At 40.4% G+C, this 241,479-nt stretch overlaps 8 protein-coding genes and 1 long non-coding RNA gene across 11 annotated transcripts; 5 read left to right on the top strand and 4 right to left on the bottom strand.

Moving 5' to 3' along the window:
• Positions 1–7,340: 7,340 nt before the first annotated feature.
• Positions 7,341–16,059, bottom strand: LOC136569382 (serine/threonine-protein kinase PAK 3-like). Its single transcript, XM_066569778.1, is given in 14 exon segments — positions 7,341–7,430; positions 7,812–7,949; positions 8,408–8,604; positions 9,034–9,133; positions 9,780–9,897; positions 10,423–10,535; positions 11,665–11,713; positions 12,966–13,029; positions 13,976–14,074; positions 14,077–14,156; positions 14,383–14,505; positions 15,009–15,131; positions 15,517–15,554; positions 16,051–16,059. Coding segments are annotated over 14 exon segments (1,341 nt in total).
• Positions 16,060–35,616: 19,557 nt separating this feature from the next.
• Positions 35,617–37,763, bottom strand: LOC136569323 (uncharacterized). Its single transcript, XR_010785335.1, has 2 exons — positions 37,500–37,763; positions 35,617–35,933 (listed from the first exon to the last, which is right to left on the bottom strand). It is a non-coding gene; the product is annotated as an uncharacterized lncRNA (long non-coding RNA).
• Positions 37,035–45,220, top strand: MARVELD2 (MARVEL domain containing 2). Its single transcript, XM_066569708.1, has 6 exons — positions 37,035–38,114; positions 39,674–39,706; positions 40,784–40,920; positions 41,742–41,913; positions 42,249–42,299; positions 43,216–45,220. Exons 1-6 carry the CDS (start codon positions 37,035–37,037, stop codon positions 43,330–43,332), a joined length of 1,590 nt encoding a protein of 529 aa, XP_066425805.1. The 3' UTR covers positions 43,333–45,220.
• Positions 45,221–47,982: 2,762 nt separating this feature from the next.
• GTF2H2 (general transcription factor IIH subunit 2) lies at positions 47,983–59,697 on the top strand. Its single transcript, XM_066568983.1, has 15 exons — positions 47,983–48,301; positions 48,393–48,470; positions 49,423–49,459; positions 50,070–50,156; positions 51,002–51,052; positions 51,476–51,530; positions 52,298–52,403; positions 53,355–53,445; positions 53,609–53,696; positions 54,305–54,412; positions 55,574–55,637; positions 56,493–56,596; positions 58,436–58,538; positions 58,830–58,869; positions 59,290–59,697. Exons 1-15 carry the CDS (start codon positions 48,246–48,248, stop codon positions 59,407–59,409), a joined length of 1,188 nt encoding a protein of 395 aa, XP_066425080.1. The 5' UTR covers positions 47,983–48,245; the 3' UTR covers positions 59,410–59,697.
• Positions 59,698–72,449: 12,752 nt separating this feature from the next.
• Positions 72,450–77,831, bottom strand: SMN1 (survival of motor neuron 1, telomeric). Of its 3 annotated transcripts, XM_066569644.1 has the most exons (9): positions 77,752–77,831; positions 77,600–77,671; positions 77,383–77,508; positions 76,911–77,111; positions 76,383–76,529; positions 75,262–75,333; positions 74,636–74,749; positions 73,632–73,717; positions 72,450–73,023 (listed from the first exon to the last, which is right to left on the bottom strand). In XM_066569644.1, the coding sequence occupies exons 1-8, from the start codon at positions 77,788–77,790 to the stop codon at positions 73,661–73,663; spliced, it is 828 nt and encodes a 275-aa protein (XP_066425741.1). In that variant the 5' UTR covers positions 77,791–77,831; the 3' UTR covers positions 72,450–73,023; positions 73,632–73,660. The 3 variants fall into 3 exon arrangements, with proteins under 3 accessions (XP_066425741.1, XP_066425740.1, XP_066425742.1); XM_066569643.1 differs by having other exon boundaries at positions 72,450–73,717; XM_066569645.1 differs by having other exon boundaries at positions 72,450–73,717; positions 76,938–77,111.
• Positions 77,832–79,507: 1,676 nt separating this feature from the next.
• SERF1A (small EDRK-rich factor 1A) lies at positions 79,508–83,928 on the bottom strand. Its single transcript, XM_066569087.1, has 3 exons — positions 83,811–83,928; positions 80,535–80,643; positions 79,508–80,016 (listed from the first exon to the last, which is right to left on the bottom strand). The coding sequence occupies exons 1-3, from the start codon at positions 83,815–83,817 to the stop codon at positions 79,944–79,946; spliced, it is 189 nt and encodes a 62-aa protein (XP_066425184.1). The 5' UTR covers positions 83,818–83,928; the 3' UTR covers positions 79,508–79,943.
• Positions 83,929–89,187: 5,259 nt separating this feature from the next.
• BDP1 (B double prime 1, subunit of RNA polymerase III transcription initiation factor IIIB) lies at positions 89,188–137,225 on the top strand. The gene is made up of 41 exons (XM_066569453.1): positions 89,188–89,318; positions 89,981–90,087; positions 91,035–91,094; positions 91,451–91,591; positions 92,482–92,615; positions 93,605–93,699; positions 94,280–94,334; positions 95,000–95,143; positions 96,759–97,043; positions 97,380–97,551; positions 98,564–98,723; positions 101,525–101,601; positions 103,063–103,207; positions 103,362–103,444; positions 104,019–104,178; positions 104,589–104,671; positions 105,852–106,083; positions 107,157–107,338; positions 108,011–108,224; positions 108,734–108,921; positions 109,463–109,643; positions 111,031–111,146; positions 111,843–112,062; positions 112,602–112,789; positions 115,915–116,104; positions 117,116–117,333; positions 118,269–118,662; positions 120,717–120,830; positions 121,100–121,136; positions 121,563–121,646; positions 122,283–122,514; positions 123,489–123,646; positions 124,301–124,451; positions 125,025–125,211; positions 126,488–126,548; positions 128,110–128,296; positions 129,405–129,618; positions 130,534–130,576; positions 131,445–131,739; positions 132,992–133,226; positions 133,591–137,225. Exons 1-41 carry the CDS (start codon positions 89,286–89,288, stop codon positions 133,717–133,719), a joined length of 6,384 nt encoding a protein of 2,127 aa, XP_066425550.1. The 5' UTR covers positions 89,188–89,285; the 3' UTR covers positions 133,720–137,225.
• A 567-nt stretch (positions 137,226–137,792) lies between these two features.
• Positions 137,793–175,295, top strand: MCCC2 (methylcrotonyl-CoA carboxylase subunit 2). The gene is made up of 17 exons (XM_066568937.1): positions 137,793–137,992; positions 141,258–141,324; positions 144,556–144,640; positions 144,903–145,004; positions 145,602–145,729; positions 148,009–148,121; positions 152,971–153,084; positions 159,097–159,161; positions 160,061–160,160; positions 161,072–161,167; positions 162,333–162,405; positions 162,604–162,680; positions 164,710–164,776; positions 165,047–165,203; positions 165,972–166,086; positions 167,324–167,409; positions 174,864–175,295. The coding sequence occupies exons 1-17, from the start codon at positions 137,861–137,863 to the stop codon at positions 174,979–174,981; spliced, it is 1,695 nt and encodes a 564-aa protein (XP_066425034.1). The 5' UTR covers positions 137,793–137,860; the 3' UTR covers positions 174,982–175,295.
• A 6,671-nt stretch (positions 175,296–181,966) lies between these two features.
• On the top strand, positions 181,967–183,725 carry CARTPT (CART prepropeptide). The gene is made up of 3 exons (XM_066569090.1): positions 181,967–182,110; positions 182,191–182,274; positions 182,705–183,725. Exons 1-3 carry the CDS (start codon positions 181,967–181,969, stop codon positions 182,810–182,812), a joined length of 336 nt encoding a protein of 111 aa, XP_066425187.1. The 3' UTR covers positions 182,813–183,725.
• Positions 183,726–241,479: the final 57,754 nt, after the last annotated feature.

The raw sequence follows: 241,479 nt of genomic DNA, 5'->3' as shown, positions 1-241,479 counted from the left end.
GGGCTCAGAGACTTTGGCACAGAACCCCAGACGCCTGTGCCTTTGATTTAGCCCTTGGAAAAAACAATCACCAATCTTGATATGAAGAATTACAAGTCAAAAGAGTTTAAGTAGAATAATAGGTAGTTTGTCACCAGGTGAAAAATAGATTTTTGAGGTTGTTAAAGTGACGGCTCGGGGGTCTCAAAATGGAGGAATTTGGATGTACCTTGTCCATTTTCCTCCTTCTTCCTAGCCTCCATCTTCTGGGTGATGATGGCGCTTTTAGATTGGTTTAGAGCAGAAGCTCACTGTCTCACATAGGTGATAGGTATTGGGAAGTTATTGTAAATAGTGTACACATAGTTTTTAGTATAAAAAGACAACACTGCCTCTGAGGTGGGCAGTGTGCCTCAACCCAACCTGCTAGACAGACCTTGGCGGGTCGGAGAAAGAATATTATAGATAAGAAACAATAAACAACCTTGAGACCAAGAACAGAAGAGTTCCGACTCCTTCTTCAACTGCCGGGCTGGGAAAAGAGACTTTCTAACGCATCTCAGGGTCACTCTGACCAGCAGAGATACCAAGAGCAAACAGGGAGAAGCACGACTTCAATGACATTTAGAGTTTTCTCCTAGGTACACAGACAAGGCCATGCGTCTTTCAGCATTGTTATTCAAAACATTTTACATCAAAGCCGTGGCTGGGACTTCAGCAGGGAAACGCCATGACAGGAAATGCAAGGAGGATCCTTCTCTCTGACTCACTCTAGCAGAGAGGCCTTGGCACCAAAGCACCACCACCATTTTTTTCCCCCCACTTTTGTCCTTCCACAGTAATTTTTAGGACACAGGGCTGAGATGGGTGGCACTGAAGTGACAGCTCTGACACACAGCTGAAACCATCAGGGCCAGGGGGGCATGTGGGACTGTTTTTCTTCTCCAGCAGAACAAGGCAAGCCAGAGTGCTGACACTGATACCAAGTGAGTTCAGCCAAGCCCAAAGGTGTGCAGCCAAGCCAAGTGCAGCCCAGCAGGCTGGTAGGAAGAGGCAGCGAAGCGGCAGATCCCATTCCCACGGACACGCCCGGCGTGGCGGACTGATGGCAGCGGCAGTGCCAAACAGAGCTCCGCAGGGAGAGACAGACACCCATCACCATCGCCACTGCCACCAGCACTGCCGCAGAGAGGGAGCAGCAAACTGCCACTGCAGGTCCAGAGCTGCTCCCGGCAGCACCAGCAGCCCCCATCTACCATCAGAACCATGCCGTAAGCCCTGGCCATCCTGTCTTTGCTCCAGCTGCCCCGTGTGACACTGCACCTTTCTTGCTTAAGCCATTACCTCTTTCGCACAATTTTCTTCCTATTGTCGTCATCTACTGCTTTTTTTTTTTTTCCCCCTCACTACATTATAACTCTAACATTCTCAGCTTCTCATAGATTGGTTTTTCCATTGTCCCCCTCCATTGTGGTGGAGAAGGGGAGAGAGGAGAGGCTTTCCCAGGACTATCTCAAGATGAGGACATAGAAAGGAGGGAAGGCCTTAGAAAGAAAAAACAACGCTCAGGATGCCTCTTTGGGAAGGAAGCAAATGTGCAAGTTTCTTAATATCCAGCCACAAATCTCTGGAGTCTTGACAGCCAAGAAGCACAGGAACCTGGAAACCTTGTTGTGAGACACTGGAGGACATTGCTGGCTCAAGCCCTTTCAGGCGCTTGTAGGTGGGGAAAGGGGCAGACCAAGCCTCGCTCTGCTGAGGCAATGCCCTACTCTGCACGCCCCACACCCCCAGGCCTGCATCCCAGCCCAGCTGTGGCCGCTGATCCCTGGCACACCAGAGGCAAGGCTCCACAGCTGTGTCTGGAGCCCCTAACCCAGCTCCTAAATGGCCAGGTGAGTGGCAGCCCCATGTGGGGGAAGGCCCCAGGAAAGCCAAAGGCTATTTACCTCAGGATGTGTGGCCACCACATCTCTTGACCCTACCTCCTCTTGGAATTTCTATCAGCTGAACACCACTGGAACCAGGAGTGGTAGCTATGTTGGTTCTTTTCTGTCATTCTCTCCTGCTCTTTCTTTTCCCAATTCCATCCTCTCAGATTTTTGAGAAATTTAAAATCTATCAGGCTTAGACTTTGTTAAGCTGAATGGGCTAAGTTAATGCTTCATGGAAAGTTTTATGTTGATTGAATCCTGCTCAAAGGGGTTTTTTGCCTTCAAAGTTCTCTGATTCTCAAAAATTGCCCGGGAAGGATTTTTTGTTGTTCCAGCTCCTGGAGAACGTCTCGTCAGTATTTCTCCTGCTTTTCTAACTCAGAGTACTTGAACAAGTTTAAGTCCTTTTAAAGTCTCTCATAGAGCAACGTTGTTGGGGCCTTACATCTTAATTGGCACAGCAAGCAGGGTACTCTTGAGGTGACACGGGCCTTTTATACAGCAGGAACTGCTGGTGACATAATAAAGGAGAAATCAATTTTCAAAGCTGCTATTTCCTGGCACAAAAGTAATGGAATCCCACGCAGAAACTGATCTGAACTGCTCTCCAGTGACCGACTTGCTAAAAGCTTCAATAAAAACTTGCCCAGCACGAAAGAGAGAGGGGGACTGAGGGAAACTGGCACCATCCGCAGTTACTTGTGCAGAAAAGGTGACCTTTGGCAGAAGAAAATTAAACATTCCCAGGGAAGGACCATGCCTGGTAGCCATAGGCATGGAGGTTTGACTCAGAGAGCTGAATGTTGCCCAACAGCTAGAAAAGGAGCTGAACCAATTGCAAATTGCCTCAGGGCCTGAAACAATAGGCGGCCTCAGGCCAGAGCAGGAACTGAATGCTGGGGTGAAGGCAGCCCCCAAAACATGAGAAACCACTGAAAGACGCTGCTGCAAAGCCAAAGAGCCTTAGAGCTGCAATTTAACACTGCTGGGCAAGGCCTGGAACCAGCGCTTTCCAGACTCCAGGAACAGCCGGGCCTCCCTGACTGCAAGGTCAGGCCCGCAGCCCCTGGCAGGGCTTTAATGCCTCAAAGCCCAACCTCGCCCCTCAGCCCAAACTGCGCCCGCCCCTCCCAAACACAGAGGCGGGACGGCGCCGAGGGGATGTCACCTTCCTCTGCTCCCTGCAGGACAGGTTCCGCTGTGCACAGCCCATCTTCTCCCCTCCTTCTCATCCCAAGCCCTCCCCGCGGATAAAGAAGGAATTCGCTCCTCAGGAGGCAGAGTCTGGGAGGGAGTGATACGTCAGTCTGCAACAGAAGTGGTTGAATTACACGGGAAAATTAACAATGATCCCAAAGAAATGGAGAATGTTTGGGGAATTTTTCTCTTGGGGAGGAATGAAATAAATCTTTTGGAGAAGGAAGCACATGGTGAAAAGCCCTGGTCTTCTGCCTGGGGAACAAGCTGTGGTTTGCAAAGTTTGGACCCCTTGGAGAGGGGAGAACCCCCAAGCAATGCATGAGAAACAGGGGATGTCCCGTTCACCTCCTTCAGTGTTATTGTAATTTATTTCAAAATTTATGGATGAAGGCTGAGAAAACAAAATCTCGGCACCACCTCCAAAACGTGAGTTGGGAGAAGGTGGTGAATTCAAATATCCCAAGAGGCTCTCTGGAAAGAAATTGGGCAATAAGTAGAGACTCATTTTCCCTGTATTCTCAAGGAAGCTTTGCAAACTGCTCCTCCTGTGCCTCCTTCTGGCAGCCGTGGGCATTGAGCCTTGTCTGCCACCAGAGCCTGGAGGCAGAAATGCTGCTGCTAGAGAATCTGTAACCCTTAGGAGAAAATGCTTTCATCATGGTGCAAGTTTGTTGTTTTGGTCTCACTGATGTGATAAATGGCTGTGATTCGTGCTAACAAAATTGTAAATATATCAATAGTTTTGGAAGATAGTTGGGAAAAGTATATGTGATCAGTGTTATGAAGCAGATAGGTTTTTTAGCTGATACCTGAGGGAAACAGGATACAGGGATTGGATTTCACCTTAGGGACGGACTAAGTATTGGTAAGGTACTTGATATTTGAAAGAAGATAACTCTTGCCAAATACGTTTTATTAGTGATTGTCACTTTCTTGATGTCTTCTACATTTCTTTATACAGACTTTAATTGCAGGTTTGATTAAAGCATCACCAAAACTTTCTCAGGCAGAGAACACAAAAGTGGATAGTTCCTGTGTATGAAGTAGGTCCAAGTGGGACTGACTTTTCTTCTTTGAGAGGTGTTTCATGGAAAGATGAAGTGGTACAGGACTGAAGAACTGCTGTTCTTCACTGCATCGAGTGTTCCCATGTTTTTATCTTGCTAAGTTTTAAGACATTCATGTTCATGTGTTTTATATACATTTGGTGCAAGCACTATTGAGAAATTTTTGTATTTTCTCTCTGGTTGCCACAGGGGGTGGGGAAGATTCCTCCCTAAACTTTTCTTAGGAAAACTTTGAGACATCTTCCTATCGCCTCAGAGCAAAGCAGAAAATTACTCCACCAGGGCAAGTATGTGTAGGTTTGGTGGGGGATGTGTAGAGCATGATTGTGCAGAAGAAAGGCATGTGGAACTGTTGGTGGCCCCTGGAAGCAGGGAGAAAAGGGGCTGACAGAGGAGCAGAGGTGGCAGCTGGAAAGCTCTCTCCAGCTGTGGACATAGAAGGCAGAAGTGGTTAGGCTGACTGAAGACAAGAAGAAAGATTTTGGGTTTGAGAAGCACTGAAGGGTTAGGTAAAGTCAGGAAAGGTATTTGGTCTGAAGCCAGTAGCTTGACTGCAAGGATACGCTGAGGAGGTTGGAGCCTCTTGAGTTTTGTGATGTCTTTGAGCCCCACCCCTGAGGCAATCCAGACTATTGCGACTCTGAAGTCATTTCAGATGACGTTCCTGAGAAAGGCTGCTCTGCTGTCATTTTCTGAAAGACAGTGAGAGGATCCCTCTCTGGCTGCCTCTTCCCTTCTCTGCCCCACATGACAGCCAAAGTGAGTCCATTGCCAGCAGGAGGGGTGTGCAAATGGGGAATGTCCTGGGGACGCATGGCCAGCGTGGAGCACTGCTATTGGCATGCCAAAAGTCTGGTGGGGAGAAAGCTTCTTGTGTCTCGTTTGCAAGCTGAGCTTCCTATCCCCTTTCAAAGCCTTTCACAGTCTAGTGCTCTGTCAACAGTGCCTCAGTTCTGTGATGGGAATTGTGAAGTCCTTTCAGAGAAGCCTTGCCTGAAAGAGAACAGGTCTGGCTTGCAGTGCATTGCTCTGTAGGCCTTAGGAAGTTGCTTTGCCAGCCCTTACCCACTTACTGGCCAAAAAACACATGTGAAAGACCGAAGCTTTGCCAGCTGTGACAGTGCCCCAAAGAGAAGGCAGTTAGGGGCAAAATAAGGAGAATTATTTTGGTGCTGGCACACACATCAGGTACCAGGTGGGTGAGAAAAGCCATCTGTAAATAGCTCAGCTGACAATCAGGGAGGGGAAGGTGCAAAGAAAGGCAGAGGTAGAAATCTCAAAGGAATGAGAGGACTATGTACAGAAGTTGAAACTAGCCAAAAGAAAAAACAAAGAGTAATTGGATAAAATACTGAAAAAATTAAGCAAGTCTTCTCTTGGTGCTGGATGGTGCATTGGGGGATAGTGTTGGCAGCTTTGGGTGCCCATCCCAAAGCCATCACCTGTTTTCCCTCTGCCCTGACGGGTTCAGACAGGCTGTTGATCTGCATGGCCACTCCCAGTTGGCCCCAGATTCCTCTCCACTTCATGATCAGCTCACCATAAGTTTTCTGGCTGTCATCCGTTGTGGCTTCTCTTCTCCTGAGCCTTGGTGTTGGTCATTGTTGTCTGATGTGTGGCTGTGTGGTCATTTTTGGCCCGTGCCCTCCAGGACAAACCCCCACACTCCCCCTTTTTTGTTTTATTTAAAATGAAAGGTATAACAATCATAGTAAAAATAATATCTTCTTATAGCTAAAACCAACACAATACTTAGTAGATTTTAACTAAACTTGGGAATTACAATAAACAGGTGGGTTGATATTGCAGACATAAGCAAACAAGAAGTAAATACAATTTTCATTTCCCCTCACTTCTCAGGCCCTGAGTCCCAGACGGCTCCCCGCCACTTCATTCCCCCTCACTTACCCACAAAACAAAAGAGAACAGAAAATCAAAGCCAAAAGACTTATGGTGGAACCTTTCCCAAGTGGCCTTCAGCAAACACACAAGTCAAAAGAAAAGGTTTCATGGGGGACTAGAATGGGGGAACCTTCCGGTGGTGCAGGGCACAGAACTCCTGTGGGGGCAACAGAGTCGGTCCTCCAGCTGTTTTTTTCTCAACTTTTATTGTAGCTCTGATCTCTGAAATACGTATTGCAGCAAAAATGGGGGACTGCTAATACAAGAAGAAAGCAGGGGCAGGGTTGAGGGCAGTCAGAAAGTGGGTTAGGGTAGAATCCAGGATGCCTGCCAGGGCCATCCTGGCAAGGGGTCAGAAGAGGAGGGGAGATGGCAGATGGCTGGTGGCTCGCCTGTGCTTGCTCTTGAGCAGGTTCCATCTCCCGGCCTGTCCTTCCCAGGGACAATGGGTTCAAGGAAGCAGGGGTGGAACAGGAAAACTGGGAAAGGAAGTCTATCAAATATTGTGCAACTAAAATTTAAATTTAAATGGTAGTCAAATATACCGTCAGTTACCAGCAAACAAAGCAAAGTAAATGATTTTCAATAATCACGGTATCAAATGTATATTGAAACAATAAACAGGAGACCAGGGGAGAGGTTAAAGTCTAGGGGACATTCTTCCAGGCCACAGCCCCAGGAAGTGCCCTAGCAGGCCCACAGGCCTCCACAGTGGCTCAGGCAGGTCCCAACTGCACAAGTTTTCACTCCCTCATGTTGGCCTTGGTTCCCGTGGCAGAACTTGCCTTCCCGCTGGACACTCACCTGCGCCTGAGCCCCTGGAGAAGCCCGGCTCCCTCCGCCTCTGCCCACAGCCACAGCAGCATCCCCAGCAGTGACACCACTGCTCTGCTCCATTCTGCCCTACTCTGCTCCTCTAGTCACAGCTGCAATGCCTGTATCTCCACAAGAGCTTGTGGCCTGGAGGCACTGAAGGAAGAAGACCTTTGCACGCTTCCAAACCGTGCCACAAATCCCATCCATGTGTCTTCCCACATCGAAGAAACACCTGACCATTCAGAAGCAAATTTAGAGCTTATTCACAGGGTGAGAACAAAGGGACCCTTCCAGCACAGTGAAGGTTTCATTTCTTAGAGTATTTATTTTGACTACCAGTCTCAACAAACTACAAACTATGAGCTATAATCTAGAAACTACAAACTACGAGCTATAATCTACAAACTACAAACTCCTAAAACAACAATGGCCTCTTCCAGGGCTAGTATCTCCTGTTGGCCATAAACTGCTGTGTGGCCATGATCAGAGGCGTCAGGTCGGAGGTCGGCTTGGCTGATGTTACAAACGGATGCTGCCCAAAGAGAAAAAGAAAACATGAACTCACAGGCTGAAACAGGCTTTCTCTGGCTTCCAGAAAGACACGGAAAGAAGAAAAGGAGGGCATTCTGGGCACCACGGTCTCCACATCCAGGAGGAGGCTACATGAGGCAAAATGCTCCCAATCCCACAAATCCGTGAATCCAGATGTCTTCAGCTTAAGGAGATTTGGTCTAGGTGACCTTGAAAGCTCCTTCCAAGGCATCCTAGGCCAGGATTCTCCTTTGTTTTCCTTTGCAAGCCCCCAGACTGGAGATTCTTAGGAGCGGGCCCCATCAGACGCCTTGGACTTGAGCAGATGAGGAGCCCCTGGCAGCGGGCAGCTGGCGCAGCCTGCAGCCGCTTTGCCTTTTACCTGCAGCAGTTCCTGGGCAGACCAGCGCCTGTCCTCGTCCCTCTCCAGGCAGCAGTGCAGAAAGTCTCGCAACCACGCTGACTGTTGCCTGGGCTTCTGCAGCTTCGGCCTGCCCCCGCTGCTGATCAGCTCTTGAACCTAGAGAAGAAGGAAATGCCACACTCTGCCTGTCTCTTTCGCACCCCAAACTGCTCACACACACCCCACGGGACAGGCTCCACTCTCCTGTGGCACTTTACTCCCTGCCAGAGCCTGGCAGATACCTTTCCTACCCCTACTGAAAGAACACAAAGCCACAGGCAGCCATAGCCAGTCCAATAGGCAAAGGCTCTTGCCTTCACCCCTGATTTCACTGGCTGATGGGGACTAAAAGCCCAGCTTTGCCCTTTTGTCAAAGCTTCCGTCAAGCAAAAGGCATCACCATTTTTTGTGCGGTTCGTGCACTGAAATGGCAAGGGGACGATCTGGACAAGGAGCACGAGAGACTATGCAGCCTGGAACCTCTCATTTCCAGGTGTTAGCAAGCTTGCCAGGCAGAAGAATGGGAGCAGATTGTGTTTGGGTGACAGCAGTATCTGAGAGCAGTTGCAGCGCACCGTGTGGGAGGTTTTCATCCGGTAAGGAGGCGCCCCTTCCACCATCTCGATCCCCACAATGCCGAAGGACCAGATGTCCACTTTGGGGCCATAGAGCTTCCTGGTGAAGATTTCTGGCGCCATCCAGTAAGTGGTCCCAACAGCTGATCTCCGTTTGCTCTGCTCAGCGGTCAGCTGAGCAGCAAGGCCAAAATCAGCTGAGGAGAAAAAACAGGCCAGCGTGAATGAGGAAAGCAAACCAAAGAAATCCCCACTGTACCAATGTCCAAGAGGGCAGCGTGGAACCCGGCTGCCATCAAGGGGCCATGCTGCCATTCCTCTGGCCTGCAGCCCAGGAAATACCGAATTGGCCACTTAGCAAAAGCCCCAGCTTTCAGGCAGTGGCTTTTAGTGCCCTGAAGCTATTAGACTGTAAGTGCCTTGCTTGGGAAGGGACACACGCACAAGCCAAAGGCACTCCTGAGCCCTTCTTCCCAGCAACACCTCCCTGCACCTTGGGGCTGTGCTCTGTGCTTGCAGCAGGGCAGCCTGGACTGCCACAGGCACCACTGCAGGGAACCGGCAGTCACCCAAAGGCAGCCCCACACCGCAGCCTGCCACGGCTGAGCCTGGCACACAACACCCACCCAACTTGACGGATCCGTCCAGACCCAGGAGAATGTTGTGGCTTTTGACGTCTCGGTGGATCACTTGCTTGGAGTGAAGGAAATCCAGGCCTTGCAGGCACTGAGAGAGGAAAAAGAAACACCAGCCTAAGTGGATTTCATCCCACAAGCGGGGAAGTGGCACATCTGCAACACTGCAACATTCCTGGGCCATGCTGAGCCATGGCACGACAGGCTGCTGGCAAGGGCAAGAGCTTGCTGCTCCAACACGAGGACAGCAGTGCCTTTCTAAGTGAGGGTGTGTTTGCTTCTGAAAGAGAAAAGACAATTGTTCCTCCGGCCACTGCCCTGCAACCACAGACTGCAGCAGCACTGCTGCAGTGGCTGTGCTCTCTCCAGCCAGACAAGAGTGGATGCTTTTGCAAACACCCCTTTGGTGCAAGGCTCTCTTCGAGGCTGAGCTCCATGACAGCCCAGTGTGTATCTTTGTCTGTGCCACTTATTTTACATTGTGCCACCAGCAACTTTGCCCGTCCGGGGAAGGAATGCAGCACACACAGGCTCCAGGCAAGAGTTTAGAGAGGCAAACACAAACACACGAGAAGAAGGGCAGGAACACTGGAAGGCACTTCAGATGCTCTTGCTACTGCCAGTCATAAGAGAAAGGCAGCAAGGAGGCTCAGAAGATGAAATCTCTCCTCTCCTTATCACCCATTTGGAAGGACCATCCCGACCAAGGCGTGGGAAGCACAGGCACCATCCCTTACCTCCCGAGAGACAGCTGCTATCTCTCCTTCTGCCAGGCGAGTCTCCCTGATAACATCGTGTGAGGAACCTCCATCCATGTATTCCATCACGAGCCAGAGTTCCTCGTCCAGCAGGTAGCTGAAAGGAGGAAACAACAGCCTGGAGATGAAGGCGTGCACTCACACCACCGGATGGATTCTTGTTTTTCTGTGTCTCTCTCAGAGGAAGACAGGAGGAATTGAGCAGTCATTCACTACGCTCTACAGGCCTTGAACTCTGGGCAGTCTAAAACACTGCTTGGTATATCCACACCAACGAACAGGCCAAGGGAAATACAATCTGCAGCGCTTTGGCAGCACTTCAGACCCATGGGGAAAAAATCCAACCCCAAACCCAACAAAACCATGGGGTGAGAGCACAGGAACTTTGAGGCTGTTGGTTCAGTAAGATAGGGCCAAGTCCGGCCTTTGAAAGCGCCCTTCAAACTCGGGATGCCAGGAAAGAGTAATGCAGCCCCAATGCAATCTCCTCCCAAGACACTGTAGATCAGCCCAGAAACAGGAATGAACAGCTCCATCCTCTGCCATCCACCAAAGGAGTGGTTGAACCTCTGGCTTGCAGGATGTGAATGACCTTTCACAGCAGAACAGCAGAACCACTCACCTGTCTACATAGTTGACAAGGTTGGCGTGCTTATTGCCACGCATGACCTGGATTTCATTCAGGCACAGTTCGCTGCCGCTCTCTTGCAGGAGACTAATTTTCTTTATGGCCACCTAAAACGACATGGAAAACCATGAACCAAAGAAGTCTGTGGCACAGGACCACAAGGGCAACATGGAGACAGTGATTATGGGATGATAGTGCTGGGCTGGGCCAAGCTGCCTTGTGACAGGACATCAGACCGCCTGCTCGGGCACCTCCCAGGACACAGAGCCACATACCCTTTGCCCTGGAAACCTGGCAGACACACGCTCTAAGCTCTCCACCTCAGACGTCTAACAACACTCACTGTGCCCAGGGCCAGTCTTCTCCCATGGCCTTACTTTATCATCCCCATGCTCATTCACACACCTCTTGCAAGCAGGAAGCCATTTTGTGCCAGTAAAAATGGAGCAAAACTGCTGGGAAACCATTGGCACTTCTAGGGGATTTGATCATTACTCCAGCAGTCACTCGCATTCTCCATTGCACAACAACAAAGCAAACAGTTAGAGATGTGGCAGATAAAATGCTGTCCTAACAACATCCTGAGGGCTATTCCTCCTAAGAAATAAAACCCTACATACTTCACGATGAAAAAAGTCCACGATGATGAAAACATCATTAAGGACACCTCCAAAAACCACAATCCAAGCACTTCCTCACTCCAGGAATTTTCATTTTGCTCCACTCAAATACTTTTCTTCACACCACTGACGTTTGCAATTACTGCCTAACTGTAAAAAGAAATAACCCATGCCATGATCATCTAGGGATATACACCGGGCTATGAGCAGGGCTTAGGCCCTTGAGAGTCTCCTTGCAGACCACTCTGTCTAAGCACAGTTCCAAGGGCAGCACTGCAGGTGCCTACAGAACTACCAGCACGATTCCCATGTATTTGCTAACAGCCAGAAAAGAGAACTCAGGAACCCTGCAGCCCCAAAGGGCAGTGCCATGCTCTGAGACACCACCTGGGCACTAAGACGCAGCCAGCGTGTCCTCCTCTGGCCTCCTTGCATTCCCAGGGGCAGCTGAGAAGGACAAAATCTGTCCCCACTGTATTTGGCAGGCGGACACTGCTCTGCACTTCATCTGCCTTTGCAGCAAAGCTCTCCTGGCCACCCAAAGCTCAGCCACAGCTCACAGCAGAGGGGAGGGCACTCGAGAGCTGCAGAAGCTGCGGCGCTGCTTGGCGCTTACCTCTTCTCCTGTGGCAGTCTCCACTGCCATGCACACCGTGCCGAAACCCCTAGAAACAAAACAGCAGCGGAGAAAGAAGAAGTCCTTTAGTCCCTGCCAGTGCAAGACACTGCAGTCCAATGGCAAATAAGTCCTGGGGCAAACAGTAAATGGAATAGGACAGATTCTTGTCTGGGTCTTTTCCCCCTTTTCTCTTTCTCTATCTGTATACATGTGTGGGATTTTTCCAGGAACTTGCCAGTTGGGCCTTCTCCCACCTCTCCTTGGAGCCTGTCTGCCAAACTCAAGCACCACTACTGAGGCCTTCTGAGAAGCCTGAGGCCACGGAACAGCCATTGGAAGAAAGCCTCCAGACACAGATCCCTTCTCCAGCTTGCAAGGAAGTTAGTGCCCGGCCACAGCTGCAGCCACAGCCAGAGCAGGGAAAGGCTTCCATTGCTGCACACACAAATGGAGAAGTCCTCAAAACACAGGATCCTTGGACAGCGGCGTTCTGAGTCCAGAGCTGTTGTCAGCTGCTTCTCTTCGGTGCACCAGACACCTGGAGGACTCTGCTTTTCTGGAGACTTCTTGTACATTTGGCTTCTCACAGGGAAAATGTTGCAAATCAGTCCCATTTCCAGTCAGCAGAGCCGGCTTTCAAAGGGAACAGCTTGGTGGATTCTTTGCAGGAAAGGCCTAAACCCCACAGGATCCACCAGGGTTCTGCCATCAGCCAGATGATGCCTTTTCCTCTGGAGTGCATTGGCACTGGCCATTGCCCTGACAAAGCTTTGTCTTTTGCCACCTCAGCTACAAAAGAGAGCTGCTTCTTTCCTTTCTGCTTTTGCCTGCTAGACTAGGTGGTGGCCATCCAGACCACTGAATCTTGGTTTCAGCAAAATACTGGAAAGAAATGTTACCCAGAGCTGTTCCCTGACAGCTGTCAGCTGCTGACTTGACCTCTGAGGCAACAAAGTTTCTCCTCCTTTCATTCCCACGCATTCTGTATTCTTTTGAGACATGCAAAAATGCTTTCTCCTAGGAAGAGCGGCAATCAGGTGCAACAGACTTGAGGGACAGGAGATCTGCCAGGTGCTGCTCTTTGCCGCAGAAAAGACATTGCCAGCATCCAGGTGTCTTTGCCGCCATGCCTTCGGACCACAGCTGTAAATGCTGGCCAGTACTGAGAGATCATCAGGCATCATCCTAACGCAGTGTCTGAACAGCTTTGGAGCTTGCCTGACGTCGCTCTGGGGAGATGTGACACCAGCAAAATGCACAGGCCCTGCCTTTGAAGAAGGAACTGTGGCTGCGCTCACCCTTTGCCAATGGTTTCCAGCTCTGTGTACTCAGCCTCAGGATCTCCCTCGCTCACCAGCATCTCTGTAAAAATCCCAAGGAAAGATGCTCACTTCAAAAGAGATCCCACCGTGCAGCAGATCAGAAAGGCAGCCCCACTCTCTGCGACTCTGGGCCCTTTCAACTCAGGCAGTCGGCAAACAACAACACCACCGCACCACCACCGCCACCACCTCAGAAACAACAGCAGCAAGACGAGCAGCCCTGCAGCACAGATGGCCCGCACCAAACTAGAAGTCTAAACTAAAATCTAAGCACGTGCAGAAACAGTCAGAGGATACAGGGATCAGAAACCTGTAACCAAGAGAACTGGTTGTTGTCTAGAAATGTTAAGGGCAGCAGGAATAACAAAACCTTGCTGTTCTTGGCAATCAACACTCTGTGACCTTCAACCAAAGCTTTAATCCTTGCAAACATCAAAGGCATCTTGGCTCCTGGAATCAATTGTTCCCAACTGCTGCCCTTTGCAGAACAGCAAGAATATTGCAAAGTGCTTCCAGCAGAAGCACAATCTGCAGCTTTAAGCAGGACAATTCTGCCTAAACAATGGCCTTCTGCCTTTCAGGAGCAGCAGCTCATGTTCCAAACTACTGTGCTGGGCCTTAGGAATGAGGTGCCTCAGCCTTTAGGACAGGCCGAGTTCTGAAGATGACCTTGGCCGTGCCCCACAGGAGCTCCTTGAGGCCTACTCATTGGCTGGGTCACGGCCTCCTGCTCAGCCAGAAACAACCTCTGGTTTGCCTTTTGCCTCCAGGGAAGCTCAGGCAAAGCCAAGCCAGGCTGAGCTGCTCTCAGAGGCAGGAGCAACACCCCAGTGACCCCTCACCACCTCAAAGCACAACAACAGGTCCTGTGTGGAGGCCTCAGGAGCTGGCACTCAGCTGAGGAGGAACAGGAGCTGGGACAGCTCATGCCGACACACGCACACACAGGGCACTGCTCCAGCAGACAAGGATCACAAAGGACGTACTCAGCATGGCCAGGCACTTGTCCTCTGTCCTCTCTCCCAGCTGCTCTCTGCTGCCAGAGGAGCCACTCGTGCTCCAGATGCACGAGCTGCTCACGCTGCACTTGCCAGCCTGGGGACTGGAGGCTCCTTCAGAGCCTTCTGCTGCAGCTCCTGCAGGTGCCAGGACAGAGGAGGTGGAGCTCTGGGAAAAGAAAGGAGTGAGGTCACAAATGTGCCTGGCAGAGGTGCCCCTGCCATCCCATTTCAAATGCAAGCCCCTGGGAAGATGCTGCTGGCCACAGCCAGGGCTCTTCACCTCTCAGCTTTTGCAGCCCGCTTCTCCAGCTCAAGGCCCAAAATCCAAAGGCTGCTTTTACACCACGGACAAAATGGCACCACACACGCTGCTAACCAAAGCAGGCACTTACTGATGATGTTTGCTCTGGGCCTGGGATGACAGCAGGGGCAGGTTCATGAGCACCTTCCTCCTCTTCAGCCTCTTCCTCGGGTGCAGAGGCAGCCAGAGCAGGTGCTGACGCTGCCCTTCTGCTCTGGGGACACACAGCAGCATGAGGGACAGGAAAGAACCTGGCATTCACCACCTCACCTATATTCAGCTACAGGCCCCGCTGCATCTCAGCTGTTCCTTTAGCTACTGACAGCTGCTCTCTGCGCAGGGCCAGGTCCCTCCTGGGGACAGTGTCTCCTCATATCCTGCAAGCTTCTGAACTGCACCTTTGCACTGCTCTCTTCACTGGGGACACGGAGCCTGCACAGCCACTGGCCACCAAGGGCCTCACTTGTACCCCAGCAGCATGCCAAGACATCCTAATGCTACCTCCCATCTCTTGCTAAGACAGATTCACAGCCCCTTTCAGAACAGTAGGAAGGTGATCCCTGAACTTCCAAGTTCCAGGCCTCACTGCCTGCGGGAAGGGCAGGAAAGATTCCAGCCCTCAGCATGGTCCATGCCAGGCACGGGAGGTGCTGTCTGATCAGAAACTTGCAGCTATGCTTTGCTCCAGCCACAGGACTGCCCAGAGCTGCCACTTACTGATGCTGCATGCTCAGGCCCTGCAGTGGCAGCAGGTACACTTTGCTGGGCATCTTCCTCCCCTTGGGCCTCTTCTTCAGGAAGACACACAGCCACTGGAGGCTCCGAGGTTCCCTTAGGGCTCTGCAGACAGACAGCAGTGTCAGGGACACGTAACCTCCTTTATATTCAGCTCTAGACCCAGATGCACTCAGGAGAAAGCATCTGCAGAGAAATGGGATTCTAAGGTGCTCAGACTCCAGTAAAATGGGCCAGCTAGATGGCACTGCGCTCTCTTGTGCAGGAGAAATTCCATCAGGGCAGCCACCACTTTCAGCTGCTTAAAAGTTCTGGAAAGGAACTGGAGAAAACAGCCCTGGGTCCTCCTGCTGCTGCTGTTGCTGCAAAGGGCCTGGGCTGTACTTTCATTCATCCAGCCAGGCTGGCACCAGACCGCAACAGGCCCAGCTCACACCTTGCTCCACAATTGACAAATGCTACCAAGGCCAGAGGCTCCTTTGCCACTCACCCAAAGACCGGATTCTCTCCAGGCACGGCTGATGTGACCTGCAACACACAAGGGAAAAAGAACCAGATGCTCTAAGAAAACTGCCTGTGCTGGCCATGCCCACCCAAAAGTCAACCCAAAGACAGAGCATTCTGCTTTCACTACACCACTCCAGCAGCATCCCTTGTGGCACACAGCAAGCAAGACAACAGCAGCACAAAATACTGCCTGGTGTCTACCTTTTCTCCTCTTTGGCCACTCAACCCATAGAAACTTGAGACTGAGAAAGTCTACAAGTGGTTCTCTAACAGTCATTGCTTCTGCCCCACCTCACCCAGCAGCGGCTACAGCTCCTCTCTTTCCTCTATTTCAGTCTTCTCAAGACATTGCATGCAGCAATTGCCGTGAGCTTACTGAAAACCTTTCCCCAGGGAGGCTTCACCCAAGTCCCTCTGAGCCATGGTGGCAGTTCTATCATGACACAGCACAGGAACAGCTCCTGTGTGTGGGAGCATACAAGAACTCCTCAGAAATGTCTATCTCAGAGGCCTTTACCAAGCTCATTCTGCGATTTCATCACAGAACAAATGGCTCTTTTAGCGCGCAGGAAGTGTCAAGTTCCACAGGCACATGCTGGGATGAGGGAATGCAGACAAGAAGCCTTGAACTGAGGGACTTTGCCTCAGTCCTGGAGAGCAGTGCACAGCTTTTACAAGGACGCCTGCCAAGCTCTCCCAGTCTTCCCATCCTGGAAGTTGTCTTGCTTGAGCCAGCAAAGTGAGGAGACTCCAGACTCCATTGCCACAGGCTGTGGCACGGCAGGAGCGGAATCCCCACAGGCTACATCACAAATGCTGCCCATGCCCCACTGGCTAGAGACACGCCCTTCTTAGCTGGAGCTGTGAGCAGGGGCATTACCCAACTGAAGGCCTCTGTGTGGCATTTGGGTTTCCATATGCTGCACTGAACAAAAACATCTACTTACATGCCAGGTGGGTGAAAAAGTACCCGGAATAAGCCACGGTAAAAGCCGTGAAAGCTGCAGCACACACTCCCTCCATGGCTGGAGCAGTGCTGCTCAATCTGCAAGGGACAAAGCCTGTAGGGAGAAAACCAAAAAACTCAGAGTCCTGCTGGCAGAGACCTCGTCGATCAGCAGGTTCCCCTGCAGTGAGCGTGCCGCAGAGCTGCTCTGCACACTGAGCCCTTCCGGGCCTCGGCACAGCAACTCTGCCTGACAACGCTGCCATGCGGCCGCTGACATCACAATAGCAGTGCCCTGGGCTGCTTTGTGAGTTCATGCACAGAACCACACCTTCTCTACAGATAATGCCAAAAAAAGCCTGCAGAGTTCTCCTCTGCTACAAAGCCACACAAAAAGCCCTCCTAGTCCATCACCTGTTGCTCAAGGCATCTAAGAGTAAAAACACACTAAGCCCCTCTAGCCCACACTGAGAAGCTGAGCACTGAGAAGGGAGCAGGATGTGAGGAACCACATTAGTGCTCTTTGGCCACTATTGCTTCCGCGCAAAAACCAGAAGGCTTCTTCCAGCGGGACCTCCCTTAGTTCTAGAAAGCAGCAAACTATCAGAACCCAGGAAATTCCTCTGCCTGCCCTGGAGGGCTCAAGCCGCTGCCCGGGGGCTCAGAGACTTTGGCACAGAACCCCAGACGCCTGTGCCTTTGATTTAGCCCTTGGAAAAAACAATCACCAATCTTGATATGAAGAATTACAAGTCAAAAGAGTTTAAGTAGAATAATAGGTAGTTTGTCACCAGGTGAAAAATAGATTTTTGAGGTTGTTAAAGTGACGGCTCGGGGGTCTCAAAATGGAGGAATTTGGATGTGCCTTGTCCATTTTCCTCCTTCTTCCTAGCCTCCATCTTCTGGGTGATGATGGCGCTTTTAGATTGGTTTAGAGCAGAAGCTCACTGTCTCACATAGGTGATAGGTATTGGGAAGTTATTGTAAATAGTGTACACATAGTTTTTAGTATAAAAAGACAACACTGCCTCTGAGGTGGGCAGTGTGCCTCAACCCAACCTGCTAGACAGACCTTGGCGGGTCGGAGAAAGAATATTATAGATAAGAAACAATAAACAACCTTGAGACCAAGAACAGAAGAGTTCCGACTCCTTCTTCAACTGCCGGGCTGGGAAAAGAGACTTTCTAACGCATCTCAGGGTCGCTCTGACCAGCAGAGATACCAAGAGCAAACAGGGAGAAGCACGACTTCAATGACATTTAGAGTTTTCTCCTAGGTACACAGACAAGGCCATGCGTCTTTCAGCATTGTTATTCAAAACATTTTACATCAAAGCCGTGGCTGGGATTTCAGCAGGGAAACGCCATGACAGGAAATGCAAGGAGGATCCTTCTCTCTGACTCACTCTAGCAGAGAGGCCTTGGCACCAAAGCACCACCACCATTTTTTTCCCCCCACTTTTGTCCTTCCACAGTAATTTTTAGGACACAGGGCTGAGATGGGTGGCACTGAAGTGACAGCTCTGACACACAGCTGAAACCATCAGGGCCAGGGGGGCATGTGGGACTGTTTTTCTTCTCCAGCAGAACAAGGCAAGCCAGAGTGCTGACACTGATACCAAGTGAGTTCAGCCAAGCCCAAAGGTGTGCAGCCAAGCCAAGTGCAGCCCAGCAGGCTGGTAGGAAGAGGCAGCGAAGCGGCAGATCCCATTCCCACGGACACGCCCGGCGTGGCGGACTGATGGCAGCGGCAGTGCCAAACAGAGCTCCGCAGGGAGAGACAGACACCCATCACCATCGCCACTGCCACCAGCACTGCCGCAGAGAGGGAGCAGCAAACTGCCACTGCAGGTCCAGAGCTGCTCCCGGCAGCACCAGCAGCCCCCATCTACCATCAGAACCATGCTGTAAGCCCTGGCCATCCTGTCTTTGCTCCAGCGGCCCCGTGTGACACTGCACCTTTCTTGCTTAAGCCATTACCTGTTTCGCACAATTTTCTTCCTATTGTCGTCATCTACTGCTTTTTTTTTTTTTCCCCCTCACTACATTATAACTCTAACATTCTCAGCTTCTCATAGATTGGTTTTTCCATTGTCCCCCTCCATTGTGGTGGAGAAGGGGAGAGAGGAGAGGCTTTCCCAGGACTATCTCAAGATGAGGACATAGAAAGGAGGGAAGGCCTTAGAAAGAAAAAACAACGCTCAGGATGCCTCTTTGGGAAGGAAGCAAATGTGCAAGTTTCTTAATATCCAGCCACAAATCTCTGGAGTCTTGACAGCCAAGAAGCACAGGAACCTGGAAACCTTGTTGTGAGACACTGGAGGACATTGCTGGCTCAAGCCCTTTCAGGCGCTTGTAGGTGGGGAAAGGGGCAGACCAAGCCTCGCTCTGCTGAGGCGATGCCCTACTCTGCACGCCCCACACCCCCAGGCCTGCATCCCAGCCCAGCTGTGGCCGCTGATCCCTGGCACACCAGAGGCAAGGCTCCACAGCTGTGTCTGGAGCCCCTAACCCAGCTCCTAAATGGCCAGGTGAGTGGCAGCCCCATGTGGGGGAAGGCCCCAGGAAAGCCAAAGGCTATTTACCTCAGGATGTGTGGCCACCACATCTCTTGACCCTACCTCCTCTTGGAATTTCTATCAGCTGAACACCACTGGAACCAGGAGTGGTAGCTATGTTGGTTCTTTTCTGTCATTCTCTCCTGCTCTTTCTTTTCCCAATTCCATCCTCTCAGATTTTTGAGAAATTTAAAATCTATCAGGCTTAGACTTTGTTAAGCTGAATGGGCTAAGTTAATGCTTCATGGAAAGTTTTATGTTGATTGAATCCTGCTCAAAGGGGTTTTTTGCCTTCAAAGTTCTCTGATTCTCAAAAATTGCCCGGGAAGGATTTTTTGTTGTTCCAGCTCCTGGAGAACGTCTCGTCAGTATTTCTCCTGCTTTTCTAACTCAGAGTACTTGAACAAGTTTAAGTCCTTTTAAAGTCTCTCATAGAGCAACGTTGTTGGGGCCTTACATCTTAATTGGCACAGCAAGCAGGGTACTCTTGAGGTGACACGGGCCTTTTATACAGCAGGAACTGCTGGTGACATAATAAAGGAGAAATCAATTTTCAAAGCTGCTATTTCCTGGCACAAAAGTAATGGAATCCCACGCAGAAACTGATCTGAACTGCTCTCCAGTGACCGACTTGCTAAAAGCTTCAATAAAAACTTGCCCAGCACGAAAGAGAGAGGGGGACTGAGGGAAACTGGCACCATCCGCAGTTACTTGTGCAGAAAAGGTGACCTTTGGCAGAAGAAAATTAAACATTCCCAGGGAAGGACCATGCCTGGTAGCCATAGGCATGGAGGTTTGACTCAGAGAGCTGAATGTTGCCCAACAGCTAGAAAAGGAGCTGAACCAATTGCAAATTGCCTCAGGGCCTGAAACAATAGGCGGCCTCAGGCCAGAGCAGGAACTGAATGCTGGGGTGAAGGCAGCCCCCAAAACATGAGAAACCACTGAAAGACGCTGCTGCAAAGCCAAAGAGCCTTAGAGCTGCAATTTAACACTGCTGGGCAAGGCCTGGAACCAGCGCTTTCCAGACTCCAGGAACAGCCGGGCCTCCCTGACTGCAAGGTCAGGCCCGCAGCCCCTGGCAGGGCTTTAATGCCTCAAAGCCCAACCTCGCCCCTCAGCCCAAACTGCGCCCGCCCCTCCCAAACACAGAGGCGGGACGGCGCCGAGGGGATGTCACCTTCCTCTGCTCCCTGCAGGACAGGTTCCGCTGTGCACAGCCCATCTTCTCCCCTCCTTCTCATCCCAAGCCCTCCCCGCGGATAAAGAAGGAATTCGCTCCTCAGGAGGCAGAGTCTGGGAGGGAGTGATACGTCAGTCTGCAACAGAAGTGGTTGAATTACACGGGAAAATTAACAATGATCCCAAAGAAATGGAGAATGTTTGGGGAATTTTTCTCTTGGGGAGGAATGAAATAAATCTTTTGGAGAAGGAAGCACATGGTGAAAAGCCCTGGTCTTCTGCCTGGGGAACAAGCTGTGGTTTGCAAAGTTTGGACCCCTTGGAGAGGGGAGAACCCCCAAGCAATGCATGAGAAACAGGGGATGTCCCGTTCACCTCCTTCAGTGTTATTGTAATTTATTTCAAAATTTATGGATGAAGGCTGAGAAAACAAAATCTCGGCACCACCTCCAAAACGTGAGTTGGGAGAAGGTGGTGAATTCAAATATCCCAAGAGGCTCTCTGGAAAGAAATTGGGCAATAAGTAGAGACTCATTTTCCCTGTATTCTCAAGGAAGCTTTGCAAACTGCTCCTCCTGTGCCTCCTTCTGGCAGCCGTGGGCATTGAGCCTTGTCTGCCACCAGAGCCTGGAGGCAGAAATGCTGCTGCTAGAGAATCTGTAACCCTTAGGAGAAAATGCTTTCATCATGGTGCAAGTTTGTTGTTTTGGTCTCACTGATGTGATAAATGGCTGTGATTCGTGCTAACAAAATTGTAAATATATCAATAGTTCTGGAAGATAGTTGGGAAAAGTATATGTGATCAGTGTTATGAAGCAGATAGGTTTTTTAGCTGATACCTGAGGGAAACAGGATACAGGGATTGGATTTCACCTTGGGAAGTATTGGTAAGGTACTTGATATTTGAAAGAAGATAACTCTTGCCAAATACGTTTTATTAGTGATTGTCACTTTCTTGATGTCTTCTACATTTCTTTATACAGACTTTAATTGCAGGTTTGATTAAAGCATCACCAAAACTTTCTCAGGCAGAGAACACAAAAGTGGATAGTTCCTGTGTATGAAGTAGGTCCAAGTGGGACTGACTTTTCTTCTTTGAGAGGTGTTTCATGGAAAGATGAAGTGGTACAGGACTGAAGAACTGCTGTTCTTCACTGCATCGAGTGTTCCCATGTTTTTATCTTGCTAAGTTTTAAGACATTCATGTTCATGTGTTTTATATACATTTGGTGCAAGCACTATTGAGAAATTTTTGTATTTTCTCTCTGGTTGCCACAGGGGGTGGGGAAGATTCTTCCCTAAACTTTTCTTAGGAAAACTTTGAGACCTCTTCCTATCGCCTCAGATCAAACCAGAAAATTACTCCACCAGGGCAAGTATGTGTAGGTTTGGTGGGGGATGTGTAGAGCATGATTGTGCAGAAGAAAGGCATGTGGAACTGTTGGTGGCCCCTGGAAGCAGGGAGAAAAGGGGCTGACAGAGGAGCAGAGGTGGCAGCTGGAAAGCTCTCTCCAGCTGTGGACATAGAAGGCAGAAGTGGTTAGGCTGACTGAAGACAAGAAGAAAGATTTTGGGTTTGAGAAGCACTGAAGGGTTAGGTGAAGTCAGGAAAGGTATTTGGTCTGAAGCCAGTAGCTTGACTGCAAGGATACGCTGAGGAGGTTGGAGCCTCTTGAGTTTTGTGATGTCTTTGAGCCCCACCCCTGAGGCAACCCAGACTATTGCGACTCTGAAGTCATTTCAGATGACGTTCCTGAGAAAGGCTGCTCTGCTGTCATTTTCTGAAACACAGTGAGAGGATCCCTCTCTGGCTGCCTCTTCCCTTCTCTGCCCCACATGACAGCCAAAGTGAGTCCATTGCCAGCAGGAGGGGTGTGCAAATGGGGAATGTCCTGGGGACGCATGGCCAGCGTGGAGCACTGCTATTGGCATGCCAAAAGTCTGGTGGGGAGAAAGCTTCTTGTGTCTCGTTTGCAAGCTGAGCTTCCTATCCCCTTTCAAAGCCTTTCACAGTCTGGTGCTCTGTCAACAGTGCCTCAGTTCTGTGATGGGAATTGTGAAGTCCTTTCAGAGAAGCCTTGCCTGAAAGAGAACAGGTCTGGCTTGCAGTGCATTGCTCTGTAGGCCTTAGGAAGTTGCTTTGCCAGCCCTTACCCACTTACTGGCCAAAAAACACATGTGAAAGACTGAAGCTTTGCCAGCTGTGACAGTGCCCCAATGAGAAGGCAGTTAGGGGCAAAATAAGGAGAATTATTTTGGTGCTGGCACACACATCAGGTACCAGGTGGGTGAGAAAAGCCATCTGTAAATAGCTCAGCTGACAATCAGGGAGGGGAAGGTGCAAAGAAAGGCAGAGGTAGAAATCTCAAAGGAATGAGAGGACTATGTACAGAAGTTGAAACTAGCCAAAAGAAAAAACAAAGAGTAATTGGATAAAATACTGAAAAAATTAAGCAAGTCTTCTCTTGGTGCTGGATGGTGCATTGGGGGATAGTGTTGGCAGCTTTGGGTGCCCATCCCAAAGCCATCACCTGTTTTCCCTCTGCCCTGATGGGTGTTGTCCCACAGGGCTCACAATAAATTATAAGCCTTTGATTATCTTGTTTTCACAATTAAGAGAGTGATATCAAGTTGTAGAAGTTTCCTCTAGGGAACACAAAATGCATTTTGAATCCAGTTTGAAAACATAATTGGTCATTGCTTGAAAAACTCCCCAAAGATATTTGTGGTACTTCACTGAATTCTCCTACCACTCTGCAAAGATTTAATTTAAAAAGTTTAAAGCATCTTTTTATTTTAAATGGATTAATTACTTGTCTAATTACCTGGAGCATACACTCTACTGCTATCAGGATCACCTGTCAGCTGGAAAATAGATCCAAAAAATCACTTTCTGAAGGGAATGCCATACATTTTAAAGCTGGTTTGTTTTTTTCTCACACGGAACCAATAGAAATATGCAACCTTAGATGTTTTAGAAGACAAATTAGACTTCATTTAATCAGGGTGGGGATAAAAGACCTATCTGTTAATGTAAAAATGAGTGTAACAAAGATTGGTATCACTGGGTTTTGGGGCATCCTCAGGTAGCAGTCAGGACACACACAGAAGCTGACCTTCAATGTGCTGTGTTGGTTCAAGTGTCCAATCCCAATGAGCTGGACATCGCATTGTGATGTCATATATACAGTCACCTGGCAGTGAACTGTGATGTCTCTAGGGTTAGACTGCAACCTCACATCCCTTGGGACTTTCATTCAGGCACAGAGAAAACCTGACTCAGGCTGACTCAGGTCTGATTTCCTGCCATGTGTGTCCACAAGATCTGGAGAACTGAGCACAGGGACAGCAAGGAACCAAGGTTTCTCGTTTGTTGCAGTTTGTGAGATTCTTTGGTAGTTCCAGTGATGGGGAGCAGCTTCTCAGGACTCCCTGAATTGCCATGGAGAACAGACAAAGCCATGGGGACAGAGTGGAGCTGCCCCATTTGCCATGATGAGCAAGAGGGTGTTGCTTATGTGATACCCTGTGGCCATGAGTTCTGCATGGGCTGCATCCTGCGTTGGGCAGAGAAGAAACCGGAGTGCCCACTCTGCAGAAGGTTGATAGAGTCTGTCAGATTTTCTCTGCAGGAGCAAAAATACCTAGAGTGTGTCATCACACCCCAGGGAGAATCACCAGACACCAGCAGCCAGGCAGGAAGATCTCTTGGCCTCCTGGATAGAAACAGCTTCCAGCGCCCTGGAGCAGTTCCTGTGCAAGGAACACCCTCCCCAGCTGAGCAGGGGTCTGAAGGGAGAGAGGCTGTGGGTAGCCTGCTGCCCAAGGTCTGGGCAGAACTTTTCCAAAAAGAAGAACATGTTCTTGACCCTATGCTGCCCTGGCTGCGCCAGAGGCTGGAGGCAGTATATGGGTCCCAGTGGTGGCTGGCAGTGAGAGCAGAGAACAGCATCTTGTACACCCTGTGCCTCTGCGGTCCAGATGAGGAGGTCATGGTCCAGATGCTGCAGCCTCTTCTGGAGGAATACACCAAACAGCTGGTTGATGCCACTGTCAATTTCATTGTGGGCCAATGCAGTGAGGAGGCCCAGAGGCTGCTGCACTCCCATGCTGCTGGGAAGGATGGCAACAGCCCTGAGGTCAGTTCCTGCCCCACCAGCTCCCAGGGAGAGACTCACACCTGGCATCCAAGCCCTGCCAGCAGCCCTGCAAGCTCTGACATGGAGGATCAACCCAGCACATCAGAAGCTGCCCTCTGTGCCCTCCGCATGCTGCAGCCATCTGTGCAGATTGGTAGAGAGCAGGTGCAGCCCCAGAAAGAGCAGAGGGAGGTGGTGCTGCCAAGTTCCTCTGCCCAGGGCAGCAGCCACAGTCCCATTGCACCTTGTCAGGACTGGGAACACTCACACAGGGGGCCCCAGCACCCCACAGAAAGGAGGGCCCCCAGCGCCCAGGACTCTCCATGGTGTACAGATAGGCCCACAGAGAGAGAGTGGAGCTGCCCCATCTGCCATGATGCTCATGAGGATGCTGCTTATGCAATGCCCTGTGGCCACCAGTTCTGCCTGGGATGCATCATGCATTGGACAGACAGGAAACCAGTGTGCCCAGTCTGCAGCAGAACGATTTTGATTGTCAAGTTTTCTGTGCGTGAAGAAGACGACTATCTACAGTGTCTTGTCACACCCTCTGGAGAGTTGCCAGAGACCTGTAGCCAGGCAGGAAGAGCTCCCAGCCACTTGGCTGAAAACAGCCCCCACTTCCCTGTGCCATCCCTGCCATCTTCTGTGCACGGAATACTGTCCCCAGCTGAGCAGGGGCCTATGAGGCCAGAGACTGTGGGGGGCCTCCTGCCTGAGGTGTGGGCAGAACTTTTCCAAGGTCAGAAGCATCTCCTAGACCCCATGCTGCCCTGGCTTTGTCAAAGACTGGAAGCAATATATGGGTCCCAGTGGTGGCTGGCAAAGAATGCAGAGGGACATATCCTACAGGCCCTATGCCTCTGTGGTCTGAATGGGAAGTTATTGTTCCAGATGCTGCAGCCTGACCTTGAGGGATATACAGCACCACTGGTCTATGGCCTTATTAATGTCATTGTGCATGGATGCAGCATGGAGGCCCAGAGGCTACTGCAATCCCACACTGCTGGGGAGAAGGACCACAACCCTGCAGCCAGTTCCACCAGCTCCTGGGAGCAAAATCCTGCCTACCCTACAAGCAGCCCTGAAGGCTCTGATATGGAGGACCAAGCCAGCACCTCACAAACTGCCTTCTGCAGGGATACTGACTGTCACTCATCTGTGTCCTTGTCTGCAGAGCAGGTGCAGGCCCAGGAGGAGCCAAGGGAGGTGGAAGAGGCAGGTTCTGCCCAGGGCAGCAAATGCAGACCCTCTTCTTCTGTCCAAGGCAGGAACTTCTCACACAGGGGGTCCCGGTACCCCCGGAAGAGGAGGGCCCCTGGCCCCCAGAACTCTCCCAGCCCTGCAAGAGGCCACTCCAGGGGTGGCACAGCCAAGGCTCCAGCAAATCTTTATTCAAAAGATAGGAAATAAATTGTTATTTCCCTGACAGAGTCACTGGGTGCTGCTTTGTCTCTCTTCACCTGGGGTCTGTCCCTCATCCATGATCCAAAGATCCATGGAGCCCCAGGGCCCTGCTGGTCATACCTCCTCCTGCAGGAAATCCTGCTGCAGCCATGACAGTGGAAGAGGTTCTGAATGAAAAGGGAGTAGTGCATGTAGGAGAATGAGCTGAATAAAGGCCAATGGTGCCTATGCACAGATGGAATCAACATGCTGCTCTGTGCACTGCCTTGCTCTGTGGCCAAGGGGACAGGAAGGACCCTGTGGTCCCTTGGTCAGAGGGGTTTCTGGGCAAACAGGCTGGCAGGATGGTTCATGCCTGCCAGTCATGACAAGCTATGTGACTGAAAGGATGGTGTTCCTCCCAGGGTATACAGGGCACTGGGACTTCAGAGCAGTTTCTCTGAATCCAAACACCACTTTGTAGGAATAACCAGAGTTCTGTGACTGATCACAGCACTCAGAACAGATTGGCTCTGGCAAAAGAAAAAGTGGCCTTGATGCTGCTTGTAAAGCTACATTTGCATGAAGAAATGGGCTTCAAGGAAGACACTCTTTAGCTGGCCCCTTGGCTGATCCTCAAAGTCAGGAAGTGTCTAGCTGATGGAGTGATTCTCCCTCCCTCCCTCCCTCCCTCCCTCCCTCCCTCCCTCCCTCCCTCCCTCCCTCCCTCCCTCCCTCCCTCCCTCCCTCCCTCCCTCCCTCCCTCCCTCCTTCCCTTTTCCACCTTATTTTCCCTGTCTCTCTTCTGCACCTCTGTCTCACTGAAGAGAACATTTGATGGGACAGTACATCCCATCAAGACCAGGATCTTCGTCTTCCTGGAGTAGAAAGAAGGTTGTGCCTATTACCTTATTCTGGAGAGACAACTACAGCTCCTTCCTGTGTCTATGGCAGCAGGTTCCATTGCCTGTGTTTTTGAGGAGCACCAATACAATAGCTGGCCAGAAGCACCAGCTTCCAGAAGCACCAGCTTCCAGAAGCATGGCAGGTATGGTAAGCGGAGAGGGACCCGGCATTGTGGCCATGTGCCAGTGGCAGTGGATAGGAAGGTGTTGTAATTTAACCCAAGTCATCAACCAAGCATCATGCAACCACTCTCTCACTCCACTACCAAGGGAAAAACAGCTGGAAGAGAAAAAGGTACAAAACTCCTGGGTTGATATAAAGACAGTAATAGGTAAAGCAAAAGCTGGACCCAGAAGGAAAACAAAGCAAGGAATTCACTCACTGCTTTCTATGGGCAGGTAACGCTGGCAAGGGGCTATTTACAGACCACGAATGAGACGGGGCAGCACTCTGGAAAGTGTCTCGAGCTGTTTATTTTTCAGCATCAGTCTCATTACATGATTCTGATAAGGGGAAGATGCTAGCAGCTCACAATACAGGCAGCAGGCCAAAAAACTTAATGTTACAACATACTTTATAAGCTTCTTGACCAATCACACAAAGCAAAAGCATATTGACAGTAGTTCTATCCAATCACCATAAACACACGTACCTTTGGTTAAAACAATGCTTGCTTATTTCGAATACAATACCTACTTGTAAGCCTTAAAACACAACGCACAGAGTTCCATCTTAAGCTTTAACCTTCCTAATAGCTTGCTAGACAAGTTTTCTGCAACTTAGAGAGCTATTCAGACAAGCATTAATACGCAGGCTATTGTTCAATTTGCCCTTGCTTTTTCTACAGTTTAAATAATTTTTCTGCTGACCTAACTCATGACTGCTGCTTTAGCTCTTCTCACAGTTCTTGCTGTATCTGAGGCCTGCCTTTTGCAGCTTTCCCAAAACCCTCTAGTTTTATGGATTCCCACAGGCAGGCAGATGTCCAGCCATTCCCAGGAAAGTAGGACTCCATCATGTGTAATATTTACTTGGGAAGACAAACATGACAACTCTGCATGTCCTCCCAGTCCTCCTTCCTTACTCTACTTTGCATGCTGAGCATGATGCTATTTTGCAGTTACTGCATCAGAAGTCATCCATCCCATCTTTGCTTCCTCTGTGTAGCCAAGTGTTCCTGATCACCCAGAGTTCTTCTTTCTGTGTACTGCCATGCAATAATGAAATATTTTCCAGCAGAGACTCCAAACCTGCCTGCCAGCTACTGAGAGCATTGTGCAACCACTCCTTGAACTCAGACAGGCTTGGTGCCTTAACCACTTCCCTGGGAACCTGTTCCAGTCCCCAGCCACCCTCTGGGTGTAGAAACTTCTCCTGAAATCTAACATAAACCTCCCCTGATACAACTTCATACCATTTCCTTGGTTCTATCACTGATCACCAGAAGAAGAGATCAGTGCCTGCCCCTCTACTTCCCCTAATGAGGAAGCTGTAGCCAAGGTTTCCAGAGTTTCTTCTTTTGCTTTTTTTATTAGGAGGCCTCATTGTGTCCATCACTTTTCCTTCACAGAATGTGTCCACACTTGGACTTCTCATCCTTTTTTTCTTTTTGTTACACTTTGTCTCACTGCATGCTAGATACCCTGAAAGGCTATATTCATCTGTGTAGGAGTCACTAATTTATGATAGTTTTGTCAAGGTCATTTTCTCTCCCTAGACTTGCAAGCTCCTAAACTGTACTCTCCATACCAATTTTTGTATTTCCTTTATCCAGCAGATTTTTCACTTTTTATTCTGCTGTTTTCTCCAGAAGTTGCCGGTTACTTTATCAGTTTCTTGATCTGCTGCTTTTTTCAGAGCAGTAGCATCTGCTGTGGTGTCCCCTCTGGCTCTACAGACCTCTCCATTCAGTAAAGGATTTTATTCTGTTCAATAGATTGCCACAAACTCTGACCACTAGCCTGAACCCTCCTTTGCAGAAGGACTAACAATTATTTTCAACAATCTTACAAAAAGCAGAACCTTCCAATATTTACTATGCTTACTGTCCCTTCTATAATATTGATTGCTATCTCTGCTTCTTTATCTCCTTTTGTCTTTTTCTTTATTACACAATCCTGATCTGAATGTAGTGCTCTTATGACTCAAAGAACCAGAGGCTGTCTGTAGAGAATGCAGAGAACACAGATGCACAGCATGGTTGAAGTTAGAAGGGATTTGGCATTGGTGCAAGAGGATTAGGTCAGGGACTACTTCAGCAAACTAGAAATAATTAAGTCCATGGGCCCTGATGGGATGCACCCATGAAATACTGGGTGTTGAGAAACTTGGCAGATGTAACTGTAAGGCCCCTCTCAGCATCCTTTGACCAATTGCAGCAACTGTGGGTACTGCCCAAAAACTGGAGAAAGAAAATGTCACTCCTGTCTTCAAGAAGGGTAAGAGCCTTCTCCTACCTTTTCTTATTATTTTGAATGTTGTATATTCCTTGCAGAATAAAGAACAGAATTATGTTCATGCAAGAAACTCTATGGATGTGATTTGCAAGGTTTTTCAGGTGATGCAATAAACAATTTCCCATTTTTTTCTATGACAGATAAAGGCATATGATTTTTGTGAAAGTTAAATGACCAGTTCTGCTATTAAGGTTCTCTGTTGAAACTCAGTAAAGACAGCAGTGCAAAATATTTTTGATGTATTCATCTAGAGCACAAATAATATTTTTTTGATAATGAGTATGTAGAAGGGTTATGTCTGTCATGTAAAACCTCAAAATTAGTTAGCCCAAATCCAACATTAGATATCTGTTATGTAAACATTGATGTAATTTAATGCAACACCCTGTATTCTCAGTAGTTTTTTTTACCACTATGACTTTACAGACCAAAGCTATTATGACATAACCTTTATTTAGGGGAGATATTTTCATTGTTATGTTCCATATACTTATCTCAATTGTTACCTCCACACTTGCAGCATTTATGAAATAGCACATTGACTTTCTGTATGGCACTTCTGAAAGTATTTGTTTTGCTTTGAAGTGGCCTGCTGGTAAATTGAAGAGCTGGAATTACATTTGGGATATATTAGCTGTATGTCAGAGGGGAGAGAGTTGTGTTTCTAGGTTTAAATTGTAAACATGAAAAAAAAAATTATTCTGGTGGTAACTTTCTATGTTTGTATTGTCTTGTGTGCCTTAGTAAAAGAAGACAAATACCTCTCATTAAAAACATTTTGGCATTTTTCAGTTCATGCCATTACATGGGTAAATGGATGGGCATATCCAAGAGAAGTTCACTGTGACTTACTTAAAGAGCTCATGTATAGTGTAGAAAAACTAAATAGTCCTAAGGTAACATTAAATTTTAAATAAACTATCTTGTACTATATAAACACCAGAGTTACAAAGAAAACTTCAGAAAAACAAAGGTAACAGTTTTACAACTTCTACACCTGATATGTCAGAATTAGATACTCAAATCATATTGCACCGAACAGTGTTGTCTTGCATTTTATTTAATGGAGATTAATGAGAAGGGATGATTGTGTCAAATGAAAACTGCTCAGTTGTTCAGGTGTATCGCTTAGATAACAGATTTGTACTCGGTGATACTTTGTAGATTTTGGGGAGACCTCACCTTGATGCTGATCTCTTGAGCACTATCAGAATATAATATTGCTTTTTACACTGGTAATTTTTTTTCTGCATTTCTGTATGTGTAACACAAACAATACATTCCCTTTGGCAGTATTAATGGATAAAATGGATGCATGGTAATCACGGGGAAAGAGGCAGATAAATATATAACTGTTAAGTTCTCTTAGTTCAATAAAGAGCTTTCACCTGCCACTAAATCCAAGTGAGGGTTTAAAATCTGAGTATCAAGTTAAAGGAGGGTTTTTTCCTTGTAGTTCATATAATTGTAAAAAGAGTTCTTAGGAAAATAACCTAAATGAAAGATTTTCTTTGCCTTCTTATATTTCAGTGAGAACATTATAGAGGTCATGCAAATAGATGATAAATTAATAATTGAAGAGAATGCAACTGAAAGATGATTTACATATATTTGTATTTCTGCTTTATTTATAAAGAAGAAATTTAAAAGAAAGGCAAGCTGTACACTCATCAGAGCTAGAATACATAACCAAGAATGCCAGGTTCTCTTTCAGATCAGTTATTCATTATTCAAAAAATACTCCACACCCTGTATTTGGCTTAAGGCACAAAAGTCGAATCCCAATTTAAAAAAATTTCTTTTAGTGCTTCTATTTATAAAACCTTCTCTGTTCTTTTTTTTTTTTTTTTTTTTTGCAATTTAGAACATTATCAGTAGCGGGCTTAAAAAAATGGATCATGCTCTTTTTCAAATATCAAATCAAAGCAATATCAATGCAAATTATTGGTTTGCTTTCTCATTGGAAAATCAGTTTTGGTCAAAGAAGAAAGGGACCTCACCTCTCAAACATAAAGTGACAGCAGTATCTGGAACAAGGAAAGCATAGTTGATATTTCAGAAAAGTAGGAGATGCAAGGGGCAAAGGTACTTTGATCTGTGTTTTCCATGTTCAAGGGGAAATAATTTACTGCAAAAGTTAGAAGGCTTTGATTCATTTTTCATTCTCAATGAGAAAAAAAATATCAGCTTCTAGTAGCTAGGTTTGCTGAGTGAGGCTTAGGTTCACCTCTAATTAATGCTTGGACATAATAACAGTATAAAAACAGTATTAAAAGTTTGTGGTAACTTGGATTGCAGCTGTCTACATCTATTAGCTAAATAGCACACGCTTCAATAAAGATCTACTACATGTATGTAATAAAACTGGATAACTACTTGCAGTAGGTTCATGTGCCATCAACACAGCAAGCCAGGTAAAAAAGTCACCACATTTGTTGCCTTCCGTGAAAGCAAAATTTCCTTTTTGTACAGAATTTACACAGTGGCATGGTTATGTTTTGTATTTCTCAAAGATTCCGAAACAGTCATGCAGCCCCTCAGCTACTGCTTCACTTATTTGTGTACATGAGTGTGATTCCTTCTGCTGTTTTTTCCTCTCTCCTTTTATCTCACCTTCTTTATGTCTGTTGTCAGAGAGAAATATGTGTGAACTCCTTCCTGACCTGGAAGGTTCTTCCACCTCTCTTTGTGGCCCTGTCTCACTTTCTACTTCTCTATAATGCTTTCCATTTTCCTATTATTGAAAATATGACATTTTATACACTCAGATTATGTAAATTTACTTCCTGCCTGCTCCCTGTATGGGGCCACAGTGTGAATTTTTTAACATTTAAAAACTGTGGTTCATAACAATTTTAAACTTATTATACTGCAATACTATCTGCACTCCACTAAATCAGGATCCATTATGCCATTGGCTGTCCATGTTTAGGCAACAATTTATAGTTCCAAAGTCATTTGAGGAGAAGGAGATGAGGGGATATGAAAAAAATTTAATAAAGTGTAATGTAACTAATTAGATGTCAACTTTGTAACACAGACTGTGCAATTACGTACTTATGCCTGCATCAAGAATATCCTGGGAACTGAAAACAATGTAACATAATGGTCAATGGAGTCAGAAGTTGCTATAAATCTTGTTCCAGATACTTGTTAAGTTGCTATTCATGCAGCTACACATCTCTGTTTTTGCTCCTTCTCATCTGTATTCTAATTTTTATAGACATCACCTCTCTTTCTCTCTGACCGGCTGACTATAGGGGGTGGAACTTTCTTTGCTGCAACCTTTTTCACAGCTGCCTTTGATCCTTCTGCTCCACAATGTCAGAAGGAATCTGAGCTCACCTTTCTCTAATCACCAGACCTAAGGCAGCAAAACCTTCTGTCCCTGCACCTCACCATTCGCTTTGGCTGTGAAGAAAACAACCTTCCTCCTGCATGACTTCTCAGGTCATGAATGCCAGCTCCCTAACCATCTATCTTAGATTTTATAGGATATTTTTCCTTTTACAATGCATAAACCTTGGACTAATCTTTTTTCTAATTTGTTTATTTCTGTTTTGTTTGTTTGTATTTTTTTTAATAAGGTGCTGTAAAAAAAAATCACATATGTCTGCAAAAATGTTCAACCTATATCTTCACCACAGCTGTGCAAACTTTTTTTTTACACAGATATGTCATAGATACAATGAATACTTAAGTACTGCTGTTGTCCTTTCTAGAAATAACACCTAGAAATGTGAATGTAATTTCTTATTTACATAGGCATTTTTTAATACCCTGGAACTGAACTTCTAGATTCTTCTCTAACTCTTCATGAAGGCTACAAGAAAGTTACTTTCTTACAAGCTAGATTTCTTCTTATGTCTAGTTTAGTGTAGGTGACAGTGACCTTAATGACTGATAAACTACATCCAAAGTATGAGGTTTTGGACTATATCTGAGCCCCAGAGGTTCCTTATCAGTAAAAACATAAGTGCTTGGTGCTTTGAGGGAGATACTACACATAAATCTGTTAGATAAGTAAGTAGTGCTGATAAAATTTCCATTCAATGTCAAACTGGTCATATATTTTACTAAAAACTACTTTTATGGAAATAGCTGCTTGAAGAGGTACATTTGTATTTTTCCTTGAATGGAAGAATAAATTCATGGCCTCTTACAAATTTTGTTCTCTGTGTCCAAGTAAGTATCTCTCTGTATTTCTGAGAGAATCGTAATTCCTTGTTCATGGAAACAAAAGTAATGTAGAAATGCCACAAAATATTCCCAACATTACCTTTAAGCTTGTGCACTTTCAACCACATTAACTGTCATGTAAATGTGACAGTTTTTAAGTGCTTATCAAAAGTAGCTTGCTTATGAGATACCAAAGCACTTGTCAATTTTTTACATTTGAACCAATACTTTCATAGAGTGTAGCAAAAAAAAAAAAAGTATGTTGGTCTGCACTGATGGCAGAATTTATGATTGAATGATAAAAATTGTAATTATAATATCCGGTAAAGGCAGAAATTGCAGAACTCACCATATTTGTGATCTGTATTAAATGCTTATATATTTTCTAGATTCAGTCTTCAGCAGCTTATGTGTAGTTATCATTAAAGCCTTGCTGTTTTTCCTTGCACAGAGTATATAGATTAATTGTGGCATAGCAGGTTTTTCACTCCTTTTTGGTGTTATGTCCCTCTCTTACAGTATCAAGAGAACAGTCTTGCTCCAAAATCTCTTTTCAAGATGCTCTTTACAACCAAAGCATAGTTAGATGGAGCTACTCCCTTAAAATGCTATGTCAGAAACTCACTGAGTGTAACTTTTGCACTTAATTGTGAGATAGTTGTTCATTCGTTCATTTTTGGTTTTGGTTTTTTTTATCAGTAGGCATACTGATACATTTTTTGCAACTGAAAATACCAATACTACCTCTCCTTTTGCCTAACTAAAACCCCACATATCGTGTATAGATATGGTGGGTAAATAAATATGCTTCTAGTCACACAGACATATAGCCAAGATTGAAGCTCTCCTGTTAGGTTTGTGTTGGGAGGAATGGGTTAAAGCTTGGGAAACTGTTGAAAAGGATTGTAAATCACTCAAGTGACCTTGCAGTTGGAAATAACTCTTGATAAGCCTCTGAGAACCACAGTCCAGTGATCCTCTAGCATGAACCATCTCTGCTTGTGTGCATCTGCCTGGCTGCTGCTCTGGGGATCCCCTTATTAGCAAGGTAAATGGAAATAAATTTATTTGTTTTGTTCTAACTGCAAGTTTGTAACTGTTCTGGCTGCCTGCCTGTGTCAACTCACAATTTGAGACACCACCAATAACATCTTTAAAACTTAAGTAACTTTATAGAATTAAATAAGTATCTGTCCTGTCACAATTGAGGCATATGTCATGCTTTATAAATACATGAGTCAGGGTTCTCATGTTGCAGTATTTTAAATCCTTTTTTTACTGCATGGATTTCAGGTGTTTGTGTATGTTGAATTTGTGATGTTATTTGCCATCCAGTCTCATAAAGTCCTGGCACAATTCTTCTGGCAGAGCACATCCTTACTGGCCTAACTTAGCATCAGCAGCAAAGTTGCTCATCTCAGTCTTCATAGGGTTCCCTTTTTTTCACAAGGTTACATTTAGGAACGTACTGGATAGCCCAGGACCCCGCACTGATCTCTGCAGAATTGTAGTGGCAAGTTTCCTCCATTCCAGGAGTTAACCATTAACTCATACTCCCTTCTCCAATTTCCTTCCCATCTGTTAATTATTTATCAAACGTAAGAGTGAAGTTCTTATTTTAGGCTTAAGTCTTCTTTTATGGCTTAAGGTTCTTTCAAAATAAGTCTGCTTCAGGAGATGTGGTGAGAAGCCTTTTGGAAATCCCATAGACTCTATTAACTAGATCCTTCTTGCTTACTGATCATTTTAAAGGCTTTAAAACAAAGGCAAAGTTTGCAGCACATTTTTAAAATGTGTATGATGAGGCAAGTACCAGGTGATTACTGTGTATGGTATGTAATCCAAAAAACAGTATTTAGACACCTGGGTCACTAAGCTATGTTAATTACTCCTAATAAAAGGCTTTATGTCTTAACCAAGGCTTTACCATCTGGATTCATTCATTTTTCAAGGTATCAAGGTATGTAATGATAACTGTGTGATAAATACATAGCTTAGGGACTGTAGGGGCTTTTATTATTTGGAGGCAATCTGTAAATATGTTATGAAAATGTGAGAAACGCTTCAAATATATATCAACTTTGGTATCCAAACTAATGCAAACATAAACAGGACCACTTAACTAAGCATATGAAATAATTATTTTCCAGTGCCTATCATTCTAAATGCATTTTGATCTACCCAATATGGTACTGGTGAATATTTTTCTTAGGTCAGATTTCTTTTATGCAAGATATTAGGAAGACAGTACTGTAAAGGTATTTTGGGAGGTAAGCTTAGAACTTATTTTTTTAAGAACACCTTTTATTTTATTAAATTAAGGAATAACTCTTCATTTTTAACACATTTTATTTACTTTGCATTTGTACAGTTTGTTCCCAGAGTCCACGATTGGTAAGTTGTGAGCATTTGAAGGTTTAATTAAAATTTACACCTTAAAAATGATCGCTGTTTGGAATTTTAAACCTTGTAAAAGAAGAGACTGAAGCATACTATAGACAATTTGGTAGGCCATACTGACAATGTAAATAAAACTCCTACTGCATTAATGCTCTTTGGACTCAGCTGCAGATTTTGTGGTGAATGTAGAAAGCCATTTGCAGAAGACAACGGTGCAGCACACCAGATTTCTTCTTCAGCTCCTGAACCTGAAAAACAATGGCAGAAATGTTGATTTTCCAAACAGACTGCTCGGTGGCTTGGCTTTCCCTGTCACTGGGCCAGCTCTTTGCCAGGTGTTGCCCAAGCACCAGCCCAGGCTGGGACTAAAGCACAGCTCTGTTGGAGAAGGACCTGGGGGTGCTGCAGGACAAACAGCTGTCCATGAGCCAGCAGTGCCCCGTGGCCAAGAGGGTCAACAGAATTCTGCAGGGCATTAGGAACAGCCTTACCAGCAGGTCGAGGCAGAAGATCCTGACCCTCTACTCAGCCCTGGCAGGGTCGCACATGGAGTGCTGTGTCCAGTTCTGGGGTGCCCAGTACAGGAGAGACATGAAGCTCCTTAAGGGGAGGGCAACAAGGATGATGAGGGGACTGAAGCATCTCTCTTACCAGGAAAGGCTGAGGAAGTTGCACCTGTTCAGCCTCGAGAAGAGATGACTGAGAGGGGACTTTATCAATGTTTGTAACTACCTAATGGAAAGTATCAAGAGGATGGAGCCAGGCTCTCCTCAGTGGTGCCAAGCAACAGGACAAGAGGCAATGGGCAGAAACTGATGCAAAGTAAGTTCCACCTGAATATGAAGAATACCTTTCTTTCTGTGCGAGTGACAGCGCGCTGAACAGATAGTGGAATCTCCTTCACCAGAGATATTCAGAAGTGTATGGACGCAATCCTGCGCGACGTGCTCTAGCACGACCCTCCCTGAGCAACTGAGCAGACAGGTTGGAATACCTGTCCCTCTGCGGTCCCTTCTAACCTGGCCTATTCTGTCATGCTGTGAGTCACGGCTCCCAGCCCTCCTGCCAAACCCGGCCGCGCCCCGCCGGCACCGCACCGCGATCTCGGGAAAGCTCCCGCCACTCCCGGCCGGAAGCTCCCGCCTCCCCGGGCGAAGGCCGTGGGGCCGCCGCAGGTGAGGCCGCCGGGGCGCCGCAGGTGTTGGGCGACTGCTGCCGGGCCAGTGGGCGCTCTCCGCCCGGCTCGTCCTTCTCTGGCGCCGGCTGCCCTTAGGATCCCGCGGCAGTTCCCTCCCGTTGGTGAGCCGAGCGGGGCCGGGGAGCGCCCGCGGCCGGGCTGAGCGCCGGCCATGTCGCGGAGCTCGCAGGGCGGGCGACCCGGCAGGTCCCCGCTGCCCCGCGGGGCCAGCCCCGGGCCCGCCGCCGCCCCGCTGCCGCCGCCCCCGCTGCCCCTGCAGCCCCCCTTCGGCCCCGGCGGGGCCAGCCCGGGCCCCAGCGGGCCGGCAGAGCTCAAGCCGGTTCGGCGGTTCATTCCGGACTCGTGGAAGAACTTCTTCAAAGGGAGACGCCATCCCGGCTCCAGCTGGGATAGCACGGCCTCCGACATCAGGTACATCTCGGACGGGGTCGAGTGCTCCCCGCCTGCCTCTCCCGCCCCGCTGCAACCGGGGACCAGGACGGTGCCCGGCTCCTACACCGACCCATTCGGAGGGTCGGGCGGGAGCTACAACTCTCGGAAGGAGGCCGAGGCCATGCTGCCCTCCGGAGAGCCCTCGGGCTCGCTAGATCGCCGCGGCGGCACTGGGCAGACTTACAGCGAGCGAGTGGAGGAGTACCACCTGCGGTACGCCTACATGAAGTCCTGGGCAGGGCTGCTCAGGATCCTCGGCGTGGCCGAGCTGCTGCTTGGCGCCGCCGTGTTCGCCTGTGTCACCGCCTACGTACACAAGGACAACGAGTGGTACAACATGTTCGGGTACTCGCAGCCCTACGGATACGGGGCGGGCAGCGCCTACGGAGGATACTCCTACAGCGGGCCCAAAACGCCTTTCATCCTGGTGGTGGCGGGAATGGCGTGGATCGTCACCATAGTGCTGCTCGTGCTGGGCATGTCCATGTACTACCGAACTATCCTCCTCGATTCCAACTGGTGGCCTCTGACCGAGTTTGGGATCAATGTGGCCTTGTTCATCCTGTACATGTCGGCTGCCATAGTATATGTAAACGATACCAACCGAGGTGGGCTCTGCTATTACCAGTTGTTTAAGACACCGATAAATGCGGCTTTTTGCCGTGTGGAGGGCGGTCAGACTGCGGCGATCATCTTCTTGTTTGTCACGGTGATCCTCTATCTAATTAGTGCGGTGGTTTGCCTAAAGTTGTGGAGGCACGAAGGGGCCAGGAGGCACAGGGAATTAATGGAACAGGAGGTAAGTCATTAGTTTTCATTTTCTATCTACCGGTTACCACATGATGGTGAGCAGCTGTAAGATCTTACCGTGGCATACACGATGTAAAATCAACTGTCTTCTCTACAGCAGATCTATAGTCCTAAGGTTGAAAGGGCGTTTTTAAGGTGTCAGAAACAAAGTCTTGGACATGTTTATTTGGGGGTTTTTTTTGGTTCTTTTTAATGTTTATAGATACCTTGAGTAAGGACCTGGCTCTGTTCTCCTCATAATACTGGGCTCTCTTTTTGAGTCAGCTGATGGACTACTTCCTAGTGTGTATTTTCCAAACAAAGGAAGAAACTAACAATGTTCATCTGTTCAGCAGGGTTAGGTGGCTTAAAGCCACCTAGCATTTATTCAAAATCTGTGCGTTCAGCACATCAAGTGCTAGTGTGAATAAACCTAAGAATGTGAAATACTTATTTTTACTTTGCAAGCAAATCTCCAAGCAACTTCTTAATGCCTTTTCAGCTTTCTTCACTATAGTTATCAGCAAATATTTGTAGTAACAGCCTTGACTTGATTTTGATGTCTCAAATTTTAGTCAGCCACATCTTTTTCACGTCAAGTATTTTGCCTGACTACTGGCCTTGCCCATACTAGAAGCATTCAGTGTTTGCCTGGTTAATGATAAACTATAACAGTAGAGATTTAACACTCTTACCTAGAGAGTTCAAAGTAATTTGTGTAAAACTTCCTTCATTTGAAAACATCGCCAAAAGACCCTTTAAAAATTAGTAAGACTTAATATAGCATGAAAATTAATGCATGTGAAACATACATAAGCCTAAATTAAGGAGGGGTCTCCCTTTAAGGGATTTTAGAAGAAGAGAATTTAAAGCTGCATATCCTCTGCTCTCTGACTGCAGTCTGATTTACAGCATTTTTATTTAACGCTGGTTTCCAGTTTAACATCTTGCAGAAAAATTTAGACTTTTCTTTTGAAAACTAGTTATAATTCTTCAATAAAAGCTTTTAAACCAACTGATAGTATGCCCCGCAAGAGTGAGGGGATTGCCAGAGTTGTACATAAGGTGTTCATTCTTCCTTGTTGCTATCCAAGTTCTTTTAGACCACTCACTAAACATTTCTAAAGGGAGTACTTTAATAATAGAGGTTAGAGACTGGACAATGCTGTGCAAAACAGCTGCAGGTTGAGCTACTGATTAGTTCACTGTTGTGTGTGTTCTACGCAATGAATTAGGCTCAGCCTGTTAGTGAGTTAACGGTGGGCTGGAATGTGAAACAATAATAAAGGAGCTTGAGAAGGGGATGGAGTAGTTCCTGCAAGCTGTTCCTTACAGCTGTGCTCTGGGAAATCCTGTTGTTCTGGGGTTTGGGTGGTTGTTTTCCTTAAACAAGTCTTTAAATAGTGGATCTGAAAATACTCCTTATGCTACATTTCATTATACTTAAGTATAAATGTAATCTTCTGTATAGTATGTTTTTGAAAGTGTTTAAATTTTAGGAGTCCGTGCTTTTCCATACTATTTTTGCTGAAAATAAAACTTTGTTCTTTCCTTTTTTTTTTTTGATAGATGAAAACACAATCCTCTTTTCCAGAAAAGAAGGTAGGAAATAGGAATTTATTTTTCTCTTTCCTGGTTATTCTAAATTATTATTATTTTCCTTGTGACTATTTTAATTAATTAATTAATTTGTTTATTTGACCTCAAAGAGATTATGTTTAGTTTTTTAAGCTAGTTTGGACAGCAGTCTCCTGCCTGGAAGATTCAAAAGGAGCTTGTAACAAACTTACTCCTAGTTAGGCTAGGTTATAAAATCTACAAAACTGTAAAATAGCAATGTGATGGCTGCCTCTCCGTGTGCTCTTACCCTTTTCTATGAGGTGACAAGTTCTGTAGCATTTATCACAGAGTTTGTAGACATGACTACAACAGCAGGTCGTCTGATGCATGATAGGTTTGAGTCTCTTTATTCCTGGCTGTGCATTTAATTTGCAGGAGAGCCAGTGGAAGCACAGTGTAGGTGCCCTGTGAGTCGAGCTTCTTCCTTGGTCTCTGAGACTGCTCCAAAGACCCCCTTGCCAGTTAATGCCTCAGCAGTGTTAGTGTTTCAGCCACACAAGGTGTCATTGCATACACTGCAAAGATTGTATGGGCTTTCCAGAAAAATTACGAGATAAATTTCACCCTTAAATGTCTCCTGATAGACACTGTGAATTTCCTTACCACCGTTTTCTCTGTTGATTCAGTAGTGGATCAGGATCCTTTTGTTTATGTTCTAAGATTTCACATTTTTTTATTTCTGGATCAAGGGATGAATTGTATAATAGGAAACAAGGAGAAAAGGGAACTCCAAAGAACTGAATTATTCCAGTTCATTCACAAATTAAATGAATACTGAAGAAAACTTTCTTGCAATATTTTTTTAAACATGCAAACAATTCTTTCCAAAGCTGCAGAAGTACTTATCTGTACTGCTGTTAGGACAAACTTAAGAAAAATACTGTGTGAGAAACATTATTGTAAGTCAATAAACTGATTTTTTAATTACAATAAGTGTTGTAGGAAATATCTGTGATTTGCTTCTACTGCTGCTCAATACATGCATCCCTGTCTTAGGGTGTATTTTGTGATTTATGTAAAACTGATTTCATTAAGAACAAATTTTCTCTTTTAAAACAGTATGAAGGTGATGACAGACCAAGGGAAGAAGTCAGTTACAGGCAGCTAAAATCACTGGAAAGAAAACCAGAGCTACTTAATGGTCATATACCTGCAGGCCACATTCCTAAACCTATAGTGATGCCAGACTACTTAGCGTAAGTGACTTGATTTTGATGGGCCAACTTACTGGAGGATACTTGAATTATGTTTTTCACTCTGCATTTCTCCAATGGGTTCTCTCCCATGCACATGCTATGCGAACTCGTAATTGTGTGTTAAGTTAACATTAAAAAGCAGAGAGGATGGGGCTGGTATCAGTGGCCTAAGTCCAGTAACTATAAATAAGGAGTCTTAATTTAAAAAAATAAACCCCCACAAACCTCAAATGTTGAAAAAGAATATCATAATCTAGCAAGTATGTTAACTGCCAAAGGAAGAGAAGACCATTATATAGATATTAGAGGAAAAAACTAAAATACATGGGAAATTGCCTTTTTAGGGCCAGAAATTTGACTACTCTTATACTTTCTAATGCTGCATCTGTAACCTGCTCCCTTAATTGGAAAGGGTAGGCCTTTCCAATTAATAAATTAATTTTTATACTATTTGCTATGGGCACAAGTAGAAACAAGGGAGGTTGTACCTGAATATTAGGAAAATATTTTTCTCTTTGAGGGTTGGCACAGGTTTCCCAGAGAGACTAAGTCTCTATGCTTGGAGATATCAAAGCTGTATGGACATAGTCCTGGTCTAAGTGTTCCTATTTGTGCAGGAGGTCAGATCAGATAACCTCCAGACATCTCCTATAACCTCAATTTTACTGTGATTCTCTGATTTTGGTGCTTTACAGACATGCAAATTTCAGCAGGTTATGAGATTAGGAAAAAATACAGAAATACTCTGTCAAGGTGAAGAGTCTAAGTGTTGTTAGTAAACTGTATCTCTAAAACTAATTCTTAATTATTTTTCTTTTAAGGAAATACCCTGTAATTCAAACAAATGAAATGAGAGACCGGTACAAAGCAGTATTCAATGATCAGTTTGCTGAGTATAAAGAACTGTCTATGGAAGTTAATGCTGTATTAAGAAAGTTTGATGAGCTGGACGCATTGCTGAAACAGCTTCCACACCATCCTGAAAGCATATATGTAAGTACCTGTGAAATGGGCTCATGGAAAATACCTGTATTAGGTGGTATTAGACAGTTTTTGACTGTCTTTAGCTAGACCACAATGTCTTCTAATAGTTAAGAACTATACATGGTTTTCTGGGGGTTTTAGTTTCTTTGTTTCATACTAGTAGCTTTTAAGTTCTAATGAGTCACAGTTGATGTATTTTCATTATTTCTCAAATACAAGATTTACGTCTAAAATGTTATAACCTCAAGGTATTGATCAAATGAGAATTCTGATGAGTATTTCGTAGTATTTACATCCATATATGGAGCACACTCAAAGTTTAAAAATCTGTCATTTCTCATTAGGAACAGGAAAGGATATTAAAAGTTCTGCAGGAATACAAGAAGAAGAAAAACGTAAGTGTTTTAAATTTACATTGCTATTGAATATAATGACTAGCAAAGAGAGTGTAAACAGATAATACTTCTGATGCTGAGCAGATTTCAGTATCTCAGGGTACCTGTAGTGTTTTGCATATTTTGTCTTCTAAAACTTCAGAAAAGCTATGGCACAACCCCTACACTCATGGCAAAAGCATTTTTGAGAGTAATGATTCCAGTAGCCACATGTGGGGAAAAACCCAACCCAACAGTTTAGCACTTTCATCTTCTGAGAGTATGTTTAATCACTGAGCATTCTGCATTCAGAAGATTAGTTCAGTTATATTCACTGGCTGACACAGCCAATGGATAAAAACAGAAAACATAGTCCTATATTTAAAAAGACATTTTTGGGTTTTTTGAGGCATGGAATTTAGACACTCTAAAAAAGTAATTACACCTCTTGGTGTAATCCAAGAGGTTTCTCTTTGTAATTTTTAAATGCAGACAGCAAATATGTATCTGTGTTCCATTAAAAACATTATGCATTACAAATACAATTTTTTTCCCATGGGATTCAGAGTTTATGTCCATGTTAGTTAAGCTTCATTGCTTTTTGAGGGGGAAGGATGTATTGTATGTACAACAAATACATGTGTAAAATCTAAATTACGTAGTATGATGTCATTTATATTTGCAAATTTCTGCTTTAAAACAGCTCTATTTACTAAGAGAGCTGCCACAGCATATAAAGGCAGAACATTTTCTTCTGGCCTTTCATGAAGGAAGGGGAATTGGGAAACAAGAAAGGGCTAGGGAAAAAGATTGTGATTTTTTTGAGAATTTTTACATACTGTCCTTTTAGTTAAGAAGATAATTGGTAATAGACTATTCTTGGAAGAGTCTGAAAGCCTAATATATACTAACATATAGGTTTTTGTATTTTTGGCAGGATCCTGCATTTCTGGAGAAAAAGGAGCGTTGTGAATATCTGAAGAATAAGCTTTCTCACATAAAACAACGAATTCAGGACTATGATAAAGTTATGAATTGGAATGTAGAAACCTAGTAATGACTTCACTTCATGGATACTATTTTCTGGTTTTAAAATCAATATGTGTATTTTAACCTATTTATTTACTCTTTGAACAGTACACTTATGGGGATTACTTAATCACTGTCATATGTTTGGATGTTGTACATTACTGATAGTTTTGTATGCAGATCCAATTGTAATTGAAGTTATGACATAAGTTAGGAAACTGCTGCTAACATTATGCTTTCATTAGTGCAAATCCTGGCCTCTTAAATATGAATATTTTATTTGAAAATACTTCATTTGCAAACTTGCAAAGCCTTCCAGAGAAAGCAGTTTCCATATACCTTGTGGAAATATTGCACAGAAACGCTGTTAACAATTTTGGATTTTATTTATATGTGACATCTTAATGATATCAGAAAGAGCTGAGCTGATTTTTCTGTGTGGGGTTTGATGAATTGCCCGATTGTGTTCAATATTTTGGGCAATTCAGAAGCTAGTTTAATAAGAATTTTTGTATTGTATTTCCAAATGCTGTCAATTATACCAGAAATCATCTTGAATTTTGCCTAACAAGTGAGGAAAAATAGCTTCTTATTTAACCAGCTGGGGGAGGGGAACTTGGGTTTGGTTTTTGTATTGCCCTCTTCAGAGATGATGCAACAAATCTATACTTGGCCTTAAAGGAAAAGAGGTACAGGATGAGGCATATTAATGTCCCCTTAGTGTTGCTATAGGTCAGTGTGCTCTGCCTGCCTTGTGGATCATGCTGTTAGGGGTACATGTGTTTAAGGGCTTCACTCCTCATCAGCAAGTAACAGGACTTCTTGTCTATACAGCAGCAGCTAATGAACTTGGCATTCAGAGAGCGAGTATAGCAGAATGAATTCTCATTCAAAGTATAAATTGTTAGTATCCTCTTTAAGGCCAGATAAAATGTATTAAAAGACATACTTTCCAGAGCATATTTGCATAAATTCTATATATATTTTTATATTTTCTTGGGGATATTATGCTGGCGATAGGTTTGTATGTGTAAGTATTTTCATAAGCCAGTAAATTTTCTCTTTGCATCCTTTTTCATATCTTTATTTACTTTAACTTTTTTACTTACTATAATTGTTAGAAGCATTGATAGTTTTTGTACCGTTTTCTACAACTGCAATTTGTCTGTTCTGAAATATGTTTTTTAATATTAAAAAAAACCCCACCAGTGTAGCCATATTACTCTATTGCTTATAAAGACATTTTGTTTGAAAAAGGTGCTCTGATTACAGTTACTGCAAATTTTTGTTAGTGATTTGGTTTTTTCTTTGAAAGTTTTAACTTCTGCCTTAATTTTAAGGAACAACATTAGGAAAGCCATTTCCAGTTTAGTGTGATCATGGTAGTACTACCTCTGCTCTTCACTGCTGGAAATGTATTAACATACCTCACTCTGACCATTGTAACCCTGCTGGTTTTTCAACCCTTATCATTGATGCTGCAATCCTGATGGCCATGCACCCACCTTCATACTTGTAAAATTGACATTCCAATTTTTTCAGCCATTTCATTCCAAGAGTTTTAGTGGCTGAAGTAAATAGCACAAGATGCCATGGGAACACTGAGAGAATTTGAAAATTTGGCACGTCGTAATTTCACAGCTTTTCAGTCTCATCTACTGGAAGGTGCCTCAGTATTTTCTTCATTCTGAGAACAGGTGACAGCCAGTGCAATACTATGTTCTCTCTCTCTTTTCAGTGCCTTTCTCTCTGGTTCTGGTTTGTATTCATTTCAAAGGAAAAACCTCTCTTCCTTATAAAGGAGATGGGCCAATTTTTTATACTTGTTGTGCTGAATACCTGTTAAATTGTTCTTTGTAAGAGAAGTACTTGTCCAAATCTCCACAATCTAAATAAATTACCTGTCACACCCAGGTTTCTTGTTTTTTCTCAGTGAGAGTTCTGGGCATTGCATCAATAACAGGAGAAGATTAGCACAAGTTTGAGGATGAACTGGTGTTCCTAAAGTTCTAACAATAACATGACTGATTTTGGAGATTCACAGTCTGCACACTTAATAGGTCTTCATTCTGTAGGACAGACCCAGCTCCAGGCTCCTTTTGACAGTGGTCTGAGTTTTAGTCTGAGAAACTGGCTCCTGGTCTCTCAGACAGTGTCTGCATAGCCTGTGGAGAACCATCGTTCTGCTTCTTTCCTACAAAGTTTCCAACAAATGGATTGGGAAAAGGTAACAGCATACCTGTGCCTGGAATAAGGAGATTAAGCAGTAACATCTGTATGTGGATTCTCATGTTTCCCAGCAAGATGCCATAGGTGTGGCTAAGTAGATTTTCCAGATGTTGGGAAGAGAAGCTGGGAGAGGTATACTCCCTTGGCCTGCCTTTTGGATTTCAAACAGAATTGATGCAGGGCACGACAGAAGCAAGCTACCATCCTAAGGTACACAGGCCATCCTAAGGCTGCAGCAACGTGTTGCAACCATTACAGTAAATTACTTGCTCAGTCCTGTGTCTGTTACAGGCCTCAGGGCTGCTGAGGTACCTCTGGTGTGTATAATCTGTGCACTTGTTTTGCTCTAACCTACCAATGGACAGCTGAAAAGGGTCTTGTCTACAATGCTACAGACATGCTGGAGAAAAACTGTTACTCTAAGATTAGTCTAACATGTTCATCTCTCAGAGAAATTGAGATGAATTAAATAAGAATTAATGCTGGAAGCTGAAGGAACTTGGAGCAAGGCAGAAAGTAGGAGGAAAGTGATGGGAGAGTCCCTCAATCTGAGTTACCATAAGAACTATCAAGGAAAGCGGCTTCTTGATGTTAAAGAATAGAAGGCATACTGCAGACAAAACTGGAGTTTTAGATTATTATCACCTCAATCTCTCTGTGCAGTCCCTCTAGGCTCAGCTCTGAACCTACATTTTTGCATGTAAACGATGTGCTGTGTGGTCTTACGCGTGTGTCTGGGTTTTTGCAGAAGGTAGTTAACAAATTAATCACCAAGGAATTCTGACTTACATCAGTGGGCTTGCTTTTAATTACAGCCTGTACTCAAACCCTGAGTGTATACAACCAGTCTTCCTCTTAAAAAACACTTACCTGGCTTCACAGATCTACAAATTGAGATGCTCAAGATTCTTAGTGTTTCTACAAATACCATAGTTTCTAAACTGTATTTGTGTTTCTTCTTGTCTTTGTAAGCAGTTGATCAAGACAAATGTGGCAAGATTGGCATTCTTTTTACTAAACTGTACATTTTTTCAGGCCCCGTAAAGTAAGGACTAACAAACATACCCAAAATTTTGTCTTGCATAACAGCCTGACCAGTTTCATGCCAGCACAATAACTAGAAATGCTCATGGCAATGAAAAACCTAACTGCTTTGAAATTGTAAATGAAGGTGTCCAGTATGTTATTTATGAATTTCAAAATCGTGGTGGGATTTCAAGCACTTGTACAATAAAGTTTTACAAAATTACTGTATATCTTGTGTTCCAGTCCAGAACTGAGATTCTTGGTCTTGAGAATAAAAAATATTCCTGTTCTGAAAGAAGTCTCATTTCTCACTTATTTTATTCAAAGTGCTAGCTTAGAAGACACTTTATTTCATTGTTTTAGAGATTGGACTTTTTCCTTCTAAAGAAAAAAATGGTGTATGTTCTAATTGGAGTTGTTCAAACAACAACAATTTCAGTTCCAAGAAGAAAATGCTGACTTTTCAAAGAATTCTTCTTTTCCTGCCTTCAGATTGCTTTCCTTCAAAAAATAATTGCTTTTTCCCTGGTATGGTTTAACTGAGAGCTAATTCATTTTTCCTCTCTTTCTGTTCTAATTATACACTTCTCCTAATAAATGCAATAAGCTGAAGGGTACAGGAGTGGTTAGTTTTGCCACAGTCTTGCTTCAAAGATTGTTACTACTGTTTACATGTTTCTTCCTCATGTATTGTCTTACTTGGATGCAGGGTGAGACTTCTTAGAAACGGATGTTCAGTAACTTTCCTGCAATTCAAGAGCTGAAGCCCGGTCTTGGCATACTTCCACGTATCCAGTAAAGTTTTAATTGCTCTGCAGAGCGATCAGCAATTAGCTCAGCTAGCTCTGAGCTAATCCTAACTGTGGTGCTTATGAAATGGAACTCTTAGTGACGTGACATGAATACTCAGAAATATTTTAGGTAGATGATTACTTAACATCTACTTAACATCAAAATACCTGAAACTTCTTGCTCTTGCTGGTGGCGTGATAGATGGCTGCCTTCATTAACCGGCGTATAAGCACAATCATGTGTTAAAATCCAGCGCTTTTTCCAGGCTCCTGCGTTCTTCCATTAATTACTGAAATGTCTTCGGTTAATTGCAGAAGCGCCACCGACACCCAGGCAGTACCGTCAGCCTGGCGGCTGTGCCCGGACACACGAACGAGGGGCTCCTCACGGGGCTCCGCGCCATGTCTCCGTCAGGCGTCTTCCCTAGGCGCTCGTCCTCTCCATCGATGTCTCCGTCAGGCGTCTTCCCTAGGCGCTTGTCCTCTCCATGACCGCACTCGGAGGATTTTGATGATGCTGTGGAAAACACAACGGAACGGAACGGAACGGTCGCTCCGCGGCCCGGGCGGCAGCCGGGACGGTTTGGCGGCGCACCGAGGCGGAAGAGGGCGGGCGCCAACGTGTCGGGGAAGGCCGGGCCTGGCTGCGAGCGCGGGCCGGGCTCCTCTCCGTGTCCTGCGGCTCTACTCAGCCTTCCTCGGCTGCCCTTGGGCTCCTTCGGCCATTCTAACCTCCCTCAGTGTCCCTCGGCTCCTCTCAGACCTCCTCTCACCCTCCTCTTCTTCCCGCAGTCCCCCTCGTCATCCCTGAACTCTCTCATCTCCCCGGAGCTCCCCTGATATTCCCTCAGCGCCGCGCATCTCCCCTGGTCTCCCCTCAGCCGCCGCGGAGATGGATGACGAACCCGAGCGGACCAAGCGCTGGGAAGGAGGCTACGAAAGAACATGGTGTGTTTTCCCCCATCACCTTTCTCTCCTTTCTGGCGAAAGAGGAGGAAAAGCCTCCCCTCTGCCCACTGTAACAGTCTGTTCTGCCTAGGGAAATTCTTAAGGAAGACGAATCCGGGTCGTTGAAGGCAACCATCGAGGACATTCTCTTCAAGGCAAAGAGGAAAAGGTACGTGGTGTGGCCACGAGCCTGCTAATAGCACTGATTTGGTCAGTTACAAGGGCTTGATCATCCCGAAACTGGTTCGTGTGGGATAAATTAACCATAAGGCATGCCTGCAGGATGTCTTTATGGCCCTTTTCCTTCAGAGGGGCAGGTGCATGCCAGGAAAAATTATGAACAATTAATTTTTATCTTTTAACACTGAATGTATACAGGCTGTGTATCCCATGTGTATGCAAGCTACAGGTCTTGATCTGATGAAATGCTGCAGAGCGCTGCAGCTGCAATCTGCACAGCTTAGAGGAATCTTACATCAGTGTTTTTTTTTTTAGTATACAAATCAGAGAATCGCAGGATAGTTTAGGTTGAAAGGGACCTTAAAGATCATCTCCCTCCAACCTGCAATGGGCTGGGACTCCTTTCATTGGACAGATTGGTCAGAGCCCCATCCAAACTGTCTTGAGCTCTCCCAGGGATGGGGCATCCACAGCTTCTCAAGGCAACCTGCTCCAGTGCCTCACTACCCTCGTGGTAGAAACATGTTTGTCTCCAATCTAAATCAACCCTCTTTTAGTTAAAAACATTGCCCCTTGTCCTGTCACAACAGAATCTACCTTCTGGTATCATGACTACAGATTTCTGTTTCAAATTTCAGAAAAATGGCTAGAAGAAAATCCTAAGTTTTATGTTATTTCAAGTTATGTTAGAACTTGATTTGTCAAGTTTGGATAAAATTTTAAAGCTTCATTAAACCTGGTAGTAAGAAATAGTTCTTATTTATTTTCTGAGAGTTGTGAAATCTGTGATTGAGCAATGGGGTTTTTCAGCATGAATAACTGTCTGCAGTTTGTTGCTTCTACATTTTAGCCAGAAGTCTAGTACTGGATTTGTTTGGACTTTTGTTTTAGGAGCCATTCACTTATTTGAATTTGACTTAAAACCTTCTGTGTTTTGTTAGACTCTATGAGCACCATGGACAAGTTCGGCTTGGAATGGTATGTTAATACCTTAACCCTCTTCTGTCCTTAGTCCAAAACTATTTGGCTGAAGGTGTTATGCCAGATCTGAAATACACTTCTGCTGGCCTGGCATACTTCATACCAAACCCTGTGGTTTCTGCTGTTACTTACTGTTTTTTTAAAGCATTCTTTGTTTGTTGGCAGTGTGTATGTGAAGCATGGCTATTCAGGGTTGGAGGGTTGACACACAGGGTGTGTTTGGCAGCAGAAGTCAGATCACCATTTGCTCGCACTGACCATTTCTCTTCATGTGAAAAGTGGACATGATGGAAATGGGTTGTAAATAATCACATTGCTTTGTACAACTGAGCTCTTCAGGTGAAGACATGAATGTTCAAACTATTCATGTTTTGTAGCTTGTCATGAGAGGAGAACAGTCTGCATTTTTCAAGAGAAGGGTTTTTTTTTCATTTTAAGAAAAAAATGGAAGAATGCATTACTTTTCAGTTGCTTTTAATTGCATCTCTTTATCTACTGAATCTTCCCTGTCAGAGGGAGGAAGTAGTGGCTTTTTAAAGTAAATGGAATAATTAATTCATTGCAATACATATTCTGTGAGTGATTTTCACATATGGTGGAAATGCAGATGCGTCACCTTTACGTGGTTGTTGATGGATCAAGAACGATGGAGGACCAAGACTTAAAGCCAAACAGACTTACTTGCACTCTGAAGGTATTCCTGCACTCAAGTTTTTTCTTATTGAGCCACCGTTTCTCTATAAACCAGTTATATTTTCCATTTCAAAGAATTGCAGTCTCCTGTGTCTGCATAGCCTCATCTCTCATCCCTACATTTGTCTCCTTATTTCTGCCTGTCACTTTCCTATTTTTTCAATAGTAAAATCTGTGTGGCATTATTTTGCCTTGCACATGTACTTCTGTACAGCAAAAACACTTTGCACGGGCATATTATGGGAAGACACATTTGGAAACTATGTGGAAATTAAGTGTTGCCCAAATTAAGGGGATGGCACGTTCTCATTACACATCTAGAATTGGTTTGTATTTTTTTCTTACACTTGGGTTTTTTTATGAATTCTTACTTGAAAGAATGCTAGATGAGTGTTGAACTGGATTGCTGTTTCAGATTGTGGGCATATTTCCACTGTATCCAGTATTGATATTGAATATATATGAATATATAATATTGAACTGTATACATTGTGTTCTGTGTGGTCTTCTCCAACAATACTTGACCCTGAAATCCTGCATTTTGATGGTTTTGTACAGAGTAGTGCTTTTTGGTGTATTGAAAACCTCCATTTGAAACAGCAGGATTCTAGAACTTTAACATAGGACATGAATAAAATAAGGGGGGGTGTAGTTTCTGAAATCTCATTTAATTGATTGCTTGGGATGAAGGGGGAAGGATAGTGTGAAAGAGGAATGGAAAGAAAAGGCTCATTCCCCCTTTTTGTGTTACTCAACTACTTTGTTTTGCTTTTTTAGTTTAGTAGATGTTTTGCATGTATAATGAAAGTATCATTAGTTTTTAACTGCCTTAACTTTTCTTTATAGTTACTGGAATATTTTGTTGAAGAGTACTTTGACCAGAATCCTATTAGTCAGGTATGTACAACCGTGCAAGAAACAAATAGCAGAAAACTATTTTAAAAGGTAGTTTTACAGGTTAAGCAGGTTAAACAGTTTTAAAAGGTTATAACACTACCAAGTAAACTTTTCAATTTATGTGTACCTTCCCACCTTTTATTCATCAGTCTAGTGAAATTCTTGTTTCTGCCTATTTCTGCAATTTAAAGTTTTAGAAGATTTCTTTTTGTACTTTTTGCAGAAGTAATGAAAGTATGGGGGTGTTTATAAATTAATGCATCATGTTGTGCTGCTGTTGTTACACTTGAAGTAAAACTTTTATAGCCTTGTATGATTAAACAATTCTGGTCCATAAAGACATAAAAAAATACAGTAAAATTCTAAATAAACTCATTGTAAAACTTTCTAAGAAAAGTTTGGTCTTTTTTTTCCCTTTTTCAGATTGGCTTAATTGTAACCAAGAGTAAAAGAGCTGAAAAAATGACAGAACTCTCAGGTAGGGAAGTAGTATTCTTTTCTTAAATTGAAGATGTTTTTGTCCTTTTCATTGGTGTTCTAAGTTCTGCCTGATACACTGCTGAAAATGAAGTTATGTTGTCATAATTAGTTTTAATTTAAAAGATAAATTACTGCAAGTTGTTTGAAACCATAATCTACGTTTTGATCTGCTTTGATCCAGAATTGTCATTATGTGCTTGTTTGTGATCAAGTCTCGACCAGAATGCAAGTCAGATATGTTCTGGTTTCTCTATAGTTAATTTTCTACCCTGTTTGTTAATTTTGTATGTTACAACATCTGTGTTTTTTGTGAGATCTGATCAGATGTTAAGAAGTCAAGGTTTGTTTGGTTCCTGCCTGCCTGCTGTTAGGCCAGTCTCTATGGCTTCAGCAGGTTTCATGGAGGAAATTGTGGATCAATCAATCATTGAACCATGTTTTGAGGATAACAGAGGAAACAAAACTCTCTTTCTGTTTGTGGGACATGTCGCACTGATGTGGAGTGCTTAATGATACCCAACAGTGATTTTATTCTTTTTGGCTTCTAAACTTTCTAGCATCTGAATGCCTATGGAGTAAAAGTCTTTTTTACTCTTTTTTGCGTTCTGATCAAAATACCAATTTCTAAGGAAAAATACAGACCTGTTCCACTCTGAAACCAGTTCCTATTGTTGTACAAGTACACTTCTTTACATATGCACTTTAAATATTTCTGTCCTTTAACTTGTTGTATCAGTTAAATTGATTTCATTTTTTCACTTACAGGAAACTCAAAAAAGCATGTAACTGCTCTGAAGAAAGCAGTGGATATGAACTGCAGTGGAGAGCCTTCTCTATATAATTCCCTAAATTTGGCCATGCAGACTTTAAAGTTAGTATATACAAGGAGGTTTTTTGTTTTCTTTGTGATTGTGGCTTTTGAGAGGCAGAGACAGAATTTTTTCTAAGTAGCATCTTGCATCATGCTGACTTGAGTCTTTAAAAGGCAACTCTCCTCTTACAATACAATTCATTAAGTTAAATACTCTAGTAGTGTAGAAGTTTATTTTCTACCGCTAGATGCTTTTATTTAGGGTTGTGTTTCTTACAGAAATGAAATTTGAAAACCAAGTTGATGATGGTATGTAGATATTGTGATGAAAGACACTCCAATTCTTTATTACTGAAGGGCTCTGGTATGAGAGAGGACATAGGGGTTAATAATGTAAGAGAACAGGAAAAGAAACAGTATGGTGTCACAATAAACTTGTGAGAGTTTTGGCATACTTTAGAAAGATCAAATTTCAGGTAGGATAGATTCAGAGCACTTTTTTGCAATGTGAGGTATTGAGATGTATCCCAGTTTTGTGGAAAACTGAAAAAGAATTACAGCTAAAGATACTGACTGAACAAAGCGGATAATCAGTGTAATGAAAAGCCATTTAAATACTAGCAGGAAGAGAGTTTTCAACTAAGAACTAGAAGTAATTAAAAGTAATGGATTTACACTTAAAAACTGATTAGAGCTTTTTAAGAAGTCAGGAAGACTTACTACAGTGTGCTATTTTGGAGATAATTTTACATGTGAGTATGGCTAAGGTACAAAGGATTCATTACAGGAAATAATCAGGTAACAACTACCCAATTAAATACTGTATTTTAGATATTGGAAAGTTTGGCTTTCAGAAGGTGAAAATCTGGTGCTCAGACAAGGATCTTACCACAGTTTGTAGAGGACTTCATATCATGTCATCTTCTGACTTCAGCACACTAAGGTCCTTGGAGATGTTATCGTACAAATAGTTTAGTGTGCATAAGTAAATTAACTGTGTGCTTTCCTTAGGCACATGCCAGGACATACGAGCAGAGAGGTTTTGGTAGTCCTCAGCAGTCTTACGACATGTGATCCAGCCAACATCTATGATCTAATTAAGGTACAGAACTGAAGTTTCACAACTGCATTGAACATCCAGGCTGCTGGACAAAACACAGGCAGTTGCAGTGTTACCACCAATTAATTTTCATTTAAGACTTAAACCTTTTTACTGTTTCTTGTTCTCTACATGAATTGAGTATGCTTTTTTTCTCCATTTTAAGTGTTTAAAAGCAGTAAAGATCAGAGTATCTGTCATCGGCCTAAGTGCTGAAGTTCGAGTTTGTACAATACTTGCCCGAGAAACTGGTGGTATGTATCTGAAGTTCAGTAATTATATTACTAACACAGTTTTAAAATCAAAATTTAAAACATGTATTACTAACACAGTTTTAAAATCAAAATTAAGTAAGTAATTTGTTATATATTTATTGCTGCATTTTGTAATTTTTAAGGATAAATATTTCCCGTTGTGCTGGCAGAAAATTAAAGAGTTGCCCAAATATACAAAATACACAGTAGTAAGTGAAATTACTATCAGCTGGTAGCTGCAGCTCTAGAGAGCAAAAATACATATATTTGCAAACCTTTTGTCCCATATATAAAGCTATGTGGTGTGAAACATATATTAACATGTATAACATGTTAATATCCATTGCTACAGTGGTAACTCTTGCAGTATCATTACTACAGTTTAATGTTGGAGAAAAAGCTCTGTGTCTTCATATCTAATTTAACATTCTGTTATTACTAGTTTTAAAACTTGTCACTTAGTGTAGCATGAACAGGGCTGCTTTTTAGGAACAGGTTTGGATAAATTGTGTTTTCTACCTAAGTTGTTTTCTGTCATTTGGAGTATATGTTTGTTTGGTTTTTTTTGCTCGTAACCTGATAGTAAGGCATCTCTTTGTCTGTGACAGGAACATACCACGTTATTTTGGATGAAAGTCATTATAAGGAACTGCTGATGCACCATGTCAGTCCTCCACCTGCCAGTTCAACTTCTGAGTGCTCCCTTATTCGAATGGGTAAGATATGGATTTGTCAAACTCCTAGCATGAGATTTTGTCTTTTTCTTTATTTGCCTCTTCTGTGTTAAGGCAATATAAATAGTAAGACGTGTAGTAAAGACATTGTGTAATTTTTTTTTGTTTTAACTTTTATTTTGCTAGAAAAGTGTCACTTTTATTGGTGTTATTCCTGCATCGTAGTCAGCTTTTAAACAGAGCTTATTAAGTAAGACAAATTACTGAACAGAATTTAGAAACAATGAAGTGGAATGATATTGATGGCACAGTAATTGTTATAAATTTAATACTTAGAAATGAAGGGTGAAAAGCTATTATTTCTCCCTCTGCTTTTTTCCCTGCAGAAGGCAACTATTACAACTATTAATTGATTTAACAACCATGGGTAGTACACATTTATTAGCAACTTCTTGAGTGTTCTTTCAAGAAGTAGATTACCTTTTCTTTTCTTGATCTGTTTCTCAATAAATTTAAGCTTGGAGTTAAACCAGCATAGGAACTGTAATGCTAAAGTAGAGCATTGAGTTCTCACTTTCATCCATCCTTTTCATAGGTAAGAATGCATGTATTTTTATGTCTAGGTATAGATAATGAAAAGGTTTACTTCTCTTAGGTAAAGCCTGAGCAGCAGTTGGAAAAACCAACTTCTCACCTCTCTTGATCTGTAAAAAATAAATGATACAAGGAAAGAAAGAAAGAAAGATATCAGTCTCCAAAAAGTCCTGTAGTCTCATCTGTCATATACTGCACTTGGAAGGTGAATATAGGCTGGATGGATGCTTATAAAAATATTTCTTCCTTAATCAGAAACTATTGTTTAAGTGAACATTTGTATGTTGCTCATTCTGCTTTCCTACCATTTCACATATTTTACTTTTTAACTGTTCTTCTAAAATGGGGTTCCAGTGCACTTCAGTTAACACAAAGTCTATGGCAAAGACATTTTTTCAGCTGAGGGGAAGTTAAGTCAGAGAGGTGTGGGTGTAGGTAGAGACCTTTGGGAAGAATTTGATATAGCAAGAGTGTATCAGTTCTCCTGTAATAACAAATGGGAGAGTCCTCAATGTCTAGAATATAATCTTTGAACTTCTTCATTGAAGTAAGAAATGGACACATTATTGTATGTTTAAAATTTTTACTATGGGATGTTTTTCTCTTCAGGTTTTCCTCAGCATACTATTGCTTCTCTATCCGATCAAGATGCAAAGCCTTCCTTTAGCATGGCGTAAGTAGCATTGATTAGAATTCAACGAGCTGATATGACTTCAATATTAATTAGTCATATTTAGAAAATCTGCTCAACAGTGAAAGTATTGCAAAATAATCTGAAAAAAGACTAAGCCGTGTCTTGTGACTTCTCAGTAGACATTTTATTTCCATTAGTAGCTCCAGTATTAACAGGATCCTCTGTTAAATATGTTTTAAAATTCTCATTTAAGTTTTTTCAAGGTAGTAAATGGTACTTAGTTCTATTACACACTGATTGGGGCACACAGAGCTAAAAGGTGTTAAGTAATTACTTGCGGCTCATGATTTAATTACTCCTGTCATTATAAAAGATAATTATGAGGATGGAAGGGTATTATCTGAATAAAGTATTTTTTATGTATTTCTTAACATGACTTTAAAGGGAAGTTTAAAATAGAGACCTCATTTGATGACTGTACCAGTGCACTTCTCAATGAAAAGAATCATTGTTTTCCAGGGTGATAGGGGGGGTCTGAATTTCAGAATGAAACAACGTCTAACAGCGTGTACTATTTGAAAGAATAGTTACTATGTGCATCTTAGAGGCAATAGAGTGTTTTTGTCTCTAAAAAGAAACAAGCATGCAGTTATTGTTCATATCTTTATTTTTAAAGATTGGCTCCTTTATATGGAAATATTTGGTCTTTGGTTCCTGTGAGAAAATGTGGTCACTGATATCTGTCCATATCAATTGTTTTCTGACACTTACACATTAAACTGTTACATGCAATCTAGTGAAACTTTTTAAATTATTTGATGGAAAACCTTATTTGTACTTATGTAGTAGCATGGTATTATTTCTTAAGTACTGAATTGTTTCTTTCTGCTATAGGCAATTGGAAAATAACAGTGACCCAGGTCTTACACTGGGTGGATATTTTTGTCCTCAGTGCAGAGCCAAATACTGTGAGCTTCCTGTGGAATGCAAAATCTGTGGTAAGTAGTAAGAAGAGGTGAGCAGATGAATCAAGAGTTCATGGTAAGAGAGTTAAGGGGTAGAAAAATTCAGCTATACTTACTAATTAAAAGCCATCACTGCTTAAAGAGTCCTGCATTTCTGTGACCTGGGATGTCAGCTTCATACAAATGTCTCTCAGGCCTATACCTGTAACAGTAAAGCTTTATCATATCCCTTGGTATAAGGAATATACCTAAGGCAAAGTAGGGAAGAGAGGCGATGCACATGGGAATGATAACTTCTCAAGAATCCTCATGTAACTTAACACACTCATGTTTCAGAGTCCTCAGTGCAAGGCCATGAAAATAGAGAGCTTTGGAGCAGGAGGACAGAAGTACTCTCCCCTCCATGTGTATGTGGGTGGAAGATTTCCAAATTGAACCCAAGGGCAGTCTGCACAGTGACGCAAGACAGCTCTAGAGTTGTAAATGGGAGCCCTTTGGTCTTGCAAATGTTAATGGACTGTGCAACCAATGATGCCTCTCTCCATTGCTCCTAGTGAGGGTGGGAGGGACGATTAGTATGGTTTATAATATTAATATTGTGAGGGGGTGCTGTTCTCCTAGCTTCCAGAGGCATATGACTGAAACACAATAGGTATTACCAGGATACCTGTATTTGGCAACAGGATGAAATAATTATGGGCTTGGGTCACTTTATCCTAGTTTAATTTCAAGTTTTTCCCACCGGCATGAGTTTCATTCCAGCAAGGGGATGGTGTAACTGGAGAAATCCTGTGTATCTGCAGTGGATTCTCCACAGCTGCAGTGATCAGGAGAACAGCAGTTTGGACATTTACAGTATGAGTGAGTGAGTGAGACATTTGTGCCAGCCCATGCCCCACCTGTTCTCATGGTCTAACCCCAGCTGTCAACTCAGCCCCACACTCTCCCACACACTGGTGAGATGGGGAGAGAATCAGAAGAGTAAAAGTGAGATAACTCACAGGTGGCATTAAAGGCAATTGAAAAGTTACAGCAATAGCTGTGCACACGAGACAAGCGAAGTAAGTAATTCATTCACCACTTCCCATCAGTAGAATCTCCAGGAAAGCAGGACTCTGTCATGGGTAACAGTTACTTGAGAAAGTAAGTGCCATCATCCTGAACATTCTCCCCTTTCCACCTTCTCCACCCAGCTTTATAGGCTGAACATGATGCCACATGATATGGCATATCCCTTTGTTCGCTTGGTGGGCTGTTGACTGCAATCCTGACTGTATCCCTTCCCAATGCCTTGTGTACCCCCGAGCCTACTCACTGGTGGAGTGAGAAACAGAAAGGGCCTTGATTGTGTGTAAACACTGCTCAGCAGTAATGGAAACATTCCTGCCTAATCAGCCTTATTTCCAGCATAGATCCAAAACACAGCCACATGATAGTTAGTGTGACAAAAACTAACTGTTTTAACACCAGCAGACCAGTGTTAGCTGAAATGGGGCTGTGGCGTGGTTTTGGCAGTAGTATAGCAAGCTGTAGTAGAGCTTTGTAACGGCATCATTTTAGCTGGTAGTGTGATACAGTGGAGCCATCATTGCCAAAAGGAGCTTCCTAACTTCACCACTGTGTGTTGTAAATGTATTTCTGAAGGCTGAGTTAAACCTTTTCAGTAGAAATTTTATCAATTTGCTTGTTCTTTGTGTTTGGATTTAAAACTGGATTACAGGTTTAGGTAATGGAACAAGTAATTTTACTTTTTAAAGTTCTTAAAAGCTCTCAACCTCTGAGTAATTAAAAATATTATTTTTCCTTTTTACGTTATTTTATACAGAAAAGCTTTTCAGTACATCTTGTAACAATTTTGGTGTCTGTTTGCAGGTCTTACGTTAGTGTCTGCACCTCACCTGGCTCGGTCTTACCATCACTTGTTTCCTTTAGATGCCTTTCAGGAAGTTCCACTGGAAGAATACAAAGGGGAACGGTATGCAAATCTTACTTGTGATAATGAGTGTGCTTGTGGATTCCATAACTTTTTTGTCGCAAAAGAATAGCTGGCAACAGCTGCTTTGCTGCTGAAGATCCTGGGTGTTTGGGTGGTGTGGGGCATCTCTGGCATTAAGAAGTACTTGTAGTTTCCATGATCTGTGAGTTCAGTTGAATAGGTGAAGTAATTGCCAGAAATTGTTACAATGTATGAGATATTTTTTAAAACGTTGATTTACACAGTCTTGACTCTTTTTTTTTCAGTTAAAATACAAAATTTTTCTTTTAGGTATTGTCAAGGCTGCCAGGGAGAAATGAAAGATCAAAATGTAAGTATGTTGAATGGCATTGTAACTTGCATTGAGGGGTGTGAGAAATAGAGGTGATCCTTTAGAATTATATTCTGAACACCAGAAGAATATTTATGAAAGTTAATGTCATGGTTAATTAGACTTAGGTGTTAAGCAGTCACAATTTATAGACTGCAAAGTCTGTAGAAGTGTGGGAAGTAATTTCCTAGGGAGCTGCATAAAAAAAAGCTTCCCATTTGGAAGTGAGCTCAGTGAGCATTTACCTGAGCTCAAGCCTGCGAATACATTTGCTGCCAGAAGATTTAATTCAGTTGAGTTTCTGTGATGCTAGCAGTGCAGTCTGTTTACATTATCATGATGATGTAACTGTTGCCCTACTGTAGTGTGATGATGATAAGTTTTGCTAATTTGACTTGTGTTTCTATCCTTCCCACACAGGTGTACATATGCAAAGTGTGTCAGAATGCATTTTGTGTGGAATGCGATCTGTTTGTTCATGATTCGCTGCACTGCTGTCCTGGCTGTATTCACGAGCACCCTGCTCCTGTATCTGTATGATCTCATATCTTTTTAAAAATTGCTGTATCTTTGTCATTCTTGCATGAATCTAATTAGTTTATTCAGCCATTGCTCTAACTGATGCACCTCTGAACAAGATGATTACAGAGGGATGAACAGTGGAGTAGGAGCAAATGATATTTTTAAAATTTTTTTATTACTTTTAATATATACTTGAATTATCTGTATCTATTTTTTGTTCTAAAGAACTATGGCTTTTTCTAGCGGTTATTATAACAACATGTATATTTGTAAATGTGAAAGTGATAAAACTGCTTTTTATGATAATGTGATGATTCATCTTCATTTCATTACTTCTTCAAAAAGAATCCCTGAAAATACATTTTACACATCTGTTGTTACGAACTTTTGGTTTTGGCAGATGGTGGATTTCTGTAGATCTGTCTTGGTTTGAAAAGACAGATGTCTACTAAGGAAGGCAGGAGCCTCTCTTGAAATGGAAAATGTAAACCCCCTTCCTCTGTATTATTATAATTTTGAAATTAATGGCCTCTCAGGCAAAGATATGAGAGTAGGAATAACAGTTCTTTATTAGGAAAAATAGAAATTAAAAAAGGAGTCATACAAAAACCACTGACAGAGTCAGAATATGACCTGACACCTGGTAGGTCAGCGTGTTGGTAGCAGTCTGATTAAATGGTGGCTGCAGTCCTCCTGCAGAGACAGGTGTGATTCTGTTGGAGCAGGATCCTGTAGAAGGGGACAGTTTTCCTCTGACGGTCCAGTGGTGGTGTAGGGCTTGGTATACCTCTGGGAATCCAGTGGGAAAAGGCTGCCTGTTGTGTTCTCAGATTGTATATTGGAAGGAATGCTTGGCTCCTCCCCCTGGGCAAAGCAATGGGATGATGTGATTTTTTCAGTCATGCAGTGAGACTCAGTGGCCCATTAACAGAGGATATTTCCTGGAGAGAGGATTGCTTGTGGAAGAGATAAAGAAAACTGCCCAATTAACAGACGATAACTGCCCCACTTCTAACAGATGGCAATGGAATACACACCCCCAGCCACATCTTGCATTTGCAACCTAAGACAAGATCAAAATACTCTTTTCAAGAATTTGACAAAGATGGTTTTCAGCAATTAATTGGTGGACATTTCATGTATTAATTTCAAGTATTATGAGTATTTACCTTGGCATTCAGTAAGGCAGCTCAAATATAGCTGTTATAAATGTGCTGAAAACATATTTTAGGTTTTAATGGTGCAACTCAAAGCTAACTGAATTCTGTTACTCCTGTGTCTAGGTTGAGTTTCAATTTTTTTGTAGGAGGGTAAGGTTGCTGAAAGGCAGGAACTTGCAAAAAGGCAATACCTGAGTTAATACAAACTATTGTTTGGTGGACTCAGTTTAAAGACAAAAAGCCACGCTGTTTGGTTCTGAAGCTACACTGAATTGACAGACGTGCGCGTCATCTTCTCTCCTTGGCTAAACCCTAGAGCAACAGACAGTAAAGTAGGTGCAAGAGGGGAAGTGTCCATCCTTACCTGAACTTTGAAGAGTAGAAATTGAGACAAATGCAAGACTGCCACTTTGCAGTGTCTGTTCAAAGTGTGTTTGCAGCTTGAACCTGTGAGAATTGTAATGTGCTACACCTCAGTAAAAGAAAGTTACAGGTGCGGTGTCTGAAGCAATACAACAAAATGGGTTTTCTTGAGTTACCTTGTGATGATTGTAAATGTATCAGTGACTGAGTTGCTCTGGGTGTATATGACTTAATTTGTTTTTTGTCAGATTAGAAATGGCAATATAACAGCTGAAACTTAACACAGAAACAAGCAACAAACCTAAACCTCTCATCTTATGTTAGTTCAATTTTTCATGCTCACCTCATATAAGTTATACATGCTACTTTTCACTTATTTCAGGCAGTTTTCATTCAATTGTTAGTAAGCTGTTTCTATGCTTTTTCTACTGATAGTGCCTGCTTGCTGGATAGAGTGCAGTCATTCTCTTGTGTTGTCAGAAAAATTACTGTTGAGCATCTGCATCTCATTTTGTGCTGAGTCAGACAATCCCTATAAACCCTTTGTGCTGTCAGGTGGTTGCAGTCCTATTACTAAAAACTAGCAGAAAAAGGACATCGAGTGTTCTGGTCTAACAGGCCACTCCAACCTCTGAGCATCTGGCTCTTATATATTCTGATGCTGGTGACAGCCTCTTGAGACAGTGTTTTCTAGTAATATTTTCATTTTTGCAGTCAGTATTTTCTAATGGAAATAAAAGGGGTTTGTCAGAACACTTGTAATCCTCCTTCTTCTCTTGTTAGATACCAAAACAACATACTCCTACCCAGCTTCTATTTATGAAAGTAAAAACTGTGTTGGAGTTGCAGTTGTATACTCCATTATCAGCTTGTGGTCACAGCGATAATTTGGTTTGTTCTTTCCTACCCTTCTCATTGGTAGAACAGTTCAAACCAGAAAAATCGGCTCCCGAAAAATCTCTACTAAGGCAGTATTTCTCTGGTGTATAAAGACTTTAATCTGTGTCCTGTGTATTTAAAGCAGTGTGGACGAAATCTTCCCTCCACCTGTTCTCTTTGGCTGGGATTCACTGGCTCTCAAGATTGTTTCTCACAAATCATTAAGAATATCTCTTCTTTCCTTTTCCCTTTTTCCTCCTTGATCTGCCCAGACTTAATCTCTTTAGGTCTCTTAAACAATCGTCCCATGCTTGGTTGGGATCTTGATCTCCTGAAATTGGACCTATTATACTTGACTGTGACAGGGGAATACCCCAACTACACTTAGACTGTAAAATACATGACTGAGATTGCCCTAAAGCGTGTTTGGCTAAGTGCTGGGTTTCCCACCTAAACCATGCAAGAATTTTCTGTTCTGGGGATTCATACAATTGTAACCCTTGGCAGCCAGGTAACCCTGTAAATGCCTTAAGTTCTCTTTGCCAGGAGTTCAACTGCCAATAGAAATCACAGCTCTTGCACCACAAATTGGGTAACTGGGACTGATGCACCCACTTAGTTTCCTGACAACCCCTGCAAGCAAAAAAGCAATACCCATGCAGCACACTGTCTATTTTGACACTTAATACAAGCTAAATTCCTAGGCCCACACCTCCCCCATTTTTCTGTCTTGCTGAGTAAGTGCACCCAGTAAAAATTTAGTTCCACACCAAACTGTCAGCTGTATGGGGAGGTTAAGATTGCATCTCTGAACACTGCCTTGTGTCACACAGTCCAGTATCTGTTGAAGTGTCTTAACCTGCTCAGAGGTTATATGGACAGGCTGTGCCGGATCAGTTCCTTTCAGCAAAGGTCGAAGTTCATCTAATAGCTCATTTGGGATGCCTACAATAGGGCACAGCCATTGCAGATCGCCAAGTAACCTTTGAGCATCATGCAATGTTTGTATTTTAACATTTAATTGCAGTTTCTGGGGGGTAACAATTTGATTGGTAAGTGTCCATCCTAGATATTTCCAGGGTGCAGATAATTGAATTTTTTCAGGAGCTACAACCAGTCCATGTAGTTTCAGAGCATCATGTATTTTTTGAATTTGTTGACCTGTAAAAGGTTGCAGTTGCGCAAATAAAATATTGTCCATGTAATGATAAATGATTGTTTCAGGCCAGGCTTGTCGTAAAGGTTGTAAAGCATTGTCAACATACAGTTGACACAAGGTAGCGCTGTTGCGCATTCCCTGTGGAAGAGAAATCCATTCAAATCTCTTGTCTGGCTCTTCTCTATTTAAAGCCGGTAAGGTAAAGGCAAACCTCTGAGTGTCTCGAGGGTGAAGAGCAATAGTAAAAAAGCAGTCCTTAAGATCAACAATCAAAAGTGGCCAGTCCTTTGGCAACATAGCTGGGTTAGGCAAACTTGGTTGTAAGGCTCCCATAGGCTCCATTTGTTCATTTACAGCCTGCAAATCATGTAGTAAGTGATGCTTCCCTGACTTCTTTTTAATAACAAAGATAGGGGTATTCTATGGACTTGTTGACAACTGTAAATGACCTTGCTTATATTGGTTGTGTACTAGTATATGAACTTGTTCCAGACTTTCCCTTTTTAACGGCCATTGCTTAACCCACACTGGAACATCCGTGGTGCAAGTTAGGAGGATTGGGAAAGTCCACGCAATGGCCATTAGCCCAAAGGGTCCTCATTTGTCAGCACTACTCCCATTGGAGCCAAAATGTCCCGATCAATAAGGCACTGTGTAGTAGGGGGCAAAGGTACAATTGAGAAAACACTCCGCAAAGTTTTTCCATCAATAGTTATGGATAACATCGGCGATTTTCTTGCAAGCGTTAGGCCTCCAATCCCGGTAACTGTCACTGTGGTTGGCTGTAATGGCCAGTTGTGGGGCCAGAAATCTGGACTAACAATGCTGGAGTCCGCGCCAGTATCCAATAAACCTTCCAAGGTTTGCCTCCCACCCTGATACTCTATTATTACAGTGCGCTTTGGTCGATCATTCAGGTTCATTGTTAATAGAGTGAGTCCTCCAGTGGAACCAAATCCTCGTTCCCCTCTTGACTGTGATTGACAAGGGGGTAAAGTTTTAGTCATTTGTTCCAATGGAACCAATTGAGCTATCCTCTGCCCTTTCTTGATTCGTATTGGTGGAAAAGGAGTATGTACCATGACACAAATCTCCCCCATATAATCAGCGTCTATTACCCCAGGTAAAACAAACAATCCCATTGTTGTGGCTGATGATCGTCCCAGAAGCAAAGCTCCCATAGGTTGTCCATCAATGATGATTGGTCCCTTTATTCCAGTTGGAACCTTTTCTGGTTGGGTGGTCATCAATGTTACTGCTACTGAGGCTGCCACGTCCAACCCGAGGCTCCCGGCGGTGGCTGATTGAAGGGAAGCTGGGCTGAAGTGTTGACAGCAGCTACTTGTGTCTGGGCGCGGTGGCTGGTGGACGCGCTGGCCTTCCCGTTTCCCGAGCGGCGTCGGCAGGCTCCGGTGTTGTGGGTATCCAAGAGACAATTTTGGCACCAGACGCTGGCTGCTTGACAAGCCCGTCGTGTATGTCCCATGCCTCCACACCGGTAACATTTGAATCAGCCAGTAGATGAAGCCCAAGGAGTATTTGTTGCCACTGCTTGTAGGGGTGCAAGAGCAGCTAACACCTGACTCTGTGAGGCTGCTGCTTTTTTTGTAATCCTACTCCTAACTCCTTAATAGCTTCTACTAACATTGCTTGATTTCCTACGGGCATATTTGCCAATCGTTCTAAAGCTTCTTCTATAGACCAATTAGCTCCTAGGGTATTTAATACATTCCTTGTAGCCTGATTACAGTTCTGGAGTGCACATTCTTTTAACAAAGTACCTTTCATGAAATCAGGGACTCCTGCCGGCTCGATTGCATTGGCTGCCTTATCTATAAAAGATCCAAATGACTCATCTCTTCCTTGCTTTATTCCCATATAAGAGGGAATCCCCCCTGCCTCTTTTATCCTATCTATAGCCAATCGCACCAGGCACATAGCCTCTCGACATTTATCAGGACCGATTAACGCTTGTGCTTCTGTCTGAAGAAAAGGCCCTAGACCCATTAGCTCCTCTAGGGTTATTCCGTGTAACGGGTCGCCTGGCTGCCGTGCTACTGCTACACATTCCTGACAGAGTGACTGCCAGTGTGCATTAAACAAGAGCTGCTGATGCTGAGTGAAGATAAGCTTCGCTATTCCTCTGCAATCAGCTGGCAGTAACACCTGAGTCCCCCAGATATAATCAAGCATTTGTTTTGTGGGCTCACTGGTTACCCCAAATTGACTAACTGTGGACCATAATTGTGACAACAGATTCCAGTCTAGTGCAGTAATTGTTGCTTGATACCCGCCCCCTGCCACAGGAGAATATATCACCGGACAAGCAACATCCATAGCTGCTGCTATAGCCTCTCTAGCCCCTGTATCCATGATATCTTTTGCTACTGCTGTCCATGCCTCCCTTCGCCCCTGTGCAATGGCCCCCGCTAGGTCATTCTCTGACCCAGGGATTGGCTCATTACTAGGAGGAGGAGATGGAGGGTCTGGCACAGGCAGTGCGGACGGTGCTGTTGTAGCACACGCTACAGGGGTGAGTTGCTGCTTGAAGAAGGAGCTGATGTTGGTGGCAAAATGACTGTGGATGTGGCAGGGGGTAATGGACAATTGAACCAGTCCCCATAACCCTTATTCTTATCATGCGCTACACTAGCTTGCTGAGCAGCCTTATTTTCTGCCTGATATTGTAATAACTCATCGTGCACGACTCGCCATAGCTTACCCAACTTTTTTTACAGTTTTATCTTCATCTATAGCTGCCTCCCACAGCTTGTCCCAAATTTACGCCGCTCCGTTAACTCATGTACTGTATTGAGGATTTTGAAAAACTCCCTGTGCATACCCATAAGCTAACAACCCAGGAAGCTTTTTCTGCAAATCTATGCCCTTAACCTGACGCTTTTGTAAAAAGCAAGTAAATAAATCATATGCTGCTTGCCTTTCTCTTTCCATTTTAAGAACATCAGTGCTGTTGCAGCCCTACAAGGTCTCAGCAGCACGTATCGGCCGGGCTCTCCGTTCAGGTCACCCAGGGCGCGGCACCTTCCCTTTTTCAGCGGTGCTTGTTCGCCGTCCTTGCTGCGACAGGACCCAAACTCCTTCACCGATCCACCGTGGTCGCTGTTACAGGAATCACATCGCAGGGTCACCATTTTGTAGGATCGGCGGGAGAAATGCAGCACTCAATATGAGTGATCAGCAAGTCTCAAACTTTATTGATAGTCACACATATTTATATCGGTGTTAATGAAGCTCGTACATATTGCAAAGAAGAGCTCATTATTGGTTAGTTACTTATCGGCCAACTATGCCTACTTCTATATTCTTATGGTTATTCTGTTGCTACTTCTACATTCTTGTGGTTTTTCTGCTGAAACTATCCTCATATTTTTGGCAAAAGATCCTCTCCTTTATCCTGTTGTTGCACCAAGGGCACAATGTCCTTGCCCATTATTGGACACTGACTGCTGACTCCTAGACTTGTCTCCTTCTTGTTTAACCAGCGGTATCATGTCTATGTGACCTTTCTCAGCTATCCAACTGAACACAAACCTCTCCACACAGTAGGACTAGAAGTCTTTTATTACGATCTTAGCATGTTTTGGTTTGGGATTTGAATGAGAGAGGAATGTGACTTTTATAGCCAGTAAAGAACAATAAAAAGAGATTTGAGATCCTGGATTTAGAATCACTTTCTTAAGGATGAATTTGTTTGGCAAATGTCATAAATCTTTATGATCCCTCAATAACTTGAGAAAAATAGCTCTTTAGACTTATAAGGAGCAGAATTTGAATATATATAGCTGAAATGCAGATGTCTGCTACATTCTAGACCATCACAGAGCAAAGTATTTTCTATCATTGTCTTACCACAATACTAATAATAACCTGACAGAATTGTATGTTTTGCCACCTGTTTTTTCCTTAATCTAAGCAGAAATTCAAAATGTGCTATCAACAGTCAGTAATGGCTTTGAGATGGAAGAATTAAGATTGAGAGGTGTATTGGTTCACTGAGGCCACTCTAGGTTTTTAAGCTACAGGCTGAAGTTCTTTGGATCTGCTAATTGCCTGTGTCAGCTTGCTCAAATCTCATGTCTCTTCTTTCCCTCCATTTTGGCTGTAATACCTTCTTAATAGTTGCTATTGTCATTGTAAAGACACCAGTCGATTTGAGTTCACAGCAATTTCAATTTGGCTAATCAGATTTAATAATGCACCTGTTGATACCATCTCTGCAGTTACCTTATCTCTTCTTAGTAAGCTAAAATCAACTTTTTATAACCTGTAGAAATCATGTTATCAAGGAAAGAGAGGTGATGATGAATGTTTTCTAAAACATATACATAATATAATTTTGTACTCTTGCTTTTACAAAAAATGTCAAAAAAGGTCCTGTAGCAGAGACAAATAACAATTAAACACATGAGCTGAATCTTTCTGCTTCACACTGATTCCCCCATGTAGTCTTTGGTTTTTTCAAGTTAGGCAAATACATGGAGATAGATTTCCAGGAAGTCCTTGAACAACTGCAGAAGAGTTAAAACCCTACCATAAGAAATGAGTATGATAAAGTCCTTTCTGTCCTATACATCTCATTCATCATGGTCTTTGACAGAAATGGCAACTGTAGCTTTTTTGATTAGACTGAACCCCTGTTCAGTCTAATGTGCAGTGTTTTTGCTGTGGGTTAGTTTTATTTACCATGATGGTTAGATATACCCCATGTGAACAGCACAAGAAATTGTGTCCCCCTTGTGAATTTGTCCTGGGCAAAAGTTTGAGTAATACTTCAAAGTATGATGTCCATGTTCAGAAGTTGAAGAACCCAGCAGAGACAATTACAGGTACAGTGTGCAGGATGCAGTCCTTTGAGAGATGGCTGTTGTATGCCAGAGGAACAAACCCTGATTTACTTGCCAGAGCTGAGCCTTTCTTTACTGGTAATTAAAAGCAAAGCTGGGAGGGATTATTGATTTATAGAATAGCACAAGTCTACTTACAGCATTTTAATGAGTACACATTTTATTTTCATGCATCATTTGTCAATGTACTGTATCCTCCATAAATGCTCTCATCCTCATGAAGAAGAATACAGGCAACTCACTTGATCCTCAGGCAAAAACTGTTCTACTTTATCATTCTCGCTGTGTTCCCTGTACCTTTTCTTATTCTAATGCAGTATTTTTTTGAGTTGAGGGGACTTCTTTCAAATGCACTGTTTAAGATATAGATCAATTGTGGGTTTTTACAGTGACATAATTATATTTTTTCTGCTTATTAGTCTGTAACAGATGCCAGCCTTACAGATACAATGTCTCTTCCTCTACCCCAGAGGTGCAGACTGCTCTTGAAAAATTGGCAATATATTTACCCCAGTGAACGATAATTGCTTTGATTTTGGATCTACCTTCTGCTATATGCTCTCCCCTTTTCTGATTTAGACCATGGGAATCTCCCTGAATTTGTCTGCAGTAGACATTAATAAAATTATTCCAGAGAGTGTCACTTCAAATCCTCTGCAATTGTGTTGTCCCTTTGGAAAGGTTCTTTTACAGCCTGGTTAGCAGATGGCTCTGTAAGCTCTCTTCACGGACTTTTTGTTCCTGCTGTCTGGAAGAAGGTTTAAATTAGTTTAGCTATTCTCATTTTATTTTTTTACCCAGCCTGTCTGACTTTATTTTACCCACTTCAATTGCCAGAGATTTTGAGCCTTTTGTTTTCTTGGTCAAAAAAGATTCAGTTTGTTGAATTATGCTTTCTGTCATGGTAAGAATGTGAGCTTCAGAATAAGTTTATCAGGGAGACCCTCCCATTGAGATATGAAGTATAGAAAGGACCTGGTTATCTTCTAAGCTCCTTCTGAGAAAGAAGTTCAGATGTGGCTGGATCCACCCTCAGCCCCAGATTTTGTTGTTTTCCAGTAAGCCCAAGATGCTGGCAATCCAGTTCCGCTTTTGAGAATGCGATAGCAGGCCAATACTTTCCTAACTAATCAAGTATCTTTGATTGCAAAGGCAATCTCACCTTGACCATCTTTGAGGATGGAGGAGTCTGACCAGCCTTTTTTAAAACACTTGGCTTGCAGAAGCCTATGTGGAAGCCACTGCTCTTACTAATGCCAGGTGTTTTACATGAGCTTGAACTGAGCTGGTTAGCTACAAAAACATAGGACAAGTAAAAGACCCACTTTCCAGTGCAGGTGGGACAGAGATTCAATATAGTCCTGGCACCTAGCTAAAATCTTGTCTTGGCTTTCCATTAGAAGAGTAATGCAGCTGAAAAATGAGAATGGTTTTTGCAAAAGCTGTGACAAGGAGTTTGAAATGAAATTGCCCTAGCCCTGTCTGAAGTGAAAGCCAGAGCAAAGAGTGGCAAGGAGGGTATGTTTTTAGAAAGGAGAAAACATTTATCTGGACACTTACTTATTTGTCTGGTGTTACTAGGAGAGTAACATCGACTCAGGTCTCACAAAGCAGATGTGAGAAAGGGCCTGTGTTCAGGTCCTTCTGAGAGGGATGAGCTGATTGAGATGAATGCCTGTCCTCATCTAGAATCAGGTGTTCAGCACCTCAAAAAGCCAAGCACAGTCCAAAAAACAGGTTTATAGGGAACAAGGGAAGGATGAAATGGATTGCATTTTGAGAAGGGAGGATTACCCTTAGTTTCTGTCCTGTCCCCCCTCCCCTTCTCTTCCTGTATCTGTAAAATACTCATGAGACCTCTTACATCCTCTCTGGAGATGTAGTTTGCCTTTTGTGTTGATGACATTTATAAGCTGTTGAGCTACAGAATGAACAACAACAGCAGGAGCAGACCTGAGAAAGGAAAGCAGATAGTAACCTATTGCCCAAAATCTAAATTTTAATGGATTTTTTTACTTGCATCTGCTGCTGTTACTCCTTGGTGCAATATTCAGGAAATAGATAGTTGTTTAATCTTTAACTGGAAAGGTCATCTTCTCTCTGCAGCATAAAATTTTGTTGTTTTTCTTAATCTGAAGGAGCTCATCCTTCCTGCAGGGTAAAAGAATAAAGTCTGCAGCCAAACTGATGGTTTAGCAGTGTCTACATCTGCTGCACCTCAGATGCTTCTCATTTATTCTGTGACTGCAGGATGACAGCCTGTTAAAAGTAGGTGAGTTTAAAGGAGAGAATTTCAAATGAAAAAATGTGTCCGAGTAGAGAGGACACTGCTTCAGGATAAATTAATCTTCAGTTTGTACACTTTACAGCAATTGCAAATCATCATTTTTAATAGGTATTCTTCCTCCTGTTTGTTCTATACACAGCCCAAAATATGTCTTGCATCTCAAAGTGTATTCAGCCTGCTTACATACTAGACTTTGTTGAGACCTCTACTGAAATGTCTTCCTAGTTGCCCTTCTGCAAAGCAATGGAAATTAGAAGAAAAATAAGCAGTGGAAAAATAGACTGACTGAAGCTCTTAAAATAGAGCTTCATAACTTTGTTACTAGTTATATTAGCTTATATGCCCTAGCTATTTTCAAAATGTTTTTCAAATGTAATTCTTTTCTAGTATGGTCTTAAAACTACCAGGTTATGCATAGACCAGTGAAAATGTTTGAGGTTTTTTTCTGTAAACAAATGCCAAGTCTGTCATATTATCTTCCTTTATTTTTGACATATATTTCAGTATATATAGTGACTTAATTACAGGAGTCACATCTTGTAAGTAGAGTGACCATAAGGGAAGGCTGGAAAGCTCATGTGATGGTACTCAGGCCTGAGAGAGAATCTTATGCTTGGTATCTTGATCTCTGCAGAGTTGATCTGATGTCTCACCTCCAGTGGCTGCAGAAAGGGGTGTTTTATTTGCTTTGTTCTGTAAGAGTGGTATTTGAACACTTGTAAACACACTGGTATCTCATTCTACTAGGCACTGATAGGCCTGCTAGAGTATCCTTGATCAGATAGTCTCCTCAGTCTAAGTATCACAATGCTCAGTATCACAATGCAGAGTTCAAAGCTGTACTATTTTTTTCAATCTAGCAGCAAGGAATTTATTTTTAATGCATCATATCTCAGCTTCACTGTTTATTTGTTCATGTTTCATATAGCTTTAGAACATCTTTAAATCCTTATTAATGCTTGTTTGATTTTGCAATGAAAGTAGCAAACTATGGAGGTTTCCAGAATCTTGGAAAGCTGTTAGCAAATCACTATGTTACAGAAATTTCTTTAGAATACTTTGTAATGCATCTGCTTTAAAAGTAGTGGCCATTACCCACATGATCACACATCGGAGCACAGACAGAGCAGCAGTATTGGTGGCTTTTCATCGCTGTTCCTTGATTGTCTGGTCCTGTGACAATAGCAATGGTGGGTTGGCTCCTTGATATATAGGCCCTTAAAATGTCTAGCATCGTGATGAAGGATCCATAGTGTAGGAGTTTAAAATTACCTTGGCAATGGATTTTGCCCCTTTAACCAATTTTTAACCAATTCTTAACCAAGCCTAGAAAAGTTTCAAGAGTTTTAGGGTTTGGGTTTTTTTTTCCGTGTCTTCTTGTGTAAACTATACATCTTCATTGCAAATAAGCATTGTCCTGGTTCCAGCCAGGATAGGGTTAATTTTTCCATCAGCCAGGAGAGGACATGACTAGGAGTCCCAGATTATTCTATACCACCTCACATCTTCGATGGGGATGGGAGAAGGAGCCTTTGCAGGTTATCTCCACATATTGTGGGAGTGGCCAGCTGTTGTTGGGAGTTCTCATTGTGGTGAGCTCTCATGTGTGAACCATTTGCCTCTTTCTTGTACACACTTTTGTTAATATTCTATCCATTGTTTTGCTTGCAGTTAAATCAGTTACATGAATAATTTGTTTAAAACATAAGCCCCTTTACTGAAGTCAGAACTGCAGTAAAATTGATGTATGCTAGATTTTAAAAACTGATTAAGGCCACGTTTTCTAACAATGCCAGACACCAAGACAACTGATTGAAGCAGAGGGCAGTTCTGCCTCTTCAGCAATCTGAAAAGATTATTTAGAACCTTTGCCTCACTGCAATCAGTCTTAATTTACATCACCTAGACAATTAAAAAAAAAAAAAGCTTTCAAAGTAGCTTAGGTAAAATATGAGTAAGTCTCTTTTTGCTCAATTACTTGTGGGAAAACTGTATTTTTGACACATTATGGAAAGACCACAGTAGGAAAATGAAGTGAATGCAGTAAAGTTCACAGCTGTATTTCACTGAAAAGCAAACCACTGGCATGAACTAAATTACTGCCTGATTTTGTTGCTATAGCCTCTACTAGGAGTAGAGGAGAGTAAAATTCAGCCCCACCTTGTAAGGGCTGAAACCTATGTCCATACTTACCTCTCCACAGGCTTTCCCTATTTTGCTTTCAGTAATGGTACTCAGAAAAAGGCAACACATCAAGGCTTTCAGCCATTCATCCCACCAAGAAATGCCTATGGAAGCTCAAAACAAAAAACACCCCAAAACAAAATATATCCCTAAACTCAAAGTTTAAGAAGTAGAACTTTATTCACACATTTGAAACAAGACAATAGCCTTCCTGAAAAAAGCTGTCATATTTCATGATTCTAATCAGACCTGTAAGATGTCCCTCCTACTATGACAGTACATTGTTTTCCATGCCAGTGCCACCAGTGGCCATTCTAACACACATTGCTGCCATAGTTCTCTCCTAAGAGGATTCCATAATGAATTGTTCTGGTGCTGCCATTCTGACAGAAAGTCTGAGGAATGCAAAACATGTTGAGAGATATATGAAATCTATCACATGGGCTGAAAAGAGTTAAATCTATCATATAGTAAGAAGACTTGAAATTGCCTCAGGAAAGTAAAAAGTATTTTGCTGCTACAGTACTGTGAAATACATTTGACTAGAGGTCTTTAAGAAAGAGCTCATTTCAATGCACATTCAATTACTAGTCTGAAGTTATTTATTTGTTAACAGGGACAGCTCAGTGTTATGAAAATGTTATGACTAATTGTCTTGATAAAATTCAGTTCTTCACCATCAACCACCAATGCATAAGTGATACACACCTCTCAGTGGAAAAGATTTGTACCTGGCTTTAAAAAAGAAGCAAAAATTAGTATAAAAGAGCTTTGTTGTTTTAAACACACATAAGAACTACTAAATTACACAGGAATTACATGTTGTCAGAGAAAATCAGAAAGCAATTCCCCAGGAGAATATACTTTTTTTTTATAAGGAAGTGAACAATACACTGGAGAATTCTGGACAAAGCATTTAAAATAAAAGCATAGGTTCTGAAGTACTGAGAACAGAACTGCTCAACATTACCAAACTGAATTTGTCCTGAAAACAAAGTTTAGCTACAACCTTCCCATCTGTGTAAAGAAACACAGATGAAAAACTGCATTTCACTTACAACCTTTTGTTCCAAGAACAGCCCACTATGAACCATTAATAATTCAAATAAGCTGCACTGTTAATCGTGATGCTGTAGTTAAAACTCTTATCAGAGCAATGAATACTTTCCTTCATTCTAGCTACAAAAATACAATTCCACAGCTGCAAAGAAGGGATTACTACTGGCAGAAGTAGTCTTTTCAGAGAGCCGTAAGAATGGATGGAAGTCTCAAAGCCAAGAGGTTTCTGAAGGGAGTTCAAAACTTGACTGTATCTTCATTTACCACAAAGCTGCAATACTTACAATCCTTCAGAACAACGGTGGGTATGTGGTTACTTTGTATGTGTTTGTCTCTCCAGTGCTGCTTCCATTCGGCTTTGTTTTAAACCCTATAGGATACAATTTAGTAAAATCTTGGTTTGGCCAACATGCAAATAAAAGTTTTAGTTGCAGAACAAAAACATTTCTGGACAATCTTTTTCAGTCCTCAACAAATCACAAACAGTTTTAAACTTTCTTTGGAAATCAAAATGGGCAGTTTAGAAACAGTTTTGAAAGCCCAACTACATGTTCTCTTTACAATCAGAGGCTATACAAAATAATTTCAAACATATACTTGTTCATCTGAAAGTAAATTAAAGCAATCCACGGTTATATGTAATCTGAAGCACAAAATCTTCCTTTTTCAACTTCCTCAGTACAAATAGTAGTTAATCACATAGTTTTCTTTCTTCATAAATGCACAGATGAAAATATGAATCAAAAATACAAGTCACAGATTTTCACAACTATGTTGACAGTTTCTGCTGGACCTTCACAATGGCATGAAACAATTACTGATGAACAATCTCTGCAAAAGTGACAAATCTGAGAGTAAGTGTGATACTACCACTCATACTGAAAGAAAATACATAGAAGACTACTGAAAAATAATCGTATTTACTCCATCTGTCTACAAAGACAGAATTGTTTTTTTTAGAATGGCTGTAAAACAGTGGCTATAAAAGTACCTGACAGGACTCCCCCAGTCAAACAAAGCACTAAAATATCAACAAATGTATATATATAAATATATAGATACATACATATATATATAAATATATAGATACATACATACATATATATATATATATGCTGGCTCACATGAATTCTACTCAACTCGGTACAAAACACCCTTAAATGTAGCAACTGCAAATCAGAATAAGAGACCTAAAAAGCAGCCCTCCCTGTATGGCTTCTTGCTGCAAACAGAAGCACCAATAGCAGTGCAAAATTACCAAGACACTTCAAACCACAGCAGCACATACCAGGTAATATCCAGTGTGGTAACCACTCATGTACCAGGCTATCAACATGCTCCCCAATGCTTCGTCGTCCTCAGCAGAGTCTGGCCTCATGGGTGGTGGAGGAGGAGGAATCAACTAAGGAATCACAAAGGAAATGTCTGTGTTTCAATATGGTGTTTCCCAGATTAGAGAGCACCTAATTCTGTAAGATTAAAACATAAAGCTGAAAAATAGGAACATATCCTCAATATGAATAAGAGTCAGAGATTATGTTTCCTGAACACATGTAATTTCCAAAGCCCAGGAAAAACAAGGCTCCTTTAGCTCCACAGGAGTACTGTAAACAAAAAGTGTTACTAGGGGAAAATACTATCTTCTTCAGTGAAATGCTGTTAACTTAAAGTGTAGTTTCTTCAAATAATTTACCCCTTGGTATTCTGACCAACAGCTTCACTGTCACAGAAATGAGTGCAAATCACACCTCCTATGTTAGATTATCATAATATTTGGAACAAAATGTATTAACAGATATATGAAAAATACAAGCAAACAGAACAAATATGTTCTAAAACCAAAGGCAGTGAGCACATTCAGTAAGAAAACCTGAGATCACCAATGCTCATCTTCCCCATCCTTCTGTCACTTACTGGTGGTCCTGGTGGGAAGGGTGGGGGCCAGCAAGATAAAAATGATGGCGGTGCCTTGAATTTTGATCCAGACTACACGGTAAAAAAAAAAAAAAAGTGAAAAAGTATAAATTAAAAGGGAATTTGGGGTATTAGCATTTTACTTAAGAGAATTATGTGAAACAATTCACGTACCTTGAACAGATAATACGTCGCAGCAATTTAATGAAAATAAAGACATGTATATAATAGTGAAAGTAGCTATTTCTGAGGCACATTCCATAACTTGAGAAGTGCAACTTAAGATTACTCATGTCACTGAGGTAAACACGGCTGAAGCAGGGCTCTGTTTAGAAGCGTTTTTAAAAGTATTTTCAAAGGGCTTTCCTAAGTGGAGGTCAATGGTCACACTCTCAACAGGAAGAAACAGATCAAATATTCACACAGGAAAACAGATAATTTCTCTGCTCCTGTGCAGAGGGGGCAAAAATTGACTAAATTCCATTGTGCTAGTGAATGTCCTTAAATAAAGATCTAGATACAAATCTACTGACACAGCATAAAAAAGATAAAATAGAACCTTATAAAAAATCTTGCACAAACAGTAACATGTAGAAAACATAATGCTGTGTTTCAGAAAACAACTGCACTATTATTTAGACTCATACACAATAGGAAAACTGAGGGGTATATCAATATCCCATCACTCCTAATTCAAGACAGCAGCTACAGCTGAAAGGCTCTGTGACATTTGGGCATCACCTTTAATGCCTTAAATGTCCTGTGAAGTGAAGCATACCAATTGGCTAGAAAATGCAAAATCTTAAAACATCTGTCATGAATCACACCACCAGAATCCAGGGAACAATATCCCTCTTTTATGTTAAAAGGCAATTAGAAAGCAAATGTTAGCTAAGGACCAGAAGGTTCTTGTCACAGCAGCACTGCAGAAGGACTATATTGTGACCAGATAGTTACAAAATGGCAGACCAAGAGATACTGACATGCATATCTGTACATCCATTCTCAAAACGCTGCTAGTTGAATTCTAGACAATGATAAATATCATATTGTCTCAGGATTCACAGTAATACCACACTAAGCAATGGTACATAAATTATTTCAATTAAGGTTGAGCTTACCCTTCCTAGGCCTGGGGCTGGTGGTGGTGGTGTGGGAAATCTCAAGTTCTGAGGGGACAATCTTGCTTTTCTGCAGTTGCTTTTGTTTCGAGGTGACTGGGAAGATTTTTCACTTTCATCTGTTGAATATGGAGTCTCATTTTCATTCTAGAAGACAAAGACATTCTTATGACATGCACTAAACAGGAGTTTACAAAAGCAATTTTAGTGCAAAAAAGCTTGGAAAGTCTCATTCACATCCCTCCCTCTCTCCAGCCCTCCCAGTCCTACACAGGAATAACTTTATCTGCTCATCATTTTAGCTATGTTGTCTTTAACTGGTGAATTTCTTGTTGTCCACTCCCTTTCTTCCATGAGGAGTTTAAGAAGTAAAGGGATGCTTTCATTCCCTCCATCACCTTGTGTCTGTTTACAACAGAACTGTGCATCACTTCTCACTCTGAACACCAGCAGCACCACCAGATATATTAAAAGAAGTTGATTCTCCCCCTTCCCAACTCCTTATAGAAGAATTAAAAAGTCCCTCACCTCCCCAGAATGCCCCATCCCATTTACTGTTTCATCGCTGGTTGGAGGAAGCAAATCAGACAAGTTCTGCTCCTCCTGATTTCCATATCCTGTGTAAGTGACAACACATGTGCCTCTCTTCTGGTTGATGGAGGCAATAGTTGCTAGATACAAATTGCCATCCTCGGACCAAACAGCACTGCAGCTGTCACCAACTTTCCACTGCAAAAGAAGCAAGAGAAGCATGTAAATACCTACATGGCTGGGCAGAACGTAACTTTTCCTATGCTACTTTCTGTCCAGAGGGATGGATCCCACCTACAGTGTCTCCTTTGCATTTACTGAAATTCCTCTATGTAACCTAAAGTTTATAACGTCATCACCCCACACCACTATCCCAAAATGTTACTCTCAAGGTGATGAAGCAGCCACTTCTGCGTACGGAAGTACAACATACAGCACAAGCACCACTGGCATTTACAAATGAGACAACCTGTTTCAAAGGCGCTGTATTGCTCTTGTTCCTATTTCTGTTCTTTTTATGGTTTTTTCTCTTTATCACCATGCGCTGCTCCTGCTTGTCTGAAGGCTCCGAGCACTCCCCATTTTTTAAGGCATTCTTAAGGAAGAGAAAAGAGAAAACCAATAAATGCCAATCAATCCAGCGGCCTCAGCCCCAGCATCCAGACCCGGCCACGCCGATCCCTTACCTTGAAGGAGGCCACCGCCTTGTCGTACGCCTTGATGAGGGCCGTGTCGTCCCAGATGTCCGAGTCGTCGCTCTGGGGAGGCCACACACGGTTTAGCGCCAGGGCAAGGCCCCACTCCCGGCCCCGCTCCCGGCCCGCCCCGCCGCTCCCACCTGCCCGGTGCCGCGCCGGAACAGCACCGCGTCCGCCATGGCCGCGCGCCCGCCGCTGCGCACGCGCCGAGCGCCGTGCCCGCCCCGCCGCCGGAAGGGGCGCGGCCGAGCCCGGGGCCCGCCGGGATCCGGCGGGATCCCCCGCCCTCCGCGGGCTTCCCTCAGCCTGCTCTGCCGGGAAACCCGTCCCGGCGAGCTGCACAGCGGGAGCCGGGAGCGAGCCAACGACTTGGTGCAGCGCTCAGTGCTGGGCTCTTCAGTACAGGAAAGACAAGGAGCTACGGAAAAGGGTCCAGCAAGGGGTCACAAAGATGATTTGGGGTCTGGAGCATCTCTCTTATGGTCAGAGACTGCAAGAGTCGAGCCCGTTCAGTCCAGAGAAGACAGAGAGGATCTCATCAAGACACACAAATATCTCGAAGGCAGGTGCCCAGAGGATGGTGCCAGATTCTTTCCGGTGGTGCTCAGCGACAGGACAAGCAGTTAAGGCCATAAACTGAAATACAACAAGTTCCACCTCAATAGACAGAATTTCTTTACATTGAGGGTGGCGGAGCACGGGAACAGGCTGCCCAGAAAGTCATGGAGTCTCCCTCTCTGGAGAAATTCAAACCTCACCCGGGCACATTCCTGTGGCATGTGCTCCAGCTGACCCTGCCTTGGGAGGGGGCTTGGACTGGATGATCTCCACACGTTGCTTCCACCCCTAACAATTCTGTGAATTTGCTTAATTTCTCAACTACTGCAGGTGTTACATTGCCAGCACCAGCTACATCTTCCTTCCAGCTCTCCTCAAGCTGTGCCAGGGGCCTGTTACCAATGAATAAATGCACTTAGATGGAATACAGTTTAAAAAGCAGAGGCTTCAAAATCTTTCTCTGGAGACTGGATCAGTTGCTGAAGAACATTTAGTGCAGGCAGGTGGTGAGAGCAAGGCTAGAGCCCAGCCCACTGCACGACAAAAGGCACGGGGACTTGTGGCACCAGCCGGGGAACTGAGACACAGCAGGAGCCACACCCAGACCTAGACTGGGACGGTATAAAAGCCCAGAGGTTCCTTTGTTTAGGGCCTCTCCCAGAGGCACCAGGTGGAGCTGTGACTTTGTTAGTTATTGAATCAATATTAAATTATATTGAACATCAGGATGTCTGAGACTGCTACAGGAAACATGGGGTTGTGCTGATAAGGAATCCTGGGCTTAATGTGAGTGAGGGGTGTAGCTGGGAAGGGGCTTTATTCCCCCAGCTCAGGTGGTGTGAATGTGACTGACTGCCAGAGTGGCTCCAGAGTTGCCAGGGAATTTTCCCCAACAGTTTTCCCCTGGTCAGTAAACAATATACTCAAGCATCCCTTTGAAGCAAGGGCTGAATTTTTCCACACTAACTTACAGAACTGACGCAGGTTGAAGCAGTAATTTCAAATCATTTTAGTGGTGTGACAATTTCAAGATCTGCTTCTATTGGAACTCATTAACATCAAGCCTGTAGCTTATTTAAGTTAGTATCAGGACTCGATTGAGTCACTTTAGTACACCAACAAAGTCTGCGAGTCAAGAGGCATTTTTCCTATAGGGCAGATTTAAACTACATGTAACGGTGCTTATAGTATGCATTTCTTATAAACTTTACTTATACTTTATATTACACTTACGTTCTTATACTGCATTTCTCTACGAGATTATCCATTCCATATGTTCTTGGTAACTTCTTGGAAATCAACTGATTATGAAGCATAACCATTTCAGATTAGACAGTATTTCATGCAACATTTTATTGTAAAAATATTTTGAGATTTACAGTTCAGACCTCTGCAAGGTTAAGCACATTTTACAAGTATGTTCCCTTCTGAACGTAGCTGTACTTTCAAGAATTCAGGCAACCAAATCTGGTCTAACTGTAGATTCAGAAATTCTGTTACTGGAACCATTAAGTAAAACTAACAAATGCAGCAAAAGCTAGAATAAAGCCATTGCTTAGTACTTTTATTCATAGACATGCAGAAGAGTGTAGTAAGTTTTGAAAGAGCACTGTAGACAACTAGGCCTATAGTAACCAGAAAATACTCTAACTAATGATAGTTTAACAACTCTGCACAATAAATGTTTAATCATTTAATGGCTGGACACTTTTATGAATGATCTTCTAGGTCCTTCTGCTTCATCGGTGCACTCTATATTCTCCATAGCAGCAGCTCATTTTGCTCCTGCCTGCAGAGACTTCCTTTCATTAGCTGCTTTTTGCTTTTGCTGCATAATTTCAGAGTCCCTGTGAAGAAAAAATAGCTGGATATCAGATACTGGCTCACAATTTTTCTAAGTAGAGTTCTCTCGCTTTAGTAACTCCCACCTGAAAAAGGAAAAAATAATTTCTCAGTAAGCCACAAGCAGAGTGTTTTATTACCCCGTTTTTTTCAGTGCATGCGTTACTCCATGAGGCAGACAGTTCACTTGATTAGTAGACCTCATATAATTCTTTTGGTTTTAGAAGTAAAAGACAAAATGGATCAAACATCTTAAAGAAAGCATTACACAATCTTTTCCTGTTTGCAGTAGGCAAAAATCTGGTCAAAAAAATTAAAAAGCATTACAGGACATAATAAAAATACATCTTTTTAACAGCAGAGACAGCAAAATTTAATCATCAAATTATGCTCTGGCAAGTGATTAGCCAATGAATAAAACACAGTATTTAAATGCTATGTTAGCTAAGACACTGGATTCTTTCTGACCCATCTCCCTCTCCTTTTTCAGCCTAAACATTTACTCAACTTTACTAGATCTTACCTCTGTTTCCTCTGAGAAGCAGACAAGCTATCTTCTTTCCTTTTGCCTTTGTGGATCTCCTGAGTTTTCTTCAGGTTCTTTTGGCGAGCAAGTTCACGCTGGTTCCCGCCTGCAAGATAATAAGCAGTTAAACAAGTACTACCACTTGTTTTTTTCCCACACAGTGTACCTGTGTAAAAGTCTGTTATAAAGGCAGTACAGTTTGGCACAATGCATAGAGCTGGTATGGTCATACCTGCTATCTCAGCATCCTCTCTCAATGTACAACAGGAGAAATTAAAGGCTCATAGTTGTTACTTTTTCAATTCTATATGTCATGTTCAAGAGATTACCCAAATTCTAATATTCCTTACAGAAACAAAATGTAGTTTGCCACAAAAGGCTGAAGGAAAACCATCACACCAATAGGCTGGGCAAAATCATGTCAGTAACTCATCCAAAGACAAGTCATCCACTCTCTAACACATTCCAGCATTCAATATAGCTTACAAATGAATTTTAGACTGAAATAACAGCACTGAAATTGACTGCACTCAAATACTATTCAAGAGATGACCTCAAGAGGTTTTTTAAATTTGAAATAAAGTGCAGAATGTAAGCCTGGGCCTTAGCAACTGGGTGGCATTACTTCCAACATAAGTGAGAAGAGTAACATTACTTCTATATGTATAAAAAGACACAAACCCACATCACTATCAGTAGAGAGGACACTTCAGGGAAAAGACAGCTTTCCCCACGACTACCAACAAGATAGGAATGCAATCTCTTTGATCACACAAAGTTCCTGAGGGCACAACATCAAAAGTATCTATCTAAATACTCAGGGTCTTCCAGGCAATGGCCAAAGACTGAAAGATCTTCTGCATTAGCTGGCAATCTCTCCTCAGTATTCTCTTCCTTAGTTCTATTTTGCTCCAACCTGCCAGACCTAGTTCACACTGGCTTGGTACTTCTTGCTCTACTTCTTTTGGACTGACAGATATGCTATGCATAATCATTTGTTCTGTTGAACTAATACGATCTTTTATACTCAAAAACAACAATTCCATCTCTCCCTTATTTCTGTTGTCTCTCTTTTCAGTCTCTCTACATTATTAAGACTGTCTATGCCATCTTTCAGTCTTAAAGCCAGATATCTCAATCTTGAGGTGCCTGTAATTTCTGGTCTACAAAAGCATCTTAGGACTAGGTCACTTTTAAACAACAACCTGCTGGTATGATCCACCACTTTGTGCCCACACCATTTCTGAGCAGACAAAGGTACCTGCCATGTCAACAAGTAGACAAGATCAACCCTGCAGAAGCAGGGGTTTGTGCATTCTTCACAACAGCCAATGGACTGCCTGGTAAGAGATGCCAGAAACTCAAGTGAAAAGAGCCCTGTATGACTGCTGCTTCCCAAGAACCACTCTTGTCTTGGAACATAACTTTTGTCTGTGATGGGACATAGGTGCTACCTTTTGGAAACGCTAAGAGAACTCTACTCATCATCCTCACTAGCATCCTATCCCCAAAGTCCATCTAGAAGAAGGGCAGCTGTTTGTTCAGCGACTGAAGCAAACCAGCTGTCTCTGGCAGTACTAGTGTTGATTAGAACTTGATGACTCATGAGCAGATGACACATTCCAGGCCATAAATGGTTCCTGGGTTTTCTGGTGCTCAGGAGGCCAGAACGTTATATGAAGGACCGGGCAGCAATGAAAGAGCTCTTCTACTGTGCTTAAAAAAAAAAAACGAAACAAAACAAAAAAACCCACCAAAAACCAGAAGTCTCTTCTTTTATCATGAAGAAAACAGAGAGGAAGTAAAAACGATCTGCTAAAGCCAGAATTACCCTCCACCCCAAACCTCATGTACTTCCTTATGATCAGTTACTCTCCGCCCTTGAATTCCGGTTCTTCCTTGTTTTCCAAGCAGACACTAAGAACAGGCTTTGCAGTTTTTCCAGAGACACAGTAAGGTTTTAAATTTAGGAACAGAACTCAATTGTATCACTGAAAAGCAGCTGGCACAGCAAAGCAGAGAAGATAGAAAAGCTGAGCAATACAGAATGCACACAAAGCATAGAATACCAAACAACTCTCTGAAGAAAAACTTACTTCTACCATCTGTGCTTCCAAATAAACATTGCCAAGGACTATTTGGTCCCATTACTTCATCTGGGATGCTGAATAAGTGTCCCTACCATCAAGGGAATCACTGGTGTTTTCTACATTCTATAACATCAACCTAAATCTTCCATGAAATTGTTCCAACAGAAGACAATTCACCTTCCTGAAATTCAAGCATGAACTACCACAAAAAGAGCAGTACACTCCTTCTGCTTATACACCTTTATACATTCCTCCTCAAGCATCCCCATCCTGGCCTGCTTGTGCAGGACATACACCTCATTTCAACCTGCCCTTGCTCTTTCAACTCCAGGAGAAGAAAAATGCCAACAAAAATCCTAAATGCGCTTCTTTATTATGTCCTGTGCACAAACTTTATGTTCCAGGTCTATAGCTGCACTTCAGCAGCAGTGTGCTCTCATAACTGTGTATTTTCCAGATGAATGTGAAAGCACAGCCTCAAAATTGGGTTTTTACGAGTGAATGCGAAAGCACGAGCTCAATGAAACACAAGGAGTTTCTGTACTGCCAGACATAGCAGGCGGAAGGCACAGGAGCACTCCCAGCAGTCGGGAGCCGGAGCATCCTGGGTCCGGTTCACAGTTCTCCGCCATTTTACAGCGGGTGTACGAACACTGCTGTTCGCCAGCACTGAACACGGTGACGATTTACAGAGCGCTCCTGCCTTTTCAACAACAGCCTCAACAACCTCAGCTTAAACAGTACAAAATTCAATGTTCAGCCCTGATATAAAAGTCCTTTACTTTCAGTCTTGGCGGCAACCGGGACTGAAATGAAGTGCGGCTGTTGTTTCAGCCCATCATCACTTTAATTCCTCCCCCCGGTCCCGGCACTACTGATACGCCAGAAGGCGGAGGAGGATGTTTTCGCCTCCAGCTTCGGACGGCGGCAGAACGTGGGAAAAAGCCTCCTCCCCACGCACTCACTACAGGCGAGATTTCGCTGGTGGGACACCAAGTCTGCAAAGAGTCCGACGCGGCAGCGGCCTCACACAGCGGCCGACTGCCAGACCCCGGCCCAAGCATCACTCCCAGCCGGACTGCCCTCGGCGTCGCGCCCATGCCTGGAACCGACCAGGAGAGCGGCCCAAGTTCCACCGCCCACTTCACTACCCCACAGGCCCCAAGCAGCCCCCGATACTCACGGGTCATGGCGAGACGATGAGGCCGCGCAGCACCGCTACGGCTCACACTGCTACCGCTAACCACGTACCCAGAGCCACCAACCACGCTCTCAGAACCACCCCAGCACCGCCGAAACCGTCTGAGGCGCCGCCTTCCGTCGTTGCCCCTTATGACACTTCGCTGGTCGCTGGCGTCACGGCGCCGCGCGGATTTGGCCCAATCAGCGGGACGCGTGCCGCTGCCTCCCGCCCCGTGGGCGGGAGCCCTGCGAGGTTGGTGCCGTGCGTCCGTCTGGGCTCGGGCGTGAGGGTTTGGTGTAGCAGCCTAGGCTCGGGGACAAAGCGAGCGCATGGAGAGTTGCTGAGAGCTGGCTGAACCGGCTGAGGAGCTGCCGGAGCCTTACAGGCGGCCACGGCGCCGTTATTGGTTGCTCCGTAGAGGCTCCGCCTCCTGCCGCTCCTCTCCTGGTCGGCGCATGCTGATGACGTCGCGGGGCGCGCCGCCGGGGCGGCACGCCGTGAGCCGGCCGGGCTCGCGGCATCCGCGGGCGCACGCCGCCGCGCGCTGCTGACGCCGCCGAGCTCGCGCCTGTCCCGGGAGCGCCCGGCGCGCGCCTCTCCCGGCGCCGCCGCCATGTTCCGGCGGGCCCGTCTCACCGTGCGACCCAATGTGCGGCCCCCGGGCAGGGCTGCCGCCACCGGCACTGGCGGGGTGGACCCGGAGCCACCGGAACCCCCAGGTTCGGACACCCCGGCGACGGATGGAGCAGGGACCGCGGTGGAATCGGCAGACGCGCGGCGGGCAGAGAGGTAAGTCCTGCTAAGCTTCCCCTGGCACTGTGTCGGGCCGCCGGCGGCACTGGGCCGCAGATCCCCGGGAGCGGGATGGGGGTGTGCGGGGCAGATCCCGGGAGGTTGCGGTGGCTCTGTGTAGCGCTGGATGCCGTGACCCGTCACCGTCTGGTTGTCAGTGCTGTGAAAGGGCGCTGGCTCGTCCTGCAGACCTCGTGGAAGACGCATGCGGTCAGTACCCTGTGACTGAGTGTCCAGGGTTGTCAGACAAGGACTTGGGGGTGTTCGCAGCCTAAGATGAACCCGCGTTTCTTTACTGCCGTTGTGCAGCAGGTCCTGGAATAACATTGCAATTGGCTGCCCAGGGAGGTGGTGGAGTGGTGACTTCCTTGGAGGTGGTTAAGGAATGATTGGACATGGCATTTAGTGCTGTGGTCTGGCTGACAAGGTGGTGTTGGGTCATAGGTTGGAATCAACGATCTCGAGGTGTTTTCCAGCCCAGTTGCTCCTGTGATTCTGTAAGTGAAGACTGCAAAGGAGGGGCCCAGTGTGGTCTGACACTCATTATTTCTGACTCCACAGCAGCCAGAAGCTCTGGTTTGCTGTGTGCAGCAAAAATGCTTTGTGCTCTGTAACCAGATGAGTTTCATTTTGTATTCATTCCTACAGCATTTGCTGTTTTGTGTTCATTTCTTTATGCATTGGCAAGGGAGGACTTTCTCCCTTTTTGCAGGCTTTATTGCCTATTTTTTAAGGTCTTAAAGGGCTTTTTATTGTGATGGAAGCACATGGTAAAGTTGGCCTTAGGACTGGCCCTCCCTGAGGACCTCCCTGTTGTAGGTTAAGCCTGGCTGGTTGCTAAACCCCACCCAGTTTATTGCTTGCTTCCCCACACCCCTGCCCCTCCCAGCCTTGTGGGGTGGGCAGAAAATCAAAACGGCAGAAGTGTGAGAAAAGGTGTGTCAAGATAAAGACAGTTCAATAGATCCTGTGCACATAAGCAAAGCAGAATTGGGGATTCATTCAGCACTACCTGCAGGTGCTTTATTGTCTCCAGGAAGGAAGGGATCAATCACTCATAACATGTACTTGGGAAGACAAACTCCATAACTCCAAATGTTCTTTCTTTCTTCTTCCCCTGGCTTTTATTGAGGAGCACAATGCCACATATTGTGGGATAGCCCTTCCATCTTCTGAGATCAGCTGTCCTGGCTGCGTCCCCTCCCAGCTTCTTGCTGTTCCCCAGTGGTCAGCCACGGTGCACTGTGAGAAATGATCCTGGTGCTGCACAATCATTGCTCAGCATTAGCTGAAAACAGGGGTGTGCTGTCAGCGCTCTTGTGTCACAAATCTGAAACAGCACCTTGTGAGCTACTTTGAAGGAAGTTGACTCTGTCCTCACCAAAGGTAGTACAGATCACTGTTTCAGGATGTCCTCAGTCTGATAATTGTTCTTCAGAACAACATTCACACTTCTTTTGTACAGTTGGGTTTGAATCTTTCATAAATACCTTTATTCTTTTAGTTGAAGCTTGCCCCTTATTACAGCATGATGAAACAATGTTAGTGTCTTCTGTTTCAGTGGCTGGAAATTCAGGTATCAGACTAGTTGGCGTGGCATGTCTTTAGGAAACCCATACTGCCTTTTATTCAACTTGTGTCTTACATCTTTACTTGTTTTTCATTGTGCTTCAGGATGTAATTTTTATGTTACAGCAATCACCTTACTGTATCCTTTGCTATCTGATTTTTTTTTTAATGAAGACATTTTTACCATTTTTCACTTAGAGGCTACTGATGCTGTTCCAGCAGATTTGTAAAATACTTTTGTGTTTGTAATTTAACAGGTGCATCAGTGTAATATAATTCTAAGTTTCAAAACTAGATATTGGCGTGACTCGAAAAGCTCTCTGATCTGGTCTCATGGCGTAAAAACAGGCCTTTGCCATATAGCCTTCTGACAGGGTAGCCCACCTAGCTGACTAGGGGAAGCCAGTTCATGAAAACTTTTTGGACTTCAGTAGAACTTTCCATACTGGCTCTCACACTATCCTTCCTTCTGGACAAAACATCCAGCACACACCTGGAGGAACACATCATGTGATGTGTGAGCAACTGGCTCATGGGTTGGGTTACAGTGAATGGGGTGACATCAGACTGGTGACCTGTCACTGGTGGGGTTCCACAGGGCTCCGTCTCAGCCCTGTGCTCTTCAACAGCTTCATAAATGACCTGGACACAGATTTCAAAGGTATATTAAGTAAGTTTGCACATGATACAAAATGCACATGATACCTGTTGACTCTCTTGAGTACAGGGAGGCCTTGCAGAGAGACCTCAGCAAATTGGAGGGCTGGGCAAACGCCAGGCATATGAAGTTCAGAAAGGGAAAGTGCCAGATTCTGCGCCTGGGGTGGGGCAGCTCTGAGTGTATGGACAGTCTGGGGAACAAGGGACTGGAGGAAAATGACCTGAGGGTCCTGGTCAGTGGCAACTTGAACATAAGTCAGCAATGCCCTGGCAGCCAGAAGGGCCACCCGTGTCCTGGGGTGCATCAGGCACAGCATCACAGCCAGGCAAGGGAGGAGATTGTCCTGCTCTGCTGTGCACTGGGTGGCCTCACCTCGAGTGCTGGGGGCTGTTCAGGTGCCACAGTATAAGAAAGACATTGAGCTGTTAGAGGGCATCCAAGGGGGGGGCAACAAAGATGGTGAGGCCTTGAGGTGAAGCTGGATGAGGAGTGGTGAGGTCACTTGCTCTGTTCAGCCTGGAGGAAACTGAGGGGAGACCTCATTGCAATCTACAGCTTCTTCATGAGGGGAAGTGGAGGGGCAGACACTTATCTCTTCACTCACAGCTGCTCAAGTCTGTGTCTGTAGCTTCAGTCACTTTACATAGTTTTATTTTCTATATACTGAATAAGTTTTGTTAAATATCAGGGAAATTCTGTAAGAGAATTCTAATTTTTTAATATACTTTCTGTTAGATTTTATTTAACTGTTCAGAAATCCAGTGCTGCACTCCGATTAAAAACTCCACATAACATAGGTGGTGTGGAGAAGGTGAATGAAGAATTACTTTCCATTGTCTTTGCTGTACAAAGAACAGTGGGTGTTGAGTGGAACTTGCAAGATCTCATTCAAAACACCTAAATAGGCACCATGTAAGAAGCCCTCTAAACTCTTTGCCCAAGGATTTTCTGTACTAAAAATGTGTATGAACTCACAGTGTGGGACAAATTGATTCAGCCATTTAACAGAGGCTGCTAAATGCAAACACATGATCTGTAGCATTTACCTGAATCATAGAAAGTAGCTGGAGAGAATTTTGAAAAGTTTGACTGTGTCTTTATACTTTTTTATATTTCTTGGAAAATATTTACTTCTGACCACCATTTTTAAAATGTGTAAGTGAACCATGGTTGTCCTTACTTACAGAACCAAGGCATAGTTCCAATATAAAATTAAAAAAACTCTCTTTATGACTCAGTTATAATTATACTGCAGTCTTACTATGAGCAACAGCCATGAAGCTGAACACTGGTGGAGTCAGCAGATTTGGGATGATCATAATGGTTGGCAGTTTTACTTGTACTTTGAAAATTACTTCTGCATAAGTGATAGAAAAAGTACTTACATACCAAGTTTTCCAGGGAAGCTAACAGCTATTAATGTGTTAAGTGTGAGCAGCAGTTTGACTGCTGAAGTTTTTCTGGAAGTCACAGTTTACATATCATCTACTTGCAAATGTGTAAGAGGAATGTCCACTTTTGTTGTAATAAGTCATCAAACCACTGTTACATACAGCTTTGTTTTTAATATATCACCTATGTTATGTAAATTTTTTTTTTAAAGTTAACGTAATTTTTTAGAAAGCTGTATGGTACTGGTATTTTCAGCTGAAAGGAGAGAGCCTTCCAGAAAAAGAGGTGGGGTGTGAGAATGTGTTACTATTGCAAGCTTGTAGATCAGTGATTAGTATTAGAAAATAATATGTCAGCTCCTAGAGCTGATTTTTTGATGAGGAAGTACCAGCTACATGTTGGTCCTAGCACAGCTTCTTGTGTATAGCTGCTTTCCTGTAGCCTAATGTTTATACTGGTTGGCCCATAAACACATCTTGAAAGTAATAGCAACAAATCTATCACTGTAAAGAACTTCAGAATACTTTCTTAAATTTTCCAGTGATGACAAGGTGGATAATACAAGTGGTACTGGGGAAGCTAGTAAACCTGCAGAGATGCTTACACAGAGAAGAAAACGTATCTCCACCATGCCAAATCTTGTCAAACCCAGAGCTGGACCATCATCTACTCAGCGTTCTGCACCAAAACCTCAGAGGCGAACATCACAAGCTTCTGATGGCAGTTCTTTACTTCAGAAGGATCCCTCCCCATCAGAAAAGAGTAATGTTGAAAGCTCTGTAAAGTCTCCTATGCTTCCTGAGAAGAAAACACCTGTGCCACAAGTGCCACAGTTTTCACCGCTAAAAAAGTCTGTGAACAAAGAGCAAACTGTTGGTGTAGCTGCTCAGAAAAATGATGATAGCTTGCAGAAGAATGTACCCTCTCCTCTCAAGGAGAGACCAACGCAGGAAAGATCACGAGCACAGGAGGAAAAGCTACCTGTGAAACCTTCTCCTGAGAAAGTCAGACGAACATGTTCTGACCGCGAAAGGATCCTCAAAGCTCGGAAATTAAGGGAAATGCTTAAAGAAGAGCTGAAGAAAGAGCGGATGGTAAGGCCTGTGTTGAGCAGTGCTTATCTGTGAGGGGCAAGGCATTCGATTCACCTTGCATACATTATCTCTTTGCAGTAGTGTTTTCTGATGATTGTCAGCTGCTCACTGCTAGTTGTCTGTCACACCTCATAACTTTCTCTGTATTTATTCTGTTTATAAGCAGCAGCAGCGTTTTTTCCCTAATAATGCAGAGTTTACAAATAATTGGCTAAGTTTTTCTTTGATTAGACCACAAGTCTTTTTTTTGGCATGACACCTGGTTTTATTTTGTAGTCAACATTCCAATTTTGAGAGTTTCACAATACAGCAGTGAAGTGTGCTGCAAGGAGCATGGATTTGGGATATTTTTTCAAACTGATCATTGTCAGAGTTCTGTAATGTTGAATAACTTTTAACTTATTTGTGTCAGGTATTGAATGCTTCTGAAAGGGTAAGTGGCTTAAGGGTCTGTAATGCCCTCGCTGAGAAAGGGACACTTTTAAGATAATCTTGTTTTGGTTCTTGGGAGTGGTATGTGTTTGTCTGTGAACAACAAAATTCCATGAATGGGGTACTTCAAAAATAAACAAAGTAATAATAATTTGTGATCTATAAAATATTTTCAGAGTGAATCTAAGTGCTTATTGTTTTCTTTTGTTTCATTTTGTTTTGTATGGAAGAAGTTGAAACACAGGCCTCCAGTAATTGAAGGACGTTCTCCACCAGATCGTTCTAAAATGACCATGAGAGACTTAATATACTATCTGCCAGAAAACAATCCTATGAAGTAAGTATGACTTTTTGTCTCTCTCCTTAGGTTAAATTACTTTTCGACTTCTATACTACTTAAATATGGAGTACTGGCACAAATACAGAGTTGTTGCAGTGGTAACAAAAGCTTCTAGACTAGCTTCTAGTTTTCATATCTGCTATCTGCTTAATTCTAGTGCAGAAGTGAGAATGGAGTTTAGTGTACTTTTGAAACACACAAACATGAATTTGTCCCTAGTGTTGATTTATCTCTGCAGAAATACAGACTAGTAGAATTTTTTTTTTCCAACTCCCTGTTGTGAAATTTTTAGTTGTGGCTGTTAGGGATAATTGCCCACCAGACCCAGTGGACTTAGGAAGCTAAGTATTTCTCCTTCTAGGTGCTGAAGTGCAGAATGCACTGCAAGACCCTAGTGGTGTTTACCGTGGATGAATGTAGTTGCTGCTGCTTCACTGACATGTTTCACTAATGCAGCTGGCTGTACAGACTGCCGCAAACAGAGCAGAGCAGGACCTTTTTCCTGCAACTACCAAAAGCAATCACATGAATAGAAGTTCAGTTATCCAAGTCCTGTTCTTTCACTAGTAGATGAATTTTCTGGTATCATCTGTTATCACTTGCTTCTTAATATTTGTGTGCTTGTGTGTTTTATTTATCACTTCCCTTATTTTTTCTTTTACACTGAATAGTCCCCAAGGGGTAAAAAGCAAGATGCTCTCATGTTACCTGTATCCATACAATGGATTTCTGCTTGAAGAATCTTTTTTTGTCCTTGCTTGTACAAAACAGGGCAAAATTTACTAAGCAGTGGTGGTTTGTAGTTCAATGTAGATGTGATACAAAGAGCTGAAAAAAAAAGCTTTGTGTTTCTTTGTCCATTGTGCACTAAAAGCCAGTTTCCTGGAAGAAAGCAGAAATATATCTGTACAAACAATCATCTCTAGCTTTTTATGACATTCTAGGTCTTCATTGGTAGAAGAAAAGAGAACAGAAAGAAGTTCTACACTGAGTCAAATGAAAGAGTAAGTCTTGATGGTGAAGTATAGCTGGAAAGTTTTCTGATGTAAAAAACGCTGCATTTCTGTGATAATACTAAAAGTGGAGGTATATTTTTTTACTGTTCAAATATCACAGTCTAATTTATAAAAATTGCAGTTTTGGTTGGTATTGTGGTTAAAGAACATTTTGCTTTCAACTTTAAGTTTTACATATTTCAATTTTATAGTAGAATAAAAAGCAGGTTTCAAAGTTCACATATTGACTGATTTCTTGATGTGTTGCATTGCTGGGTGGTTCATCAAATTGTTGAATATCTGTTGAATGAGCAGCAGTTCAAAACACTGAACAGTATTTTTGTGTGCTGTCTTAAAAATTGTAGACAGGAAGAAAAAAGTACTCCTGATCATGAAGAAGAGGAGGAGGAGGAAGAAGAGAATGGGGAAGAGAGTCAGGATGGCCCACTTCTCGTTCCTCGTGTGAAAGTAGCAGAAGATGGTTCCATCATTCTGGATGAAGAAAGGTGACAAATTCTGTGCCTGACTCATGGACAGTATTGCATTGCAGCTCAGTTTGCAAATAGAGGACTACTTTGGATGGGGATGAGTATGAGTGTCTTTATGTTTGAGAGTTGAGCTACACGGACCTAGGAAACAGTGCAAAGACGTGGCAAAATACGAACAGCAGTAGTCTGCATCTTTGTAGTGGCATACTTTTATGAGAAATATTTTTTGGGACAGAGGTAGAGAGGAAGATGACATATTTTATTACTGTGAATGAACACTGAAGATTTGTCTAACTTCCAGATGTCATCTTCCGTTTTGCTAACTTTTTTGCTTCTCATAGTTAACACATATCTGCTTACTGTTATTTGGTTATCAGTATGATTTGCTCCAGCTTTGCATCTTGCCTGTTGCGGCTTTATTGTCCTGTCAGTTTTCAGTAACTTTGCTTATAATATGATGTTTAAAAAGTAGATTATAAAATTTCTGAGTTCCCCAAAGGTATTAGCATGAAATTTATGCCAAGGTTTAAGGATAAAGGTGGCCTGGTAAAAGAATTTGAAAGCATTGAAGAAGGATATTGAGAGGTTGTCATGGTTTTACAAAATAGATTTTTCGATTTCTCAAATGTTAAAAAGTCCTTTTTTTTTTTTGAAGCTACTTAATTATTTCTGTCTGTATTATATCTTATAAAACAGAAAAAGCAAATTTACTTACAGAGGGTGAGTAGGGTAGTGTTTTCTTACTGCATTCTCCCATTAAAGTACGTGTTAGTGTAATAATTAAAATTATTACACAATAGACATGCTCACTCGTGGAAAAAAATTTGAATAGCTGTCTTATAAACATTGACTATATTTTTTCTTAGCAATATTTTGAGGTGAGTCTTCTTGTGTTTTTTCTTTCCCAGCTTAACTGTAGAAGTTCTAAGAACAAAAGGTCCATGTGTTGTTGAAGAAAATGATCCCATCTTTGAGCGTGGCTCTACAACTACATATTCTAGCTTCAGGAAAAGTTTTTACACAAAGCCATGGTCAAATAAAGGTGAATGTATTTTTGGTTTCAAGCTTTGAGTCCGCAGAAAAGTTATAGTTTTCACCTATGCTTTATACTTTACTTTATACTTTTCATTCCCAGTGGAGTAAATGGATCTACTTGCGTGTCATCTCATGTAATCTCAACCCTCCACACTCTTACAACAGGCAGAGCTGTGGTATTTACTGTGAAAACTGGCATTTTTAAAAAATCTAGTGCCTTTTAATGTGCAGGCTGCCTGTACTTTTTTTCTGCTATGGATGTTTAGATGATGAGAAAATGCTAGTCTGCTTTACCAAGAGCATAATTTTGGATTCTGGTTTACAGATATTTGGGTTCTGTATGGTACTTAAGTAGGTTCTTCCCTCCTGGGCAGGAATAGATTGTATAAGGTATTTCTATGTGGACTGATTTCAGTGCAAGTGGACAGCTGTGTTCTTATGAGTGGGTAGGTTGGGTTCTTCATTACTCCTGCTGTGAATTGACTCTTATCTCTAGGTTTACAACACTGTGCAAGACTTTTTACGATTGGAAATTACTTTTTACCGCTATAGATGGAAAAACTGGCTTCAGAATTCACTGTGGTCTCTTTAGAATGCACTCTTTTCATTTTCATAATGGAGAGGGTAAATTGACATTATGTTTTTATGATTTCTCTTTGTGCTTATGTTCATAATAAAAATGGATATGGACAATTTGGGGTTGGTTAGCTTTGATTTACTAGCTTTAGAAAGCACATGTCACATTCTGCAGTTTTCTAATAGTTTAGACAATTCTTTCGGTTGATAGTTCATTCAGCAAATGTTATTAGAGGGACCTAGGTAAAATTACAAACATGTTCCATACATACTCACCTGGACTTGCAGCTACAGGAGACAGCCTCAAAGTTACTGATCTTATGAAATTAAGTTTACAAGTTGTTTTTATTTCTGATAGCAAGAAGGATGGTTTAGTAAATATTTAAGTGTGTGTAATTTTGTCTTTCTTTTCCCTTATAGAAACAGACATGTTCTTTTTAGCTATCAGTATGGTAGGAACAGACTTCTCCTTGATTGGGCGGCTGTTTCCTCACAGAGCCAGAGCAGAAATTAAGGTAAAAATTAAAGCATTCAATAAAGAAATTAAACATCTAATTTTAATTTTCTTTTTCTTATTTGCATTCCCATGCTTCCTCTATTAGTGTTGATAATTTTGGTGCAAATTTTCTTCACAGTAGTGCTTGTTTTCTGAGACCTGTTTCAAGAGGTTGTATCTGAAACCTTAGAATGCTGGTTGAATTTCAATGACTGTATGTGGTAAATGTAGCATCCTTAAACACACTTTGTTTTAGTTAAAGAATGCTGATAGGCCATTTAGACTGTTTGGTGAGGGCCTTCTCTGTTATCTTTTTTGTTGTACACAGCTGGGAAAGTCTTTGATATTTCAAACCTTGCTCAGATTAAATGGCAGGAAAAGGTGTAGAAAATAATAAAAAAACATATTGCTGGTGATAAGCTGTGGTAACAGATTTTATTTAAAAATTAGTTACAAACTTGTGTTCTGTGGATAGGCATGTGAATTTCAACAACTGTAGTTGGTATGTTGCACTGAAGGCTTAGCTTGAGCTGCCATTTTGTGCAACATATTTTTGTATTTCTTGCTTAAGATAAACACAGCTGTGCATTTGCTTTTAGAACAAGTTCAAACGTGAGGAAAAAGCTAATGGATGGAGAATAGACAAAGCTTTCAGTAAGTAAATATTCCCTACCCTACAATGAATCATTAAATGGTAGCCCATTTATTTTGATGGTGTTTTCTGTGCTTTGCCTTGTTTGAATTACTTAGAAGAAAGTTTTTGCTCATAGATGAATCCAGAAGCTGTGGAATTTTAGGTTTTCATTATAAGTATAGTTCACAACAACAATCTTTACGTTTGTTTTCTATTTTTTCTGGATGTTTGCTAAATGAGATTAATATAAACTTTCTCTATATTCAGTTGAAGATAATTCCTTTTATTCCTGGAAATTTCTAGCAAATTTATTTATTGTAAACTGCTTTGAGACTCCTTAAAGACTTTGTTAGTTGAATGAGGTACATATGTTCTACAGCAGTATGTTCATACATTATTTGGTACTATGGTGTAGTTAATGTATTTGTCAGTCCTTACATTTTTGAACTACTTAGTTTATAACTTGTTTTTTAAAGCCAAGCTACCATATTCCAGTCACCTTTATGTCACCTTCAGCCCCTGCTCAAGTGATATAGAAAATACTTTCAAGAACTCTCTGTTTAGATGTATCTGACCTTTGCTTTTTAATATTATGTCATGTATCTTGATTATTTTACAAAGATGAAACTTGAAAAACTAATCAACTTTGAAATCTGTTCTTTTTCTTTGCTTTAATCTGATGAAGAAGAAAAACGACCCTTTGATTTTGAATTCTTTGCCCAGCTTCTTGAGAAGGTCTTAGCAGATGAGGGAAAGAGGAAGCAAAAGACTGTTAAAAGCCAGAAGCCAAAAGAAAAAAAGTCTCCAAGGCCACAAAAGAAGTCAAAAGGTATTTTAAAAGAGTGCTTGAGATGACATTACAGAGCAGTGATCAGTAATGTGTTGCTAGCAGAGGAGAAGTCATGTCGGGCATCACATATTCCTTCCCTGTTGTAGACAGGACAAGAAGATCTTAGCTTCATAGTGGAACTTTTTCAGATGTAGTTTACAGATGTACAGGATGGTAATAATTAGTAACAGAGCAGAAACATGATACCATGGTGAAAATGGTGCTGTTCCACCATCCGAAGTGCTGGTATTCTAATCTACTGAGTGGTACATATCTCCATGAGTTGCTAATGAATTCACTTCTAGAATTTTTTGGGCCAAAATCATATTTTTGGCAAACTCTTTTGTGTTGAAACTTTTCTTGCATTTAAAAGCTTCTTCTTTTAAGGGTTCTGTTTCTCCTTTGATAGTAGTTGAACTTCCTGAGTCTGAGCAGTATGATTATTTTCAGAGAATGATGTAAAAGTTGTTTTATCTTTCTGGTTTGTTCAAACTAAAGATTACATTTAATTACTGTTGATTACCACTGTGTTTTACTACCTCAGTACCTGGGAAAGGACATTTGACAGATGTGCTTTAATTAAAAGCAGTTATACTGATACAGTTTCATACAGTTTTTGCTAATTTTGTGGCATTGTTCACTTGTTTCTTCCACAAGGACCTATCATTTTGTAAGTGGTATGGTGAAACAAACAAGTGAACATCTTTTTAAAGAGGATGCTAGCTGGAAATAAAGATCTCTTAAAATTGAAGAAGTTGCTGCTTTTCTGTACCCTTGGTTTTGGATGTGATTAAGTAAAATATTTCATGTATTAGGACTTAAAACCATGTAGAGAAATCTTGTTTCTACACTTTATTGGTAGATTAAAGGTGTGTCATGCATAAAACAATGCGAGTATGCTTTTCTTCTTCTCATGCATTTTGGAGTTCTTAATTACAGAGAAATTAGTTCATTTAAGATGAATAACAAGGAGAGGAAAGTTCTTGGTGGTTAGAGGATCAACTCAAAATGTCCTTAAAATAGGGGTTTAACTCATTAAACCCAGAAAATAACTTGTTAATTATTAGCTAGATAAAATTTCAGCTTCCTTATGTAAGCTAGAATGATCAACTGTTACACATTTTGTGATGAAAAATTGCTTTTTTGTATGTGTGGCATATATTGCTATATGGCATATATATATATATATATGGCTTTTGGTATATATGGCATATAAAGTATGGCATATATTCTGTAACCATCATCACCTATTTCTGCAGACATACAAAAACTCTTTGTAGGAGTAGCAATGTCTTTTTTTCACTGAACCCAAATGTGACTGTATAAACTGCAAAAAAGCACAGGCGCAATAACATTTACTAAGTTAGCTTTGCATCCCATATTGACTTTCCCCTGGAGAAGTGTTGTCCCATGTACAGAATATGTTTTGTATTAAATGCTGATGCTTTTCTGGCAAGTCAGAGACTGATGTTCCCCAGTCCTGCTCATACACCTGGCATTGTATTGGCAGTGATGCATGAGTACACAAATGTTTTCAGTAGAAATGCCTTTGCTCTTTGTGGCTCCTAGTACTCCACCAGTCTGTTGACCAAGAGCCATATTGTTGTCTCAATAGCAAAAGCTGCCAGCACAGAAGCTGCTAATGATCAAGATGAACCTCAGGAAGCTGGAATTTCTGATGCAGAAATAGAAGCAGATGGTGTGACAGCTGAGAAAGAAAATGAGGAATCTTTGAGCATTTCTGAACGAGCAGAAGAAGAGGTTGCATTAGAGCCAGCATTAGCAAAAAAGAAGAGAAAGAGGAAGAGAAAAGATGATCTTGAACAAGAAGTGGAGAATATTCCAGAAGAAGTGCCTGTTCCTTCAAAAACTGCTGAAGAAGGGAAGTCCTCTAATAAAAGTAAGAGGCAAAAATGCTCACTTTCATAAGTTCAAATAGAAATTTTATAGAAAGTCATTTTAAACTTTAAAGTCAGAATTTGCTCTTTGATTTATGTTGCTGATCTGCCTTGTAGGAGGTTGTGGAACAATGTGTTTTCAGATCAGCATTCGTTCTAAATCTAAACATACTTTGTTTTAGATGAGAATAGTTCTCTTAAATCTTAATAGTTACATCTTTTCTAGTGGGATTTTAGTCTTATATTAACTCTTCTTCACTGTAGCTAGGATTTGATTACGGAAATTCCAAGATGTTTCCCAGAATGTCCAAACTGATTTAATTCTTATTAATTGTCAGGGAAAAAAGTGATACATGATGCAAGCAGTGATGGTGATACTACCTGTGGAGAAGTGGATTGTGCTATTGAAGGAAAGGAAAATGAGACTGCTGTTATAGAGGAAGAGACAACAGAGTCCTGTTCACCAGTGAATAAGCAAATGGAGAGAGAAGGTGGAGTCAATTTATGCAGGTAATGTTTATAATGGAAAGCTTAGGCAAAACAAAAAAAAAAGCTCAAAGTTTATTATTTGTTTTATTTATTCATGATTACCACCATTTAACTGCCACAGAATGTGCAGGTTTCTGAGAACTGTCCTGGGGTCTAGTAAGCTGTTTATGATTTATATACTCAAAATATTCTCTGCCCTAATGGGCTGCCCTTGCAAAATTAATGTACATAACTTTTGGGAATTACTTTAGTAATTATTTCATTTTTTAAGAGTGTTTAGGAAGACCATTGTTTATCCTAACTTCTAATATTTCTCTTGAAGCAGGGGTTGATAATGTTGCTAAGTTGAGTTACTATATGCTTAGAATTTTTATCTGTAATAAAATTATTCTTGTGGAAAAGGAATGATGCTTAGATTTTATTTAAGCAGAATTTGGTTGAGATCCAAGCTTTTGAGTTCAGTTTTGGGCATACTTTTACTAAAAAGAAAGTGAATGCTTGATTATTAAACTTGTTATATGTCTAAGTGGTAAATTGAAAAATTCATTATGATACTGTGAGGACTGCTTCAGAATTTTGTGTGTTAATTTGTTGTATTTAGCTGCGTTGTAATTGTTTGTTATTTTATATGTATTCCCAGAAACTTCCATTTTCATTAGTAGTTCATTAGAAGTGTATGAAGGACAGTTATTTGCCTTTGGACTCAACCTAGATTGTTATGAAAGATCAGAGGAAAAAACCATTGGCATGCAGTTGTTTGTTTTAAAGTTTATTTTCTTAAAAGCAATCAGTCTAGAATAATCAGATGAGATTTTTACATAATCTTATAATTGCAGTGCGAAAGTACAAAAGATGTTTTAAAGCTCATAGTCTGCAAATATTATTAAAATTTCATGAGATTCTCTGAAATATGGATAGTTAGTTAGTGTCAAAACTGCATTGTTTTTCTGTGCAACTTCCTCTTTCTGTAAGCAGAAACAACTTTTTTTTCTATGAGTACACTAATGTTCCTGTATGCTTTTATTTATTTCAGCCTTGAAGATAGCAATGATGTTATACTAGAAGCAGAACCTGCTAAATTGAGAAATAGAGATATTGGAGATGGTGCATCAGAGGAAAGCCAGATTCCAGAGTTACCAATTTCAAATATTAGAAGCAAGGAAACAGAATGTGTAGAAATTACAGAATCAAAGGTATTACTATTTTTTTATCTAGTTCATCTCAAGATCTTGCCCTTGATCATTAAAAGTGGTTTGTAAATCAAAGCCATTTTTGGATTGTTTTTGTGATGTTTTCACCATCAAGTGAAAAACAATCAACAGACCTAAAAAAACATAAAAATTGAAATACTGTCATATCTTGTGGGCTTAATGGGCTGTCCATTAACCTAAATGTATTCAGAGAGTATACTGTGCATGCCTGACTTACCTCATAGACAATTTAACAGCTGAACAGTTTAGTTGTTCAAAAGTGAATGACTGCAATATGAATAGCTAGGCCTTGGAGCAGGATTTTGCTGGCATACGCTTACTGGCACAGTGTTGGAAACTGATTTGAGTGGAATGCACATTGGGTTGTTTGTGCTGCTCCCTGAATGATCTAGATAATGGAGCAGAGTTTAACCTCAGCAAGTTTACAGATTAGGCAAATCTAGAAGGAATTGCTTCCCAAGGACAGACATGCCCAAAGGTTATATTGGCCTCCAGAGGGACCTGGAGAGGCTGGAGAAGTGGGCTACGGGAACCTCAGGAAGTTCAGCACGGGGAGATGCAAAGTCCTGCACCAGGGAAAGAGCAACCCAAGGCACCACTGCATGCTGCAAGCCACCCTGGTGGAAAGCAGCTTTGCAGAAAAGAGCCCGGCTGTCCTGGTGTCTCTGAGTTAAACATGAAGCAGGAAAGTGCTGTGGCTGTACAAACAGGTAATGGTGACCTGGGCTGCAGCAGGAGAAGTGTTGCCAGCAGGCCAAGGAGGTGATCCTTGCCCCTTGTTCAGCACTGATGAAGCCACACCTGGAGGACTGACCAGTTCTGGGCTCCCTGGTGGGAGAGACCTGGATGCACTGGAGACAGCCCCTCAAAGGGCCACACTGATGGTAAGGGCTGGAAGCATCTCTCCTATGACAAAAAGCTGAAGGAGCAGGAACTGTTCAACCTGGAGAGAAGGCTCATGGGGAGCCTTCTCTGAAGGATCTGAAGAGATCCCTCTTCAACAGTTCCACAAAAACTCAAAGGGAGGCCGCAAAAAGGACAGAGCCAGGCTCTTCCCAGGGGTGCCCAGTGATGGGACACGAGACAATGGGCAAACACTGCAAGACAGGAGGTTCCTTCTGAGCACCAGGAAATCCTGTTTCATTGTGAGAGTTACCAAGCACTGGCACAGGCTGCCCAGAGAGACTGTGGAGTCTCTATCCTTGGCAAGATTGAGAAGCTTTCCAGACAGTATTCGGCAACCAGCTCTAGGTGCCTTCATGTATTGGTTTTATGTGGCCTGGTTTTGGTAGCAAGGGGCTAGAGCGGTGGCTTCTGTGAGAAGCTGCTGGAAGCTTCTTCCATGCCTGTAGAGCCAATCCCTGGTGGTTCCGAAGGTGGACATGCCACTGGCCAAGGCTGGGCCAATTAGAAATGATGGTAAGACCTCTGTGACCACGTACTTAAGAAAAATTGAAAACAAAAAGTGGTTGCAGAGCTGTAATTGCAAGCAGAGAAGAGCAGAGAGAGAACATGTGAGAAGAACAACTCTGCAGACACCAAGGTCAGTGGAGAAGGAGGGACAGGAGCTGCTCCAGGCACTGGAGCTGAGATTCCCCTGCAGGCCGTGGTGAAGCAGCTGTGCCCCTGCAGCCCATGGGGATTCACAGGGGTGCAGAGATCCACCTGCACCCCATGGAGGTGCCCATGCAGGAGCAGGTGGATGCCTGGAGAAGGCTGTGATCCTTTGGGAGACCCATGGAGAGAGGGGCCCTTGGAGGAGTACACCCCACAGAAGAGTGACCCACACTGCAGCAGTTTGAGAGGGGTTGGTGCCCATGGGATGGAGCCACGTCAGAGAAGCTCATGGAGAGCTGTCTCCCATGGGAGGGATCCTGGGTGCAGCAGGAGATGACTCCTGAGCAGTGGGAGCAGCCTCAGGAGATGAACTGACCATAACTCCCATTCCTTGTTTTCTTGCACTGCTGGAGTGGGAGGTAGAGCTGGAAGGAGGGAGAGGTGAAGGGAAGATATTCTTAAGGATTTCTTTTACTTCTCATTATCCTGCTCTGATTTTGTTAGTAATAAATTGATTTCTATTTCTAAGTTGAGCCTGTTTTGCCTGTGATGGCATTTAGTGAGTGATCTCTCTCCTGGTCCTTATCTCCAGCTGTGAACCCTGCCTTAAATTTTCTCTTGTCTGTCCAGCTGCAGAGAGGAGTGAGTGAACAGCTTTGGTGGGTGCCTGGCATCTTGCCCAGGTTAACCCATTACACTTGATCAGGGAGGTTGGACCAGAGGATCTCTAGCAGACCCTTCCATTCTCAACTGTCACAGACATCTTTTATGAAAAATCCTTTCCTTAGGATTTTTTCTCCTGAGAAGCTGAGAGGCCTCAGGAACAAAATGTAAACAATGATTATCTCCTGCTGTGGAATGCAACAGGTGGATCTGTGATTGGTCTCATGCAGTTGTTTCTAATTAATGGCCAATCACAGTCAGCTGGCTCAGACAGACAGCCCGAGCCACAAGCCTTCTTCATTCTTTCTTTTTCTATTCTTAGCCAGCCTTCTGATGAAATCCTTTCTTCTATTCTTTTAGTATAGTTTTAATATAATATATATCATAAAATAATAAATCAAGCCTCCTGAAACATGGAGTCAGATCCTTGTCTCTTCCCTCATCCTAAGACCCCTGTGAACACAGTCACACTCAACCACTGTGGAAATCTTGTTTCTGATTTTTGTTACATCACAGTAGAAGATCATCTAAGTTTATCCTTTTCTACAACATTTCTCCCTCAGAGTGAAGATACACATCACTCACAAAAACCAGGTGGAAAGCAGAGTGCATCAGAATGTGGTTCACAATCTGAAATCATGTAAGTAACAGAATTCTTTTACTTTGTGGTGACACTTGAGCTAAACCTGTATCTGCTCAATTTGAATATAATTCCAATTGACCATAGCAGGTTGAACCAGTCAGGAGATGGTGATGACTTGTTTTCCATATTCAGTGAAGCTTTTTGGTAGAAATTTTGATTACTCAGTAGTAGTGCATTAGCTAAGATCTAAATGGTAGGTAGGAATAGGGAGAAAGACTTAGCTAAACTTTGAGAAAAAAGCCCTAGCCTTTCTATAGCCAGCAGGAGCAAGAGAATGACAAAATTCTGCCACATTGTGGGTAAAGGTTGGCTGTGAAATTTAATTTTGGTTTTTTAATAGAAGGGCCTCACTGAATTCTTTGACATTCATAGTTGTCCATCAGAGCTTATTAGCTGTACATGTCATGTATATGGTGTATTTCTTCTTTCCTATTTGGAAACTGTTCCTCTTTGGAACTTGGTGCAAGCTTCTAAGATAGAAGATACTCCAAAATGTCTCTGTCTTATCTATACTCCTTTATGAAGTTAATTTTGGTGACTGTTTCTTATACTGAGAAATCGTATATGAAGTAGTCTGCGCCTAAGGTTTCCATTTTTACATGATCATCAACTTCTTATTTCATGATACAGTTTTTAAAGGTAATTTAGAGATAAGGTACTCGTTAATGCTAAGTTGTTTTTCATACTTCTTTCCCTTTTTGAAGGGCAGCTCACTCCTATGATAAAGACTGTCAAAGCTTTATTTGTCCTGTTCTAGGGAGAATATAAGAAAAGGTAGTAATTCCCAATCTGAAGATTATTAAGATGTAGGGCTATGTCAGTGTGTGAATCGCAGGACATGCCATTGCAGTGGTTAAGGACAAAGAGAGTGATGTATGTACCCCATTCTTCAGTAAGATGTGGATGCTGGCAGTAGGACAAGTTTGGTTTTCCATGACTGAGATAGCTTTGAAAGGGGATGGGGGGACAGAAGAGGCAGATGGAAAACATTGTATATAGGGCAGATTTATATTGTTTCTATATAAAATTAATCACATGAATTAATATAAAATTATAGCATTTAAAATTAATTATAAAATTAATATTTTAATTTAAAATTAAAATTATAAAATTATTATTGTCATTATAAAATTAATGACATGAATTGTGAATCCCAAGGAGAAAACAAAATTCCTATTTATTTAACAGCAGGAAATGATTCCTTAAAGTATTTTGAAGTAGATTCCACTGAAAGCCAGCAAAGTTAAGGTTTATTTGATGCTCTTTTCCTAACTTTGTAGCATATCTTTTAATATCAGAAAGATGCAATGGGTTTTTTTTTTCTTCTTTATTGTCTTGCTGCATGCAAAGTGTCTTGACCCATGCAGTCTGTGATGGTCTTGAGGTACATCTTGAACCATATAAGACTTTAAGTTTCTCTTTGGTAATAATGTATATCACCTTTCTTTATATCTTAAGGAAAAGTGAAAAGTCAGCAGATAGAAGGCGCTTGCAAAGACCTAAACCAAATTTAATGAGATCATCTGGAAGGAGGGAGACAGCAACACAAGACAAAATGGAAGCCAAAACTTCTTCTCCAACCCTTGCAAATGCAGGTGAAAAGGTGAGAAAGAGGAATGTTATCTTAGTATGTTGTTCTTGATGCTGCATCTGTTTTGCTCAATGGGGATACTGTGGGCCAGCCACAGAAATAACATTTTGAGAACTGCTACTATGATACTTGCACACTTCTCAAAGAGTAATATTCCTTGCCTCAGTTCCAGTGCTCTGAAGAGGAGAGTAGAAGAAAACATAATGAAGCCACAGAAGTAGAAAACAGGGATTTGGATACTGCATCTCAGTAAGTATTGAGATCACTTTTCCAGTCTCCTGGTATGAACTGACTGTAACTGTTAGTTTATTCCATATAGTTCTCCTGGAAAAAGATAGCAATAACTGTGAAGCTTTAATGTAAATTTCAGAATTGACTTTAGCATTTTTTTGGATGATATCAGGTGGTACTAAAGTAGAAGGTATATACTTCTTTTCTGGAAAGTTGATGAAAGCATTGAAGTACCAACAATGCCTGTAATTTGAGAGGGGGAGCGTGATAACTATGGTTTTGGTTTCCTGTCAGCCTCAGTTATCAGGTAATGGCTCTGCTTCTGGTGCTTGCAGAAGCAGCTGTGATATGCAGTCTAGTAAAATTCCTCACCTGTGTGACAAATTAATCTCTTTTTAATACGTAGATAAATGGAGTTTTCGTGCATTGTAAGACTAAACAAAGCTTGTTTCTTATGTGAAGCAACTTGCATAAGTTTGGGCAAATCTTTCTGAAGACAACAAAATTCAAGTAAAGAAATATATGCAAGGCTGCATGGTATTTATAGACTTGAATATTATGGAGTAAATGTTATTATGGATCCTTTGTGCAGAGAACCTGAAAAAACCGCAGTTGCAAAGACAATAGTTAGAGGATATCGACAGAGATTTAAACCTAATGTTACAAGAGCATCTGGAAGGAAAGAGGAGCCTGAAAAAGATGCAGGAAATGATAAAATATCCCGTCTACAGCCTAGGGGAGAAACGGAGAAGGTATTTAATATAAAGTAACATAACTGAAGATAATAACCTACTGAGTACAACAGTAATGTTATCTTTTTTTCTTTACTTTTTTGCTCCTGAGTATGAACAGGAATTAGCCACTTACTTAAACCTGCTGTCAGTGGTAGTGTGGTATTGCTTAGTAACCTCAGCTGTGGTGAGAGGTTGTTACACAAACAGTAGATACCAATAGTCTTTCATGTCCTGCAGCACATACAACTTTAGGTGTTTGCTGTAGTTTTTACTGCACCTGTCTGACTGAGAAATTTATCCTGTAATTGTTTCTGTGTCATAAGCAATCTATTTTGTCTCCTCTTACAAGCAGTTACTTGGTCAGTTAGGTGATGCTGTACTTTATGAATGTAAGACAGTTCATGTCATAATACTCTGTTTTTGTTCAGAATAATGACCAAGGTAATAGATCTGATGATACTAGTGAAGATACTGCAGAAAAAGATGGCAAAGTCCTGGAGACAGTGTCTCAGTAAGTATGAAAAAAATAAGAAGATAATCACTGCTGTCCTGCAATTTACCATTCTTGTCGCTTATGGTAGTATTTTGTAGTGTGGTAATTACAGAAGTTTTTGAAGAAACTTCTGCATTACAGAAATTGAGGGCAAAATAGGAATCTTCATTAATTTTGAAACATTTATTAAGCATTTTCATTTTTAAAGTTGTACTTTTAAATTGTAAGTCAGTCATGTGCATGTAAAAAAGCTGAAAATTTAGTCCATCAAAAACTAAAACAAGCCTTAGCTACTCACTTTTAATACTAAAATGCATCCATTTCAGTGGTTAAGTATTTAAACAATAGGAGTAAATGTTCTTAAAGTGTAGTTAAGTGTTAGATGTCAAATAAGAGGAAGAAAAAATTTCAATATGTGCAATGTAATGCACATAGTTATTAAGTGTTGCATTTTTCTTCAGTGAAGTGGCAGCTGTAGTGTAAAAGGAATACTGTGTTTTATAGAAGAGATTGTAAAAAATAAAAACTGGAAAAAGCCAACTTTCCCCCAAATACTGCCCCACAAAAAAATTCCCAAAACAACCTAAACCAAGAACAGAAATAAAAATCCAAAACCTCAAGCTTGTCTTTTAAAGGGAGATACTTGAGGAGGATCAGTGGAGATCAAGTGGGTGTGATAATCTGCCAGAAGAAAATTTTCAGTTACTTCTTTCATTAACCTGCTCGGTGACTTGATGCTCAGTGTACAAAGTTGTAGAAGAATCTGACCATTCTAGTAATGCACTACTGATACTTTTACATTAGTAAGATAAAAACGTTATTTATGTGTTTTCTGAATTCACTGAAGAAAAACTCTGAATATTTACGTATTTTTAAACTCTTTATTAAATTAGGCCCATCTGCCTCTAGACTAGATAGGAATATAAAGAGGTCCATTATGGATCAGAAGAAGGTCTCTCTAGCGTCATATCCTGTCACCAATGGGAAGAGGAAAATAGCAGGGCAAGCATAAGTTTAAACTCTCAGTCCCTAGTAGATACACTTCCAATTTTATTCTTTCAGGAAGCTAGTAATACATTTTAGTAAGTGTATGTTAATAATTATTTAAAAGAAAGGGGGAAAAAAAGCATCTGTTCTCCAAGTCTTCTCCCACTTTCAGATGTGGTATGTACTTCAGGGATCATATATGTTTTTCCAGGTCTAATGAAACAGCTGGTTTAAAAGAAGATAGCAAATGGAATGTGTTGAATCAAACACCTCTAAAAAGAGGTAGAATACAGAGACCAAAACCAAATCTAGGAAGAACTATTGCAAGGCAAAAAGAACTGATAGTTGAAAAAGATCCTGAAGAGGAGACAACAGAAGGTGGAGAAGCAGAAAAAGGTGTCACACACCATCGAGATGAAAACAATGATCTCTGCCTCAAAAGTGTAAGTTTCTTGAGCAATTGCTTATGCACGCTGTTTTGTTGGGTCCTTAATAGAAGCCTTGGTAACAAAGACCTAGGTACATGCTCCATAATTTGTAGGGATAGGCTTTCCATCTTTATTTATTATTTCAGAATAAACTATATTGGTAGTCATAAAATCTCCTCTTTTTTGCACTTGGTTTCTGTTTTCCATGGTGTTAAGTTTAAGTGCAGTCAGCAGCCAAGTACCAGCTCACTTGCTCACTGCCCCACCAGCAGTACTGGAGACAGATTTGGAAGGGTAAAAGCTGGAAAACAGAGGCTGAGATAAACTCCTGAGTGCTGGATAACCCTGAGTAAGGTTTAGTAGGGAAAGCAGAAGCTACACTCATGTGCAGAGCATAACCAGAAACTCTTCTACTTCCCATGAACAGGGAGGTGTTCAGTCACCTCCAGGAGAGCTGGGCTTCATCACACATAATAGTTACTTGGGAAGACAAAAGCCACTTTCCCCACTTTGTATGCTGAACTTTCTGTCCATGACTCAGAAGGATGTGGAATATCCCTTTGGTCAGTTGGGTTACCTGTCCTGACTGTGTCCCCTCCCATCCTTCCATGCCCCCTCACCTTCCTCTCCAGCTTGGCAATATGAAAAGCAGGAAAGGCCTTGGCTCTGTGTAAGCCCTGCTCAGCAATAATTAAAACATCTCTGTGTTATCAACCCTGTGTGTAGCATAAACCCAAACCACAGCATGACACTTAACACTGTGAAGAAATCTAACTCTGCCCTAGTCAAAACCAGCATACATGGAAATGGAATGTATCTGACTTGGTTGTACTGTGATACCACATCTGAAAAGAGAAATGCAAAGAAAAAATGCCTCAGAAGATGAACCACTTAAAAGAGAAAATATAAAGAAAAATAACTTTTTTCTTTTATAGTAGACACTGATATTAGTTGGATGACAAGAAGTAAGAAAAATCTTAGTATTTCTGTAGAAAATATTTAAACTTTATCATTTTCTTCCTGCTCTCCTAGAGGAGAAATTGAGTAAATATTTCATCTTAGCAGAGTGGGACTTTTATTCGTTTTAGGATTTAACAGTTCATGAAGGCACTCAGCTATCCAGTGTGACGTTAGAAGATGTTTCTGCAGATTCTGAGATGAACTCAAATGCAAGACAGTGTTTCCAAGGAAAGTCCTCAGAAGCAGAAAGCAATGAAAATGAAAAGGGATTGTCAGATGTCTCCAAACCGGTTTCAGATTCTAGTACAGGGTAAGGTTACTTCACTTCATTTGAGAGAAGAAATGGTTGGAAGCTATCAGTATCTCTAGGTATTATACCATATTACATTCAACTTTGGCATTACAAACAAGTTTTATATATATATAAAGCATACTTATTAAGACAATCAAGACAATACTAGACTTTAACTAACAAAACCCCAAGAGCTTGAAAACATTAAGTTGATATGCTCTTGGATGTTAATTTGATCTTTGGACTATTGTCCTAATTTTCAAAAAAATGCACTTTTCTAATGTTCAGTCCCTGTGTTTGTCTTCTCCATGTTGGTCTCCACAGTGCATCCTACTGTGCTTTTACAGATCCTTGAGTACAGGGTCTGGTTTCCTATTAAAGTGCCTCCTAAAAAAATAGTCAACCACAGGTATATTGTAAGTCTTCTGGTAGTTTTAAACATGATCAGAGGAAGGTATTTTTAAAATGTATGTATCACAGTAAAATGTCTCAGCTTGTCTTCCAGGTCTCAAGTGGAAGGGGCAGTTAACTTCTTTGCTTAATCTATTTATAAGATACAGAGGCATTTAGTGATGATCACTATGTTTTTATTGGCTCTTTTTCATGTCACTAATGTTGTTATTGCTCTGAGAGCTTTATACAAGGATGCCACATTGTCCCATGTCTTTGTTCTTTTGCTTGTTTTTGCAGGGAATCTCATCCTCAGAAGGAAGAGGAGAAAACTGTTGTATCATCTGCTAGGCTACTGAGGATGCGATTCCAGAGACCAAAGCCAAATTTAAGAGCAGCTAATAGAAAGGAAGTTCTGGATGTAAATAGTAAAAGTGCATCGCAGAAAGATACCAACAAGGAAGAAAGTTTGACGCAGTGTGATAGTGAATGTAGCGTCCCTCCTGACACAGATGTAAGGCTTCTGTTTTTTTCGTTTAGTTATATGTGAGCTGTTGGTTTTGTGAAATGAAGTACTGATGATTTAAAAAAATACAAAGTTAACTTTTTGAAACAATTTTTTCAAAAGCTTGAATTTTCTACCTTAAAACTTGTGTACTTTTCACTTGGTCATATGTGAGAAGAAGATGACTCACATATGATGATATGATGAATCTCTTGTTACATGTCCAGATGTCTTTCTGACCCAAAGTGGCATTATAGAGATGACAGGGAAGAAAAAAAAAAGTATTAATAGAAGGTGGCACAGATTTCACGCTTTGTTGTCTTAAATAAAAAAGTGTGTATTTGTCCTGGAAAGACTGGGAAATCATTACTGAGCAGTTACAGAGGAGTTTGTAGGAGAGTGCAAAAAAACTCTGAGTTTTTCAGAGTGTGGTGTATACCAAACTTCATAGACATCATAAACTCTCCTTTTGGTTTATTATTACAGCTTTTTCTGGTTCTTGTGTTTACATTTTTCAGAAAGCAGGAAAATGTGAAGCATTAAATGCACTAGAATCCTTGGGAAAGCAGAAGTCAGTTTGCTTTCGGGAGGTTTCTGAGAGGCCAAGTTGTAAGTCCCCAAAAACATTTTCAAGATCAGAAGATAGTGGACTGGAGATCTGCCTATCTGAAATTAGCCAAGATGACATTTCTACTACTATTGCAGGGTAAGGGTTTACCTACTTTTGATGCTTGACTGTAAAAATGAAAGAATTTTACAAGGAAATTATTGTGCCAGTGGCTTGCCATCTGGCAAACATAGTCTAATGAAAATACTGCATAAAATTTCCATTCTCATAGTTTAGCACCAGTGATACTGCAATTTCAGTAGCTTCTATGCTAAGCAAGACATTAATGAGCATTCACTTTATAACTGTTTCATCATCTGAAAGACTGGATTAATTTCATGTAAGCAGGGAAATACTAGTTTGCTTATCAAAGAAACCATGTGAAAACTGCTTTGGTTTTATAGCAACAGGTAGTCAGTAAGTTGGTTAATTCTGTTTTTGGAAATATTTAGAAGACCGGTGCTTCAAAATTTTTACTGGAACAAATTGTTGTTTGTAATTTAAACTCAGCTGAGCTTTTAGTTCACAAGATTTCTTCTCAAAACTCAGTGGTTTTTTTGTGTAATACTAATGGACCTGTGTTTGTGTTTGTACTAAGTTTTGTATTATTTTTTCTGTCTTAACTTTGCGTTGATGACAGAAACAGCACTCAAGAAGAACATCAATGTGCACCTCTCCCACCTATTCAGCTGGCACAGAACAAGACGTACCAGCCAAACTTGTTAAGAACTATTGGAAAGAAGGAGTTACAAATATCAGAAAAGGAGAGCAAGAAAAAGCCTGACGCAGAGCAAAATGATGAGTTTGACAATACTGTCATGGTAAGCCTTAATAAGAGTAAGGCTTTGCCTTCAAAGTTGGCTTGAAGTGCGTGTTCACTTTTATAAAGTGAAATGAAAACATTGAAGTTGCGTTGCCTGAAGCTGAGACAATATATTCAATAAAAAAATTCCCAAACCCTGGTAAGCTGAGGTATTGTAGGTATGAAATCAGTGAGGTCTACAACTTGAAGTATTAATTATTTTTTTACAAATGATCTGCTTTTGATTGAATTGCAGGATGGGGAAAACAAATGCACATATATACAAACTCTAGAATAAAAATGCATAAGAATTAGCTTTCTTTTCTCATTTCATCTTTCCTGTTTAGATGAATCGAGTCTGTGTTGAGCAATCTATTGTAATGTCTCAAGTGAAGGCAGAGGACAGCTATTTTTATGAAAAAGGAGTTTTATTAATTTGATAATCTTTAACTGGCTTAATCACTACAATACCTGATACTCTATTTCATACAAGTAAATGACACTGTATCCCCACAAGTACTTTACTAGGGACTTGTAAAAGATGTGGAAATCCTCGAAAGCCATTTACATTGTGATGTGTTCTGTGTAACTGTTCGTTGGGTTGCACATGAATCATGTCACAGATGTAGGAATATCTGTGTAGACTTGCCTTAGATTTTGGAATGCAGCTAAATTTTGCAAGAGTGACTGATGTTTTGGAGTGATTATAGCTGGTTTTGTTATTGAGCCTATGAGAAGTACTTGTGTCCTGCATTCATCTCTCATCTTCTATTAGTGCCACAGTCAGCTCACCCCTAGCTGGGATAGTTCCTTGTGGTTCAGCTTTGCCTGCTTTAGACCTGAGGCCTGTGAACCATGCACATGCATCTGCTCTGTACTGGGCAAATCTGTAGAACCAGAGCAGGTCTGATGCTCCTCTTTACTAGTCAAGCTGTCAGGCCTGAAGTGTTGAAGGATGTGTTTGCGGGGCTTCTTCGTGGAACCAGTGTGGCAAATAGAGATGTGAAGCTTATTAGGCCTTCTGGATCTTGAGGCTATGTAATTGTGGTTTTGGTGTGTCTGTGCTGCCCTCTGCCGTGTCCAGTTTTCAGAGGTTTTCCATTTGCTGAAGTATTTTGCTTCCACAGTGCTTCATGTATTAGGGAATTGATTGAATACTAAATAGATGAGTGTTTCCCATAATGCTTGGGTGCACATAGTGTTTAAGAACTTAACTCTAGGTATCCCAGGAGTATGAAGACTTCTGTTCCTTTTTGCATATAACTTGAATTATGATAACATGATTTTTACCTTTATTTCAATTGGGAAAATAGCTTAGTTTCTATTTTTGTATATTCAGTATATGTCTGTTTTAGAAGCTTGTGTACTTCTATTTTTCTTCATGCTTCTTTTACTGTAAATTAAAGGGTGAAAATGAAGCTGTATTGTGTCAAGCAGATGTATTGAGCAAAGAGGAACAGGAACAGCAAGAGGTGCCTCAGGTGCTCTCTATTACTGAAACCTTATTGTCTGAACAAAGCAGGTGAGGTTTGAGTTTAGCAAAATAGCATTTGAAAAGCTTTTGTCTGTGCATAATGAGATACCTTTGCAAGTGTCAATTCTTCTGTTCCTTATCTTTTGTCTTTCTACAGTAGTTCATTTTCAGTGCCTACAAACAGTTTTTTCCAGTGTTTTCAGAGCACATTTTTTTTGCCTGCACTCTTGTTATTATTTATCTGGTACATACTTGATCTGTATGATCTTATAGGTCTTCCTGACCAAGATTTTTATTACTTGGTCTGTATTTGTTTAAGTAGCAATCACATGTGTAAGATTTGTAGTAAGATATGTAACATTCAAATTTTGCAAAATATGAGAGACTTGACTCTCATTTGTCCATCCATATGTTCTTCTATTTTACTGCCACTGTTGTTGAAATAAGATCTTAAATGTGTGTTAGACTGCTGATACTTTCATGTTGGTATGGTTAGCAACACGACTTGTTTTTTATGTTAAAAATGCCTTGACAAAGACATTTTGTTATTTTTGCTCCAAAGTTAACCATAAATGAGAAATGTATTTGAAAATATGATTTTATTAATCTTAAACAAAGCAGTCTGGTAGTCTCTTGTATAAGTGTTAATTCAAAACATAAGCGCAGAAGTGCTTTTTTTCTCTCCCAGCCAAAGTAAAATGTGTATTTTCTTTAAATTTATTTGTTTTGCTTTAAATTCATCAGTACTGAAAAACTTACCTCCCAAGAAGGCAGGCTAAGTGCTCTGAAACCAGGACAACTCATAAGGATTGAGTCTCCAAAAGCTAGACCAAACCTAGAAAGAACATACAGCAAAAAAGGATCTCCAGTAGTACAAAAACTTACTGCCCCAGATGAAGAAGAAAGGAATCATGGAGAGAATCTGCCTGTGACAGAAGAATCTGAAAACCTTCTCTCCTCAAAAGTGAGATTCTATTTCTGACTACACTTACTGATTCTCGGTTCCACACTAGGTTTTTTTTAGGCATCTAAATAAGCTGTTGTAAATACATTAATTAATTTCAGCCTAGTAAGAATTCCTGTTCAGTATTTGCATGCTATTACAGGGTTTTCCAAAATCCTGTTAGCGACACATTGATAAGACATGCGAAGACTTCACTTGGATTTTGACATTTCAGTCATATTCATAATACACGAGTAGTTACCTGCATGCTGTATTCTGTTGCTGGGTTTCTCCTGAGCTCCTTGGTTGCTTTTCATGAAAGCATATATTGGTTTTAGTCTCTGTCTTTTATTAGCTAAATGCCTTCCTAGAGGAACAAGGAGCAGTGATGGTACCATAAACTACTTGGCAGTTTTTAAATGAAGTTTCTTCTCAGGTTAGCAACTTGATCATAATTTGCAATACTTTATTTTACAGGTGATATATTTTGTTGTAATAATAAATAAAATATTTTTATATCCTTTGCTAATATTGTTGGGCTTTTTTTTCTCAAATCAAAGGATGACATGGACATATTGTTGCTTGTGGGAAATTTGGCTGAGAATGACAATCTAGACATAAATTCAAGAAGCATGACATCAGAAACGCTTTATTCTTCTAAAAAATCACCAAATTATAACAGCAAAAGAGTGAAAGAAGAGTGTCTATCTACAGATGCTATAGGAGGCATTCAGGATACCACAGAAAGGTAAAGTTACCTCTTTTCTAAGTAAAAAATCTTTCATTTTCAGCTGGGGTAGAGTTTATTTTCTTCTTATTAGCTGGTACAGTGCTGCATTTTGGATTCAATATGAGAATAACAGTGATAACATACTGACATTTTAGTTGTTGTTGAGCAGTGCTTACCCTGAATTGAGGACTTTTCAGTGTCTCATGGTCTGCCAGTGATCAGGTGCATAAGCAGCTGAGAGGGAGCACAGCCAGAACAGCTGGTATGAACTGGCCAAAAGGATGTTCCATACCATGGAACATCATGCTCACTCCATAAACTGGAGGGACCTGGCCAGGAGATGCTGAACACTTCTTGGAGACAGGCTGGGTGTCAGTCAGCAAGCAGTGAGCAGTTGTGCCTCACTTGTTTCCTTGTGTTTTATTCCCCTCTGTCTGTGTGTCTGCCTCTCCTTTTCATTATTTTATATTTTACTTTGTTATGATTATTAAACTGTTCATATCTAAACCCACAAGGTTAACCTTTTCATTCCAATTCTCCTCCTCCCTGGGGTTTGGGGACTGACTGACTGCATGGCACTTGTCAGCTGTGGTTAAGATGCAACAGTACTTTAAAAATTTTGTGCATTTGTCCAGTTGTTTTTATACAGCGCTTGCTTCTGGAGCTGTACTAGTTCTTATCTCCTATGTGCTGTGCAAGTCAATAGGTGGCGTTCTTAAGTAATAGAACAGTTTTTAAAAGGATTAGGGTTTTTTTTCCAAGGCTATTTTTCTTTTTAGAAGGTACTTCATGGGTGAGAGTAGAAGCAAGTAATTAGGGTTTAGTTGTCCGAATTTCTCACTAATAAATTCTTGGGGTACAGTGCACCATGAATGTGGACCAAAGACTGAGCAATGCCATTTGCACTCCCTTATAATTGAGAACTGACAAGAAGACAGCAAGCTCACCTTGTTTCTGTAAGATATAGTCTAAGTCTCTTCAATTTTTCTTTCCAGTAGTAGAACTTCCTGTGATGAAGCTTATAATCTATGTGCAGGATGAGGCAGATTGTGCCACTTACATGCGACAGCTCTGTGTTATGTTATAAGCTACCTTTTGCTCAGTCTTAACTTACACAGAGCAGTCCCAAATCTATTTTAAAATTTTGCTGTTTTCTGGAATTAACTTCTGGTTTGCATCTGTACCTAAAACTCTCTAAAATCTCTTCCATAAATTATATTGAAATCATGTCCCAGAGGCTTTGTGCCAGCAAGACAAGGGCCTTACTTGACAATCTTACCATCTTCTGTGATGGTGGACTTTCACAGATTCACAGAATGGTTGAGGGTGGAAGGGTCTGCTAGAAGTCTTCTGGTCAAGGCACCTAGAGCTGATTGCCGAATACTGTCTGGACAGCTTCTCAAATGTCTCAAAAATCTTGCCAAGGATAGAGACTCCACAGTCTCTCTGGGCAGCCTGTGCCAGTGCTTGGTAACTCTCACAATGAAACAGGATTTCCTGGTGCTCAGAAGGAACCTCCTGTCTTGCAGTGTTTGCCCATTGTCTCGTGTCCCATCACTGGGCACCCCTGGGAAGAGCCTGGCTCTGTCCTTTTTGCGGCCTCCCTTTGAGTTTTTGTGGAACTGTTGAAGAGGGATCTCTTCAGATCCTTCAGAGAAGGCTCCCCATGAGCCTTCTCTCCAGGTTGAACAGTTCCTGCTCCTTCAGCTTTTTGTCATAGGAGAGATGCTTCCAGCCCTTACCATCAGTGTGGCCCTTTGAGGGGCTGTCTCCAGTGCATCCAGGTCTCTCCCACCAGGGAGCCCAGAACTGGTCAGTCCTCCAGGTGTGGCTTCATCAGTGCTGAACAAGGGGCAAGGATCACCTCCTTGGCCTGCTGGCAACACTTCTCCTGCTGCAGCCCAGGTCACCATTACCTGTTTGTACAGCCACAGCACTTTCCTGCTTCATGTTTAACTCAGAGACACCAGGACAGCCGGGCTCTTTTCTGCAAAGCTGCTTTCCACCAGGGTGGCTTGCAGCATGCAGTGGTGCCTTGGGTTGCTCTTTCCCTGGTGCAGGACTTTGCATCTCCCCGTGCTGAACTTCCTGAGGTTCCCGTAGCCCACTTCTCCAGCCTCTCCAGGTCCCTCTGGAGGCCAATATAACCTTTGGGCATGTCTGTCCTTGGGAAGCAATTCCTTCTAGATTTGCCTAATCTGTAAACTTGCTGAGGTTACACTCTGCTCCATCATCCCGATTATTTTGTGGAGATGCTGGACAAGAGTTGATACAGTATTAACCTATGGGGCACAGTTGGTTGTTGGTCTCCAACTGGACTTTGTGTCACTGATCATAAACCTCAGAACCTGACAACTCAATCAGTTTTTAGTGTACTTTCAGTCCATACTTCATGAGTTCAGTTATCAGCATGTTACAAGAGACAGTGTTCAACAGTGTGAACAAGCTTTGCTGGAGTCCAGGCAGACACTATTTACTTCCCTCCCTTTATTTATTGAGCCAGTCATTTCATTGAAACATGTTATCAAGTTGATTAAGCATAACTTCCCCATTACTAATCCATGCTAACTACTCCAAGTTAGGTTTTTTTTCATGTGTCTGGAAGTAGTTTCCAGATTCAGTTGTTCCATTGCTTTCCCAGGGACTCAGATGAGGCTGACTAAATTGTATTCTTCTGGATTACTCTAAGTCCCTTTTACTCAAGCCATGAGTTTAGAAGGCCAAGATTTCTCTCTTACCAATCTGAACTTGTTTGAACAGATGTAAGAATTGTATCCTTTTTGAAAGCAGTAGAACCTTGAGCACTGGAATTAGTAAATATAGTGTTCCTATGGCTGCTTAATTTTGGAGACCTGTGTTGGTCTGACACTTTCCAGTCTATCTGACCTTATGTTCTTTTCTTTCCTAAAATCTTTCCCAAAACTAATCAGGAAGGTCCTCTACTGCAGACAAATTATCTCCCTTATGCAGTGGGTTTTTTTTCTTCTTTTATGTTTTTTTTTACATGTAGCCAACTAAGCAAATAAAAATTCAGAACACAAGTTTATTTCTAGCTAGAAGTACTAAATATCTGATAGTAAGCCAAACTTATAGAGTGTACTTTGTAGTTCTTCAGAAGTAAAAGTTAAAACATATTTTTGTAGGTCCAGTGATAAATTAAGTTCTGGAGAAGAACGTGAACAGAGAGGAAGGGAACCCCACTGGAACCCGATGCCAGACCTAATGAGACTTACTAAGAAAAGAGATTATCCTGAAGAGTATGAAAACAGAGAAGAGCACAGTACTGAGAGAAATGAAGAGTTTTTGGCGTTATTAAAAACAGGTGTATCGGGGGTAAGTGCTTATCATGTATTTTGAGCCAGTTACACCTCAATCCTTTTGCCCAAATTCTTAGAAAGATAGGTGGCACAGAAATCCAGTATGTGGCTGGAAAATGTTAATGTGATTATTTGATTTTTTAAAAATTCACCATTGGAAACTATACTGAATAAATGGAATTAGAATTTAAAACCTATGGAAATACCTAATATACACTGTTGTCTTAAGTTTGATGGTTTATATGATCAGCAATTTGCATTGTAGTAAATATGTGCTAACACTGTTGAAAAATAATGTACTGTTTGTTATTCATTGAACAATGGAAATTAAGGCAGTTACCTAACTTCAGATACTGCCTAAAATCAGTGTTAGTATACTTAGAAATTAAAATGAGTGTGAACAAAGTTCAGACCTTCTTTAATTTGCTCAGCAGGCCTAACTTAGCCCAGACTAGTTCCATTCTCTGTTCTTATCTAATGCTGGATAACTGGGTCAAGTTTATCTAGTGTTCCTTATTTTTTATATGTATGACTAAAACTTCTAGTTAGCATATTCTTTTAGCCAAGTATCCATAGTGGATAGAACTGTGTTTGCTGATGTTTATCTGTGTATATGTTGAATAATATTCAAATGCTTTTTTATAGAGTATGATAGTTTTTTCTTCCTACCTTGTTCCCAAGGCAAAAAAAAAATAGTTCCTGCAAATTGTTCTTTAAATTAATAGGTAATTTTAGAAAGTTATTTATCTTTCCAGCTTCTAAAGGGTTGTTGCTCTTGATAAATTGAGCATGGTGTTGGTCTGTTAACTACCAGCTGCACTGCGAATTCAAGTATCATAGATAATACCAGTTAATGACACCTCTGCTATAGAACCCAAAATTAAAGACATCAAGGAAAAATATCCTAAGTTATCAGAGATGACAGCTGGGCACATTCTCAAGCTCCTCAAACTAAGTTGTTTAAGTCACTAAAACCAGTTACAAATGGTTGGCACTTAATATGGTAATAATAATCTCCTCTGTTCAGGAAAACTCCAGTAGTACAGTGGAAGCTGGATCCTTCTCAGAAACTACAAGGAAACACAGTTTTGCAGAAGATGTTGAAGAAACATCTCATAAGAGAATCAGGCTGGACATCACACTCCATTCTCCAGGGATATCATCAGAAAGTGAGAGACATGTAGAGCAAGATAATGACTCGCAGCTTTCTACCTCACAAGAAAAGTGTCCAGGCAGTCTCACAAGGTAAAACAGCTGTTTTGCTTTACAAACCAAACTCAGTTAATTGATAATTATTGGCCATAGTTCTGCCATGTGTAATGTGAGTGCATGCAGCATGTCAGTTTTTGTCTTCCATCTGTACTTAGCAGATGTGTGCAGATGCTCCTTTGTCTCTTACTCTGCCTGTATTCTCATAAAATGAACACAGCCAGTACTTTCACCAATCTATCCCATGGTTTCAACAGAAATTCCTGATTTTATAGGGGAGGACATGACAGTATCCGTTTTTGGGGGCACAGGATTGTGGGATTAACCTAAAGAGAAACTTAGTGCCAGTAGTGTCCTCTGCTACCATTTGCTTCCACTCTTCACCAGTTTACCAAGGAGAATGTTTTGGGGGCAAAGTTTGTCATTGCTTTTGGTACTCAGAGTGATTGTGCTCATGATTTTAAAGGAGGAAACTGTAGGTAACTGATTATTGAAGAGAATGCTGTCTGAGAAACCAAAGCAGATAAGTAGTTATCACCTAACAGTTTCAGTTTGTAAACAATAGTCTGATCAATTAAAGTATCATAGTTGGGGGCTTCTGGTCTAGCTTTAGCAAAAGACAACTGGAACTGTTCCTATGACTTAAAAAGTATGTGACTTCCACATCCCTCAAAATTAAAATTATTTCATACTTTTTCTAATCAAAGAATTGTGTTTCTTGCAAGTTTAATTGTGAACATTTCTAGCATTTTGAAACTGCTTAATACATATTTGCAGTAAGTACCTTATGTACACAGGAAGAAGTTAAATTTCTGATCAAATGCTTATTTGTCACTAATAAGTTAAGAAGTAAATAGTTTGCATTGTTGGTCACAATGATAACTTATTTTTTTTAATTGAGTTTATTTTGATTTGTAGTATCCCTCTCTTTGAAAATTCTTGGATTTCATTGTTTTTGTTCTATACTTTAGAAGGCAGTTCAGGCGATCATCAAAACAGATGGCACTGCCAGAGCATGTGTTGGAGGCAAAAACGGCTACTTCTTCTGCCTCTGAATGTGAGGCGGATTGCAGTGAGAAGGGGAATCAAAGGCAAGAAGCTAAACTGAGTGTTACCAGAGACAAAGGTTTGAAAACTACACAGAGAAGAAAATCTGGGAAGGAACCCAGAAGTTCAAAGATAACCTTTGTCACCCTCCGGGCTTCTCAAGAGGAGGAGGAGGATGAGGAGGCAGATGAATTTGAACTTGATAATGAAGATGAATGCTTTGCATCAGAGGAAGTAAACAAGGCTCCAGTGTTTGTTCCTATAGGTCTTCGATCTCCAAAACCAATTCCTATGCAGATACAGGAAACTGTGGAGGAGGTATTGTGTAGCTGGATTCTATATATGTAATTTTGTTCTGATTGTTTCAGGATTTTATTCTAATTGTATCTCTGGGTATTTGGCTTTTATCTGAGTTCAAGTTAAGAATGGTGTTGAGAGTAGCAGGGATGTTACTTGGCACATACGCTTGGTTTTGAACTTAATACAGCCTCAGCCTAAAATCCAGTTATGTAATTATGTTTACAAACTGTATATAGGTCTGCAGGGAAGTCACCAGTTTGTTTATTGAGATTGAATATAGGCCCAGACTCGATCCTTGTCCATGTGTTTTGAGGCCCAAGATGGATCAAATGGAGCACTTCAATTTCATATTTGAATGTTAGGAAATGAGGGTATGAGGAAAATGTTTCTGTATGTCATGTCCCCCTTGCCAAGAAACTTTTACCTGTCAGGTAGGCTGACCTGACCAGCAACCAGGCACACTCATCTGCTTGCTTACTCCCTTTTCCTGTGCGACAAGGAGAAATTAGGAGGGCGAGAAGATTTCTCTGTTGATATAAAGACAGTTACGTACATGAAGGAAAAGCTGCATGTAAATGAAAAGCAAAATAAGGAATTTGTTTGCTGCTTTCCGTTGTCAGATTACTTCCTGGGAATCAGGGCCTCAGTCTATGTAAGAGTAACTTTGGAAGACAAATGCCCTAACCACAAATGGCTTCATCTTATCCCTCCTTTCCCTGGGCTTTTATTGTTCAGCATGTCATGATATGATACAGAATTTCCTTTTGATCAGCTTTGGTCAGCTGTACTAGCTGTGTGCTCTCCTGACCCCTTGCCTACCCCTGGCCTCCTTGCTGGATAAAATAGAAAAAAAGCATTGACATTGTGCAGGAATAGCAGAAACACTGGTGTGTTACCAACCATGTTGTAGTTAAAAATCCAGAAGACAACATTATGTGGGCTGGTATGAAAAAAATTAACTTCATCCCAGTCATGGCCAGTGCAATCAATCTTCATCCTTTATTTCATACCATTTGTATCATGCTTAGGTCTTACACCATCCAGTAGAAGACATTTTTCTGTTATTTTCCCTGTCATTGCTACTTTCCATTCACTTCAGTGCTTTTTGCTTTCTAGTGCTTTTTTTCATACCACTACTGCTAGTCCTCTTCTTCTCTTTGCCCATTGAAATCCTGCATTTTATTGTCTCCTGAATGAATCACACTGTTTCTTTCTCCAGATGAAACAGCAGAATAATTTAAAGCTCAGTCAAAACATGAAGGGATTTCTAGAATGATAATTGGTGGCAAAGCTGCTGTATGGAAACTTTTGCTGAATCCTTGATTTCAGAGATGTAGAGTATATATAATGCTTGGGGATTACAATCAAGTTGCCTAGTTTAATGCTTAGGAGACATGAGTACTAGTGAGGAGTGTGGTTACATACCCAAGGACCTAGTTGTTGCAAAATTTAAATAGGTCAGTTGAAAGTCTGTAATGTGCAAGCCTTTGAGAGCAACCAGATTGAGCAGTGTTTTCTGTAAGAACTTCCCTGGAAATATCATAAACTTTCTGTCAAATTTCAAGTCCTCATTTCTGAAAATGTCAAATGTCTGAAATTCTCAGTGAAAATACCTTGCTGAGGAAGAAAAAAAAAATAGGTGAAATAGTGAGTGGGTCTGTTTCTATGTGTCTGCATATTGATTCCCTATCTTGCTTTGGAAATAAGTCTGTACTGTTTTTCCATCTTGAAGACTTAAAAAGCAGAAAAAGACTAAAAAATAAGAAAACCCATTTGAGGTAAACAGTCACTATAAAAGATCTCAGCTGCATAGCTTAGTTCAGTGGAGAAGTGAGTGACTAGAAATGAGGCCTTAGGTTGTCTGATGCTTCCACTTAGCTACAGGTAGCAGTGCCTGTTCTGCCTTCTGTTCATACCACTGCTTCCTTCTTAAATCAGAAGGTATGATTTTTGCAAAGGATTTCTCTAGATGTTGAACATCGGTTAAATATGTGAGGTTTATAAAAATTTGCATTTGACAGATTTTCTTTTGCATCTGATGAACTCAAATACTTGTAAAATTACTTTTACAGCTGGAAATATCTGTGAATATCCCAGATGTGCAGGTGGCTACTGATGCTGAAAGTCTTTCTTGTGCTTCTATCCAACCAGTAGTACAGAGGGAAGAGGAAAGCACCTCAACAACTGTAAGAATGTCTTTTGTTTGTTTCATTGGTCATACAAAGCTATTTCAGCAGTTTCTTGTTGCCCTGTCTGAATGTAACTGCGTAGCTTTTTAGACTGGTACCTGTAACACACAGATGTGAGGCACACCTGTGGGAAAACTGTGTTAGTAAATATTGTTAGCCTTAAAACCAGGGTAACTTGTGGGCACAGAATTTACATGTAAGCATTAAAGAAAAATTATAAGGTAATTTTATATAGATCTTTGATATTGTTTTTCTTTGTATTTAAGGAAACAATCATGCATGAAAACCCAGATGTGGACAAAGGTAGATATGAAATAATCTTGCTTATGTATTTCCTGTTAACTTGCTACTGATATACACATTTCCCCCTTTCTTAAAATATGTTTCCAAAGGTGCCACCATCTTGACTGAGAGGCTCAGCTGTGTCCTGCAGTGGGTCAGCTGGAGCTGGCTGTGTCCAGGGCAGGCCCCTGCTGGCAACACCTTGCCACCTGTATCCAGTACACCCTTAAAGGCAGTCGTGTTGCTGCTCAGTGTTTTAATACTAGTTTGAATTTGCTGGATGAGAATGGCTGCTTGCCTAGAAGCATTTTGATTCCTAAATAAGGTCAATTTAAAAAATACGTACTTCACTGTATTGGTGGTAGTGTCAAATACTTTTTGAATATGGGTAAGTCGGTTTCTAGTTAATGTGGTTGTGACTTTTAATATGTGTGAACAACTTCACAGGAATTAACGATGGAAGCACTGAAGCTGCTATGACTTTACTTGCCATGGGTGATCCAAATTTCCAGTTAAAAACAAGCACTGAAGGTATGGTCTGATTTATGGGACAAAGCCTTGCTCTCGTGCTTTCTGGGTCCACCTAAGGAGGGATGGAGCAGTGACTGCAAAGCTCTTCCACATGCTGCTGCATAGCAGGAAGTCAAGAGTCTTTCATGCTTTTAATCCTGTTGCATTGTAACAGGTAGTGAGTCCAGCCAATGCAGGTTGGCTGGAAACAGGCAGGCATCCTACTGAATACTGCCAACAGTATCACTGCTAGAGAGTTGTTTCTGTAATCTTTAGGATGCACATGTTTAAATTGATCTGGGCACATAAACTGGACAAAAGAAAGGGATCAAGCTTAAATGACTCTAACTTTCAGTGATCTTTTCAGACCTTTAATAGCATAGCTATTTCATCCTAACTAGCAACAACCTGAAATTACCTGGGTTTGTTATAGATTTTGTGTACCATTTATTATCTGCTTTCATTTGCTGAATGTTACTTTTTGTGATCTTACTACAAAAAGTGTTCTCTTAGGATTGTGTTTATCTGGGATTTCAATCTGTGTCTTTGGAGAATAGAAACTTTGTTAAATGAGGCTTGAAGTTATATAGCTTTATATACATGCCAAACCTGAGTGTTTTAAATGAAATTTTCCATTCTGTTTATTGTTATAACCAGAACAGACACCTATGTTACCTGCTCAAGATGACTTGGACACAGCTCATAGCCTTGTAAGTCAGGTGTACTCCAAAGAAAATAAAACTTCTAGTCAGTATTCACTTGCTTCAGACACTTCTGTCAAGGAATTGCTGCCTTCTGAGGATGGAAACAACATCAATGTAGAGCATCATATCACTGGCACAAGAAAAGGGATAGAAGAATATTCAGAGATGGATGCTACTGATACCAGGTTAAATTACTATTTCATTTTCTTTAGTGAGAGAGATCCTCTGGCACTGCTTGCTTTTGCTAGGTTCTTTCTGGCATTTTTATCAATTTGCAAGCAGTCTTGCTTAAGTAAAAGTCTCTCAGTTAATGTAATGTAGTATGTAATCTGCAGAAACTCCTCTCATCTCTTTCTTACTACTTTCATGAAGTGTTTTTATTTAATTTTGGGTATTTACAACTGTTTTTTCTCTCATGAAATTAGGTTTACTGGGGGAGGAAGGGGAGAAAAAAATATGCAAACTAATTATGCACTGGATCACTCTTAATTACCAAGCTCTTTCTTGCAAAGTTCTCTACAGCTAATCAGACCAAGGCAAATTGCTTAATTGTCACTGCTGCTACGGGGGTGTAGATCAAAGATTTAGAGCAAAGGGATGGCAAGAAACCATAATGATCTTCCATCATTATGGTTTTAATGAATGATCATTAATAATTTTTGCTTTTGTGAATTACTAGACAGCTTAGTGGGACACTTTCCCAGAGAAACATCTGCTGATTATCATGATTTATTTGGAAAACTATTTAAGCTGTTGACTGCTTGAACAAAGTATGAGATTATGCTCTTTGAAAAATGTTAATCCAAGATAGTTTATTTTGCATCCAGTTTAATTATATTATCAAACCAGAACTTTCTACTATTTCATATGTATTAGATTTCTGATCTTCTCCTGTTATTTAAACATAAAAATTTTTCTTTTTTTTTTTTTAATTCCTTTACATTAGAAACATACTAGTTTGCAGCATACCTGTCTGTTTCAATTCACAGATGATTTTCATTTTTTTTATCTTGACGGGTAGTTTTCTGTCTTCTCTGCCAGTTGCAGCCTACATTTCAGGTCTTCATTGTCTGATCTACCCCATATCTCTTATATCTTCTCTTCACTAACTCTCAAAAATCAGAAACTCTGTTGATGACATCTTTCCTTTTACTTGTAGTGGTAGCTCTTTGCCTGTGGTGAATAGTATGCGACTGACAGGAGGTGGACACCTGGAGCCTGAGCCAGCCTCTGCAATATTGAGGTCCAGTGAAAACATAATGCAGGAGATACTTAATGCAAATATACTTGTGGAACAACTAGAGCAAATTCAATCTGGTAAGCCTGTTTCTTATCCTAAGGCTCTGAAAATGGTTATTCAATAGATTGACAACTGTTCATGAAATGAAACAAAGCTGAATGTTTTCACTTTCCATTCACATTTACAGGTAAAATATCGCCATTGTAAGATAGGGTACCAATTTGTGATATCGTTTTATACATGAGAATACCTTTCAGTATGAAATTAAATGAAATTTGAATAGCAGTTTTTTTCTGCAGGTATTAAAATACCTGTAAGGCACTTAAATTACTTGAATGCCAATTACAGATTGGCAGAATCTGTAATTATACAAATAAAAAAATACAGTCAAATCCACTGTACTTTTTTCTATTATTACTGTCTTTTCCTTCCATTAAAAGTGGAAGAGGAGATAGAAGGAACTGGCTTTCTATTCTTAAAGCAGTTGCAAAAAAGGTAATCTTCAAACTCTTAATTGTCTTCATGTCACTGGCAAAATAGGAAAGGCAAGATGAGATATGTGTATATGCCTTATTTATGTAAGACACAATTATTCATGTGCACATTCGTGTATATGTGTCTGTATAAACATACTACAAAACTTTAATTCATACAAGATTATATATAAAAAATAATACAAATATATGTATACCCGCAGACTGAAAAGACAATATTTTAATTTTTGTTCTTAGAAAACTTAGATCCTATAACCCTGAGGGGTAATGCAGAAATGCAGAAGATGGAACCAGAGCCAATCAGACAAGCTGCAGGTGATTCTTCAGTTCTTCATGACTTTGCATCTGGAAGTATGGAACTTAACAAGCAAGTAGACAAAACTGAGAGGTAAGAAGACTCATCATTTAATACTGACTTTATTCCTACTGTGTCTTAAAATATGCAGCTGAAGTTCAGGTGTAGTATGTGACTGTAATGGAAAAAGTGTGCTCACAGACTCTGTGTATGTGTTTATACAGATAGTGTACAGTTTAGACTTCAGGTTTTTCTCCCTTACATGTTCTGCTACAGCTTTTGGAGATAGAGCATTAACTTTTGTTTGCTATTTTAGAACTTAGTAATTACCTTGCTGCTTAACTGTCTTTCATGGAACTGAAAGGAAATGTTAATGAGTTGATTAATTTAGAAATGTTAATGAGCTTATAATGCTTCCTGCTTGGTTGTGCTTTCAGTAGGAGTGTCTCCATTAGTGAAGTTACAGAGGCCTTTCTGTGAAATTCTTTATGTAGATTTGTTCAAAGATTATGCATTCTGTTTAGTACAATGATGTCGTCTTTAAACAGGTGCTTTGTTTCCCTCTAATTACATATTATTCATATTAAATACATTGTAACACAAAATTTAGCATTTGCACAGGGTATCTTTATCTGTTTTCAAATTAACTAGATAAATACCTTGCAGAACAGAAAAGCAGATGAAAGATGCATGTGGAAATTCAGGAGATTTAAGACATCGAACTGCATTGCCAAAACCTGAAAAATCACACCTTGGACTAGAAGATTGTCCAAATCCAAGTTCTGTGGATGAACTGTCTGAGCAGAGTCCTTGTCCTCTTGAGCACCAAATATGTACAGTCAGCTTTACTCAGGTAAAGAACAAGAACTTAATTACAGTCAAGAAGTGCCCAGATTTTGAAATTCTGTAAGAAAGAGGTTTTCAGTGCAAATATACTCACCAGTTTTAAACACTTGATACTGCAGTGGTAAACGAAACTTGCTTTTTTGCAGGGGCATATCCAAACCATATGTCAGACAAACTTAATCTTTGCAAACTCTCTTTAGAACGTTTCAGTAATAAGTAATACACATTAGCAAAACTGGGAGGAATTTTTAAGAAGTCTTGATGGAAGAAGTTACCTAAGATTCTTGTATCCATTCACTGTGACCGACCTCTTACTGTTATATTTGTGCTACATTAAAATGAAGTTAAAATGTTACTGCTTGGATGGAGCAAAGCAAACTGCGTTCTTCGTTATGTTCTTTCTCATTTATTAAAAAAAAACAATGAAGAGTTTTACATGCATATTATTATATGACATACACAAATTTTGCAAATTTTTACATATATCTATATCATTTATATTATCATCATGTACGTTGTCACAGGTAAACAATATGTCTTGCACATCCATTTCTTCGCAGTTGCTTGTGGGTCTGTGTTCTAGTATAAATGAGAGTTACCTTATTTTTGTCAGGAGAGACAGGTTCATTCACAGTTCCCCAGGGTTTCTAGTGTGTGAGATCAGTGAGCATGTAGTTACATTGGAACAGCTAATGCATAGTAGCTTGTTTCCCGAGTGCAGCAGGTTGCTGTGTCAAGGCTGATTTCATATAAGGACAATGTGCAAAAATGATGTTGCTCTTACAGGCCTGGCAGAGAGAGTATAAGAAAAGACAGCTTGTAGTAGAGGTGGTTCAATTAATTCCTGGTTTTAGTAAAGGGACAAGCTGTAGAAGGGAAGGGATAGATGAGCTGTAGAGATTCATGTTTTTATTTGGCACTCAGTGGTTTGTTAAGGGTTGTAGGAATCTGCTTTCTTAGTGCCGCTGAACAATTTATTGTGTGAGTCATCTCGACAGAATTGTGCTGTAGGAAGTATAAATTTATTTTGACAAATTATTAATATAGACAAGAAGCTGCATATAAATTTTATATTTCCCCAGTGTTTCTTGTCCTTGTTAGGCTAGTACTCTTCAGCCTAGAACAGCTAGAAGTGAAAACTGACAAATGAAATAATGATGATGTGATTGGAGTTTTTGGATCTTCAGCATTTGACAAGCTTTGTTTCTTCCTGTTTCCTAGAGTAATTTTCAAGATTTATTAATTTCAGCTGTGTTGTTTTATTTCAACTGTGTTGTTTCTAGAATGAAGCTTGTACTCAGGATGCTCAACAACGTTGCATAAGCAGCAGAGAAGAAACTTCAGGTACAATATTCAAAGTGCTAATATTCAAAGTTAACAAAAGCCCACATTTGTTTATCTTGCGCTTACTAAAAGATGAATTATACAACCCTGAAATTTTCATTTTAAAAAAATTAAATTTTTCATTGACATATTAATCACTCTATTCCATTAACACAAATAATGATCCACAGCATCCACATAATGACATTCCCCTCCCTAGCCTCTTGTCTTTACATTTCATTAATAGAAACTAGACTTAAGAACTATTTGAATAGCCGTTCATTAAGTTTAAGTATCAGTGGAAGGGAAACTTGCTCTCTTTGCCCTGTTGAGAGCTCCTGCTGCTTACCCTGTGGTAGGTATAGTATATAGTTTTTAGAGTCGTTTTTGCACCTCTGACTCACCCAACAAAAACTGAACATGACAGAGGGTGAGAAACTGTAGTTTTCCACAGGCTTAGTGAGCTGTAGTTGCTCATGAAGTTACCAAGTGAATGCTGTTGTCAGAGTTCAGTGAGTAGGAGGGCTGTACTGTGCAAGTGTGGAGCAGAGGGAAAGAAGAAGAGGGGACGTGTAAAACAATCAAACTTCCTTCTTTAGCTGTGCTGAGTCAACAGATTAATGCTTAACTGATGAAGTATGATGAAAGTTACGAAGGTGATGTCTGCTGTTCCATAGAACAAATTGAAATGCTTGGTTTGGAACCACTACTTGTCTAACATAGGGGATAGTCACAGTGACAGAGGCCCAGAATACTTACTTTACGTGGAAACTACAGTCCAAAGCTGTAACTCATGAGCTTCTGCAAAAGATCAGACTAATACTTCTTCGACATTTGTTGCTGTGCTCTATTATTGCCAGAATCTTGGGTGAGGCATCTTAAACTGTGTTTAATTAGATGAAGAATCCAAGCAAGCTGAGGTTGGAATAACAGCTTTACCTCATTGAGAGCTGTCTTAAATAATGGACTACCATTATTGTTTTCCCCTTTTGAAAACTTTACAAATGTTTGTTCCTTAAATTCTAATGGATGGCAACCGGCAACTATCTGTTCATATCTGTTTGTTGATTAAATTATCTCTGGTTTTCCTCTTAAATTCAAGACTATGCTTTCAGATCCTGTTCTGCCAATCTGCAGTGAAGGGAAAAATCCTGTGCTTATCTTCAAAATAGTAGACATCTGCCATTTAAAGAAGTAACTCTTAATACCTGAGAGTTGCAATTAAAGACAGAGGGGCACTTGACCACCATGACATATGCTTAATTAAACTGCAAATTGCTCTTTAATGCTAGAACACCCTTTAAAAATCTTCCTCATTACCAGGCATTTTTAATATTCCTCATTCTAAATGGTAATCAGGATTCCTCTGCAGTGCATAAGCACCAGGAGATGATGATGTGTATCTCATCTGGGAAGTCAGGAAGCTTATTGTCTCAAGAATATGTCCAGTGTCTTTTTCCATGGAGGAATGAATGCCTAAAATTTCAGTACTCTGTATAGGGAGGACATGAAGGGAACAGCATAATTTCATATTTGATTAATAGTTTTTTTGTTACTTCTTTCCTTGAAAAAAATATAATAGTGAATGATGATCATAGATGTCCAGAGGAAGAACAGACATTCATTTTAACATTGGTGGAAATCCCAGCTGGCTCAAAAGAGTTTGATGCATCTGCTATGGTGGAACAAACTTCAGAACCAGTACTACCAGCCCCAATACTTATCAGCCCTATAAATGCAAGTGAAACAACTGTGACTGAAGTGGAGAGGTAAATGCTTTGTTTTTAATCAAAGTGAAACAGTTTTTGTGTACCTTGATTGTTCTCTGACTGTCTAGTACAGATTAGAACTTCTCCAAAGAAGAAATGCAAGAGGAAGTAATTTTGACAGATGGCTAGAGAATGAAGAAAGTAAAAAGGGCTCTAATTCGATTTGAGGAAGATTCTATAGATGTTTGAAATTTAGTGTTTTAGTTAGCTGAGATTTTGGTGTCATCTTAATTCTGATTTACCCTTTGGAGTAATTCTTCCTTTTTAGTAGAAGTCATTTGCCCATCTTGAGCTTTACTTGGCCTTATGGATACTTACAATGTGAAGCAATTGAAATGAAAAAATCTAAGCATGTTTGCATTTTACATTACTTCAACAGTTTCGTAGAGTATCTGTTTATTAATTGCTTGTCCAGATTATTCATGTAGATGGTTTTCTGAAAAACACGATAAACAATAATTAAAAAATAAATTCTTATTGTCTTGAATTTGCTATTTAAAAGGCAGACAAGGTGAAAACACAAACTAATTAATTACTCCAAAGAATAATAGCTGGTTTGTCTACTGCAATCCAAAAGGGTTTGAATTTCTTTTACAAAGAGTACCTCTGAATGCAGTGTAACAAAATTTTTAGTTCAACATTACTATACTAAGGAAAGTCCTCAGATCATAACTAGAATGTGATGCAATTACAGCTTTATTATATTTTCCTAGTCTCTGCTGCTTCTCTGTATGTCTTATATATGTCTGTATGTTTTTGAGACCATACAGCATGTGGGTGTTCAGCTGTGCAGATAAATAATACTGTATTTTAGCATTTTTCTAGGGCAGTTAATAAGTTGCCATATTTTTGCATCATATGAAAAGACCAAGTGGAGTTCAAATAGAGCAGCTAAACTAAATTCAATATGACTAGAAAAACTAACTCCAAACAGCACAACTCCAAATTGTTTCTTGGTAGTAAATGGTACATTTGAAGTTAATATTGACATTAAGCAAGAGAGAGTATCACCAAAGATTTGTGTGTAATTTCCATACAGAAACTTCATACAAAGTAAGTTTTGGCTTCTTGTACTGTCAAAATAATGATTTTATATATCTATAAACAGTATTGAATCCTTGACAACTGCAGCTGGTAAGGTTGCTGGACCTTTGAACAGCAGTACGGAAACCAAACAACTAGAGAGTGCAGTAGACCCTGTTTCAAAGTTGCAGACAACTGAAAAACAGTTGGCTGCTGAGCTTGAAGAGAATGATTTTCCTCCTTCCAAGAAAACTCCATCTACTGTTACAGTGGAAAATAGCCTGGAAACCACTTACAAGGTGAGATCATAATTTGGTGAGTTTTCATCCATGGGGTAGATACATAACACATAATAGAGCATTTCAATTATGTTTATTTTTTAATGGTGTTACTTGCTTAAATATGTACTATATATGCCTATACAATTTAAAAGGAAAATCAACACCTATAGATTGCTTTTAGTTTTTAAATCTACAACAGGTTTTGGGTATTTGTTTATTTATTATTAGGGTTTTTTGAGAATCTGTAGGCTCTCAGGTGTTTTTGAATTAGACTTCCTAGTAGACAGACTGGTAATATGTCTTACTTGGTTCATTCTGCATCAACCTTATGACAATGGCATTGCAGGAGAGGAAACTCTGGAGGTATATTGGGTGACTGGCAGGATGTCTAGGTGCACTGAATGATGTTTTGAATCTGCATTGTGTCTGTTACATGAAGAAGCTGTTAGATAGATATGTTTCTATTGATTCTTAACATAGCAGGTACTAGTTTAAAAAGCAAGTTGCCAGTGAAAACAAGCCACCATCTTTCCAGCATCCTTCTGTGCTCTTTTACAATATGACCAAGCTTATGGCAGCAACTACCACTGATCTTTGTAAGCGGGCTAAGATTGTATAGTGTACCTTGGTGTAGGAATGAGTGGTAATTCCCCAGATGATTCAGAGAGCTTTTCTAAGAAGGGATGGATAACAATCTTCTTCCTTCTTTTATGTCTTATCTCAATATCTTTGTCTTGAGTAATTTGTCATAAGAACATCTTGAAAAACCTGTTTAGGAAATGAGTTAAGTGATGAAGGATGCTGCACTGTCCTACTGTATCAGTCCTGTGCTTAGAACTGTGCATGTGTGATATGAGTTTATCAACTTCATTGTCTCTTCTGTATTAAGAGCAATTAAAAAAACTTTTTTTTTTTTTTCTTTTTTAAATACAGGGTTATTCAATTAAATCCACAGATGTGCCAATGGTAACTTCTGGTATGTACGTGTAAACTTGCAAACCAAAGTATAATGAATGTAAACACATCACAACTTAGTACTGGTTGTCATGCTAAATAATTCTTTCTGAGGCCATCTAACACAATAGTAGAAGCAAGTTTTCCTGGTACTACACTAATACCACCATTCCATGCTTTCTGTTATAAACTAGGTGTGCTGAATTACATAAATGTTGGTTATTTAATAATGGTTTTAAAAGCATTGCTGTAGCTAGTTTATTGGTGAAATTTGGGAGGTTTTTTTGACTAAACGTGTTATTGTCTCTTAAGCAAATATTTCCACCTGTTAAAGAGCACAAATAATCAAAAGTATTAACTGGCATTTTAACCACACAGTGCCAAAATAGTTTATTTTTATTTTGTTTTGCATTTTTACTGAAAAAGTATGGAATTGTTTAGGAGATCAATCAGCCTCTGAAGAAACAGAAAAAGCAAAACTGCTGACAATGCAATCTTCATTGATCTGAGCCAGGGAAAGGCTTGGTGAACTATAATTTTGGCTCTGAAAAAGACCTCTAAGGGAAGTTGTAGAAGGTTAAATGGCTAGGTGACTAGACTGAGTTCTGTGGAGTGTTAATAAAGGATGGGGGAAGTGGGGAGAGTGTACTGTAAAATTTAAAACCACACTTCTACCAGCTTTTTCCTATAACATTCATATGGTCTTACAGGCTTTAAAAGTAGACCACGAACTTTTAATTTGTAGTGGTGACTCATAAAAATAAATGGAAAAATAAAACTAAACAAAAATTCAGCCCTTCTGCTGTAATGGTTCAAACCATTTTAATATCATGCGTTTTTTGGGCTCTTGTGTTATCACGGAAGTCTTTGACCCTCAACTTCTTTTACAGGGAATCCTGTTCAAAAAACAGAGTCTTCAGCAAAGGAAAAAGTACTTACTTCTGTATTGGTGTCTGAGTCTATCTCACAACCGGCTGAGAAAAGCCAGCTTGAGACTTTGGAGAGCTTAGGGAAAGCACCACTTGAGAATGCAGTATCTGAAATGGAAGAGGAGGTTATGTCTAGATTAACCTCTAACAGAAGAGCAGAAATAAGTGGACAAGGAAAGCAAGAGAATGTGCTTGAATCTGCACAGTTGGAACAAACTAGAAGCCCAGCATCTTCTTCAAAAACTCCATTACTCAGGTATGGAGTAATTGCAATAGTGTTTTGTCAGCTTGTTCCATAAAAAAAGATCATGTTTCTATGTTGACATCTTTTTAGTACCATTGTTTGTGACCTGCATGGCTAAGAGTTACAGTATCTATAATCTCCTGCAAATCAGAAAGCATCAAACTGTCTGCTTTGAAATTTGCATTATTTTACTCATTAAATTAGTAGATCCACTGACGGGCACTACTGACATATTGTGTGTCTATTTAGACATGATAGAAGCCTTTTGTCAGGTAGGCATCCATTTGCTGTGATAGAAACTTAGGATAATTTGTTCTTTTCCATAGCTAAGTCTCATGTTGTGATATATATTCCCATCCATTTGTTTGGGTGTTCATCCTGCCAGTAAGATTTGTTACTGAATTTTTAGCAGTGACATAAGTAATTTCCCTGAAGGAGTTTCAATCTTGGCAGCTTAGAGGATATTCCTCTTCCCTGTATGTTGACTTGATTTTTAAAATATACTTTTCTGTACAGTTTGTTTAAATGTTTTGAGTTCATGTTCTCTGTTGCTCCTGTACTTAATTATTTTGATTGTAATGCTCCACTGGCTTCTTCTAATCTGACATTTACTTTTTCATTATGCTTGTGTGAGTACCAATATTGTCTATATTTGGGACATCCACAGAATTGGATAGTGATGCATTAACATCAGAATCCTTGCCTTAAAGTTTACTTTCTAATTTGTAAACTCTTAACAACATGAAAAGTTAATGCTTTGTATGTGACTCACATAAGCTCAGTGCTGTGACTTCCATAAGCTCACTGGTCTGGGTTTGCTGCTGTAATTAGGCTAAAACCCTGCAGCAGGTAGTCTGCTGTAGCTCCATCCTTGGGGATCAGGTTTTCCATTGATTACATGAAGGATGCTCAGAATTTTCCGTTTGTTCTTCAGAAGTGTGCCTCCATCCTTCTTGGAGCCACTTTCCGAAAGTCTGGTAGCTTGTTACGAGCTGTGAATTAGCAGCAAATAATAGGTTCCTGTTCCCGGGCTTAAAAATTGTCAAGAATCTCTGTGACTGTTCAAAAAAACTCTTGTACCAGAATATTCAGTAATACCAAAGCCTTTCTCAGAATGACTTTTTGGTTTTTTCCTTAGAATTTTCATATGTCCTGTAGGTGTGTGTTTATTTCCTGTGTATAGAATTGGACTCCTGCAATGCTATTTACATCTTCCTTTTATCGAGCAATCCTATGACATCCTGACCATACTTGTTTTGAACAGGGGTGGACGAAAACCATTGGGATTTTTATCTTTAATTTGCAAAAAAAGTAATTCTGAATCTGCAGAAGACACCAAAGGGAATAGAGGGAAGGTCCAAAAGCCACGAATTGTGACACCAAAACGAAGTCTAAAGAAACCCACTCCGTCCACTAAGGATGAGAGGGACTCTTGTTCCTTTCCCTCTACTTCATCATCTGTGGAAGATGAACATGTAGCTGCTGATGCTACAGTTATGGTATGAGTTTACTTTTGAACAACCATGCATTTCTGAGGTGTGAAGAACAGAGAATTAGTTGTTTCAGGAGTGAGTAGATGGGTGTGTAGCATTCATGTTTTGAGTCCAGTATCTGTTCCAGTTGACAGATTCTGACTTGTGCATGTTTAGGAAACTTGCAAGGGAACTAAGTTGATTTTTGTCTGCATGGATATCTATTTATTTCTCATTTTCAGTAAACCCTGATTTTTTTTCCCCCTGAAGTCAAAACTTCCTACATAAATAAATAACCCTTACAAATAGCTCATGTGCATATATATGTAAATATATTTACACATACACACTGATGAAGACTGTTAAGAGCAACCTTTTCTTGTTTTATCAGGTTCCAAGTAACAACTCACCTGAGAAGCCACCTCTCTGTGCTAAAGATCAAGAGAAGGAAGGAGAGCCAACCAAAATCTCTGAGTACTTTTTCAGTGACATCTTCATGGAAGTGGATGATTCAGAATAGCAAAGGGTTTCATAAAAACCTAGGATCACAGAATATACTGCAACAAGAAAGGAGTATTTATTTTAAAAGTTACAATTTGTTCTGATATTCATTGTGCCACACTTAATGTCAGCCAGTAATAACAGTAGCAGATAAAATACCAGGAAAGTGATCTCTTTAATATTCAGGGAAAACTGAACATTCTCCAAAAGTGATGTAACAGATTCAGAGGAGAAGATGGAAAGCTAAGGCTGAAAAGCCTCATCTCCTGCTCCTCCTTTAACAAACTGGGTGTGATTACTAAAAAATGCCAAAACATGCTACTGGAACTGGGATGCAGGGTTGGACAAAGAAACCATAAACCAAACGTCTTGAACAAGCTCCTGTACCTATGTAAACTCCCTATAAACCATTATCACTGAGCCCAGCACAATAGCAACTCAAATCTCTGCCCCTCTGCTGTAAAAGCTACACGTTAGGCACAATGGATCTATCTCCAGATAAGAAAGTAAGCCCAGGGACCAGAAAGGTATTAAACCCTCAAAACAGCCTAGGGACCAGAGACAGGTGAAGGCCTCCATCCAGAGAGACATTATGAATTCAATCAACATGGCTACTGACTGCTTTATCTCAATGCAGAGTAAGTAGAACCAAAATGCAATCAGTACAGGTTTTTTTCACTTTCTCGAGCCACATGTTGGGCACTAAAAAAAATGTATTTGTCCTGGTTTAGGGCAAATTTGAGAGGAAATTTTCAAAGGGGTCCCTCTAGAAAGCAGATTCAAGCAGTCCCTCCCCCAATTGGTTTGGAAAGATTTTCTTGGAGAAAAGTGGAAAAAAACCTATTAATTTAACAAGCAGAGTATTCACAAGCATAAAAAATGAACAATACTAAACAATAAAACCTGTTGCTGTTCTGAAGAGATGGCAAATTCAGAAAGTCCTGTCCTTGGAGTGGAACTCAGCTCACTCAGTCTGTTACCAGTTCCTCCTGTGCTGGAAAATGCTGCATCCTGGGCTTCAGTGGGCCACAGGTGTGAGGTGCCCATGTTTTTCTGGGTTGTCAGTCCAGAACAGGGATGATCAGTTCCCAAAAAAAAGAAAAGCCACAGTCCAGTGAACTTCTCTGCCTCAGCTAGCTAAAACCTAACTAAAAACAAAGGAAAGCTCTCACCTGCCGTCTGTCTGTTCTGCAGACAACACAGTCTGTGAGAGAGAATGCAGAGGAGCATGTGCAGCTTCTGATAACAAACTCTGCACTTCTCTTCCCCTTCACTCTCAGAACCAGTCTTAAAGGTGCAAAACCTAATATCCAGCATAAACAGAACAGATGACTGGGGATACAAGCATCATGAAGTCACCCTAGGACATGTTAATTAGTGCTGTGAAGATGAAGTAGATTCTTTCTGAAGCAACCCAGGAACTTTGAAAATGCTGGCATAGTCTAAACCACTACAATGATGTCATAGCACCAGACTACTTACTGACTGCTGGCTTATGGTTTCACTTGTTTAGACACTGATAGTGAGTGCATAACTATCCTACAGAAAAATGCAATGAAATAATGTTTAATCTTGCAACAAGTATCCTTTTCCATTTTAATGCTAAAGCTTCTTAGTACTGACTATTCAAGTTCTTTACTTCTTTTTGTGAAGTATGTTACGTTAGAAGGAGGAATTAATCTTTTGGGTATAATGTAATATCTGAAGATCAGAATGCAAATACTGGAAGTGATGTAGTAAATACATACATATGTCAAGAACTTCAGGTGTTTTTATTTGAATCTCCAAATTATATATTTTTGTAAGAGTTTTTTAACTACATAATTTAAAAGACTGTAATGTGAAAAGCCCAGTAGGATTGGTTCCTTAAAAATTTGTTGAAAACTTAAGAACACAAAGATAACACAAGGTTAATGTTTGCAACCTTTTTTATCACTTGGAGGAGGAGATTGATGTTTCCGAGTATAAATGCTAATTTTCTTCTAAAGTGGAAAACAAAGCTATAGATACAATTTCTTCTCCTTATTTTTACGTGTAGTTGTTTGTATATTTACTGACTTCCTCAGTTTCCATTGTGCAAAGTAGCACAAAGACATTGGATTTAAACCATGATTATATAATGTCACTTTTGAGGATTTGCTGCTTTGAAGCACTTGAATTAAAAGGGTTTTCTTATGTGCATGTCTGCTTGTACTGTAACTTGCCATAAAATTCTGATTTAGCTTTAGATTTTAGTTTACGTTTTTATTTACCTCATCAAGAAATTTGTCTGGGTGAGGTAATTAGGTTTATGCACTCTGAAAGTCAGGTGGTTGCTGAAAGAGTCAATATTTAGTCTGAAACTCCTGCTTGCACAAGCTTGAGTAGTCTTAAAATTTTTCCCATTACTTAATACTTGCAGGTACTTTTGCAAAGCAATTTATTATGAAGGTTAAACTGATGTTTAAATGGTATTGTTAATGCTCTCGAGAAACCTATAATCAGGTTTGGACTGGGTAATCTTTTACTGGCAGGTAAATAATACAAATATGTAGTTAATTTTGAAATAGTCTATGAAGTTTGAGAATGTTTTTCTTTTCAGAAGTTGTTGGCAAAGCTTCTGAAGGAACCTTTAAACTATTGTCAGAGAGGAGAAATACAGAAGAAAGCTACTGTTACTGCAAATTGGTATATTAGCTCTGCCAGTGAAATGTCACTAGCAGCAGTATTCCTTGAGGTGATGGAAAAGGGACTAGTGGTCCCAGTGTAGAGTAACTTACTTGAAAGCATCTGATCAACCCACTTCACCCCCCAAAAAACCTTCAAAAATACAACCACAGTTTCTATTCGGATGGTATCTTTTGCTTTGTCTAATCCATTTAACTTGAAATGTTTATTTAAATTTTGTTCTACTGTAAACATTATGAAAGAGATTCATGTATACATGTAACTCTATGTATTCTATATCTTGTAGATATTAAGTATGCAAGTGTTTACTTCCTGATATGTCTGGCATGTTTATATCAATTGCACTCATAGAGCCTAAAAATAGATTCTTGAGGAGTGGCTATGAAATAATTTCTGTGAGGACCTTTTGAGTGAGTTCTGAGGGGATAATAATTTATATTCAGTTCCATATGTTTTAGCTTGCATTCATGTTATAAGGGGGAAAAAATCAACTACTTCATTACTAAGATTTATGGTGCCTTATCTGCATTGTTAATTGGGGCTATGCTTTCTTTTTCCTTGCAGCAAATAACATGCACTTTGATAGAGGAATTTTTTTTTAAGAACAAATTTAATTTGAATAGAAATAAAGAGAATTTTGTGTTTTGTTTTGTGTATGGAAGTTTTATAATGATGAAGGATGTAAGAAGATATCATTGAAATCTCAATACATATGTGTAGCATTTTTACAAAGATGTGGCATAAAACTGTTTTGCTTAGAGTTGTCTGACGCCTTGTATCATCACATACAAGCTTTCTGTGTCAAAGGAAGTAGTCCTATTCTGTATGTAAATTATGTGAATAAATTATTTTCTTTTACCTGTGTTGCTGTTTATTTAAGTTTCAGATGCAGTTTTCAAATACTTAGAAGTCCACGAAGCTAATAAGTGTGAACTAAAGGAAAAGCTGAAGTTTGGGCTGCACCACTGGGGTGCACACAGACCTGCTGGTAACAGGCTGAGCATGGTTTAGTAGGGGCATTGTCGTTGTTCCCTAGTTTTGTTTTAGAATAGAGCTTGATTTACTTGGTATCAGACACCTTGCTGTTACCTTTCTCTAAAGATAAGGTAACCAAGATAAGGGCCTTGACTTAAAGTAAAACTGGAATACTGAAGAATAGCAAAGTTTTCACAGAAGGAAGAAACTCGGCCAAAGATGGTTTGGATTTTAAAGATTGTCCCTATTACTATACGACAAGTTTCTAAGAAGGGCAAGGGCTTTCCTAGGCTGTGCGTGAAAACACAGTTTTCACGTGTGCGCGTCCCAACACAATTCTTCCAAAGGGCGTTCTACAGCACTAGCTTGTCCAGGGGCCCGGGCTGGGACTCCGCGGCCGGGCCGGCCCCGCTGTGCCCATTGGCTGCGCCGGGGGGAGTGGCGGCGGCGGCGGCCTGGGACGTCTGCCTCGGCTCGGCTTGCTCGGCTCGGCTTGCTCGGCTCGGCCCAGCCCGGCCATGCTGCTGGGTGCCCCGCGGCTCCCGGGCCGCTGCCTGCGGCTGCTGCGCCCGTTGCTTGCCCGCGGGTACCGCGGCGAGGCGGTGGCGGCCGTGGGGTCGCGCCCTGACGCAAGCTCCGCGCTTTACCAGGTAGGGCGGCGGGGGTCGCAGGCCCGGGCGGGCCGCAGCAATGCCGGGGAGGAGTCGGTGCGGCCGGGGCGTGAGGGACGTGGCGAGCACGTGTCCGCGCACGGTCCTGGTCCCGGCCCCGGTCCCGCCCTGCGGAGCGGCGGGGGCAGCGCCGCGCCCCGAGCGCCCAGGCCTGTCCGTTTCTGCGGGCCGAGCTTACAGATATTATGTGAAAAAGACGTGGGTTAGTGCAGTCGTCTGGCTCATGAATATTTTTGCCCTTTTAAATCAGGGTGCCAGCTCTTGCTGCGTTTCAGGCTGATCGATACCGTGCTAGTGAGGTGGAGGCAGGGTTTGTAGACAGTGGAAAATGGAGCCTGATGATTTCAAAGTTGCATGTTTTTGTGTTTACAAATTGATTCCCGAGTTGAAAACAGCTGGAATAGCTGTACAGAGCCATGGACTTGCATCCAAAAACATCTTTTGAGGAGGAGAGTTAGGTGTAATTCCAGTTGTCTTTACGAAGAGAGCAGTATTTCCATCTGATGTAAATACATTTATTTTTGATGGGGCATTATTAAGGCCATCATATTCAAAAATTGTGTTTACAGTTAGTATGAGAAAAACATGGCTCTAGGTATGAATCGAGGCTGATAGGAGGGCATGTGTTTGTTTTCGTATTTGTTCATGTAATATACAAAACTGGTGTGAAGCAACAGCATGTATTCGTAATGAGATAGGTCCATTGGTTCTGTGTTTGGTTCTGTGCTTTGTTTTGCAGAAACTAAATTTGGGACAGAAATTAGGTGGCTGAAGCTTCTCTGTAATCTCAGAATTTGTCCATATGCATATATATACACATACACAGCTTGTGTATGTGAAATGTGTCTATATATGTGCACACATTCATATTTTGTGTACCAAAAAATTATAGTATTTTAATAAAGGTGTTCACTAATCTGAGCTGCCCCCAGATTTGCCCTTATGTCTGGGTTCCTTTCAACCTCAAAAGAAAAGCAAGGCTTGATAAAATAGCTAATAGTGTTAGTATTTGGTAGAAATAATTTATGGAACACTCTTAAGTGCAAGCACTGCTTTACAAACACAAAGAGGCACTTCACCACCTGAAAAAAAAGTAATACAAGGAATAACAGCGCAAACACAAGAAGACATTATGATAGGTGATGAGGGTCTTGCCTTCCTTGGCCGCTGTTTACCTTTCTGGCTGTGAATTCAACTAGACAGGTTCGCCTTGATGATGCAAACTGTCTCTTGAACCAGATAGGCAGAAATGTCATTTAAAGGTGAGTGAGTCTAAATTCTGGAAAATGAAAGTCTCTTTGAAGATTCCAGGCACTAGCTCTTACATACACTGTGGTAATGTAGCAATAATTCATGTAGCTTGTGCAGTAACTGTTGGATTCGTGTTTAGAGTTTGCCTCTTAATTTTGCATTGAAATTTGTAGAAATCCTCATATTAACAGCAGAATTTCACCCAATGTGCTGGTGCAAGGACCACTTTCCAGAAAGAACTTGATGCCAGTTCACTGACCTTTTTTTCATTATTTAATGACAATAATGAAGAGACCACAAATACATGGTAAAACTAGCATGTTTATTTCTGAGAGTAGTCTTTTCTGTGTGTATTCAGAATTCTTTTAAAACATCCTTATTTCTCTTTGGTAAAGTATAACAGTGTTCTATTCTGGTTTAAGGCAGGAAAGATCGTGATAGAAGTTGAATGAGTTTAAGCAACCCAGATGGTTTTGTGCAGTATTTTTTACAGTTTATCTAAAAAGTTCTTTCACAGTTTTCATGTAGAGTAGCTAAACTAGCTACAGTGAGTCAAAATCTAATGAAAAAGTCTATGACTGTGATTACTGTTACTCTGTTAACATCCTCTGCCATTTTACCTGCTTTTTTGTTTTTTTCCTATGTTAAAGGTGAGTTTCTAAGCACAGTATTGTGTGCAAAAGGTGAATGTGTTTAGAGGAAAAAGACTGACTGAACTAGGAGAAACAGGAAAAATTTTTGGTGTGTAAAAGTGCAAAATGACCCAGGTGGACAAGCTGAACACTGATGTAAAGTAATACTGGGTATTGTGACAACTCCAGACTTTAAAAGTGTGGAATTACAAGATACATTTTTACCTTTCAAGAGAGTCTATTTAATTTATTTGTGGCAATTACAAAGGCAGAAAAATAATGTTATTTTGAAAGTCACTCTACAGCCAAAGCACTTCAAATGTGAGCTGAATCTGTTCATGTTTTTATTTTATTTCTGCTTTGTTTCTTTACCTTTCAGTGCCTAAGTGAACAAACTCAACTGCAACATTTGCAGCATCTTCCTAAGGGAAACCTTAAGTCTGTGTGTTTAAGTATATATGAGAGTTATAGAGAGTTAACATGGAGTTACCAGCTGGTTTTTTTTTCTGTCAAAGTAGGCTCAAACATCATATAAATGAGAATTAGACAAGGCAATCAGATCTTTTTGTGCAGCATGTTCTTTTATTGCAGTTGCACTTTTCAAAAAGGTAGTAAAGTTCTTAATGTGTTGGCAAAAAAACCCCAACAAATTAAGCTTGTCTAATACCTTTAAATTCCTAAGAAACTGTAAAAAAATCCCAACTTGCTGTAATGTGCTCATGGAGTTTTGGATAATTTGAATGAAAATTCAAATTAATCAAAGTGAGCTCAGTACTGATTCACTCATATTCAGATTATGAATCTTTATTTTTCTAGAAGTATAATAGCAAGAACACCAGCTTAAAAAAAAAACAAAAAACAAACACAACCAAACAAAACCAAAACAAAACCAACTTTTTTTTTAATCTTCTTTTTCAACCAAGACAAAAAGAATCTAAAAAGTCATTCATCCTTTGGTACAAGTAATAAGGACACTTAATTCAAATCTGTGGTTTTTACAAAATTAGATTCAAAATGCAAACAAACCTATGCCAAAGATAAACAAAATCTAAGAAACAGCACTTCAATTCCATAGTAAGTAGTTTATTTTAGTTTATTAATTTCAGAACTAGTCTTTTCCTATCCTAACACAATAAGATTTTTTTGTAAAGCATTTTGATTAAATGCTTTGGGATGCTTGAGAGAGGCCAGTACTAGGGTAGAAATGTTACTACTTTAAAGACAATACAGAGACAGTATTTAGTAAGGTAAAATTAGATTTGGAAGAAAAATTACTCTTGTACTTCTTATGTTTGTTTATTAAAAATTTAAATATAGTCACCCTTGGTTGAATTTAAAATTCTGTTTTGCTCCCCACTTAGGAGAACTATGAACGAATGAAGGCCCTGGTAACTGAGCTACAAGAACAAGCAGAAAAAATCAGGTTAGGTAAGTATGAAAGTCTAGATTTTAGAATAATAACCTGGCGCTTGGGCTTGTTGAACCTCAAAGAGTTGGCCTTGCCTATTGATCCAGCCTTCCCAGATCCCTCTGCAGAGCCTTCCTGCCCTGCAGCAGGTCAACACTCCCATCCAACCTGGTGTCATCTGGGAAATTACTGAGGATTCACTCAATCCTCTGTCCACATTGTTGTTAAACTTATTAAAAGAGGACTGGACCCCAAACCAAGCCCTGGGGAACCCCACTGGTTACATGATCTGGATGTAATTCCAGCCAGAGACAGGGCCCAGCTGTCCAGACAGGGCCTTTTACCAGCCAAGAGTGCACCAATCCAAGCCATGAACAGCCAGTTTCTGCAGGAAAAAGCTGTGGGAAATGGTGTCAAAGGCTTTGCCAAAGTTCACAGAGACAACATCCACCGCCTTTCCCTCATCCACTAAGTGGGTCATCCTGTTACAGAAGGAGATCAGGTTGGTCAACCAGGGCCTGCCTTCCCTAAACCTTTGCTGGCTGGGCCTGATCCCCCGGTTGTCCTGTATGTGCTGCATAATGGCCCTCAACATGATCTGCTCCATGTCCTCCCCTGGCACCACTGCCAGACTGACAGGCCTGCAGTTCCCTGGATTGTCTCTCCAGCCCTTCCTGGCAGTGGGTGTCTAGACTAACTTCTGGTCACCTGGGACCTCCCTTTTCAGTCATGCCTGCTGCTAAATATTGGAAAGTACCTCTGTGAGCTCTTCCACCAGCTCCCTCAGTACCCTTGGGTGGATCACATTTGCCCCCATAAACTTGTGTGTGTTTAAGTAGTGTCGCAGGTCACTAGCCAGTTCCCCTTGGATTAAGGGAGCTTCAGTTTGCTCCCTGTCCCTGTCTTCCAACTCAGTGGGCTGATATCCTGTTAAAGACTGAATCAAAGCAGGTATTAAGTACCTCTGCCTTTTCCTCATCCTCTGTCACTATAATTCCCCATGCATCCAATAAAGGATGGGGATTCTCCAATGTCCTCCTTTTATTGGTTGATCTTTTCCAAGTTTCTAGCTGTAGTTGAGCTGGCAAGGAGAAAGCAGGTCGGTAGTAGTTTAAAAGATCGAAATCTGTGTTTCTTCTTTTTGACTTGTAAGGCTGCCTGAATGAATTGCAGTTGACTGTAATTATTGGAAACAATAAAATGAAAACATTTAATAAATGCCTAATTATGCTGCTAGAGGCTGAGCATGTAGCTTTAATTGTGCCCTATCATTATACTGGTTTTGTCATTTTATACACTGTTTCTTATATAACGCAATTTCTTTTACAACTTTGGAATGGAGCACAGTTAAGATTTTGTGCTCAATGCTTTTTCTTTCTTGCTGTGAAACAGGGATCCAGAGTTTCCTGAGGAGATATTAAAACCCATCAGCTGCCTCTGTCTTTTATGGGTGTAGAGACTGTTCAGCAATTAATGAACTAATGATGTATGCCTCATAAATTAATGGTTATGACCTTCTTCCTTGCTGCTTGTTTGCCTGTTACACAGTGACAGGACAAGACCATACTGTTCATCTTTCCTTCATCTGAGCAACCTCTACCAGAATGTTAATACACAGTTTTGAGTGACATTGATTGAAATTGCTTTACATATCATTTAAGTATATAAGAAAAATTAGGTACCTATGTTGAATGCTTCTGAAGGATATGTGCAGCATCTTTAGATTTCACTGTAAAAGCTGTCAGAGGATGAATTCTTGTTTGAGGTCTTTGCAATGAATGCTTCATTTGTTAGCTGTTATTCAGTGTATAGGGTTTTTCTGAACCCATATCCCACTCTACTGAGTAATCCCCAGCTGTGCAACAGGAAGTGGTCCCTGCCCCTTTACCACAGGTGGTTTTCTGACAGGAAGCACAAGAAGCAGGTGAGATACCTTTAATCTCCATGACTGATCATAGGACATCAGCAGTTACAGTGGTGTAGGCATTGTTGTAAAGAAGAAATTAAGAAGAGGTTTCAACTTAAATGCTTCCAAGTGTGTTTCATTGTTAAGTACACTACTTCTCAGAATGGAAGTTAGTGCAGGGTAGAGTGTCTTGGTGTTGGAAGAGGAATGTTCAATAGAATGGCTACTGGGCCTGGGAAGCAAGCCTGTGTGATGCGCAGAGATGACAAAAGTCTCAGGATGAAAATTATTTTTGCAGCGTCACACAGTATAAATGAAAGACTTCAGAGGTCAGAGATAGTGTAGTTATGATGTAGTGAGATGTTGAGAACGTGGATGAGAGTAGTATCTCTGTGGGTGGATATGAGAGGTTGTTTTTTAACAAACTTGTACAGAAAGAATTTACAAGATTTAGGCTTAGGCTGGATATATAGATCTTATGAACTGTCTGAACTGAAAATAAATTGTGGGCTTTCTGGCATGCCTGACAGGTAGGAAATTATGTGTGTAGTGATCAAGGAAGGAGGTGGGGAAAAGGACTTCAAGGGAGGCTTAGAATCTCTGTTTCAGTTATGTCTAGCTGACAGAGAAATCCTGGAGTCTCAGGAGAATGTTAGCAAAACATAACGTCTTTATTTTGGACAGGGAGACAATTTTAGAGTGATGAGGCAGATCAGTGATCTGTCTACACTGAGAGACAATGTTTATAAGTTGTTCTTACAAAGAGGCTGAGGTGTGTCAACAAATCTTGAAGTATTGAATGACACAAAGCTCTAGAGAGCAAAAGATTTAGGATGACCTCTAGTGAAGAGCTGAAATGAAACAAATATAAACTTGATATTAAATGCTGTATGTCTGAATTCTGCCTACAGTTTTGGCATGGTCTAAGGAAATTAATCTAGATGGTGCTGGGTCATTCAAGATTGCATTCAGTGTAGCTATTATGAATGAGTTCTAGGGATTAGTATTTCCTGTAGTTCTGCTGATGTGCTTTCTACATATTTTTGTTTTCTGCCCTTGTGTTTATTGCCAAGCAGTGGGGGAAAGTTTCAGACAACTATGTTTATTAAAATCTTTGCCTCAAGACTAACTGTAAAAAATGAGGTGGAAATAAAATAGGTTCTAAAAAAACAAGCCTTTTTATCAATACCTTAAATCTGTTTGAAGTAGAAACTATTATTTATTATTAAGGTTCATACTTCAAAAACTGGAACTCATCAGCATTTCCATTCAAAGTTTTAATATAACTGACAATTTATCTTATCTGCGTCCATAGAAAATGTGACAGTTTACTGTTGTATCATAGGAGGTGGAGAAAAAGCTCGTAAGCTTCATACATCAAGAGGAAAGCTGTTACCCAGAGAAAGAATTGACAAGCTTATTGATCCTGGGTAGGTACTTCCCTTTTCTTTTCTTAAACATTTCAGGTTGTCTCTTGCAGGTAAATATTGCAACAGGCTTCTTTCCTCTTTAGCTTCCATAAACACTAACATGATGAACACTAAATAACATTATTGAAATTTTACAGAAATGTTCTTTGAAATACTGATCTCCTTTAAAAAAAATCTTTTAAAATTTAACCTTTTAAGTAAGATTCAATGGTAGGTTGAACTAGTAATATTTTACCATTTTACTTCATTTGTTATTATTCAGGTCTCCATTTTTGGAGTTCTCCCAGTTTGCTGGTTTCCAGTTGTATGATAATGAAGAGGTACCTGCAGGAGGCATTATCACAGGCATTGGACGAGTATCTGGGTGAGAGATTCCAGTCATCTACATTACTTATGATATGAAAAGGAAGAAGGTATCATTTTATTCAATTTCCAGTATTAAGCTGTTAGTGTTTTTAATGTTTTGTTTCAGACACTCAAAAAATCAACAAAATCAGTATCTCAATTTGTTTGGCCATAGCTAAAAGGAAGTGAGGTATTTTATTTTGTTTTTTGTTTGTTGGGGATTTTTAGTTAGTGTATCCCACTAACTAAACAAAACATACATGGAGTTTCAGATGTCCAGTGAAGGAAAGAGATTAGTGCATTTGGAAAGCTACTTTAAAAAAATAGCATGGTATTTTAGCCTAAAAATTAGTTTTGTTTACTCAAAGTACCTCCAAGACTGTTCTTGAAGTTAATTATGGTGCTATGCAGGATTATTTTACTCCCTAAAATAATGGAACAGGATATTATAGTGCTGAGGCTGCTGTTACAATGTGCCCTTGAGTGAAGGCGGGTGAGAAGAGCTCTCTTAGAGCATCAAAGCTTCAAGAGTCCTTGACATGTTGCATTTCTTAACTGCATACATATTTACTCATTAGAAATACTATTCTCTCTCATAAACTTTTTTTATTTTTAGGACGGAATGCTTGATTGTTGCTAATGATGCAACTGTCAAAGGTGGTACCTATTATCCCATCACTGTTAAAAAACATCTACGTGCTCAAGAAATTGCAATGCAAAATCATCTCCCTTGCCTTTATTTGGGTAAGTCCCATTGCAGAAATAGCCAAGGTCCAGTGTTAAGGGCAGATGTGGCTGCTGATGTGTCTGCAGATGTGTCTGCAGATCTGACTAACCAGCAGTGTGTTTAAAGCACACCTATTCAAATGTATTTTCATCCATACTGTATTATCTTTACAGAGGGTTGGAACATCTTAACAGGAGGATGTGTACACTCCTGCTGTAGGGCTGGGCTCATAAAATACGGATGCAGCTGTTAACACTGTATCACTTCTTTCTGTCATGGATAAGCAACATTTCCTGTAGACTCATCCAGTCAATTCAAATTACATCCTCCACCAGAACGTACTTTTTCTTAAACTGTATCTATATGAGAAAACATCCCAAGGAAATAAAAATAATAAGAGTGACAAAATTGTCAAAAATATTTTGGATTAATAAATTTTTAGGATTTGGGATTAATTTTTTGAAGCAGATATTTAATTGTATTTTATTTTACATTTTGAGTTTAGCCTATTAGATCAGTATTTAGCCAGATTTCCATGTAAGTTTTACTTACATAAGCTTTTATTATAAAAGATGAACAAAGTGACAAGTATCTGTAATGTATTACTGGTAGTGTTTTCTTATATGGTTTTATACAAATACAAGAGGTTTCTGTCTTCCCTTCAGCCTGAATTCCCAGTCTAATGACTTCTGAAGCTATTAGCCAGTTTCAGTCAGCTTAAACAGAGAGTTATAAGAAAGTGTGTATTCCTGTGGGTTTATGTCAGCATCAGAGGAGAAAGACCTTCTACTCCATTTTAAAAAATAGGGCAGGTTATTCCTTGTCTTTTCAGCTTAGTTTAGTGACTTAAATACCAGCTGTTTGCCAGTCTGGATGCTTGCACTAGTTAAATAGTCAACATAAATACAAGTTCTGGCCAGCCCAAATGTTTGAAGTTTCTTGCCCTGCTGATAAGTCAAACATGTGAAAAAGACCAATAGAAGGATTAGGAGAAGTGTGAACTTGAAACTGTTGGTTTCAGGGACTATGTGGGTGTAGATTTTGTGGGATTGCTATAGAAATGAGTCCTGAAGGGAAGAGGAGGACTAAATTTGATTTTAGTTTTTAAAAAGACAGAAGAAACTTAGCTTTGCTGTTTGCAAAACAGCTCTTACCATTTTTTTCATCTGAGTTACCAGCAAATTCTGTCTGTTCAGAGAAGTCTTTTTAGTATCAGTGAGCAACTGTGGGTGATTCTACTCTTTTAAGATCTTATGGAATGAGGAACTGTGGGACACAGCTATGCCTTTGAAAGAAAAGTTTAGGGGTTTTAGTCCATCTTGAGAGGTATAGTCCTTGAATGAACAATGTCATTCATATCTGGTGAGTTACTTTAGCCTTGCAGTTTCTGTACCTGGACTTATTCCAGTTGATTTGAGCAATGTGATAAGAGGGAGTGCTTTGTAGTCAGTCAGCACTGTGCTGCCTGTGTAATTTTCATGTTGTTTGAACTGCCTTTTCCACCAGTGGTAACAGCTGCCTCGGTGGTAATTCTCATGTGGACACCTGGTGCCATTTGTCACTGAGTCAGTCACTGGTGTGGACATTTTGTTCTGGCTGCAGTCATGTAGGATGGGAGTATGCATACAGACTGGTGGTTGTACATAAAAATTAATTACCAGGATCCAGAGTTCTCAGAGATGCTTTATCTCCCTGTGCATTTCTTCATAGTCTTCTGTCCTTCTTTGGATACCTCTCATGACAGGTTGTAATTTCATTATTGGGAGCAGAGAGGTAGCTGCTATTGGTGAGCAGGAGGGTGTATCCTGAGGTAAGAGCACATAATAAATGAATCATCCTAAAGATAGTTTAATGTCTTTGTTGTAAAGTTTAATCAAGCTATGAAAGAACAGAGGCAGCACCTTTTGAGCTCAGTGGTGATTAGCTCTGCCCTTTTCTGGAGCTTGTGACAGAATTGCAATAGAATAGTTGAGTTAAAATTATACATTAATAGTGTTACTAGTTTGCAGCAAGATGAGTTTAAAAGTTTGTTTAAGGAGGTATGGTTGCATCTGTAAGCGTGCCTGAGTTTATTTTCCATGAAAATTATCAGGATGGATGTTATTTTTTGAGAGGGGTGTTTACTGTTTTTCTTCTTTATTTTTCCAAAAAGAATGTGCTATTATACCTACATTCATGGAAATATATACAGTATTAGTGATAGTAACTGCTGTATAGTTTAGGTAACATGCAGATACTTTACCAACAAGTATGTAAAGCTGTTCAAAACATGCTAATATAATTTGATTCATTCTAGTTGATTCAGGAGGAGCAAATTTACCACGGCAAGCAGAAGTATTTCCAGATCGAGATCATTTTGGCCGTATTTTCTATAATCAAGCAGTCATGTCCTCACAAGGGATTCCACAGGTAATTTGCTTTTATCTAAGCATTAATGTACTAAATAGTTTTTATGCCTGCTGCCATTACCTCTTTCCAAGGCTTGTGCCCATGTTTTGTTTCTGATTGCATTGTGTTGTGCTAACCTGATGGCCCAGTCTGGGGCTTGGAAGCACTGTAAATACAGTAACTGTCCACAATAATTCATTATAGTTTTGAAGAAACTGTCTACTTTCTTAGTCATAGTGTTAATGATTTGACCTACCTGCTCCTGTCTGGGAATAGGAGAGAAATGGACTTGAGAATGGTATGTGGGGCCATTTGAGAAAGCCCTAGAAAATCTCTTGGAACAGTTCTGCATCAGCACTGCAAAGGTGAGGACCCCTTTGGGGATGGCTAATAAATGAGACATATTTTCCACTAACAGGGTGTGTGTATATATATAAATACATTTTATACCGTCATGTGATTTATGCTGAAGCAGCCCTAATAATAAGGTTATTTTCTAATGCGTTAATGATGCACAGAATTACTGTTAGTCACAGTTCCTGGATTTAGAAGTGCTTTTGTGTCATAGTTCGCTCAGTAATACATAGGGATCAGTTTTTTGATGGAGGTGGTGTGCTAGGGAAGGAAAACTACATTTTCCTTCCAAAGTATTTTGCAGAATCTATTATTCACAAAGAATGTAAAATACTTGAGGATTGCTGATGGGCAGCTATGGCTGCAGTGACAGTGAAGGGCAGGATGTATGCAAATAAAGGAGCACTACAGAAGAGCAAACAACTGGGTAAATTCACAGCCTACAGAATTGCTATCTACTTAAGTCACTCCCTATCTCTTTGTATGGTTTTGTAGCCCTCTCTTATACTGGCCTTATACTCCCTTTTGCAGACCAAAAAATTCAAGCTTTCTTAGCTGCTCTTCCTGCAGTGTTCCACACCTTTAAAGGTCCTAGTTCATCTTCTTTTCCTGATCTTACTGTATCTTTTTAAGCATGAAGGAGACAGACTGCACCAAAAGTCCTTAGAAAAAGTCAAAAAAGCAAATTGTATGGAACTTCTTAGAACTATCAGTTCTGAACACCAGTTCTCAGAACTAGTCTTTTTTTAATTTGACCGGAAGGGAGAGCAGACAGCTTCCTCATTTAGCACTGCGGCACAGCAAAATTCATTTGAACTGAAGAACTCTCACTTTACCAAGGGAAAGTATATACAACCTTCTAACAAAACAATATATCAATAGAAGAAATAAAGACATTGTTTGGAACCGGAATTCTTTATGGGCATCTGCAAGTGGTCAGAGCAAAAAGAAGTTATGGTCATAAATCCAGGTTCTCTTTTAGACCTGTGATCTATACAATCCTGATGGATTAATCTATAGCTAATTACAGTAAGAGCTGAGGAATGCAGAACATTAAAAATTATTGAACCTCTGTTTTCTATACAGTGAGAACAGCAAAATCTGTTCTGAGTGAGAAACAGGTCACGCATACTGTGGAACTTGTGATGACAATATTTATTTTCAAGAAAAAGCTCTACCACACTTTGAAACCCTGAAAAAGATGGTCATTATCCTGGCAAAGGGCTGGGATACAGTTTAATTTGTGGGTGCCTGCAGTGGGACCTGAGGTTCTCGCAAGTTAAGAATAACAGCAGTTATTTCACTCCGTGTTGTCTGAGACTGGGCTGTCACACAACCAGAGCCCATGGCAGTGCTATGACACAAATCCCACCATAATACCATTATCCAGTGTTCTTTTTCAGAAGGAATAAAACCCTTGAGAGACAATTGTTACTGGATTCTGCTGCCCTAAGGCTCAGGGGGACACTATTCCAGCCACTCACAAACGAGACTTGGGCAACCCAAGACTCAACCTTGGGCAGTGTTGTTTTTTTTTGTTTTTCTGGGGGAAGGAATTAGTAGAAGCCAGTACTTCAGAGGTGAAGCAGATGCACCAGTCAAGGATACTGTATTCAGTCTGACTCCTTACATGACAGATACTGGCTCCACAGGATTTCTGAGGAAACTGCCTTGTTACCTTGATACCTTTTTGGCACATTTTGGAAGCAAGTAAGAGTTCAAATCTTCAACCATATTTTACTCTTCCAAAGAATCCTGCAGTCCATCGCCTCTATAAAAATCCAAGGCTGAAGATTCCAACATTGCACTAAATCTCTTTAGGAAATATGACATAATTTACCTTCTGCAGTTCTTTCCTACAGTAGGAGTAGACCAATTGTAGTGATTAGGTAGGTCTCTAGAGAAAAGCAGTGTTTAGCTAGAACAAAAATACTTAAGAGAAAAATACAGTTTGTAATCATATAAGACTCCCTGGTAGACCTAGATTGGTCCTAGTGTTTTTGTGGAACAGCAAATGCCAAAGGAGTGATGTTTTGCTGGATTATCTTTTTTGGAGAAATTTCGGAAAACCTTATTTTTCCTAGAGACTTCAGTCATGATCTGCTTTGGGAGTAATAATTTTCAGATGTTATGTCAAAGATAGATGTGTATACCCAGCTTGCAAGGCTGAAATTACTGAAGTTGGACAGGACCTTTCTAGAAATGCTTGACCCTACAGTCATACTCTTGTTTCCAGCATATCTTGAAATTTTATGTGCTTGTAAAGCTGCATTAAAAGCTTGAATTTGTTTTTCTTTCAATTACCATATGGTGTCGTATTAGGAGTAATTGTATTCATATATAATAAGAACTAAATATAAGAAAGATTTGTCTTTTATTAAAACACATTTCTGTTTGTTATGACACTGATGAAAGTTAAATTTTCCACGTATAACACTGATGAATGTTTATATGTCTTTAAATATTTATGGAAGACTGAGAAAAATGTTTTACTGAAGAACTTCCTTTATTTAAAAGGATGTGATAAGGGTGCACTTTGTTTGGGAGATGTATCTGCTTTGTTTTATTTCAAAGAGGCACTGTTAACGTTTGTAAATCTATTATTAGTCCTGTGCTAACAGATTGTGGTAGCTAGAACCATCTTCCCTGTCTGAGAACATGATTCTTCAGAAAATGGGATTAGGAAATTATGCTCTCTCTGATGCCCACTCTGGTCAATTCTTCTGAGATGGGAGTCCGGATATTATTAGTTTGCTACCTGATAATCTGTGCTGTGGCTTGCTGGAAGTTCTGTTCATCACTTCATTAGTTCTTCTCAGTTTGGCTCTCAAAGTGCTTGCTTTTTCCCCCCTCTTTTGTTTTCTAGTTGCTGATATGCTTTTAATTTCCCCCTCCAATTTTACCTGTGACTAATTTATTATTCACCCACCACATCTTAAATTACGTTGTTGTCTATATGGGTGTGAATCAGAAAGCTGTGATTAGCTCCTCATTAGCTGTTTCCTGAGCTCTCTCACACTGATATGCTGCATGCATGCAATGGGGGATGGATCACCGGATATGAAATAATAGAGTGTATGTGCACTCAGGACTGTTGACTTTTATTGAACACATCAAGAATTTCTTTGCAGCAATTTAGAAAATTAAGTCAGGAGGTAGGACATTATTTGGAAATTTGACAGGTTTTCATAAGTAGGTTTTATTTTTTCCAGTAGATACATATTCCAGTTTTTGTGTTGGAAAAAATTAACAACTGAGTTAAAGTTTAAATGCAGGCATGTTTTCTCAGTGTGAGCATGGTAAAATTAAGAATTGGAAAAAACCACAAATCCTAGAGGGAAAAATGAAATAAACTTATTTACACCAAGTTTCTCCCATTTCTAGAGACTTAGGTTATTTTTGAATTTGCCAGGAGTTTTTTATTAAATGCACAAGAGAAGTACTGCAGATTAATCATGTGACTCTGAATATATATAGTTTTACGGTCCTGAAAACTGTTTGCTGAAAAGGCTGTTTGATTTGATGACAGCAGGTTGACATAGTTCATGTAGTCTTTCTTTAGATATGCATAATGTGATTTAGAAGTTTTATTTTTCTATGTAGTGTTTTCTTCTTCTAAATTATCATGTAACACTAATTGATGTCACCTTGGAAATATCTTGAAGCAAACTTAAAATAAAATAATGTTGTTTTCCAAGTTTTTTTTTAGTGGTGATGTGTGTGTATATGTGTGGTTGTGAAAGAAAGTGTTTGCCTTTTTCATATGAGTATTCCTTTTCTTCTGCTCTGCAAGTGTCTTGAAAGGGTCTTTGAAGATGCTCCTATGAAGGAGAAATTGAGAAACTTCCCTTCCATGATTGTCTACAGTTACAGTATTCATCATATCTGGGGTCAAGTTAGTTTTGTAAATGTATCATCAAGGTATTACTGGTAGAAAATGTTCACTGGCTAGGTGTTCATCTCAAAATTAGGCAAAAGGATGAAGCAGAAATTATTCATGTTGAAGCCTATAATGAGATGCTCAACACATCTCTAAAGGGCAAAATTAATTAGTTGATCCATTGAAGACCTGGAGTAGCATAATAGGAGATGGGAGAAATTTCCTTCAAAGGATGTTAACATTGGTGCAATTATGCCAATAAGCAGTAACGGAAGCCCTGACTTAAGTCTAAATACCAGGAGAAACCTATAGGTTTTAACCTTTAGTGTTCATGAGTAAAACCAACTTCCATGGTAGAATGTGTGTCTCTTGAAATATATCACGTACGTAGATCATGGTACACTTCATATTTGAGTTTTCCAGCAGGGTAGTCTGAAGATCATAGTTCAACAGACTTGAAAATGGAAGATTTCTTATTTTTAAAAGAAATGCTAAAACATAAAAAAGTTTGCTCTATTAGACAGAAATAATCTTGCAGTGCTGTCCAATGACCTGTATTAAAATACATAATATCTGACTTTGCTATTTTTAAGGGTTGGACAGTTCATTAACTTGTGCTTTTTGTTTTTCTGATAGATAGCAGTAGTCATGGGATCCTGTACAGCAGGAGGAGCATACGTACCTGCAATGGCTGATGAAAGTATTATTGTTGGCAAACAGGGAACAATATTCCTGGGAGGGCCACCACTGGTAAGGATACAGAAGTTTCTAGTGACTGGTCTCTCTCCTCCCCTCCCCCCCAAATCATGCTGCGATAATTGTACACCTTAAACAATTGAGTCATTTCTTGGTGAGATATTTCTAGATACTCTGTAGATTAGTTTGTAATTTTAAGTATGTCTGAATGTTTATATCCTAAATCAAATCTCTTCTGTTCATTAGAGATATATAGATATAAATCAGACTGAGCCCAGGTGTTTTTATAGTACTGTTTTTAGATTGCTGTGCACATTTTAAATAATCAAAATTGTTTCTATATTCAATTATGTACTCTCTAGGTTTGACACAAAATTTGAAAAATCCACAACCATGTGTATTGTATCTCAAAGTCAAAATCAAAGATAAAACAACTTCTGAAGCAGGACTGGTCTGCTGTATTTTTGTGTCAGTTTACTGCCAAAGGAGGCATGCTTACAGTGGAGTTTGTCCTAGTTCTCTCTCTCTCCTTCCATTCCTTCCATTCCTTCCTTCCTTTCCTTCCTTCCTTCCTTCCTTCCTTCCTTCCTTCCTTCCTTCCTTCCTTCCTTCCTTCCTTCCTTCCTTCCTTCCTTCCTTCCTTCCTTCCTTCCTTCCTTCCTTCCTTCCTTCCTTCCTTCCTTCCTTCCTTCCTTCCTTCCTTCCTTCCTTCCTTCCTTCCTTCCTTCCTTCCTTCCTTCCTTCCTTCCTGCCTTCCTGCCTTCCTGCCTTCCTGCCTTCCTGCCTTCCTGCCTTCCTGCCTTCCTGCCTTCCTGCCTGCCTTCCTGCCTGCCTTCCTGCCTGCCTTCCTGCCTTCCCTGCCTTCCCTGCCTTCCTTCCCTGCCTTCCCTTCCTGCCTGCCTGCCTTCCTGCCATCCTTTGTAAGGAAATTGTTTCTAGGGAAACTGACCTGACAATTTCCTGTGAATTAAACGTTGCATTATTGTGAAACTCATAGTGGAATTTGTGACTGTGAAGTACTACAGTATAGGAGAGCTTTAAAATTACAGTAGCTTGGCAGAACAAAAGGAATGCTTGAATGTGACTTGTTATTTTAGACATAACTGTATGTCCTAGTCTAGGCTCAGTTCTATACCAATATAAATAATAATACTATGATGTCAGTCTTTCGCTGACAAAGATTATTCTACTTAACACAAGCTTTATGAGAAAAAAATGAATTTTTAGTATTAAATGTTAGTGCTAGAACTAATGGAGCATCATTCATCACAACTATTCAAGTCTTGATAAAACGTGGCTGGATAAACTTGCTTTTTTGAAATAGTCAAATATGTGTCAAATTTACTGTACAAACTGGTCTGAGGCAGCATGATGGCTCTGTTTTGGTTACAATCTTTTGGGGATTTTAAGGTGTGCTTCCTGTGACAAAGCCAAATGTAAATCTAATGTCTTTCAAGGGTCCTTCCATCTAGAGCACGCCAAAGTGGAGAAATTGCTTTGTAACAGCATTGTTAATGAAGATACTGCTTCATTGATTTCTCTAGTAACAGAGGAGGCAAAGTCTCTTGGAAGTCACTTCCTTCAACACTTAAAATACTAGGAAAATGTGGTGTGTCCCATTAAACTGTGGGAAAACAGCTGCTGACAGATTTATTTGTTGACTGGTTCCTAAGGCAGGATTGTGTTACTCTCATTAAAAGTATGAAGGACTCATCCTTTAATGTGATTTAGTGTTTACCTGTATAGCTTTTCTCTTATTTCCACAGCATATTTTTGTATTGCTTTCTTTTCCTTTAGAGTGAATTTTTCCCCATTGCGTCATCTTGTTTATAAAAGTAGATTTGGCATTTTATGCTTCTTTCAAAGTTCAGTGTATAGATGGGTTTTAAATTCTTGTGCATTTAAAAAAAAATAAAAAAAGGAAGAAAAAAGGTCTTACATTTGTCCATCTTAAATACTTTCAGAATTTAACTGGCATATGGAAAGCAGGGGCATGGAACACGCATCTGAAAGAAGAAGGATACTTTGTTCCCCACCCTAGTAAAAAAGGCACTTAGTTTGAAGTAATTTATTATTTTAGTGGAGGCTTTCCAAGTTGATAAGAAGAACAAAGTAATCAGGAAAAGCAGATGAAGTAATGAATAGCAACTGTGCAATGTAATGGTAATTTATTTACTGCTCATTAGGATTTTGTTGTTAGACATTTGACAGTTATTGTTTCAAATGTCCTACCTAGGTTTCTTTTCTTTTTTATCTTGTTTGTACTAGTGTTTTTCCACTTGTTTATAGGTAAACATGGACAAATCATCCTCAAAATTAAGTAATTCTCTATAAATATATCACTGTAATTCAGATATTTGGAGTTTCTTGCTGAAAAGTGGCATATGCATGAAAGAATATACTTTTTGAGAATTTTAGTTGAGTGAGTAACATGTGATATGTACATCTTTCCTTTGAGATAAGAAAACTAGTGGGATGAAAGACATGAACTTTGTACATCAGAGTGTTAGTAGGTTCGTTACTGTAACTAGGAGTAACTTCCCTGGTTGCAGGAACACCTGAGCTGTTCAAGTACAAACATTTTCAAAGGGTTTTCAGTAAGACATCTAATACCCTGTATGACCCAGAAAAATGGATTGGAAGATTAAAAAAAGAGAACTAGATGCTTGTTCTCTGGGAATGGTAGTCATTTAACATCACAAGGCAATTTAGATCATATGTGTATGCCACTGAGATGTAGCTCATGAGACTTTTGCCAGGATAGACATCTGGAAAAGGATGACCCGAGTCAGGCCTCAAGGGGAGGACTTGACTAGGGAAGTCAATGACTGCAAGAGTGTTGTGAAGTTAAAAAGTTTTAAAATCTTTCCCCGTTTCCAGAGGAAGATTTCACAACTATCCTCCAATTTAATTTGTTTCTTAGCAACCTGCAGATGTAATGATCCTTATCTTTGTGCGTATATGTCAAACTTTATTATCTCCACCTGTCAGCCTTTCTGTTCTGTAGAGCTTCTCATATTCTCACTGAAAATATTCTGCTTGCCTACTTCTAAGCATCAAAACTACTTCAGACTCCCACAGAAGCACCCATTCCATGCTGCAGCAGATATTGTGGCAGTTATTGAGTAAGCTCTGTTCCCTAAAACGTCTTTCCTATATGAAGGAAATTGGATTGGATTTTATTGCTTACCTGCCTAAAACAAAACATCCTGAGGAAGTGAAAAAAGGAATATCCCTGATGTAACTTATAAAAAAGAAAAAATCTGAATTGTAGGTACAGTCCACCATCTAAAATGGAAGTTTTCTTGGCCTCCTTTTTTGGAAAGGTGAGGAGTAATGACTTCATAAACAGACAGATCTCAATAGAAGAGGACAAGTGTCACTGTGTTAGCAGTAATATTCAGGGCCATTCTTCTGCATTTTCTCAAGTGGAATATCTATCCTCATCTTTGGCAGTACTGCTTGGTAGTTCAGGCTGTCATGTAGATCTATAGGGTCTTTTTCCAGAAATTTCTGATTCTTCCTTCCTGAGGTAAAAATTTGCTACTTTCTGTGCTCAGAGGTGAAAAAAGTCTGGTAAAAATAGGGAATAAGTTTTTCAAATTCGTGTGCATTTATGTGCTGGGGAGTTTACTGCATGTTGGCCTCATCTGTTGTGGAAAATACATATTATAGCTAAAGTTTATGTTTATATCTTTCAGTAATTTCTAGCTGAAGTAGCTTGAACAGGTGTTTCTTAGGAAATGCCCAGATATATTTTTAAGACTCTTACTTGCAGTCTGTTAGAATTTAAAGACCTTTAAGGTAACTTCAACCACTAACTCTAAGTAATTTTAACTGTTACTTAAACTCTACAGTTTGTAGAATGCTCTGCTCCACTGCTGTATCTGGAAAGATGATGGAGCATATATACTAGTTTTCACCTACTATGACAGAATAAGACACATTTGGGCTGCAGGGTTCAGCTCTGAGCACTCCAGAATGAGCCTGAGTGAGCCAGTGAAAATCCATGAAGATGATGGAGTGGAGCATCTGTAAAATTAAGAGGGTGTGAGAGAGATGAGACTCTTCAATCTGGTGAGTTATAGGGCAAATGTATCCATACCTTGCAAGGGGGAGTAAAGATAGCAGAGCCAAGCTTTTTGTCAGTACCCTGTGATAGGTCAAGACGCTGCCAGGCACAAACTGAAATACAGGAAGTTTTGTTTAGTTGTAAGAAAACATTTGCTGCAAGGCTGGTCATGCCAAACCAAGTTGTCCAGAGAGTTTGTGGAATCCATTCTTTAGCTATTCAAAAGTCATGGTCATTACATGGTCATTAGCAACCTTCTCTGGTTGACCCTGCTTTGCAATCTCACATGGTGGCAGAGTCCTCAGCTCCAATATTGTGATTTGGAGAAGGAAAACTTCACCTCTCTGGAAAAATAAAATAGCTGTTTTTGTAAAATATCTTAAAATTAATATCTGGATTTCTGGAATGGAAATGATTGCACTATTCAGCTTTGTGCAAAGTTCTGCAGTAGTTAATAGTTTGTTATAACTGGTTGCATAGTGACATGTATGTAATTATTTCATAGAATCATAGAAAGAAATCATATATCAAATGATGGAATCACTTATCTTATAGTGCATCCTAAAGGTCATTTAGTCTGGCCATTAACCTCACACTGCCAGATGTACCACTAAACTGCATTAAACCCTTAAATGCCACATCTATAGGCATTTAAATACTTCCAGGGATGGTGACTCAGCCACTACTCTGGACAACCTGTTCCAATGCTGCATAACCTTTCCAGTGAAGAAATCTTTCTCACTTCTCTTAAAAGTATCTTATGTTCACTGTTTAATGAAGACTCGCATTAATTGTCTCTGACAGAAAATTTCCATTAATTAGTATGCCACACCTTCATATTCCATGGGTAATTCAAATTTCAAAGCAAGAATCCACTGTTGAAGAACTATCTATACTTAAATTTGGAAATTTGACAGTTTGGAAGAGTGTGTGAAAATATATATATGTATTTATATAATTGGTGTGCTTCATTGTTAGATATGAAACTTGGAAACTGAAATCTGTTTTGGAAATGATGATAGTTTTCCCTTCCCTTGCTTGTACTCTACTTCTGTAATCTCTGTGGGTGATGAATGGTTTCTCCAGCTTTCAAGGAATCCTTTTCAAAGCACTTACTGTAGCGTAGAAATGCCTCAAGAAGTCTTCTAAGTTGTTTTGTTTTTTTTTTTTAACCCCAGTAGTAAATGATACTGTTTTGTTCTAAGAAACATTTAAATTACCCTTTCAGGTCTAAGATTACACAGATCTAGGCTTTGGATTGTGCAGTCCAGGTACTTTTATGGAGATGTTGTACTTCTCCAAGCAGTTACATGCCACTGATAGGCTATTTTAAGCACTAAATTACTGTGTATTTACTGGAAGGTTTAGAAAATAAAAACTTCTAATGGTTGTTTAAACTACTAATGTTAGTATTTAATAATAATAATAGTACTATAGTATTTAAATTTATAGTAATAATAGTACTAATAGTACTAATTAATAATTAATAGTAATAATAGTACTAAAAGTATTTAAATTACTATTTAAACTAGTAGGTTAAAATTCACAGAAGTGTTTACGTAGAGAGAGCAAAATTGAAAAATCGTAGGTTTCCAGTGTATTGTTTGCTTGAAACAATGCTTGGAAATATTCCATTTGAAATTTCATAGTAAGTGCTCAGAAAATTTTAGTGAAAAAGCATATTTATGAATCTGAAGGATGTGTAAGGGTATGCACGCAAATTATGAACACAGCAGTAAGTATAACAGTGGAGAGTACCTTTGTAAATAAAAACTACATAGTAACACTAGAATAAGCATGCAAAGTCAAAGAAAAAAAAATTACAAGATTCAGTGTTGTCATATTTTGATGCTCTGAGGGAGAGTAAACAGGGAAATATGATTAATGAAGAAGAATTTTGCAAAGATCTCTATTATTACTGTACCTAAGATGGTATAAATATTAATGCAGGACAAGTGTCAACTGTGGAGCTCATTTTCCTTTCCTTGTGTTAGGTTAAAGCAGCAACAGGTGAACAGGTATCTGCAGAGGATCTTGGAGGGGCAGATCTTCACTGCAGGTTTAAAGAAATATTTTCCTAGAGTTAATTTCTTCCATATGGTAGACTTCCCTTTCCCCTTCCCCTTCCCCTGCCCTTCCCTTCTTTTATTTTATTTTGATTTTAGATCTTTCTTAAGCTGTGTTTACCTTTTGAAAATTATTTCTGTATTATCTGATGCTGAGTGATTGTTTTATAGTTAGAATATCACAGTTACATTGTGTTACTCTGGTTAGCATTGTTTTCTTCATTTACTTTAAAATACATGTCTAGTGTACTTCAGCATAATGCATAATACGGAGGACTTTAATACTGAGTGTTAACAGAATAATATGTATTGAGAAAGATAATGCATTTTACATATTATATCTTTCTTACTGTCATGTAGAATTCACTACAAGCAAGATCAAAATAGTTGGGCTTTTTGTAAAAAATACTTCTTATCAAACCCAAAACATATGTGCACATTCAAGTTCTGCAATTAATAATAAACAAAATTAGATATTATTGCACAGTAAGTTATGCATTGCTGTATAATAAAAACTTATTTTTTCTTCAATTTGAAGTGAATAAAGAATTATTTTGAAGGGCAGTTCATGCCCTTTTTGTAAACATGTTTTTCTTTATAATTGAAATTCATTTTTGCGGCACATGAACAATGCTTGTTATATTTTATATTGCCATTTAGATTTTTTTGTTTCCTGCATTTTATTTCATGTCTGATAACTTGAATGTACTATTTTGAAGATAAGGTCAGGCATGGGTTTTATTTTTAAAGTAATTTCATAATAAAACAGAGCTGAATTGTTTCATCTATATTTTCAAGATCTAAGAAGCTTTAAAATGTCAGGATTTTATTGTCTGATTTACGTCGTTTTTTTCCCTGAACTATTCATCTTTCTATTGTTGTTTATGTACAGAAAATCTGGTGTAACAGATCATTATGCTTTGGATGACAATCATGCACTTCATCTGGCAAGGAAAGTTGTAAGAAGTTTGAATCTCCAGAAGAAAGTAGATGTAAGTGTATAGAGTCTGAAAACACTGCATTGTTGAACTTTTGAATGCTTTTCTCTGCCTGATCGATATAACACTTGTTTTATAGAGCACATGTTTGTCTATGACTTTACACATCTAAAAATGAAAGTTACGGTTCTTGTCCTTAAATATTTCTCCGATGCTTCAGTTCTGCAATTACATTTCTGCTGTATTATTCCCAGTAAAACTACTGGGATTAAACGCAGGAATTAAGCAACTAGAAGAGTGCTTCAGAGTTATAGAATTGAACTTTTAGATTAATCCAGTCTTGCAAGATACTTAATTTTAAACCCACATGATTGTTTTCCATGGACTTAAAATTAGATACCTGCTAAAGCATCTTTTTGAGTAGACATTTTCTGAGATTATTAGGATGTTGAAAACCAAGAGGATAGACCTAAATCTTGACAATGAATTGTATTAATGTAAGAATTCCTTGTAGTAAACAGGATGGATAGCATATGGGGGTGGAATTGCTGTATTTATTTTAGTAGGAGATATGAGAGGGTGAATGGAAGTTCAAGGAAGGCAAGGTACTGCATTCATTGTGTGACAAAATCTTCAGCTGTTTCTCAGAATGCTGCCTGCCTTAGAGGGCACAGGGGGAAAGTAAGCAAACAGGAGGACATGCCTAATTTTTTATAACATGGAAGAAGGGGAGCACATATGGACATATATGCAGGAGTAGGAAAAAGGTAACAGTAAGTGAGAAACTGTTATCAACCTTCAGTTTAGGAAACTTGGTCTGTATGCAAAATGACAAGCCAGTACAGGCATTTTAATTTTGTTGGCAAAGAGAAGTCTCTGCTCAAGGAAATTGACAAATTAATTGTTTGAATTTTTAAGTCGTAATCTGAACTTTGTTGTGTAAATTGTTTGTTAAATTGCTATAGGTGACTATAGAACCATCAGAAGAGCCTTTATTTCCAGCTGATGAAATATATGGAATAGTTGGTGATCAGCTAAAAAGAAATTTTGATGTCAAAGAGGTATGAGTATTAATACAAGATCCATATGCCCATATATACATGCATCTATTTTCTTGCAGGAAATCACTCTTTGTATTGTCATAATTGATAATACCCGATTTGGGTACTTCTTTATATTTTTGTCCAGCAGATGCATTGTAATAGCAGTGACTTGTTGAAAATATAATCGGTTTTGGTTATACTTTAGAAAAGGATGAACAAGGATGAGAGATTGATAACATTCTGAAAAATGTTTGGCAAAGTATTCTATGGACTTGCCCATGGATATGAAGGCTTGCTTTTTCTGTCAGTCCTGTGAAAGATTGTTTAAGTAATTATGGCGTATAAGCACACCAAACAACCGAGCCTTGTCCCAACTGCATACAAAGACTACTGCACCCTACTGCAGGTTTAATGTAATTATCTGCCTTGGAAACTTCATATGAGCCAACAGGCCTTCTCATATTTTCCACAAATCTCACATTCAGAGCCTTTTTCACTACTAGCCAAGTATGTATTTTAGGAAGAGTCTTATTATGTACCCGTCTTAAAATATTTGGCAGAAATTACTAGGGATTTGCTTTGCATTCAGGGGAAAAAGAGATGAAGAGTTTCATTGAGTTTCTTCATTCTCAAAAGTTTGAAGAGTTTGGATTTATGTTCTTTTAAAGTAGAAATAAGTATCATCTGGCAAATCTTGCTAGCAGTGGATGTGTATTTATAAAAATGGCTCCTTTCCATCACAGAGAAACCTCAAATCAGATCTTCATTATTTTTGTATGTCGCAAACTCAAGCAAGCCTAAAAATAATCCTATCTCTAAGAAAGTGACTCATGATTGTACATGTGTTTTCTTTACAAATGAGAGGCTATTGATTAATGTTTAATATAAGCAGAGGTTTTTCTTTGAAATTCAACTAGTGAGGAAAACATTGTTCCTGTGTAATTTAGCTATTTGGTTAGAACATTCTTATCTTGAAAATCCATTTTTTACAAACATGTGAGTGAATCACACTTAAAAAACTACATGGGCTTTGCCTGCCATCCAGACTGTTTATATGGTGGACTGCTTGCTGTTCTATAAATGGAAAGGTTTTAAGTTATATGTTGTCAGGGCCGTCCTTTCTAAACAATTAAAAACCTTGAAGGATTAAGAGTTTAATGTTATTTTTCCATTTTTTCTTAAGGTCATCGCTAGAATTGTAGATGGAAGTAGATTTGATGAATTCAAAGCCTTGTATGGGGATACTTTAGTTACAGGTAAGTAGAAATATAGTTATTCTGTATATGTTCCCACTGATTTTATAGTTGGATTTATTCTGGCTCACCACTGATATTTTTAATATGTTTATTTTCAGAAGAATAGCATTTTTTGCTGCCAGGAGAAAGTCTTACCTTTATATGCTATGGAAAAATAAAAACATGTGGAAATTTATGAATTAATCTCTTGTCCTTTAGGATTTGCAAGAATTTTTGGTTACCCAGTAGGAATTATTGGAAACAATGGAGTTCTTTTCTCGGAGTCAGCAAAAAAGGTAAATAGATTATTAGCTTTTTTGCCATTGAGAAACAAAACTTCTGGTGGACAACCTGCTCTTGAGAGGAGGAACTTTTTTAAATAATGAAAGAGAACTGGCTCCGTGTTTTTCATATAAATGCGGAACAGGTATAAGCTGTTAATAAGCTGAAAAAAAAACTGACCATAATTACGAAAAGGTGTCTGGTAGATTTTTCTGATGTGAAGAAGTTTGCCAACGTCAGAACAGCATTTGGATTCATGTGAATACAGCATAGTTGAAATAGTATATCCTGAAACTTGCATCTGTTTCAAGACAAGTCCATCCTGTACATACATACATCAAATACTCTATTGGGTATTTCTAAACTCTAAACCATGAAGTATATGGAAAATCACATCTTTGTTTTTGTAATAACTGGAAAATCTTAAACCTGAATTCCAGTACTCAGTTCATTGGTTTACCAGTTTTAATTTTCATATTTTGCTCTGGCATCTCCTGGCTTAGAATAATGAGTTAATATCTGTGCAGTCTTTCAAAATCTGTGAGCTAAAACACCTGTTTTGTGAATGAAAGGCTGTGAGTGAAGGAATATTATGATTTTATCACAATTAACAGTGCTTTACAGTTTGAACTTCAGGGAATGATGGTGATAAAGAGTATCTAGGTATTGCAAAGTGTTTTACCTTGGTCTGTGTTGCTTGCTTTAGTTCTTTATTTTTTTCAAGAAACAACTGTCAGTAGAATTTTTTGTAATAGCAATTATATATGCTAGTTTTATTCTCACAGGCTTCTTGAGCTAACAGTGAGGAAATTGGTATTGAGAATATACAGAAAAAGGAAGCATTGATGAAAGGTGGAGAAAGGAAGTAATTTTACTGGATTTATTGCTGTTATAAAATAATGTGCAAAATTGAGTTTCATGTGCTGAAAGAATACTTCCAACTTGAAGCACTGTAGTACATGACATTTTTTTCATCTGAAATTTGTTTTAACAGTTACAGTTAGAAAATAACTCTTGCAGTATTTCTAATAGTTTCATTATTTTTCTAACATTTTAGTGCTACAACTTTTTTTCCTAACAATGAAAAAAAATGTAAGAAATCTTCATTTTCTGACTTTTACTGGCAGATCAGTACTGTAAAAGGAAATTCACCTCTACAGAAACATTTGTCCATGATGTTGGTTCTATAAGCAACATGCCTTAGCAGTACTCCTTTCTTTTCTTGCATTTTTGTAATGAATTGTTGCACATTTTCCCTGTGATCATCACTGTGCTATTCACATGTTTCTCTGAAGATTATACTTAATTATTTTTCTCACTTTTTTCTTTTTATAACCTTTGCAGGTTTTATATAGTGAAGAGGTTAGATATTTTTTCAGTTGTTGTGCTACATAGCCTTGTTTTGTTTTGTTTACCAACAAGTGTATAAATAAGCTGAGGAACTTTATTGATTTAGATTGGTTGAAACAGAGGCTTGGAATCTACTATTTGTAACTTTGCTAGGAAATTGGTCTTTTGCTAGTAAATAGGGAGAGGGCATCTGCCTTCAGGAAAGGGAGAAAATGTTACAGCAATTGACAGGGCCATGGGTAAATAATGTATATGCACCTTTCTCAGTTTTAGAGAATACTTTTATTTTGTACAGAAAATGGAGAGATATGTTTTTCTGACTGACTGACTTGATTCCTCTGACACAGTCCTACCAAGTCAATATCAGAAGCCACACTGGCGCTGTCCATGGTTTAACTGCATATTGGCTGAGTTGCAGCAGTTGAGCTTTTCAGTATTAGTAGTAATGATTTTAAGGATATTATTTGTTTTACCCGTGGTCCCACACAGTTTTGGAGACCTCTTACTTCTACAGTGAATGCATGTTTTGCAGTTAACATTGGGTGAAGGAGAAGTAGTATAGCACTTCCTGATGGAAATACTGTAATAGACTTCTGTGGAAGGATTTAGCACAGGCTTCAGGATGCTGGTAGTGATAGATTCATTTTTCCAACTTTTAATGGCTTACTCTTTTCTTTTTTTTCCTCTCCACAGGGTACACATTTTATCCAGTTGTGTTGCCAGAGAAATATTCCAATTGTATTTTTGCAGAATATTACAGGTGAGTAAGATCAAGTTTTTGAGGTTTCACTTCATTGTAGACTTTGCTGATAATTGTTGAGGCTGTGTTCTAGACAGCCTCTTGTGTGCTATGTAGTACCTACATCTCCAGCCTGTTTGGAAATCAGCCTGTCAGCAGCTGGTGAAAGCCTTGCCTTATGATTTGCTCCTCAGTTCTTTCTGCAATGTGCTGTGAAGCACACAGTATGACATAGGGCGCAGTATTATAATATAAACTGGTGAACCTTCTGTTCTTGTTGTATTTCTTCAGGTTTCATGGTTGGCAGAGAATATGAGGCTGGAGGGATAGCAAAAGATGGTGCCAAGATGGTAACTGCTGTAGCTTGTGCTAATGTACCTAAAATAACCGTCATTATCGGTGGCTCTTATGGAGCTGGAAACTATGGGATGTGTGGAAGAGCATATAGGTAAGTGTTGCTTCAAATCGTTACAGCAGACAGAAATAATTTAAGAAAACATAACCTTAAAGTACCATTCCAAAAAACCATCTGAACTCTTGAAGAAGTTGTGCTATTTGGAAAAGAAAAGAGTTCTTAATGAATACGTTCATAAGTAAATAACAGCCTGAAATTTGTAGAGACTGATAAGGCTCATGATTCACCTAGAATTAGGTGACAGAGGAGACCTTCTAAAAGTAAACCTGTTCACATCTTTTTCTCCCATGTCAGTTCTTGGTGGAAAAATTGTAGTCTTAAACAATCATTGGGCAGTATAGGCTGGTCCTTTATTCTGCATTCATAGGAAAAGTATATCAGCTTGTGTAAAAAACCCTTATTCACTTCAATCAGCCTGTTTTTATGAATAAGGTTTGTATAACACCTAAAGATTTTTTTATTGCCCTTTGGACATGGCTTATTTGATTTTCTAAATTTAGTTTTTCAAGGCTTCCCATACTATGGTTGGGAGTTTAGGAGAAAATTTCCTGTGGGTTGGGAATGTGAGCTGAAGAGATCCAAGAAAGAGAAATTTTAAAAAAAAGGTGAATAATAGAAATGAACAGAATTTTTACATTTTCAAATGTAATGCTGCAAGCATTGAAGTACGTTAATGTACCTTTTAAAAAATGTTATTTTGTAAAATTGTCATACATAAAAATGTATTCTTAGTTGAGTGAAAATTCTTCACCAGGAAATGTGACAATGTCTTACTTTAATGTTTAATATGTATTTTTTCAGTCCAAGATTTTTATATATGTGGCCAAATGCTCGCATATCGGTGATGGGAGGGGAACAAGCTGCAACTGTTCTAGCTACAATAGCTAAGGACCAAAAAGCAAGAGAGGGAAAACAGGTATATGTTTTCTTCATTCATTTCTGGTAAAGTCATCATCACTTAGTCTTTTACTGGAGTTAGTCACTTTGTGAGCTAGGAAGGGATGGAAGAGAGTGAGACACCAGTGAATTATCCGAGTGCCAACTAGCGCACTGACAAACATGAAGAATTTGTGAAAGGTTATTGCTTACTTCTTTGAAATGTGAAGATCATTCATATACCATTGTACTTTTGTACTTTGTGCAACAAGTTATTAGTTCTACCTGAGATAAACAACCAGGAATCCTCCTTGGTTTGGGAGTATGAAGGGAAATGTTGGGAAAAAAGTGTCTTTCAATTAGGAAGGTGGCAGTTTTAGAGAAAGTTGATCTTTAAATGATTCGCTGATTGAGAATCATGAAACTACTAACAACCAAAGTCTGGAGAGGTTTGGAAAAGTTTTTGCTCATTTCAACATTTTAATTGAAAATTAGAGGTATATTGTTTATGTAATAAACATATCTTACTAAATCTTATAGTAATATTTTATAGTTTCACTGCACATTCTTTTCTGCTGAGTTGGGTTTTTTTTAATTGCAAGGTTTATGGTTATACTACTGCTTTGATCCTGTAAGAAGTGGTTTTATTGGTGTCTAAAATTGTTCATATTTATCATGAATAGTTAATCTGAATAGTGAAGCAGTATGAACATATTATGTCAATGTTACTACTTTTCAACACTTGACTTGTTCTTTCTGTGGGTAGAATAAACTCACCCTTATCTCTCTCTGTCTTAATTTCCCAAATCCATGATACCCAGAAAGAAGGTCAAGAAAAATAATTAGTAGTAGTTAAATGCCAGTCAAATGTGTTAGAAACTTGAAAGCTTTCTGAATTACTATGACCAGTCTGGATCACACTGGATCTAGCCCAGTGTTAGAATAGCGCAGACTTACTTTATTAAAAAATCTTGCCAAAGGCAGCCCAAAATTTTTTTCCAATACAGACTAGCTTCAGAAATTTTTTAAATTCTAGTCACCAATTACTCTTGCATTCAATTAAGTATATGTTTATTCTCTTTTTTGCACCCACTTGACTTGGAAAGTGCTATTTGAATTTTGCTATCAAACATGCAAAATTGACAATTGTGTGCTAAAAGAGTAAAAAAAACTTCGGGCAGATAATTTAGGCATTTTCTTCAGGTTGATGCTGCATATAAAGCTTTGCTATCATTGGAGAAGAAAATATTAAAGAATATTTTATGTGGTTTTTTTAGTTGTCTGAGGCAGATGAAGCAGCTTTGAAGGAGCCAATCATTAGGAGGTTCGAGGAGGAAGGAAACCCTTATTATTCGAGTGCAAGGTAATATACAAATAACTATTCTAACACTTAATTGCAATCATGGGACCTGACTTCTAATTCTTGGTGCTAAAAAATAGCAGAATAGAGCAATTGGAAGCAAAGGTTGTGTTTGATGTGCATTCAAACCAATGCCTTGTCTTAGCTCTGGGACCTGGTACCATGAACTGTTTCAGAAGACAGCATGTGCTTGCAGGAAGTACTTCACTGGTTCTGTAAGAAATGATATGGTACAATGGAATTATATTGTTACATGTTTTATTCTGAATGAGTTTTATATCATGCTTCCCACTGTAGTATCTGGTCACCTTTCTAAAGCTTATTGAACAATATAATGAGCGGCTGCATGTGTATTAGGAGGAATTCATTTCAGTGGGGTCCTGCAAGTAGAAGAGGCCAGTGGAAAAGGAGGTGGTAGTTTCAAGATGACCTGAAGCCACTGGCAAATTTCAGGTCATGATCATAGTAGGTAATTGTATTGGATGATAGCAGTGATGGTGTAGGGCTTTAGCTGATGGGTGCTGCATACTCATGTTTGCTGAGAAGTCCTTTCCAGCATTTCATGCTCAGGCTGATGCAATATTAGTAAATGACTAGGAACTTGTTAGGCTAATGAAACAAGGTGGCATCCTGAAGTGATCCAGATATATGTGGAAAGTAGCCTGGGGGGCTTTTTCGGCCTTTGATGGTTATTCTCCATTAGTTTCATCCTGTCAGTACTAATCTTCCTGCATATATTTCTGCTTGTGGTATCCAAAGGTAATTTTCTACAGGCTCTCAGCTGCTAATGATGGTAGAGGGTAGAAAATTTCAGTGACCCATATGTCAGCTGTGAAAGCAGCAGAGCTGGCAGTGAACAACCCAGGAGACTTGTGGAGTATGTAGAGAACAACTTCTGGTGCAGGTATCAGGCAAGGTGATACCAAGGTGCGACATTCCTGGGCCGGGCACTCACCAGTGCAGAGGGGCTCGAGGGGCTCACTGAAGAGGTTATAGCTGGAAGCAGCAGGCACAGCCTGGTTGAGTTTAGGATCTCAAGGAATATGAGGCAGCAAAGAGAAACTCCAGACCCTAAAATCTGGAAGAGTGAATTTCCAGATGTTTAAAGGGTTAGTGGATGAGATTGCCTCGGAAACTCCTTAAAGACAGAGGGGCTGATTAGAGCTGGCAATTCTTTAAAGACACTTTTCTTAGAGCACAACAGCTCTTTATTGCTGTGTGTAGGAAATTGAGTATGGAGGAGTGGAAACTGGCAAAGCTGAGCAAGGATTTTCTCCTCAAACTGAGGTGTAAGAAGGAAATATACACACTGTGGAAGCAGGGGCAGGTAACCTGGGGAGAGCTTCTTCATGATCAGAAGTAAGATACGAAATGACTGTTAACTTTTACTCTTTTGTGTAGGGATAGTGGAATATACTTAACTGAGATATTTATACCTGGCAAATCAACATTAATTTTAATGTTTCATCAAATGAATACCTTCATCAAGCTTGATCTTCTATGGGTAATAAGAGAAATAGCACAAAAGTTTTTAACAGCTGACCTTTAACAGCTGACTTTATGCTCTAAGGCAAGAAGGAAAAATGAAAAAATATGTATCATTTTTTATAACCAGATTTTAAGGAGAAGAATATTCCACTTATATAATAACATTTAAAAATGAGTCAAACTGTCCATATTTAAAATTAATCCCTACCCCAGAGAAGATTAATAATAGGATTTTTTTTACATTTGTTTTTTTAATATATTCACTGGAAACATATTCTTTTACTCATGATTTATTTAACATTCAATATATTAGATATATTAGCAATATAAAAACTTATCCACTCCCAAAAACCCAGAGATGATTGACAGTATTTACAACAGTAAGTTACTAATCTGTAAGAAAGCAGTTTTGCATGTAAAGTTAAGACTAACATTAAAAAAATCACATTTTGGATTTTTAATAATGTCTGATTTTTAGACATGAAACTTGAGTGTTTCATGTCAACTTTGTGCTCTCTGATGAACAACGTTTACCAGTTTATGTTTTCAGAATATCTGGCCATTTTGTGAATTTAAGTTGTTAATCTAGTAGTCACCCCAGCAAATAGCTTAAATTTGCCCAGCCCAGGTGTTAGAAAGTGCTTTTAGTGCTAAGTGACATGTCATTTTTTTGAAAAAGCAGTTATGTGCTTCTTACTGTTTCCTTTTGGAAAGAAAATGTGACGTACACAGATGTAAGTTGGCTGAGAGAAGCGTGGGTCTGGATTGCATGTGGTTGGGTTTGTGTGACGCTGCATTCAAGATAATAAGCCCAGCTGAGACATGAAGTCAAATGTCAGATCTGAAATCCTGCGGAGGCTTACCTGTCTATAAGCAATGAAGGTAAAATGCCTCTTTTCACAAAGGAGTGCTTTTGACAACAGTGTGTGAGTGGCTCAGGTCAAGGCAGTTCTGGCTGGTTTCTCTCGCTTTTCAGTTTAAGTAGGTGCACTCTGCATTGTCTAGGAGCTTTTAATTGCTCTCTTGTAGAGTTAATTGGGTATTTCAGTGGATGTACTCATGTTTCCTGCCCTTTCATGCTTTGTATTAACTAATTCCTAAGCAAGATCTCAGATCAATAGTTCAGAAGTTTTCATTACTGTGGAGTAGGCTGTCCAAGCAGAAACAATGAGATGAAGTGGATTACAGTCTTTGCAGCAAGTGTGCTCAGGGGGAAGGATGTACCACTCACCTTGCACCTTGGAGACAACCCTTTCCAATCAGCCAACTTATCAGCAGCTGCTTATTAGCAAGCATTTGCTGTAATTCAGGGAGGAGTAACCCTGTCCCGTTTGCAGCCCATTCCTGTTGGGCTCCAAGCATGGTAAAAACCCAGATGATTGTCTACCAAATGTCAGGGTACTGTAATTGAAACAAAATCCAGACAGCCTTTGTTTTGTAAGAGCCTTCCACCAAAGAGGTCAACAAGGAAACTGTAACAAACAGCTTTGCATTTCTGAGAGAACAAAAAATGATAGATGGGCCCAAAGATTGTTGTCTGTATTGCTGCTTGTGTGCAGCTGGTTTGGAGGCTTCCTCATGCTGTCCTCCTGCCTAATGTCTGCCTCACCCTTAATAGCCATTGAGATTGGTGTGACCCTTCCACTTGACTTCATTAATGAATCAAGCTTTTAGCAGTAATAAGGAGAGAAAAGGAAAATGCCCTGACGATCTTAAAAGACAAGAAAATATCTCTGTTTATTCTGTTTATATTGTTTTTCTTATAAGTGATAACTTGCTGTATGTACAGGATGTCAATACTGTTCCCTGCAGTTGTATTTTCTAATCAGACTTTAACCAATTTTTTGATTAGAACCTTTGACAATGAGCAGTCTTAATTAATGGCAGTCATTAGGCAGCACTGTTTTTAATGAGTTATATTAATCTGCTCTCAGGTTTCCTAAGGATTTCACTGGTTTGCATCTTAACAAATTGTGCAAGCACTTTACTTTAGGCAACTTCATTTCTTTTACTCACACTATCTCAGTTACAGATATTTTATGAGCATAGTGTGACTCATGTTCCTGCAATGGGGATTTAATAGATAGTTTAATTATTAATGTTACATCTCCAGTAGAGAATACAGTTTTCTTTAAACAAAGAGAAACAGAAGCCAGGGGTGACCATATGAAAGCAGCCTGACTTCCATGCAACATAAAATTTCTGCAGTTGTCAATATAAGTCAATTGTGTTGTTACAAAAAAGGAAAAATAAAAAACAACCCAAATCTGCCAATGAAATGTGCTTCATGTTTGGATATTTATTACAGCAGTAATCACTGTGAAGTTGTGTCTTGCAAGGTACTGCACTAAATTGGTGATTCTTTTGGAGTCAGTTCATCCCTGCCCTTTCCAGGCCCTGAGCAGATGTGTTGAACATTTTAAGTATTATGAATTCCCTCATTCTGTTTCAATGTGTTTCCCAAATAAGAAAGTTAATTGCAGGTATTTATTGGAGGAAAAATTATATAGAGAGCAAACAAATCTGTAGCAGTCAAAAAACCAAAATTTGCTTAAAAATATAAATTAATGTATTTGAGATTGTTCATAAATTTGGGGTTTTTTTCATAGTCTTAAGAAAACAGAAGGTTGGGATTGATTTGACCTCACAGAACTGCTTTATTTTCACTATTAAGGAGGATCTTCTCCATTCCTTTGTCAGATTAATCTGACTATATTCATCATAACTAAATCAAAATATAAATACAAGGTGAAGGAAAAAAAAAAAACACATGCATTAAACTTTGGTAAGGCACACTCTATGGAGTTGAAAGTATAGAAAATACTGTCTTGTCCATTCTGTCATGCTAGATTGTATCAAGAGCTACAGCCATTGTCTTGAGAAAAATCAAGAAAATTCAAAGATCTCTAAAGTAATTTCTGTACAGCCATGTTACACTTTTCCTCGGGCATTTTAAAGAAAAAAAATAGCTTCCAATTGCTTTTACTTTTGTATGGTAAGAAGCACTTCCTCTTGAGTTTTTTCAATTGAGTATTGCCCAAATAAGTCAAGTAAGCTCAAATAAGCCCAAATACTTTAACAAAATGAGTTACTAATTAAAATTTAGTTACTACTTAAAATTTAAAAATACAGTTAGGAAAGAAGTTACTCACAAGAGTCATACAGCAGGAGCTTAGAGCATTTATCTGAGTTATGATACAGACAGCTCTTGTGTCATCTGAAACATAATTTGCTGTTAGTGCCACTTCCATGCAGGTACAAGTATGGCTATTAGAATGTTCCAGTGCTTGGGTTACTAGCCCAAGGGAGGTACTTACCTGAAATGAGAAGAAGTTAGATAGAGATACAATTTTCTTATATTTGTATTTTGGGTTTATAGCAGGGTTTGGGGTTTTTTTGCTGTGCCATAAGTTTTTCTCCTTTTTACATTTGAGGAAATTCTTTACTGTGGTGGTGAGGCACTGAACAGACTGCCCAAAGGAGCAATCCTCTGCCCCTCTGCCTGGAAGTGTTCAGTGCCAGGTTGGATGGAGCTCTGAACAACCTGGTCTAGTGGAAGGTATCCTTGCCCATGGTGGGGGGATTAGAACTAGATGATCTTTAAGGTCCCTTCCAACCCAAACCATTCTATGATTCTATCATTTTTCCAGAATTCGTTCTCTTATTATTGGGACCTGGCAGCCAGGTCAGTGAGTGCCACAACTACTGTAGTACTAGACTTCTTAAACCAAATTTGGTTTTCTCCCCCAAAAAAGAAAGAGCCTGATTTTGCCCAATTAGCAGCAAAGCCTTCCCTTCTCCAAAACCTTTCTTCTTCTATACTTCAGTTTTACTCTTGTGCCCCATTTAGTTTAAAAGTCTGCTGCCTGGGAAGCTGCACTGTGATAAGATCTATAGTAGAGTAATCTTTCTGAGCTGGGCATCCTTTTTCTTGTCTAACTTTGAAAACATGCTCCTGGAGCTGAGCCTGAACCCTTGTCCCTGGTCTTGTTAAAGGTATCTTCTACTGCAATTCCATTTTATGCATCCTAGGATCGATACAATTTGTAAAATGAAAAGCATATATTGTCAGTCTCTTAGTATATTTATCTGATTTGATCAATACTACTTTCACAGCAAATGACAAAATAAAACAAATATGGAAAACACTCAAGTGTCTGCTGCTGCCTTGAGTTTATGAGCATGTACTTATGTACAGTTTGCAGTCCTCCTGGGAGTGAGGTTGGCACATTTAGGATTGAAAGAAGAGTGCAAAATATCCTGTTTCCTGTCTAATAGGTTTTGCCAAAATTATCCTCAAACAAAATAAAATTTGCAGATGAAACTTCAGTTAGAAGGGAAAGGCTGTGTGTCTTCTCTTGGTAGAGTCACTCTTGAACAGTCACCCTGTTCATGGCTGCTTTTTGTATTTTTAAATTTTCCACAAAGAATTAAGCATTAGCCAACACTGAAGTAAGTTCACAAAGAATGCAAAATAAGTCTCTCTAGGGAAAGATGGGATGGAGGAGGAGCATCTTTCTCTTAACCAAAGATGCATGTGTTCTGCAGATGCTGATTAAAGTATGTGTTTGTTTAAGTGAGACTGTGTTTCAATGAGCAGTGTGGTATCTTGTTTAAATATCTTGCTGAGGAAATAACAATATTTACAGTTTCATTTCAACATGGATTTTAATTTAGGTAGGATGGAGCTGTCACTGAGAATTGATACCACTAATACCTTAATTTTTGGATAATATCAAAGAGACTCTTTACAAGTGTTGGCGATTTTGGGCACCTGGGAATTTGACAACTGCTCATTTATAATTTAATTGCCTTCAGGCTTTGGTTAAGGAAAGTAGTATCTTCCAGTTGTTTAGAAATTAACTTAATGGTAAAATAAATGAAAGAAATTGTGTTGGGTCTTGCTGAGGTGGAGTTCATTTTGCCACAGCAGCCCTCATAGTGCTATGCTTTGCATTAGTAGCTGGAAGGGTATTGGCAGCACAGCAGTGCCTTGGCTGAGCAGTGCTGGCACAGCACTGCTCCCCCCAACAGTGTGCTGGGGTGGGCAAGATCCTGGGAGGGGACACAACTAGGCCTGCTGACACAAATAAACCAAAGGGATATTCCATAGCATATGACTTCAGCTCAGTTCCAAAAGCTAAGGAAAGGAAGAGGAAGATGGAACTTTGGTTATTTACAGTGTTTGCTTTCCCAGGCAAATGCCCTACTGAAGCCCTACTTCCTGGGAAGTGACTGGACATCACTTGCTGATGGGAAGTAGAGAATAAAGTTGTTAACATTTTTTTTTCACATGGTGCACATGCAAGCTTTCACTTATGCTTTAGTAAACTGTCTTATCTCAACTTATTGTTTTTCATCTTATTTTCTCTCCTCTGTCCAGCTGGGAAGGGGGAGAGATAGAGCCGGCCCCATGGGCACCTGGAATCCAACAAAAGTCAACCCACCACAGAAATTCTGAAAATACTTGAAATTTTTTCTGGCTTTTTAATGATGAAAGCATAATGATTTGTATCATCCTCATCTGGCAGTTGAATTAACCTGAATAGTGTAAATAACGATGTGACATAATCCTTGAAGTGCAAGCATTCTTAATAGAATTAGATAGGTCATTGACAGATGGTCATTCTCCACATGAACATTAACAAGCACAGAGGGCTTTTTTTCCTGAAGGAGATGATTAAGTATGAAGAATCTATTTAAAATATGTAGGTCTGACATTCTTCACTTACCTAAAATGGAAACATTGTTCTAGAAGACAAATTCCATGGAGTAATACACACCAGTCTATTGCATTGATGAACAGTGAGAATTGACTCCATTGTTTTTAGTATAATTTAGCTCTTTACTCCTCTTTCTTTTTCTGAAGCATTTCAAATTTCATGGGTTTGAAAGAATACCAGTTGTATATGTTGATTTCCTTTAATTATTAAAAGTTTTTGTTTGTTATATTTTTGGCTTTTCCCTAGACTGTGGGATGATGGAATTATTGATCCTGCTGACACAAGACTGGTTTTGGGCCTCAGTCTCAGCGCAGCACTAAATGCACCCACAAAGAAGACAGAATTTGGAGTTTTCAGAATGTAAACTTAAACATGTGATCATCAGAATTACCTCTGTGTATTTTATTTAGGGCTGGACAGAATACTAGCTACAATATGATGGTGATTAAAAATAAAGATTTGTAAGATGCTATTTTTAATGGAACTTTCATCATTATTTTCACTGACTGTAATTGTCACACAGTGCTTCAGTTTTTTGATAGTGATTTGAGATGAATCATTTAAGTACTTATATAACTGCATTGCATTAATAATTTGCAAGTTCTTGCATTGTACTTCATGTTACAAGAAACTATTGATACTATCTCTTATATAAATAAATGTACAAAATAAGCTACATATTTGGTGCTTATCAGCTCTTGTGTTTCTTTTAATTCTCCTTTGTATGTCTCCTAAAAATGCAAAGTACTTTTGCAGTCCAACAAAGAAAAACCCACATTTGCTAATAAATAATTTTTGTGAAACGGAAGTGCTGTAAGGGTCGCCAGGGATTTCAACACAGCATGAAATTTTAGATTCATGCATTTGTTGTCATCTTGTTCTGTCTCTGGCTTTCATCCAAAAAGCATTGCTTTTCTGTGTGGTTCCCTGAAGTCAAAACAACTGTTGAACCTGATGGATGCATAATGTTTTCTGGAAGAGATGGGAGGTGTGTGCTGGTATCTATGAAATCAGCAGGTTGCTGAGAGCATGTGTGAGGACGGAGACTGGCTGCAAAAGTGTTTAAACATCTTGGCGTGTGGTCCTTCTGGTAATTTTGGTTTCACAAAGACAGAGTGTTCTCTCCACAAGGATCAATGCTTTGCTCAGAGAAGAAGCCTGAAATCCAATGACTTAAGGATTCTGTGATGCTGGAGTGCTTTCTGATTATTCTGATTTATTAAGGGTAGCTTGTTGGAGTGTAAAGTTTTCAAGAACTCACTGTCTGTCATTTAATTTGTTCTCTTCAGAAACATTGTGTGCCTTGGAGAAACTACATACTGTTCTAGCTGGGAGGTGATTTCAGTTTATCTAGCTTTGCTCTACAGGTGCCCAGATAGCCATTGCAAGAAATATCCTTAACTGAGAGTCAAGTGCAAGAAGAGCCAGTGTACACGAATAGAGGTCCTCTCCTTGCTGGCCTGTGGGGAGAGGAAAGACTGCTAAGAGGAGTGATCACCCGGGGTAAGGTACTAGCTGTAATCTTCCTAGGCTTTTGTGGGAAGGAGTTCTCCTTGGATCCAGGAGGAGGATGGAAGGTCTGCTGTCTACCAGCCTTTCAAGTTGGGTCTCAGACAGATGCAAAAAAGAAAATGAAATAATTCCTTGTAATCAGGATCTTCAATGTAGGATACAGATAATGTAGACAGCCTAACGTATGTTTAGCTGTGTGGTCTCTGGCACACTTGCCAAAAATTGCACTAAAAGAGCAATTTTCCCTCTCTTTTTACCAAGATGAAATGTATCCAAAACCTGGTGTGTTCTGCACCACTAGAAGGATTACTTCTCTGGGTCTGCATTCTCATGCTTACTCTTAGTATATTAAACAAATATTTAACAGAGAATAATAGTTTAAAGTACTGCCAACTAGGCACAGAGCTGGGCTTTTTTGCCACTTTTCTCACTACACACATTTGTGAACATATCTGGCATAGATCCAAGATTTCTTGATCCTGAAAGCAAAGTGTAATTATTTATGGTTAGTAGGCTTCTGAAATGCATTTAAAAATACCCTACTTTTAAATACTGATTTATAAAATATATAAATATGAATATATTAAATATAAGCAAGGAGAAAAATAGTTCCATACCCTGAAATGCTGTTAGTGGTTTTCAATAAGAAGAAATGCACTGTATTTTCTCCTACTCCAGTTGAGTAATCAGTTCCGGCACTTGACTTTGTATTCTTAATTATAGGGGTCACTTTTGCCTGTCACTTCCAAAGCCATGAGGACTACTGCCTGTTTCTGCTAATAAATCTGATCTCTTCTGAATAATATTTTTATTTTGAATGCAGTCTTTCAATTACACTGGTCATATAATCATGCCAAGTTGGAGACAGTAACAGATAATCCTGGAATACAGGAGACAGATATGTTTGGAAAGATGCTTCTGAGAATGGTAATTCCCTGTTGCTTGTTACATCTGAAAAGACACTTGTGAAAATTTCTTCCTCTGAATATGTATGCAAGTAAAGTCAAAACACATCTCTGATTAAATAGGAGTGTTCTGACTTAATAATACTTAGCTTTGGAAACATGTTAAGTAAATGAAATTAATCATCACAGGCTTAGCATCCTATCAGCATGATATGGTTAGCAATCACTACCAAGCAGGATCTTCAGTGCAGAACAGCAGTTCAGAGAGCCACTAGTGGTTATCACTCCTCCACTACACAGCTATTTTGGAAAAGCTTTTGCATGTTACCATGCTGCATTCTGTATGGGGCACTGCATGCAGTGCCCATCATGTGTGATGGTGTTCTGATTGCTGAGATGGTCTCTTGCTGCCCAGAGAATTGCTGAAAAACATTGTTTTTTGTGGAGTCAGCAGGAGCGAGGAGTTGGACCCCATGCTTGTTCTACATTTGAAGATGTTGGTAGATCTATTCATGCTGTCTCAAAATAATCACTCAGAGCTCTCACATTTTGTCTGCCACCAGGACTCCCATGCTTTTGCAGTAGCAGCTCCTTTTTAGGTTTAACATGGATGCCATTACAACAGTAATTTTCAGTTTTCATTAGCACTGTGCTACCAGCAGGATCTCTTTTTTAGTGAAAGGAAATTTTAAAACTTAAAGGTAGCTGCCACTGTAAGGGCATAATATTTGTGATGACAGAGGCAATGTAAAAGCTGTGGGTGACTATTTCAAGACTTCTTGTCTCTGGTACATGTAACCTCTTCACTGTGGTATTGAAGCAGCTCACAACCACTAATCTGTTTCCTTACTGGAAAGGGTGGTACTTGGGATGACACTGATTTTTCAAATGGGATGACATTTGGGATGACACTGATTTTTCAAATGGAGGTTGAGGAACAAGGGAAATAGCTGTGCTATATCAAGCACACAAACTGTGGTGGACCAGAACATCACACCAGGTGCTCAAGACTTCTGGGGACCTTTGCTTCTATCTAGTCTTGCCTTGGGCATAGCTGTTCTGATCTATGTGCCTCCCTCCAGCCCTTGAGAAGAGGGGAGGCCAAGAGGTTTCCATTTCTCCATGATAGTTAGGCATGGTCTCTTTAAGAGGTTAACACTTAACTGCAAGGAGTTTAAAAGAGTCGATGCTGTGACTTTGAGGGTGTTTTCAAACACCTCTAGAGAAAGAAATGGGAAACCATGAAGGAAGTGGGCTAAGCTTCTTTTCATGTCCCTAGAGACTGTTGCAGTAAACAAGGGTTTCCTTTTCAAATTACCTTGGCTGAGGTGGTGAATTCAGGATGGTTATAAAAATGTACCCATTGCCATTTTCCTTTTTATTTTCATGGCAGCTAGGAAGGTGCTGGGAACCTGGGAACTACAATTTGGTCTTCAATCAAAATTGGTGGCAGTTTGTTCAACAAACATCAAGGCAGAGCCTCTGGAACACAATCATTACAAGCCTGCTTCCAGGGCTGAAATGAGATGTGGATAGTGCACAGCCTCTGTGATAGCTCTGCCTGCAGAAATGGAGAAGACACTGGGGACCTGTTCCCCCTACTCTTCCACCCATGTGGGGTTTGTTTATTGGGGAACTTGTAGCTTCACTGTTTGTGTGGGCATTGGTATATGTACTGTTGTTCTGAGAACCCATCTTTTATTTAAGTGGCTTTTTTCCAATCTATTACTCATCAAGATGAATTGCTATCTCCTGCTGAAATAGATGTCTTTCAAGTATGCCTCTGGACTCTTATTACTTCATCAGTAACTCTGATTTATCTTAGATTTTCCTCACTTTTCAAGGGTTCAGTAAAAAAAAGTCTTGATTCAGAAAACCAATGATGGTATATTATTTTTTAACTGTGGTTTATAAATTAAGGCAATTTAACAAGGCAGTTATAAAAGCCTGCTGCTTTCCTGCAAAGCCTTAAAGCATCCACTTTAAGCCAGATGTCCATTTTCGTGTCTCTGATTCAGTAGAGCACTTGTTCAAATGCTTGACACTAATCTCTATGGTCTGATAGTCCTAAAATCCGTCCAACTCTATGTCTGTGCCAAGCCAAAACTAGAACACACATAAATGCCTTAGAACTGCTCCCCAGCATCAAGATAAACCTCCATTATTTTCCCACTTTTAGAAGTACACTTAATTAATTGATCATGATGGATGAGTGTGATTATGAAAAGCATGTGTGACTTTCAAAATTATCCATTTGATGTACAGATGCATTAGCATCTGCACATTGGTAGTGTTCTGTTTGTACCTTGTGTGCAATAACATTTGCATGGAGAAAGTAAGCTTTGAGAAACTTGGATTAGTACTTTGATACAACAGATCTGTCTATCCCCAAGGTCTGATTGCATTTCATGTGGATTACCCAGAGCTAAGCGCTTAGGTGCCACAGGCTCCCCTCCTTCCATAGCCAGCTGTCTTATGACTGGTTACTGATGCTGTTGGAAAGTACCTGCCTTTTTGTGATTGTAAACAGTGATTTTCTGGTTTTGTATCTTGACCCCTTCCTCTGACACTCTGGTAGCCTCTGATGCTCTTCTTTAATATTCAGCTATCCTGCTGATGTTAATCCTGCTGATTTTTTGTCCCCTAGTGCTGGAGACAAAGTGTACAAAAATGGCTGAATGGGGAACAAGGGACAGTGATGTCTGCAGAGACAGTGTGATACAGACAGTAACAGGCATAGAAACTTGTGTAGTTCTGTGGGTGTCTGTAGCCAGACAGACAAAATGACTTTTGGAAACAGAAATTTGTAATTGCCTCCACATTCAACAATAATTTCACTAGAGTAGCTAACATTAAATTCAGCTTTTTACTGGAAGTGTAAGTTGGAAAGAAAACAGTGATGTTTTCTGAGCATCTCTGGTGTGTTCAACACTGCATGAGTAATCCTCATACTATAAAATATGGTTTGAAATGTTGGTCAGGCTTCACAGATGCTGCCTTTAAAGTTGAATAGGCCATATATCTGCCTCTCTGTATGAAGTTTTGCATTTTTCATAGCCTGTGTTATTTCTCTGTTCTAAGAAACTTTGTTTTGGCATACCCATCATTTTCAGTATTGCATGTGGTTGTGGTTTTGCTCCAGCCTGGGAACAAAGCCTGGACTTTGCTATGAGTGGTTTACCACCAGCCTGACATCAGAAATCTTAACCTTCCCTGTGGCTAAATGAAGCTGGAGGATCCACGCAAACAGACGAGGATCTCTAATCTGACCAGCAATTACAAATGAGACCTTTGCTGGATGTGATGATCAATAGGAGTGTGTGGGAGGAGGTAACAGCAAGAGGTGAACACACAGTACTGGAGGCAAGCAACGTGATAGAGAGATCAGAACCTCAAACAAAATGCTGCTGTTGAAAATTACTTTTTGAACCACATTCCTTTTTTTCCCTTGAAAAAATTCTCATCTGCCCGGAAAAATACATGCCTGGACCCGTTTAACTTTTCTTTAAACAAACTTGTGTGGGTGCTCACATTACATTGCCTTTTCAAGCAGTTCCTAACTCCACTTCCTAGCTTCCCTACAAATTACCACCTGTTAAGAGTTTGTTAACAAGCTAGGAGAGTTTTGTTAACAAGGTTTTCCAGTTTCCTTCTTCTCCAAACGATCCTCCCTTCACCTAAGGAGACACAGCCCATTTCCTGCTGCTGTTGACTTGCAGGCAGGAACATCCCGGTAGCCCCTTCAGAACTATGACCTTGAAGTGAAACCTCTGCACAGGCAGACCCAGCTTGTTGCCTCCTTGTCCCAGCAACCAGATGGCCAAATGTCTCATGCCAGCAAACTGCTGCTTAGCAACCCTGTTTTACCACAGCCTTGGCCCAGAGGAGGCTGGAGAAAGGCTGAGCACTGACTGTCCTTCATCTTGCATGCTCTTCCTGGCATACCACTGCTTTTCTTAATGGGAAGAGCTACCCCTGCCACTGCCATGGCCGTGAGACCTGGGCAGGCATGACTTGCCAAGGATCTTTTTAGTGACAATATTCATGGACACGAGGCCACTAGGCTGGTAGAACCAAACGTCAGTGGGAAGGTCTGAATGATATGTCTGATACTATGTCTCCTTTTGGCAACAGCACTTTTTCTTTCCCAAAACGGAGGTGGCTCCATTCCACACACAGGGTGTATAATGCTCCCCAAGAACCTGCTGAGTGGTATGATATTTTACATCAAGCACCATTCACAGTTCTGCTTGATATATTAGCAGTTACTTTTATCCTAGGCCTTTTGATGCTGCTTCTTACCTTGCTCTCGGTGGCCCTGAGCCTCCCCACACTCTTGGTTCCCACCTGTCCTTATTCAAGTACTCACATCCTCATCAGCTTATTGCTCATCACCACTACCTACCACACATCACCCCCCCCCCCCCTTCTTTAGGCTAATTCTCCCACATGGCTCTTCCTTCCTTCTAGCACATCGTGTTTTTCCTTAGCCCATGGGTACTTACCCTCCCTACTGTCAGATCCCTGTGTTGACTTCCAAGTCTAGTCTCCCTAGTCTGCAAGCCCAACTTCCACTTTCATCTCTGTGTCCAACGTCCACCCTCTCCCTCAACCGTCCCAGCCCCCAGGGGGGAGGCAATAGTTTCCCACTCTGCCCACAGCTCTCGACTGTGGACGAGCACAGGGAGCGCGGACAGGGTGCGGCTGCGCCTTCCCCTCGGCCGCCCTCAGAGACGGATCCGCTGTTTGGCCCGAAGGCCGGGGACGGCCGGCGCTTTGGAGCGCCGACAGGGGCGCTCGGGCGGTGGGGGCGCGGAGCCGTGCCGTGCCGTGCCGGCACTCGGGGCGCGGCGGCGGTGGGCGCTGACGCACGGCGGGGCGGGCGCGGCGCTATAAAGGCGGCGGCGGCGGCGGCGGCGGGGCGGCAGCACCATGGAGAGCTGCCGGGCGCTGGCGCTGTGCGCCGTGGCGGCCGCGCTGCTGCTGAGCGCCCGCGGGAACGGATCGACCCCGCCGCGCCGCGCCCGCGACCTGGGACCGCCCGGCGGCGGCGGCGCCTCCCGGGAGAAGGAGCTGGTGCGGCGGGGGCCGGGAACGGGCGGGGGGCGGCGGCGGGGCGGGCGCGGTCTGACGGCGGCTCTGTGGTCTCTCGGCAGATCGAGGCGCTGCAGGAGGTGCTGGAGAAGCTCAAGAGCAAGAGGGGACCGCACTACGAGAAGAAGTTCGGGCAGGTGCCCATGGTGGGTGTCCCGGCGGGACGGGTCGGGACGGGACCGGGAAGGGAATAAAAAGGAAGGGGAAGGGAGTAGAACAGAACGAGGCGGGACGGGACGGAATGGTAGAGGAACGGGAAGGGAGTAGAACAGAACGAGGCGGGACGGGACGGAATGGTAGAGGAACGGGAAGGGAAGGGAAGGGAAGGGAAGGGAAGGGAAGGGAAGGGAAGGGAAGGGAAGGGAAGGGAAGGGAAGGGAAGGGAAGGGAAGGGAAGGGAAGGGAAGGGAAGGGAAGGGAAGGGAAGGGAAGGGATAGAATAGGACTTGGTCTAGACGGGACGGGACGACACGGGAGAGAATGGGACTAGGCTGGACGGCACGGGACGTGACAGGACGGGACAGAACTGGGCGGCCGCTGGTGGCGGTCCCACTCACCGCCGGCCGCTGCCCGCAGTGTGACGCTGGGGAGCAGTGCGCCGTGAGGAAGGGGGCTCGCATCGGGAAGCTCTGCGACTGCCCCCGGGGGACGTCGTGTAATTCCTTCCTCCTCAAGTGCCTGTAAGCAGAGGCGTCCCGGGACAAGCCGCCGGGAGCGCAGGCACTGACGTCTGGCCGCCCCGACCTGCCGGCGACTTCCCGCAGCTCCTCCGCCCGAGAAACGCGGCGAGAAGTCCCCGCGTCGCCCGTGTAACGCTGTCCGTGACATCCGACATCCGTGGAGCTGTTTTCTTTCTCTCCCCCGCCCCACCCCGTCCTCTCCCTCCCCTCCTCCCCCGCTTGTTTTTGTCCGTCCAGGAAAATCCCGGGCCGTGCCTTGGGAGTAGAGGTGCCGGTCCCGGGAGCTGCAGTGCCGTCCCAGTGCAGACCCGAGTAGTGCCAAGCCGTGCCGGGAAGCCGTACTGGCCCCGTGCCGTGCCCCGGGCTGTTCGGCTCCTTCCTCGGGCGGAAAACTTCCACCCGCTGCCGGCTGGAGGAGCCGGGGCCAGAGGACTCCCCTGAGGTGGCTGGGGGCAGCGGGGGCAGGCGGGATGCGGGTGTGTCCAAAGCACCCTGGCCCCTCTCTCTTGCCGCCCGGCGCAGAGGACCCAGTTCGGCACACGCCAGAGCCAGCAGCCTGCAGCCGTCGGTGGGGCTCACCCGCACCGCTGGCACCAGGCCAAATCCAGCTGTGCTCACCCTGTGCTGTACAAAGTCCGGCATGAGAGAGACACTGATGGTGTGCGGGGGGTCTGGCACTAGCATGGCTGGGGTGGGGCTGGGGGGATATTGGCTGCTTTAGCAGGGCCACCACGGAGAGAAAGCTGTCTGGATTCGTTGCAAACTACCTGGGGATATCCTACTCATGTTTCTACAATGAACTGATGTATATAAATATGTCTGTCCTCCACAGGTACACTGTGTATTTCAGCAAACTCATAACGTGTTTTAATCCTTTGTTTGTCTCTAATAATAAAGTCAGTGTTCTGATGACAGTATTTTGGGTGTTTTAATTCACACATAGAAAATAAATCACATCCCTAGCACTCAGAGGAAGAGGCTGAGGGTGTCTCCAAAACTACTGCAAGCGTTACTGCGTGCTTTAGCCCGACTATCAGCCAGGTCAGGACAGGACTAGAAACCAAGGTTCATGTGTTCTGGCACTGCTCAGCTGATGTCTGCTCCCTTGCCACAGGCACCCAGGGGGACTGTGACAAATACAGAGGCCTCAGGTTTTTCTTTGGGAGAGGACAGGATGTATCCCGGCTGCAGGGACTTGTATGGGAGGCGACTACCATGAGCTGGATCGTCTGTGTTACTTTGTGTTAGATTCCAATAAATGATGGATGCCTGAAGGAAATTCTTGGCTCTCCTTTGTCACAATTCATCTGTGGGTGAATTTGTGAGAAATAGCTCTTAATTATATCAGCATGGAGATGAGGGGCTGCATGGGCCAAGGCAGACACCGGGGAAAGACATCACAAGGGAATCTTGTATTTCATGCTGGAGAGCACAAATATAGGTGAGAAACCCAGAGTTTTGTGAGAAAAAGGCTTCTGTAAGGCATTTGCTTTACTTCTAAACAGTAAGAGCACATAAGGAATTCTGACTGAAACAGTTACACAGAAGCTGACTTCAAAAAGAGACTCACCACTGCTCATTTTGCTACAGGTATTGCTACATTATTATTGCAGGTATTGTAGTTGCTGGGGTTTATTGTTGTTATTAGTTATTATTTTTCAGGACTGGAATGAGCTCTTCTTAGCCTGGAGAAGTACAAAATAAAGAGTAGCTGAAAACACCCAGAGAGTGAAGGCTGTTTTAACAGCTGGGGCCACAAGACTGAGGTGTGCCATTCATGGCCTGTGGGAATGTGTCTGTGGGGGCATCAGGAGGGGACAGTGAAATTAAAGCAGGAGCCATGGTGCACTTGGTGGGAACACTGTGAGGGAGGACTTGGCAAAGACAAATGGATATATTGTGACCAGGGCAAGAACAGTCAGGAGCGGCAGCCAGCTCTGCCTGCAACTTCTGTGACCGTGGGTGAGTAAGGCCTCTGGGGGAGGGGTGTGATAGTGCATTTGCAGGGCTGGAGCCAAGGGCCAGGTTTTATAAACTTGTAACTGCTTGCGGATGTTTTTTATGGTATTTCCCAGATATATTGTAGAAATCCTTAATTTCTCAATGAAGAATGAAACAATTTTTGTAGCATCTCTGTTTGGTTCCATACAAACAAAAAGAAGGACTTATATTTCAGTGGTTTTTATACTCTGGCTGTTTGACGGTCCTGTCAGTATTTGTTGTGCTATAGAGCACTGCTAGTGTGTCCATACAACTCTATCCTTTAAATACAGGTTTTTACTTATAGTAGCTAACAGACAGAGTGGTTTTTTGTGTGTATACAGGTATTTATAACTTATATTTAAAATCCAGGATGTAAGCTAAGCCACCCAGCTTCACTCCATGGCACCAATTTCTGGATGCATTTATTTTTCCCATACAGGATAATTTTCCATGCTTCCTTCATCTGAAACATCCCCTTTTGCTACCTTATATGGTACAATGTTATTACTTCAGGATCATTCAGAAGTGAAACTAGATTATTAAGGGGGTTTAATAACCAATGGCTGTGTCCAAGGATCTCAATGAACTGCTTGTGTAGACTGACTCTACATGTAGCATTTATTGAAGGTGTATTTACATAGAACTGGACTGAAACATGAAATATTGGACTAAATACATCAAGAAATATTCAGCTTATGTGCTGATTTTGTAGTTATTGTTTTGCCAGATTATACTGCTCAAAATTATAAATGTGGCTTACATAAAGATCAAAATCATAAATCTAAAACCTTACTTAAGGAATCAGGATTTTGGGATTGCTTTCATGATACTGACATTATGACAATACTCCCTGCAATATTGTGTGCACTAACCTGAGGGCTTTTATCTTGTTGATTATATATGACCACTTACATGACATGACAGATATTTCTACTGTAGAGATTAAAAAAAATAGGTCAGGAGAGAAACTTATGCTGTAGGAGTCAGGACAGACTTGGCATTTGAGTATTTTTCACTTGAAATAAATTGCATGAAATGACACAATATTTTAATTTAAAATATCTCCTGATTTCACCTTACTAACACTTCCAAGGTGGGCCCTGCAAACAATGTGTCCAAAACAAGAAGCACAGATTTTGAGGGTTCATCTTGGATTTAGACACCAGAGAGGATTGCAAGAAAGTTTGGATTCAATAAATGTTGTTCAGAATTAATGTGTTTACTGAGTATGAAGTATAAAAACCCAACTGCTTCAAGTCCTATTGTATTAGGAGTCAACCACAGTAAATCTGCTTGTCTCCGGCAAACTCCATCTGAAAAACAAATTTTTCTTTTTGACTGGATCTTCCAGCTAGAAAGAGCTGTGAAAACTGCCCCTGCTGGGCTGGTTGTCAGGTTATTTCTGAGTGGTGGGTTGACCAGCAGCTTCAGCTGGCCCCACAGCCCAGGGGATTCGTGCTGTGTGCCTGGGTGACTCACCCGTTTCAGAGGCTTCTGGCAGCTCCCAGGTACTTGGGTTGGGCTAAAACATTACCCCTTTTTTCAGCTACTCTGCACATGAAGACTAAAACATAGAGAGACATCATGAAAAAGTCTAGCAAAAAGGTGTTAATTCAAGAGAGTGTTTTATATAACTGATATCTGAAATAATTAAATACAGTGCTAGAAATCAAGGAATCCATCCAGAAGCCCCATCTCTGTCAGGAGTCAAACCCCAGTGAAGAACTAGTTGAACATCAAGCAGCTTGACAAAGAGGCCCAGCCAGTCTGTCTCTTTTCCTTGCCATCTGTGGGCTTTCCCCATGTCATACCTGCTAGCACAGTGCGATCCTCCTCGTTCTAGAGCAAACTTCTTCCCAGAGACCACCTAGTCAAAACTCAAAAACAATCAACTTACATTATTTATCTGCAGCCAAGTCTTCTCCATGAGACTCTACATAATTCTTGGTGTTCCTGGTGGAGGCAGGCACTGCTCCTCTTTAACCAGCATTTGGAAAATGTATGCCTGTGGGTGGCAGCCCCTGTGTAACAGATTGCACAAGTACTGAGAGGAAAAGTGAGGTTCACATTGGAAGTCACAGAGTCTGAAGGTAACATTGCATGGATAAAATGTATTTCACATATACCGAACAAACCGCATGACATCTTTTCCTGAGGTGGATTTTGCTGCTTCTCAGATTCTAGGGTGTTTTTTGTTGTTGTGGTAGGTTTGCTTTGTTCCCCCTCTTTCCCCACCCCATTTCTTTCAGTCTCTCCTTCTCTGAGTTAGCAGAGAAAATAGTTACACACTAATCAACACTTATTGATAAAATATGTGGCTCTTTTCAAGCGCTCTACTTTTTTGCAACTTGTATAGAAGTACATGACATTGCATCCAGCTAGTTGCTCTTCCTTGTAAGGTTTCAGTTTAACAAAAATAGTGGAGAGTTTATGCCTTTCTGTTGGTGGTGGATCCACCACAGATTGGAGCTGGGCAAAAATGAAACCAGCAGAAGAACAAGAGGTGGCAGTGTTGGAATGGAATGACATTCTCAGCATGCAGGTGTCTCTTGTCTAAATGAGTGTGTTAGCTTAACAGTGATGAATGGAATTTTGGGGAATGGATTTTTTTTTCCTTACAGTAGAGCAATCTGGAACACACAGCCATACCTTGCCTGTGAATCTGTGACCTCTTACAACTCCCAGCAAGTCACCCTTCAGATCCAGGTCCCTAGGAGATGTGGTAACACCCCTTGCTGGGAAGGAAGGCTGCACAAAAAGAGACTCAGGAACCTGAGCAGCCTTCCTTCACCCCCCAGTCCCTCATCCATCTGTATGAGCCTTTTTTCAGCTCAGGTCTGGGCCTTCAGACTTTGGCAAGATTGTGCAGAAGGGACCTGTGGGACCTGCCTGGAGCCCTTCCACAGTCTGTCTGCAATAGCAGCCATAATGAGATTAGAAATGAAAACATAAATACTGATTAAGCATTCAAGGGTGGCTCTTTTAATTCCTCACAAGTAAATGGCAAATACTCTTTTGTATGTGGTAATTGACTTGATTGCAATTTGGAGATCCTGCCTGTTTTGCCTGGGAGGCAGAATGTATTCTCACTTGTAGGCACTGCTGCAACAGAACGACCACAACCACACAGGAGCTAGACTTTGTCCCAGAAGTAATTCCCATCTTCCAATCCTCTGTTATTGTCTTGTAGGATCCTACAGGATTCACAGAAATGATCACACCAAGGCAAATAACAAGCTGCTGGGTTCTAGCTGTGAACCACAAATTACATTTCAGGGTCTGGCACAGAGAGAGTGGATGGTGGTGAGGGCTCACTTCTATGCCTGGAAGACAGATCCTCCTGTAAGCTGTGCTAAGGCACACAGAGAACAGGGGGATTATCTGAAACAGCCAGCACAGCTTCACCAAGGGCAAGTCCTCCCTGGCCAACCCAGTGGCCTTCTGTGGTGGAGTGACAAGAGAAGAGCTACAGATATCTATCTGGACTTCTGTAATGCCTTTGACACATTTCCCACCCTCCTCCCCCCCGCCCCCGTCCTCCTGTCTAAACTGGAGAGAGATGGATTGGATGGGTGGATTGCTTGGTGGATGAGGAATTGACCAGATGGTCACATCCAGAGGGTAGTGGTCAACTGCCCAATGTCCAGAGGGACATCAGTGAAAAGCAGTGTCCCTCAGTAGTCTGTATTGGGATCAGTACTGTTAAATGTCTTCAACAAAGACACATACAGTGTTTGCAGGTTTGCAGATGACACCAAGCTGTGTGATGCAGCTGACATTCCTAAAGGACAGGATGCTGTCCAGAGGGATCTGCACAAGCTCAAGAAGGGGCCCACAGGAATCCCATGAGGATCAACAAGGCCAAGTTCACGGTGCTGCACCTGGGTCAGGACAACCCCCAGTATCAGGGGACAGGCTGGGGATGAGCAGATGGAGAGCAGCCCTGTGAGCAGGACTGGGGGGTGCTGGCGGGTGAGAGGCCGGACATGACCCAGCCATGGGCACTCCCAGCCCAGAGAGCCAAACGTGTCCTGGGCTGCATCCAGAGCAGCGTGGGCAGCAGGGGAGGGAGGGGATTCTGCCCCTCTGCTCTGCTCTGGTGAGAGCCCACCTGGAACCCTGCATCCAGCTCTGGGGCCCCAGCACAGGGAGGACATGGAACTGCTGGAGTGAGTCCAGAGGATGGCTATGGAAATGATCAGAGGGATGGAAAACCTCACCTGGGAGGAAAGACTGAAATAGTTGAGGTTGTTCAGGGAACAGAAGGCTACAGGAAGATCTTACTGCAGTCTTTCAATACTCACAGAGGGCTTATAATAAAGATGGGCACTGCTCTTGGCAGGGCAGTGACAATATGACAGAGGGCAGTGGTTTTAAATTGAAAAAGGGTAAATTTAAGTTGGAAGTAATTTTATGATGAGGGTGGCAAAAAGTAATTTTATGATGAGGGTGGCAAAAAAAGGCACAAGTGTCCCAGAGATGTAGTATGTGCCCCAACTTGGAAATACTCAAGGTTAGGTTGGACAGGATGCTGAGCAACCTGATCTAGTGGAAGATGTCCCTGCTCATTGCAGGGAAGTATTGGACCAGATGGACACTAAAGGTCCCTTCCACCCCGAAGGATTATATGGCTCTATAGAAAAGACATCATACCCTGCCATTCTTCACAATAGACTTAGTAACTCTTGTTAGTGTTAATACTAATGTTACTAGATGTGCTGATTTTCTCCCTTATGGAGCTGGAGCTCCAGTATGTCTGTTTGCACTGATCTGGTTAAAGTGCATTTCCCCTGACTAACCTTCCAGACTATTTAGAACCTGCCCAGCTGCCCTTCTTGTCCTTTAGCCCAACCCTTTACACCCCTCACGTTCATGCCCTGCACCTGTGTGCCCTTTGCTCCCTTTGGTGCACCTGGGCACTCCATGGCTCACTGCTGTCAATGCTGCTCATCTGCTTCTCACAGCTGTACCCACTGGGGATGAGGCTGGGCCCAGAGCTACCACAAACTGTGTACCTACATTCAGGTACACTCTTCTCGGTTGTATCAGCTAGAAATTCATCTGCTTTTCCCAAAAAGCTCTGTAGAGCAAGCATGCATTCATTCACCTCTTTTTTTTAATAGCCTGTCAGGGCTTGGGTTTTTTCTTTCCTTTTCCTTCCTGTTTCCTTGTGGAATTTTTTCCCACTGAGTTGCTAGGAAGCACCAGCAACTAGCAGGCTGGGTGTTCAAGATGGTACTCCTCTGGTTTTTGGGAGTTTACCTCCGGGAAAAAGAGGTACAGCAAGAACAGAGGCAGGAAAAAGATGGGGCTGGGGATTTGGGGGCTCTCTCTCTCTCTCACTGAGTTTTGGAGGAGCATAGTCGGACTTGCAGCTTGGGGAAGGGAATTTGCTGCCACCTCCATAACCCAGCTGGGAGCTGCTTTACTTCTGCTGCTGGGTCCCGCACCCTGCCCTGCCCTGCCCAGACACCCAGCAGGTTCCACCTATGGCAGCGGAATTTCTGATACATCTCGTCCACCACCCCTGGGTTTCTGCTCAGCCCTGCCATACCAGCCTGCCGCTCCCGAGAGTCCCGCTGGGCCCCGGGATCGGCGCCATGGGGTTTGTGGAGCAACGCCTCTCCCCCGTCCCTGCCCGTCCGGGCCGAGCCGCCATCGCCACAGCGCCCCCTGCAGGCACGGGGGAGGCACCGCCCCCGCCCCGCCCCCGGGAGCAGCAGCGCCTCTGCCGGCCGAGCCCGGAACTGCAGCAGAGGGAAAGCGCCGCGGCCGAGCAGGCCGGGACCAGGGGTTGTTGTTGGTTTGTTCTCCTCGTTACACATACTACTAAAGAACTGTTAGTCCTAGTCCAATATCTTTGCCTGAGAGCCCCTCAATTTCAAACATACAGCAATTTGGAGGGAAAGGGTTTACATTCTCCATTCCAAGGGAGGCTCCTGCGTTCCCTAGCAGACACCTGTCTTTCAAACTGAGACAGATTTTGGTGCCCAAGCGCGGGGCCCAAGGGCACTGACAGAAAAAGGGTAAAAAATTGGAATAACGGTTCTTGAGTAACCTATTAATTTTTTCTTTTTTGTGTGCAGGATATAGAAACCTTATTACATGTCACTCTGTGGTCTTGTTTACCCTGGTTTGGGTGGTGTATGGTCGTGGCTATATTTCTCCCATTTGCAGGCCCTTATCTAAACATGGGTCCTAAAATTAGGGTTACTGTGGCTGTTATCCAGTTTGCTTTATAGGTTAATAAGGTGAGGAATTAATGGATTTTTAACTTCCTCTGGAAGATGGGCACACGGATTCAGAGCTATCACGCACTACCTTTATGTATGAAACTGCAGCTATTAAGTAGTTTCTACAGAGAACTGTAAGGAAACTCGATGCAATTCTGAATTTCTGTACAAAGAAATCCAAACAGGAAAACAACATAAACAAGAAAACACTTCAGGGACAGTTTAGTGGCTGGAGAACTGATCCACTGGTGGTTGCATCACTTTTATTTAGATACCAGTACTGTACCCTAGCCAAACTGCATATTTGTTCTGATTTGGATTTACTTATGCCATTTCATTGCTATTACTTTATTTATACGGCTATTTCTATCTCATACATCATTAACTGAGTAAGGCATGGGAGATCAGAAGAGCCATAGAAAACTTCCTGGCTTCTGTTGAACACATTGTGTAAATTCTATTTTGAGAAACACCCAAGCTTCTTGGAAAGCTTCTTTGAGCTTTGTGGTAGCTCAAAAGAAAGACTTGGGGCAGAAGTTGTTCAGATAATTTGTTATCAGAATATTTCTGATGGTGTTTGAGAAAATTAAGGTACATAAAGCCGTGCTAATTACTGCTTCCCTGTCTGGGCAATAGGCAGCAGCTATTGGAGAAACATGTAAAAGACCCCAGGCTCCTGCTGTTATGGTCAGGTTTGGGGCTGTGGAAGGTGCTGCAGGATGAAGCTCTGGAGTGATCCGGAGTTACTTGGCACAGGGTTTGGCCTCTGCTCGCCGTGAACACAAGAGGGTGCTGGTTACTGTGCAGAGACTTTCCCTTAGGAAGTAACTTTTTTTTCCTGGTTCTAGAATGGAAAAGAGAGAGGGAAGTCTGCTGCCCTGAAGACCCATATGTCGTGTACGGAAGAGACATGATGTCACCAGTATGCATGAAATTACAATTATTCAAGTAAACTTCCTTAACAGTATTGACATTACAGGTATTTATTGTTTGCATCCTTCTTCATCCATCCTTTACTCTTCCTGAAGTAAAAAAAAGTAGTACTAAGAAAGAATGCAACCTCATGCCATCATTTCAGCAGGTCAGGGCACTTGGATAAAGCAACTGTGTAGCTCTCCCACATGAGAGCTTAGCAAGGTTACCCCTGGGCTCAGAAGGCATGCTGCACTGGAAACTTTTCATGCCATCCAAATTCTCAAAAGGCTTTTTTAGTCAATTTTGACTTGTTTATGGCTCCATGACGAGAATATGCTCATCCAAACACTGTTAAATATGTACATAGATTGGTTCTTAGACCATGTTCTACAAATTCAGCAGAAGATGGAGGCAGAGGAGTATGCACAGTGTTCCTTGGGATATTGCTGGAAAACAGTTTAGCAGTTCGTAGAGGTATTATCACATCAGTTTGCTGGATTATGTATATTGTGTCTGGAACTGGGATATCTGCATAAATGAGTAGCCAGGAGCCCAGTTTGACCATCCAGCTAATGGTCACCTGAGTAAATCTGGTACATTGCCTGAGGAGGTACCACTTGAATTAAAATTAGTTCAGATACACACCCGGAGAAGAACAAGAGACATTTGAAGATAGACATGAGAAATTTCCTATGCTTTGATTTACAGTATCTTATGAATGTTGGGAATTTATTAACCAGCTTCTTGACTGTAAGGCAGGGGTTTAAGAAACATGGAATTTCTTCAGAGAAACTGTAGTTTTGGTTAGGGGTGGTGGGGTTTATGCTGTGTAAGTAAGACATTTATTCACATCTGTGTGCCTTATTTGGTGTTTATTGTGGTTCAGGAGAGACTGATGTTGAGGTGGGAAAGATAATCCAAAAATGACATGATACTGAGTTAATTTTAAAATACCTTAAGTAGATTCTTAACAATGTATTTCAGAATTGCTGTTGTGGGCACACACACTTACCTATCTATGAATCAACCAATAAATCTCCCTGTATGCACACAGGTCAGCAGAAGATGTAAGCAAGTTTCATCATGCGATGGAAAAGGAGGAAAGAGCTTTGCAATAGTTTTCCTTTTGTATATGCCAACTTTTATGTCTCTTCTTGTCCTTGAGCAAGCAGAATTACTTTTTTAGTACCATTATTAACTTTGTATCATCTTTCTTAAGTAAGCCTAACTTTTTCTCCTTGAAATGGCAGTAAGTAAACAGTTTCATCCCATTTCCTATTCAATTTTGTCCCTTTTCCTTTTTCCTACTGTGCAGTCAGGCATGTACTTCAGCACTGGTAAACCTTTTAGCTCTGAAAGAATGCAAATGCAGCAGTGAACACAAAAAGTGAGCTCCCACAACTTAAATAGGTACCTCATCTTAATAATGATTTAATAGGGTAGAAACCAACGAACAAAAATAATGCAATTTACCCTTGAATTACTGAATAAATGCTCTACAGAGATGGCAGACACCATGAATGAAACTACTTCTAAGTATATCCAAAATATTTAATGCCAGGGACATTTATCAATGGAACTATCAAAAATTGAGTATTCATCAAGTAGTTGCTTGAGCATACTCTTGGAAAATAATCTAAGAAATTACTTATGAAAGAGATTATGAAAGAGAATATTTTAAGGGACTTTTATCAGCAGTCAACCTACATTCAAATTAATTTTTTTAATTGAGATGTAGCTTCACCTTTTTATGTTCTATCCTTCCAATCTCATTCTTTATGGCAGATCAGCAAAGTCTTCATTATTTACTGAAAAAAATTCCAAAGTGAGAAGCAAACAATGCTGTTGACAAACAGCTTCCAATACTGTGCATCATCTGAGGATTACTTCTTTGACTTATGCACTGTGAGTGAACAGTTATAATCTCCCTCTGGAAAAGACGTTTTGCAGTTGGTCTGGATGAGGATAGGCCTTTGTCTTCCAGAAGAGTCCTGACTACTACTCTCCAGACAAGTCAACACACTGAAACAAGCAGTTTGTTTTTACTTGTGCTACAATCACAAAAACATGAAACAAGAGAAACCTTTGTTCTCTGTTTATTCTTGTCTCACTGCATGTCTCAATTGTGTTAGCAATTATCAGGTAGCAGGGCAGAGTAAAGTCAGTGCTATACAGAACATGTCGTCACATGAAATCAGGTAGAGATTCTAAGTACCGGATCCAGAGTAGAGAATAATGAAATCACTGGAAAAATCGAGTCTGTTTGCTTCCTCTTTTACAGAAGATACTTTGTGTTACTAGTTTTCAATTACCTTTGCCTCTCCTGCCTTCCCCCTTTCCAGTTCATGGTATTTTCTTTTTTTGAACATGTGTTATACTCACAGTATATTTCCATAGTCACAGGAGCCAAGTTGGCCAACTGCTGTTGAATGTTGATGACTAATGAAGAACATCCACTGGGCTGGCTGGCGGAGTAATTCTGTATTCCATTGCCCAGCTCCCTCCTGGACTAATTCTCTTCTTTTTTTATCAGCACAAAGAGGCCTCCAAGTTCCCTCTACTCCTGTGTCATAAAGCAGGAGCAGAGTATGGAAGTGCTAGTGTTAGGATGGTAAATGAAGCACAACAACTGAGCATTGTTAAGAACTGAGGTTCATAGAAGATGTTCTAAACCAGACCTTGCTAACAATGAACTCAATTCCACGTCTGTATCCTCATCCTAAACAAAGATGGAACAATAGTCGTGCTGACACCAGCAAGGTCAGAATCTCACCCCAGCCCTTGCCTTCCCCTTCCTTGTAATTCTGCCCAGTCTTGTATTTGGCAAGAAAGATATGGAAAATTTTCCTTGTTCTTGTTCAGCTCTTTCCTGCACCATTTATCATTCTTCTCAACAGGTCACCTTCAACAAAAATTTTTAGTTTATATGCACAAAACAAGTAAATCAGTTACACTTTACTTGAGGTACACCTGTTGAGTGTGCGTCCTATGATGTAGTAGACAGTTTACAATCTAGAGTATCTAGAGTATCATAGATACATTGTTCCTAAAGCACAGTTGTTTCCTACAGAAATAGTAAGATTTTGCCATAACTTCTGTCTCATCATAGAATATGCTTATGCTATGTAGTTTGTTGAGCATAAGGCCAGTACTGTTTAGGGTCTACATGCGTACTACTAAAACATTGCCCTATGTAATGAATATGTTAAAAAAGAAATTTCTTCACTCTAGGTTCCTCACAGGAGAGTTTCTGTCATCCAGCTGCAGGAAAAAATAACCAAATAACTGAATGGTACATCAATAGGGCGGCTAGAGCCCAGTTAATCTATTGAGGAACCCTGTACCAAGACCCATGGGCCCTAATTGCCTCAGAATTTATACATTTATTCCTCATGCCCTGCACATGCCTCTTGGTGCAATGGCAGCTTTTGGTCTGGGGCCTCCTAATTTTTAGGATTCTTTTCCCATGACCCCACAGACAGGCCAATAACTGTTCTTATCTTGTTGAGACTCAGCTTCTGCTGAGGACTGCAGCCTCCTCTGGTTTGTGCTTCTGATGAACTAGTTTAGTTGGTAGAGATTGGGAAATTCAGAAACCCTCGGTTTAAAGTAAGGACTGCTAGGCAAAAACTAAAACACTGGATTGTAATCAACATTATTCTTACTGTATATGCTAGTAGGAAAATTACTAGGAAAATTATTCCAGCCAGAAACATCTCTAGGTGAAAGTTTGCAACTACTGGCATACAACTCCAGAAAATGCAGCTACTCATGCTAAAGTAAGTAAATTCAAGGCAAACTTCAGACTATATCACACTGTTGTAACTCTAAGTGCCTTATTCTTACTTAAAACTTTCTTATTATGCCGAATATTAATATCTCTCCACAAGGACCAGACCATAATCATTGTTTTCCGATATCAAATCTCTGTCTCCATTTTTCATTAATTCATTTTAACAGGTTAAGTATCTTCTCACCATTATTTTCCTTTCAGAAAACCATGTAATATTTATTTTGCTTATTAGAACAGTAGCACAAGGCTCAGTATCACAGGAAAGGTGCTCAAATAAGGGGACACTACTTGTTTGAGAGCAAGAATTCACCTTGCCACAAGAAAGATGATAGCTACTCTCTGGATCTGTGGCAGGTTTGACACAATAGGGGAGCTGAATTTTCAGTTCTGTCTCTATCCTGCTTTTAAAACAAAGGTGATGTGTTTTAGCCTTCAGACATTGTTATCTAAATATCAAATTAATTTCGACATCAATCAGGAGAGGAGCGTTCTCTATGTTTGCTAGAATGATGGAATTTTTTACAACTATATTTGCTGTGCTACTCCATGTTTGTCATCATGAGTGCATTAAAATACTAAAATGTGTTATACAATATACAATAAACACATATATATATAAAAAAGTTTAGGCATCACTTGAAAGATTTCCCACTACAGATACATACCTGGCTTAAGTGTAGAGGCTATAAAAAACTGAGTATTACATAGCTGAAAGTAGTAAGAACATTCCATTAGAGTATTTTTGTTATGGTGGGTGCAGATAGTAACCCAAAGTTAGGTATGGCAATTACATAGCCTAATCATAATAAACTTCTTTTTTTTTTTTTCATATACAAATCAAATGCAGTGCTTCAGTGACAAGAATGAGTTAGAAGTGTAAAAGGACTACTTTTATGTGTACTCTCATAGAATTTTGTGTATGCAATGTGAAATCAAGTTCTGCTTCATTATGTTTGTTTTAAGTAGCACTACTACTTATGATCCAGCCTCTAATTTTAGATTCTGAAAGCAAAATTCTAGTTGTGTGAACGAACACCTTATATAGAATAAGTACACAAATGACAGAATTGCTACATAGAATTTATATTTTTCATGGGGTTCCCCATTTAGTAATCACAAGACCTTATAGATCAAGTTCAACTGTTTTATTTTTTTGTAATTACATATTGAAAACAGATCAATGAAATGCAGCTCCAACACTTCATTAGCGGATGCTTGTTCATTTTATGACTAGTACTGTATTCTCATTGCCCAATACCCTACTAGATGGCTCTTACAGAAAGTACAAACATGAAAAGTACACAAGGATGGAGAATACAATCAGAAAAGTAAAAAAATATGTAAACAGAAATACTCATATGCAAACAACTCATAACCTCTCTGCAAATATGTAGAGGTCAGACAGAAAAAACAATCAATTCTTGTCCTGTGCCCCAATGGCCCACTCAAGCCCCTTTGTTTCTGCATCTCCACACTAACTTTTTCAGAGCACATTAAGCTGTTTGTTGTTTAAGTAATTAAAAAACCCAAGTCCAGTTCTGTCCCTCCTTTTTGCTTGTTAGGTAACTAACAAACACTTGCCTCATTGACTCAAAAGCAGGGCCAGAAAAATGACAGTTCAAGTTATCTATAAAGACTAAAGCTGTTCCAAATGCCCATTACAATGTATAACTTCCCTCTGCCGCAAACAGACAGGAAAGATGACAATATGTTGGCATAGCAGGTTTTTAGGTCAACAGCTATGCCAACATCTTGCCTCCTCTCCAGCTCTGCATAAAGGAACTGCTTGGAAAGGTGTCTGTGGAAATTGTACAGTCTTTAAGTGTGATTTGTTTGGTCTAAAATAGAAAACTGAAATTTATGTAAAAGCTTCACACTGTTATGTAAAACATTTGAATATCAGTCTCACTATACAGTAATGCCAATGTGAGTGGATTTTTACCCCTTAGGCTATGAGAGCTAAAAAAAAATCTCTGACAAAAGCCAAGTTTGTAGTTCTGTGTCTATAATAGCTGCAGAGCAGAGACAGTGTTTCTTAACTATTTTTCACAAAGCAATAATGTATTCAGGACATTTCTCACCAAAGCATCAATAAAATCCAAGAGAGAGGGTGGATGATCTAGAGCTGTATCTTATAGACCACAGTGAAATCATATTCTCAAGTGACTTCATTTTAAACTCATTTTGTTTGGTTTCTTTTTTTTTTCCCTCATTCACCTAAACAAAGAAGTGATTACAAAGGAAGAGATTTAAACACACAAATTTGCAGTTATAAAAATATATCAGCAGCTTCATTCATACTTAGAAATCACACTGCCACCTTCTTGTAATCTATTTCCATTCACACAAACATTTGCAGACAGTATTTTTGGGGACAGTGGATTTGCCAAGGAGACAGATTTTCAGGAGGAAAGTGGTAGTCATTACAAAACCGGAGACAGACTCCTCCAATTTACCTTGCCCACAGTGCACACTCCCACTGTTTGCTGGTTATTTGGTGTTTGCACTTATTTTAAACAAACAAGGAGAGATATTTTAATTTATTTTTCTAATCATGTACCTGGTTCTATAAAGTAGTCAGAATGGCAAGAGTGAAATCTAAGAGTCTAATGAGTGTAAAGAGTGTTGATAACTATCTGGAGCACATTGACTAGGTCAGTCATTAACAACACCAAACGTGCTTTACTGAACAGACGACATTGTCAGCTGTAGTTGCCAAATGTATCTTTAATTTTCATTTCCAAACTCTGTATTCAAACCTGACACCTTGACTTCACATTAACATTGTGGAGTTTTGGTAGTTTTGGGGTTTTTTCCTCTAGATTTTTAGGAATGAGGAGAAAAGCAAAGGAAAAGTTGTTTGCATTTGTTACAAAATCTTTAACATAAGTGCATTCATTGTCACCAGACACCCTGGTATTTTAAAATTTTGTAGGTAATCTTCAAAGAAGCTGGGGTTCAGTAAAATCTTTCAAAGCTGAGGTTGCACAATGAAGACTCCTTCAGGTATTACCTTGCTATCAATGATCAAGCTGCTTCAAAATATACAACCTAGAACCCTCCAAAAAAGGGAGTGAACATAGAAAAGCACATTTTTCCACATTACATAAATAGATTAGAAAACATTCTGGAGCCAAGCACTCAATCACATTTCAAAATACCACAAGAGAGCATCTTTGGTTGTCCTTGTAAACACTTGTGTCTTTAATGAACATTACAACTAGCATGTGAGCTGTCTCACACAAAACCTGTTTTCCACCAATTACTCTCACCTAAGAAAACGGCCAAGTTGAAGACTTGTGAATGACACTACATTTCAAAGACTCCCTTCGGAATTATATTTAAGGAAAAGTACTTAAATCTACCATTTGGGAATATTATCAGTGAATTCTATTAGAATTTTCCATTTATGTATCTCAGGATGGGAGAAAGTTTAAATTCTTCAAAATGGAAAGCAAATTATAAGTTTCAAATGCTTATTTCATAAAAATTCATGGATGTACAGAAAAAAACCATATTTACTTGCCTGTTTTGTATTGGCTAAACCTTTCTTTCTGCCTTTAGAATTTAGTTTATAAATCTGTATGCTTGTATGTTCATATATAACTTTACCATTATCTGACAGATCTCTTATAAATCAGCGTGGTTATTTTAAAACTTTTGCTATAATCTTTGAATTTCCTTAAGATAACAACTTTTACAATACTTTTTTTCCTGAACTGAAAACTGCTTATATTTGGGATCATATTCTACAGAATGTTTGCATGTATGTGTACTCACATCAGTAGAGGGTTTTTATACTCTGACATGATAAACAAGATTTAAATTAAACGGCTGTGTCAGCAGACAAGATCAGGGTGTGTTAACATCAATGCCCTCTCACCTGCCAATCTGATGTCTCACACAATCACTTCTATCCTAACAAAGCCTGGTTTTTTGGAGGGCAGTGTATGAAATGCAGCGTAGTCTGGGCTTAGGCCAAGGGAGGCATTATTTCAAAGCTTCATATCCTGGTTATGCCACTAACCCAAAAAGCCTGGACTTGGCATGCTGTGATGACCCAAAATCTAATCAGTTCAAACACAGGCAAGACTATGCTTTGCAGCAGTAACAGGCTGCTGCTGGAAGTTAACATCCCATTGGACAAATCCACCACTGAAACTGAAAGCAGAGATGTGTACAGCTTGCAGAACTAACATGAGGAACTTGCAGCACAAGATCCTGAAAATCTGGTGATCAAGTACCTTTGATGTCACAGCTTATTTTAGACTAAGTTTACTTTGAAAGAAAAAAGTAAGCTGACAGTAAGAAAAATTAATATAATTAATGTTTTTTGAATATTTTATAGATTTTTCCACAGACCCTATGAGCTAAAAAACCAACAGGTTAAGTATCTGGCAGTACATCAAATGCTACCAAACATATAAAGCTGTTGAAAGAACCATTTTCTGACTAAGGAAAAGCATGTAATTATAACTGCTAAAACCAGAGGTAGAATAAAGTATTTTTCTAAATAACTTGCCAACTTCATCTGTTCTCCCTGTTAAAAAGTTCAGTAGCAGAACACAATCTTATCTTCAGTACAGCCAAGTCAGAATATGAAAGAGGAGAAAGCAAGCAGACTACAGGGTTATTCATTTGATGCATTAAAGCATCTCCCACTCTAAGACTGCTCTTCATAATTTTCAAACATGCTGCAACAAGGGAGCAGGGAAGAGAGAGAGTAAAATGTAACACACACAGAAGGAAGGGGGGTGATCACACAGGAGAATGGAAGCTTGCAACAGCAAGTACCCACAGAAAGAAGAGAATTCCCCAAAGCCTGAGATGCCCTTGCAGAATCACTTCAACACCCTGCAGAATAAGAAAGACTGCCAGATCAGGAGAAGCACCAGGGCTGAGTAAGGCAGCCCCATCTGCTCCCTGTATAACAACCAGGCAGCCCCATCTGGTCCCACTTCACAGCCAGCACAACTAAGAAAAGGCAAGGGGTGGTAGCAGTAGGTGACTTCTGAGAGGCTCAGAGGTACCGAGAGACCTGACACAGTCTCTGGAGAGGTGCTGCTTTCTGGAGAGTCGTAGCAGGGATGTCACTGATAGGCTGCTGAGCCTTGTACAGTCCACTGATTATTACACACTGCTGTTGTTTCACATGATAGAGCAGCAGTGACACAGCCAGAAGACCGAGGACTTGGTGAAAGGCAATGTTTTGTCCTCCGTTGAGGAAGTTAGTTATGCTTAGACAGTGGATTAAAGGGTTAAAGTATCCTAGGGATGTGGAGAAGTTTGAGAGAGGGGTTTGTTTTGTGAGGATGAGTGTTTTGTGAGGATTACAGAGGCTTGGCTACAGAATAACCAGCAGGGAAAGATGCTATCCTGGAGCTTGTTCTCACCAGCAAGGAATGACTGGTGTGGAATGGGAAGCTCCAGGACAGCCTTGGCTGCAGTGATCATGAAGTAGTGAACTTCAAGATCCTTAGGCGACAAGGAAGGGGCAGAAGAAGCTCAATACCCTCAACTTCAGGAGAGCAGGTTTTGCCCTCTTGAAGGATCTGTTTGGTAGAGTGCCATGGCATAAAATCCTAGAGGGGAGAGAGAGAGAGAGAGAGAGAGAGAGAGAGAGAGAGAAAATTGAAAATTCACCTCCTCCAGAGTCAGGAGTGATCCCAGCAAAGATCATGTCAGACAAAATTGCCAGGAGACCTATATGGATGAAGAGCACCTAGACAAACTCAAACACAAAAAGAAAGCCTAAAGAGCATTGAAAGAAGGAGAGACAGACTCTGAGGAATACAGAGAGATTGTCCAAGCAGACAGATTGTATGATTCTATGAAAACGAAATCCCTGATAGAATTAAATCTGGCCTGTTTTTAAAGGGATGTCAAGAGCAACAAGAAAATCTTCTATAGGTACATCAGTTATAAAAGGAAGACTAAGGCAAATACGGATCCTCTTCAGACAGAAACAGAAGACCTGACTACCCAGAACACAGAGAAAGCTGAGGTACTCAATTACTCTTTTGCCTCAGTCTTTACCAGCAAGTGCTCCAGCCAAGATGCAGAAGGTAAAGGCAGGGAATGGGGAGAATGAAGAGAAGAGCCAATCCCTGTGGAGAGGATCTGGTTTGAGACTGTCTAAGGAGACTGAAGGTGCACAGGTCCATGGGACATGATGAGATGCACCTGAGGGAACTGGCAGATGAAAGGCAAACTATCCATCCAATTAGAGAAGTTGTGACAATCTAAAGAAATTCCCACTAAACCAAAAAACATGATCCCCATTTTTAAAAGGGGGGAAAAAAGGAAGGCCTGGTGAACTGCAGGGAAGTTTGTCTCACCTCTGTGTCTGGTGAGATCATGGAATAGATTCTCCTGGAAATTCTGCAAAGGCAGTGGTAAATAAAGAGGGGATTAATGACAAACAACATGGCTTCACTAAAGACAAACTGTGACTCACAAATCTGGTGGCCTTCTATAGTGGGGTTACAGCAGTGGTGGACAAGGGAAGGGCAACCAACATTACCTGCCTGAACTTATTCAAAGCATTTGACACTGTCACACATAGCATTTTAGTCCCTAAATTGGAGAGACACAGATTAATTAGATAGATGGACCACTCAGTCTATAAAGAATTGGATGGTTGCACTTAAAAGAGTTGTGTTCAATGTCCAAATGGAGACCAGTGACAAGTGCTGTCCCTCAGGGGTCAGTACTGGCAGTGGTGCTGTTCAAGATTTGTCAGTGACACAGACTGTGGGATCGAGGGCACCCTCAGCAGGTTTGCCACAGACACCATGCTGTGTGGGGCAGCCACATGCTGCAGAGAAGGGATGCATCCAGAAGTGCCTGGACAGGCTGGAGAGGGGGGGCTGTGCAAACCCCATGAAGGTCAGAAAAGCCAAGTGCAAGGTCCTGTATCTGAGGCAGAACAATCCCAAGCACAGATACAGACTGGGGAGAGAACAGAATGAGAGCAGCCCTGTAAGGGAGCACTTGGGGGTGTTGGTGTACAACACGCGAGGTGTGATCTGTCAATGTGTGCTCACAGCTCAGAAGTCCAAGCATGTCTTAGGCTGCATCAAAAGCAGCGTGGCCAGCAGGGGAGGGAAGGGATTCTATCCCTCTCCTTTGCTCTGGTGAGAGCCCACCAAGATAACTGTGTCCAGTTCTGGGGCCCCCAGCATAAAAATGATGTGGACCTGCTGGAGAGAGTACAGTGGGGTGACAGAAACATTAAAGGGCTGGAGCATCTCTCCTACAAAACAGGGTGAGAGAGATGGGATTGTTCAGCTTGGAGAGAATGCTGCTCTGAGGAGACCTTATAGCAGCCTTCCAGCACCCGAAAGGTGCTGGAGAGGGACTTTTGACAAGGATATGTAGTGATAGGGCAAGGGGTAATGCCTTTAAGTTGAAAGGGGGAAGGTTCAGATTAGCTATCATGTAGAAATTCTTCACTGTGAGAGTGGTGAGGCCCTGGCACAGGTTGTCCAGAGAAGCTGTGACTGCTCCATCCCTGGAAGTGTTCAGTGCCAGGTTGGATGGAGCTCTGAGCAATCTGGTCTAGTGGAAGATGTCCCTGTCTATGACAGAGGGGTTGGAACGAGATGATCTCTAAGATCCCTTCCAACCCAATCCATTCTATGATTCTGTGACTCTATGAAAAGTGCTTGAATCAGACACAGAATCAGCACTTCACTGAAGCAAAGCTGTAGCTTTAAAAGAATCTTAAAACAAAGGGAAAACTACACATGGACAAGGGAGGTTAAGCTTTTGGGAGGGAAGAAATGAAGGGAGAAATAATGATTGTTGATACTGATTCACTGGGATAAACCTTGCAGTAGAGAACACAAAGTTATCTTCCAAACCCCAGCATTACATGGTTATTGTGTATAGACCTGCTCAGAGCAGGTTTAGACAGCCAGCATTCAAAGCACTGGCAGCTGCCTGGAGCTTCTTGCATTATAGGACTCCCACTATCAGAACCAGGAGCTGCATTGGCATTAGCTGTAGCACAGTATGTTTGAGGGAAAGCACCAGGAGAAAACAGGCAGCCTTACGGGCATAGTTTAATCCCTGTAATTATGCCGACCTGGTAAGGTAAAGATCTACAAACAAATTCTGAAGCTTTATAAAACTGGGAGTTTGGGACATTCCATCAAGGATCTTTGTTTTTAAACCAAGTATTTTGGCAGCCTCTGACATGCATGATCCATTTCAATATATTTTTTTCACTAATTATAGAGAGACTATGCCTAATTTCCTCAGAATAATAGCATGAATTTTTTAAAGATAAGAGTCTGTCATAAATTGACTTAATTGCATTTTAATTAATTTTCATTTATTGCACTGGCTAAAGTATTTTCTCCCATTAAATGCAGAATAAGCACATTTTTGAAGGAAAGAAATACTTCAAGGAGACCAACCCAAAATATGCACGCACAATTCTGCTGAGGATTAACACTCTTAATCCTACAAGAATGGGGAACAACCAGGAGGAGCTCCAAGTTGTAGGGAGACTAAGGCCAAAGACATGTCAAGTCTCCTACGGACTGGGTTCCCAAAGAACATTTGGTAGATTTCTGAAAATCTGAGAGCATTCTGCACCAGGAAGAAGATGGAAGGAATGAGCAGGCAAACAGTTTCTAGAAGATTCTGCAAAGCCAGTTCCCATGCAAATTTTCAGCTGGGAATGTATCAACAACAGAGAAGTAGCAGCTGGAAATAGAAAAATATACAGCTGTTTGAAACATTCAATGAGGAAAACCTTGTCATATTTCTTTTATAAAGGCTCACATACATTCCTCCCTCACACTAAATTAGTTGACCATGGGGAATTTGACAAATTTTTAATCCAGAAATATTTATTCATTTGTTACGGTATAAACTGTTATTCATTCTAATTGCATTTGACTGAATAGGACTGCCCTCTTCCTTCAACTGAAGGATTCCTCCATGCTACATTTTCCATGGGTTTTCTTCTAGTTAAATTAGAAAAAAAAAATTTCCCTCTTTTGTTTCTAAAACCTATGAGCCTAATGCACATAAATTTTCCTGCATGGCCTCAAAAGACACACCCTTGTCAAAGAGATTCCCATTAATTTCTGTGGGTTTGTAATTGAGCCTATTTGGTATATATATGCTGCTTTTTTTTTTTTCTTTCCATTTTCTTTTTGGACATGTCTTGTGTTGGCATTTAAAACATTTTTTAAAAAAATGGTTGTGCAAATTTTGTGAATCTTTGTATCTCCATGTTGAAGTTAGGTACAGTATGACTGATTCTCATCTACCTTCACAAATGGCAATGTTTAGGTTCAAGTGGAAAAACAATTTTAAATTACTTTGAATAAAATTAGCCTGTGAGCTCCTTTGATCTTCTCATTGGATATTACTTCAATCACTGAAGTAATCACTTCTTTAAACTGGGATTTTTCTCCTTTAAAAGAATCTAATTTTGCAGAAGGCTGTGGGAATAACAGACATATAGGACAGACTATGTCTTTTGAGGACTGATGCATTATCTGTCTTTCTCTGGATGCTGAAAGAAAGCGGGGTTTCAAAATGAAATATTATCGGGAAGATCCCAGAATTAATCCTATGGGGGCCTAGTTTCTCAGATTTAGCTGAATTCCAAGTCTCTGGAATGCTCAGCAATATTTAAGGTGGCCCCAGTGCAAAGGAACTGAGGTGTGTGATTGAACGAGTTTGTCTCAGTATTTAATGATGCATCACTCAACCCTGACCCACTAATACTCCTGACTTCACCTGATGATGGAAAGCTGTCACCCTTAGGCAGGTGTTTGATTCTAACAACTCACTTTCAAAAAATTACGGCCTGTGAGTTTGTTTAAAGACAACGTAGCTTCAGTTTAATTTCATTCACTTACATTCATGTTTATGCAGATATAAATAAAATAGACATTTTATCAATATTTGAATTAACCAATACACTTTGCATGTTCCAATGGTGAAGTCTGCAACATGAATAACAACTTCAAACCCTGTTGCTTATGAGTTAGATGGAAACAAAACCAATTAAAGTGGAATCAGATAAAAGTAGATTGCAACACATAAAATTTGCTAAGATATCTCATGCTACAGATCCACCAATATTCCTGTTGTTCTTATATATGAAAGAAATTCCTGTGATTTTAATGTCAGCCCCTGTACCAAAAAATTACCCGGACAAAAGCCCCAGGTTTTAAACTTCATTGCAAGTGATAGATGCATTTCCTCAGCTAACTCTTCAACTTATCTAAATGGTCTGTCATTATGCCAATTTGTAAAAGTTAAAAGTGATACTACACTTTTAGATATTTAATTTTGATTAGATAGAAGGTCATCATATCTGTTACCAAAACTGAATCTAAACTTGCATGAGATATCAGTAAAGTAAGTCACTAAGTAAAGTAAGTGACTAAGCAGGAAAGTAAGCATATTTTTCAAAAAATCAAACCAGTAACTTTTTAAGATCAAGCACAACAATGACTGACATCAGTACATCTGATAAAGGTGCTGGTCACAATTACATTAGACTTCTTGCCTATCTTTAAGATTAAAATATTTAGGAAGAAGTTCGGAATATGAGATCCTGAGACTTATCAACCTTGAATTTGTATTCAAATAGGTGTAACATGAACACCTCTCATCCTTACTGGAAGTAAAAACTCCAAAAATCAAAATTAATTAACAGCAGACAATTTCGTCTCCTGGGTAAATGGGATTTTCCCACTGACTTCGTGAAAACATGGACAGACTAATGCTTGCGTTTGGAAGTGAGAATATGAATGAAAACAGAATGAGGTTAATAACATTTCCAGTCTCCTGTGTGAATTCTGTCCTTTTAACACACTCTGTGAGGCATTACTATGCCATGAGAAATAATAGGTTGCCATAAAAAGAAAAAAGAAAAAAAAAAAGAAAGAGAGAGAGAGAGAAAGAGAGAGAGAAGAATCATGAACTAATTCAGGTCTTCTGAATAGTTCTCTTTCTCCAATGACAACTGATGAGATCAGTTAGCTAATATGTAGCCAAATGCAAAAAATAAATATTGATAGAATAGACATCAGTGATGATAGGAAGTTCTGCAATCTTTAAATAGGAACAGGGTACCCTATAAGCTTACAGGAAATATAGCTTTGTCTCTGGAAGACTAATTTTACCAGCATTTTTATAATGAAAATAATGTGTGTGATTTTTTTCAGGAGTATCTTGTATACTGCTAGTACATACATCCACAGTAAAGGGGACGTAATGGATAGCACCTGAACTCATTGTTCAACAAGATTATCATCCTTCAACTGGAACAAAGTTTGATTTAAATGACAGATAACACTCTTAAAAGGAACAACTAAGGTAAATGCTGTTTTGTGAAAATGTAAGCCAACTAATATTTGTATGTTCTCTGTTGGCAAAGAAACAGCCTAGCTTTACTTCCTTTATTTGTCCAAACAGATTAAGAGAAACAGATCTCAAGGCACAATTGAAAAATTCAAATGTGCTGTAGCAACATGGAAGTGTTGCCTACACTGTCCTGTTCATACAAATAACTTTTTTACTATAGCTATCCTTTAAGGAGACCCTCACTTTGTATGTGATGGTGTAGGATACACATGCTGAAAGGTCGTGGGACACAGTAACAACAACGGCTTTGATGCGTAAAATTGCATTTTAGTGCACTGTGATATATTGACCTAAGGGTGCAGCTGGGTCTAAGCAAATATGTAACAAACCCTCTCTCTCTTCAATAGGTCATGGTAAATAGCAAAAGATGTATGGAGCCAAAAGCAAAACAGTAGTTTGTTAAGAGTCTTTAAGCCTTTTGTTATTTCTAACCTGTGTATTTCACTTGGACTGCAGGGTAAGGCAGATGTAACGGACTTGCAGGCATATAGTGGCATTAGTTACTGACCTGCTCTTCCTCCCCAGTCTACCAAATGAACCACTAAGTCTAGAAAAATAAATCACAACAACATGAGGTATAAAGTGCCCTGCAGCCCACAGGCTGTCAGTTGTCCAAATTATTCAGCCCATTTTTTCCACTCAGTGTAGAAATAAGACACTGATTTCTCAACAGGAAAGCTCAGAAGTTATAAGGCAAGTACTGCACTATAGTCCTCAGAGAGGCATACAATATCCATCTTTACCTTTACACTACAGTTACTTCATATTAGCCATAACATTAGGGAAATATGTTTGTGTTACCCACAAACTGTTGTCTGTTACTGTTGACACAATTACAATTTATTAATTTATAGGTTAGGACTTCTACAACTACACCTGGTTACAAATTAATAAAACATTGGTACAGACATTTGCCATAAAAGTAAGAGTTGGAGAGTTGAAAACACATCATTATTCCTTCAAGATTTTGAAAAAAAAAATCTACTTATGAAATCAACTATTCTGTGCTATTTTCTGTTTCATTTTACTGTTTCTGACCCTATCTATATTAAATTCTCTGTTGCACTAAAAAGCAAGGTGTTAATTACTATTCCTGGGTAACTTCTTACAGGGGCAGGTGTCTTGCAAATGTATTCGTGCAATTTAAAATGTTCTTAAAATAGCTTGCTGTGAGCAGCATGTTCCTAAGTAGGTCTAAGAAACACTGATTAAGTAAATCTCCCTACTGTGTCAAGAACATCTTTATTGGAAAGAAATTTGCAAATTAACCACGGTTGATCTGGATTTCTGTCTTTTAAGTATGGGTTAATCCTGCTTCAGGCCAAACCAAGAAAGTTTTGGTTTTCAGTTTTGGACTCAGACATTTTCAGTTCACTGCATAGAAAGCTGTCTAAGGTCTACTAGAGTGCTGCTTTTCTTCCCCTTCATGTAATGACCTACATTGCAGACGCTGCCAATAAAGATACAACTTCTTATTGGAAGTTAAGGTGCATCAGTGATGAAATGCTGGAGATACAGAAATTGTTGATGGAATTTTGCACTTTCTTGTATTTTCTGTTTTTTAATGTAGAGTTTTAAAATATAGTAGATTCGCAATTCTAAAGAAGAATCATAGGAAAAAGGAAAGGTTCACCATGATTAGCCAATAAAAGTTATGTGGACAGCACACAGTAATTACTCTTCCTCATGCAGAACAGGTTAAAGGACACATCCCTCTGTACAATTGGTTAAACCCAACAGCCTATAGAGAATTAGGTTTCCGGGGTCTACAAGTAGTGTGGCTGGTAGATACATATTGAATCCCATCTAGGGACACAAAAGGCATCACTAAAGAAGACTCAGAGTGGCTGGTCACTTCTGATGGAGGATTCCTTGGGCAGTCATGGAGAAGACCTGCTGAACTGGTCTCTGAGGGATGGCACACCGAGACCAACAGGGTAACAGAGAAAAAGTAAATTTTTTTCTCCTGTCCTGTTTATAAACACTCAAAGACTTTTATGTTCAGTAAGTGTCTGCCAATACCTGAGCATGACTTAATTTAGCCAGAAAAATGAATTACATTATTTGTTGCACACAGTAAAAGAAAGATCTCCCTAAAACAGCATCGGATTGGAGAACATCTACACAGCTACTGCCAGGCAAGCTAACCTCTAAGTGGATTTTGAAAATAATCCCATTATGTTATATTGCTTATATGAAGCTACCCTCTCTTTTAGGATCTACTTGAGAAAATCTACAGAAAACATATTGACTTAGTCTTTGTTCAGTTTTGGTTTGTTTGTTTGGGGTTTTTTTAATAATTAAATGATTTTGCATTATTTTAATTCTTAAACTCTAAGGTAAAAGGATATAAGGGTTATTTTAGGCATAGATTTTGCATCAAAAAAGTGCAATTGACTGAAGATTTCTCATTAATTTTATAATATATTGAAGTGGGTTATGCACATGTACATGGTAAAAGGAAGAAATATCTTTTTTGTACCCCATAAACCGTTAACAGTTAATTAAAACAAGATTTTGTGACTATAAGGTCTCCATCCACAGATTTCCAAACGCACCTTTTGTGTTGAAGTCAAGAAAAAAAAGGCATCCTATTAGCGGCAAATAATGTTGTATCTATTTAAAACAGTACAAATACTGAAATCGGACTCCAGTTGTATGAGTTTAATTTTTTTAATACTAATTTTAAAGTAGCTTTAAAATGCACTCAGAGCATAACAGCTCACTGCTCATTTGCTCTGTTTTTACAATCTTAAATATTTTAGCCTCTGATTTTCATCATCTGTTTATCTTGAAAATTTGTGAATACTATTTATAAGGACAACTGCTTCCTGTATTTTTCTGCGGGAAGTACCTGCACAATTTCTCTGGATGTAAGGGCTAATTCTGCTAAGCAAGTCTGTGGAAATGACTGGTGCATTGCACCCTACCAGATCAAATCTCAACAGATAACTATTTACTGCCAAACACAAATGTAGTTTTTTATTTCACTGACTTTCTTAAAGAAATTTGATTTTGTATTAACAACATTTACTAGCTATATGCTCAAAAGGTTTTCTTCTCACAAGTTTTTAAAATGTTCCACCTCGTGCTATCAGTTCAAAAGACTATGATCTGGGAAATCAGTAATTGTAGTACATGAAAGGACAGACTTTGTAGTGCATGACAGGAGATATGTGAATTAATAATAGGTGTGGGAGAGATGAAAAGAGTTATTTTGCTGAAAGACCTCCTAGAAAACTGACTTCCTTCTCAAGCCTATTTCCTAAGGAAAGCAGGTACCAGACGTCTTTCCAAGTTTTCACCAATGCCCACTAGTTGCTAGCACCTTGTTTTCTGAATAGCCAGGATGAAATACACAAAGACAGAACAACAGGTGTGATGAGAAGCTCCCTGCTATGATGCAGAAATAGTCACTGAAAGGATATCAAACTGAGCCGGGATATCCAGAACATACATCTGACTGTATTAACCCTACTACTTACCCAAGTTTTGCTGGTTTTGTGAAATTTAATTAGGTTGTTATGAGACACAGAAATCATACACAAGACTTGAACTAAAGGCATATTTAGAAAAAAATTTAAGAAATAATCTTTAGTCCGCAATAGATAAAATTAAATAAAATCAAAGCCTGATTAAATAAATGAGGTGAAAGGTGTTAATTTTTTTTTTTTTTAAAAAGAGAGACAATAATTATTTCACAAAATGAAGATGGGACTCTACTAGGTGAAAAATAGTCAGTAAATCTTCCTTCTCTGAATTTTGTCTTTTGCTGCCTGCTTTCAAGTTTAGTAGATGTGTTGATACTGATTTTACAATAAAGTTAGCAATTGTCTTTTAAAAGAAATTACATCTCTCTGTTGTGGCCAAAAAAAAAGGGAAGAAACCAAGAAGTGTACAACTTGTGAAGGCCAGAAGCCTTTGCTAAGAAACACTAATGCTGGTGCCATAGGCAGACTCATTTCACTGCTGCCCTAGATCCATGGACATGCATTCTAAGCCTGTATATGAGTAGGCAAAATGGACGTTGCTATAAACTGACTTTTTTTTTGGTCAAAACAGAAAGATGTAACTTCTTTTAAAAGATAACAGACAACATAACTGTAAAATTTGTTATCAACACATCCACTAATATTGAAAACAGACAGCAAAAGATGAAATCCAAAGAAGGAAGATCTATTTACAGATTGTACAGTAGGATGGTACTATCCTATCATTTAGCATCAGGTCTCTCTTTAAAACCAAATGTCAAATTTAAGAACTAATTCATCTGCCCTATTCTCAAACTTGTCATAGCTCATTCCCATAAAGACATTCCTTCTACCACTAACCTTCCCTCTGATGGAAAGTTCTCACAGGATCTGTTCATCTGACAACTGGACAGCATCATCAACAAGCTAGGGAAGACCAAGGCACAGAAGACACAGCCAGAGCTATTCTGAGCTGAGCCCAACATTAAATTCACCTATACTATAGAGGCAAATTCCTTTACCTTCTGCTCTCAACCTCCTCAAAGAACACCCAAATCCCCAGTATTATTCTTCATTGAACTTTACTTTTATTGTGGGTTTTGAACTACCAAGAATAAAACCATGCTTCAATTCCTTAATTTTGCCCATCCTGTAATTCCTCCCACCCTCTAGATATTTTACTGCTCATACCATGTGAGGGAATGCTATGCCTTCTTTTCCTGGACAGAACCTGACTGTACTCCCTATTGATTTTCACGGAGAAATAGTATTGCTTAACTACTGGTTTCCTGAGGAGACACAACAGCCACATGGGTTGCTGAAATAAATGGAAATAACATGAAAAATCACTAGCTAAGACCACAATTAGATTTAGACAAGGATTTATTTCTTACTCATAATTTCTTTACTTTCTTCCAGCCCTGTGCTTTCTCCTTCTGTTCACAGCTCTTTCATGCAATACTCTTGCACTAAGAAATAAAAAACAACCCAAACAAGTGCACATAGTAGAAAAAATGTCATTCCCATATCTGAGATTTTAGAGTTCTAGGAAGTCAAGATGACAGTTGGTTTCATTTCTTAAAACAACTTGGTCAAACAAAAACTGCAAGATATGGGACCACTTAAAACTAGCCAGGGAATGGGCTTCCTCCTGTAGCTAAGGACAATACTGGCTCATTCTTTTGCCAAGCATCCCAATACAATGACACACATCACCTCAAAGCAAAAATCCCGATCCTATTCCCAGGACAGAAACTCTCCCGTAACTGCAGAGTGTTCTGCAAATATTTAAAGCAGCCTGCTTGCTTTACAAAATCCAAAAAAAGGCACCAACCTGCTGCCACCACTACTTGCACAAAGTCCAAAATCTGAGGTCAATCGTAGTGCTAATGCATTAGTAATCAGCCTTTACAGCTACAAAGATACTTAAGAGATTTCTTTCCCTACATACTGTTATACTATTGCCTACAAGGAGTAGTCTGCTACCTTGAAAACAACACTTATCTTGTGTCACGCAATAGGAAAAATCTTGTCTTGATTTTAAAGGTTTAAAACTCATTCCGTATGAAGAAAAGTTTTATTTACATTGAGAATTCAATAATATACTGGCTTAATTATACCAGGCTAACTGCGTATCTAATTTTTCTTTACTCCTCCCCAAACCAGATGCAGGAAACATTAAAAAAATAATGGCTACACACAACTGTGACATTTATAGAGTCCAGATGTAAAATACCTAAGAATAAAATAAAGGTTATAACTGTTCAGCATAGACTTGGGCTACTCAGGTGGTATAGAAAGATGATTTTTTTTCTCCTGTTTTTAACCAACCCTACTGCACATGGATTCAGACTAGCTGAGAGGGTATTTTACTTCTCATAGTATAAGTTTTGTCTTGAAATAATCTAGAAAAAAAAATCCCCTCTTCAAACTATGTGTCTCTGAATACATGTGCAGGGTAAATACTTTTGTCTTAGTTCTACTATATAAAGAAGTTTCCTGGAAAAAACTAAGTTAAGTGGATTTAAACTGATGCAGTGTCAAAGGGAAATGTGATTTGCAGCATAGCCCCACTGCCCTCATGGATTCCTTCTAAATACAGAAAATTAAAATCAAGAGATTCCAGCAAGACATGGGCTGCAAGTCCATACTGTCTGGCACCTTTTTGCTGAATTAAAGACCAAGGTGTGAATAGTGGTCTATATCATAAAGGTCTAAAACTCACTAGCACAGAATAATTACCAGCTTGCAAAACAAACAAACAAAACACAAAAAAACCCCCAAAGAACAACAATAACAAAATTACTAAAGTAGCTCAGAGACTAAAAAAAGTAAAAAATGTAAAATGTTGTATTGTTTATAAGTTCTTGCTCAGTGAGAGCACAAACTTCAGAAATTTTTTTTGTACTATGGCTCAACTCCTGTCATAGGAATGAAAGGATCCAGTTAAATACTGTGAAGGAGCCACTAGTGCGAGTAAAAAGCGGCATGTTAGACAGTATCTGCAGGAAGAGATATTTCAGAGATCTGCACAGGGCTAAACATAACTAAGTATGTAATCAAACAGTACGTCTTACCAATGGCCAGCTGTAAAACGCGGTAGTTGCGCTATGAAAGCATTTACCTTACACCACATCTCAGCACCACGGCAGGGTCTGCCTGTGGCTTTGTCCCCTTCCCCATTATTTGTGTGAGAGAAATTTGTTCTGGGATCCTTACCGTTCACTCACTCCTCAAACACATTCTACCTAACACGATACCTGTTTCCCCTTAGCGCAACTACTGTTTTAACGACAAAATGATTTTCAGTACTTCGACTCTCCGGCCGGCGAGCAGAACCATCCTCTCGTCCGGGGACGCCGGCGGGAGGGAGCCGGGCGCCGCCGAGCGCCGCCGGCGGGCCCGGGAGATCCGCGTCCCTCTCTCCACGTACCTGCGCCCCGCCGGAGACGCCGGCTCCGAGCACGGCCTGCTGCCGTCCCGCGCCGCTCCGGGGGCTGCGGGACACCCACACCTCCATGCGCGCCGCCTGCGGCCACAGCTCTGGCGAGGGGTGCCCAGGTCCTTTCAGCCCGAGCTCGGCCGGGGCGGCCGCTCCTCCGGAGACACCGCGCTCCCCTTCCTCCAAACCAAGCCCGTCCCGACGGGAGGGCTCACTGCCGCGGCTCCCCTCCGGCCGCGAGAAGCGAGGGCGGTCTCGCCCGCGAAGGCTTCGAGCTCCGCGCAGCCCCCGGCCCCCACAGGGGACCACCAGGGTCGTCCTGCGCCAGCGCATCCGCCAGCCACGGCTCCGCAGGACAGCTCCGTCCGTACCTGCAGCGGCGGATGGGAGAGCCGGGAGAGCGGCGGCTCGGCTGTCTCCGCTCCGTGCCCGTCCCCAGCGCCGCACACCTGCCGGTGCCGCGCAGGAGCGGCCGCCGCCGGCCCTGAGCGCGGCTCTCGCCCGCGGGGGACACGCCTCGCCTGCTGGGGCGGGGGCAGCACGCTGGGCTGGGGCCAGCCCCGACGGCCGCCGCCTACGGCCTCCGCCGCTCCCCTCCCTCCGTCCCCCCGGGCCCTGCTCCCGGCGCGGCCGGGCCGGCGGGGGCGGTGTTTTCCCTGCGCTCCTGCGCCGCGCCCCAGGTGCTGGCCCCCTGCGCGCTCGGCCGAGACCCGCGGGCTACCCCGGACTCCGCTGGGCAGCCGCGCCCGAAACACCTTCACCGAGAGCCAGCCGCCGAGCGCAGCCGGCTCCTGGCCCGGAGCGTGTCCGCCCGCAGGTCCCGGCCCCAGACCCGCCCCTCGGCTCCGGAGCTGCCGGCAGGCCCCGGCGGGGCCCGCGCAGTGCTCTCCTGCCCGCCGATCGCCCGGGACCGCCAGCCGGGCAAAAACCCCGCAGCGAGCGCTGGGGCCTGCGGGCTGCAGCCTGTCGCGACAGCAGCCGGCGACAGGGGAGAGCTAATCTCCTGGTGTGGGCTTACAGACTGTTCACATAGGCGGTATACGCATCTGGATGCAGAGAAATCTGTGCAACGTCTACCATTTCAAAACCATACATCTCAAACACCAGCCTTCCAGTGTTGAGTGTTTAGTAGCTTTTGCCACTTTCTGTTCATTTTAGAGCAACCATCAAGATATCGTACCATACCCAAAGTGTCAACACCACCTGATATTTCCTGCAGTTCTTGTGGTAGTAAGGCAACTGCATCTTAATTTATTTTTTTTTTTTTTAAATCAAATGTCTTTTTTTTTTGTAGGTATAGAGAAAATTATGATTATCCAACCTGACAGGTTGGATAAACACAGTTGGGAAACACAGTCAAACTTTTGGACCGAATTCCTTGTGTCTGAAGAGAAACAGCAAAATGCAAGATTAAAAGTGAAGTGAAGTTTAGATACAATTTTTAAAGTAATCCGTTGGGTTGGTTTGGAATAGAGGTAGAGAACATTGTTGTAGCAGAGCAGGACGATGGGTTTGTTTTGTATCCTGTTTCTCATGGAAGGTGAACCCTCACGATTTCCCTCCGGTGGTATTTTACTCACAATCTGAGTTTATGCTAGAAGCTGCAATACAGAAAAGTTTAAAGCACATTTAAAATGTGACCGTTAAAATAACATTTCCATATGAGATAGTCAACTCTGAACATTTGTTCCAAAAAGTGCATAGGTATGCACCATAGAGAAGCATCCTGCTAATTAAAAATTGTGTTAATTTCTAAACTTAGCTACATTTACTTCCAATACATTTTTTATAAAGCAGTGATTAGGCAAATATATTTTTCTTTATTCCTGTTCTGGTTTGTTCTCTTATCAAAAATCTTTGTATAGAGTAATTTTCAGTATTTCCTTCTGTGCTCTGTTAATTGCATAGTGCCATGTTCTTTTATTCAGTGTTCTCACAGCAATTTGAAACATTCTTTTGAAATTAAAAGAAGGCAATTGTAAAAGAAGGGAATTGTAAAGCAGCTAGAGAGATAAAATCTTCAGGTGCCTAGCTAAGAGGATTTTTAGTTTTGCACATGTGGACTGTTTTTCCTTAATGCCTTCTGTAAGAGATGGCTCAACTGTTTTCCAGGAGAAAATTTGCTGACTTGAGATAGCCATTCGTTCTCTGCTTTTTGCATTGGAAAACTGGCTGCAGATTTTTTACTAGCTGCAGAACTCATGACAGTTTTAATCACCTTTCTCTTGATGTGAGAGGAAAGCAATATCTGCTACAAAAGCAGTCCCTCACCAATTTGCTGCACATCCAAGCAGAGCTTGAATAAACCCCCAGCACATGTGAAATCCCTTTCTGCCTGTGCCGTGCATTACAACTCAGTTCATTTTTGGTGGTGGGAGCTGTTACTCAGGTGTTTTTCATGGCATGGACAATATTCACATGTGTTGAACAGGCTTCCTCTGCTTCCAGTGATGATTAATATAGGCTAACTTTGTGAAAAACACAGAAATTTCTTACTTTAAAAGTAACATTAGGGGAGCAGTCTAGAAATATCTTAGTCACAAGGCTGCTACTGTAGTGATTTTGCTACTACTACTGTAGTTAGCAAAATCTTTTGAAATGGAGGAAAGAACCACTGAACCAGACTGGATTATTAGAAGAGAAAAGCAACAACAGCCACACAAGGCTGAAAGATGTGTGTTATCAAGCTGGTCATATAATTTCCCAGAGATTTGTGTATGCTTAGTGAATGGCTATATATCAGGAAATGCAGGTTCCCTGGATTTGTAAAGTATCATGTGTGTTACTTTTACACTTTTTATTGTCCGTGTGTGCTGTGATTCTAATGTCTTGTCCAGTCAAACCTAATCCTTACCCTGTAGTAAAATTGGATATACCAATACCTGCTTGTTGATCCACATGGTAGTTGATGTGTTAGGTGTTATAAAGCACTTAGAATCACAGATTTCATGGAACCACTAGGTTGGAAGAGACCTTCAAGATCATCGAGTCCAACCCATGCCCTAACATCTCAATTAAACCATGGCACCGAGTGCCACATGCAGTCTTCTTTTAAACACATCCAGGGATGGTAACTCCACCACCTCCCTGGACAGACAATTCCAGTACTTTATCACTCTTTCTGTAAAAATTTTTTCCTAATGTCTAGCCTATATTTCCCTTGGAGCAGCTTAAGACTGAAGATCATCAGCTAATTTCTTTATAGTTTTTCTGATACTTCTGTTGACCAAGAGCGCTCTGTTTTTTCCCCCCTTCTGGATTTGACCAGAAGTGCTTTTTTTTTCCCCCCAATTTTTTTCTCAGAAGCTCATGACAGCACAGCTTTCTCACTTTTCAAATAATTTTGAGATATATCCTAAATGAAGTCCCAAATTAAAACTATGCTTTGTTCTGTTGACTCTTTTTCCCCATCTGGTCAAAACCTGAAAGCTTTCAGACTACTTAAAACTGCAGATGAAATGGGAAAGAAAAAAAAGAAATTGAGAGAAGGGAAAAAATTAGGAAGACATTCTTTACTGTGAGGTGGTAAGACACCTGAATGGGTTGCCCAGGGGGGTCCTGGATGCCCTGGAAGTGTTCAAGGCCAAGTTGGATAAGGCCTTGAGCAGCTTGGTCTAGTGGGAGGTGTGACTGCCCAGGGCAGAGGAGGTTGGGACTAGAGGATCTTAAAGCTCCATTCCAACCTCTTTACATCCTATGATTCTGTGAATATACTAAAAAGATAACTGAATTCTTATGCTGAAAACCCTAATATGGCTTCAAGAAACGTCAATAAACTGAAGGGGATGTATGTCCACCTGATGTTTAAAGATTGTCCATACCACATTATTTTTAGAAGCACCTACAAATCCACTGACAGAAGTTTTTATTTTGATATACATTGTGGGGCTTGAAATACTCTACATAGTTCCTGCTGCCTTTTTCTCTTGAAAGTTAAAGCTCTAAAACCTAAACTTGAGTCTCTGGGTTTGCTGAGCATATAGTAGTGCCACTTTTTCACACCCATGTAGCAGTTTTTACTCAAGATACAACCACTGAAGCAAACAGTTCTTTGAAAAGTCACCCACTGTGTGTCTTGTGCAGGCAAGAAACAGGGCTCAGTGAGCTGGCTGAAGCACTGTAATGAATCAGGGGTGTGATTGGTCAGGCAACTACAGAAAGACCGAACAGTCCTTACTAGCCGGAAACAAAGAGCAGCCCTTGAGAAGGGGACTGCTCAGCTCCAATAGCTGCATTCCCTGTATACTGACCTCCTTTAAAGACTGAAAACTTCCCTGGTCAAGTTTGGGAGCTTCTGCCTGGTGAAGACGGTGGAGGGGATGGCATTGTAAATTACAGTTCTTCCCCTGGGTTCCTGTGTGTGCATGAAGATCTGAGATGGTGAAGGGGAAGCCACAGCTTCTTGGGCAAAACTGGGAGTTTTACACAGTTCTGGCTCTTCCCATTAACTTTGCAATGTGAGAGGAGAGGTAAGGACCTCACTCAGAATTTATATATTCTAGTTATTGATCCATGAGGAAGGTAAACATAGACGAGGTAGAAAAATTTCTTCAGTTGCTTTTCTGGCAATGTGTAACTAGTTCTTTTACCAACATATTATACAAAATGAACTTTTACTCTGACTTTTTAATGTCTTCTTTGAAAGAGAGAAGACAGCCCAGAATGGTATAGAAAGATTTTATGTAGTTAAGCAGTGCCATGGCACTGACATTTCTCCCACTTTTATCCTTTAAGGTCAGGACTGATTTCCCTTCAAATTTGATAGAAAATACAGCATTAAATTATATATTACATTAAAATATATAATTATTAAATTATATTTTCCTTAAAATTATGTCTTTGTATGGAACAATTGCTTAGTTCTATCAGAGAATCAAAAATTCTTATTGGTTTGGAGTTCTGTTTTTCAAGAGCATCCATCTTCTTTTGATCTGAAAATTCTACACTTTTCTCACCAACTGTGCTACTATATTAAAGATTTTAATAGCACTAATAGCTGGAAACTAAAAAATATTAAGAACTTTTTTTCATAATGAAAACATTGTTTCTTTAATCTTGTGTGAGTTTTTTTTAAGCTAACCCCTAGATCTGGAGAGGGAAAAGAAAACAGGCTTAAGATTTTTAAAAGCCTTAGTTTAGCAAAATGATGCAGGAGTCTATAGTTTTAGAATTCCTGTTTCATAGGAATAAATTTTTTCTTGTATCTCCCTTTTTTCTGTTTATTGGGAAGAGTCATAAGTGATAAAAGATTCAGTGTATAAGAACACTAATAAAATGCAGGATCTCAAATCTATATAAGAAACCCTCAGTTGTCTGGCAGTGCTAGTCCAATTTGAGGCAGTAGTAGGTGTTTTTGAGTGATATGAGCAAAACAGCACAAGCTATCCTGTCTGCCGGCTTACCTGCCCTATTCCTTTGCTTCCACACACCTCACTTCTCCACTACCTTCACACAGACCACAGAGGCTGCAAACATGCCAAAAAGAAGTGAGTTCAAGAGAGAGTGTGTGCTTGCACACTCACAGCTTTCATCAGGAAGAATCGAAGATGCATGCAGAGACCGTGAAAGTGCTGCTTACCCTGTACAAGCTGTTTTGGTAGAGCATTTGTTTAGCTGTGGCTTTTTGATACTCTTTTGCCTTTCATTTCAAGGTAAAAGAGACATTGTGAAATCAATTAATTGGGCTGTAAGACAAAGGTGTGGATAGCAGATCTCAGCTACCTCTCCATGACCAGTTGATTAACTCTATCAGTGACAACATTAAAACAAAGAGAATGTGAACTAGACCTCCTGCCAGCCTGCAGAGTGGCAGGTGGTCTCCTGCAGGCTGCTTTTCAATAATACCAAAGGGCCTCTGTCTTGGCAACAGCTTCACATAGAACTAATACAAAGTATTCATTGCTAGTCTTCTCCCTCTCTTTAAATGTGTGTAAGGCAGTTCTTTTGTCAGTAGCTAAGCTAAATTGATCTGACCACCAAATTTTGCATGGCAGAAGAAGTGTAGTTAAGCTTTTCCTTTTTTACTGTATACCTGAAATAGAGAAAATTTCTAATGCTTTAAAGTATAACAAGACCTAGAAAGCCACATGGATGAAAGAACAGAAGTTGCTCAAAATGAAAGCATTTCCTTCGTGTAGAAAACAAAAGCCTCAAAGAAAACTTTCCAAACTTAATTAGCAACCTGGTGACTGTAGAATTCTGCCTCTCCCAGGGGTCACAGTATTGGGCATTCATTTGGTTTACTTGGCTTTACATTAAAAGCTGAATTACTTCAGTGAAAAGCTAGAGTCTTGACTTCACAACTACTAGCTAATTCTTCATTAAGAGTTTAAACCCCTCATAAATATGTACTTTACTGTACTCCTACGGAAGCATTATGAGATACTGCAGACATGTCAAATATAGTAACAGTATGTTTGAGGTTGACCACTACACAGGAAATTCACCCAGAAGCAAGACTACACCATGTATTAGCTTCCTTACACAAGTCAGTGAGGAACTTGTGGGTTACCCTTTCCACAAGCTTAGCTAATTTGAAGAGCTCCCTCTCTGTCCTTTCTCCTTTTTTTTTTCAGACCATAGTTTGACAAGTTTTTGGTGATTTGCTTGTAGAATAGATTTATATATTAGAGCACATTTTATCATGAAAGAAAGATACATGGAAGATAGCTTGAAAGAAAGATGTGTACATATACATGTTTGTAAATATCTGTTCATATGGGCTTGACATAAATAGTTATCAAAGTGAAGTATTGGGCTGATAATCAAATAGATCCATCCACATAAGTTTTCATTATTCATGTCACTGTAAAATTCTGGTATTCATTTTCTGCTGTTTTGAAAAATTAAGTTGCTGTAAGCTCCAGTGCCAAGAATATGAAGGTAGAAATCAGAAGGAACAAGATTTCTCCTCCAGCTGTATTAGCCTTAGTACTTTTCACCTACGAAGTGCTAGATAAAGGACATTAAGTAGGTAGGTATTATGGGCTCATTTTACTGGTGAGGAAGCTTGGGATCAGACAACACAGGTAATTTGTGTGAGTACATGCAGTGTCATAAAAAGGCCTCGTTTGTTTTCTACATTAAAACATAGATCCCGAGAGAGTTGCTTCTGTCTTAAGGGACAGAAGTTTTGTGGCGGGGTGTGCCAGAGTATGCCTTTCACAACTACTCTGAGCTCCTATCTGCACTTGTTGACCACTGAAGATGAGCAAGAGGATAGAGAGTAACACCTGAGTGACACTGATAGGCCAATGATTTTTGGTATTGTATGGCACTGAAATTGAAGGTAAGAAACCATGTCCCTTACTTAGAGCAGCATAGTTGTGTGGGTTACAGACATGCAGTTTTAGAAGAACCCTATTAGTGCTAGGAAAACCATAATACAGGAATCCTCTGATTTGAGAAAAAAAGAATGCTAGACTTTCAGCGAAGTCACTTGGTTTAACTGCTTGGATTTTGTCAGCCTGTCAGTACCACTGATTTGGAAATTTCTGTTCACTTTTAATCAGGAAAATGCTTCGTAGGAGGATATAATGCAAGATTCACCTGTTTCTTGAACCAAGTCAGTTACAGAGCAAATTTATCATCTTCGCTTATGTTGGGCTTTGTCTGCTAGTAAAAGTCTAAGCACAGTATCCATGTTTTATTGGTCTCCTTTTCCCTCCAAACCTGCACAGCAAGTGTCTGACAGGCTAAAAACTGTTCATCTTTCTTTGGATGTCATGGCTGTTTCTCCTTGGGGGCTTTATACAGATGGTGTTGCAGGAAGCAGTGAAGTCAAAAGCAAATGAAAAGATCCAGGCTTTACAGCACAGCTGCTACTGATCTGCTGGAATGATGGATCTTGCCATCTATGGGATCCACATGTTGTGATCCCATAGAGAAAGGAGCAGAAAGGTAGCACAGCAGTTGGAACTGGGGAATGGTTGCCCATGGGTGCTCCCTTCTGGGGATCCCCACAGTTTGTACAGCTGTCAGTGTTGGTGACTTATGTCAGCTCTGCCCTCAAAGCAGCAATGAGAGGGGATACCCATGAAAAGTAATATGCAGGATTGCATTAGTCTCTGTGCTTTGTGGGTTGTATGGAAGCAGGTGAAATACTGGAAAAAAAACCTTTGTTGTGTTGTGACAGTGTGGGCGCTTGAGGGATGGCCTTTTCAGCTCTTCTCTTGTTGTCTCTGGTAGATTCAGAGTAGTAACTTTTTCATCCCTAAACTTTCCATGGAGTGCTTGTATAGTTCTGCCCTAATTGTTTTTAAGCTTACATTTGTTTCCTTGAACTCTTGCTTTAAGACATCAATTTAATTCTTATATTATGATAAGTATTTTCTTTGTCTAATCAGGTAATAGTAATTCATAGTGAAGCTTAGGTGCTTTACTGTTGCATGGGAAGGTTGTGCAAACTGAAAACATCCAATGAGAATGTATTCAGAAATTGTATTTACTCTCCATGACTGAAATAAATTCACACAGAGATGGACATTTGAAGACCAGTTGCTACAATAACAAAAATCCTCACTTTGTATGCATAAATGTACTAAATTTATCTGTCTTATTTATTTATTATACATGTGCACACTCAATTGAGTGTATAAGTGTATAAGTGTATAAGTGTATAAGGCTGCTTTTGAAAGTCTAGTCTAAATTATGTAAGTCTAATACAGGCAGTGCATCTGATAAAACATGTTGAGATACATGAAGTTTCTAGTTAGAAACTCTCCTCAGAGCCTCTGGGGAGTAGTTAAAACACACTTTTTTGAGAACAACACTCTGTAAGAGGCAAATAATCCAACAGCAGTCAGAAAGTGGTTTTGATACACAATACCTCTAGGTGTTGGGGAGAGGGATTTTACTGTATTGTCATGATGTGAAACCAATACACCAGTTGAATTTAACTGAATGTGGATTAGGCTTTCTGGAAGTAATTCATGACTATTTATAAGTCATCATTTCAGTAAATGTTAAGCTGTCCCTTTTTGCCTCAAGAATTTTTTTATTGCTGTTGATAAATGATTAAGGAACAATAAATTCCAAATGACTGAGGCATCTTTTCTTGGTCCTAAATGAGGAAAACACAGAAGCTCTGGAATACTCCAGGTCTGTACGTCAATAATGAACTGTTCAGCATCTAGACATCTATTCTTAGGCAAACTCTGTCAGGCAGAAATGAAAGGAAGAAAACTTTGTATGTGTTTGGAGATTTTCCTGGATAGTTTGTTTTGGTTAGTTTTTTTAAATAGAAGTAAAATTTTTATATTTTGAGATAACTTATTATCTTTTGTATTTTGAACATTGCGTATAGAAACAAGAAAAGGATAAAGAATTTGTTCGTTTGAGAAAATTATATTCACTTCTAACTGATGACAGGCTGGTCTATAAGAATGAAAAAAAAGAAAAATAGAGTGAGTGCTTTGCACTGTGACATCTGAGCAGTTCCTTTTTTGTCAGTGGAAAAATGTGATGTGCATGAATGAACAGGATTAATCTCAAGAGCATCTCCATATGTCTGTAAATTATATAATATATATGAGTACATATTACATAATATGTATGAAATATATATATATATATATATATATACACATAAATTTTGTTGATGATTTAGGAGGTCTGCAAAGAATCCCAGAGGCAAAGCTCTCAAAACTCCATGGAATAAAATTCTGACACTTAAAATATGATAGAACCCTTTTCTTCAGGCATGAAGTGTTGTGTCAGATCACTTTACCTCATTTGCACTGCTTTAGGATTCTTCCTTTACTTTTTCTACAGGGTGTTGGTTTTGCTTGAGAGCTCAGACTGTCACATCTCATTCAGAATATTTTTGACCTGATGTATTATTTTTGTAGCCAACACGTATTAAAAGAAAAAGAAAAAAAGGAAAGCAAAACAAAATCCTAACAACAACAAGAAAACTAGGACAGTTAGGATTGCGTTTTTGAGGTAGAATTTCCCTGTCTTTTCTATGTTATCTCGTGTATTTTTTATGAAAATTCATGTATCTTTAATGGAAACTTATAGAGTGCTACTGCCTGAAATGAGGTTGCAGATCTCATAAACTGAGTTTTAATTTGGATATTAGTAATTGGGGGTTTAAAAATTTTATTATTGTTTCTAAGGAGTTCGTCATATTTGTTCATGATTCCTGGTCATAACTGACCTGATCTCAGGTGTCCCTGCTTTGAGGAGGGTGCCATAACAGATATCTCCAGCTGTTAGAATTTTCTGTTTGTGCAGAAACAGGAAAAAACACATCTGGAACAGCTTAAAGGGCTGTGCAGCCAAATCTGAGATTTCTTGCAAAGGCTGAGGAAGCTCACTTAGCAGTTTGTCGTGCAGATGTGGCAGTCTGAGGTGGTAGAATCATCCCCATGTCCATATTTACTCCTGAAGTAACCTCAAGGACTTCAACCATGCTGATGCTCGATCAGCTTTGCTAGTTGCTTGTGTGTACTCATAGACTTCCTGATAACCTGTTTATTAAAATTGGGTGTGAACAACAGAACAGGCATTGGATGACACCCTTTGCTGCTTGGAGAGTCAGAGAATTCTGTTTTCCTATTGTTTTTGCTTTCTAATCTTTCAATAGGGGCACAATATTAAAAGTATGATTCTTAAGAAAGCAAGAAATTAAAAAAAAAGTTCGTACTTTTCTGTTTATTTTCACAGAACAGAAGCCAGATTAATTCCCTCTTCTTCCTTTCACTTTTGGTTCTTGTCCTAAAGTCTTTGTTTGGCATCTGGAGCAGTAGACCTTTACTAGTTCTGATACATTTTCTGTGCATTTACTCTGGTTTTTTGGAGAGTTAGGATTTTGCCAAATACTGTGGAGTTTCTTACTCTACAGCAGTTCAGTCATACATTTAAATTCTAAAATGAGACTTGAAATGAGAGCTGTGAATGCAGAAAGGTGTAGAGTAACAGCGCAGAGGCTCTTCATCACTTTGCACTGTACAGTATGGAGCTATCTAGCACAGAAAGGCTTTTGAAATACAGAGTGGCATGAGATCCTATAGTATGGCTGTAATAAATCACTAATGAGAGAAATAGACATAAAAAGAATTCTTTCATATTAAATGCATTTTTTAAAAAAATGTCTGTATTATTTAATATTCTGTATCTGGATGCTCAAGAACAGAAGTAGCACTGCTGTGTATATTCATGCTATTCAAAGGTTCCTTTTATGGATAATATATCTCAAAATTGTATTGTCTTAAGAGACATTTAATTTAGTTGAACTACACACATACATGTAGCTGGTCACACGTACACAGACTTTAAGAGAACGTAAAGATAAGGTAATATAAATGACCAGAATAAGTGGTGGGTTTTTTCTTCATTGTGGAGGGTAGGCTTTCACCATTGTATATGAAGGAAGTTTTTTTATTTCAATTATATAACTTTTTGAGGAAAGGAGGACTGCATTTATGGGACAATACAACTGTTGAATCTGTTTAGATTATTCTGTAAAGTCTTAAAAGAAGCAGATGTTTGAAAAACTGTCAGTAGCAGTTTCAATAATATTGCCTTAAAGAGCTAGGTCTCTGTTTTTAGAGCTCTAGATTAGAGAGGCAGGGCCTGAACTGTAAGTGCATATGTGTGCAGCTGGAACATGCATCCTTAAGAGAGCTGCCTAGCTTAAAATAAGCACAGTTGTCTTATGCATCAGTATGCAACTTGGTTTGAGCTTGATTGAGCTTGTCACTTAGTTCAGTGGAAGTGGACTTTTGTGAAGGGCTGATGGGCGTGTTTACACTGTGGTCACTCCTACAGACACACCTGAGTTAAGCTATTGAAATGAATAGTGCTGGCAGAGTTGCAGCACTGAGTGCAGGGCAGGCCACTGCGTGAATGTTTACTCAGCTGGTGGAGTGGAGAGTTTGCAGTCTGCTGAGTTTCATGCTACCACTGCCACTGGTAGGCAAATATTTTAAGGGATGTGGATGCACAAACACTGTCCAAAACTGTTTTTGGTCTCCTTTGGAGGATGTGGAGATGCTGCAACTGCATTAAAATGAGTTGCAAAGTGTGGGAACTCAGGACATCCCTCTGGCTGTCCAGAACAGCCAAGACCCCTGCCAGAAGGCTCAGAAGCCCTGGCATGGAGCCCAAAACACCTGTGGTTTTGATTATGACCCGTGGAGCAAATTACCAACCTTATATGAAGATCAGCAAGCTGCAACAGTTTAAATAGAATAATAGTGAAGTTATCACAGGGTGGAAAAGTAGATTTTGGGGTTTCTGGAATGGGGGTTCAGGAGGCAAGATGGAGGGATCTGGGTGTGTCCAGATCTCCTTCTCAGCCTCCATCTTCTGCTATGATGTTGGCACTTTTAGATTGGTTTAGAGTAGAAGCTCACTGTCTAACATAGGTGATAGGTATTGGAAAGTAATTGTAAACATTGTGTATGTAGTTTTTAGTATAAAGACATAACACCGCCCTGGGGGCAGGCAGTGTGCCTGGAACTTTCCTGCTGGACGGACTTCAGCAGGGCAGGAGAAAATTTTTTATAGATAAGATGCAATAAACAACCTTGAGACCGAGAAACGAAGAGCTCTGATTCATTCTTCAAATGCTTGGGCTGGGAAAAGAGACTTTTAACATCTCCCAGGGTCACAGTGACCAGCAAAAGATCCCGAGGGCAAAGATTCTCCATGCAGCACTGAATGAGCAAGTTTCAGAACTGGTCATACATAGAGCTATCGCTGTGGGACCTTTAGACCATCACTCTGAGAGATGGAACCAGCTAGCTGGAGCTAACAGCAGCAAACAGAGTAATGTGGCTTCTGAGATCTGAGCTAGAGCCTAATCTCAAGAAGTTGTTATACTATTGACCTGAGTGGTTATCTTGTTTCCTCTGACAGATTGAAATGTAATCTCATACATAGCCTCAAACTAGCTGAGTGCTCCTGAAAATGCTGCCTTTATAACTTTTTGAAGGCAGCAACTCCTTCCATAATGTTAACACGTGTCAGGCAGAATTTAAATCCTAATGCAACCTACCAGATTTAAATTTTACAGTGAAACTTACTGAAAATTCTACCACTTTCTCATGATCTTCAATGTGACTCTAAAAGACAGAAAATAGTATTTTGCAATCCCTTTTGACAGGATCTGCTGGTCTCATGATGCCCACACCATCATGGGAGCAAGTAATTCAGTTTTTCATTATCAATGTGGCTTCCACAATTGAATGCCAAAACAAACATTTATGGAGTGGTATCACTAAATGGAGAGATTACATCTGTAAGATCGTAACCACTCCCAAGTTTGGTGGTAGAAATCATTACTAGTGTCTCACATATGCATATCCTATTCTTTGAGGGGTTTTGGGGGTGGGTTTTAAAGCATTGTAGGGGCCTCAGGAGAGCAGAAATACTCACCGTAGGAGACTTGTCCTGGCATCGCTGACATTTAGGTAAAGTGTATCCTCTTTCTTAACCTGTAGTCTTAACAAAATCTGAGATCTCCATTCACTGATTGAGGTGTTGCTTTATTCTGAAAAGTTCTTTTGGGACAACATGTTGTTATACAATGTTATATTGGATTCTCCACTGCAGTATGGAAGAAATGCAAGAATACATTCACTGTGGAGTCCAGTCCAACAGTACATGTTTGATGAAGGTCTGGCGCATAAAGATCAGCCAGCTTGCTTTTGGGACCTGTTTCAAACAGTGGCCCAGGACTGACACAAAAGCATGTGTCATTTTAAGACTATAATAAATAAATTGTTTCAATAGCAGTCAACATCAATCTCAAATATTAGTATGTTGGACATAATTAGGTAAGCATTTTATAAGCCAGAAAATATTTTTTTTTACTCTTGTTTTATAGTACCTATGAGAATTTATTAGCTAGACTTCACAGATCATTGGAATATTATAGATATAAATGCAGGATGATTGTGGGGAACATAGCTTTTCCTTTTGGAATCATTTTTATTTGTAAATATTGGAAAAATGGGGGTATCTGGTGGCTAGTTCCTTACACAATGTGTCACACCTTTAGAAGCCAAAGTATCTTTGATTAAGATGCTCATGATTTGTCCTGGTTGCAGTAAATCTGTGAGACCCTTTAGAAAACACTGCAGTCTGACTGCATTCAATGTATTTGTCACCACTGGCCACCAATAATTTAAATATAGATTAAAGGAACCCTTGTCAAGTCTCATATTTCTCCTGAATAAGCAGAATTAAAGTATTGAGAATTTTCTTTGGAGAAGAACTTTATTTTCCATTCTTGCTGTAGTAAGTGTTCAGTAACAATTAGAGAAACAAATTCATCATGAGCATTGTTTAACATGTGTAAACTACTTCTGCACATATATGCATGCACATGTGTGTAACAAAGAAACCCCTGGGTTTCTTTCAAATAAATTGTAGAGAAAAGTAGTTTCTTTCATCAATTTGTTTCATAAGAAAACTGATACAGTATATATCAAATTATCTCAAAAAAGAGAGCCAGAAGTATTACATGAAAGCACAAAGACAGCATTAATAGATATTACATGTGCACTTCACATTATCTCAGTAATTACTCATGGTTCCTGGGACAGGTTCACTGTTGGCAATAACCTGATTTTTCTGTCTTACCTAATTTTCTTGTATTTTCAACCAACCACTAACTCTGATACTAATCATATATAATGGTTCCTTCATTCATGATAGAGATCCTCTTTTAGTTGAAATGAGATTAAATATTCAGGAATGCCTCCTTCTCAGTGTCTTGTCCTTATCTTAAAATCCCACTGTAAACTTTCAATCACTTAAATATTTGCTCCATTTTATCTTGAAAATGTGTCATGGTCTCCTTTAATTTGAGATTCAAATGAAAAGTAAACAAAATTTTCTACTATCAGTAGCACTTAAGGAGTGATGAGTTACCAATTAGAGAAAATAAACTAAAACAATTAATTCACAATTTATTGTAATGTATTAACAGCATGCTGTGATAAGCAGATGCTGGGTGTGAGCAAGATCGGGAGCTGAAATAAATAGCTGATGCCTGATACTGAATTTTGAATATTTATTTCTTCATGTATTTCAGGACTTGCAATTTTCTGTATAAAGCAGAAGGTAAGAAAAAGTTAATTTTGTAGTTTTGGAGACCTAGGGACTTGAGTAATGCTACTTTGGTTACTCTTAGTGTGTTTTCTAGGCATTCCTGCAATTTGGAGAGTCAATGATGCAAGTGGAGATAAAGCCGTGAAAGGCATTTATTGACTGCAATTAATCTCATTAAGAGTGATTCTAAAAGACGTAATGGGGATCCCTCTGGTTCTTCTCACTCTGGCTTTTTTCTACTTTTTCTAAGCAGATGGACAAAGGTCAGACACTATTTCTTTCGAAACCAGGGGTAAAAATCTCTTAACGCTTTTCTCCTTATGCAATCGTAAAGATCCATAAAGAGGTTTGAATAAGCTTTGGGGTGCAGAGTCAAGAAGCAAGGGAAAGGAGTAAAGCAGAGCAGCCTGGAGTTGAAGAGGAGTTTTTCATTCAGCAGCAGATAGAGTGTGTGTCATAAAGGCAGCTGGCTTCTTCAGTCCTTTCCTTGGAGACCACAAATTAGACTAAACCAGGCCAGGAGTCTAGTTGTGACCTTCTGTGGAATACTTTTTTCTCACTAGCTGCTCATGGGGGCACCAATCAGTTTCCTGCTGTAAGCCCACTGTAATGGTGGGTTGAACTAAACTTCACTGGGACCTAGTATGGAATAAATTGGTAGGAGAAGGATTTAACACATGTAGAGTGCAGACTACTTCATTTTGTAATAGGTTCCCACATAGACAAGCTATTACTTGCAGCTCAAAACAGCACATGCAACCAAGTCCTCTAGGTGACTTGAGCTGGTGACAGCCTCCATGGTTTATGCTCTCAACAGTGTGGTTCTGCTCTTGCCATCCTCTGCGTGGAAGAATGGAGTTGCCTCATTTTACTATTTTTTCTGCTCTTTGTAGTCAGACCTTTCTGACAGTTAGCTAATAAAAAAGTTCACTGTCTTTCTTCTGGTAATGCTGGACTATTGGACACAATTGGAGGTAATAAGCCAAGTGTTCTATGCTTCTGGGGAATAGGTTTTCCCTTGAATACTTTAAATACATACTCAGTGGTTATTCAAGTATCAGTTGTCTCCACTCTCATTTAGACTCTTCTACAAAATGTGATAATTAGTAGGAAGACCAGATTCTCTATTGCACCTTATTTAAGTCTTCACTTTTGCATTCTGTAGACTGAATGATACAAAGACCTATCAGGTTTGTGCTATATATAGGGCACAGACATGCTTTCTTATTACTGAAAGCATGGCATAGTTCTTGCCGTTCCCTGTGTTGCTGCTATTTTTCTTTTATGATGCAGATTTTATTTCTCTTATGGATAACAAATATGATTCAAAGTCTTTTAAATTCTGTTGAAGAACATAATCATTCTTTCATTTATGGGACTGATGAGAAAAGTCTTGTTTAGCCATGATTATTTTAATTAATTAAATTTATGCTTAGAATCTTCTGGAAAAATATTTATTTGCCCATCTGTTTATGTGTTTGCCTTATATAATAATTAACATTTTGTACTTGATAACTAGCTATCAGATTGGGCATTTCCTGCTCTCTAGAGGCAAGCTTATCTGAGATTTAAGGTTACCATTAGTATCATATTCCATGGGAAGTGTTCTTAAGGATATTATCAAGAATGTCTTAAAGATTTCGTCATCAGAAAAGCAGAACAAGTCTTGCATTTTTACCCTGTAATTACTTATTCATAGAGTCTTTTGAGCTGGCAATGCATGATAAGAAATATTCTCATTAAAATTATAAATTATTGTCTGTATATTTTAAGTGTTGTAGCTACCCTTTTAAAGTTATTTTAAACTATTTGAAGGAAGTGGATGATTTTTTACAACCCATGCAACAGTAATGCACTTTCTTACGAATACAAATGATGCAAAAAATGAGCTACTATTGATGCTAGCTCAATCCTTCCTTATCTTTTTTTCCCTGAAAGACCTGTTTCAGTTTGGGTGGCTTGTTATGTCATTCGACTCATCTGTGTGAACGCTTCCAGCTGAAGGCTTCATCTTGAGGAACTTCAATACAGCAGCTTTTATTTGCAGCTCATTTGCTGCCATGTTCAATGAAATTCAACAGATTTCTAAATTAGGATCAGGCCCACAGTTTACTCCAAATATTTTTCTTATAATATGGCATTTGTGGGTCTTGGTGGAAATGCATACATTTTAACCACTAGCTGAAAAGAAAAATATACTCCACAGAGCTGCAGTCTTGGTTGTTAACAGCTTATTATGTATACCTGCAGAAAGCTTTCATTGCACAGTCCATGAAATAGTTTCCAGAGCTGAAAGATAGTAACTGCTTTTTGGATGGATATTGAACACCTTCAATCCTTAGCAATTTTCACAGGACAAAAGAAGGCATAGGACATACAGGATATGCTTAATGTTTTACAAGGCCAAACTGAAAGAAATTAAAATAAAAAAGTAATCTTACATAAATCCATCTTGACATGCGGTAGCTCTTAGACACATTTTTGTCTATTTAATGATTTCCAAGGATGTCAAACAAGTCGTTATCCCAGTCGGAATTGAGATCATTGATTCCTCTGTTACACGTTTCTTTTACTTGTGGCTAGAATTTACCCTCCATGTCAATGATTATTTTGAGTTTTGCAGCGTCAATGCCATATCATATGTGTGTCCTGTAGAAATGGCACAAGCCCTACACTGTGAGCAGACATTAATGAATCAATAGTAAGGCTGTCTTTGCTGTTCACTGTAGCTTTTAGTCTCAATAATAATTCTCAGCAGTAAATTCCTTTATGCAGCATCTAACAAAAGGGTAGTGATTTTCTGAATCACTGTAGACAGACATTTTCAAAGCTAGCAAGATACACTTGGGCTGAAAGAAAAAGAGACCATCCAGTGTGGTCTTTTTCATTAAGGGTAGTTTGTCTAAAGCATCGAGATTGCCCTGAAAATCATACTAAGCTTGATTCATTTTTGGCTTTTCATAAGTTTAGTCCTTATTTTAGTTGGATGTAGGTTGCTTCTATCTACAACAAAATTCTTTAGCACCTCTCTGAACACAGAAAAGGACCTTATGGTAACTGCAAATTAATATTGTGAAAACTCCCTTTAACTGCGAACTGTGCTTTAACTCCCCTTAATGTGAAAAGCAGAAATGGATTTATAGAGGTCTTGGTGATTACATCTGACAGGTCTTTTATAACAAGTGCCTTTACCAAGTCTTTTAGGCCCTTAAGCTTCAGAGGAAACACAATAGGGAGCAACAGGTTGTCAGTGCTTTTACATTTCTTCTAAAAACAATACTTACTACCAGATATCACCTAATAATTAATCTGTACTTCAGGAGATTTTTTACCACTAGTATGGAGTTGCAACACGTTTTTTCCTCAGAAAGCCTAGACCAGATTAGAGGCTGTCTAATCTTCTGAAGAAAGGGCTTCATCTGAGAAATGCTTTTTAAGGAAAAATCCAGTGGTTTTTTTTTTTTCCGAAACAGTCTACTACACCAGTGCTGTCCACTTGGGGAAAAAAAACAATGGAAAGACACTTATCATGTGTGAACCGTGTCTGAGTTTCCAAGGATTTTTGTGCCATCAGAAGTGCCCTTTTTCTGTACAGAAGTGGCATTCTGTAAAAAAGCCAGACTTGCTTTTATGAACATCTTACTGGAAGTATGTTTAAGAGACAAAGTCATACAATTTCATGTACTAGATTACTAACACTTATCATTCCTCTGCTGTCCCAAAACATGGTGTTGTTTTGCTCTAAATGGCTTAGAAGACAAATGTAATATTTTACCATGTATTTTTCAGAAAGTTACTTGAGTGGCCAAATATTTTAAAACCATTTCTTCTTGTGTCAGCAATCTGATTAAAAGCAGTTGTACTGGTGTGAAGCTGCTGAGATTGATCACTGAGTGATAAAATTCTATCAAAATACATCAGTGAAGACACTGCTAACCAGGAGAATCTTCCTCCTAAAGAGGTACACTTCTTTTCTGGTTCCTTCTAATGCTGATCACTGACTACACCTGAATTATCTTTGTGGAGCCAAGTTAAAATCTAGGATTAAACTGCAGTTTGCATTGTCTGTTGCACAAATGTCATGCTATCTTGAATATTTTTGAAAATTTTCACTGTTTGTACTACTATATAAGGCTCTGGTTTGTTTTTTCATACTCTTATCAGCAGGCCCTGGATTAAGCTATCTGTTGCCTGCAAGTAATCAAACATTTTCTTGTTTTAGCTGTGGAGGAAGCAAGGCTTCAAGCTGGCTCTCTTGTTTTCCAGTACACTTTGTTAAGATGACTTTCTGATGGAAGTCCCATCTGGTTTTAACTGTATGGCTGCAAGGCAAAAGTCAACTCCACCTGCTTTTCTTTCTTTTTTGTTTTATTCATTTCCCTCTCATATGCCTTTTTATGCTAACTAGATAATAATCCTGGTATGGATAATTCTCCTTTCACCCTGTAGCAGGAGAAGTACACTTTAGAGGCAGTGATGTACTCAAGGCAGATTTTTCTTCATATTAATACTTTAAGATCCTGACTTTGGCAGAAATTTGGAAAGTACCACATTCTTGGTGGGGCTAGAGGAGACCAGGTGAAATTTCTTCAGCGGCAAAGTGATTGACACACAGGCTGTGTGAGCAATTACCACAGTGAGTTACCTTAGGGTTGAGCACCTGACCTACTAAACAAAAAAGTGTTCTATAAAGGTCTCCTGCTTGTAGATACGGGTTAGATTGGTCTATTTATCTATCTTAAAAATTTGTATGCTGTAGTGAACATTGCTCGGTTCCAGTTTTAAGCTTGCTTTGAGCTGCTAATCATTGTGGCTTTCCATTGCAGATATCTGTTTTGATTTCTACATCTTTCATAAAATTATTGTTATTAATTCACTCAGCTGCCATCTGCTTCTAATATCTGCCTATTCAGTAAGATTAATTTTATTGAGGTGCAAGCGAGGCATCTGCAGGGTGTTTCTAAAAGGGAAGTGTAACGAGGTGTCCCTGTTTCAACTGACTTAACATTTATTGCACTGATGTGCTGTTGTTATATATGTGACTGTCATAAGAAGAATCCCCTTAAGACTAGAGGTGACTGCAGACCATGTGGAGTCACTAAATATATCTTTTATTTAATCTCTACTGGTTTCCTGATTACTGCTATCTGGAGCATAAGAAGTGACCCAACCTGTCTGACATTTCGCTGGTTAAGCCTGACAGATGAGATCAGGTGGCACATTTGTGCATCCACCACAAAAGGCCAAGAAAAGCTAGGATTACATATTCCTAGATCTATTGTGCAGACACTGTACAACCAATTGTACAACCTTGGGCTTAATAAAGGAATGGGATCATCTCCTGAATTTCAAAGCTGAGGTCTACAGCAGTACACTTACTACACTTACCGTAGAACACTTACTAACATCTAAGATGTTGAATAAAAGTGTTTTTTAAATTACCTGAAGTATTTTGAAAAATACCATTTACTTAACTGATAAATCAGGGTGTAACTTTTCTCAAGTAAAAGTACTGCATTAGCACAGAAAGAACTTTTGCTATTTTACTTACTGAAGATAAAAACAGCTGAGCAACTTCTTTAAATGTTTGCATTCTCTTGTGTTATTTTTGTATAAAAAAATTCATATATTTAGAGTATTTTTTGCTTTTCTATACAAAGGTGTGAAGTTATGCTTTTCAGAGTATGTAGCATACTGCAGCATTGTTTTCCTTTGTGAGTACTAAAATGTTTGTTCCAAACTTGGAAGTAAATAATTAATAAAAATACAGCACATTAGCAGTTGTGCAGGTTTTCTTTTCATATTTCTTCTCCTCCAGAAAAGGAATCAACTGCCAGATTGAAAATTTTTGTACTGCATGTGTTGCTTAATGTAGAAAAAATGATTGACTTCTTTCCGGGTAAATTTTTCATTCTTTAGGTGTTGCAGTTAGTTCCTCCTGGACTGTTGATGTTTGTTTATTTGTAGTTTCATTTAAAACCAAGGGTTTTTTTCCTCTTTTATTAAGCAGACATTGTCCATGGAAGGACTTCTGCAGGAATTAGATTTATACATGTGATTACTACAGTTGATAAGGAGCAATGTTCATGCTTAATGTAGTGATTTAATTCTTAGAAAAAGGATTCCAGGAATCCGTAGTGAGTTTAAATGTACAAATTCATGTTATTTGAAACGTAGGTGCCAGAGTAATTTCCAAAGCCAGCAGCAAAATGGTAAAAGACCCTGCTGGTACATATACAAAGTCACCATCCATGACACGAAGGCAAATAGAGCTCAAGCTGAATAAGCTTGAAGCACATATCACAACACATACAGTTATCTATTTGCACAAGTGAGATGTTTATATTCAATATGTAAATATGTATTCATATATATTCAGTATTTATTATATTGAATTTAGTAGGATTTGTCAGAGGTGGACAACAGCAATAAAAAACACCTATTGTCATTTTTAACCAGAATCACATTTTCTCCAAACCATGGAATATCTCTGAAGAAAATGATCTAACTCTGGGGAGCCTTGTGTTAGAAGTAAGATTACAAAGTAACTACAATTAGAATATATCACAAAAGATAATATCCTACCTAAAAAAGGGAATATTTTCTATTGTGCATTTTAAACTAAAGTGAGGGTGTGAAATGTGTGAATATTTAATCATTCTGACTTACAAATGTGATGTTTTCTGAATAGCATCCTGGCCTCTGAATGTAAGTGTGATTTAAGCTGTAAAGGGGATAGATCTTATGTCTTACAGTTAGCAAGGATGAGGAAGGCCAGGAAGTTGTTATCATCCTTTAAAAAAATATTCACAACCAAGGGTATTTGCTATCTGCTCAAACAATATCTGTTTTCACATGAACCTTTTTATTTTTGCAAATCTCTGCTGTTTAGTTGATGTGTTCAAAGTTTATAAGGACCCACTGGCAAGTAACCTTGGATGTTAAATGAGGATAAAGTGAGAGTGGACTGGTCTTAGTACTGTGTTTTAGAAAAGAACTACCACAAAAGGGATGGAAGGGTAGATAAATGAATGGATATTTAAAAATTAATTCAAAGGTGTGTTTCTCCACATAATAGAAAATTTGAAAGAGATACTAGGCTATATATAAAATTTTCTCATGTAAAAACTAATTTGTCCTAAAATGGCGATAATCTTGGAATGTTTACTAGCACTGCCCTGAATATTTCCATTACCAGACATGTTCACATAAATATAACAGTAATGCCTGCATGCAAATACATATTATATCAATATTAATATTTCAGAATTGCACAGAATGGCCTTCCGTGCTTCACAAAAAAAAAAAAAAAAGTTGCCCTTACCTTTTAGTGACTGTTGTTCGACTGCCTTTCAATCTGGTGGCATTATAAATGCTGGCTGTTCCCAAAATTTGCAATATACTTATTCTTCAGCTTTGTTTGGCTTTCATGCTTTCATTTTGGCTGATCAGACAAATATGAACCACACATAGAATTGTTCAGGTAGGTTTGAGATTGAGCAGAATGAGTCCATCCATCCACAAGTGAGAACTTTTGAGCCATGGCCTTTGGAGACACGTAATTATTAGTCAACAAATAGTCTTCTCACTGGTGATTGATGTACTGTGATCCCTCTCACTAATCCTTTCTGTGATTCTTCTAATTAATTGATGAGGGAGATTAGTAGGAGTGTTTATGGGCCAAGGGAAAACCCAGCCTTAAGGGAATATATTTCTGCTGTTTTCTGTTACCCTTTCTTTTTTTCCTCTCTTTCATGTAATTACTACGTAGGAAGAAAATATTGACTCATTTCCTGGGTTTGCCAGGTACACCTCACTGCTGTGTTTTTTTACACCTACACCTAAATGCAGTCCTAAGAATGACAAATTCTGAGCCTATTGTCCCAGGAAGCAGAGACGTTTTCATGTCAGTGTGCTGCTGGGTCCAGTTGAGGCACAGTCAAACAAGCACAAGGCCAATGACTTTGGAATTACTCGTGAGCCTTTCTTCCTGATCCAAGGTCTTTGGCTGTAATCCTGTTGTCATTCAAATAATCTTGGGCACGTAACTTTCTTTTTGTAAAACTGCTACTCAATATAGTGAGCACATCAGCTTTATATATCATTACTGATATAACATAAAATTAGATATAATAATAGATATAATAATTAGATATAAATTGATATAACATAAAATTAGAATTGTGTGGATTAACCATACTTGATCTTGACTGCAGCCTTTTAAACAAAATTAAAGCTACAAAGTTTTCTGAGCTAATTTGAACAAGCAGAAGTGCTTTATACTACATCAGCACTTTGCCATGTGTGACTACATTATTTTTCAGGTGATAGGAGAAACCCCAAAGACAAACTTATCTCTTTACAAAACCAGTGTTTCTTACATGAAATGGTTTTTCTCAGAGAGAATCTTCAGCTTACAAGACACATAATTTATCACAGTACATCTAATGAGCCCATTTCCATGGTCTTTGAACACTATACACATTTTCTAGAAAAAATTGTGGTTACAGCACCTCTTTTACATCCTGTGAAGGTTCCATGTAATTTCCTATGTTTGTATCTTCTTTCTAATGTTTCTCAATTTGCAAACTATAAATGGAATATTTTTGGAAAAAAAATAGCAGAAGATGTAATTTTTAAACTTAATGCCTGGGGAAACAACAGCTGGGTAGGGAGAACAAGTAATTTTTTTAATATTAGGTTTCTCTTAAGAAGTAATTTTTTATGTGTTATAGTATCTCAGTGAAGTAGGCCTATTCTACTTAAAGCCAAAGAGGATCTTCTGCATAAGAAAAGCCTTTTCTCCTTTGAAGGACTCTGAGATTTTCTCTTTAGCTTCACATGATTGCATAGTAGTTTTCATATTCCAAATTCAGAGTAATATGAACTAGGTGTCCCTAGCAGCTGGTCTGTATTCCCCAAACCAGCACAACAGGAACAAATTTTCTTAGAGTAGAATTTACTACTATTTTGGCCTTTGCCTGTGAGAAGAGTGCAGGCAATGGTTTCAACAGTGTGATATTCAACTTGTTTGTGCCACCAAGAATCCCTTCAAAGAGAGGTAGATTTAAGCTTCTGTCTCAAAATAACTGGTTATTGAGCGTGGCCTTGAACCCAGTGTTCCCTGCAGAGAATGGGAGGTATATATGGGGTAACCATTGCCACAGCAGAGATGAAGGAAGGAAGTGGAGGAAGCGGTGGAAGGAAGGAAGGAAGGAAGGAAGGAAGGAAGGAAGGAAGGAAGGAAGGAAGGAAGGAAGGAAGGAAGGAAGGAAGGAAGGAAGGAAGGAAGGAAGGAAGGAAGGAAGGAAGGTAGTTTAATGATATGGCTGAGATGAGGCTGTTGAACTTCAGTCTAGGAGGAAGAAGGAGGGAAATATGGTACAAGGACAGAACAAGGCTTCACTTCAAACCCCTTCATTTTGAATGTTGTGGGCCTTTTTTGCTCAAAGCCTTATATTTTAAGCTGTACCAACAGCCCTCTGTACAACTTTTTCCATCTAAGAGGATGCTGAATCATTCATTCTTCTGAATTGATTTTACAAGTTCATATAAGTGTATTATTAAATATAGCCATATACAAAATTATAAAACTGTCATCTTATGCAAGAGACACAACAATACTTCTGATTGGAAATATTTCTGCTGCCTTATTATCTATATATTTATTATTTACACTTTTACAAAGACAGCTGTACATATGACCTTGCAAGCAGAAAGATAGATTTGTTCTTGTTGCCATATGGACAATCCATGTTACCTCAAAATACTTTCAAGCCTAGCAATGCATGGTGAAATTATGGCATTCTAACTCTTTCAGAGTAGATAGGAAAGCAATCAAGCAAAACCTGAGATACCAGGTATTTTTCTGAAAAAAATCAGAGTTCTAAGTGGTATATCCAATAATGGGGAACTGACTGAGAAATTAGAATTTGCGTTGTCAATAGGTCTGGTGTTTCTGGCACATTGGTATCCTTAGAGCCAGAATCAAAACAGTGACCCTATAATGAGTCTGTCACCCAAATTTCTTGCTCTTTTTGCTGTGAGATAATCTGCATGGGTCTCTTTCTGACAATCTTGATGCTTTTTCTTAGTTGGGATTCAAACTGTATCTGGAAAGAGAGTCCTGGCAATCAACTGAGATACATACAACAAATAGAAACACTGAATTTTCTGGGAAAGCTGAGTTGGAATCAATCTAAATCAGTGGTACTTCATATCAAAGGACACAAAAGGAACAAGAATGCTGCCAAAGGAAGTGATGCAAGGCCAAAAATGCTTGGATTGACTTTGCATACTGAACATTTGTCTTCTCCAGTCAAAGTAATGAATCAACATTATTTTCCCACACCTTTAGATCTCATGGAGTTCCTGGGCAAAGTCTTATCTCCCGTGATTCAGGGTTGTGCAATAAACTGGCTAACGTGCACTGATACAGGTGATTACCCTCCTATTGTCACTGCCCTTCAGTGTTTGCCTTAAGCCCCTGTTACGTTCAAGAGGAAGCCTATCTCTTTTAACAGGTATTAATCATCCCTTAGTCAGAAGTCCTGGTGTGGGTGCAGGTGAGCTGTGTTAGGAGGCATTGCCGTCAGCAAAGGTGTTGCCTCACAAATGTGTGCAGTTGTGCCACTGCTAGGCCTTAAAGGAGCAATTAAAGATAAGGCTTAAAATATGGCCCTGCCTGGATTAAAGACACTTAAGTTTAACGTAGGGTTGAAATTAGGAAACAAAATATTTAATGGGGGATGATGTCTCTCAGCAGCTAGAGTGGAAATAAAAGTTGTGCTACCTGTACAACATGCAGCTGGGGTCTGTCTCCTCCTGTGGAAGAACTGCTTGTCTTTTAGTTTTGATGTCTTTGTGAACATCTTTGTTTCTGCTCTCAAGATAGAACGTTACACAACTGTAACTTGCAGACTAGTTTTCATTCAAGGATGGCTCTGTGAACAATATTTGAATGTAGCTGTGGCTCCTTGTAAGATACTCTTCATCAGGTATCTGAACTGCGCTCTGGAAGAGACTCTCTGTCCCCATTCACTGTGTGTTAGTAAGCCCTGAAAGACATAAGCAGGTTTTTATTCTTTTTCTGTCCTTGAATGTCTATCATGAAAAATGTGTGAATGTGGTATTTCTGTCCCATTTAGGTTTCTTGGAATATTGATTCAAAGGTAGTTTTTCAGGGAAGACAGACATGCTTAGCCCTTTGCCCTGATTCCAGTGTACAATTTCCTTATGATTTTCTCAGTGCTCTGCACTGAAAAAATGTTGGTATGCTTTTAGTCTCCTGTTGCATCCATCCTTCCTGCTTAGAAAATTAGAGGGGTGGGGGGTTTTTACATAATGAAGGATCAAGGGAACTTCATCCACATTCATAAGCCCTATTTAAGATATTTTAGATGAAAGTAAAAGGGAATGTTTGTATATTTTTGTCCTGTAACATTCTTAAGAGGCTGCATTAACACTGCACATTAGAGTGAGAATTCGCAGTATGGTTTCAGGGTGAAAAATCTAGTTAAAAGCTTTTCATCAAACCACTACCCTCAGTAACCTGTGGGGAGTGTGCCTTGTGCCAGGGAAATGAACTGGGTTGTGAACAGCCTTCTAAAATATAGAACAGCAACTTCAGCAGCTCAGTCTTAATGTGTTCTTGGTGACTGACTCTCTCTGCATCACAGGAGTATTTCTTGGGGGTGAAGTGTGTTTTCTAAGACATTAAAGATCACTGTTACTATTTTTGTTTGTTTGTTTTCTTCTTCTCTTTCAATCTTTGTTGTGTATGGATTTTTTGGTCACTTTAATTTCTAAATTAAAGAAACTTAATTTTCTTAAATTAAAAAGGGAGGGTTACAGTGTCTGACCTTCTCCAGAAAAATACTTTAATTATTTGTACATTATTTTGATGATTGCTTAGTCTTCATATATATTTAGTTAATATATAAACTAACAAAATGAAAAATCACATCTGTAGATGCTTTGTAGGTTGCTCTCCAGACCATCAAAAGTAATAAGCAATCTTATAAATTTTACAATCATACAATCATAGCATAAAATCTCACAAACATGGGATTCATTAATTCATTTACTGTGCTCCCTTCCTTGTGGTCATTTATCAGGGCGAGACAAAATGCCACAAAGTAATTATGTAAGTTACAGTCTTTGAAGCACATAATAGTAACTGCAGGACAGGAATAAAGTAATGGGATATGTAAAGGTATGTAAGCTCCTTATCTTGGATTGAAGAAAATCGTTGTAAGTAATAAATGATTTCCAGTTACTTTCAGGATTCCTCCTCCATGTCTTCAAACTCTTTTCCATTAAATTTTTTCACTGCAAGTGGCATGAAATCAGGAAAAAAAAAAAAGAATGGTA

Source organism: Molothrus aeneus, chromosome Z, assembly GCF_037042795.1.
Source record: "Molothrus aeneus isolate 106 chromosome Z, BPBGC_Maene_1.0, whole genome shotgun sequence".
NCBI lineage: Eukaryota > Metazoa > Chordata > Aves > Passeriformes > Icteridae > Molothrus > Molothrus aeneus.
Note: the sequence above shows the minus strand (reverse complement) of the source record. Positions and strands in the feature narration are given on the sequence as shown.

Excerpts from the sequence above, each read along its gene's own strand:
- CARTPT (XM_066569090.1), top strand. The coding sequence starts at position 181,967 with ATGGAGAGCTGCCGGGCGCTGGCGCTGTGCGCCGTGGCGGCCGCGCTG. Across the intron at positions 182,111-182,190 it reads CCTCCCGGGAGAAGGAGCTG|ATCGAGGCGCTGCAGGAGGT; the intron begins GTGCGGCGGGGG and ends GTCTCTCGGCAG. Across the intron at positions 182,275-182,704 it reads AGTTCGGGCAGGTGCCCATG|TGTGACGCTGGGGAGCAGTG; the intron begins GTGGGTGTCCCG and ends CGCTGCCCGCAG.
- GTF2H2 (XM_066568983.1), top strand. The coding sequence starts at position 48,246 with ATGGATGACGAACCCGAGCGGACCAAGCGCTGGGAAGGAGGCTACGAA. Across the intron at positions 50,157-51,001 it reads GACTTACTTGCACTCTGAAG|TTACTGGAATATTTTGTTGA; the intron begins GTATTCCTGCAC and ends TTTTCTTTATAG. Across the intron at positions 51,053-51,475 it reads ACCAGAATCCTATTAGTCAG|ATTGGCTTAATTGTAACCAA; the intron begins GTATGTACAACC and ends TCCCTTTTTCAG.
- SMN1 (XM_066569643.1), bottom strand. The coding sequence starts at position 77,790 with ATGGCGGACGCGGTGCTGTTCCGGCGCGGCACCGGGCAG. Across the intron at positions 77,112-77,382 it reads ATACAGCGCCTTTGAAACAG|TGGAAAGTTGGTGACAGCTG; the intron begins GTTGTCTCATTT and ends CTTCTTTTGCAG. Across the intron at positions 76,530-76,910 it reads GGATGGGGCATTCTGGGGAG|AATGAAAATGAGACTCCATA; the intron begins GTGAGGGACTTT and ends TTTGTCTTCTAG.
- MARVELD2 (XM_066569708.1), top strand. The coding sequence starts at position 37,035 with ATGTCGCGGAGCTCGCAGGGCGGGCGACCCGGCAGGTCCCCGCTGCCC. Across the intron at positions 38,115-39,673 it reads GGGAATTAATGGAACAGGAG|ATGAAAACACAATCCTCTTT; the intron begins GTAAGTCATTAG and ends TTTTTTTGATAG. Across the intron at positions 39,707-40,783 it reads CCTCTTTTCCAGAAAAGAAG|TATGAAGGTGATGACAGACC; the intron begins GTAGGAAATAGG and ends CTTTTAAAACAG.
- BDP1 (XM_066569453.1), top strand. The coding sequence starts at position 89,286 with ATGCTTAAAGAAGAGCTGAAGAAAGAGCGGATG. Across the intron at positions 104,179-104,588 it reads CTAGGGGAGAAACGGAGAAG|AATAATGACCAAGGTAATAG; the intron begins GTATTTAATATA and ends GTTTTTGTTCAG. Across the intron at positions 111,147-111,842 it reads TTATTGTCTGAACAAAGCAG|TACTGAAAAACTTACCTCCC; the intron begins GTGAGGTTTGAG and ends TAAATTCATCAG.
- SERF1A (XM_066569087.1), bottom strand. Across the intron at positions 80,017-80,534 it reads GCTTCTCAGAGGAAACAGAG|GGACTCTGAAATTATGCAGC; the intron begins GTAAGATCTAGT and ends TTTTCTTCACAG.
- MCCC2 (XM_066568937.1), top strand. The coding sequence starts at position 137,861 with ATGCTGCTGGGTGCCCCGCGGCTCCCGGGCCGCTGCCTGCGGCTGCTG. Across the intron at positions 144,641-144,902 it reads GACAAGCTTATTGATCCTGG|GTCTCCATTTTTGGAGTTCT; the intron begins GTAGGTACTTCC and ends GTTATTATTCAG. Across the intron at positions 148,122-152,970 it reads CCTCACAAGGGATTCCACAG|ATAGCAGTAGTCATGGGATC; the intron begins GTAATTTGCTTT and ends TTTTTCTGATAG.